Source organism: Vulpes lagopus, chromosome 12 (genome assembly GCF_018345385.1).
Source record: "Vulpes lagopus strain Blue_001 chromosome 12, ASM1834538v1, whole genome shotgun sequence".
Taxonomy (NCBI): domain Eukaryota; kingdom Metazoa; phylum Chordata; class Mammalia; order Carnivora; family Canidae; genus Vulpes; species Vulpes lagopus.
The window spans coordinates 37595466-37878008 of record NC_054835.1 but is presented as its reverse complement, the minus strand read 5'-3'; the positions used below and the strand labels follow the sequence as shown (position 1 = coordinate 37878008).

General features: G+C 51.5%; 6 protein-coding genes across 22 annotated transcripts; 2 read left to right on the top strand and 4 right to left on the bottom strand.

Moving 5' to 3' along the window:
* Window positions 1-7052: 7052 nt before the first annotated feature.
* Window positions 7053-9910, bottom strand: LOC121473986 (40S ribosomal protein S19-like). The gene is given in 4 exon segments (XM_041726817.1): window positions 7053-7286; window positions 7288-7478; window positions 8496-8524; window positions 9876-9910. Coding segments are annotated over 4 exon segments (489 nt in total).
* Window positions 9911-19762: 9852 nt separating this feature from the next.
* Window positions 19763-88166, top strand: SRCIN1 (SRC kinase signaling inhibitor 1). Of its 11 annotated transcripts, XM_041726721.1 has the most exons (23): window positions 19765-20021; window positions 30854-30916; window positions 46575-46876; window positions 49978-50076; window positions 56700-56723; window positions 60403-60598; window positions 61213-61411; window positions 61831-61924; window positions 62431-63341; window positions 64447-64539; window positions 64792-64835; window positions 65154-65338; window positions 66460-66635; window positions 72396-72526; window positions 72718-72865; window positions 73206-73452; window positions 73879-74113; window positions 75660-75814; window positions 76081-76233; window positions 76798-76920; window positions 79368-79952; window positions 80875-81021; window positions 84722-88166. In XM_041726721.1, the coding sequence occupies exons 1-23, from the start codon at window positions 19847-19849 to the stop codon at window positions 84854-84856; spliced, it is 4620 nt and encodes a 1539-aa protein (XP_041582655.1). In that variant the 5' UTR covers window positions 19765-19846; the 3' UTR covers window positions 84857-88166. The 11 variants fall into 11 exon arrangements, with proteins under 11 accessions (XP_041582652.1, XP_041582651.1, XP_041582656.1 ...); XM_041726725.1 differs by lacking the exon at window positions 79368-79952 and having other exon boundaries at window positions 19767-20021; XM_041726718.1 differs by lacking the exons at window positions 80875-81021; window positions 84722-88166 and having other exon boundaries at window positions 19763-20021; window positions 56703-56723; window positions 79368-80842.
* An 11000-nt stretch (window positions 88167-99166) lies between these two features.
* On the bottom strand, window positions 99167-178183 carry ARHGAP23 (Rho GTPase activating protein 23). Of its 6 annotated transcripts, none has more exons than XM_041725301.1 (24): window positions 178038-178183; window positions 143726-143887; window positions 141041-141086; window positions 139743-139841; window positions 139472-139550; window positions 139254-139308; window positions 134892-136056; window positions 133104-133259; window positions 132787-132898; window positions 132554-132611; window positions 130966-131109; window positions 125294-125611; window positions 123896-123957; window positions 123513-123643; window positions 122768-122889; window positions 122242-122397; window positions 118600-118678; window positions 115420-115493; window positions 115063-115152; window positions 114146-114271; window positions 107215-107256; window positions 106543-106639; window positions 104409-104440; window positions 99167-100398 (listed from the first exon to the last, which is right to left on the bottom strand). In XM_041725301.1, exons 1-24 carry the CDS (start codon window positions 178044-178046, stop codon window positions 99295-99297), a joined length of 4518 nt encoding a protein of 1505 aa, XP_041581235.1. In that variant the 5' UTR covers window positions 178047-178183; the 3' UTR covers window positions 99167-99294. The 6 variants fall into 6 exon arrangements, with proteins under 6 accessions (XP_041581235.1, XP_041581234.1, XP_041581236.1 ...); XM_041725300.1 differs by lacking the exon at window positions 178038-178183 and adding an exon at window positions 169596-169698; XM_041725302.1 differs by lacking the exon at window positions 178038-178183 and adding an exon at window positions 147526-147731.
* A 9163-nt stretch (window positions 178184-187346) lies between these two features.
* SOCS7 (suppressor of cytokine signaling 7) lies at window positions 187347-219557 on the bottom strand. Of its 2 annotated transcripts, XM_041725894.1 has the most exons (10): window positions 218342-219557; window positions 211302-211366; window positions 208931-209035; window positions 208373-208474; window positions 207375-207505; window positions 206691-206859; window positions 203845-203973; window positions 197148-197283; window positions 196549-196699; window positions 187347-193059 (listed from the first exon to the last, which is right to left on the bottom strand). In XM_041725894.1, the coding sequence occupies exons 1-9, from the start codon at window positions 219313-219315 to the stop codon at window positions 196579-196581; spliced, it is 1932 nt and encodes a 643-aa protein (XP_041581828.1). In that variant the 5' UTR covers window positions 219316-219557; the 3' UTR covers window positions 187347-193059; window positions 196549-196578. The 2 variants fall into 2 exon arrangements, with proteins under 2 accessions (XP_041581828.1, XP_041581829.1); XM_041725895.1 differs by lacking the exon at window positions 208373-208474 and having other exon boundaries at window positions 218342-219556.
* Window positions 219558-226849: 7292 nt separating this feature from the next.
* On the top strand, window positions 226850-242240 carry GPR179 (G protein-coupled receptor 179). Its single transcript, XM_041726602.1, has 11 exons — window positions 226850-227725; window positions 229010-229118; window positions 231159-231246; window positions 231637-231872; window positions 232910-232978; window positions 233359-233468; window positions 233790-234025; window positions 234217-234355; window positions 235021-235126; window positions 235701-235847; window positions 237103-242240. The coding sequence occupies exons 1-11, from the start codon at window positions 226950-226952 to the stop codon at window positions 242209-242211; spliced, it is 7125 nt and encodes a 2374-aa protein (XP_041582536.1). The 5' UTR covers window positions 226850-226949; the 3' UTR covers window positions 242212-242240.
* Window positions 242241-245681: 3441 nt separating this feature from the next.
* MRPL45 (mitochondrial ribosomal protein L45) lies at window positions 245682-255108 on the bottom strand. The gene is made up of 8 exons (XM_041726938.1): window positions 254954-255108; window positions 253863-254040; window positions 252956-253073; window positions 250547-250645; window positions 248258-248306; window positions 247103-247252; window positions 246479-246652; window positions 245682-246284 (listed from the first exon to the last, which is right to left on the bottom strand). The coding sequence occupies exons 1-8, from the start codon at window positions 255017-255019 to the stop codon at window positions 246207-246209; spliced, it is 912 nt and encodes a 303-aa protein (XP_041582872.1). The 5' UTR covers window positions 255020-255108; the 3' UTR covers window positions 245682-246206.
* Window positions 255109-282543: the final 27435 nt, after the last annotated feature.

Below are 282543 nucleotides of genomic sequence, written 5' to 3'. Positions count from 1 at the left end.
ATGACCCTAGCTGAAGGCAGGCACTTAACCAACTGAGCCACCAGGCTCCCCTAAGAAATTGTTTTAAAGAAAAAAATGATGCCTCTTCCTACCACAAAAGCAAGGGTTTTGTTTTACTCAATGCTATGCTCCCAAGCCTAGAACAGTGATTGGTCAGAATAGATGCTTAATAAATACTTGTTGTTTGAATCATTCAGTGCTCTTTAGAACAATTCAAATCATAAAGCCCATGTGTAGAGTTAAAATTGCATTCTCTTGCCCTCCATTGCCACTCCCTTAGGGATTAAGACTTTCAATAGTGTGCATGTGAGTGTGTGCGTGTGTGTGTGTCCTTCCAGGCCTTTTTATATGCATAGATATATATTTTAAAATTAAAAACAGAATATGGGCACCTGGCGGGCTCAGTCAGTACGGCATATGACTTGATTTCAGGGCCACAAGTTCAAGCCTCACTCTGGGTATGGAGCTTATGCAAAATAAAAAAAAATTAAAAACAAAATAACATTTATACATAGTTTTCTGAAAATTTTTTTCACCTCAACAACAGTTGAGTGAATATTTTTAAGGATAGATTAAATATTAGAATTGCTCTGGTTTACAAGAGGTAGAAATACAATTCAAATTGGCTTTGGTGAGAAAAGAAGGTGAGAGGGCTTTATTGGCTCACATAACTAAATTCCTAAGAGCAGCTGACTTTAGGCACAACTAGGTCTAGGTGCCCAGACTTTGTCTTCATAAATTTTTCAACAGTATGGTTTCTATTTGTTTTGGCTTTATTCTCAGATCAGCTCTTCCATATGAAGTCAAGATGGCCATAGAGAGATGCCTGGGTGGCTCAGTGGTTGAGCGTCTACTTTCGGCTCAGAGAGTGATCCCAGCGTTCTGGGATTGAGTCCTGCATGGAGTTCCTGCAGGGACCCGGCTTCTCCCTCTGCCTATGTCTCTACCTCTCTCTGTGTGTCTCTCATGAATAAATAAATAAAATCTTAAAAAGGAAAGATAGCCATAGAAATTCCAGACACACTCCACCTGCTCTTCTCTTCTGGGAGATTGGAAACATCACAGTGTGGTCTCTAATTTGGCTCTCATTTAGATCACACTTCCTGTCCTAAACCAATCAATTTGCTTGAGGGAGGATGGAATACATTTACTAGTAAAGCCTAGGTTATATGCCTCACCTTGGAACTGGGAGGTGGGGCCAGTCCCATCAAACCACATGCCAAAGAGTAGGGGAAGAGTGGTTTTCCAGAGGATATGGGTTGGGGGAGGATGGTTTGCTAGAAGAAAGGATAATGGATGCTGAGTAAGTTGAAACAACAGATTTCTGTTAAAAGTGGAGTAGCTGGGCAGCTCCGGTGGCTCAGCAATTTAGTGCCTGCTTTCGGCCCAGGGCATGGTCCTGGAGTCCCAAGATCAAGTCTTACGTCAGGCTCCCTGCATGGAGCCTGCTTCTCCCTCTGCCTGTGTCTCTGCCTCTCTCTCTCTCTGTGTCTGTCATGAATAAATAAATAAAATCTTAAAAAAAAAAAAAAAGTGGAGTAGCGTTCTCAAAGCTCATTTAGATGAGTACTGATAAATTGCCTCCAAAACTATTGTACCACTTTTGGGACACCTGGCTGGCTCAGTTGGTTAAGTGTCTGCCTTCCGCTCAGGTCATGATTCTAGGGTCCTGGGAGTAAGCCCCAAATTGGGCTCCCTGCTTAGCAGGGAGTCTGCTTCTCCCTCTCCCTCTGCCCCTCTCATTGCTCGTGCTCGCTCTCTCTCTCTCTCTCCAATACATAAAAAAATTTTTTTTAAAAATGTTTTGCCGGGATCCCTGGGTGGCTCAGTGGTTTAGCGCCTGCCTTTGGCCCAGGGTGCGATCCTGGAGTCCCGGGATCAAGTCCCACATCGGGCTCCCTGCATGGAGCCTGTTTCTCCCTCTGCCTGTGTCTCTGCCTCTTTCTCCCCCTATGTCTATAATGAATAAATAAATAAAATCTTTAAAAAAATAAAAAAAAATAAAAATGTTTTGCCATTTTTTAAAAGATTCTATTTATTTGTGAGAGGCATAGAGAGGCAGAGACATAGACAGAGGGAGAAGCAGGCTCCACGCAGGGAGCCCGACACAGGACTCGGTCCAGGGACTCCGGGATCAAGCCCTGGGACGAAGGCAGCCGTCAAACCGTTAAGCCACCCAGGCATCCCTGTTTTGCCATTTTGTATTCTCACCAACAATGTATTAGAGTTCTCTTTTATGTCCACTCATATAAACATTGAACATTATCAATTGTGTTAATCCCCTCCCCCAATTTCATGGATAAAAATGGTATCTCATCATTATTTCAATTTGCATTTGCCTGACCCTAGTGACTAAGAATAACTTCTCACATGCTTGTTAGCTTTTGAGTTAACTCCATAAATTTCCTTCACATTACTTTTGCCTTTTTTTATTTAATTTTTTATTTATTTATGATAGTCACACACACACAGAGAGAGAGAGAGGCAGAGACACAGGCAGAGGGAGAAGCAGGCTCCATGCACCGGGAGCCCGACGTGGGATTCGATCCCGGGTCTCCAGGATCGCGCCCTGGGCCAAAGGCAGGTGCCAAACCGCTATGCCACCCAGGGATCCCCACTTTTGCCTTTTTTATTGGATTTTCTACCCCTTTCTTACTGATTTGTAGAGGTTCATTATATGTTGGGGATAGTAATTAATGTCATCTATATCTTAAATGTTGCAAATATTCCCCATCTAGCATTCAGTTTTTAATTTTGTGGTGCTTTTCACTATAACCAAATCTGTTGCTGTTCTTCTTTGTAGTTTAAGACTTTTATATCTTATAAAAGTCCTTCCCCCCTCCCCAAACTATAAAGAGCATCCTTGAATATTTCTTTCAAGTGTTTTCTTTTTTTTAAAGTAAACTCTACACAGAGCATGGGGCTCTAACACACAACCCTGAGATCAAGAATCTCAGGCTCCACCAAGTAAGCCAGGCAAACACCCCTTTCTTTCATGTGTTTTATAGTTTAACTCTTTATACTTAGATATTTAATCCATCTGGAATTCACTTTTATATATGGATTTAACTTAAGTATTTCTTTTCCATAGATAGCCACTTGTTCCAGCACTGTGTCCCTTCCTTGCTGTTTTTATCATGTGCTAAATTCCTCTGTGGTGGGAGGTGGAGACCGATATCTTAGAAAGTAAAACTGAATGAGAGCATGAGGGGGAGAAGGGGATCCAGGGTGACCACTTTTCCTGTTTGAGTGATTGTGCAGAACTCTGAAATAGGAAGAGGAGCAGGAATAGGGATGGAGGGCTTGGAGAGGGAAGAAAGGTGGTTAGGTCAATCCAGGGCATGTTGATTTTCAGGTTCTCATGGACATCAGGGACATATTTAATAGAAACACATGATAAACTTTTACATTAGAACATTCACTATATGAAAGAGGCTTTTGATACTGCTTTTGGACTGTTTGTTCTATTGACCTGTTAGCTTATTGACTTACTTGATCATTTTACAAATGTTTGTGAAATACCTACTATGGGTGAATACAAACCTTATTCTTACTGTAATATCTATTATTTTATGGTACATTTGGATTAGTGGTAATGCAAGCAATTCCCACTCAGCCCATTATCCTTATTTTTTATTTTTATTTATTTTTATTTTTTTAAAATTTTTATTTATTTATGATAGTCACAGAGAGAGAGAGAGAGAGGCAGAGACACAGGCAGAGGGAGAAGCAGGCTCCATGCACCGGGAGCCCGATGTGGGATTCGATCCCGGGTCTCCAGGATCGCGCCCCGGGCCAAAGGCAAGCGCCAAACCACTGCGCCACCCAGGGATCCCTATCCTTATTTTTTAAATCATTTTTTTTTCCTCTTGGTACTCATTTACCTTTCCAGATGAATTTTAGAATTATCTTTCAAGTAGCATTGGATTTATAGAGTAATTTGGGGGAAAGTGACAGCCTTACCAAAGTATTTTTCCATTGTGAGAAAATGACATACGTCTCTCCATTTACTCGAGTGTTCTAGTATGTCCCTGGTAAAATTTATACCTACGTATTTCATAGCTGTAATTGCTATTATGAATAAAATCATTTAAAACAACATTTTAAAACTGGTTTTTCTTGATAAAAAAGAAAATTATTGATTCTCCATGCAGGGAGCCCGATGTGGGACTGCATCAGGGTCTCCAGGATCACACCCTGAGCTGAAGGTGGCGTTAAACCACCACCTGGTTGGGTTGGCAGCCACCTGGGCTGCCCAAACTACACACATATTTAAAAATGTACCGTTTGTTAAGTTTTCACATATGAGTACACCTGTCAAACCATCACTAAGTCAAGATGATGAACATATCCAATACCCCCAAAAGTTTCCTGTGTTCCTTTTTAATCTATTACTCCCACCCCTCTCCCCCTCCTCCCCTCATCTTTAGGCAAACACTGATGTGCTTACCTGTTATTAGAGATTAGTTAGTTTGCCTTTTCTAGATTTGATACCACTTTGGAATAGAACAGCATAAAAATATTCTTTTTTTGTCTGCCTCCTTTCACTTAGCATAATCATTTTGGGATTCATCTATGTTATTATGTGTATCAATTGTTCATTGCTTTTTATTGCTGGGTAGTATTCCTTTGTATGAACATGTTCTAATTCGTTTATTCATTCACTTTTTAAAAGTAAAGCTTAAGGGAGTGCCTGGGTGGCTGGTGCCGTTCCACGGCACGGTCTCTTCCCTCCACACCACAGGGAGGTGGTGTGACTTAACTGACCACCTTAAGCGTCTGCCTTTGGCTCAGGTCATGATCCCAGGGTTCTGGGATTGAGTCTGTTTCTCCCTCTCCTGCTCCCTCTGCTTGTGCTCTCTCTCTGTGTATGTCAAATAAATAAAATCTTTTTAAAAAAATAAAGCTTATTTATTTATTTGTAATCTCTACATCCAACATGGGGCTTGGACTCGTGAACCTGAAATCAAGAGTCACATGTTGTTCTGACCGAGCCAGCCTGGCACCCCTATTCATTCATTTTTTTTTAAAGCTTTTATTTTATTTTATTTTATTTTATCCATGAGAGACATACAGAGAGAGGCGGAGACATAGGCAGAGGGAAAAGGTGATGCGGGAGGGAGCCTGATGTGGGACTTGATCCCAGGACTCTAGGATCACAGCCTGAGCCAAAGATAGATGCTCAATCACTGAGCTCCAGGCATCCCCATTCATTCATTTTTTTAATTTTTTTTTATTTATGATAATTACAGAGAGAGAGAGAGAGAGAGAGAGAAGCAGAAACACAGGCAGAGGGAGAAGCAGGCTCCATGCACCGGGAGCCCGACGTGGGATTCGATCCTGGGTCTCCAGGATCGTGCCCTGGGCCAAAGACAGGCGCTAAACTGCTGTGCCACCCAGGGATCCCCATTCATTCATTTTTTGATGGACATTTGGGTTTCCAGTTCTTGGCTACTACAAATAAAGCTGCTATGGACATTTACATACAAGTCTTTGTATGATTATATGCTTTCATTTCTCTTGGGTGAATAGTCTGTGGAGTAGAATAGAATAGCTGGTCATGGGATAATGTCTGTTTAACATTTTAAGATACTGGTAAACTGATTTCCAATTGATTTATATTTCCACTGACAGTGTATGAGAGCTCCACTTGCTCTACATTCTCACTAGCACTTGGTATTGTCATTAAAGAAAAAAATTTTTAGCTCTTCTAATAGTGATATCTCATTAGAGTTTTAAGTTGTATTGCCCTAATGACTGATAATGAACATCTTCCCATACACTTATTTGCCATGTATAGATTTCCCTTGTTGAAGTGTCTATTCAAATCTTTTGCCCATTTAAAAAATTAGGTGTGGGCAGCCGGGTGGCTCAGCGGTTTAGCGCCGCCTTTGGCCCAGGGCATGATCCTGGAGACCTGGGATCGAGTCCCACGTCGGGCTCCCTGCATGGAGCCTGCTTCTCCCTCCACCTGTGTCTCTGCCTCTTCTCTCTTTCTGTCTCTCATAAATAAATAAATAAAAATTAAAAAAAATGAGGTGTTTGTTTTCTTACCGAGTTTTTTTTTTTTTAAGATTTATTTATTTATTCATGAGAGAAAGAGAGAGACAGAGACATAGGCAGGAAGAGGAGCAGGCTCTCCTCACCGGGAACCTGATGTGGGACTCAATCCCAGAGTAAAAATCACGCCCTGAGCCAAAGGCAGAGGCTCAACCGCTGAGCTACCCAGGCGTTCCTTCTTACTGAGTTTTGAGAGTTCTTTATATATTCTAGGTAAAAGTCTTTTATGATGTATATGCTTTGCAAATACTCTCTCCTTGTCTGTAGTTTGTCTTTTTGTACTTTTAACAGTATCTTTGAGATGGCATAAATCTTTAGTTCTGATGAAGTGCAATTTTTCAGTTTTTTTCTCTTATGGTGTTCTTATCTAAGAAATCTTTACCTAACCCAAGATCACAAAGATTTTCTCCTATGCTTCTTCTAGAAATTTTATACTTCAAAGCTTATGTTTAGGTCTAGGATCCACTTTGTGTTTTTTGTATACAGTGTGAATTATTTTATTTTGAACAAAGAAAGTCATTTGCTTCAGGATATTTATTGTAAAGACTATCCTTTTCCCACTAGACTGCCTTTGCATCTTTGTTGAAAGTCAATTGGCATATATGCGTGAATCTATTAGTAGACTTTCTATTCTCTTCTTTTGGTCTATTTGTCTATCTTGACGCCAACAGGATACTTACAACCTTGATTACTGTAGCTTTCTAAGAATCTTGAAATGAGGTAGTGTAAATTCTTCAACTTGTTTTTTCTTTCTTCCACAAATGAAGCAACTTATTAACCTAGCATTTATTCTAATGCTTCTTTAAAAAATTGATTTTATTTGCTTATTTGATGGAGAGAATAGGAGTGGTAGGGGAGCAACAGAGGGGAGGGAGAAGCAGATTCCTCACTGAGCAGGGAGCTGGTCACGGGGCTCAATCCCAGGACCATGAGATCACGACCTGAGCTGAAGGCAGAGGCTTAATGGACTGAGCCACCCAGGTGCCCCTGTTCTAATGCTTCTTGTTGGCAGCTGTCATCTGTCCAGATCTCTTTCCCTGAGGTGTCAGTTTGTGGCTTCCGTCTTGGTCCTTGTCTACAATTTTCAGCCCTTCCAGGGTTTGGGGGACCTTGTGGGCTACATTCTTGGAGCCGTGGCTAGACATGACTCTATTTCTCTGATGTCCACCACAGACTTTGGTCATGGGGCCAGCAGTGTGCAGCCTGAGAGATACAGGCACTGCTCTAGGAGGTGGCTCATCTGTAGAACCAGTTCTCATCATAGAGAACAAGTTCTTTTTGCTTGAGCAGCTTGACAGTGTACACCCATTTAGGAAACTTCAGCTTCCCAAACTTTTTGAGGAAGGTTGCCTGAGCTCTGATAAACTCCTGCTGGTTCACGTTTTTTGCAGTAACTCCAGCCACCTGTGGCCTTGGTGCTGCCAGCCAGGGGAGAGGGCCCTTCAACTCCTTGAACTTCTTTTTCTTTTTTAAAATTTAATTAATTAATTAATTTAAAGATTTTATTTATTCATTCATGAGAGACACAGAAAGAGAGAGGCAGAGACACAGGCAGAGGGAGAAGCAGGCTCCATGCAGGAAGCCTGATGTGGCACTCGATCCCAGGACTCCTGGATCACGCCCTGAGCCAGGGGCAGGCACTCAACCACTGAGCCACCCAGACATCCCTTCTCTGTCATTTTAAAGGGATTTTTGTGGTTGGATTGGTAAACATGTGTGCTAAGATAGCCTTCTTCTTTTATTTTTTTAAGATTTTATTTATTTATTTGAGAAAGAGCAGAGGGAGAAAAAGCATGAGTTGGGGGGAGGAGCAGAAAGAGAGGGAGTAAGTAGGCTCTCCATTGGGCAGGTGGCTCTGGTTGAGCGCTCCATGCGGAATCTCCATCCAAGGAACTTGAGATCATGACCTGAGCCAAGATTAAATAAAATAATGTCCTGGGGATCCCTGGGTGGCTCAGCGGTTTAGCACCTGCCTTTGGCCCAGAGTGCGATCCTGGAGTCCCGGGATCAAGTCCCACATCAGGCTCCCTGCATGGAGCCTGCTTCTCCCTCTGCCTATGTCTCTGCCTCTCTCTCTCTCTCTCTCTCTCTCTCTCTCTCTCTGTGTGTCTCTCTGTGTGTGTGTGTGTGTGTCTCATGAATAAATAAATAAAATCTTAAAAAAATAAAATAAAATAATGTCCTGTTTAAGAATGGCTCCAGCTGTGATTATTTTCTATTCATAGAGTTAGAACCTGGTTTTCCTTTGCCTCTGTGAGGAACTCCCTGATTGCAACCAGAATCCCACCCACCCCTTACAGGCAAATGTGTCCATCTTCTTGAAAGTGAGGAGCTGGGGCTCTACTCCTCTGGGCTGTATCAAGGCCTCCAAAGCATTCCCTGAACCTCAGGCTCTTAGGACCCCCACGATTCCTGCATCAGATTCAGGGCTGTACCGGGGACAGGAGGCTGGGCAGCATTCAGTCTGCAACAGAATAAGGAGTACAGGATGTAGGTCCTGGGAAGATGGGGATCAGGAAGCAAAGTGTGTGTGCCATAAGATTACAGCTTTAAGTAACTATAACGTCTTTGTTGAGTGCTTAGCAAATGCCGCGTATCACCCTTAGCATTTCCCACAATTGACATTTAATGCACTAATCCTATGTGGTAGATATTTTTTTCCTCCATTTTGCAGACAGAAAAATGAAGGTATTAGCCTATCACCAGCCACCAGGGGCAGGGGAGAAAGGTGCTTCATTGGTGTCATGGCAATTGGAGCAGGGCGGCTCACCTGGAAGGCTGCCAGTAACTTAACACATGATGGGCTACTCTGTGGGGAGCTCCCTTCTGTGTTCTTCCTGTTTTCTAGATCCAGAAGCAGAGAACACCAGTGACTTGCCCAACTCCTACAACCAGTAGGTAGGACTTCAGTGGGTGCAGACTATGGGGCACTTTTTCCGTGGCTATAGCACATTCTCTTCCTAACCCTCATCTAAATATCCACTTCAGGGCAGCCTGGGTGGCTCAGTGGTTTAGTGCCGTCTTCAGCCCAGGGCGTGATCCTGGAGACCCGGGATCGAGTCCTGAGTCAGGCTCCCTGCTTCTCCCTCTGCCTGTGTCTCTGCCCTCTCTCTCTCTCTCTCTGTCGCTCATGAATAAATAAATAAAATCTTAAAAAAAAAATATCCACTTCAGGAGAGCAAGTGCTGGTTTCTCTTATCTGTTGCCTCCCAGAGGCTAAAAGAGGGTCCTGTTCCTAGTAGGTGCTCGGCAAATATTTGTCGAATGTTGGATGAGTGCTGGGTCCTGTGCCAAGTGGCCTCTGTGCATTCTCTCAAGAATCCCTTTGGGGGCCCATTTTGCAGATGAGGAAACTGGAGAACAGAGAAGCTAAGTGCTCAGGGAGGAATAAGGCAGAGTGATTAGGTGGGAGAAGGTATCTGGATCCGAATCCCACCTCTGTCCCTAATTAGCTTTGTGTCCTTGGCAAGTCACTTAACTTCTCTGAGGCTCCGTTTGCTCACTGGAGCAAATGGTTCATTGGCTCTCTCACAGGGTTGCTGTGGGGCCCTGGAAGCCTGGTCCAGGGTAGAGGCTAAGAGGGAGGTCAGGGATTGAAGCCTGAGTCATTTCTTTGGTGGGGGGGATCCTTGTCTCTTATCTGGGAGGTGGTGAGAGATGAAGGGGATGGGCTTTGGGGACAAACAGATCTGATTCTCATCCCAATTATCAGCTATGGGACCTTGGGGAAGGGACTTATACGTCCCTTTGCTTCTTTACTCCCAAAACCCACACTTCAGTTTCCACACTGATAAAAAGGCACAAAGCGTACCTACCTCTTGGGCTTGTTGTAAAGGTTTAATGAGGCCATGTTGCAAAGTGACCATAGTAGGTGTTTAGTAAACCCAGTGTCCAGGTGTCTCCTCTTCCAGCCTTTCCAGGAGAATCACTTGTTATGCAATCCCCATCCCGACCCCGGCCCCTTTACACTGGCAGCTAACTTCTTCGAGGAATTTGTGTCTCATGTTGGTCTCCCTTCCCCACTAGCCGGGCCCCTGCCAGCAAATTGGAGAATGACTTGGTCAGGGTGGCTGGTGGCTCAAAGTGAACTTTCACTCATTGCCTGCACCTCTGCCTCTCCCACCGTAGCTCTTCCCTGCCCACAGTTACATGTTCTTTCTGAATCACATGACTCAAGAGCCTCCATGGGCAGGGTGCATCTGAAGCTCCTTAGCTGGGCATTCACCATGACAGCTCCTTCTCCAATGCTAGCCCACCCCCGCCTGGTCTCTCTTGCTGTGCCTTCCTGGCCAGCCCTCTACTCGCCCAGTCACAGTGGCCGCAGCACATCCCAAGCACATGCTGGGCCAGGAACACCCTCTGAATCTTCATCCAACCAAGTTTTGTTCCCCTTTCAAGGCCCAACTCCAATATCAGTCACCTCTCCCCTAAAACTTTCCCAGACCCCTTTCCCTGCAGGACTAATTGCTCCCTCCCCAGTGCTCCGCCCCCAGGCTCACCAGGCACACCTACTCAAAGGGCAGCGCCCTGCGCCCCGCGATAGTTGCCACAGATCATAGCCGTTCTGCTACTGCTCCTCTGGGCAGAGGGCAGATAGGGTCGGTCTTTTGTCCCGCCCTGTCCAGGCTGACGTCCAGGCTGACGGCTACATGCTCAGTGCCCATCAGGGTCCCCTGTGCTCGTTCACAGCCCCCATCTAGGCTCCGAGCCCCAGAGGTAGCAGGTGTACCCCTCATCCGGCACGGAGGTTCTGGCTCCACCCTACTTGGCTGTGTGGAAAGCTATAGTACAGATGGGGATGTCGAAAATATCTGTGACATATTCCAAACTGGCCTACTTTCCTATCACGAGAGAGTCTGGGACTGAGACGGGCGAGGACACGTGAGATGGGAGTTTGGGACCTGTTCCCACCTCTGTCTTCCTCTCTCCGCTTAGTTGTTAGACAGGAGAGGGATTTGCAGCCTCACCCAGCAGTCCCCACCCTGCTCTGCAGCTGCGTGGTTGGGGTGTTGGTGCGGAGGGTGGCATGGAGGAGTGGGGGTGCAAAGGGCCTGGGGAAGCTGGTGGAGGAACCAAGGCAGAGACCTGGGACCTATCCTGGGGAAGCTTATAGGCTCTGGAAGGCAGTGGAGGCCACGTCATTGGACTTGGGGGGAGGGGTTCAAGTTCTGGTTCACCTGTGAAACCTTGGGCAAGTGTCTTAACCTCTCTGGGCTTTGGTTTTCCCATCAGTGAAATGGGCTCCACATAACAGTTGCTTGCCCTCCTCGGTGGCTTGATTACAGGATTGCTGTGAAGACCATAAAAACTCTGGACCATGTTTGCTAATCCAGTTCCCGGGCTGTTCACCTTGGCGAGGCCGTGCCCTTGCTTGGCAGCTTAAGTGGTCACCTGCTCTAGCCCTCTGCCTCCCGGCGGGCCTGGCCAGGCCACCACCCTTAATCCTGGTTTAATGCTCTCTGAGTGAGGAGTCACCCACAGTCCTTGAGGCTGTCAGGCCCTCATCACCCCTCCTGTGCTTGCAGGAAGTTCACCCTGGGAGCTAATCTCGTCTCTCTTGCTGACAGGGATCCCTTCAGTGTTTTGACTTGTCTCCTCCTTCACATGAAAAGTGGTCATTATCTTAGTTTCTCCCTTTTCAGACTAATCACCTCATCCTTCCCTCTGTTTCTCAAGGTGGGCAGGATCCTTGGGATACTTCCTAACCCTGATGAAGCTGGATTTCTTTCTGCTTTCAGTTCCCTTGCCCAGTTTGGGATTCCATGGGTGTGTGTATGAGGAAGGGGAGGGAGAGAGTGTCTGCCTCAGTTTCCCTAGCTGGCACACAACTAGAGAAAGAAGTGTCCAAACTGGGAAAGATTGGTTGCTATGGATCTGTGAATCAGGGCAAGAACAGGAATAAGAGTTCATACCTAAAACACTTATTATGCACATACCCTTATCCAGTTATTCCACTTCTGGGAATTTATTCTACAGATCTGCTCGCATTGTGTGAACTAAAGTAATTACCAGGATACCTCTTGCATGGGACATGGCCTAAATATTTATCAACAGGGCATTTTTATCTATTTTATTTTATTTTATTTTATTTTATTTTATTTTAAGATTTTATTTATTTATTCATGAGAGACACAGAGAGAGAGAGAGAGAGAGAGAAAGAGAGAGACAGAGACAGAGACAGAGACAGAAGCAGGCTCCATGCAGGGAGCCCAATGTGGGACTCAATCCCAAGACTGCAGGATCACACCCGGAGCTGAAGGCAGACGCTCAATCGCTGAGCCACCCAAGCGCCCCACCTTTATTTTATCTTTTAAAATACTTTATTTTTAAATCATCTCTAAACCCAATGTGGGGCTCGCACTTACAACCCTGAGAACAAGCGTGCATGCTCCACCAATTGAGCCAGCTAGGTGCCGCCCCAACAGAGTACCTTTATATGCGCTGATGCAGAACAACGTCCAGTTTATTTTTATTTTTATTTTTTTTAATTTTATTTATTTATGATAGTCATACAGAGAGAAAGAGAGAGGCAGAGACACAGGCAGAGGGAGAAGCAGGCTCCATGCGCCGGGAGCCTGATGTGGGATTCGATCCCGGGTCTCCAGGATCGCGCCCTGGGCCAAAGGCAGGCGCCAAACCGCTGCGCCACCCAGGGATCCCCAACGTCCAGTTTATAATTGTTGAGTGTGCACCCTATGCTGCCTTTTGGGTAAAAGAACACAAAGGAAATGCTTCTGAGCACCTTGGGCGAGCCCCGAAAGGCCAGAGAAACTGGGAATGGTGTTTGCTTCTGGCGCTGGACCCTGGTGGCTGTGGTGGAGGCAGTGGTGGGGAAACTGACTTTCAACTGTACTTCCCTTTCTGCCTTTTGAATTTTACTTTTGAGTTTCGTATCACTTGCAAAAAGGATTTCCTATTCAAAAAATAAGCCAATTTAACTTTTTTCCAGTCCTAGAAATCTTGGATGTCACTGATTTTTGGCCCCCGTCATCTCCAGTGGTTATTGCTGCAGTCTGACCCCCAGAGTAGGAGGGTGAAGCCAGGGGTGGGGCAGGAAGTGGTATAGAGGCCTGGGTCCTATCCGTTTTTTTGTTTTTTTTTTTTTAAGATTATATGTATTTATTCATGAAAGACACACAGAAAGAGGCAGAGACACAGGCAGAGGGAGAAGCAAGCTGGGGAGCCTGATGCGAGACTCGATCCCGGGACCCTGGGATCAGGACCTGAGCCAAAGGCAGATGCTCAACCACTGAGCCACCCAGGTGCCCCAGCCTGGGCCCTATCTTGGGAAGGACCTTGAGGCTCTGAAGGCCCAGCAGGGAACAAGTGGCCACAGGAGAGCAGCCCCAGGAGAGACCCAAGAGAATCAGGACAGTGGAATTCCCAGAATCCACACAGTATGGATACTCTGGGAGGTGGAGGAGACAGAGGGGACCAAGAGGACCAAAGCTCTGCCCTATGACAAGGAGACAGACGGCCACAAAGAAAGCTAAGTGGGTGTCACGAAAGCCCAGGGGAGAGGGAACTGCAGGTAGAATGTGTTTGCAAGTGAGGAGAGCAGGGGTAGCGTTTGGGAAGGCTTTATATTGAGGAAATGGGAATTTGAGATGCGCCTGAAATTGGGAGTCCTGTGTCAACAGGTGCAGAATGAAAGAATGACCCTATGGTGGGGAACAGTATGAGCAAAGGCTGAAGCATGAAGGGAAGATACAGAGCACACATGCACACAAGCAAGCACATGTGCGTATGTGCATGTGTATGCTGCATAGTATAGCAGAAAGTGGCCAGAGATAACGCTGGAAAGATTTAGGGGACAGATCTTGGAGGGCCTCAAATGCCAGCCTAAGAAATTATTGACATTCTCAGGGATGAGAATGAGTGGAGGTGAACAGATCCACAGGGCAGTGCTTCTTAAACTCTCTGGGGTGAGAAACTTTTTTGTTGTTGTTGTTTTAAGATTTTATTTATTTATTTGAGAGATAGAGTGAGAAAGAGAGAGCATGAGTGGGGGGTGCAGAGGGAGAGGGAGCCCGATGCAGGGCTCAATCCCAGGACCCTGGGAATCATGACCTCAGCCCAACACAGACGCTTAACTGACTGAGCCAACCAGGCACCCCTGGGGTGAAAGACATTTTTAGTGTTGTTAAATTTCCACTTGACTATGAACCCACATTTTAAAAAATAGAGTAAAAACGATCATGTGCCTGGACGTTGTGGCAATGTCAAATCCCTGTAAAGTGGCTTAACGTTTACTCTCTATTTCTGTACTTATCTTGTGAACCAGTGGCCACACTGGTCTGTGGACCACGCTTTGAGTAGCCCTGCCCCAAGGGTCCTTGGAGGGGCTGCAGAGGTTGCAGAGGGCTGGAGATTTTTTTGTGGTGGGTGTGTATGTTCCTTTATCTAGGGAGAAGGTGCAGAACTTTTGTTAGGACCTCAAAGGATGAAGAGTCCTCAAAGGATACAATCCCTTGTGTAGGGAGTAGTCATGGAAGGTCTTTGAGTGGAAGGATCTAGTGGGGCTCTAGAGCAGTGGGAGCAGCAGATGTGCCTGATTCACTCTGGGACCCTGCCCTGCTTCACCTGCACTCAGAGCAGCCTGTCCATGGAGACAGGACTTGGGAAGAGTGAGGGGTTCTAGGGAGCAGGAGGCCCATTTAGAGGGTGATTAAAATCATCTGTGGGAAAGAAAATCAGAGGGCTTTTAAAGCTATGTTTGGAGCAAGAAGATGAGGGAGAGGTGCGTCTGCCTCTGGGGTGGATGGTGCGACGTTAGCTGAAGACAGGAAGCTAGCTCCTCGGCATCAACCGAGCGATCCTGCATCTGCTGCCTGCTGGGGAAGCAAGAATCTGAAAGGGAGCCTCTCTTGGGGTGCGAGCCAGGCAGAAGAGGAGGCTTCAGGGATGCAGCATGGGTCCAGAAGACAGCATCCTGGGGTCCCGCAAGCATCTTCTGAGTTTTTTGAGCAGATGCCCAGGGCCCCAGGGCATCAGGATAGGCCGTGACTCATGTGAGCACAAGCTCCTCTTTCCAACACCAGGTAGACCACAGATGGATCGATTTAATGAACTCCCTGGAAAACTCCTACTTTCATTACCACTTCTTTTTTTTTGAGGTGAAATGCATGTAACATAAAATTAAAGTGAACAACTCAGTAGCATTTAGTGCATTCACCATGTTGTGCAACCACCACCTCCACTGAGCTCTAAAACATTTCATCACCCCGGAAGGAAATCTCATACTCATGAAGTAGTTGCTCTCTATTTTGCCCTCCTCCTCTTCTTCCTCCTCATCCTCGGCAGATCTCTATGGATTTACCTATTCTAAACATTTCATGTACCCAGAATCATACAATACATGACCTTCTGTGTCTGGCTTCTTTCACTTAGTACATGGTCAAGGCTCATCTGTGTTGGAGCGAGTATTAGTACTTCACTCCTTCCTAGGGACAGATAATATTCCATTATATGCAGAGATCACAAATTGTTTATCCACCCATCCGCTGAAGGACATTTAGGTTGTCAGGTCATGTGGTATTTCTGTGTTTAGCTTTTTGAGGAATTGCCAAACTGTTCTCCATAGTTGCTAAAGCCATCTTTCATTGCCACCAACAAAGTGTGAGAGGGTTCCACCCACTTTCATTATTAAACAGGTGATTGCTGTCACCTGGGAAGGCCAGGCGATGGTTACCAGGTGCTAGTGTGGGTAAAATAGGTCAGGATGGTACCCGTTCCCATCCCCTACTGCCCACCATAGGCTGCTGAGGCTAGTGGGCAGGCCTGGGAGGCTGCTGGCTGGAGTGGGGGCATGGGAGAGTCGCCTTTCCCTCTTTTCACCAAGGCACGTAGTTCAGATGGTGAAAAATAAAGCCTCAAAGCCAAGCTGGGTGTGGTCCTGAAGGAGTTGGGTTTGTGGTCCACCTGGACCCTGTGGCTCGAAATACGTCCTCTAGGATAGATGGAGACTGTGTGCCTCCTCCTCCTCCCTGCTCTGGTCTCCTCGCCTCATCTTTCTTCTCTCTTCCCTTTGCCATTCCTGAGCTTCTGACCTCCCTCCCTCTCTCTATTCCACCTCCCCTCTCTGCTCACCCCCTCTTCTTTTTTATTCCTTCCTCTTTCCAGGAGACCCACTGACACCAGTGGCAGGGCACATGGTGGCATGCAGCTGGGGATCCAGAGATCCAGTTCTGGTCATCTCTGTCCCTCAGCATCAAAGGTCAAGGTCTGGGGAGAAACAAGTCTCCCGGGGTGCTTATGTGGCAGAAATTGGCCTTGGTGGTGGTCTGAGGATAGGGGGTTTGAGAGGAGAAGTGCCATCGTCCATGGCACAAAGTTCTCCTGGACACTCCCTCTGTGCCAGGCCCTGTGGTGACTTGCCAGTCAAGCTGCATCATCAGGCAAATCCCTAAGCTGAGAAAACAAGAAACCAGTCCCCTCCACCCCCCACTGGTTCTCCAAATGGGGCCCAGAGCAGCAGCAGCATCCCTTGAATACTGTTAGAAATGCAACTTCCCAGGCCCTTCTTCAAACTTACTGAATCAGAAACTTCAGGAGTGGGCCCCAGTAACCCCTGTTTTGACAGGCCCTCCAGTGATTCTGATACTCACTTTAGTTTGAGAACCACTGTGCGACCCTGAGGGGGTAGCTCTAGTTAATGAGGGAGACTCAGCGCTCCCAGTCTGATGGCAGAGTTAGGACCCTTGCCAGCCATCTGACAGGGAAGACAGAGACCTGTGCTCAGAAAACTGCCAATCAGAGGGACATCTAGGCTTTTCTCTGGAAGTCCCTCAACCCTGGGGTCTCTCTCTGCTGGAAGCACCGGGATGAATTTCTTTGGCAGGAGGTGGCTGCAGTCAGGACCCCAGAGAAACCCCCTCCCACCTCTCTCCCCATTCTTCAGAAAGTGGGTTTGATGTGCTAATGAGGGCATCAATTATGGAGCATCATTAGCATTCATTACAATAAGAAGCAGGAGAGGGGGGGGACCAGAGGGAATGAGGGACGATCTTTTGAAACTTACTGCTATTCACTGGGCTCTAAGATGGGAGGGGGATGGGAGGCCCAAAATGCAAGAGGAGAGGGTTAGGGGTGCGAGCCGGTGGTCAGAAGGGTGCAGGACTGGGGCAGAGGGGAAGAAGACCCTCCTTCTCCTACCCTCCCCCACCCATGCCAGCCTCTGCCCCAGGTGCCAGGTCACTTCCCCTGGTCACTGTCTTTCCAGAACAGGGCCATATCACAGTTCCTCTGCCGCAGGCCACCCTTGATGGCGTGTGGATGGTCCAAAGGGGATTCATGAAATGCGCTGGCTGGACAATAGCCTCACGGGCAGGGGGGGCTTTTTCTAGGATCTGGTGTGTGTGTGTGTGTGTGGGGGGGGGTGTTCCACCATGGCAGAGTGAGCAGTTCAGCATATCCTGGCCATAATTTCCATGTCATCCTTTTTCCTGTGCCTTTCCCTAGAGGTTGACATGCTTCTCTCTGCCCCCACAACCCGCCCCCCCCCCCCACGCCACATCCCACCTCTGAGGCAGAATTCTCACCTCTAGTTTGCTCCATAACCTCCCTCCTGCAGGTTCCCAGGAACAGGCAAGGGGGCAGGGAGCAGTGTGTGAGAAGCTTGGTTAAACAACTCTGCCGTTGGATCCCTCAGACATGCCAGCTGCCCCGGCCCAGACAGAGAGCAACAGCAGAGATGCAGGGGAGGAGGGCCAGAGGGAAGTGACCTGTTGAGGAATGAGAGCGGGGGTGGGGTGGCACCTGAGGCATCTCAGGTGGAGGCAGCTGGCACATTGGTTGTGCCTGGGCACTGTGCCAGCTTACAGGAGCAATTCTTGGCTCTGGGCTGGAGAAATAATCCTTGTGTTGCTCTGCCCCTGATCAGTGGCAATGGCTTCCCAGCCTTTTCCCTACCCTAGGAGACCCTGCTTTGGAGATGTGATGGGGGCCAGGAACCTATCTTCCCTGGGCAGGTGGGCCAGAGGATCTCGTGGGGTCTACACCATCTGTCCTTTGGCTCACTGTGGGTTCTTGGGGTCTTTGTTTCTGTCCAGAAGCCGTATCCCTTCTCACCCCTCTATGGGACCCAGCTGTCCTGGGTTGGGTGGGTGTGGATGAAGTAGTAGCTGAGAATAGGGGGTTAAATGAATTCATGGCTACGCAGATGATGAGAAATGTTAAGGAATCGTCTTTAAAAAGTGAGCTGCACAAATAAAAAATATTACCTGAATTTGATTTAAGCTCCTCACTATGAAGGAGCCCTCCTAATGCAAGAAGTCACCTCAGGGTGGGCAAAGATGGACGCATTGTCCTGCTGACACCTCAACTGTCCCCAATGTCTGGGGGCTGATTCACAGAGCTTCTCCCCACCCCCCAGTCTCTGAACCAGTGGCTTCTTGGCATTTATCATAAGGGCAGAAAAATCTCCATGTGACTGGGCAAGCATCTTTCCTGTCATCATCCGGGGCTAATGCCCAGTTCCTTAACCTTGACTTAACCATTATGTCTTAACCCTCAGCCACGTTCTGGAACCTAGCTCTCTTCTATCCACTGAGGCTGCTCCCCCACCCCCTGCCCTCCAGCTGCTGGCAGTGCACAGGGTTTGGAGGTGGTGCTGGTGATAGAAAAGAGGCTGGGAGCTTTGGAGTCAGGCAGATGTGGGTTTGATTTTCAGCTTTGCTACTCTTAGAGTGGACACGTGGCTATTCCTATCTGAGCCTCAAATCTTTTTTTTTTTCAAGATTTTATTTATTTATTTATGAGAGACATGGAGAGAGAGGCAGGGACATGAAAAGGGAGAAACAGGCTCCCTGCGGGGTGCCCAAGGGGGGACTTGATCTCAGGACCCTGGGATCACGCCCTGAGCTGAAGGCAGATGCTCAACCACTGAACCACCCAGGCACCCTTGAGTCTCAACTCCTTATCTCTGAAATGGGGCCGAGGATGCCCTCTTCTTCAGGTTTGTTGAGAGGGTTACGTTAGAGAATATGAGTAAAGTCCTTGCTGAATCCCCTCTCCTTAAGTGGGCACAAAGTGGGGCAGGGAAGAGACGTTGTCTTATGAGGAACCTGACAGGGAGACGAAGGGCAGAGTCTGTGTGGTTGAGTCAGACTTCTGAATGGAGGAGCAAGAAGCTTGAGTCCTCAGCCTGTAGACTCTGGAAGGCATAGGAGGTTGTTTCCCAGCAGCTGGGGGGAAGCCACCCCTCCCCACACCGCCCCCTCCTCTACACAGGGCCTGCTGCCTCCCATGCCCATCCTGGGCAGACAGCCAGTCAGGGAGCTGGATGAATGCCCACTGTGTGCTCAGAGGCCAAAAGATGGGCACCGTCCAGTTGGCAGAGAGAGAGGCAGCTGGCCCAGGACAGGAGAAGTCAGGGTGCCGACTGCTGGGGTCGTGTGCCCAGACGGTGTGTCTGAGACATGGCTCTTGGCTGCCCTCCTGATCTATCCTGCTGGAGCTGGGAAGGGGCCCTCCTCCTCCTGCCCTGGCCGGACGGCCTAAATTACTGCAACTGGAGATTAATCTCTAAGGGCATCTGGGACTTGCCCCTACCCAAGCATAAGGCTGGCTCAGGGGCAGGCCTGGGGGCGGGCAGGAAAATGGGAGAGCCTCGATTAAGGTTGCAACCTAGTAGACCAGGAAGTGGGGAAACCGGTTTGTCATTAGGGCCACTTGGGGTGGGGTCTTCTCTCCTGCCTCTCCTGTCTGCCTGCCACTCCACCTCGTGTCCTAGAGTGAAGAGATGTACTGTACCCCTTTCCTGCTCCATCTAAAGTGGCTTTAGGGAATGCCAGGAGTAAACAAAAGTGGCAGAGGACTCGGTTCCCCTTCCCCTCCCCAAGAGAAGCTCGGGAGAGGAGGGACAGGACAGAGAACCGGAGGGAGAGAGGAAGCCAGCAACTGGGACAGGAGGAGGGGTCAGGGTCAGCGCCAGTCAGAGCTGAAGTCTGTGGAGCCAACAGGTAGGCCGGTGTGGGGACGGGGTCGGGGTGGGAAAAAAGCAGGGGTGGGGCAGAGCTGGCGCCGCGCAGGCTGCCTTGGACGTGGCCGCGGCAAAGCCAAGGGAGGTGTGAGAAGGGGCTGGAGCGCGCTCCTTCGGGTCCTACTTGACAGACGAGGAGCTGCCTCCCCTCACTCCCAGCGCGGGCCTCTGCAGTTCCAGCACACGCCTGCAGGAGGGGCCGCAACCGCAGCTGGGGGCAAGGAGACCGCCCAGCAGGGGGCGCCGGGGGACCGGATCCCTGCGGCCCAGCCGAGTCTCAGCAGAGGGGGCGGGGGCGTCCCGGCAGAGGCCGAGGAGGGTCCAGATTCTCCCTGACTAGGGCGACTGTGGCTTTCAGAGGTCACCTTGGCTGAAAAGTGACCCCCCCCCCCCAGGCCCTTCTCACGGTCCGGTTTCTCCCCGAATGCTTTCCCTTCCCTTCCCCGGGCGCGCCAGGGCTTGGAGACCGAGAAGTCCTCCACCCTCGAGGTGCAACCCCCCGCTCCGAGACCGGTCCCGGGCCTTAGGTGCTTGTCTCTGTGCTGGTGGTGCGAGCATTGCTTGGGGTGGGAGAAGCAGGTGGAATGGGGAGGGGAGCGTGAGCGCGCCCCGCACCCCCAGCCCGGCCGCGCGCCGCGGGATCCCGCCGTGCAGCTGGAGAGCGCGAGGCGCAGCGCACCCCCCCTCCGCTCCCCGCCACCCCGGGCGGCCCTTTGTACGTTCCGGCCACACGCGGGTGCCCGCGCCGCGCGCGCTCCCGCCCGCAGTGACACACCCGCGCCGGCCCGCGCGCGCGCCCACACACACACACACACACACATACACACTCTCGCTCTCGCACACTCGGTGACACGCCCGCGCGCGCGCGCGCACCCACACGCCCGGCCGCCGGCGCCCTCCCAGCTGGTCCACCCCGGCGGGGCCCGCGCCCCCGGCCCGCCCGCCTGGCACCGCGCCCCGGGGCTGGGGCCGAGCGAGGAGCCCGCGAGGCGGCGAGAGGGCGAGCGCCAGGCAGGCCGGCCCGGGGCCCCCGCCCCCCGCGCCCCCGCCCGATGGGGAACGCTCCGTCCCAAGGCATGTCCCTGTCTCTCTCCTCCCTAATGTGCCTCCATGCTTAAGTGGAAGGTATTTCTGTTTTCTTTGTGTGTTTTCCCCTCGGCCGGGGGCGGGGGCGGCGGCCGGGCCGGGGAGGCGGCGGCCGGTGGGGCGAGGGATGCTCGGGGCGCAGGTGTTGGGGGGGTAGGGGACGGCGGCGTGCGGGCTTGGGAGAAGGACCCGGGCGACAGGAGTCCTGGGACCAGAGGGGGTCAGGGATTGGCAAGGCTGGCGACCTAGCGGGGAGGGCCTCGTGATGCCCGGGGGAGGGGGCCCGAAGGGTGAAAATTTAAAGGGGTACGTGTGGAGGGAGGAGGGGTGGGGAGAAGAGGAAGGGAGATGGATGGTGAGGGGAGTGGGGGAGGGGAGTGGTCCATTCGTGGTGGAGGAAGAGAAGGATGCGGGTGGGGGGACGGTGGCGGGGAGGCGAGGGGAGTGGAGAAGCAGGGGGTGGGGGCCTCAAAGGCCTCTGTTTCCCCCAGGTCCCAGAATGGGGTGAACACACTTGGACGGTGGTGGTAGGCGCTTTGCGCCAGCCCCCCAGGGAAGGAAGGGGATGAGTGCATTCTGGGGTTGGTTGTGTTGCCAGGATACGAGTCTGTATTCCCCCTCCCCGCCCCCCTCACCTCGAGGCCCTAGCCCTGGAGACCTCAGAGCCTAGGCAGCAGTTGCAGAAACTGGGGACCAGCTCCCCGCTCAGCTGGCGGGTAGGGAGGGGCCATAAGAAGGAGGGGCTGGGGGAGGGGCTATTTGATCTTAAGCCCTCCCCCTGCGGAGGCCAGAGGGCAGGGGAGGGCGCCCCCAACTGGGGAGAGCATACAGGATGAGTGAGGAGGTAGGGACCGCCCGAGGCTGAGGGGCAGAGGGCGGGGCTGGGGAGGGGACGCGCCATAGCCCCCCCTCCCCTCCCACGCACCCCCCTGCTACGTCAGAAGCTCCCGGGCCAGCTCCGAGTCCTGTCGGTGGGGGCAGCAGGATGCTGGTGGAAGCAGAGGGGGCCGGCCGGGTGCCTCCGCAGCTCGGCTGGCAGGGCCCGGCGGGGCGTGTGCGGCGACCGGTGCTAGCCCCCCCGCCCCACCCCTCCTCATGCAGCCCTGGCAGTGCCTCCGGCGCTTTGCCCTGGCCTGGTGGGAGAGGACAGCCGAGGGCAGCGCCCGATCTCCTAGGGAGGAGGCTGGACCGAGGGACCCCGGGGGCCGAGGGGAGCCAGGTGAGCAGGAACAAGAATTGTGCAAGGAGGAGATCCCGGACTGTTTTTCCCTCTCTCCAAATACTATGGAAGCAGGAGGTCCTGCAGCCCCCAACTTTAAGGGAAGTGCCCCCCCCCCTCCGCGGTGGCGGTGGTGGAGGGCTCCTGGATGAAGCCTTCTCAGAGATGTCAGAGCTACTGTTATCTGGGGGGAAGGGGTAACAGATAAGGACTGGGAGTGGGGGACAGCTGACCAGACTTGGGACTTGTAGGTCTGAATGTTTCTTGGTGTGGGGTTTGAGCACTTTGTGGGGGGAGGGGGGAGGAGGGAGGGCCGGGGTAGGATACCTTCTTCCCCGACCCTGGATATCTTTGGCTGGGTGACCTTGAGGCAACTGCTTTGCTGTCTAACTTCATGCCTCAGTTTCTCTCATTTGCTTTCCTATCCTTCTGGCTGGTTTTAAAGAATTGATGATGCATTTGATGGAGACTGTCACTATGAAAATATGAAGCTCTGTCATTATTGGTGGCAGCTGTCGTGGTGGTTTCTCTGGCATGGCTGTGTGTGTGTATGTATGTGGGGGACAGTTTTGAGTTTATGCATGAGGGCTTTTGCTGGTTCTGGTTGGTGTTGGGGCCACTGCGAGGAAGTGTCAGGGCCTGGCATCCACGTAGGAAGGAGGGCTCCAGGTGAGCTAAGAGTTGTTGGGGCAGAGACTTTTCTGGTGGCCTGGTGTAAAAGCAGGACTTGGGGGTGAGGGCTCGGGGTGTAAGGGAAGGGGGCTGCAAGAATAAGATCCCCCCCCTCCACCCAGACTGCCTGGCACCCAGGCACCATTGGCAGCGAGTGCAAAGGCTTTGCCCTGGCTTCTTGCCACCGTGCCTTGGGGACAAGAGGGTCTTTGTCCAGTGCCCCCCCCCCCACCGCCGCCCTGTCCCTTCCGCCCTTACCATGATGGCTGATTCTCTATGATGACCCTCAGGGCTGGGATGGAGATGTGGGTCTGGGGAGCTGGAAGAAGCAACTGTGGTCCTCAGGCAGTGCTGAATGGAGAAGGGGAACTCTCCTAGGGGAAGGATCCCTGGGAATAGAGCCATCAGGAGGCCTGCCCTCACCCCAGGCCTTCTACTTGCCTCCTTGTCTAATGGTGGGGGGTGGTGTCTGGGGTCTTTGTGGTCTGATTCCTGCTGAGCTCCAGGTTTCTTAAAGATGTACAGGGTACAGCTTTGGGTGCTGGGATGCAGAGCCTCAGACGCTCTCTCTTTCTCTCTCTCTCTGGCCAGGGACCCACCCTGGAAAAAAGGTTTAATTAGAACCATTGATCCCTTCTTTGGCTGCGGGCATCGATCTCAACAGTGTGGTCAGAGCTGGGGGGCAGGGGTGGCATGGCTATTGTCTGCCCAGTGCCAACCTTGGCTTTCTTTGACAAAACCCAAGCTTAGGGAGGAGGCTGGGCTCTTTGAAGTACCAGGTCTGCTTGAGCCCCACCCCCACTCCAGGTCAGGTCTTGGGGAAAGAAGAGAGCTTCTGTTGAGGATCTGGATGGAGGGAGGTCATGCTGATTGGTGGGCCTGGGGCTCTGGAATGGAGGGGCAGCTGTGGTTGGGTGGGGTCCTGTGAAGGGGAGTCCGGAGGCAGCAGAGGGGTGCCTGTGGGGCAGGCAGAGAGTTCAGGGGAAAGACCTAGGGCTTGCCATAAAAGCTTCTCTTTCGAGGAATCCCAAGCACTTATCTCCTCTAGCACTGGCAAGGAGATCCAATTTCTTCCTTTGCTTGTGTCCTCGAGGCCCAGAGAGGGACAGAGACTACCTCCGAGGCCCAGCAGGCCTGGGTGTGGCCTTGGAACCTGGCTGCCTCATGGAGGGACCCCTGCCTAGGCACAGAGGGCTGAATGAAGGTGAGGCTCCTGGCAGCCTCGATTCTGGTCTCTGGGCTTGGGAGGTGGGGGACAGCTTGTGCCCCCCATGCCCCGACTGCCTGTCGTGGGTGGGCTGGTGCAGGTGCAGGCTTCAATGAGCCACTCAGATGCTCTTTGAAGAATCCCTTGTTGGCTTCCTAGGGCCCATTCGAGCAAAGATAATAAAAATCTGGCCGTCAGCGGGTTTGAGGGCTGCACTCGCTTCCCCTTCTTTCATTCCCAGCTCTGAAAAGCAGAGATGAAGGCTTTGGATTTGGCTGCTGCCCCAAGGGAGAGAGAGAGAGGCAGGCAGGCAGAGGAGGAGGGGCTGATTTCCTGGCAGCCCCCGGAAATGCTGGGGAGGTGGGCAGAGGGCAGGGGCTTGGGCCCCAACTCCTGCCAGACAGTCTTGAGGCCTCGATGGGGCTCCTATGCCTGATACCCAGGCTCTAGCTTTGTCCTTTGGTGCCAGCGGCCGGGAACCCCCTCTCTCTCTGCTCCGCTGCTCCCACCTGCCCCCCACCCCTGCCCCTCAGCTCCCCTACTTCTTCCCCCTGGCTTACCTTCTCTCAGCCTCTCAGTTTCTGCTCTGCACTTGATTCTCTCTCTCTCCTTCTCTCTCTCTCTCCACCTTGTCTCTTCTTTTCTCACAGTCTGCCCCCCTCCCATCTGCCTGTCTTCCTCCCCCCCAGCATTAGTCCCGCTTTCTAGGACTGTCTGGAAGGTTGAGAAGCCAAGTTGGGGGGTGGAGGGCAGCTGCAGCCACAGAAGAGACAGGTCTGGGTTGACTGTTACGGTCTGTCAGGTGCCATAGTCATCAGAGTCCCAGCGGAAGGGGGCTGCTGAGCACTTGGAGATGTGTGTGTGTAGCGAGGGCGTCATCCCCCTCCCCGCACCACAGCGGGCACCTTGCCCTGACATTGGGCTTCTGACACTCCAGTTCTCCTGCCGCCTTCTGCTGCTTGGCTGCTGGAAACCAGCGCCTCTGGCCTCGGCCCCTCCACCCCTCTGACCCACAGACCCAGGCATCGCTGCCGCCTTCACATCCAGCATACTGGTTCCAGGCTCAGAGGTGGAGAGGGAGGGGTCCGAGAAGCCTTGGGCCCTCTTCCTGCCCATCTCCCCTGGTGTCTTGGTAGGCCTTCCTCGAGCCCCCATCCAGGCCCCATGCCCCCTTTGCCATCTTGTCGACCTCCCATATAAAAGACAGGACCATCATGGAAAGAGCACTAGACTCTGAGTAAAGAGACCTCTTTCCAATTCTTCCTCAGCACCCAAATGTCCGAGTGACCTTGAGCAAGTCCCTGCCTGCTGCGGGCCTCTTTCCTCACCTGTGAAATGAGGGGGCGTGGGCTGGATCATCTCCAAGGTCTCTTCTGACATTCCGTGGATGTTGTGTCTCTCTTCTGGGTGATTTGCATATGCTTTGCATATATTAATGGTGCCTGCTTGAAGGGGGAAGGTGCCACCCACAAGGACCAGAGTCCCACCCACCATTCCGACTTCCCTTGCCCATTGGCCCATGCTTTCACTGCTAGCATCTCCTAGTGGGGGTGGAAGCTGAGGCCTGAGTGTTTCCTGGGGAGATGGTCTGGCCCCTGGCTTCCAGAAACGCTTGAAGCAGGCTGGGGGGTAGCACCAATGGAGGGGATCCCTACCCTCATCACCCCTACTGCGAAAGGCCCAAACAGGGAAGCCAAGTACTGTGTGAATTTACTAAAGTTGCCTGTGGCTTCCATGGAATGTGTGAAACCCCATGGAAGCTGGTGTGGGGGTCTTCCTCCTCCATTCCCAGGGCCGGAGCACCCTCTAGAAGCCAAGGAGCTTAATTAAGTGTAAGAGTCCCTCCACTGGTGTCAGCTCCCCGCCACAGCCCAGGGCAGGTCACACTGTCTTGTAGCCCTGCCCGCTTCTGCTCAGGCCCCTGGGCTCTGGGTGTTTGTGGGTTGCAACTCGGACCTGAGAGCTGGTCACAGTGAGGACTAGCTCATTGCATCTCTGGGGCCTGTCTAGTTACCACACAGAAGGTGAAGCCCCATCGGTGCTCCCTAAGAGGGTCACAGATATCATCAGCAAGAGAGAATCTGCTGCCCCTGGTTCTGTCCTCACCCCTTATCTCCTGGGGACTACCCCCAGAGCCTCCTTGCCTGCCTCCTGGCCTGTGCTCTGTCTGGTATGGGCCAGTGTCATGGATCCCAGCCCCCAGTCCTGCCTCTGTTGCTTTCACCCCTATAATGCCCATCACCTGGGGCAAAGCTGGGGTAAAGGTTGGCAGCCTAGAGTAGATAATTTGGGGCCACTGCATAGTGGTGAGATTATCTGAAGACAGAAGCAAAGATGGCCTCCACTGCCAAGGAAGACTGGGCCGGAGGAAATGGAGCAAAGGGATCAAGGTTAGATTTAGTCTTAGAGAATCCCCAGGGGGCAGATTCATTTCTGACCATGGGATTGCCTCGAAGATTAAATGTAATCATAGATGAAAATGTCCAGCACGTCACTTGATACATATTAAACACTCAATAAATGGTGTGGCGAAGAGAACAAATGTCTCTGAAACCAGAAAAGACCCTTCCCTAACCTTGAGACTTAGGATTTTGCAGGGGATGAGGAGTTGGAGGGACAGTTCCCAGAAGAGCTGTTTCTCCCACACTCAGGCTGCTGCTCCCCCAGCGCACTCCTCATGCCTCACGCACGCACTGGGCTCAGGGCCCAGCCACCCGGGGACACCCTGCCCTCATCCGCTCTATTGCGGGCGGGCAGACAGAAGGCTTTGGGGGTGAGAAAGTATTCTTCTCCCTTTCCCCCTATCTTTGCCCAGGACAGCTTGAAAGGAAACAGGCCCACGCTGCAGTAGGAGGAATAGAGGTTAGATGGGAAAGAAAACCTCCCAGCGTGTGAAGGGAGAGGGAACACTCCAAGGTAGGGAGCTCTGGCGTTGTCTTAGACCTCGTGATAGGTGTGTGTGAGCGTGAGGAGGCTGGTGTTGTACCTAAGGGCAGGGGACTGGTTGGCATGACCTTTGAGATGACCTTTGGGCCATCCTGAGGAGCTTGATAGGTCCAGTTTAACACCTTGTGGCTGTTGTGGTTGGCAGGGTACAGGGGTCCATGATGGAGAGGGGCCCAGCCCTGCTGGGGAGAAGTGGACTGGGTAGTCACTCTTTGATCCCCCAGCACAGAGAGGTGGAGTGCAGTGGAAAGAGCAAGCATTGGACTGGGATCAGGTTGCCTGCCTTCCCTACTGCTGTGTGACCTTGGGCAAGTTAGTTGCCTGCTCTGGTCTTCATGTCCTTGATAGGAGAAGAGAGGGTGGCACTAGAGAACCTGTAAGGTCTCTTCCAGCTGTCTCAAGTTCTACCTAGTTCCCCTCCCCTGAGATAATACATGCCTCACCACAGAGAGGGTGGGAAGGATATTTCCAAGCTCCGGTTGAACCGGGGGAAAAATGGAGATTTGGCTCAAGAGAATATTGGCACATGCGTGCAAGGGCAGGCAGGCAGGCACGCACGCACACACACACACCTTACAAACAAAAACAGTCCCTTGTGCTCCAAAGGCACATTTTGCCCAAATCTACCCCCTCAGCCCAGAGGATGGATAAGCGGGTGGCTACAGGCTTCAGCTGTCTGATTCAGAGGAGACTCACTGTTCTCCCTTCCCTGCAGAACTGGCTTTGCTACGTTCCATTCCAGTCAGGGGCTAGAATCCAGTCCGCATCTTCCTCCTCGGAGGCACTGCCCGCGGGTGGCTCCTCATCCCCCACAACCTTTTTCTGGTTCCCGGTAGCCTCCACCACCTGGCCCAGTTGTCTGCATGTCCCGGCGTGGAGTCCTGTAAGACTGGGAGGGAACTGGGTTTTCACCAGCCTGCCTGCCTCACCGCCGCCAACGTCCCCATTCCCCCACACTGGCTTCTTTTCCACCCCAGCCACAGAGCCTGCTGGAGACCCCAGACCCAGGGGTCCACAGGGAGGCCTCAAGACCCAGAGACCCCACTGAGAAGCCCAAACCCAGAGACCGCTATGGAGAGGCCTAGCTAGAGATATTTGTGCAGAGCAGAGGAGGTGGTTGTGGGAGGGTACCCTGCCGGCTGCCCACATCCCCAGGGCGAGTGATAATTGCAGACACAGCGGGCATCTGTGGCCTCACTCTAGGCCCCAGCATCTGCCTCATTGGGGAAGAATTAACGATTCCATCTCCTTGGGAAGGCATTCCACGGCTCGCTGAAGCCCTTTCAGAGAAGGATTCAGTCCTTCTCCCGCCCCCCTGCCCTCTCCGCCCCCACCCGGTGGCTGGGCAGGCCTGCTGAGCCCCCTTTCTTGTCCCAACCTCTTTCCAAGTGAGAAAGTGAGGGCTGGTAGGATGACATAGATTGTCACATCGCTGGCCTTGACCTTTAAGGCTCTCCCTAGCCTGAGTGCTGGGGGATTTCTGGAAGTTAGAAGGAGAAGGGGGCTGTGAGTGGCTTCCTGATGCTCTTCCATGGAGGAGGTGAGAGAGCAGGAAAGGAGCCCCCCCCCCCCCCACCAGGGGGCAGGATGGCACTTAAAGATGAAGCTCGGGAGGTCCTAGTCCAGCTCCTCCTGCACCCCACAGCTCATCCCCTCCCCTGCTCCCTGGTCCCTCCACAGCCCAGAGTTAGAATCTTCTGCCTCCCACCCCTAGGATGAGGCAGAAGGAGACAGAAGCAAAGCCTTCTCTTCCACTTACTGTCCTTCAGAAATAACTTATCCTGGAGCTTGGGCTGGAAAGAGGGGAGACAGCCAAAGCCGGAGGAGGTGAGACGGGAGGCAGCTTGGCTCAGGAGTCAAGCGCTCGGGCTCGGGCTCTGGAGTCAGATGGATGTGTTGGTTTGGGGCAAGTCACTTCGCCTCTGAAGCTCATTTTCCTATTCTGTAAACTGGGGCCCATAGCAGCGTTTTCCTTGCGGGGTGGGTGCCGGGAGTAAATGGGGAAATTTAGGTAACTTTCCTAGCACACTAGGGACCTTCAAGAAATAGTAATTTCTTTGTCTTTGTCCTCCTCACTGTCCAAGGAATGACCGAACAGGGAACCACTCTTCCTGGAGGAAGGGCATATGTGAGAATACCCTCTTTAGCTTTTAAATTTTATTTTTTATATAGGTATTGTGTTTGTATATATTTTTTAAGACTTTATTTATTTATTTGAGAGAGAGAGAGAGAGAGAGATCGCAAGAGAGAACATGAGCAGTGGGCAGTGGGAGAGGGAGAAGCAGACTCCCCCCTGAGCAGGGAGCCGGATGGGATGGGCTGCGATGTGATGCGGGGCTCGATCCCAGGACTCTGGGATCATGACCTGAGCTGAAGGCAGATGCTTACAGGTTCCCTCTTTAGTTTTTTTTTTTTTAAACCCAGATGCTCACCTCAGTTTATCTGGGGCTGGGTCCCTGCAGCTGCCACTCAAGGCTGGTGGTGAGAAGGAAGGTAGACCTCCTGAGTCTTCACTCTCCTGGACTCTGTGCCCCTTTCCATCTGTCCCTTCCATGCCCTATCCCAAACCACACTGCCTTGTCCCGGAAGCCCTCTGGGGCTAGATTGGTTAGGGAGCATTCTTGATTTCTTCCTTCAGTCAACGTCCCCACATCTGGGTACAACAGCTGCTTCTCCCTGGGATGCCTGCGTCTTGGGTAATCGGTGGGAAAATTGGAACCATGAGATTGGCAGGGGGCTCTGAGAACTCTTGCAGCCAGACGTGATGTGGGTATGGATGGGTCTGAGCCAGCCTAGTGAAGGCTGTGCTCAATAGGGTAGAGGCCACAGTGTCTCTGGGCAGCAAGGGTGTTAATGCTGCATGCCCCAGGATGAAAGGCAATGGGTAGATACTGTAGCACGAGGGGAAAAGGGTAGAGTGAGAAGGACTTCCCTGCAGAGTGGACCAGAATGGACCACGGAGAGGGGCCCTGCCCTGGCACTGGTGGGTGAGGAGGTATAGAGCCTCAGGCAATTTGGGACAGGGGTGCCATTTTCCTACATAGCTCTTATCACAGCGAGAGTGTGTGAGTGCTTGTTGGGTGTTCCTCCGTTACAGGCAGGGGAGGTGGGGGGCTTCCTCAGGGTTAGGGGGTGAGTGGAGCAGATGGGGCTCTCACGCTGGGAGAGGGCTGTCAGGACCCTCTGACTCTGAGCCCACCAGCCTTTCAATGTTGGGCGACCTTGGTTGGGGGACACAGATGGACCCTCCAAGGTGCTATCATTTGGGATCTTATTTGGCACTCCAGTAAAAGGCCTGCCCCCATTTCTGGGAGGAGAAGCAGGCCTGCCTGCTGTCTGTCCTGGGGACCTCATTCTGGGGACTTCATGTTTTTTGTGTTGTCCTGCTGTCTGTCCTCCTGTCTGTCTCCCACCAGTGTCTCTTCCCCTTCAGCCCCTGCTCTTCCTCCAACACCCAGTCTCTATCCTACCTGCCCCCCAGCCCCCAGTATTCCCTAAAGGGATGGCTCCTAAGGCGCTGCCTTGCCCTGTCCCTAACCCTGCTCCAACCCTGTGGCCCAAGGCCCGTGCCCCAGCCCAGCCCACTCTGGGAGCCCCACCCTGGGCCCCTTGTTCTCTCCAGTTCCTCTTCTCTGACTGGGCATTCATTCACGACTTTCCTCCTTTCCTGTCCCTCACCCAGGGCTCCAGCGTGCAGCGGGAGGGAAGGCTCCAGGACTCTGTTCCCTCTGTTTAAAGTCTCCAGGTTGGTAAGCCAGGAGGGAGGCTTCCCCTCGCCATCCTGCCTCCCACTGCTTCTTAGCCAAATGCCTCTCCCCAGCCTAGAGGGCCAGAAATGGGGGAGGGGGGCTATCCCTGGTGGGCCCAGGCCTTTGCCAGGGGAGGGGACAGCAGAGACTTGACTCTGGGGAGGGCAACTTGCCTGGCGGAGAATGTGTCTATGTGTGCATGTGAGTTAGTATGTGTGTGCATGTACATATGTGTGCTGGCTGCAAAGCCTCTGTGTAGTTGGGGGTGGGAAGGGGGGGAGGAGGCAGGAGCCCTCTGCTGAGGGGACTGGTGGGGGGGAGAGGGGGAGGGGATCAGGAGCAGGGAGCCCTTCTTATGGAGGGAAGCCTGTGTTCCAGTGGAGGCCAGAGGGTGGGGGATGGGACATGGGATCATATCCCACCTCAGTACAGCTCTGTTTAGTTTATAGGCACTAGCAAACCTGTGATCTTATTTCATTTATTCAGTAATTCAATCATTCATTCGTTCATTCTTTTGTTCATATTGTTCATCAATAAAGATTTATTGAATACCTCCTCTGTGCCAGGCACTGGGCTAAGGTCTGAGTCCCAACAATGACCAAGGCAGATAAAAGTTCTTCCATTGCTGAAGTGCTGAGCAAATAGAGGGTAAGGAGTTGGTTAAGTTCACCAGCCACGGAGCCTGGGCTGTGGCCCGGCCAGCTGCTTGCAGAATACTGCTCCCACTCCAGGACTGTGACTCTGTGTCTTCCGAGGCCCCTGTCCACTCCTGCTCCTCTGCTGGCAGCTGCTCTGTACTTTAAGTCCTTGTAGAGTGTTCCTTGACCCGATGGCACCTCTTTACATCGTGTGACCCCACCAAGTAGGCAGTAATCGAGGCTCCAAGTCCTTGGTGATCTTGGGGACTGTGGGCAGCATGGTTGGACCAGTGCCAAGGCCACTTCACAGGGCCTCAGTGACCCAACCGCCTAAGTCTGTGCCCAGGACCAGCAACTTGGGGCCCTGGACCTGAGACCACCTGATTTGGGCTCAAATCCTCATTTAAGCCATTTCCTAGCTCTGTGGGCCTGGACCAGATGCTTTTCTCTGAGCCTCCGTGTTCCTGCCTGTAAAATGGCAGGGTTGTCAGGCATCTGGCTGGCTCAGTCAATAGAGCATGTGATTTTTTATCTCAGGCCCCACGTTGGGTGTGGAACTTACTTAAAAAAGGGGGGAGGAGTGTAAATTCAAAACAGAAATGGCAGGGTAATGAGAAGAGTACAAGAAAAGCAGCAGCTGGTCCAGAGCCTGGCCTACAGCAGGGACTGTGCCCCATTGCTGGTTGCCTTTCTGCTCACACCCCTCCCACCCCAGGGCAGCCTGAGCCCAGTGTTGTCTGGGTCCTTCTCTGTCCCCCCACCTGAGAAGTGGGGCTGCAGGATCCCCACCGTGGCTGTTTGAAGACTCACATCCTCCAGCCCTTTTCCATCTCTCTGAAGGATGCTTCAGCCCCAATCTGGGCAGGCAGCTGGGGGAGGCAGCCCTCCTTGCCACTGTGGCTGCTGCTGCTGCCTTGATGGCTTTTTAATAACTTTGCTCCGAGACAATCTGCAGAGCGCTCGCTCGTTTGTCTGCCTCTTAATTAAAATTACCGTTTTCCTAAAAGAGCAACGGGGCTGCTCCCCTCCCTCCCCTGCCCAGTGGCTGCTGCCAGAAGGAGGCAGGAGCACTTGAGACGGCAGCCCTTCCCCTCTGCCCACCCTCCTCCCCCCTGTCCTGGTCACTCGGGCCAACCCCCCTTCCCCGGTACCCCTAGCAGAAGGGCTGAGCCTCAGCCTCCCCGGTGGGCTTGGGGCAGGGAACCAGGAAGGGGGCCTGAATGCTCTCCTTTCTCACCCACCCTTTTCTGGAATACTCCCAGAGGCAGGGAGCTCAATATCTTCCAAGACTTCCTGTATCTGTAAAGAAGGGAAGCAACCCGGTCCTGCCTATCCACCCAGAGCAGAATAAGATAGGTTGGATGGTTTTTGGAAGAGTACAGTGAAGGATTATTAGGGGTGGGGATGGGTGGGGGGCATCCGTGGAGGTCAGTGCCTCAACATTGACTAGGGTTTCACTTACAAGAGTACTCTGAGCTCCCTTTGTGGGCTCTGAGTTGCAAGGGAGTGGGGGCCTGGCAAGGTGGGGGGCTCATTTAGTCCTTGCTGAGTTTTGGGGGAAAAATCATCCTATGTAAAAATGAAAATACTAATGACCAATATTTACTGAATGTTTACTTGATAATACAGGAGCCATAGGCTGGGTTAAGCTCTGTGCATGTGCTAGTAAAACAATGCTATTGTTTTATGGGGGAGGAGACAGACCAGAGAGGTCAAGCAACATGCCCAAGGTCACACAGATAATCCATTATGGCAGCCTCCATACTGCCCTACTCCCCCTCCACCTAAAGGACTCTAGCTTCGGTCTCTCATGCTGTAGGCAGAGAGGTACACTTTACCTCACTCTCTGAGGCCCTGCGAGTGGGGTTCCTCCAGAGTTCATGAGAATTGGCTCTGAGGTTTATCTCCACCTTCCTGCCCCAACCCCATTCTTGGTTCCGCCCCAGGGGAGCCTAGAGTGGGAGAAGGTTGGGGAGGGGTCTGGAGGTTAGCATGTTCCCATTTCCCAACCTCCTTTTGGTTCAGAGCAGAATTCCTCTCCTTGTGGGGAATGGGCCACAGGGCCAGGGAAGTGACTCAGTGACCTGGTTGTGACAGCATGTGCTGCTTGGTTGTAAGGTGGTTTCACACTGTGACTTCGTCGGTGAGGCCCACCTAGTAAACCATCCTGGAGGATGGGGCATGCCTGGGGCCTGGAGATCCAACACCAGGAAGGACCCCCCCCTTAGAAGTCTGTGTCTCCAGCAGCTCCCCCTGGGGCTGGCCTGTCTCCTCTGTGAACCTTTGTTTTTAGTGGCTCATCTTCCGGGATGTCCCCCCTTGTCACCTCCACTTCTGCGCCTCCCTGAGATGCTCCTCCAGGACCACCTCCAGGCTTGACCTTCTGAACTCTCCCACCATACTGTCATGTGTCTTCTGGCCATTGGTTCTGGACGCAGCCGAACCTGCTGGTCCACTTTTGCTCTTCAGGGGCAGGAAATGCATGAAGCCTTGAAGCTGAGGATGAGGACAATAGAATGGTGGGAACCATGGTGAGGGACAGTGCATGAGCTCCTTAAAGATATTAAAATTCAAAAAAACGAAACAGCACAGCACCAGCTGGACAAAATACCTGTGCCTAGTGTGGCCCCAGCGTGATCCTTGCCAAACTATGGTGCATTGGTGATGGCGACACAGAATAGGTGCCTCCTAATTGTTTGTTGAGTGAATACATGATTGTACACGTGCTAAGCATGGGGCTAGGTTCTTCACATGTTTAATTCTTCCCATCTTCCCAAGGGTAGGCACTGTTTCCCCCATTTTGCTTTTGGGGAATCTGACATCCAGGGAAGTAAAATGACTTATTCAAGAGCACACACATATGAGAGGGCCTAAGCAAGATTTGAACCTTGGGTTCTTGTGCTATTCCTGCTCTGTTTGGTCGTGAGCATGTGTGCGCGGGACGCATGACACACACTCTCGGTACCTGCCCTCGACGGCCAGTGGCCACCCGGTCAATATGTGCCCCATGCTTGTGGGGTGGTAGGGTTGAAGAAGTTGAGGGCTGCAGAGGCAGGGAGGGAGCGGATGCCCATCACCCCAGCACACCCCTCCTCCCTCAGCTTCCGGTCCCATCCCAGCAGCTTGGGGATGGTGGCATGGTGACAGGTGCCGAGCTGCAGAGATGACAGCACTGCTGATTCCCCCATAATTACTGTCTGATGAGATGCCAGAATTAGCCACCGCACGAGCATGGGATGCAGATATGGGGCACAGTGCAGGGAAGCAGCTGGGGGTGAGGGAGCCTCTCCTTCCAAGCCTGGGACCCCCCTGGCAGTAGGGCAGGGTCAGCAGTGGGGAGGAGGAAGCAGAATAGAAGGAAGCACTGTGTAGTTAATATGCATCAGATAGTATATTGCGGGTTGTGATTTTCCAGTCCTCAGAGTGGTTAGGCATGCTCCTGAGATGGGCTGGCTGCCGGACAGGGCATCAAGGGCCTCAGGGCACTAACCAGAGACTTATAGGCAGAGCAGGCTGCCCGGGGTAGACTCTTGAGTACACCCTTGGGTGCCTAGGTCTCGGATCTGCCTTACTGGGGCTGTAGGGGATAGAGGTGCTGGGAGGGGGCTAAGCCCCGGAGCAGAGTCCTTGAATCATATTAGCAAGGCCAGGCACCAGAAGACAGATGGAAGTGCCTGGAAGGAGCAGGCAGCTTCAGCTGACCTTGCCAGAAGAGTCATCCATCCCAGGCAAGAGGAATCAAGTTGGCCTCCAAAGTTTGAGGTCAGAGGAGGCCTGAGATTTAGCAGCAGGAGTCAAGTGTGTTCTGGTCCCAGAGCAGGGCTGGGTGTGTCCTGGGTATTTGTTACCCCGGCACACATGCTGGGAGCAGGGGGAGGGCTGCTGAGGCAGAAGCAGAGAGGGGTCATCTGGATTGCTCAGACCTCATCACACCATTGGAGCAGTTTTGAAGGCCACCAACGAGGAAGAGTGGTAACAACATGGAGGTCACCCAACAGAGGGCAGATGGCTGGGGGGCTAAAACCAGGCCATGAAGGAAGGACCTAAAGTGTTGGGTTCAGAAGAGGAGATTCAGGTTCCAAAGCCCCCATCCTGCTCTGAAGGGAGAGGTCATGACCTGCCCCAGATCCCTCTGAGGGCCATGGGCATAGATGCTGGCTCATTTTAGGGAAGGAATAACCCCACACGATGATCAGTGACTCAGATGTAATGAGTTCTCCATTCCTGGAGGTATCCAAGCCCTGGCTGGATGGCATTCCTGAGATAGGGAGAACTTCCAGTTTCTCTGTGGCAGGGGTTGGGAGGACTCTGTACCCAGCTAAAGTGTGAGAAGGTAGGGCCCCTAGAGGTTCTTTCAGAACTGTGGGACCTCTGCCCAGCCATGGGCCTCTGTGGCCCTGGAGCAGCTCAGTTCCCTGCCATCCATCCCTCCCGTTCCCTTCCCCACCCTGGGGAAGAGTCCCTTTGGATCTCCTGGTGTGGGGCCTCCCGGGGCGGGGGATGGTGCCCAGGGTCTCTGTGCTTCACCCAGGAGGAGGGCTGCTCCAGTCTTCCTCTCTCACAGACTTGAGAGGAGGACAACAGAGGCTCTGGCCCAGTGGCTGGACGACACAGGGATGCCTTAGTGGCAGAGTCAGCATTTCCTTTAGGGCAGCAGGGTGTACAGGAAAGAAGGGGGTCTGTGCTGAGAACCCCCACCCTTGAAATGAGAATCCTCCACTTGTCTGGAGGACAAGTGCTCTGATCTGGGCAAGGTACTCTTCCCGAACCTCCTCTTCCTCGTTGTGAAGTGAGAGAGAGGAACCTGACAAGGGGACCCTGAGAACTGAGTAAGCACTGGCCACCGAGCCCTCGCAGACTGTCTGAGGGTGGGGGGTGATGTGTACAGTTGTTGGGGGCAGTGGCACTCAGCCGGTTGGCGTCTCCCACAGCACCCAGTGGGCCTGGTGCCCAGCTTACCCCTCGTCACTTCAATGGACGGGTGGTTTACTTGTGAAGAGAAGGTTGGAGGCTTCCAGTCTTGCAGATGGAAGGGGAGACTTTATTGCTTGCTTTCCAGCCTGTGCTCTGACTTCCTGGATCTGCTCTAGTGGGAGGGTTCAGGTGAGACAACAGGGACAAATTCTGAAAGATGCCTGTGGTATCTGATCTGGCTTCCCAGGTCAGGCAGGAAATCTGCGGGGTCTCCTGCCTTCTCCCACCTCCGCTTGGGCCTCGACCCTCCAGAGGCTCTCTGGTCCTAACCTGGTGTCCCCAGGGAGAGGAATAATATGATGCAGATTTGTCTGTTTGTTCTCTGTCAGCTTGCTAGGCAGTAGAGTAATTAACCCATAACGTGAGGGTTGAGCCCTGGAGCCCAGTGGCCCCGGCTTCACCTTTCGCAGCAGGTGGAAGAGGGTCAAAGGCACATGGCTCCTCCCCCTGAGCACCTGTAGAGGTAGAGCAGAGGCTGAGGGTGCTCTGTCCTTGGCATCACCTTTTGATTAAACAACAGTCAGAGTGGAGGTGCCTTGAGGTTTATACCCATCCCTCTATTTCAAAAAGGAATTCGAGCACTTTAGCAAGGAAGCCCTGAACCTGGCAAAGCAGGAGAGAGGCCAAGGAAGTTGCTTCCCTGAGGTGTAGCTGGATTCAGGAAAGGCAAATGGGGTCCCCACTGTCTCACACTCTAAGCTGGAGATGGATTGACCTGGCACTTGAGGTAGCCTCTGGATGCACTGCGATCTCTTGGGGGGTGGGAGGTGTCCTTAAATGTACATGATGTGTCTACACGGCACAGTGTGCTGTCTGTCCATATGGCATCTGAGACTGCAAAATGGTGAGTCAGGGTGGCGTCTGGGTGACCTGGGTCCTGGCTGGGCCTGGGTGTGCCCATCTGCGTGTAGATGCCTGTGGTGGGTGCAGGTGGGGCAGTTTGTGGCTGGACACATGTTGGTGAGCGGGTATTGGGCAAGTGGGCGTGCACCATGGTGCACAAGTATGATGCCGATAGGGTGAGTGAGCAGGAGCGTGCCTGAGCTGCTGAGCATGCGCTTGGCATCTGGAGATACCAGGACCCTGGTGGTTCTGGTGGCTGAGGGAGCTGTCTGGGTGCTGGCAGAGAAAGTGCCTCCTAGAGAGAGTCTGACCCCAAGAAGGATGGTGTCTCTGTGGAGGATGTGGAAGGATCTAGCAAATCTGGGGCTCCTGCCCAACATCTAGGAGGCTCTCGCTGAACACTGGATATTGAAAACTTCCCCGTGGGAAGGTGGGAGTGATGGATGGGCCCCTCATTTCCAATAGATTGGGATGTCTCCCCCTGGGAACAGGAGGTCCCCTCCTCTAAGCATGCTTTTGGCCCAAGGCAACTTTAGCGGTGAGGTCCCTCTGTCCGTGCTGGCTGCCCTGGCCATAGCACCCTGAGGCTCCAGTGCCCCTTGGGAGAGCAGGAGCTCTGGCAGCCTCTTCAGAGTGGTGGCAGAGCTGGGGGACAGGTGCCCATGTCCCTCCCTTCCCACCGTCTTGTGTTTCCTTCCTCTCAGCCTGTGTTCCTCTCGGCTGCCTCTCCAAGGAGACGGAGAGCTGACAGGACACCTTCCCTGGGCGCGTGATGGTGGAGATGCCATGCAGGAGTTAGCTTGTTAACGCGGCGCCACGTGGGCCCACGCCAGGGCTGGTCCCAGCTTTTCCAGCAACAGCTTCAGACAGAGGGTGATACGCTCCCCTCTGCATCTCCGCCCCCTCCGTTCCCAGGAAAGTCAATTAGCCAGATCTTCATTAGTAGCAAAAAATCAAAACCCTTCAGTGCTGGGTCTGATAAAACTCTGACAGTGGGGTGAAAGGAAATCAGGGAATCAGGCCGATGGGGAAGGAACTGCCTCCCACTTGCCCCCTAGGCTGGTGCCTTTATTCAGTGCACAACCTGTGTGCCTGTCTACTGGGTGTTATTAGCTTTTTATTTATTTTTTAAACAAATGAGAGGACTGAGGCTCAAGGAGGCTGCTAACCTGCTCAAGGTCACACAACTAGTTAGTGGCAGAGCTAGGTTTGAACAGAGCTTTCTCACTCCCAAATTGATTTTTGGTAACGTCATAGCTTTGCCTGTTTGCGGAGTGGGATGGTGCAGGGGAAAGAGGGAAGGTTGTTTATCTGGCCTTCTTGTCAAGTGGCTGGCTTCTGGCCCTTTTGCAGCAAGGGGAAGTCTTGTTTGAGGAGTGTGGTCAGGGTGCTATGTGGGGCCCCTGATTTCTGTGTGGTGAGCTTCCCCCGGGATGGGGTGGATGCCTAGGTTTGTGGCTGGCCATGACCCACAGCTCTTCTCTCTGGAGCTCAGGATGCTCTAGCATGTTTTCTACCTTGCAGCCGCCGAGTCCTCCTAAGGAGATTGTTAGTCTATGTCCTCCTGGGGCTTGGGGCCCTGGGGGGGGGTGGCTCTCCTGGCAATTGCCTTCTGGGAAGTGGCATAGTGGAATGGAAAAAATCCTTGTCCCTGGGGTCCAGGATGCCTGGGTTCCACTTCTGGCTCTGTCTCCAGCTCCGGTATGACTGGGTCAGGTCCACTCTCTGGGCCTTTGTTTCCTTCCTGTGAAAGGCATTTGGCTGGAGGAGTCGCAGAGACTGCTTTTCAAGATACAGGCAGGGGTACACAGAACAGGCTGGAGGTGTCACTCCTGCCCACTGATGGGAGAGGGCAACAGGTAGAAGGAAGCAAGGACTCCACAGCCGTGCAGAGCCAGGGTGGCTGGTGGAGATGTCACTGACACCAAGCCTGACGTCGTTTGATGGCCCCCAGGCCCCCACCCCTCTCCTGAGGTGGCCTGATGGCCTCCTTCCCCCACCCCATTCTGTCCTGCAAGATCACCCCATCCGGATGGAGTGGTAGCTCTCCCATCAAGGAGGCCTCCAGTCTGAGGGAGGAGGCTAAGGCCTTGCCCTGAGGCAGCTTCCAACCGAATGAGGTAACCAGGGTCCTACACTAGTGTCCCTGGTAGAGGACATGCGGCCCTGCCCTGAGCTGGAGCAGGTGGAGAGAATCGGCAGGAGAGTCTGGCGAGGGAAGGATGAGACGGGAAAGCTGGCAGAGGGAGCATCTGGCTGGGGCAGTGCTTGCCCTACCTTCAGGGAGCCCAACACCCGTTCTCTCTCAAATTCCCTCCCCAGAGAGAGCCCCAGAAGCTCTGCTGGGGGCACTTGGGACCCAGACTCCCCTGCAATGGCTCCTCCTGGGCAGGTGAGGGCTCCTCCCCGCAGCTCCGAGGAGGTCCTTTAATTCGATTCCAACTCGTTTACCAACTAAGTAGCCTTCAGTGGGTTTTAAATCTACGCAAATTGGTTTGTGTTTTTCTGCCTGAGCGAAGCTGTGACTGGCAGTGCCCTGCACCCTCCCCTGCCACCTGGCTCCCTCCGGGGCTCTGTTGTTCCCTGCCCCACACCCCTCCTGAGTCTCCGCCCCAGCTTCCCTGGGGGCTGGGGTAGCAGAGCTCCCTAGGCATGGGGGTGGAAGGGCTCTGTGGGCAGGGGCAGGGGCCACAGTCCTAGTCCCCTGCTTTCCAGCGCCATCCCCCAGGCACCCCCACTCCGTCCCAGCCTGAGGGAAGAGAGTCCGTTTGGTGATTCTTCTGAAGTCACCCAACCTCCCTGATCCTCAGTTTCCCTGGTTGTACTTCAAGGAGAACTAACCTGCCCCGGGCCCTTCCCCATGTGGCTCTGTAGATCAGTGCTGGGGGTTGAGGAGGAGCATCAGCCAGGGACCACCCTGCCTCTGTTGCCTTCTTGTCCAGCCCACTTTCTCCCCACTAAGGCAGTCTCCAAGAAGTGGTCCATCTATGGGGGATGGGCTCCACCTGGCCTCCTCCTACTTCTCTGTCCACCCATCTGACACCTCAGGGGGACCCAGGGATAATAGCTTGCCTGGCCTTGCCCCTGCCTCCCTGGTGCCTCTGCTCCTAGGCACTGGGAAGTCACCTTTATTGTCTAACCATCTGCCCCATGCTTTCAAGATGGCTCCTTTCACTCCCTGGCCTCCTTCTCATGGGTTCCCCTCATCCTTCCTCTCTGTCTTGCCCCCCAGACCAGACAGGCTGTCCTGAGGTGGCCTGACACTCAGGAAGGTGCTGCTGGGTTGGTGAGGAATAGGGAACAGGGCAGGTATGGGGGCTTCCAGCCCCCACTCTGTGCCAGGAACTGGACATGAAGCCCTGTCCCTAATCCTTGGTCCAACTCCCTCTTCCCCTCCAATCGCCCTTCCTCCTATCCCCCCTCCCTCCACCCACCCCTGCCAGTCTCTGAGGCTCTGGTTGGAGTGACAGGGAGACTCAACAGGGCGCTGGGCATTAGCAATTTGGGGAGATATTACACAGGAATGTTTACAGAAAGGCAATTGCCCGGAAAATGACTTTGGTTGCTGTGGTATGGGGCGGAAAGGATGGTTTTAGAAAACAGACACAGATGGGCTTCTGCTCCAGGGACCTACAGACAGATAGCAGGGACTGAGGGGCAGGGGCATGCAAGCAGCACAGGGCCAGGGGCACCCAAAGACAGACAGGCCGGTTCCTTCAAGGGGATGGGGTGGAGTGAGGCAAGGGATGACCACCTTACCTGCTCTAGGTTCCTGGACCCTCTGCCAAGCTCGACCTTTGACCTCTGGCCTCTGACCTCCCAGCGCAGCGTGCTTCCTGATTGCAGCAGGCACCCAGTAGGATGGAGATGTCAGGCACAATTGACAGTGGCAGCCGCCTCGGGGCTCCTTCTGGGTGACTTGGGCTCCTCTTGTTTGGCTGCAGACAGTGGGAGTGGGGGAGCCTCGAGCTGCATGTGTGTGTGTATGTGTGTGCGTATGCATGTGTGTGTGTGTGTGTGTGTGTGTGTGTGTGTGTGTAAAGCACTTTATGGTCTGAGCCAGGCCCTCCACTCTTCCAGGAGTCTCCATGCACCCCTTCTCTTGCCCTGCTCAGGCCTCACTGGGATCTGGCCCCCAGGACCTGTGGGCTCCCTGAGCTGGTACCCGGCCCCCATCTCTGCCCAGGTGATGGATGGGGCATGCCTGGGAGCCCTCTCAGGTCTTCATGGGAGGGGCCTCATCCAGCTTCCTGATCTCTGGGGGAAGGGAGCCAGGGACCTAAACTCTGGGTTTTGAGCTTGGGGGTCCTCACAGCAGGGACCTCAGAGAGAGACTTCTCTTTTTGGGACCTTGTAGCTTCCTTCTTTCGTCTACTTCCTTCCCTTCCTTGCTCTTCTTCCCTCTCCCTCCCCCCTTCTCTTCTCCACATTCTCTTCCTCTGAAGATGATGTCATGTGTGAATGTTGCCCAGTGGCAGCCAGAGGACAGTAGTGACATCTGGGGTAAAGACACTAGGTGGAGATGGGCTCGATGGCTAGTGAGATGGTGTCACTAAAACTTGGGGATCTTAATTCTCATCATGAGTTACAGTGATCTCATGTAAAAGAATGCAGAGGAGGATAAAAATAAATCAGGCTCATAAATAAAGGTGGAATTTGGAACTGGCGGCAGAAAACAACAATGTGGCTGTCTTCCCAAGCGCCTGCGCCCTTATCCCCCTCTGGCCACTGGGAGGCGCCCACCACCTCCTGTCACCCCAGCCACAGGTCCGGCCCTTCCCCCAGACCCAGGCTGGGAAGGCTGAGCTGAGAGTAACAGAACCCCTCTCCCCACTTTCCCTCCCCCTCGTTCTGAACAGGATTGCACCAGTCTCAGGCATCTTCTCCAGGGCTTGGGTCTCTGACTCAAAAATTATGATTGGCTGGCAAATCCTCTGACCCCAGCTTTTTTCTCTGGCTCCCCAGCCTCCACCCTTCATGGTCCTTCAATCCCCAGCCTGCTTACCCATCAAGGCCTCTCTGTCCCATCTGTCCCCTCTGCCACCCCTGAAGACGCCTGCCCATACGGACCCCTTACTGCCCCCTGTCACTGCTGCTGGGAACGGGAAGCGTTGATCTGCTCCGACCGGGGTGCCCAGAGCCTGCTGCTTGCTAGATTGTAATCGATCTCCTGGACTTTGCACTGAGCTGCTCAGTCTGGGGAGGGTCAGGGCCACTCCGGGGACTTGGTGGTAGCTGGAGCAGGAGCAGGAGCAACGGGAAGGCTGTCCTGCTAGGGCCCAATAGCCAATGTGCCAGGAATATCTTTAATTCAAAAGAACACATTTTCTCCTCCATTGTCTTGCCAGTTTGCGGGGGGTGGTCAGCAAGACAGGGACATGGTTTAGAGGTTACTGTCCCCATTTTACAGATTAATTCCCTCAGGCTCCGAGAGGGAAGGGACCTGTTGACTGAATGAGTAAATAAATGAACAGCTAGCCCCGGGGTCCTTCAGGTAAAGGAGCTGACTTGAAACCCAGCATAGCTCAGGCTCGGGGTTCTCTTCTCCCAGTGCCCTGACCTCAGGGGTAACAGGATGGCCCCACAGTCCAGAAGCCCAGGTCAGTCCTCAGTCAGCTGGCGCCCTGCAGAAAGGAGTGAAACAAGCACAGAGCAGGAGCCTCATCTCCCCTCTCCCACTCCAGCTAGGTTCTGTCTTTCTTCTTTTAAAAAAAAGACTATTTATTTATTTATTTGACAGAGAAATGGGGAGAGAGAGAGAGAGAGAGAGAGAGAGGAACAAGGAGGGGGAGCTGCGGAGGGAGAGGGAGAAGCAGCCTTTCCGTTGAGAAGGGAGCCTGACACAAGGCTCGATCCCAGGACCCCTTAAACAAGCTCTGAGCTGAAAGCAGACCCTTAATGGACTGAGACACCCAGACACCTCCCCACCCCACCCCAGCTAGTTTCTGTCTTTGCTAAATAAAGCTGAGGCTCTCGAAGGTTCTTAAAGACATGCTACAGCTTTGCAGATCAAAGCCCCTCCTTCCCACCACCCCTCAGAGATAGCAAATTGTCTTTCCTGCCCCTGCCTTTCTCTCTGCCACCCCCTAGAATCGAGCTTCTGCCTCACCCCGGACTCCTCCCTTCACCAATGCCTGGGTACCTGCCAGCTGAGCCCTGACCTCAAGAAGGCAGGGACAGTCCTTGCTCTACTCTCCCTCTGTTCAGGCTGCTGGGCAGCCCCCTCCTTGCCACCGCCACCCACAGTGAGATATATGGGACTGCAGTCATAAATAGGGCTGCAAGCACATGTCCACTGTCCGCAGCTGCTTCCCCTCCACTGCCGGCTCTAGCAGCCCAGACCCCTCCTTGCCAGCCCAGTCTTGCCCCTTTAACCAACCTGGGAGACCCTGGGTGACCCCTGGACCTCCCATAGTCCCTGCTTGTCTCTGTCTCAGCCCAGACATATTGAGACCTCCCCCTAGGAGCCAGGGAAGCAGGTGCAGGCATGGAGGGTGGGGATGGGGCTGAGCAGCTCTTCTGGGTCCCAGAGGGCAGAAAGGCATGGGGCGGGGAATGAGAACCGGAGACCTGTCCCCTGCACCTGTGTGTCCAGAGCCCTTGGAGGGCACTGTGAGCCTGGCTGTCTGGCACAAGGAGAAAAGTCCCTCTAGCTCTGGGCAGGGCTGGGCCAAACTCTAGACCTGGGATTCCAGCAGCAAGCCCCATGGGCGGAATCCACCCTACCTGGGCAGAGAGAGGCCAATGGCCGTGGACCGTCTCCTCCTACTCAGTTGTACCCAATGCAAATCTCTGGTGCTGAGGGTAAGCGGAAGACAGAGGTTAAAGCTCATGGGAGGCAGCCCCCTGACTCTGGTTGGGGCTATTTCTCTGGTGCCTAGAGCATCCCCATCCTGTCTCTCCTTCTCCTGGATGATTATTCAGGTCACTCCTTTTCAGCCACATTCAGTGGTCCCCTAGATTGCCAGCAGTATCTTGAGGGCAGAGACTAGGCCTTCCTGAAGATGGTCCCAGGGTTCCCAGCCGCACTCAATCAGGGGCCATCTTCGGGAATTTCCTCCAGATCAGGGACTCTCTGCACCATATTAACTCATTGTTTTTCATTAACTCTCTTTGAATCTAAATAAATTTACTTAAAAGAAAGTCTTATCTCTTTACCATCCCCAGGAATAATATCCATGGCATCAGTGGTTGGACCTTCTATCTGGGGTTTCCTAATTATTATGAAAATAAAGGTATAGGTATTAGAATATGAAACTGTTCCTGCCAAAGATAGCTCTTGTGAATCTGGACCTTACTTTGGGGAGCATGCCAGAGGGTGATGACTACAGTGAAAGGGACAGATGCCTGGTATGGGGTGGTGGGGGAGGCAGGAGGGACCCCAGACTCAGTGCCAGGCTGGGGACAGGTGAGATAAACAGAGAGGAGCACCTAGTGCCATGTGGTATTGCCATTGTTCTGTCAATAGACATTTGTTGAGAAAGTGTGATGGGAGGGGATGGGGCCAACCTAATAGATATTGGGGTCAAATCTAGCCTCTACCACTCACTGTGGCTTTGGGCATGTCTTTGGACTTCTGTGACCTTGGCAGCCCCATCTCTGAAATGGGGCCACTGTGATAATCCCCCAAAAGGGGTGCTGAGAGGCTCATACATCATGATGATGCTGCCTCATCAGGCCTTTGGAAGCCATGGAATTTGTGTCTGTGGAAATCATTCTTCCTTTAGTTTTGGTGGGAGGTGCTGGGGCCTCAAAGTCTCTGTCCCCCAGATCTACATGCTTTAGCCATAAAGCCTGGGGAGGAGTGTGTGTGTGTGTGTGTGCACACGCACACGTGTGCTAGGGAAGGGGTGGCTTTTCCTGAAATGTGGCTGAATCTCTCCTTTCCTCCTGTGGAGCACAGGAGGTGAGTGAGGCCTGGCGGCAAGCCTAATGCACAATGGATGTGTGGAGGAAGGGGGCTGAGGTGGCTTGGTGCTGGACAGAATCTGGCTGGGTCCCAGGATCCCCAGCTTCCTCTTCTTTGCCCCAGGTGGCCCGGCGAGTCAGCCCTTGTGTGGAGGTGCACATGTTTGCTGCAGCGCCTGACACCCCCAGACCTAGGCTACGCTTGGGGGGTGTGGCTTTGAGACTAGTGGATTGTGGGGCTCGGGAGGTACGCAGGTGAGACTGCATTTGTCTCCTAGTGGGAAGACACCTGGCATCTGGTGAGGGTGGTGCTCTGGAATCACTGTCCCCTGCTGGGGCTCTGTAAAGTCAGCTTTGAGGCTGGAGGACAGGAGACAGCAGGGCTGGGCCTGGTGAGGCCAGCAGCTCAGGGATGGTGGGCATATGGGAAAAGGATTCAGAATTCTGCATGGGGACCTCAACCCCCGGCCTTCTCTCTTTTTTTTTTTTTCTGCTTCTGTACTGTCTTTTGTCCCCTGTGCATCCCTTAAAGGTCTTGAACTTGTGTGTGTGTGTGTGTGTGTGTGTGTGTGTGTTGGGAGGGGAGACTGAAAAAAGGGAGGGTCCCAGGGGGAGGGCTTGAGCTGTTCTGTCTGCTTTCTTTCTCCTTTGAGTTTGTCCCAAATCTGTCTCTCTCTCACTGTCCTCTCTGTACCCAGCCTCCCCTGTCTGTCTGTCTGTCTCTGGGAAGGGAGGGAAAAGTGGGGGTCCCATGCCCCAGACCCTGGGCCTCCAAATCCTTCCACCATTACTCCTGCCCCGGGCATCTTAGTCCTGGCCCCTTTCCAAGCTAATCCCCTGCATTTAGGACAAGTGTGTCCTGGACATGCTAGTCTGAGGGAAGAGGTTAGCACGTACACACACACACACACACACACACACACACCCTCCTTAGAGGATGCTCCTGAAAGGAAGACTGAACAGGCTCCTTTCCACATCTTTCAGGAACCATCTAAAGGAAACTCCCCTTCCCTCACCTGTTCACACCAGCTCTAGGAAGGAGGAAGGGGACGCATGGCCAGAGATGTTCAGGACCCCTGCGTACAACCCCTCCTTGGCCTCAAAAAACAGCACCCCCCTGCAGTCATTACCCTTCCAAAGCCGCCCGCCCGGAAAAGAGCACAAAGTCGGACCCTGCTCTTGCAGGGGGCAGTCCCTGCCTCAGTCCCGCCCCCGCAGGGACCCTGGTGAGGGCTGGGCAGCCCCACGCCGGGCGCCCGGTGACCCCGCCGTGCCCTCTCCCCTCTCGCAGATCCGGAGCGGAGCAGCCCCCCTATGCTGTCTGCGGACGATGCCGAGTACCCGCGGGAGTACCGGACCCTGGGGGGCGGGGGCGGCGCGGGCAGCGGGGGCCGGCGCTTCTCCAACGTGGGGCTAGTGCACACGTCCGAGCGGCGCCACACGGTGATCGCCGCCCAGAGCCTGGAGGCGCTCAGCGGGCTCCAGAAGGCGGACGCCGACCGCAAGCGCGATGCCTTCATGGACCACCTGAAGAACAAGTACCCCCAGCACGCCCTGGCCTTGCGGGGTCAGCAGGACAGGATGCGAGAGCAGGTGAGTGGGGGGCTGGCTGTGGGCTGGGGAGGGGTCTGAGCCCGTGCTCCCCGCTGCCCGGCCCCAGGCTCTTCCCTGTTCAGAGAGGCATCTGGGGAGGGAGCTAGAAGGAAGGAGGTGGAGGAAGGGGCGGGCCAGTCTGGGAGTTGCCCTGGTTGGCCTTTTCTGGAGCCTGGGGAGGAAAGGGATGGGGGCTCAGCCTCCAAACCTTTGCCTGCGGTCCTGGAGTGCGGAGCGCTGGCAGAGAGGCAGAGAGGCAGAGAGGCGTTTGGACTGGGCTGAAGTGGGGGAAGGTTGTCTTGGACGCCAAAGAAGTGGTGGGGAGGAAGAGGAAACAGTCTTGGGGACCAACTGTTAGGAGCCAGAAGGCCCGGCCCACCTGGAGTTGAGACTGGGGTGGCACCTCTAGATGTGGCCCCCTTGGGAGCCTCAGTAGGCTGGATCTGATGTGCCCCCAGCCCCTGCAAGAACAGAACCCACAACTCCTGGGACTTTTGACCTCCTCCTTCCCTATTCCTTCCGCCCCAAGACTCGCTGTGTGACTTTGAGCTAGAGGCTGCCTTGGTTTCTCTCCTGCCATCAATAAGCCTTACAGAGGAGTCGGGGTCCTTGCTTCTGGACCAGAGTCTGTCTCCTTCTGTGTGGGGTAGGATGCTTCACTTGTAAACCTCTCCCAGATTCTTGGTTGCCTGGATGCACCTCTCCATCCAAGTATCACCTTCTTGTCTGTGGGAAAGTTCTCTCTTGGGACTAGCCTTCTGCCTACAGTATCACATTGGCGAGATGCCTTGATGGCTGCGGAGACCTAGGCCTTGTACACTCCAGGAGAAGCAGAGGAGGGGAGGGAGGTACATCCCATCCACACTGTTTCAGTCGGGACTGGGGGTGTCAGTCTTGCTCCGTCCCCCTTCTACGTGCTGCTGGGTGTGGCTAAGAAAGGGGAAGGGTGTCCCTACTCCTATTGTCACAGAAGGGAACAATTGGCGCCCCTCAAGTCACCTCCAGTTCTGTCTTGCTTTTCCCTTTTCCAGCTTTAGGGTCCTCCTGGGAGCAGAGTTCTGGCTGGAATAAGGGAGACTTGCAGTTGGAGATACGGCCCTCACCCTCAGGGAGCCCCTCTCAGTGGGTTCCTTCTGGTGTGCTGGCTTGGGAGGAGGGGCAGGGGCATTTGTGATCTGGAGGTGGGGGAAAGGATGGTTACACTTGAGTGGGAAGGGCACAGTCAGTAGAGGGTTTAGAGAAGGGGACACTAGGCAGGCAGGCCTGGTCAGGAAAGGCTTTCTACAGGAAGAGGTATCTAAATGAGGCTTAGAAGGATGAAAAGGGTGTGAATGGGCATCGAGGAAGAGCATGCTGCTTTAGGAGCTGGGAAGATGGGAAGTGAGCATGGTTCTGAGTCGGTCTGGGGATGGGTACAGAGACCCACCTGGCTGGTGCAGAAGGCTCAGGGCGGGAGGCAGTGGGAGATGTGGGGGCAGACTGGAAAAGTGGGGCCAGATGGTGACAGCTAGGAGGGCTGTGGTTGTTTTTGGATGGTGAATAGGAGAGGACAAAAGGGGGACTGGAGGGAGGGGAAGGAGGGGGGGGGAAGAGAATGTGTTAGGGAGGACTAAGGGAAAAGATGGGGAAGTTGAGCAAAGCTTGTTTGTTGCCTGGACGGAGGAGCCAAAGACAGAAAACCTGGGTAGCAGGGAGATGTGGTGCCCTGGGAGAAATAAGAGGGTGGGAGGGACACTTTGAGAGTGGGGGTGGGAGACAGCAATATGGGAGGTGAGTTGCAGAGCAGGGATGTCCATCAGGCGTGCCATACGTACATGCCCTTCATGCTGAAGCTGTGGTCCCTTCAGAGCCTGGGACTCTGAAGGGACCACAGCTTCAGCATGATGATCAAGGCAGAATGGCAGTGGGACTTGGGGCATAAGCCTGGCCACCAAGGCAGGATGGAGTCTGAGAGGGGAGAGTTCCATGAAAGTGGGGAGGAGGAGCCAGGAACATTCTCTCCATCATGAGGAAGAAGAGAAAGGCCCAGCAGGAGGACCACTTGCACTTCAGAAGCTGTGGGGGCAGCGCTGGGGAGTGAGAAACAGCCATTAGGACTGGATGTGATCTGTGGGTCTGGAGGGTACCCCTCGTTTCTTGTGATGTGGCGAGGTCATGGCTCGTTTTAGGGGTTGAGGCGTTTGGAGGTGGTGAGAGAGCACGACCTGGGACACAGATCTGTCTGGGAGTTTTGGCCATAAAACGATGTAGAGGGGGTGATGGCCTCAAGGGGCAGCAGGCCCAAGAGGGAAGGTGGGGGTGTGTCTAAGGGCCTCAGACGTGTCTGGCAAATTCGCTGGCACAGGGAGGCAAATACTCAGCAAATACTCCTCTACTAGATGAGTCAAAGCACAGCAACTCGCTCACAAATTCATTCCTTTGTTCATTCACTCATTCATTCCCCCCGGTAGAGTGTGAGTGGGTAAGACCTACAGGCGGTTCCCTGGCCAAGGAGGGCCTGGCGCCTAAGGATAGTGCCCGCTGGGTGAATGTCAGCAGGATGAATGAAGATTAATGGATTTGGGGATGCCGAGGTGGGAGAGGGCTGTGGAGAAGAGGGAAATCAGGAGGTGATGGGTTTCAAGCCTTAGGTGTGGGGTGGCCCTGGGGTGGGAGATGGCAGGGAAGAAAGAGGTGCTGTTAGTACAGTGGCACATGGGGGTGAGGACCCCTGCGGAATGGTTCCCATCTCTGAGGTAGGAGATGACATCTTCAGTGCGGAGGGAGAGGAGCTGGAGGAGCCGACAGGTGAGGAACAGCTCCCGGGCAGAGCATCCGGGGAGGCAGTCAAGAACTGAAGAAAAGAAATTCAGGAGTATCTGATGGAGGAGGCCCTCTCCAGGGCTCAGGGATCTCCCAGTCAGGCAGAAGAGAAACAATGAGAAACAGACCAGGGGCTCTAGTTAGAGATCCACCCTCGGAAAGGGACTAGCCAGTGTTGCAGGGTCCCTCTGGGGTATGCCAAAGTTTGCCCCAGAAATGTCCCTCCCTGGCCCATCACAGTCTCCCAGCGGCTCCTGCCCGCTCCCCCTAATGGGGTGTCCCCCCCTTCGCACACACAGGTTGGCGGCTGGACCGTGGACCCCGTGTGCCTCCTCAGCTCCCTCTGCTCCCACCTCCATGGCGACTCCGCCCCCTCCGGGGCTGGCCAGCCGGCCCAGGTGAGTCATGCACAAACCCCCATGCCCCCCAAACCCTGGCAGAGTTTGGCTTGGGGGAACACTTTTTTTTGGAGGGGGGATATCTAGGATTTTAATTTTGCATTCCTTTCTCTTATGTAGGACCCCCCCCCCCCCATTTCAGAGGACTCCTAAGCCCTGTACTCCCTCCTGATTGTCTAATTCTTGCCACTACCTCCCTAAAGGTTTGTCTTTGGGGAAGGAATTTTTGAAGGGGAATACCAAGTTTTGAAAAAAAAAATTTGGATTCTTTCCTCCTTTGAACAGGAGTATCCACCCTCATCCTATTGGTTTTCAGGAGACTCTTATGCTCTGTATCCCCCTGCAGACCACCTCAGTCCCAGATCCCCCCCACCCTATCTTTCCATCTCTGAGTGGACCCAGCGTTCGTTCCCCTGAGGTCTCACCATCAGGAAGTTCTTCACAATGTTTCTCTATTACCTTTCTTGGTATGCTCAAGACTTAGTTTCCAATTTTTCAGAGGACTTTGGCATCTAGCCATTTGTTCTGAATTTGTTCCCTGATTCCTCGTCAAGCCTCAGTTTCCCTGGTGGGAAGACAGATCTCAGCTCAGACAGGGACACACTCAGGCAGGGCTTGGGCTTCCAGCTCAGGCCTGGATATTGCCATGGGGAGAAAAAGAGGCATCTGGGGCCCCAGCAGGGAGGAAGGGCCAGGGAGTCTGAGTTGCAGCCAGGGAGGGGGCAAGCCCTGAAGAGGGGGCCTTGGCTTGAGGGTGCTCAGTTGTAGGAGGCAGAGGAGACACAGAAAAGAGGAGTCCAAGGGGTAGAATGGGTACTGGCTTCATTTTCTCACATACCCTACTGCCCCTGGGGACAGGTAGCAAGGCTTGACTTTTTCAAGAAGGATCAGAAGGATAGATGTGACAGCCTAGGAAAGGATGAGGCTCCCGAGCACGGACGTTTTAGCGGAGTGTAACTCAAGTCTGGCAACAGATTGGCACACTTGGCATCACCCACAGGGCATTCCGCCCACTTCCCTTTTTGGCTTTCAGCTCCATCTTGACTGAACTTTGGGGAACCAAGGTGTGTCTGCCCCCAAGGCTGGATGGCAAGTGAGACAGACTTGTCCTAAGTGGCCAAGTGCAAGTGGAGACCAAAAAGGGGGCTGGGACAGGAATGGTGATGGGGCTGTGGACAGGTGCGATGTGCCTGGGACATACAGAGGCCCTCTCCAGATGACATGTCTTGGCACTAGATATGGTTGGGATGATGGAGAGGCGTGAGGCTGCACTTGGTGAGGTCAGTTGTCCTAGGTCATGGGGCTCTAGGCTTGTCTGCATCTGGGATTTGCTCTGATGGAGGAAATTCCATTAGAGTTTGAGGAGATCCTGACCCCAGGGCTTTGTGATTACAGAGGAAAGCGGACGTTCATAGGATCTTGTCATCACTTGCTGCTTGGTACTCATCACACCTCCATGGCGGAGTCTGAGGCTCCTTTATGTAAAGTGTAGGATCAGAGATGGTCAGCAAATGCCACAGTTGCACAGCAGAGCAGGGTCAGAGGCCATCGGGGAAGCTCAGGCGTCCTAGGCCTCCCAGACTTAGCTGGGGATTGAGTCACAGGACAGCTGAGGAGGGGAGCAGTGCACCCTGACACGCTGATGGGGAGAGGCCATGATCTCGGAGGGTGACAGGTCAGGAGGCAGGACACACTCCCCCACCCCCCACCCCTTGGCCAGACCTTTGGGAGTGGGAGGCTGAAGAGGACCCTGGGAGAGGACCAGAGCCTAGACTCCGAGCCGCAGCCCCTCCCCCGCTTCCACCAGGCTGCCTAACCTCCCTCCCTCCTTCTGCAACCCGAGTCCCGGGCGGCCGGCCGGCGTATCGGGTGACCGCGGCGACGCAGCCACCAGCCTCCGCCGATCCTCGGCGGGGCTGCGCCGGCGGGGCCGCGCCGGGGGAGGGGGCCGGAGAGAGGATGTGCTCGGCGGCGCGCCGCGCCGCGCCAGGTGGAGTCGCGGTTACCGGGGCGACCGGGGCCCGGGCCGGCTCGGCGGCGGCGGCTCTCGCATTGCAGCAAAGGGCACCGGCGGCGGCGGCGGAGGCTGCGGAGGCAGCCGGGGGCGGGGAGAGCCCGGGCGGGTGGGAGTAGGGGGCCGCCCTCCCTCCCGCGCCTGACGCGGGACCTGGGCCTGGGGGCCCCGCGCGTACACCTGTGGCCGCAGGTAAGGAGGAGCGGCTGCGGGGGCCGGGGCCGCGGCCGGGGTTCCGCGGGCGGTGGGGCACGGGGATGGGGGCCGGCCCCGCGGCTCCGAGGGGCGGTCCGGGGATGGGAGGCGGGCAGGCCGTTGCGGTTCCCAGTCCCCAGAAACGCCCCCACCCCTCCCCCACCGTGTTCGTCGCCTTCCGCGTGGGCCGGCCCCCCCACCCCAAAATGCGGCTGGCGCCCTCTCCCCCAATCTCCGAAAGTCATGACCTTCCTGGGGTGCGCCCTTGCCCCCGGCGCCGCGCAGGTCCCGCAGTGCCGCCCCCCTCCACGCGCTCTGCACCGGGGAGGGGGAGGAGACGAGGGTGCCGTGGGGGGAGGGTCGTGCATGTGCGGGGTGGTGGGAGGCTGGCCACGCGGGGGCCCGTTAGATAGCCCCAGGCTGAGGGGCGCCTGTTTACGTGGACGCGTGTTCGCAGGAGTTGAGAGGTGGGTGTGTGCGCCGGTGCACGCGGAGCCTAGGGATGAGGAGCCAGAGGTGCGACCTATTTGGTTGTCCTCCCTCCCAGGAGTGCGTCGTCGTCTGGGCTCGAGGTCAAGGAGGGGTCACGCCACTCACCTAGCCTACAGGGGGGATGCCTGCCTGAAGAGGAAGGGAGAGACCCGGGAAGCAGGACCGGGGCTGACTGGGCTTGGGGTCCCCGGGGGTGGGGGATGGGGGGCTAGGACCCGCCCCTCCCAGGGCTGGTGCCCGGAAGGGGGGTGGAAGGATCAGCTGCAGGGGGAGAGAAGAACCCCACTAAGGGCACTGAGGTGAGGAAGGGCAGGGGTTAACTCCTCAGCCCCCAGAGGGAAGAAGCTATTTCCTCTTCTCACCGAGGAGTTGGAGGACTCCCTGGCCTCGCTTTCTTGGGTCTCTGGGAAGCTCCCCCTCCCTCATTTCTGAAAGCCTTGTCCCTAGAGTGAATGGTTGGCTTCCAAGTCTAATCCTTTAGAACACCTCTCATTTTGCTCCCTGCTCCTGTAAGACTCTTTCCTACAAGTGATCGCCCTCGGCAAGGGCTCTCCCACTCAAACCTTTCTTTTTTCCACCTTCTCACTGTCCTCTGGGAAGGGGAGACCACTCCCTGAGTATGGGGGAGGGGGAGAGTTTCTGTCTGGTATGGGAGAGCTTTGCTGGGGAAGAGAGGCCAACTTGGGCTCTTCTTGTCTTTTGCCCTCCTTCCAGGGGGTTTTTGGTGCTAGGAAACTCCCAGGGAAAAGGCCTAGAAGGCTGAGCAGCGCTGGGTGCCAGGAGATGGCGGGAGTGGTGCCAGAGGAGCGTATTCAGAGACATCCCCCTCCTCCTATGGGCTGGTCCTATTTCCTTCGCCTTCATTCATGGTCAAATATTTGTTGAGGGCCTACTACATACCAGGCATTGTGTTAGGTACACAGGAGGACCAGACTACTAGGAAAAGGGTGAGGAGGTTGGATGGGGAGAACTTCACCTTAGCCAATGGGGTGCTAAGAGCTCCTCCTCTGCTCTCAGTGACCCAAGGCTGTCCCTTGGGTTTAACACCCTGGAAAGAGACAGCAACAGAGGACAGACAGCATTCCTAATGACTTCTCCCCAGTTGTCTCCCCCCATCCCCCCAAAGACACTGAGTTGCCAGGAGACCATGTGTCTTATTCCTAGTGGGGCCAACATAAAGGAGGATCTTTCCTCCCACTTTTCAGAGAGGCCAGAGGGGCTAGGACCTACTCAGTGTGCTCTATGGGCCAGGGCCTAAAGTCTCAGAAGTCTGATCTCAGCCTTACCATGAGTTTGCCTGGCCCAAGTGCAGCAACTCTTCTGTTGTTACCCTCTAGTGGGGCTTGCTGGCTTTCTTGTGGCACTGATGCTACGTGGTCCTCTCTCCTGTCCCCAGCTAGTGACCCCTCACTTCCAGGTCTAACTGCTCCATGGATGTGCCCAGTCTTGGGAGTCTGAGGCAGGCCTGTGCGGCTGTGGCCAGGCCCCAGTGGTGCAAGGTGGCTTCGACCATCTGTACATACTGAGTCTGATGTGTTGGCACTGGGGGCTGGGTCGGGGTGGGGCATCTTCTGTCTCTTGAATCAGGAGTTAACCTACCTAACCCATGATGTTTGGGGTGTCATAGGCCTGGGACGGTGGCCGAGGTGGCCAGAGGCTCTGTGACCTGGCTAGTTGTGGGAGGAGGGATTTTCTCTTTGTACGTGTATATACTGTGTGGGTACTGTTTTATGTGTTTCTGCAGCTGAGGTGTGTGCGTACATGTGTGAATGGTATCCATGTCTCTGTGTGTTTCTGTGACTCTGGGGGAGGCTAGAGCGCAGGTGAATGGTACTGGTGCCTCTGTGTTTCTGTGAGTGGAGTCGAGTGTATGTGAGCAAGTCAGGGTCTGGTGGGAGGGATGCATGTTTGTGTCTGTGTGGGGCTGGTCTCTGTATGAAAATCTTTGTCTCCAAGTTTCTGGGGTTGTTTCTGAACCATGGAGGCTTCTCTCCAAGTGCTTGTGTCCCTTTGTGAGTGTGTTTTTGTTGCTCTGGGTGTATCTCTGGCGATGTCCTTAGCTGAGGATGTCTGAGAGTCTGTGCTCAGCTCGGCGGTGTGGGGTCTGTGTGTTTTGGGCACGGTGGGTGGCCTGTGTGTACACTGCGTAATGGTGGTGGTAGATGAGGGACAGCGGCCTTCTCTGCAGAGCCGTCCATCACTGCCGGGGCTGCAGACACGACTCTTATCATAAACCTTCCCATGCCCTCTGCCTGGCTCTGTCTGCCCCCAACGTGTCCACTCCCTCTGCCACCCCTCCCTTCCCATGGCCGCAGGCAGACATTCCAGCCTCTTGCCTCTCCTCCCCTCAGCACCTGTGGGCATCCCCTGGCACCCATGGGAGTGGCATGTGTCCATAGATTGTCCTAGGCCTTGACCGGAGCACAGATTTCAGTCCCCTTCCCTTGCCTGGCACAAGTCTATCTTTTGTGTTTCTTGGAGCCAATGCTGGGGAAAGAGGTGGGAATGTAGCTCAGATGGGGATGGCCCTGGTGAGTGAACCTCTTCATCCCAGCCCAAGCCTGGCATCACCCCCACCCTAAAGCTCTAACTCAGGTAAAGCCTCCATCCCAGCTGTGCCCTTCGACTCAGCCCCTGTCCAACTGCTCTCTGACTCTGAAAGGCATTCAGGTGGCACGGGGATGCCCCTCTGTGATGTCCTTCCCCTATCAGGGACCCTCATTGTCCCTCTTCTCTGCTTGTGGCTCTGAGGCCTGGGAATTTTGTCTGCTTGTGCCAGGCACCCCAGTGCCAGGCCATCTGCTGCCTCTGTCTTCCTGCTGAGGCTGGCACCGGTCAGCAGGGTGCCTTCAGCTTTGCCAAGAACCAGTCCAGCCTCTGGGCCTCCTTCCTTGTCCTTAGCCATCTGGAAGGGCCTTCTGGTCTCTAGGGAAGACAGGGTGACCCTAGGTTATTGTGAATGAGGAGGAACCTCAGGTGCCCTACTCTAGGGGTACAAGGAGTCTTCCTCTTTCGTCTATCTGGCTATAGGACGTTGCCTACACTCCCAGTCTCTACAGCTCCCCTTGTTCCTCATGGCATCGCATTCATTGCCCAGTACTGTGAAGTGACTGGTAGCCGTCCACTTGGCTCTGTAATCCCGGCCCATCATGGTACACAGGCCTCCCTGCCCTGGCCTTGGCCCCTAGCCTCCCTCATCCACTCCCTCCCTCCCATTTTGACCCCCCTGGACTCCTGCAATGACCTCACTGGAGCTTCGCTCAGATGCTTTCTGCCTGTCCACCTTGTCAAGTCCAAATTGAAGCCCACCCAGCTGGCCCCAGTCCCTCTTCGCGGCTCAATCCGCTACTTTCCCAGAGTCTGCAGCCCAGCCAGACTGGCCTGGTGACTCTTCCCTCAACACAATCTCTGCCTGCCTGCCCCTGGGCACTTGCCGCACTGTCCCCTCTGCTCAGTGCACCTTTCCTCTCAATCTCCAGCTGCTCATTTTTCAAGACCCAGCCCAGATGTCACCTTTTCTGGGAATTTTCCCCGGGCCTGTCACAACCAGATGCCCCTTCTCTGACCCCACAGCTCCGATTCATCTCTGCCCGTGTCTCATGGGTTCCCCATATCATGGCCTTTGGCACTTTTCCTACCTGTAACTCTCTGAGTTACCATGACTAGAATGGGTGGCTTGTGAACATCTGGAATGGCTCTCCCTTGTCCCCACCAGTGAGCCTGGAGCCCACTCAGGTCTCGCCTGGGTCTCAGTAGAGGATGGGATGTACCAGATACTGCTTCCTTCCTGCTCCTGGGAGGGCGGAGGGCCCTCCTCCCAGGGCTAAGTGCTGAGCTCAGAGGGTCTCTAACCCATTTCTGCCCCTTCTCTCCCCTTGTGGCCCCCTCCCTGCATAACCATGTCTTCTCTTATTTCCATCAGCAGCCAAACTACTGGAGTTTCAAGGTCAGTGCGTGTGCTTCTGCTTCCGTGACCACTGCATGTGCCCTCCTGCCCCTGGCCTCCCTGCACATGCTTTGCACAGGGGTGTGCATCTGCACGGGACCTTCTGGTGTGGGCGGTGGGCTTTGGGGCTGCAGGCTGTGGCTGCTGCTTTCGAGAGAGTCTGGGCTTGCCTGCCAGGGGCTCGAGGATCCAGAGTGGGAGTTTGGGCCACCTCTGCTGGGGATCTGGGCTGGGAGTACTTAGGCTTTCCCAGACTGGGAGGGGCATTTTGGAATGAGAGAGGCTGCCTCACATTTACTCCCACCTGGAGACACTGCTGGCTCCAAGGTAGGGACCTGGATCCCATGATCTGGTGGAGGGCCCTCTTCTCTGAATTCAGCCTTCATCTGCCAGGGAGGTCTTGTGACTATGATGGGCCCCTCATCCCCTTCTTACTTTGGCCCTTTGGGGAGCTGGTCAGTGCCAGGCAAGAGACTCACAGCCTTGAACCCCAAACCTGTTGCCCACATGGAGGGCTGAGCTCAGGAATGAGTGCCTTCCTGCCTCCCCTGGACAGTTTGGGCTGTCCACAGCTGGAAAGCTCTCTTCTCTTCTTCGAGGGCATCCCGCTGAACCCTGGGGGAGCACCCTCAGGTGCCTTCCCTACTTTCCCTGGCACCCCGGGCTCAGAACTGAGCCAAATTAGGCTGCCACTCTGTCCCAGAGTCTCCAGCCCTCCAACTCCCAGGCATCGTGACATGGTGGAAGCCTTCTATCCCCAACACCCCAGGTACCATTCTGCACCAAGCATCTTATTTGCGAGCATGCTCGCAGAGAGAAGTCCTTGCAACAGAGAAATCACAGAATCATAGACTTATTATGTCAGGCACACAACCTTTTTGGGAGGAAGCAGTAGAATGTAATGGTTCATTGCATGGGTCCCAGAGGCTGGTGGTGAGTTCCAGTCTGCTACTAACTAGCTGGGTGACCTGGGGCAAATTTCATAATCCCCTGGGCCTCAGTTTCTCCTCTGTAAAGTGGAACAATAATATCTGCATCATGGGGTTGTTGTAAAGATAGAAGAGATACTGCACATCCTAAGCACAGTGCCTGGCTCATGGTGAGCCTGACATGGTAGCTTACTGCATGGGCTGTTAGAATCACAGACACTGACTTGATTCCCAAATCAGAATCACCTTGAGAACTTGTCAGAAATCTTGAACACCAGGCCCTACGCCCCAGAGATTTGGATTCAGTAAATGTGGGGTCCCGGAAAGAACATTTTTAAAAGTTCCCAAGGGTTTCTGTCCCCCTATGGACAGCCTTTGGGAACCTCAGATCCTAGTCTGACTGTTCCCACTCAAGGTTCCCTCGGCCTGATCTCCGGCCAGGAGTCATCGGCTCCTCACTGGAATACCTCCAGTGCCAGGCATGCACTGCTGCCCACAGCAGCCTCCTTGTGCACTGCCATGCACAGCAGCCCCCTCCTATCTTTGGAGAGCTCTGCTTGGATTACCGTTTTATTCTCTTGCCATCTCCCTCATAGACAGGAAGCCCTGGATGTCTCACTTTTTTCTGCCCTGTTGACTCAGCCCAGGACTTGGAGAGAAGTGCTAATGGGCTTTCTCTCTTCTCAAGAGGGTTTTCTACAAAGGCTGTGAGAATGGAAAGGTGCGCAGAGGGCCAGGATGGAGACCAGTACTAGCAGGGCAGAAATGTGGGCAACTCTTCTCCCTGGATTGCCTGGACAGGGTCCTGCCTCTTCTGCAGCCAGCAGCTCCGAGGATCCTTGCCCACCCCCCTTCATTCTGGCCCCTGTTCTATCTTCTTACTGGCACCTCACTTGTGTCCCCCAGCACTGTGACCACCCCCTTCATTCCCTGCTAGCTGCTTCATTCTGCCTGAATTCTGTAGCCCTTCATCCACATCAGCCTGGCAACCACTGGCCTTCCAGTTGCCTGGCAACCTCATGATCACCAGACCAGGCCTGCTTCAGGGCTGAAGGTGAGAGAAGGGGGCACCGGCTGGCACTGGTGATCAACCTAGAGCTGAGCCACAGAGTCCAGAGTCTGGGCACAGACACTCTCCACTTGGGCCTCCTTCCTACACTGCCTCCCTCCTCCCCAGACCCATACCCACTCACTGGTCAAGGCATTGTGCTTGGGACTGGCCCCTCTGAGGTCTCTAAATTTGACCTTCCGCATCTCCAATTCTTCAAGGCCACATTGGGGACGGCTGGGCACATTGCCCGTCAGAGGAAGATGCTCTCTCTTTTCTAGAGTGCTAATCCAATTGGAACATTAAATTGAGTTAATATGAAGATGGAGATTAATTAGGGGCTAATCAGGATTTGGGGAAGGAAAGAGCTGAGGAGAATAAATGATTCCTTTTTAGAGATATTTTTACTTTATTTTTATTATAAAAGTGGTATATTCTGATTGTGTGAAATTCACCCAGCAAAGAAATGTGTAAAAGAGAAAGCTCTGTCTCAACTCCGACTTCACCAATGTTAATGGAGTCAAGGGATTTGTTGTTAAAAATAGGCAACGTGTTTTATAGAAAAGTACAATTGGGCGACATGATTTTTTTCTTGATAATATATGCATATATAATCGATATATGTATATATTGCACATAACATAGAATGTACATAAAACAGATCTGACTTAGTATCTTCTCCCTGAAATGCAAGAGTATCTGAGCATCCAGGTTTAAGGGAAGGGGCTGGGGCAGAATGGCGGGAGCCATGGCCCCAGCTACGGCCAAAAGTAGAGTCTTAAAGTGTAACTGAAATGATGGTGACCCCTCTCTCAAGGAGAGAGTGATCAAGCTGTCCTCAGGGCAGGGGACTGTCCCTGAGTGACACTCCTCCCTAGCCCCAGCCAGATATCACCCTTGGCTGTAGCTTCAGGGCAAGGGGCTGCCACGCTGGGTACTGGGGTAGGCCTTTCTAGGAGGCATGCCAGGCCAGTTGGCTGTGGGCAGCATGTGCCTTGCAGAGAGGGGCTGAGGTCAGACACATATGCCGGGTGCTCACATGGATCATACCAGGCTTAGCATGCGCATTGCATGTAGTAGGTAGAGTCTGTTTGAAACCAGCTTCGGGATGGTTCTCCTAGTCACCCTAGGTCAAAGGCTTTGCACTCCTCTCTGAGGGCCCATGGCTCCCTGAGCTGGGTTAGTTCTCTTTGCTTCCACTGGGCCCTGCTTCCTGCCCCCACCCAACCCTCTGAACTCCACAAAGGATAAATTCGCCGCTCAAACCCGCCGCTTAATTAATGTCTGGAACTAATGCCCCAATTTGCGCAACGATTCTGCTGCTCACCTCAGTGACAAATTTGTGTTGTTGTTGTTCTTTGGAAGCTTAAAATAGCAGGCGTGCCCTGGCTCCTGCTCAGATGGTTTCTTGTCTGGCTTCCCAGGGTGCCTGAGGCCTTTGCCCACTCCTTACCTGCTGGGTGTCCCAGGGAGGCCAAAGCCCTAAAGGGTTGGGGAACTCTCCTGCAGCCACACAGCGAGTCTGGAATCCAGGAGACCGAGACCCGTGTGTGTGTGTGTGTGTGTGTGTGTGTGTGTGTGAGAGAGAGAGAGAGAGAGAGAGAGAGACTGGCTGGCAGGGGCTCCCTGGGCCTGGATAGAGGCAATGGGCTAAGCAGAGAGGCTCCCATTTGACTCCTCTCATCCTGCCCTGCCCCTGCAGACCCGCAGCTCACGCCACACTCAGGGAGCCCAGCCGGGGCTGGCAGACCAGGCAGCCAAGCTGTCATACGCCTCGGCTGAGTCGCTGGAGACCATGTCGGAGGCGGAGCTGCCCCTGGGCTTCAGTAGGATGAACCGCTTCCGACAGAGCCTGCCCCTCTCCCGCTCAGCCAGCCAGACCAAGCTGCGCTCACCAGGTACTGCTCGCCTGGTCCACCCTCCTCCTGGCCACGGGCCCCTCCTTCTGCTTGGCTCACTCTGGAACCCTCTTCACCACTCCAGCTCTCCTTCAACGAACCCCTGGCTCCCTTCCAGCACCTCATTCCCACCTCCCTGCCCACCCCCGCCCCCAGCAGTCTCCTCCCCTTGGGGCCTCTCCCTCCACAGCTTCTCTTCCCAGCCCTCCTCTCTCCTTCCCCTGCCCTCCCTCAGCAGCCCCTGCCCTATCCCTTTCTCTCCTGGCCTCCTCTCTCCCTCACTCCTTTCAGCAGCCTCCCCCTCTTGCTCACCTCTCTCCCCCTCGCAACGACTACCTCTGTTTCTGCCGCTCCTGCTCCTGTCCCCAGTTCCATTTCCTCGTCCAGGCTCCTACCTGCTTGGAGTTGAGGAGGTGCCTTGAGGGGACTCGGCATGAGGAGTGCCTGGGTGCACCTGCATTCCGGGGCCGCGTCGGGCCTCAGACCCTGCCTCTGCAGGACCAGCGCGGCTCCCGAAGGCCCCCCTCGCTCTCCTGGCCGGCGTGGTGCTGGCGGTAGTGGCGGTGGCGGTGGCGGCAGCGGCTCTGACAGCGAAGGTGTCATCTCCTTCGCAGGGGTGCTGTTCCTGCAGTTCGGGGAGGAGACTCGGCGCGTGCACATCACGCACGAGGTCAGCAGCCTGGACACGCTACACGCGCTCATCGCGCACATGTTCCCGCAGAAGCTCACCATGGGCATGCTGAAGTCGCCCAACACCGCCATTCTCATCAAGGACGAGGCTCGCAACGTCTTCTACGAGCTGGAAGACGTCCGGTGGGCGTGGCCCCGGGGAGGGGTGGGCTTCCCCAGGCTCCTCCTGCAAGGGGGTCTCCACTCCGCAGGCCTTTCCCTCTCCAGCCCCCTCCTGACCCAGCCTCAGCCCTTCCTCTCTCCTTCCCCGTCATTCCCTACCCCCACCCTCCTGCCCTGTCCTCTCTAAATCATCCACCCCTGTTGGCTGATTTTGGCTTGAGCTAACCTGACATTGGCTCCTGAGGCCGAGGGGGTGGGTGAGGTGGAGGCCTCTGGCTGTGTGTTGGTGGCAGGCAGTCTGAGGCACTGAGAAGAAGCTAGGAAGAGGTTGGGGCTCTTGGCCCTTCTTGCCACCCCTCTTCCCTCTTCCTGTAGTAGCTACCTCTCCTAATCGCAGGGCTGAGGGATGGTGACCCATTTCATTTTCCCCTTCCCCTCAGGGACATCCAGGACCGAAGTATTATCAAGATCTATAGGAAGGAGCCTCTTTATGCCGCTTTCCCTGGCTCACATCTTACCAACGGGGACCTCCGGGTATGGCTTGGGCTTCCCCTAGGGCATTGGGGAGGCTGTGCAGATGGGGTCCAAGAGTCTAGTTACTTGTCAACAGGGATCAGGGCCAGTTTTTGGAGCAGGGAACATAGATGCTGAAGCAGAGTATGGCTTCTACTAATTGTGCTCAAGGAGGGGTCCCTCCCCTCATCTGCCATGCTGCCCTCCTATCCATTTAGGATTCCCCCCCCCCCCAGACCATTGTAGGAGGCCTCTATCAGGAACCACTGCTTCCCTTCTTGCTTCCCCAGCCCTCACCAAAGGGTGGGCCGCCGGTTGCCCCTTTAGGGCCTCTCCATCTGCCACTTCTTCCTCCATGCTGGAGGCCCTGATTGGTAAGGGGCCTAAATGCAGCAAGAGCAAGGGAAGGCAGAGAATAGAAGGGACTTCCTAAGAGCCAGGGGGAAGATGCTGGCTCCTTAAGCAAGGTGCAGTGGATCCCCTTTGTGACCAACCCTGTGGGGTTCTGGGGGCTGTCTTCTGCACAGAGAGAGATGGTGTATGCCTCGCGGGAGTCGTCGCCCACACGGCGTCTCAACAACCTGTCGCCGGCGCCGCACCTGGCGTCCAGCTCTCCGCCCCCGGGGCTGCCATCCGGGCTGCCGTCCGGGCTGCCATCCGGGCTCCCGTCGGGGCTCCCGTCGGGGCTCCCATCCGGGCTGCAGTCGGGCTCGCCGTCGCGCTCGCGCCTGTCCTACGCCGGGGGGCGCCCGCCCTCCTACGCTGGCAGCCCGGTGCACCACGCGGCCGAACGGCTGGGGGGCGCCCCCGCCGCCCAAGGCGTCAGCCCCAGCCCCAGCGCCATCCTGGAGCGGCGCGACGTGAAGCCGGACGAGGACCTGGCAGGCAAGGCGGGCGGCATGGTGCTGGTGAAGGGCGAGGGCCTCTACGCCGACCCCTACGGGTTGCTCCACGAGGGCCGCCTGAGCCTGGCCGCGGCCGCCGGCGACCCGTTCGCCTACCCGGGCGCCAGCGGCCTCTACAAGCGCGGCTCGGTGCGCTCGCTCAGCACCTACTCGGCCGCCGCGCTGCAGTCCGACCTGGAGGACTCGCTGTACAAGGCGGCGGGCGGAGGCCCACTCTACGGCGACGGCTACGGCTTCCGCCTGCCGCCCTCGTCGCCGCAGAAGCTGGCCGACGTGGCGGCGCCCCCCGGGGGCCCCCAGCCTCCTCACAGCCCCTACTCGGGGCCGCCCAGCCGCGGCTCGCCCGTGCGCCAGTCTTTCCGCAAAGACTCGGGCTCCTCGTCGGTCTTCGCAGAGAGCCCGGGAGGCAAGACCCGCAGCACGGGGGGCTCCTCGACGGCCGGAGCTCCCCCGCCCGAGCTCTTCCCCGGGCCTGGGGAGCGCCCGCTCGTTGGGTTTGGGCCGCCAGTGCCAGCCAAGGACACGGAGACCAGGTGAGGGTCGCTCACGAGGCCTTAGGGTTGTTGGGGATGGGGTGGGGAGAGGGGACTCTGCAGAGCTGTGGCAGGATTGTGTACTGGACTGTGAGGCCCCAGAGTCCTTTGTAGGCCGGTAGCACTCTTGGGGGTTCAGGGGAGTATTTTGGATATGGCAGGGAAGGCACTGGAGAGATGGACATGCCTTTATTCTTCCTACTGCAAGACCTGGGGGTTGGATGAAAGGGCCTCAGACAAGATTTCTGGAGACCTGGGTTTGCATCTGTTCCCTGAACCTCAGTTTCCCCAACTAAAATTGAGGTTGAACCAGCATTCTAGTGCTTTTCCTGCTCAGAGTTTGCAGCCACGAGAGCTGTCCAGCACAAGGTCAGCTGAAGTCCACTGGGGAGGGGGTGCTGGTAAGAAATAGGGATGGGGAGAGAAGCACCTGCTATTAGGTAGCCTCCAAGCTGGGAACTCTTGCCCATTATTCAGCTCCGTCCTAAGGGTGCAGGGCTGGAGGAGGTAACCAGAGCATTGACCTATCCTCTTCTGTCTTCAGGCAGTGCTGCTGAGAGATGAGGAGAAGCAATTCACATTCACACAGCTCTCTTGTGGCTTGTGTGCCAGGCACTGCACTGGGCACTGTGGATGCCACGTTGGGCAAACCTGGTTCCTGCCTTGTCTAGTGGGGGTGACACATTAAGAAATACTTGCACTTCCCTTGGGAGGGTAAATAGGTGGTGTGGGAGGAGGGATTCCTTAAAGCTTTTGGGGCTCTGGGATGGCTTCAGGGAGGAGGTGGGGGGGGGGGAATGCCAGGAAGGGGGAAAACATGTGTAGAGGCACAGAGAGGCCTGGGTGGGGCCATTAGGGAGCCAGTAGTGAGAGATGGGGCTGGCAAGGGAGGGGGTGACTGTTAGATGGAAAGGAGCCTTACCAGTGTTAGAAGGGGGACCAAAGACTTGACCCTTTGGCCTTGGGGCCTTTTGCATTGTCTGTGTGCTGGTGGCTGGGGAGGGAACGGTATTTCCTCTAATTATCAATCTTCAGAATGAGGGGGCTAGGTAAGAGGGACCCCAAGCCCAGAGAAGGGGTTGCTTAAAGCCACCGTCCTCTCCAGGGAGCGCATGGAGGCCATGGAGAAGCAGATTGCCAGCCTCACGGGCCTGGTACAGAGTGCCCTACTACGAGGCTCAGAGCCTGAGACCCCCAGGTAAAATTCCTATCTCAATACTACAGTCAGGGCCTATGGTTGGGGTGAGAGGAAGGAAGAGAGGGCAGCAGGGGCACCCGGCCCAGCTCTGCCAATGTTTCAGTGTGTGACTCTGGGTGAGCCCTTTCCCTTCTCTGGGACTCCATCGTGACATCAGGGGACTGGAGGAGATTATGTTAAAAGTCTCACCCAGCTTTGATGGTCTGGGGTCAGTCTGGCCCCTCTGATGGCCATCTTTTCCCTGTGCCACAGCGAGAAGATTGAAGGTTCCAATGGAGCAGGCACCCCCTCAGCACGTGAGTGGCCCTTTGCCCCTCCCCCCCAGGTACCTGCCCTCTCTGAACCTCAGATTACTAATCTGTAAAGTGGGAATTAAACCATCAGATACATCAGTGGGCTTCAGAGGATCAATAAGCAGTTACCTTAACCCCTGGTGGCTTTGCCCTGGTGCTTTGCTCCCCACAGAAGGGCTGGCCCACTAATTGGGGCAGGGAGTCAGAGCCATGTGCTTCTACCACTACCCTGAGTATCAGGGGTGGGAGGAACCTTGTCCGGGCCCCTTGCAGGCTCAAGTTTTGTTGCCTTTCTCCCATCCTCGTGGTCCCTCTCTATAGCCTGTGGGTCAGGCAGCCGGAGCAGCGGCGCCACCCCAGTGTCCGGCCCTCCCCCGCCTTCAGCCAGCACACCTGCGGGGCAGCCCACCTCCATCAGCCGTTTGCAGATGCAGCTGCACCTGCGTGGCCTGCAGAACAGCACCAGTGACCTGCGCAGCCAGCTTCAGCAGTTGCGAAAGCTCCAGGTACTGCGCGCTCCCGGGCCTCGCCCCGTGCCTCGCCCCCTCCAGCCCCTCCGGGACGGAACCCACCCACTCCCACTCGCGCTGCGCAGATGCCCCTGGAGGTTCACTGGGCCCCCCTGCGAGCGCTTTCTCCCCCGACCCTTCCTCGAGCTCCCGCTCGCTGGCGGAATCTCTGCTCTCTCACCAAGCCCTACCGCTCGCCCTGGTTCCCCTCACTGCGCCCTCCTTCCCCTTTCCTGAATACTCACCGTTCTCCTGGAGCTCCAGTCCACCCCATTGAGCCCCTTCTCATCCCCCCCGCCCCCCAGTATCCTTCAGGGCAGTCCCGATTCCCTGTTGCCCAGCATTCTTTCTCCCCTCCCTCCCCTCCGTCGGGCGGAAGCCCTCCCCCTGCACCCCCTCCACTACCCCTTCCCGAGTCCGCAGTTTTCCCCGGCCTGCCCCGCCTGGCAGATGGTCCCACCAGTCAGGAGCCTGGCATCGCTGTGCCCGCTCCTCGAGAGGGCCCTGGGGCCCATCAGGTGAGAATAATGAGCAGAGACAAGCTGGAGAGGGGGCAGAGAGCTGCCATCTGGGCAACGGGTAGGATCTCACCCACCCGCGCGCCGTTGCCCCAACTCGGCCTTTGAACTGGGTTCGAGCGTAAAAATGTTCTTGCGCTGGCCACGGAATCTCTGTGAAACCCCAGTGCTTCGGTCTTGCCTCGAAGCCGCAGCCGCACTGTGGGCGCTGCCCTACAGAGGGCTGCCTCTTGCCTCCCCCCAAATACGCCCGTCCCGTTCTCCTGCCTGTGTATTTCCCCAGCCCGTGACCTGTCCTCCGCCCCGCACCATCACGCTGCTCACGGCCACAGCCACGGAGCCGCACGTCCCGCACGCCCCAATTTAGCCCTTTTCTCTCCACTATCCCGCCTCTCTTCCTCCCCAGAATCTAGCCCTGGACCTCTGCTCTCCCCTATACCGCCCTTTCTCTGGGGCTCACGGCCGCAGCCGAGCAGCCGCTTCTTCTGGGGAGCCCGCCCAGCATCGGGCTGTCCCCTGCCCGCCTCCTCCCGGCTCCTCGCCTGCCGAGCACCTCGGTCCCCTCCCACCCTCAGCCACCGGTCCCTTTGCGTCCCGCAGCTACAAAACCTGGAGTCGCTGCGCGCACTGCTCAAGGGCACAGAGGCGGAGCTGAGCATGCGCGTGTCGGAGGCGGCGCGGCGGCAGGAGGACCCGCTGCAGCGGCAGCGCACCCTGGTGGAGGAGGAGCGGCTGCGCTACCTCAACGACGAGGAGCTCATCACCCAGCAGCTCAAGTGAGGCTGGGCCCGGGGCGCGGAGGAGGGAGGGCTGGCGCTGCGGCCTGGGCTGCAACCTGGTTTCCCTGGGAGGTGCAGCTGCCTTCCTTCTGAATCACAGGTGACTGGTCTGGTCTGAAGCCTGATTTCCCTCTCCTCTATGGCCTGATTTCTCTGTGACCCACAAACCTTTGACCATCTGGCACCATTCCTTATTTCTTTTCTCTCTTTTTTTTCCCCCTGGCTCCATGCCCTCTTTTTGCTATCTCATGGTCCACAGTCTGGCTTCCCCCTGCCCTGTCACCTTATTTTCATGTGGCCAGGTGCAGGATTCCACTCTGTCCTCTGTCTGCTTTCACTCTGGCCTGTGACCTGTACAAAGTGACCCTTGGGTAGCCACCACTGCCGCCACTCCAATTCCCCTATCTTGGAGCCAGCCAAGGAAAACCTTCCTTCAGTCCTAGTGCTGCTGAAACAAGGCTCTAGTTTTTTCAGAAGGAGTGAGGAATAGAGAACACCCGGCTCCCAAATGCTTAGATATGGAAGGGTTAATTGGAGACAGTCTTCTGGTCCAAATTTAGCAAATGGCTGTCTGGCCAAGATTCCATTGTCTGGCACCGTTGAAGGGAGAAACTGCCTTTTGCTGTCCATCCACCCAGTGAGCACCCCCAGGCCACAGCAGCCTTCCCTTGTCAATCACTGGGATCTGAGACAGAGGCCTTGCTCCTTCCTCTGGCCTCCTTCTTGGTGGCACAGGGCACAAGCGATCTGAAGTCTGGCTCCAGCATTGAAAGACTATGTGATCAGGCCAGTTTCCGCCCTCTTCTGTGCTTCAGCTTCCTTATCTGTGCCCAGTATTAAGATTTTTGCAGTTCTTTCCAGGGGGAGCTTGGGTTCTACTGGCCAATGACTTTGGGGAGCTAGGGGAGGCTTCTCTGAGGAGCCCAGCTTGCAAAGGGCTCCTTGAGATGGGTCCCTCCTTCTCAGCCTTGGACCCACACAGCCTGTGCACTTTGGTAGGGCTCAAGGCAAAGATTCCCATGACCCCTTGAGGCTGAGATGAAAGGGCCATCTCACTTGGCAATAAGCTGGCAGCCACTACCCCATCATTTCAGGTGTGAAAACTTAGTGAGAACCTCAGATCTCCAAGCAGACCGGTAGCTGTCACCCTGCCCCCCAGAGAATTCCATTTACCCAACTTTTCTGTTCTCTCCTTGCCCCTTTTTCACTCAGCACAGAGGAGCTGGGTTGGGATTTTTAAAAGGAACTTTACTGAAACATTAAAGGAAAATAAAAGAAAATATAAAAGCACAGAGACAGAAGAGATGAAAGAACAGATTTAAGCTGCTGTCACATGAGTGTCTGGTCTTCAGCTTCCTGGGGCCCTCAGTTCTCCCGGAGCTCACAGACTCCCTATCCTCTGTCCTGTTATCAAACCCCTTGTTCAGACTGCTCACTTGAGAGAGCTTGGGGGCTGATACATTGCTTTTGGTAGGACTCTCTATCCACTTTGAAGGGGATTCCTGCCTTTTTGGGGGACAGCCTGGGCTGTCCATCAGCCCTGAGGTGGCTCTGCTTGGCTATGAGAGCCCTCCCTACCAGCTCCCATAGCCTCCCTGGGTATTAGGTGGACCAGCAGGCCCATCCTTACCCCTACTCTGGCTGTAGGCTCTGCATGCTTGCACTTGCTCTGCTTTGCTCTGTGTGGGGCACCTAACTGGTTCAGAGTGTGCCAGTTTTGGCACACTGCTGGCAAGATGCTCGCCCCAGCATCTTGCTAGCAGTTAAGACCAGTTCCATGCTTTATGCAGCTTGGCTCCCTCACCTGTTTTTCTTTTTTCTTTCTTTTTATGATTTTAAGATTTTATTTATTTATTCATGAGCCATTCTGAGCCACCCAGGCATCACTCTCATCTGTTTTTCTAGCCAAGGCCTTGAGCTCTGTCTAGACATTGCCCTGAGGGGTATCCTCTGCTGACTTGAGACCTTTTGGCTTCTGCAGCCTCACTTGAACTAAGCCAGCATGGGCTTTGTAGAAATACCACCTACACAGCCATACAGGGCCCCACACTCCAAATGGCCCTATGCTTGGCTGTTGTTATCTTGAAATTCTTAATAATTTTTTTAAAAATAATTTTTAAACTAGGATCAGCATCTTCATTTTTCACTAGGCCCCATAAATTATAGAGCTGGCTCTGTCCTAACCCTGCACCCCTCTAGGACTGAACCTGGGTCTGGAAAGCCCAACCCCTTTCTGATAATGGTGTCTAGACTTAGACCAGTCTGGAGCTCACTTGCAGAGGCTGCCCAAAACTTGTGGCAGGTTTCATGACCAGAAAATCAAGGTGCTAATTGAGGACCAAGTCCCTTCTGCCCGAGAGTCACGGTGTTGTGTCCTCCTGAAGGCTTACCTGAGTCCTCCTTTAAATGAGGGTCTCTTCCCCATCAGAGTGATGTTTGGGAGTGATTGTTTTAGAAAACTGGCACACTCTGAACCAGTTAGGTGTCCCACACAGCAGGAAAGAACAGTTTCTCTTTCCCACTTGGCAGAGCAAGGGCTGAGTGGGACAGGGATGAGTATGGGGTGATGTCGGTCCAGTGTGGAAGTGAGATGCAACAGAGTCCAATGGCTGAAGCCAGACATGAATAGATCTTGCTTTGCCACAAAATATTTGTATAACCTTAGACAAGCTACTTGAAGTCCCTCAGCCTCTCTCTTTTTTTAATGCCAAACCTTATTGTCTTAGTTAAGATAACTGCTATAACAAATTATATAATGGTTCAAAAGTAACAGACGTATCTTATTTTCTCATGAACAGTACTGGGTGGGTTAGTGGAGTGACCCTCCTCCATGCAGTCATTCAGGGGCCCAGGCTAATGGAGGCTTTTCCATCTTCAATATATGCCTTTGGAGATCATGTGCAGGGTCATTGCCTTTCAACCCAGAGGAAGGGGAAAAGAGCATGGAGGAACTTCCATGGGAGGTTTTTACAGGACAGCCTGGAGGCAGCGTGTTATCCCTTTGACTCGCATTGCATTGGCTGGACCTCAGTCATGGCCATTTCCTTTTTTTTATTTTTAATTTATTTTAGATTTTATTTATTTATTCATGAGAGACACACAGAGAGAGGCAGAGACATAGAGGGAGAAGCGGGCTCCTCGCAGAGAGCCCTATGTGGATTCAATCCCTGGATCCGGGATCGTGCCCTGAGCTGAAGGCAGACGCTCAGTCGCTGAGCCACCCAGGTGTCCCCATTTCTTTTTTTAAAAAAGATTTTATTTATTCATTCATAAGAGACATAGAGGGAGAGGCAGAGACATAGGCAGAGGGAGAAGCAGACTCCCCATGGAGAGCCTGATGCTGGACTCAATCTCAGGACCCCGGGATCACGTCCTGAGCCAAAGACAGATGCTCAACCACTGAGCCACCAAGGTGCCCCAGTCATGGCCATTTCTAACTGCAAGGGAGGCTGGGAAGCATAGTCTGATGTCTGAGCTACCTTTGTGTGTAGACTGGAGGTAATAATGGCTTCCATGCCCAGGATTTTTTATGAGGATTAAATAAGGTAATGGAAGTGGAGGGCTGCCTGTGGCACCTGGCACACAGTAAGCACTTAGTACAAGCTAGCTCTTCAGCTGGCAGTGCTGAGTCACAGGATTTCGTCCTTGCTCGAGTGTGGTCTGTCTTTTCATCCACTAGTTGGATGAAGATGTATAGGCATGCTGATAAGATTTGCTAGTGACACAGAGCTTTGAGGGGGAGCAAATCTGTTGGATGGTAGAACTGAGATTCAAACATTGTTCCTGCCTGGATTGTTGAGCTAAATTCCAGCAGATGGGATCTGACAAGAATGTATGTAAAGTCCTGCATGTGGGTCAGGGATGTTGGTGACTCAAGTCACACAATTGAGATGACCTACCTGGGCAGCAGTTCCTTCTTTCACTTACTCATTCATTCCACAATTATTTACTGGACCTCTGTTCTGCTCCAGGCACTGTGCCAGGAGCTGGCAGTTGGAGATGAATCCAGAAGACATGGTCCCTGCCTGCCAGGAGCTACCGAGCCCAGCATGCAAGAGCTCTGAAGGTTTTTGTGAGGCAGGAAGCAAGAGCCCCAACCCCAAGTGCAGGGAGTGGGGGAGCAGTTTCCATTGAAACCTGAGGGAGGAGTGGGAATTGGTTACACATGTGCATGTGTATGCACATGTGTATGTGTGTGAGTGGAGTGTGGGAGGCAAAGGAAATGACATTATAAAGGCCCAGACAGTCCTTATACAAGGTCCTTATACAAGGACCTTGGAGAAGTTGTGGACAGTTCTAAACAGAAGCAAGCCAGGTGAAGACGGGATGTGGCTGGAGGGAAATTAAGAGTAGCCCCCAGGGACTGACCCTTTACCACTCTTTTCCCATCTGCATTGGCTTTTTTTTTTTTAAAGAATTTATTCATTTATTTGAGAGAGAGAGAGAGAGAGCAAGAGAGTGAGAGAGAGCATGAGCAGGGGGAGAGGGAGAAGCAGGCTCCCTGCTCAGCAGGGCTTGATCCCAGGACCCTGGGAGCTCAGATGCTTAACCATCTGAGCCATCCTGGCGTCTCTGCATTGGCTCAGTTAATCTTCACAATGGCCCCTGGAGGGAAGAACTCTTACTACCCCCATTTTTTTTTGGTTGAGGAGGTTGCAGCCCAGAAATAGTAGGTAACTTGTCCAAGATCTCTCTGCTGGGACGGGCAGAGCTGGGATTGGAATTTGGATCTGACTATAGAGCCAACTTTTCAGCTACTACCTTCATGCCCTTCTTCTCTTGGATTTTAGCCTCAGGACAATGGGATCTATGTGTAGGGTTCAACACAGAAGGTAATGACTTGGTGTGACTTACATTTTAGAAAGATGTGGGTTTTATTTTATTTTATTTTATTTTATTTTATTTATTTATGATAGTCACACACACACACACACACACACACGGAGAGAGAGAGGCAGAGACATAGGCAGAGGGAGAAACAGGCTCCATGCACCGGGAGCCCGACGTGGGATTCAATCCCGGGTCTCCAGGATTGCGCCCTGGGCCAAAGGCAGGCGCTAAACCGCTGCACCACCCAGGGATCCCAAGATGTGGGTTTTAAAATGGCAGACGCTCAGCATAAACCGTTTAACACTTGAAAGCAGTTTTGTCTTCAAGGAAAGAGGCTGAGTGGATTATTTGAGAAAAGTGGTGCCACCCCTCAAGGGACGAGACTTTGTAGGGGCACACACAGCTGCCTGCAGTTCCCTGAAAGGCTGCTGGATTGTCTCCTGCTTCCTTGGCAGAATGAGAACCAGAGGATGCAAGTTATAGGGAGAGATATTTGGGCTGATGTTGCTAAAGACCAGAACTTTGACAGCAAGGTGGGGGAACCCAAGATACCTATTAAGGAACTCGTCTGAAGTCTTATCTCTGGGGTTTGGCATTTCTGATTTCATTTGGGCATGGAGCCTGATGGATGGCATTTATTTATTTATTTATAAATATTTTATTTATTATTGAGAGAGAGAGCATGTGCATGTGTGAAGGGGGGGAAGCAGACTCCCTGCTGGGCAGAGAGCTTAATGTGGGGCTCTATCCCAGGACCCTGGGATCATGACCTGAGCTAAAGGCAGATGCTTAACTGAGCCACCCAGGTGACCCAGTGGATGGCTTTTAATTTTGATCTGACTGATGTCCTGATTTCTTCCCATTTGCCCAATTTTAGGGGGCTGGGCTGGGGCCAGAGGGGCTGAGAGGGTCTCTCTCTGGTTGCAGTGACCTGGAGAAGTCGGTGGAGAAGATCCAGCGGGATGTGTCCCACAACCACCGGCTGGTGCCTGGGCCAGAGCTGGAAGAGAAGGCGCTGGTGCTGAAGCAGCTTGGGGAGACCCTGACTGAGCTCAAGGGTGAGGCCAGCGTCTGGGCAGGCGGGCAAGCAAGCAAGCGAGCGAGTGGCATGTGGTCCCGAGTGGCATGTGGTCCCGGGGCGGGAGTCCCTGCTGCACCCCTGCCCCCCAGACACTGCCCTCCCTGCTGCCCTTCCTCCCCATCCTTGGGAGCTGCTCCCTTCCCAGCTCACTCGTCCTGGTCCCCTCAGCTCACTTCCCAGGCCTGCAGAGCAAGATGCGGGTAGTACTGCGTGTGGAGGTGGAGGCAGTGAAGTTCCTGAAGGAGGAGCCACAGCGCCTGGACGGGCTACTCAAACGCTGCCGTGGGGTCACGGACATGCTGGCCCAGATCCGAAGGTCTTTCTCTCCCTGACCTCTTAATCTTGGACCTCCGATTTCCCATGAGGTCACACACTGGGCATAGATGGATAGATCAGCTTGACCCCTTACCCTGACTCCTCTAGAGGTCACTGATGTGCCAACTGGATCTCTACCTCCACTCTGACCTATGACCCCTGGCAGGGTACAGGCTTGGCTCTCCCTTCCGCTGGATGCAGTCACTCCTCCCAGGCCCCTCCCTCTGTCCTGCAAGATCCCAGAGCCCTCCTCACCCTCTACCTCCCCCAGGCCAGGCTTACCTTGCATGGGGCTGTCAATGCTCTGGCCTCACAGCTGCTCCTAATTCTCCCAACCCCAGGCAAGTGGATGAGGGGGTGTGGCCACCCCCCAACAACCTCCTGAATCAGTCCCCCAAGAAGGTGACGGCTGAAACAGACTTCAGCAAGAACTTGGACTTCGAAATGGCACCCGCTAGCCCTCCACTGAACCTCCATGAGCTGAGTGGGCCGGCCGAGGGAGCCCCTCCTACTCCCAAGGGGGGCAACCCTACCAAAGGCCTGGATGCTGCTGGCAAGAGAAGCGTGGACAAGGCTGTGTCTGTTGAGGTGCTGGGCCTGAGACGGTGGGGGGCATGAGCTAGGCTCACACATTCTTACCACCATCCTAGACTGGGTACTTTTTCCTGGGAGGAGGAGGATGTTGGAGGAGCACAATGATGGTGACATTAGTTCTGCCAGACAGAAAAACATTTTATACCACTATTAACAATCAAGGCAGTGTGATGTTGGCCTAAGAATAGACCGTGTGGTCAATGAAACAGAATAGAATGTCCCAAAATGGGGCTAATGAAGGTGGCATTCCGGACCTAACAGGGAGAGCATAGAATACTCAAGAAGTCTGAGGGTCTCCTGGGGGCTGGGCCAACCTTCCTTCTCCATTCCTGGCATGTGTGGCTGGGGGAAGGGGCTGCATGCCCAGAGTCCAGGAGCCGGGCCGCTGCTTCAGTGCTGACTCTTGCTCCTCCTCTCAAGGCTGCTGAACGGGACTGGGAGGAGAAGCGGGCAGCCCTGACCCAGTACAGCGCCAAGGACATCAACCGGCTGCTGGAGGAGACACAGGCAGAGCTGCTGAAGGCCATCCCTGACCTAGACTGTGCGAGCAAGGCCCACCCAGGCCTGGCCCCCACCCCTGACCACAAGCCCCCCAAGGTCCCCCATGGCCAGAAGGCAGCCCCTCGAACGGAGCCCAGTGGAAGGAGGGGCTCAGGTATGGGGAGAGGTGGGGGACTGAAGAGCCCAGAGGAGGAGAGCCCCATCTTCAGGAGCTCTCAGGTTGTTGGGGGAGGTACCTGGGTGTGAGAATCTGTGTGGTCAGACTGCCAGAGAAGGGAGATGCTAGGGCATCAGCAGCCTGACCCTCAGCTGCTGTAGGGAGGACAGGGTAGAGCTGGACTCCACATGGGGCTTTTCCCACTGCTCTAACTGCTGCTGAGAGGCCCACATGGAGGAGGAGCCAGTCTGGGACCAAGAGTCACCGCCTGTACATTGTGACCGAGTATATGCTCTGCACCAGGCTGTGGCAAGACGGGGCACGGTGCCGGTCCTCATGGATATGATTTCTGTGTCCTGCTGAGCCTGCCAGCCCACAGGGGAAGCAGAAATCCAACCAGAAATAGCAATTATCATCCTGCTATCTGTATTTGTTAAGCACCTACTGTGTGCTGATTGCCAGAGATAAGGAAACAAGACACTGCTTATTTTCAAGGAGGTTTTAGTGTAATACTAACATTTTTGTTTATCGTGTGCTTATGTGACAGGCTACTCCAGATGCATTGTATATAGAAATCCTTACGATTTTGCAGCAACCCCAGGAGGCAGATACAGTCATTATTCTCATCTTGCAGATGAGGACGCTAAGGCTCAGCGTAGCTAAGTGATCTGTCCCAGGCCCTACTCAGTGTGTAAACCAGAAAGAGGATGAAGGTGCTAACTGCGGCAGTGGCCTGCAGTCCTACAGGAGGCCCTGAGAGGGTGGGGAGCGCTGCCCACTGGGGGTCACGTTGCCTTGGAGTCTTGAAAACAAGTGGGCCTTTCCCTGGACAGTGAGGGAGAGCATTTTAGAGAGTAGCAGCACGTGCAAGTGCCTTGAGGGATGTGTTTGGTGTTGCTGAGCGAGGTTCAAGCTGGGAAGTAGCGAGCAGAGCTGAGGCTGAAAATGGGCAGTCGTGGAAGGTGCTGAGCGGAGGAGCTTACACATGGTTTGGGGTCATGGGGAGCTCAAAGGCAGAGGAGTGTCAGGTTTGAGTGACTTTTCTGTAGGTTGCCCTGGAAACCACCCCCACCCCTGGAGAAAGGAGCAGGGAGAGCCTAGGGGGTTGGGTCAGGCTCTTGCAAGATGAAGAAGAGACAGAGAAGAGTGCAGAGATGCAGCAGAGGGGCAGAGGAGAAGAGATGGATTAGGGCAGCGCTTCTGAGTGAGTGTATGCACAAGATCACTGGAAATCTGTCAAAATGTGGATTCTGATTCAGCAACCAAGGGTGAGGCCCGAGCTTCCGCATTTGTAATGAGCTGCTGGGCTGCTGGTCCTGGTTCACTGACCACACTTTGGGTCTAAGAGAAGCACTAAGAGAAGTGCTAGACATGGGTTCCAAAGGGAGATGAGAGAGGAGGAGGAGGAAGGAGGAGGGGCCATGTCGCTTCCCTGAGCTTCCCTCCCCTATCCTCCCTGGAGGAGGAAGCATATTTCATCACCTTGGTGCATGGACTGTGAGGTCAAGGACCCCCTGACCCCCAGCCCCTTGGCTGCCCACAGATGAGCTGACAGTGCCTCGGTACCGCACGGAGAAGCCCTCCAAGTCGCCCCCGCCGCCCCCTCCCCGCCGGAGCTTCCCCTCCTCCCACGGCCTCACCACCACGCGCACAGGAGAGGTCGTGGTCACCAGCAAGAAGGATTCGGCCTTCATCAAGGTACCAAGCCCACCCTAGGCCATGGGATACCCAAGGTGGCCTCTGAAGACCCCATAGGGCAGAAGAAAAGAAGGGGGCTGGCCAGTGGTACCTCTGCTTCTGGGTGGGGCTCCCACCCTGGGAAGGGGGCCAGCTGGCAGGGGACTGAGGAGCTTGCTGATGAGGAGGTCGGGCTGGAGCCAGTCTGGAACGGGTGGGGCCCAGGAGGTGAGCTGGTGCTGGAGGGGCTGCAGAGCCTGGTCTTGACCAGGGCCTGGGCCTTGCAGAAAGCCGAGTCCGAGGAGCTGGAGGTGCAGAAGCCCCAAGTGAAGCTGCGCCGAACAGTGTCTGAAGTGGCCCGCCCAGCCTCCACGCCACCCATCATGGCCTCTGCCATCAAAGATGAGGACGATGAGGACCGCATCATCGCCGAGCTAGAGGTGGGTCAGGGGCATGCCTGGCTCCCCAAGTCCTCAGCCGGGCCCCTTCTCTCTTGCCCACCAAGCTGACCCTGTGAGAGGTGACCTGGGCTCCTGCAGAAGGCTGGCCTGTGTGGGAACTGTCCTTCTTGCCTCCATTTCTCTGCCACTGTAAAGTGGGGGGACGGGGTCTGAAGTCCCTCTTTGCAGGTTTGAGTTTTCCTTATTGTAGTCTCTGGGACCCCTACAACTGCCCCGAGACCCTCTGTGCTCTCACACAGCCACCCCTGAGTGTTCTGAGAACAGAGTGCTGTAACACCCTGATACCCGAGTACCTTCAGGTGCCCTCACCCCATGCTGTAAGTCACCCATACTCAAGTGTTCTCAGCCCTGCTCCCCAAGTGGCTGGAGACCCTGACCACCTAGGCCTCTGGAGGAAGAGACAAGACGGAGGGCAGAGTGGCCAGTGAGCCTGGTGAGGGGCCAAGGAGTAAGGCTGGGGTTCCTCCCTGTGGGCCACAGGCCAGCACCCTTGTCCTCCCTGTGCCCCCTTCTCCAAACTTGCCCCCACCTTCTGCTCCCCAGGTGTTTGAGAGAAGCTCAGTGTCTTCCCTCCCCCCCACGCCCCGCCGCCAGCCGATCCCCACCTTGCTGGCACCCCAGGACCTGGGGCCCCCTGGGGGCTCAGCCCAGGGCCCCACATGGAAGGTAACGGGCTGCCCCCCACCTCTCACGGCTCTCTCTCTGCCTGTGCCTCCACACCTTCCTCTCCTCACCTCTCACGCTAACCTGCTAACACGCCGGTCACCTCCCCAAATCCCACCACTGCCACAGCCTCACCCCTCCCCAGCTCCAAGGGCAGGTGCATAACCCTTCCCTCCTGCTCCCTCTCTGAGACTCTAGCAGGCTGGTACCTGGCGGCACACCCACCCTGTCCGCGTTTTCTTTCTTTCTCTTTTTTTTTTTTTTTAAGATTTTATTTATTTATTCATGAGAGACATAGAGACATAGGCAGAGGGAGAAGCAGGCTCCCCATAGGGAGCCTGATGTGGGACTCCATCCCCAGACCCCGGGATCATGCCTTCAGCTGAAGGCAGATGCTCAACCTCTGAGCCACCCAGGTGTCCTGTGTCCGCATTTTCTTACAGGCTTAATTCTGAGTTGGGTATTTTGTTCCAATCCACAGCCAGAGTTTAGGTCTGCCCCGGAGCCTGGGTGTTGTCTTGGGCCAAGATTGGAGCTCGGGTCCAGCTCACTACATGACTTTAGGCCAACTCAAAATCTGACTTTGTCCTGAGCCCTTGCCCCCGAAACCCCTCCTCTGCCGCCAGTGCCTGGTGGGGCTCCGTTTCTCCCACTAGAATCTATGCCTTGCACTGGGGGCCGGGACACCCCAGGAGAAAGACTCATTTACAGCCTCCCTCTCTGCCATGGCCCCAGTGGTCAGGAATCCTGGAGAAGGAAGCCATGCCCTTCCTTGGCTGCTGGTTCTGTCTTTCAGCATGGGGAAGTTGTACCTTCTCTCTAACTTCAGTCCTTGCTACTGTCCTGCTGCACTTAATTTTCTCTTTATCCTTTCCTGGGAATGTTGGGGTGGACCTGCCGTCTGCACCCCCAGGGGACTGCACTCGGGGAAGGGGAACTGGGGGAGGTGGTCTGGGGATCTCTCCCTGTTCCTAGTCATGTTGGGGCAGGAGGGCCTCTACTCTGGGGAGGGCAGCCCCCCTGCCCCCCCGCCCCCCAGCATGTGCTCACCTGCCTTGTCTGGTTCTCTTTGGCTCACAGCGGGCTCCGTGCTGCCCGATACCTAATTTCTGGCCTGGCTTGAGGCTTGGTGGTGCTTTGACTCCCTGGCCAGGAGGAGCAGACAGGTGGACAAGACTGTCTGCTGGGCAAAGGATGGGCACAGGGCAGTCCAAGGAGCTGTCTGGGGATGAGCAGTGTGCAAGGGGTGCCCCCTGGGCTAGCTGTGCCCTTGGTGCCTTGGCTTACCGCACCCACCCCTGCCTCTCTCTGGCCCCTGGGAGTCAATCCTGGGGGTCCAGTGGGCAAAGCCCCTCTGCTGGCCTTTCGGGCTGGCTTACCCCCTGCGTCCGGAGGCGCCATCGGGCAGTGGAGCTGGGCAGGCATGGGTCGCCTCTCTGCTTTCCCAGTCAGCACTCTCCACCTCCATCCAGGTAAGCAGGTGGCAGGGCTGGGTGGGTGGCTTTGGGAGGGGGGCTTGAGGTCCCAGCTACCTCCCTGGAATATCCTCATGGCTCCTTTTAGTGGAAAGAACTCTGGACTTGGAGTCACACTGCCTGGGTTCAAATCCTGGCTCTGCCACTAACTGTGGATAAGTGACCTTGAGTGAATCACATGACACCCATGCTCAGTTTCCTTATCTGTAAAGTGGGAACCATAAGAGCAGTAGCCATTTCATGGGTCATAGTAAAGACTAAAGAGGAAGACATATGGTCTGAATTAGACTAGAATTCACTCAATTTGGGGGATAGTGGGTGGAGCCCCCCAAAGCCAGAGCAGGTGATGCTCCACAAGAGCAGTTGCTCTAGCTTTACCGAGCATGTGTGCGGCAGAGGGACCTCGTCCCTCCCCTTGTGGCTGTGAAGCCCTTGGAAAAGCTCCAGAAGTAGGGGATGAGGGAACCAGAAGTCTCTGGCCTAAGGTGAGGGTGACAGCCCCTACCCTCTGAGGCCAGAGGCCACTCAGGTCAGTTGGATAAAGAGCTAACTAACATTTGCCAGGTGCTTACAATATGCCAGGCACTGTTCTGAGCACACACCCATGTGAGCTCACTAAATTCTCCACCAACTCCATGCTTTTGTTACCTTGTTGCACAGATGGGCAGACTCCTGGGAGTGCCCCTGGGCTCCCAGAGTTTCACACGGGCAGTGAGAGGTAAACCTGTGTCTGTGCTACGGGGGGACCAGCGTCTCTGCCAAAAAGTGGGAGACCATAGCATGGGGTGGGAAGAGGCCTGAATTCTAGTCCTGGCTTTGCCTCTTGCTAAGGAAACTCAGTCACCACACTCACCTGCCTCAGTTTCCCCATCTATGAAAGGAATGGACTGGGCTCACCCATGTAAACCCTCATCCTAGCTCAGGGGATTCGGTTTGCAGGGATCAGACTCTCCCTCATCTCTCTTCTCCCCCCAGGCTGCCCCAAGCCCCAGGGCCTTCTGCGTCCCCCAGATCATCTTGACAGAGTGTACCCCCAACCCTCCCTCACCACCAGAGGCCAGACCCGAGGAAGCTGGTCCCAGGACAACTCCCACTCCGCGTCCCCGGACCCTGCCTGGCAATGGGAGAGGCTGTGATGGTGCCCGTGCCCTGCCAGAGGTGGTGGCCAGGGCCTCCCAGCCTAGGAGCAGCTTGGTGCCTGACACAGAAGGGACTGCTCTGAAGAGACTGGGGACAGAGAGCTGTACCCCGGAGGAGGGAGGACCCGGGGCTCAGTGTCCTTGGAGACCAGCCCCTGATGGGACTCAGGAGCCCCCCACTGCTGAGACCCACCCAGAGGAGACCCCCAAGGACAGCGGCCGGGACACCCAATCCTGCAGTGGGGAGCCCAGGGGCCAGCCCACTGGTGGCCTAGGCTGCACAGTGAGAGGGGCCACCACCCAGCGAATGGACAGCCTGGAGGAAACGCTCCGGGAGCTGGAAGCCACCCTGAGCCAGATGGGCACTGCCCTCGCCGTGGGGCTCCCTGGCAGCCCCCCACCCCTGCCACCCGGTCCCCAGGTGGCTGCCTCCTCCCCTAGCCTCTCCTCCTGCCTTCACACTCCAGTCTCAGTCCTCAGAGCTGGAGGGGGTGGGGAGCTGCAGCAGCACCATGCCAGCCCCCTCCTCCCACCAGCCTTTCCTCAGCTCCTGCCAGCCTCCTGGGAGCCTGGCACTGGGTGTGGTTTGCCGGCAGAGCCCCGGGGGGCTGGGAAGCCAGCCTCCCCAGGGATCGGCCCAATCAGCCCTGCCAGGGACCAGGTCCTCTCCCCTCTGCTCTGTATCTCTAAACCAACAAATAAAGTTCTCTCCTCCTTTTCCAGCCCCACACTCCCCCCGCCCCAATTCCTGTCTGACTTTCTGCCTCTGTTGTTTCTCTGTCTGCGCCTCTGAATCCTCAGAGTCCTTCTGGGCAGGGTGGTACCTGGGGTGCTTTGGAGGAGCCAGACTTGTCACATCTGTAGGGAGACTTTACCCCCATCCTCCCAATTAGAGGAAGATGGGGGTCCAGGGCTGCCAGTCCCACTCTGTCTGCCATTATAAAGAGCCCCTCAGGTCTCAGGCATATTCTGTGAGACCCAAGAAAGGGTACCTTGTCAGGAGTGGGGGTGATGGCAGGGACTCTCAATTTAGAAGTGGTTCCCCCAGAAGGGTACCTGCTGCTCCTGGGCTACTCAAGGAAACCACCAAAAAGCCCTCACTGGGGAGCTGCTGGGAGCCTGGCTGGGGGAACAGGGTGGCTGTCCCCTCTGAAGGGAGGCCTTAACCCTGGTCTCAGAGAATGGACCTGAGTCCTGGCCTGGGATGTGGAGCCAGGGAGGTGCAAATGTCTCCAGGTCTCAAAGGGCCCATTGAGGAGCCTCCAGCCCCAGAGACCCCACCCGACACCTAGGATTCAGGTGCCATCCCACCTCCAACCCCCACCCTGTCTCTCTTCCTGCAGAGCGGTGGTGGCAGCGTGCCACCCATGAAGGTGGTGACTCCAGGGGCCTCTCGGCTGAAGGCGGTCCAGGGCCAGGCAGGCAGCCCCGACAAAGGCAAGCATGGCAAGCAGAGGGCAGAGTACATGAGGATCCAGGCCCAGCAGCAGGTAGGCACCCACGGTGGGGTGGGCAGGGCTTGGCCCACCCAGGCGCCTCCCCTTCCCCTGCAGGGCTGTGTTCTGGGCACCTGCCAGCTGCCCAGAGACGACCTCCCTGCCAGGATGGCCCCTCTGGTCCCCTGAGCTATCTTTTCTCTCCTCCTGCCAGCCCCAGCACTCAGGATCTGGTTTAGAATATGTATTTTCAACCAGGACACTCTCCTTTCCTTACCCTCACTCGGGTCACAGAAGGCCCTCTCCCCAGCTGCTCCTGGAGGAGGGGGACCCAGAGGACTTATGTCCCCACTGGCCCGATGCCTTCCAAGGCCGGGCCTGCCCTGGGATGGGAGAGAGGGTTTCGAAGTCCCTTTGTCTTCCTGCCTCTGCTCTGCTCTGCTCTGCTCTGCTTCCTCTCCCTGCTCTCAGCCCCCTGCTCTCTGCCCCCACCCCACTCTCATTTGGCCTCCGTCTTGGCTCTCAGACCATCTCCCCGCTGAGGGAGAAACCAATTTTTGCATCTGCTTTTCATTGTTTGGGCTTTGGTGGGTTCCATTGATGTCAGTGGGGAGGGGAGAGGAAGGGGATCTCAGTGGGGTGGGAATGACAAGGGTACTATACCCTCTTTCAGATTTAGTCAGCGGGCTCGGGGCCAATGTACAGAGTTGACAGCCTCACCTGTGGGTTTTCTGTCCTGTGACCCACTGCGTGGCTGGGTCAGAAGGTGCAGGGTGGTCCCTGGGCCTAGATACTGAGAGAGACCTTTTGTGTACTCATTTGGTTCAGTAAGTATTTCTGAGCAGCTCCTGCATGCCAGGCCTGTTGTGGGTGCTGGGGTGGGAGTGGGCGCTGTGTGATCTCCAGATGCTGTGACCTGAAGAAGGTTCTAGGCTCAGAGGCAGGAGGTTAAATGCATGGCCTTCTATGGTCTCCCTGTCACTTCTATCACCTCTAACCTATTTTCCCAGACCTGCAGGCTGGGGAGGGATGTTTGTGTAGGTGCTGCCTAAGCGAGCACAGAGGGAGGGATGTTTGTAAAACGCAGATTTGATTATGTCATCCTCCCCCCACTTCAAACCCATGCCCATTGCTCCCCGCCAGGTGAGATAATCCAGTCCTTCACCTGCTGCAGGGCACTTCTGTGGGCAGCCTGGGTTCCTCCCTCAGCTCTCCTGGTGCTCTCTGCCCCACACCCTCAATTTGCTGCAGCCACCCTGGGTCACCTGGCCCTCTGTCCTCTGGGCCCGGACACCGCTCCCATCAGCTCAGGCTGTGAACTTGGTCAAAGTCCTTGCCTCCTGCTGGCTCTTCTCTCATCTGTACAGTGGAGATGAAGGCCAGCCGCAGTGTTCTGAGGTCACATAACACCAGGTGTGGAAAGACCCGGGAAAGCCCCAGAGTGCTCTGCGAGGGAGAGTCCCCATCGTCCTCTGTTGTACTCTGTCTTCATCCATTTGTACATTTGTCAGCACCAAGGGCTGGGCAGGGGCCTTCCTCTCATCACATGGTTCTAACATTTGGGGCTCAAAGCTCCCTTTGACAGTGACAAGGAGAAGGAGAACCAGAGACACCAAAACTGGGGGGAAGAAAGTTCCGAGATAGGGGATGCAACGGTGCCTTATACTACAGAGAACAGGCTCTTAGATGTCGTGCTCATGATCCAGGGCTGGGATGGTAGCAGATTCCCAGGGATGTAGGGATCTGGGGCCTGGAGCAGACGTGAAACCACGGACCCCTCCTCTCCTCCTCTTCTACCGGGGCTAAGAAATCTGTCCCAGGGCAGCCCCCGTGGCGCAGCGGTTTAGCGCCACCTGCAGCCTGAGGTGTGATCCTGGAGACCCGGGATCTAGTCCCATGTCGGGCTCCCTGCGTGGAGCCTGCTTCTCCCTCTGCCTGTGTCTCTGCCTCTCTTTCTCTCTCTCTCTCTCTGTGTGTCTCTATGAATAAATAAATAAAATATTTTTTAAAAATGTTAAAAAAAAAAAAAAGAAATCTGTCCCAGCCCTGGTACATCTTGTCAGATGGTCCTGCTGTCCAATCATCCGGCCTCCCCACCCTCTGTGTGGCTGCCCTCACTCCCAGGGGTCCCAGGTCTCTGTCCTGCCCTCGCTGACTGCTGGAGGCACCATGTGCCTTCCCCACCATCAGGCACCCAATAGAGCCCACCCAGTAATGGGTGGTAACTGGGGGCTGGGAAAGGCGGCCACACTGCCCGACCGGAGCTGCAGGAGGTACCTGGTGATGCACCCTCTTCTCCTTTTCCTTTCCTTTCCTTTCCTTTCCTTTCCTTTCCTTTCCTTTCCTTTCCTTTCCTTTCCTTTCCTTTCCTTTCCTTTCCTTTTCTTTCCTTTCCTTTCTTTCCTTTCCTTCTCTTCTCCTCTCCTTTCCTTTTTTTTTTTTCTTTTCTTCTCTTCTCTTTTTCTTTTTTTTAATCAAGACTGTTCAGTAATCCCACTTGTAGCTATGCAAGGCAAGGGAGAGGGGAGCGGGCAGTGAATACACAGAAATCTGATCTGTGCAGCCCAGTGGTTCTCAAAGTTATGTGTGCAGCAGGGTCACCTAGGGTGCCTGCCTAAAATGCAGATTTCCTGAGCCTGGGCCAGAGATGTATTCTGGGGAAAGGCCCTGAAAGCTGCATTTGTGACACATCCTCCTCTGGAACTCTGCAAACTTCCAGAACCATTATAGACACAGGGTGTATGCTAGGGGTGGAGGGAGGTGCAGCTGTCTCTAACTATCAGAATTGACCAATGAGCAGAGCACACACTGAGAGGGAGTAATCTCCCATGACCCGCAACCCCCAAGGTGCAGCTGGAACCTGGAAGAACATTTGTAGGGGATGCAGCAGGACTTCCTGCCTTGGGCCAGAGGCTGGATGCAATGAGGATGCAATGAGTGTGTTTTCCTCCAGCTTGGAGGTGGGATCTGGTTGGGGAGGGGAGGGTTCTTCAGAGAAGTGCTCTCCCAGGAGGACAAGCTTGCCCCACATTGTCCCATTGTCCCTCAAGACCTTCTGCTTAGTGTCAGGCTCCTGCAGAGGTCAGAAAGGGCCTGGTTGGGCTGCTGGCGGGTTGAGACTAAGAACCTACCTACTCCCGGGATCGCTGGGTGGCGCAGCGGTTTGGCGCCTGCCTTTGGCCCAGGGCGCAATCCTGAGACCCGGGATCGAATCCCACATCGGGCTGCCGGTGCATGGAGCCTGCTTCTCCCTCTGCCTGTGTCTCTGCCCCTCTCTCTATCTCTGTGACTATCATAAATAAAAAAAAAAAAAAAAAAAAAAAGAACCTACCTACTCCCGACTGGGGCCACTCCCCTCTCTGCCTGTGCCCCTGTGGCCTCTAGCCTGTTCCACTTCTCCTTTCCCTTCCCCATTCCATCTCCCCTGTCTACCTGCCCTGGGTGTAGCCCCCCTTGTGTTTCTCTGGTCTCTCTTCCTCCACCTGCTCTCTTTCCTGTCAATAACCCAGGTCCCCAAGCCTTTGAATCAACCGTATGCCCACACCAAACCCCCCCACCCCACTCCACACCCCCACTGTGGCCCCCTCCTCCCCATCTCAGGGGATCACTCTCTCCAGATGCTCCTTTGGCTTCTTCCTTTTGCAATCAACTTTCTCTTAGATGTGTGAAGGTTTGGGGTTTTTTAAAACCAGCTGGGGGCCAGCATGAAGGATCTCTCTTCCTGTCTGACCCATGACCTCTGTTTTTATTCCAGGCCACTAAACCATCTAAAGAGATGAGCGGGTCAAATGAGACCTCAAGCCCAGTCTCAGAAAAGCCCACGGCTTCCAGAACCTCCATCCCTGTATTGACTTCCTTTGGGGCAAGGAATTCTTCCATTTCCTTCTAGAAGCTTCCACCCACCTCCGCCTCAGCCTGTCCCCCTCCTCATCCCTGCCACTCCTCTCCCTGCTCTTCTTCCCTTCATCTCCAACGCTACCCCCACACCATGCTCTGCACCTTCGGAAGGCTTTGCCACGGGTACGGTCTTCCTCTACACCCATTATCCTCTGTTGGTGTTTTTGGTTTTTTAAATGATTCACTTTTAATTTTTTTTTTTAAGCAAAACAGTAAAACTAAAAACCAAAATGCACCACCTTCCTTTGACTTTCCTGTTCCAAATTGGCCCGCCTCCTGTCATCCTTCCTTCTCTCTTTACCTGCTTCTTCCCGAATCCATCTTAAAATTTCCTGTACCCTACACTCTCTTCTGAGAGCACTCCAAACAAACTCTGAGCCACGGAGACTTGGAGCGGCAAGACACCCCTCTCTCCTTCCTCGGAAGCCTTTCTGGAGGAGACTCTGGACGTTGGACCAAGCCCGCTCTCAGGCTGGCGGGGAGACTCGCCCTGGAAGCGCCCCGGCTGCCCAACCTCCACAGGACCAAACTCTGCTGCTCCGTTCCCTTCCTTCTGTTCCCTTCAGCTTGTGCCCCGTGTGGGCCTGGAGTCAGGACGGGTGGGCTGCGGAGGGAGGCCAGGGTTGGAGGGGCCCTGGGGTGGCTGTGAGGCCTTTGAATCTGTGTGTCCATGGAGAGGAGTTGGCTCCCTGGGACTCCCTTCTTGCGGTGAGGAGCTGCCTAGCCTGTGCCAAGCGAGGAGGAGCAGGGGGACCCTTTTGGACGGTGGGTTGTGCACGGCCAGCCTGACACTGGGGTCCCCACCCTGGAAGAGAGCAGCCCCGAGGAGGACTATTTGGTACTTTCAGTTTCCTAATTTAGCACTTTAAATGACATTAACTTATTTAATGGGGGTGGGGCGGGCGAGGATGAAGGGCCTAGAAAACTAGATTTGGGGGCCTGGGGGGGGGGAAGGGTCTGATTGTGAGGGCAGCAGGGGGAACAGAGAAGGGCTGTTGGGGGGCAGTGAGGACGGCGCTGACCCAAAGGTCAGGTGACTTGACCTTTAACCATCCTCTTTGAGATTTGAGGATTTTCAGGGAAGGGGGTGAGATGATATTTAAATGGGGAGCTGGTGACCCCTGGTGAGATCTCTGAGGGTCCTTGAGGCCTGACCAGCCAGCCAGCGCCCCTGGCCCTGACCCTGTAGATGCCTGCCTTGCAGAGGCTGTGGCAGTGAGGTTTGTGACCAGGTCCCAAGAAGGGAAGGGAAAGACCAGCTTTGGTTCTCAGCCCGGGGAGGGGGGGCCCCCAGAGGGCACAATGAGGGGCCAGCAGGGGGGTTATGTGGGTGGGGGATGAGGAGACTGATTGTGGAGGGTCCCAGCTAGCAGGATTCCTATTTGGAGCACAAAGTGAGGTAAGCACAGGGGAGGGTTTGGGAGTAGTCTCCCAGAGTAAGCACAGAAAGAAGGAGCCATTGAAAGGGCAGGACCTCCTAGTCCCTGGGGCCTGGCTGGAAGGTCAGTGTTTGGGGGGAGCCAGGGGAACTGTTGAGGGTTGGGGAGGGAGGGGAGACTGGGGTTGTGTTTCTTCATTTCCTTCCTTTTGTTTTGTTTTTTGTCGGTTCATCCTTGTTTTCTAGCTTTGGATCATTTTTGTACAAAGGCAAGCAGGCCTTTTTGAAAAATAACAAGAGGAAAAAAAAATCCCTCCTGAAAAAAAAAAAAAAACCTTGGAAAATAGGAAAAAAAAAAGGACCTCATAAATGATGCAATTACTTTTAATTGCAGACAACTCTTTACATTTAAGTGAAGTGTCTTAACATTTTATATTGTTTTAAAAATATATTTACATATTATATATATATAATATACGTAATATAAATATATATAAATATTTAAAAAAGAAAAAAAAAAAAAAGAAAACCACGGCGCTCTCTCCCTGGCCGCTGTTTTGGCGGCGGAGGGGGGCTGGAGGATGGGCACATCGGCCTGGCTTCTGTGGTCCAGTGAAATGGTTTGGTTTGATTTGGCTGTACAGAGACCCCCCCTGATTGGGAGGGGAGGGGGGAGTGGTGCCCCCTCCTCCCTCCACTCCATTACTCTTTGCTTGCTACTTTTCGCTTGCCCCCACCCTCAGCCCTGTGACCTGAATGTGTGTCCCACCGTCTTTGTCCTGAGTTGAATGTCCCTTTGTGGGGGGAGGAGGAGGTGTCCATCCACCAGGGGCAGACGGAGGGAGCCGAGGGCGCCACCCCACCCGCTAGCCTAGAGCCCAATGGGATTTGCATCTCTCTTTCCCTTTGACTCCTGCACATTTCTGGGCTGAGAGGCGTTTGTATGGAGTTGTGTGCAACCTGTGTGTGTGTGTGTGTGTATGCGCACGCGCGTTGGCCCAGGCCCGCTTGTCCGCGCGTGGAGGGAAGTGTGTGTGCGCACAGCGTGACCTTCCACACGTGTGTGCAGGGAGGCATGCACACTGGGCGCGCGTTCCCTGCAGGGGCATCGGCCCGTGCCCACCTGCGTGCTGGTACGGAGCCATTTGGCACGTGAGAAGGCGTGTGCTGTGTGTGTGCGCGCGCGTGCGCAGACGTGCGTGGCTTGAGAGATTGGGATGCGTGCGAGCCGCGTGGACAGAGGGCCGTACGCGGAGGTGCATGTGACCTGTGTGTGTGTGTGTGTGCGTGTGCACGGGCGTAGACCCAGGCGTGTGGGAGTGCCCGCGTGTGTGCCAGGTGCCTGCGGCGCTCGCTTCCCCCCCACCCCGCCGGCCCCGCCCTCTCCCAAGCCCGCAGCACGTCGCCGCCCCTCAGCTGCATGCGCCTCGCTGCTCCGTCCATCAGTGTGTTCTTGACCAAGAAAAACTAAGACGTCTGGGGGGACCCCTGTACCCGGCCCCCCACCCCCGCCCGCTGTGCTGTGTAACTCGCATGGGGGGGGTTCCTTTCCCGCCCAGTCCACGATATGCTGTTTCCCCAGGAGTCCCCGCCCCGCCCCCCCCCCCCCCCCCCTGCCGGCCCGAGGCTCTGAGCTGGGGAGCCCCAGCTGGGGTCTCCCCACCCCACGGGCTGAGCTGCGGCTCCACACCCCGCCCCGTCCACCCCGTAGGGCCCGTGTTGGTGTAGCAGTGATGGCTTCTGTGGATATTCTGTGACCTGTCAGTGTAACTTGACAATTTCTAAATGGAAAAGGGTTGCTGTGTTTTCTGTCTCTTTTTTTAATGTCCTTTTTCTTCTCACTTCCCTGCTCTCTTTCCTTTCCGGTTTTTCTAGCCGAGTGTTTGGGGCTTAAATAAAACTTGTTTCTTTTTCCTCTCCTGGATCTCCTTTCTATAGGCTGCTGTCTCATTATTTCTCCTCTTCACCCTGGCAGGGGCTGGGAGGGATGAGGCAGAGATGGGGAATCTCGGGCAGGTAAGGGCCCTGTGGCTTGGCAGGCAGAGGGGGCAAGAACAGGGGCCCTTCCGTGGCTGCTGCCCCAAGGACCCATGAGAACCCCCAACATCAGGGACACCAGAGAGGAAGATCACTAACTCTATGGGGGGCCAGCCCCCAGCTAGATGAGTCATCACCACCAGTGAGGTCACTGCCATCACCACCAGTGAGGTCGCTGCGGGCATTACTGACATTACATCTTGCCCAGAGTCACACAACTAGTAAGATGCAGAGTCAGGATTTCAATCCAACTCTGCCTGACCCCAAACCCAGTGCTTTTCCCCCCAAAATCAAAGAGGGTCTGATTACCTCCCTGAGTTGGGTCTTGACCTCCTGCCCTTTGGGTGGGATGATCCTTCATGGTGTCGCCTACCCTTTCAAGAGTGGAGGCTTTCAAACTTTTTTAAACTAACTCGCAGTAAGAAATACATTTTATGGGGCACCTGGGTGGCTCAGTGGTTGAGCGGCTGCCTCTGGCTCAGGTCGTGATCCCAGGGTCCTGGGATCGAGTCCTGCATCGGGCTCCCCACAGGGCGCCTGCTTCTCCCTCTGCCTATGTCTCTGCCTCTCTCTCTCTCTCTCTGTGTCTTTCATGAATGAATAAAATATTAAAAAAAAAGAAATACATTTTATATTTCAGTGATTTAGACATGTACACACACACATTCAGTAAAAGAGCACTTACTATATACAATGCTCTCTGCTATTTCCTGTTAAATGCTAAACATTTTAGTCACAACCCACTAAATTGACTTCATGACCCTCAAATTGATCAGAACCCACAGTTGGAAAAATACTTGTCTGAGCATCTAGTTTTAGCCCCAATCCTGCTGCATTCCTGCTTTCTCCCTCTCAAAGGCCTACCAGCCCCACTTACCCCTGGTGTCCTCTAAAATTGGAAGACCTCCAAGAGGAGATTTACCCTTGATTCTGGTTGGGTGGGGGTCCCGGCCCCCGACCCTGTAGCCAGCAAGCTGCCTGAACCCTTCCAGGTCACCGCATCAGAGTCCCATCTACCCCACCTTTGAGTAGACCAGATGTCCTGATGGAGTTTTCCAGGAATTCTGAAGATTGTGCCACTGTTCCAGCATGTTCTAAGGATCCTTGAGGCTACCCTTCCAGGCATTCTCCTGGTTGACCGAGGCCTGGGGTATTAGTGGGTGTCCTGTTCCTCCCCCAGCAAACACTGGGCCTTCTGTCCTGTGAGGTAATGACACTGTCCTAGAGCAACACTCTTCCAGAACTCATGGAAGCCCCTGTCACAGTCTTCCCCTAAAGGCCAATAGCCTTCTTGGAGACAGAGGTAGAGGAGAGCTCACTGCCTGGGAGGAATGTGCATTCCATGGGCTCCTGCCCTCTCTGCTGAGCAGCCCTCCAGACCCTCCAACAGCCAAACCTCATTCCTTATGTACTTTTTAAAATGTCAGCAGGCCTTGCCTTCTCTCTCGAATCCTATTCCAGAAAGCTGGGAAAGTGGCCAAAAGCCCCTTCATCTCCTCGAATCACCCTATTCACTGACAGTTCAAGATCAAGTGACTGATAGGAGCATCAGCTGCGTGCCAGGAATCATGCCAGGCCCTTCATTCATCCTTCAAATGCTGACCAAATGTCTGCTTGCGGGGGCATCGTGTCTACTTCCTCGCTGGGACCAGGGCTCAGCATTTAGCAGCAGAGCCAGTGGACGCTCCACCCTGAGACCCGAGCAGAATCGTGACCCATGGTGAACAGTGCCACAGGGGAGCAGGCTGTGACAGTCATGTGGACCACTCCAAGAGGGTGACCGGCCCTAAGATCACCTTCGAGTGGCACCCTTAGGTATGGTGAATGGCCACGTGGCAGCTGGTGGCTGAGTGTCACAGGCAGAAGGCCCTGAGGTGGGTCCTGGAAGGTGCACAAAACCCACGTAGAGGGGGGGTTGGGGGGCGGAGTGCAGGCCATGGGGCCAGAGCAGAGGGCAGAAGCCCCAGCCCTGGAGCCCCATCTTGCGGGATGCGGTTAGGAATGTGGATTTCTCCTCAGAGCCCTAGAAACCCATCGGAGATTTTTAAGTAAGCAGGTGATGTAACCTGACACTATTTCAGAAGTTACCTCTGGCAGTGGTGTGGAGAAAAGATGGGGAGCAAGGGGCAGGAGTGAGCGCAGAGCCATCAGATGCAAGCGACGCCTGCCTGGACTCAAGCCTGGAGGGAAGGGAGACTACGTCTCAGTTCAAACCCAAGACTTATCCCTCCCGATGGCCACGTTTGCTTGCTTTCTCTCTCTCTCTCTCTCTCTCTCTCTCTCTTTAAAAGATTTTATTTATTTATTCATGAGAGACACAGAGAGAGGCAGAGGCATAGGCAGAGGGAAAAGCAGGCGCCCTGTGGGGAGCCCGATGCAGGACTCCATCCCAGGACCCCGGGATCACGACCTGAGCCAAAGGCAGCCGCTCAACCACTGAGCCACCCAGGCGCCCCGTCCTCTGCCAGGATGGCCCCGCTTTCTTAATGCTTCATGACTCCTCACTACTATAAAGGGTCTCTTTCACCCTGACAACATGGCCTGTGGGTATCATTAGCTCCATTTTACTGATGGGGAAGGTTGACTGAGCAAAGCAGGGATGAGACGGGCTGGCCTCAGAGTCGGATCCTAATTGGTAAGAGAAAAGAGACTGTTTTATAGACAGAGACCTGGGGAAGCCTTCATCTTCTCCCTCACTGTCTGCACATCTCTGAGGCCCCAGGCATTTTCCTCCTCTTTGATCTCCGAGTGGCTTAAGTATTCCAGAGTTCACAGGGGGACTGAGCAGAGTCTGTGGTACAGGGGATGGTGGGCCTCTGCTCACAGCCACCGTGCCGTGCCCATTAGCTGACGACAGGCTCCCTTGACACTGATGCTGATTGACACTACTCATAATGACACCTGATAGGAAGCTCCGTTCCATATCCCTGGTCACTATCCTAGAAACTTAACTGAAAATCCCCAGATTCTCTCCTTTAGCTCAGGCCACGATCATGGTCCTTCTTTCTACCTGCCCATGCCAGAATGACAAGGAAAATCCCTATCCTCTTCATTCACCTCAAAGGGATTTGCAGTTTTCCCAAAGAAATGTTTCTCATGTAGGGCACCTGTCTGGCTCTGTCAGTAGAGCATGCGACTCTTGATTTCAGGGTGGTAAGTTTGAGTCCCACATTGAGTGTAGCGATTACTTAAAATCTTTTTTTTTTTAAGATTATTTATTTATTTATTTGACAGAGAGAAGGAGAGAGCACAATCAGGAGGAGTAGCAGAGGCAGAAGGAGAAGCAGACTCCTCCACTGAGCAGGGAGCCTGACGTGGGGCTTGATCTCAGAACCCTGGGATCATGACCCCAGCCAAAGGCAGACACCTAACCAACTGAGCCACCCAGGAGCCCCTAAAAATAAAATCTTTCGGGCAGCCCAGGTGGCTCAGCGGTTTAGCGCTGCCTTTTGCTTAGGGTGTGATCCTGGAGACCCAGGATCAACTCCCATGTTGAGTTCCCTGCACGGAGCCTGCTTCTCCCTCTGCCTGTGTCTCTGCCTCTCTCTGTGTGTCTTTCATGAATAAATAAATAAATAAATAAATAAATAAATAAATAAATAAATAAAATCTTTAAAAAAATAGAAAAGAAGTGTTTCTCATGAAGTAAATATCTATTATCCTTATGCCAGCAGCACTCTGTTTTGACTGGTAGTAAGTTTTGAAATTTGGAGCTTGTAATTTTGTTTTCTTCTTCAAAATTATTTGGCTGCTCTGGGTTCCTTGCATTTCTGTAAGAATTTTAGGATAAACTTGTCAATTTTTTTTAAACTTGTCAATTTTTGCCAAAAAGACAGAAAAATAGGATTTTAATAGGAATTGTGTTGAATCTGGGGCACCTGGGTGGCTCAGTTGGTTAAGCATCTGCCTTTGGCTCAGGCATGATCCCATGATCCTGGGATCCAGCCCTGCATCCCATTGCATTGGGCTTCCTGCTTATAGGGGAGTTTGCTTCTCTCCTGCTCCTGCCTTGCCCCTCGCTCCAGCTCCTGCTCTCTCTCTCAAATAAATAATATTTTTTTTTTTAAAGGAATTAGGGACACCTGGGTGGCTCAGTGGTTGGGTGTCTGCCTTTGGCCCGGGGCATGATCCTGGAGTCCCAGGATCGAGTCTCGCGTCGGGCTTCCTGCGTGGAGCCTGCTTCTCTCTCTGCTTCTCTCTCTCTCTCTCTCTCTCTCTCTCTCTCTCTCTCTGTCATAAATAAATAAATAAATAAATAAATAAATCTTAAAAAATTAAAAATAAAAAAAGGAATTAAGTTGAACCTGTAGTTCACCTTAAGGAATATTGCCATCTTAACAATGTTAAGTCCCCTGAAACATGGGTTATCTTTCTATTTATTTAGATCTTTAATTTCTTTCAGCAGTGCTTTATAGTTCTTTCTCTATAAGCCTTGTACTTCTTTTGTTAAGTTTATTCCTGTTTCACTATTTTTTTAAAGATTTACTTATTTATTCATAAGTAAATATTCATGGTTGAGCCATCCAGGCACCCCTCCATATTTGTTTGTATACTTGGTGAAATGGTTACCATAGTAGTTAACACATCTGTCACCATACATAGTTATAGAATTTTTTCATATGATGATAACTTTTTAAGATCTACTCTTAGCAACTTTCAAACACACAACACAATATTATTAGCTGTAGTCATCTTACCACACATGATCCCCATTACTTATTTATTTTATAACTGAAATTTTGTACCTTTGACCCTCTTTACCCATTTTATCCACCCCCTAGTTCCTACCCCTGGCAACCACCAATTTGTGCTCTGTATCTATGAACTTATTTTTTATTTGGGGTTTTTTGTTGTTTAGATTCCACATATAAGTGCAATCATTTGGTATTTGTCTTTCTCTAACTTATTTTCACTTAACATAACACCCTCAAGAAGCATCCATGTTGGGCAGCCCCGGTGGCCCAGCAGTTCAGCACTGCCTTTGACCCAGGGCCTGATCCTGGAGACTCAGGATCGAGTCCCACGTCAGGCTCCCTGCATGGAGCCTGCTTCTCCCTCTGCCTGTATCTCTGCCTCTCTCTCTCTCTGTGTCTCTCATGAGTAAATAAATGACATATTTTTTTAAAAAAATCCATGTTGTTGCAAAAGACAAGATTTCATTCCTTTTAATTGCTGAATAATATTCCATTGTATATATAATACCACACCTTTTTTATCCGTGCCTCCATAGACTGACACGTAAGTTGCTTCCATATGTTGGCTATTGTAACTAATGCTACAATGGACATGGAGTTGAGGGTGCATGTATCTTTCCGAGTCCCTGTTTTCATTTCCTTGGGATAAATACCCAGAGGTGGAATTATTGGGTCATATGGTACTTCTATTTAATTTTTTTTGAGAAACCTCCACACTATTTCCTATAGTGGCTGCATCAATTTACATTTCCACCAACATGTTCGCTTTTTAATCTATCTTTCTTTCTTTCTTTCTTTCTTTCTTTCTTTCTTTCTTTCTTTCTTTCTCTTTCTTCAGATTTTATTTATTTATTCATGAGAGACACACAGAGAGAGAGGCAGAGACACAGGCAGAGGAAGAAGCAGGCTCCATGCAGAGAGCCTGGTGAGGGACTCGATCCCAGGACTGCAGGATCATCCTCTGAGCTAAAGGCAGATGCCCAACTGCCGAGCCACCCAGGTGTCCCTAAAAATGATAAAATTAATAAAACTAAAAGTTGGTTCTTGGAAAAGATAAAATTGGCAGAGATTTACGCTCTTTTTTTTTTTTTTTTTGGCCAGTCTAGCTATATATTTGTCAATTTTGATGACCTTTTCCAAGAACCAACTTGTAGCTATATTGATTTTCTCTATTTTTTTCTATTTTCTATTTCACTTATTTCCATGCTTATCTTTATTATGTTCTGCCTTAGGCTTGCTTTAGGATTGGTTTGCTCTCTCTTTCTAGTTTCTTAAGGTGAAAGGTTAGGTTATTGACTGGAAATCTTTCTTTTTTTCTAATACAGACATTAACAGCTATAAATTTACCTCAAAACATGGCTTTGGCTACATCACATTCACTTACAGCTGTTGTGTTTTGCTTTCATTCATCTTAAGGTATTTCTTTTTTTCTTTTAATTTATTTATGAGAGAGAGAGAGGCAGAGACACAGGCAGAGGGAAGCAGACTCCATTCAGGGAGCCTGACATGGGACTCGATGCCGGGTCTCCAGGATTATGCCCTGGACGGAAGGCAGGCGCTAAACCGCTGAGCCACCTGGGCTGCCCGATCTTAAGGTATTTCGAATTTCCCCTATTATTTCTGCTTTGACCCACTGATTATTTAGGAGTGAACTTTTCTAGTTCTACATATCTGTGAACTTCCATTTCTTATGTTATTGTTTTTTTTTTTTAAGATTTATTTATTTATTATTTGGCAGAGAGCAGGGAGAGGGAGAGGGATAGAGAGAATCCCAAGCGGACTTCCCTGCTGAGCACAGAGCCTGATGCAGGGCTCAGTCTTACAAACTTGAGATCATGACCTGAGCTGAAATCAAGAGTCAGATGCTTAAGTGACTGAGCCAGGTGCTCCTTCTGTTATTAATTTCTAATTTAATTCCACTATGGTTGGAGAACCAACTTCATGTGATTTCAATCCTCTTAAATTTATTGAGGCTTGTTTTACGACCTAGCATATGGTTTATCCTGGAGAATGCTACATGTGCACTTGAGAAAGATGTGCATTCTGCTGTTGAGTGGGATCTTCTTTAGAATTCCATGAGGTCTAGTTGGTTTACAGCATTACTGATCTGCCTTAGTTGTTCTGTTATTGAAGGTGGGTGTCGAAGTCTCCATTATTTTGAATGGTCTACTTTCCCTTTAATTGTTAGTTTTTGCTCCAAATTTTGTTGTTAGAAGCATATATATTTACAATAATTTTATCTTCTGTTTTTAAAGATTTTATTTATTTGAGAGAGAGAGAGAGAGAGAGGCACAAGCAGGGGGAGTGGCAGGCAGAGGGAGAAGCAGACTCCCTGATGAGCAGGAAGCCTGACACGGGGCTCCATTCCAGGACCCTGAGATCACGACCTGAACTGAAGGCAGACACTTAACCGACTGAGCCGCCTAGACACCCCAATAATTTTATCTTCTTGATAGACCCTCTTATCATTATAAATGTCCTTCTTGTCTCAAGTAATAGTTTTTGTCTCAAATTTTTATAGCTACTCCAGCTCTCTGTTGGTAACTCTGTGTGGCATCTATTTCTCTCCTTTAAACTTTTTGTGTCTTTGAGTCTAAAGTAAATTTCTTATAAACAGCATGTAGTTTGATCGTGTGTTTATTTTTATTTATTTTATTTTTATTTATTTATTTTTATTTTTTTGATCGTGTGTTTAAATCTATCCTGCCACTCCCTGCCTTTGATTGGGCTGTTTGTACCATTTATCATTTATGTCCAACGTACTCACAGAGGAGATAAGGTCTGCCATTTTGCTATTTTTTAACGTCTTATGGGCTTTTTATTGTTGTTGTTTCCTATTTCTTGATTCCTGCCTTCTTTTGTTAAGATGGGATATTTCCTAGTGCATCTTTTAAATTCCTTGTTTCACTTATAGTGTTTTTTGGAATGATCTTCCTTTTTTTTTATTGTTTTTTTTTTTTTGTTAACTTTTATTTATTTATGATAGTCACAGAGAGAGAGAGAGAGGCAGAGACATAGGCAGAGGGAGAAGCAGGCTCCATGCACTGGGAGCCCGACATGGGACTCGATCCCGGGTCTCCAGGATCGCGCCCTGGGCCAAAGGCAGGCGCTAAACCGCTGCGCCACCCAGGGATCCCTGGAATGATCTTCTTAGTGGTTGCTCTGGGGATGACAATTAGCAACATCTTCACTTACAATAGTTTGGCTTTGGGGCGCCAGGCTGGCTCATTCAGAAGATGAAGAGCATGTGACTCGTTGATCTCAGGGTCATGGGTTCAAGCCCCACATTGGGTGTAGTGGTTACTAAAAAAATAAATAAACTTAAAAAGAGAAAATAAACAATATAGTTTGGGTAAATACTAAGTTAATCTTAATAGTGTATAAAAACTTTGCTTTGGTCTAGCACACTCCCTTTCCATATCTTTGCACGATTATTGTCATACAAATCTCCTCTGTACAGGTTATAAGCCTGCCAACACAGTTTTGTAATTACTGCTTTATGCAGTTGCCTTTTATTTTTAAAATAATGGGCTTGAAATTTCACTTTTTTAAAGTAGGTTCCCTGCCCAACATGAGGTTTGAACTCATCATCCCGAGATCAAGAATCAGATGTTTTACTGACTGAGCCAGCCAGGAGCCCCTATGCAGTTGCCTTTTAAAGACAAAAAATGAGTTAAAGACAAAAAATTACAAATAAATAAACCCGTTTATACTTTCATAATATCTATGTAGTTACCCTCGCTGATGCCTGTCATTTTTTTCTGTGCATTCATGTTATCATTGAGTGTACTTTCATTTCAGCTCGTAGGGCTCCCCGGAGTATTTCTCATTGGGCAAGCCTGCTAGTGACAAATTGTTTTTCCTTCCTGGACGTGTCTTCGTTTCCCTTTGTTTTTGGAGAGCACAGGGTTTTTTGATCCATTCTCATCCAAAGCCTACTACAGCCTGAAGAAGATGGTCCAAAGGGCCAATATCCTTAGCTTTAGGTCCTTTCTCTTAGATTTATCCTGGCTCCACCAACTTATTAGCTGTGTGACCTTGGACAGGTCATGTCACTTCTCTGTGCCTTAGTTTCCTCCTATATAAAATGGAAATAACAATGATGAGCTCAAAAGTGTTGCAGGACTTGAGTTAGGACTTGTAAAGCCCTTGGGGCCTGGTATGAGCCCACGACACTAGCTGTGACTTCATTTGCCAGACAAAAATAACCTGGGCAGTGGGGAAGGGTAAAGAAAGGAAGGAGGATTCAGCGAGTGAGCTCTACCCAGCTCCAGGGCTCTCCCCTAGGTTTTGATGACTGTCACCTGCTTCTCCTACAGGACACTAGGCTCATCGTCACAGGCAGTCTGGAAGCTAGCAGAGGCAACCATAGAACCATGACATTGAAGGAAGCCCATCCCATGTTGTAAACTCACACATGTGGCCTAAGATAATGGGCAAAACCCATTCTTGTTCTCTCAGGATACCGCACAGGTCTGGAGTGCCCATGATGACGCCAGCCAGGATGGGCCTATTGGTGGCCTGGGCTTTGTCCAAGCCTCCTGTCTGCTGGGCAGCACCTCTGGACCATTCTGAAGGTCCGGGCAGGCCTGAGAAGGAAGGTGCCCATGCACCTACCTGGCCTCTGGAGGAATTCAGAAAGCAGATGCACATGAAAACCTCTTGCCCCATTGAGGGTCAGGCACCCTTCCATCTTGTATTCTGCACCTATGTCACTGCTCATGCAAGTCCCCGAGAATTCCTACAGAGCTACCGGGAGGCAGAGGTTTGCCTCCACTCTGCCAGCCCCGGGCCAGCCCCTCACCCCTTCTCCATCCCAGCTCCACTTCGGCCCTTTCCTCCCTTCGAAACAAGCGACACAGCTGACTCGTGCCTCGAGGAAGGCCATTTATTTCCAAGATATAGACTATACTTTTAAGACAGGACTTTTCAGAAGCAGGAAATCTTAGTTGTTGCCTAGAGAGGTGTGTCAAGGACACAGTGAAAGGAGACATGCGCACGTGGGGCCAGAGGCTTATCCAACACTGTTACAACACTTTTTTAAAGGAGCAAAACATCTTTAAAAATCCTTATAAATTCTTTATAATATGTTACACATTTAGAGACAATATTTACAATAAAAGGAAGAGGGAGGGAGGGAGGAGAGTGAACTCTACAGCAAATCTTTGCATAAAACGAGAGGACTGATAGACATGGCAGTGGGGTTCACAACCCCACCTGGGCTTCCCTGGAATAAGTGAGGGCGTGTGTGGGGAGGCCTGGTGGTCTGAGGTCTATTTACAACATGTGGGGAGAAGGGGAGGGGGCTGGGTCCCGCCCATCCTGAAGGAACAGCCCAGCTCAGACCCCATAAATCAGTGTGTGTGTGTGTGTGTGTGTGTGTGTGTGTGTGTGTATTTGTGGTGTGTGAGGGAGAGAGGGGGGGAGGGAGGGACAGAGAACAAGAGAGAGACCGAGAGAGACACCAGGGATGTTTACTACGCCCCCTCCTACAGGGAAGGAGGTGGGGGTCTGTGTGCCTGAGTTGTGGAAGAAGCAGGCACAGCTGGAAGAATAAAAGGACGGGCAATGGAGGTCTTGGGAGGGGGGCACGCTGGACCCTCCCAAAACTCGCTGGGGAACTGGCAGCTAGCTCCTCGTGGTCACCACGCCTAGTAAGGGTGGTTTAGAGGTTGGCAGAAAGTTGGTGAGGGGAGTAACCCTGGTAAGACTCAGTCCTGCCTCTGTGGAGTGGCCCTCGCTTCCTTCTCCAGCTCTGACAAGCAGCAGGGGGGCAGGATCCCTGGATGCGCCAAAGGCAAGAAGCCCCGGGGCGGGCCTGTGGTGTGGGGCAGGCCAGGAAGCAAGGGGGCGGGAGGGGCAGAAGTTGCCACTGAAACGTCTTCTGACAGTGACTGGCACAGTGGCACACATGCCCTGCGTCCCAGGGACACGGCCCCCTCCATCTCCTGTCCCCTGACATACATACACCCCGTTCCCCTCAGCCAGGAGCTAGGAGCTAATAGGCAGGGGCAGAGGAAAGATGCCAAGAGCCAGCATCACCCTGTGTCTTTCCTTTAGTCTGAGACTTGGGGGTTCCTTAGCCACGCCCCGTGGCCAACAAGGGTCTCTAAGAGCAGCACGGAAGGGCCCACTGGGTCACAGAGCCCAGCAGCCCGTGCCTCTGGTCTCCCCGCTGCTCTGACGGCTGCGGGGGCCTCTCGCCTGCCCACGTCCTACCAGCCCCGCACACAGACTCGAGAGACGCCCGGGGGACAAGGGGAGGGGGGCCGCAGGCCACAGAGGCCTGGGGGAGGGGGACCGGCGCTACGGGGGTGCTGGTCACAGACACTGATGGAGGCGGGAGGCGGCCGAGCGGCGCGGGGGCTGGCTCTGCAGGGCCCCCGGGTCCCCGGGCAGCAGCGAGGGCGCCGCCGCCGGGGCCCGCGCCTTGGTGGACTCCAGGCTGCTGAGGCCCGAGTCTTTGTTGTCGCTGTGCGCCCGCGGGCCCGTGGGCTCCGGGGGGCCGCCGCCGCCCAGCTCCTTCCACTCGTTGAAGTTGAGGTCGGTCAGCGGGCTCTGCACCACCACCGTGTGGCGCCGCCAGCTGCTCCGGCGCCGCCGCGTCTCGGGCGACAGCGGCCGCCGCAGCCGCACGGCCAGCATGTCGTCCGCGGTGCCGCGGAGGCGCAGCCGCAGCGCCTCGATGCGCGACGGCCGCGAGCCCAGCGCCGCCGCCGCCGCCGCCGCCGCCGCCGCCGGGGGGCGCAGCGACTCCTGGCTGCTGGACGAGGCCGAGCCCGGCGGCTCCGCGGCGCGGCCCCCGCCCCCGCCCGCGCCCGCGCCCGCGCCCCCGCCCCCGCCCCCGCCCGGGCTCTCGGCGTCCGGGCGGCTGCGGGCCAGGCGGCGGCGCGCCAGCGTGTCGCAGGGCATGAGGCGGTGCGAGCTGAAGGAGGGCCGGCGCGCAGGGCGCCCCCCGGGCCCCGCGCCGGCCTCCGTGTCCGTCTCCACGTGGCTCAGCTCGCTGCGCTCGTCGTCCGCCTCGTCCCCCGCGCCCGGCCGCCGGCCGCCGGCGCCCGAGCACACGCTGCGGTCCATGGTGGACAGCGTGGAGTAGCCCGAGACGATGGAGCGCGTGTCCGCGGCCGGCCGCTCGTCCGGCGCCGCCAGGGGGCTGAGGCGGCCCGGGGCCTCCGGGGCGGCGGCGGCGGCGGCGGCGGCGGCGGCGGCGGCGGCGGCCGGCGGCGGCCCCTCCGGCTGGTCCCGCGCCCCCGGCGCCGGCGCCCCCGCCTCGGGCTTGTGCGCCTCCTGCTCCGAGTCGTCGTCGGTGCTGCTGCCCAGCCCCCGCGCCTCCCGCCGCTTCTTCCGCTTGCGGTTGACCGCCGAGATGAAGGAGATCGCCAGCATCTCCCGGGCGTACGGCTCCTTCTTGGGGGCCCACGAGCCCTGCGCGGGAGATAGGCCAGGATGCAGGAGGCAGGAGGCAGGAGGCCACCCGCACCGCGGCACCCCCCCCCCCCCCGCCGTCGGCCCACCCGGAACACGGCTGCCCCCGCGGGAGCGTCCCTCCCCAGCCGGAGACGGCACCCGCTCCCACTCCCGCTCCCGCTCCCGCTCCCGCTCCCGCTCCGGCTCCCGCTCCCGCTCCCGCTCCCGCTCCCGCTCCCGCTCCCGCTCCCGCTCCGGCTCCCGCTCCCGCTCCCGCTCCCGCTCCCGCTCCCGCTCCCGCTCCCGCTCCCGCTCCCGCTCCGGCCTCCGTCCACACTTTCGGCTCCTCCGAGTGAGCTGCGGGCCGTCCCCCACCTCCGCCCAGCTTCCACCCCATTCCCGTGCCCAGCGCTAGATAAGCCCTTTTACACACAGCTCTGGTGGTAACAGTCTCTCAACAGGGAATACACCTGGCAGTTTGAACCCGCTTCACATCTACTGTCCCGGATTATAACCACCAGAGCCTGGCGGGACCTCCCTGATCCAGGCTTCCATCCCCTCCATCTCCACTCACCCCCACCTGGGAGACCTGCCTGTCCACCTGCGCTGCATGTATGGGCCTCTCCAGGGCAACCGGCCCAAGGTCACTTCCCCTTCCCACTGCAGCCCACAGGCTGGCATTTCAGTCTTCCCACCTGCACAATCCCCAATCTCACATCAATCCAGCCCTCAGCTCTGCAGCCAGAAGTGGCCACACAATCCTGCACAATCTAATGGTTTGCATTGAAGCTGCTCCCCGAGCAGTGATTTCCCATGCTGGGCAACTTCCTGCCCTGTTCTCACTGCTAAGCCCCTGTGGGTGTTTTCTGGCCCTGGCCTTCCATGATGCTCCAGCAGAGCCCACACTGCCCATCACCGGCCAACACCAAACTATCTCTTGAACTCCAGAACTCTTCTCCAAACGGTGAATCCAACGGTGAATCCATCTCCAGCAAGGTTTCTACAAGGACCTGAAACTCACCTGTCTGTAACCACACTACACTCCCTACTCCCCAGCCCCAAACCATCCGCATTCATGTTCCCCACCTTAAAGTGATTCCTGGCCTCCTTCCTCTCCTCTGTTTCTTCTCAATTCTCCTGAAGTGACTCTCAAAGCCAGCCCATCTTCACCATCCTCTTTCCAGACCCTCACTCTGCCTTTTCTGCCTTCTCTAATAGGACTCCCTGCCTCCACCTTTGCCTTACCCCAGTCCCTCCTCCTCTAGAGCAATCAGTCCTTCTAAGACTAGGCAGGAATCCCATCACCTCCAAGACTCTGCAGGACCCCTCCACCTCCATCAGGATGAAGCCCAGACTCAGGGCCCTTCACAATCTGTTCCCAACTTTCCCAGCCTAAGGTTGTCTCTACCCCAACCCCAACACAGCCTTCACTCGAGTGATAACCACCTGCCAGACTTACTTGCACTTTAAAACTAACAGCCCACCACCCCCTGGCCCACCCTTTCTGCTTGATAAACTCTTAAGTCCTCCTACTAGGCCCAGCTCAAACATGGCATCCTCCATGTATCTACCTCTCAGCCCTCCCATAGCCCTTTGAAAATACATCTACACCTGCTCTTCTCCCATCAGGATAGGTCTGTTTCCACATGATCTGTATCAAACTCTGACTTCCTTGAGAGCAAGGTCTGTGGCTAATCTGTGTTTGCATCCATGGCTCCTAGCACAGTGCCTGGCACATAACAGGTGCTCAATAAATATTAAGTGAATGGACAAATGGGTGAATACAGTCCCCTTGACACAGGAAGCCCTGCAGAAGCAGAGGCTGAAACTGGTCCCCCTGTTGGCTGGAATGGCCTGCCCTGTGACCCCTCTTCATAGGTCACCTCCTGTTTCAGCCACAGCATAATAATGGAGACACAGAGATGTCTTATGTGGCCACCGCAACCTATGTACTGTCCCTCACATCAGCTCGTTCTGAGAAAGGTGAAGCATGTCAGGCAGTCAGGATTCAAAGAAATGTGGCTCCTGGGCCGTGGCTGTCAACACGGCATGACTCCAGAGGGCAATCCTTGGAGTTGTGAGATATGGCAGCTCTGCTGTGATCAACCCAAAGCATAGGGTGCCACTTTCTCTTCTGGCCAATGCTCTCTGAGAGACTGGAAAGGCCACTAGGACCATCTGATCAAATTATCCTCTCATCCTTGCTAGTTACAGAAGCAGTGAGGTCATAATGGTCACTTCCAGGAATGCAGAGGTCAGGAGAGGCTCTGGAAAATCAGAGGCTAGCAGGAGCAATGGGTGGAAGTTACATGCAACTAGATTCAGCTAGATTCAGGTCACTATAATGAATTTTCTCTTTGCCCTGGCAATCTTATGATGGAGGAAGCTCCCCGCTCCACAGATGTGCAGTCAGAGGTTCTATGGAGAGGTTGCAGAGGACCTCTGTACCAGACTAAAGCAGCTTGCTTGCTTGCTTTCTTTCGTCTTTTTTTTTTTTTTTTTTTTTAAGACAGACTGTGTGCAGAGAGGGGAGAGCAGAGGGAGAGGGAGAGAGAAATCTCAAGCATGAGAAGTGCAGAGCCTGACACACAGCTCTTCATGACCCTGAGATCATGACCTGAGTGGAAATCAAGAGTTGGGCGCTTAACCAATTGAGCCCCCCAGGTGCCCCCCAGATACATAATTAGCACCTGTTTGGTGTCAGGCACACTGGACTTACTGTGACCTGGCCAGTCCTTAGAGACCCAGCTAAAAATGAGTCTAGTCCAGTCAACAATGTTTAGTGATTTCATCGACTACTAGGGACAGAATTGTGTCCCCCTCCCCAAATCCATCTGCTGAAGCCCTAAATACACTGAAGCCCAGTATACACTGGGCTAAAGATGGGAGGTAATGAGGTTGTGCCCTTATGGTGGCATTAGTCCTCTTATTAAAAAAAAAAAAAAAAAAAAAGACGCCAGAGAGCTAGTTCTATTGCACACGCTCTCTCTCTCTGCTATATGAGGACACAGCAAGAAGGCGGCCATCTACAAGACAGGAAGAGAGCTCTCACCAGAAACTGACCATGCTGACACCTTGATCTTGGAATCTAGCCTCAAGAACTGTGAAAAAAAATAGATTTTTGTTGTTTAAGCCACCCAATATGTGGCATTTTGTTTTGGCAGCCTGAGCTGCCTGAGATAATGCCTTTGGCCATGAAGCTCTAATCTAAAGGCTGGGCAGTGATCCTCACCTAATGGGCTGTCTCAGAGGGCAGGCTCTGGAGCAGGCAGGAGTAACTGGCTACGAGAGCTGGTTCAAAGAGCCAGCTTTGAGGGGATCCCTGGGTGGCTCTGCGGTTTAGCACCTGCCTTCAGCCCAGAGCGGGATCCTGGGGTCGCAGGATCGAGTCCCACATCAGGCTTCCTGCATGGAGTCTGCTTCTCCTTCTGCCTGTGTCTCTGCCTCTCTCTCTGCCTCTCATGAATACATAAATAAAAAAAATATATATATACATATTAAAAAAACAAAAAACAAAGAGCCGGCTTTGGTTTCACTGATTTTCTCAATTGTTTTCAATTTCATTGATTTATGCTCTTATCTTTATTTCCTTCCTTCTGCTTGCTTTGGGCTCTCCAAAAAGTGTCATTATTAGAGCAGACATATTTGTTGGTATCCCATTTATGGAGATAAATACTAGGCCTCGTTGCAGAAACGGCAGGTCACAAAGAGGTTAAGCACCTTGCCTGACGTCCCGGAGCAACTGAGTGATGCAGCCAGGACTCAGACCCAGGACTTCTAACCACTGGCCCCCTGACCACCTAACTCCCAAGCCAGATCCTTCTCTTGCCCCGGACGCCTCACGGAGCCCTGAGAAAGGGAGCAGCTTCTCTGCTTGCCTCGCATACACGTACTCCCTACCTTCCTTCCCAGTGACCAGGAATCTTCCTCAGGGCCCAATGGCCATTCTCCCAAGTCCCCTGACCTAAAAGCAAAGAGCAGGCTATCTTGGACAGGGATGAAGCCTTCAGAATGGCTTTGGCACTCACCTTGGACTTGGCTGAACTGCAGGTGGTAGAGTCTGTTGGCAAGAGAGAGAAAAACGAAAGTTAAATTGGAGCAAGAGAAGGCTGTCCTGTGAACACAATTCCCTCTCCTCGGAGGCTTCAGAAACCAGGGAGTTCAGACACCTGATATCTCCCCAGGTCCTGGGAGTGTGATGGACTTCTGATGTCATTTCCTAAGGGACAGGGATGGAACGAACAATGATGTCAATTGCCACTTCCTTTTGAGGCAGAAGGTGACATCAGGTTGCCAGTCACTAGACCCTCGTTTGCCAGGGTCAGGGGCAAGGGCGGGCGGTGCTTTTCTTTGGGTCTAGTTCCTCCCCCCCTCCCCTTCTGTCCCTGTTACTCTGAAGCACTGGAGAGAAAATGCCAAATACGAGATGCAGTCCACGGAAACCACAATGAAACACAGCAAATCACAGATGCTCTGGAGAAATGGAGACCACACAGTGCATAGACGGGTGGGTGCCCTACATCTACCTCCACCCCACCCCAATCCCAGGACAAGAGGAAGAAGACGGACCCTGTGAAAGATGGAGTACAGGGGCAGACAGCAGGTGGGTGAGACACAGGAGGTAGAGTGGGCTGCTGATTAGGGCCTTGCCAGGCTCCATCTCCAGACTCCAGGCCAATCTGCCCTTATGGGGCAAGGCATCTGTTCATCACCAGAGTTATGAAGAAGAGTAAATCATCACATCCGTGGGACTTGGGTCCCACTCCCTTAATATCATTGGGGGTGGAGAAGGAACCAGAAACGAATCCTGGTAGGGTCTTCTCCAGGACTGGGGAGGGAGCGGGCTGCTCTAAGGATCTCCCTGGGGTCAGAAGGGGCAGTGGACAGGCACGGTTAATCCACACTCTCTGGCAAGCAAGTGAGACCTCCTCCCCAGCCCTCCCCTGCACACAGTGAGAAGAGCAGATGGCTGACCACACAGTGACACACACGGGGCAGGGGTGCGGCAGCAGGTGATTAGAAGAAATGGGGGGCTCCTCTCTGCGACCCCCACCCACCTGGTCCTCTGGCTCCCTCCCTGGCCTGCCTCTGGTAACTAGAAGGGCTGTGGTATACCTATGTCAGAGGCAGGAGCAGTCAAAATACAAAGGGGGGGTTCAGCCATGGAATGGGACAAGTTAATGCCTTGAGCCAAGAAGGACTGCTCTGGGCTACTCTGCTATGAGGGTCCATGCCCAGAAACAGGACTAAGGGGCTGAGTGATCAGAGGCTCTGGTTTCAGAAGCAGCAAGAGCCAGCCCTTGGAGGCAACTGAGGCAGGTGCCACAGCTATAGAGAGGCTTTTAGGGATGATGTCCCTCATGTCTGGACAGTCTGGGTCCCCCTCCAGCCAAGCCTCCCCCTGTCCAGATAACCAAAAGTGGCCAGGCTGGGCACAGAAAGAAAGCCAGAGTCTGGGGACTGCAGAGGGCAACCCCAGGTGCCCTGACTTCCTGGCAAGGGGATAGGACCCTCCTATCCTATTTGTTGTTCTGGCTCCAACAAATGCCTCCTTCCTCCTGAGAAGGGGCTTTCAGATGGGAGGGTCAGGGAGGTGGTGGTGGGGCGTTGCTAACAAGCATGGGTAGCTGGTGTGTCACATCGAGGTGCTTACAACCCAGGACTGCCTGCCCCTCAGGCCTGCCCAGCCTTCTTATAATCACCCGCCACTGTTAGTGACCGAGGCCGCAATGCCACACTGTACCCTTTAAATCTCCAACAGGTCCGCTGGAGGAGAGGAAGAAGAGAAGAGAGGGGCAGGGTTCAGGGGCGGGAGGAGAGCACAGGGAAAGGAGAAAGGAGGGTGGAGGGGTGCAAGGAGAAAAGGAAGAAAAATTAAAAAGAGCAACATGCCCAGAAGGACACAGCCCATAAGAAATAAAAAGCTCAGGAAGGAAACCAGTGAAGGAGGGTAAACAAAGCCCCTCCCCAGCCCAGGGGCAGCTGAGCAGATGAGGAGGCAGATGCACAGGAAAGCTGGACCTCCCCAGAGAGGAGAAGGCCCTGCCATGGCCCAGTCTCTGTGGTGGGGGCAGAGCAGGGAAGCTAGGCATCTGGCCAGGCACCCTCAGGGATGTGGATCCCACCCCACTCCCACCCCTTCCCAGGCCCCCCCACACTCACCTGAACCTGGGTCACCAGGGGGCACCGTCCTGCCAATGTTAGGCAGGAGGTACTCAATGTTGGGCACTGACTGAGGCTCCTTGTCATCCACAGGAGTCTGCAAACAGGAGGAGGGTCAGCCAGCATGCCCTCAGGTGGCTAGACCGTGGATCCCGCAAAATGGGGTAACCCGAAGGCAAAGCCCACAACTCCTCCATCAAACTGAGGCTCACTGGGGCAACTGTCTCTCTCATCAGTCAGGCACTCTGGAGGACAGGTCCTACATGTCCTCCCATTAGACTGCTTTGTGCCTTCCCCAGCACCTTGACTGAACCCCTAAAGGCTGGAGGCAGGAGCTGTGTCTCCCCCATCAGACTGGACTTTCCTAAGACCTGTACCCTCCACAGAAAACCAGATGGTGGGGTCTGCCTTTGCCATTGGATTCAGTTTTCTTAGGGTCAAGCTTATATCTCCTTCCTCACATTGGGGGCTCTCGTGAAGGCAAAGATTGTGTTTCCTATCAGATTAGAGGCTCCTGAGGAGAGGGTCTATGTTTCCTCCATCAGACTGGGAAGCCCTGAGGGAGGGACCTTCCCCGACTTGAGTCTTACTGCCTGCCCCCTCCTGGCCCCCAGCCCAGGATAAGGGCCAACCTCAGACCAGACACCCCCACCCCATCCCCGCATCACTTACTCTCTCTCCCTTGTCCTCATCATCGCTGAAGAACCAGTCTGACTGCAGAGGAGACAAAAGGAAGTGGTGAGCTCAGCATGGGAAGGCGCTGAGGGAAGATGGAGACATGGGCTCCCGATCTGCACAGTCCAGATGGTTCCACTCAGATGCCAGATGGAGTGGGGCAGGAGGGGGCACCAAGGGGTGAGGGTCCCCACCTCATGCCTGGTTACTAGAAGTCCCCAAGGGAAGTTGATGAAGCCCAGGACCCAAATCCATAGATTATGAGAAATTCTTGGGGAGAGAAAAGGTCGGACCCCAGTGTGGGAGGGAAATGCAGCCTGGTTGGGGAAGGCGCTGAGGACTGATGGAGAGCCGGCTCAGGGAGAGCTTCTGGGCCTGTGGCCTGTGTGTCACTAGACCTCGTACAGTGCACCAGTGCACACGTCTGCAGCTCCCTCCCAACAATAGGCCAGAAGTGGGGACAGCAGCACCATCTAGTGCTGGTCCAGGCCACTGCAGGGAGTGGGCCAATCACAGATGTCCCAGCTGTGTACCCCTCACCGGCACTGAGGCAGCAGCCCCTCCCCTGGCCAGAAAAGTGCCTGGAGGGAAGCATTAGGAGGTTCTCTGAGGGGCAGGCAGGCAAGGGTTTTCACATAAATGCCAAACAGGATAGAAAATAGAGTGAAAATCCCACTCTTGAATATATTTTGTGATATGTGAGAAATCTTGAAGATAAAAACCCAAAGTTTTCTGAAAGACAAAAACAGACTGCTTACACATGAGCAAGTATTAGCTGTAACTAGAACTTACAGCAGCAAGACACAAGAAGACAATATTTTCACTGTATTGCTAGACTAAAAATGCAGGAATTTCAAACCTAGAATTCTATACCCTGCTAAACTCTCAACTGGGTGTAAACTACAGCTTTTCTAAGACATCAAAAAGCTGACTGCACAAAGACTGTCTTAATTGTGTACATGAGCATATAAAGAAATGACTCCAGGGTGGAATAACAAGCTCTGAGAAGGATGGACAGTAGCATAGAAAAGTCCATTGTCGATCCAAGCAAGGATACTCACACATGTATACAAATACAATCAAAGTATATACAACACACCATGGATTTCAAATGCAGAGGGAGAAACCAGTGACAGGTGGGAATACATTAACGTACTTGGCTTTCAGATGTGGTGGAAGACAATGGATATTGATGAGCTTTAGAAATAGTCAGAGAAAATGAAACATAAGTATGGGCTGTAAAACACACAGATTTGGGGTGCCCAGCTGGCTCAGTTGGTAGAGTGTGTGACTCTTGATCTTGGAGTCATGAGTTCAAGCCCCATGTTGGGCAGAGAGATTACTTTAAAAAAATAAAAATAAAATACTGTTTGTTTAAAAATAAATAAAGTAAGCATAGAGAAGGTGGATTGGAAGGACATGTATTAACCTTTTAGAGTGAGTCATTATGGAGGGGCAGAGTGAGGGTAGGAATGAAGGTGGGCACAAGGAGACTTGCAAGTTGATGACCATGTGCCATGAACCTCAGTTATTATTTATCATAATTGGGCATATTATTAACCCAAATAAGTGGCACAGAAGAGAAATAAGAAAGAGAAGAGAGGACAAGAAATAATGCAAGATCTAGGGGTGCCTGGGTGGCTCAGTCAGTTAAGTGTCTGCCTTCAGCTAAGGTTGTGATCTCAGGGTCCTGGGACCAAGCTCCAAGTTGGGCTCCCTGCTGAGTGGGGAGTCTGCTTCTCCCTCTCCCTCTGTCCCTCCCCTCCACTCATGCTCTCTCTCTCTCAAATAAATAAATAAAATAGTTTTAAAATAATGCAAGATCTAAAGTCTGTCGTGTCAGGTTCAAGTTCACCTCAGGTAAATGACCTATTTACTTATCTGTAAAATGGGCATAATAGGAGTATCTACTTCTCGAATTGTGGTGAGAATTAAAATGAAATCCCATATAGCTATTATAAAAAAGATATTAGAATACCAAGTGTTGGCAAGGATGTAGGGAAAAGGGAATCCTCACGCCCTGTTGGTAGGAATGTGAAATGGTACAGCCACTATGGAAACCAGTATGGAGGTTCCTCAAAAAGTTAAAAATAGAACTACCTTATGATCCAGCAATTCCACTTCTAGGTATTTATCTGAAGGGGGAAAGAAAAAAAAACACCAACAAGAAAAGATATCTGCACCCTGACGTTCACTGCAGCAGTTTTTATTTACAAAAGCCAAGATACAGAAGTGACCTATGTATCCATCAATGGAGAAATGGATAAAGAAGATGTGGTATATATATATAACATGGAACATTCCTCAGCCATAAAAAGAAGGAAATCTTGCCATTTGTGACCACATGGGTGGACCTCAAAGACACTATGATAAATGAAATATTTCAGACAGAGAAAGACAAATACCGAATGATCTCACTTATGTGGAATCTAAAACAAACAAACAAATAAACAAAATCCAAGTTCATAGGTAGAGAGAACAGACTGGTTGTTGCCAGGAGTAGGGTGAGGACCAAGTAGGTGAAGAGGGTCAAAAGGTACAAACTTCTAGTTATAAATAAGTCATGGGGATGTAGCATAGAGCATGATGACTATAGTTAAAAAAACTGTATTGTATATGTGGAAGTCACTAAGAGAATGACTCTTAAAAATTCTCATCACAAAGGGCACCTGGGTGGCTCAGTCGGTTAAGTGTCTGACTCTCAGATCATAATCTCAGGGTCTTGGGATTGAGCCCTGCGTGAGGCTCTGCACTCAGTGGGGATTCTGTTGGATATTCTCTCTCCCTCTCCCTCTGTCCCTCACCCGACTCGCCCTTGCTTTCTCCCTCTAAAATAAAATCAAACTTTAAAAAAATTCTCAGGATCCCTGGGTGGCCTAGCGGTTTAGCGCCTGCCTTCAGCTCAGGGCATGATCCTGGAGTCCCAGGATCAAGTCCCACATCAGGCTCCCTGCATGGAGCCTGCTTCTCCCTCTGTCTGTGTCTCTGCTTCTCTCTCTCTCTCTCTGTGTGTCTCATGAATAAATAAATAAAATCTTTTAAAAAATAAAAATAAAAAAAATTAAAAATTAAAAAATTCTCATCAGAAGAAAAACAATTGGTGATGGGTGGTAACTAGACTTATAGTGCCGATCATTTCACAACATATACAAATATGGGATCATTATGTTGTACACCTGAAACTAATATAACGTTACATGTCAGTTATAACTCCATTAAAAAGAATTTTTTTTGAAAGAGAGAGAGAGAGCATGCCTGCAAGCAGGAGAGGGATGAGGCAGAGGTAGAGGGAGAGGATGTCAAGCAGGTGCCAGGCCCAGTGCAGAGCCCAACCCCAGGCTCTATCTCATGACCCTGAGATCATGATCTGAGCTGAAATCAAGAGTCAGACACTTAGGGGCAGCCCGGGGGGCTCAGTGGTTTAGCACCGCCTTCAGCCTGGTCCTGGAGACCCGGGATCGAGTCCCACATCGGGCTCCCTACATGGAGCCTGCTTCTCCCTCTGCCTGTCTCTCTCTCTCTCTCTCTCTCTCTCTGTCACTCATGAATAAATAAATAAAATCTTAAAAAAAAAAAGTCTGACACTTAACCAACTGAGTCACCCAGATGCCCCCCTCCATTTAAAATTTTTTAAAAAAATAAAGAGATCCTGTATGTACAACACATTGTTAGCGTATAATAAACGTTAGCTATAATCACTAAAGGGTGCAGTCCCCAGAGACAGGCTGACTACAGGGAGCCCTGAGAAGCCAGCCTTTAATTCGGTTTGAGGGTGCCCAAAAGTGCTGTGGGAACCCAGAAATCTAAAGGAAGCTTCCGGGTAGCCCAGAGGCCTCTGGAAGGATGCATGCTAGCTGGTGCCACCCTGCTTTTTGCATATAAAGTTCCCACTGCCTGGATTGCTTTCTCCTTTCTCTGCCTGGCTAAATTCCTTGGGGCCTTTTAAGATAATTCAAGTAGCCCTCCCCCCACTCTTGGTCCCTGCCCTACCCCTGGGGCAGGGGCGGGGCCTTCCACCAAGCTTCGCTAGCTGTAGCCCAGAAAATGAAGTGACATCTGTGTCTCAGCACCTGCGTTGGCCTCTGGCATGAAACGGAGATCAGAGATCGCTAATTCAGAGAACACTTCCTAGCTGCTAGGTGGCTTTTGAAGTGTTTTACAGCCATTAACTCACATAACCCTCAACAACTACTTTGTGCCATAAGCATTATTATTGTCTCTATGTTACAGATGAGAGGGTAAGTAATGTGTTTAAGGCCACACAGCATGCAAGGAGCAGAGGCAGAGGTGAACTCAGGCAGGCTGGCTCCAGAGCCAGTGCCCTTCAACAGCTGCCTCAGTGCTTCTCAGCCAGGGTAACTCCACCCCCCACTCCCCAGGGGTGATTGGCAAAGTCTGCAGACATTTTCATTTGTCACAACTGGAGGGATGTTCCTGGCATCTAGCCAGAGATGTTGCTAACCATCTTACAATACACAGGACAGCCCCCCACGAAGAATTACCTGGCCCCAAAGGTCACTAGTATTGGCACTGAAAAATCCCAGTGTACATAGAGTAGGAATCAACCACGTTTGCCAGGGGAATAAAGGAATGAATGCTCTTTGGGTTTCAGATGACTCAGTGAACACGGGTATGAGCTGGCTGGCAACTTGCCACTGGGAGGGTGAACACCTGGGTCTGCACACTTCCACCCTGCCATGATCGATCGTGTTGTGTGACCCTAGGCAAGTCACTGGCTCTCTCTACACCTGTTTCCACCTCCTGTAGGATGCGACAATGGGTCTCCATGCCTTATAGCCCCTTCTGGCTCTGCTGTCTAAGAGTTCCACAGAAGACAGGAGCCCCAGGTAGAGAGGCCAGGTAACAGCTGTGGCTAGAAGTCCATCCAGCAGGAGGTCGTGTCACCCAGACCCTCAACCATCCACTCACTGGCCACAGACTCAGCCAGAGTCAGAGCACAGTCTCTGCCAAAGTCCCATCCTGCCTGGGCTCTTGACTACACTGAGCCTTGGCTATAGGGCCTCTGGACTAGAGAAAGACCAGCAAACTTGGGTGGGTGGACTTCAGTGGGCCACAGAGGGGGTAGCGCATTCCCTAGACAACTGTCCAGGCTGATTATGTTCAAGTGCCAAGGAGGCAGAGAACAGAGAGTCACCAGCTGCACTAGTGCCCAGGAATGAATCCCTGAGTGGGAAAGCCCAGATGGGTGAAACTCAATAGCCACTCATTCATTCATTCATTCATTCATGCATTCATTCAACAAACCCTTAGTGTTCACCATGTGCCAGGCACTAGGCTGGATGCTGGGAGTAGTCCTATGAAGGAAACAGATTGTGTTCTTCCTCCCAGCACCCAGCCCAAAGGAAGGGCTGCTACTGTCTAGGGACTCCCTCTTGGGGGCCTAGGGGAGGGTAAGTGCACACACTGGGCCTCCTTTCTCCCAAAGGCTGCTATTCCTGACACCCCAGCTGACCACAGGCCTTGGGCTTCCAGGGGCTTCTCCAGGAGCCATGGGGCTAGTCTCCCTCTCTTCCGCACTGGCCCTTTCCCAAAGCACACACCCATGGGGGCTCCAGGGGCTACCTGGGTTAGGTTGGGGAGCTGAACTTTTCCAAGGGAGAGAGCTTCCCCAGACTAAGGCCTCATTCAGGATCCCTGACACTGCCCAGCAGCCCTGGTCTCCCTGGCAGTTCTGAAGTACCACCCTCCGCCCCCCCGCCCCCCCCGCAGGGCCGGTGGTCCCAAAGTTAGCAAGAAAACAGGCTCTGATGTTCCCTCCTGAGGCTCAGAGCCCTGACCACCTAGGAAAGGAAGGAAATAAGCAGGCAAGGCCAGTCAGCATGACCAAAGTCTACCCTGCTGCCTCGCTTCACTGCCCCGGGCCAGTCAGATCAGCTCTAGGAAGGACCCATGAGTCTGCCCTCCCAGTAGGGGAAGAGGAAAGCACAAACTTTGGTCAGACAAAGCTGGCTTAGAATCCTGGGGCTGTCACTTATTAGCTGTGTGACTTTGAGCAAGTCACTTTGCCTCTCTGAGCACCAGTTTCCTTATCTACAAAATGGAAGTAACATGACCTGGATTCCCTTCCCTAAAGCATCTGTGACATTGCAGAGCCTGAGGACCCCGTTCTCCTGGCCAGCTGCCAATCTTATTTCTCCTAGCAGGAGGGGGTCTATTCCCTCCACAGGCCATAGGGAGATTTGGAAATGAAAAACGTGATTTATAAAAACATCCCTGAGTGCCCCAGAAGGGGGCGGTGCTGTCCTGGGTTTGGCTCCAGAGGACCAAGGCCTCCTGCGCCCTCTGCTGGCTGCTCTAGGTTCTCATCCCATCACGGACAAAAACTAACTAGAATCCTTAGACAGTGGGGTTGTGGTGTCCCTGGGGAAGCCATGAGAAGGCAAGACAGCAGCCGAGGACATACAGAGCACAAGTGCAGGATCCCACCTCAGCCCTTGCTCTGCCCTGTCCCACCCATCACCCTCCACTGGGCATCACCACTTGCCCCCCAAAGCCTCAGTGAGGCCAGCAAGGCCAAGTTCTGCCCCCACTACTTGACCTGTCTGCTTGTTTCTGCCAGGACACTTCTCCTGGGGGCCACCTTCTGAAGATGCCCCTGCATTCACCCCTTGGCTGTCCAACTCTGTAGCACCTTCCCTGACCTTCCTTCACTTCTGACCCTCACATGCATCTTGGAAGCTCAAGGGGCTCCTGATTCTCCTGCTGGGGATGAAACATCCTAGAAAGACAAGGATTCTAGGATCCACTGCTGTTTGGTCCAGAAACACAGCCCATCCCTTCTGAAGGGCATTCACCATCCCAGGAACATTTGCTTAAACTGTCTCCCCCTTCACTGGGCTCATCCACCCAAGCATCCAGGAGCAAGCTGCCCAGGGGAACATGGCCACAGTCCAGGGTGGCTGCTTACATGCTGGATCAGCGTCTCCACAATCTTATAGCGGTCAGGCATGTGGGTCACCATGTCCGCCATGTTGTCCTCAGACGTCCTCACCAGTGTTGGCCCAAAGACCAGGGCCAGGTTCCTGGGCTCCATCTGGGTGAGGGAGGAAACCAGGTCAGTGTCAACACCCCATGAGCTCTGATCTCCAGTCCCCCATGCCTCCCTCACTGTGGGCACCTAAGGCCTGAGCCCCAACCACATCCTGAGCTATGCTTGGCTTAGGGGATGGACACCTCCTTGCTGGGCATGGAGATGCCTGGTAAGTACAGCACAAGCCAGATTTTCAGCCTTATACATCCCCAGGTCTGGCAGCCAAGGGCAGTACCCAATCTGCTCATCCATACTGCTCTAACAATGAGAGATCCCAGAATAGGGAGGGACCTTCTGGAGGTTCTAAGGGTATCTTAAAACTGGGAGAATTCCTATAGCTCCATTTATTTTCCCTGCTGCAGAACCAGAAGATGCAGAGGTTTGATTAGAAAAAAGCAATGTGGGGCACTTGGCTGGCTCAGTCTGTACAGCATGTGACTCTTGATCTTGGGGTTGTAAGTTTGAGCCCCACATGGGGCGTGGAGATTACTTAAAATAAAATCTTTTTAAAAAGAAAAGAAAAAGGCAATGCAAGAGATTCAAGCTAAATCTGAGGAGAGATTTCCATTGGACACTGTGGGATTGTGGTTCTCTGCCTCTGGGAGAACCTCAGAAACTCAGGAGATGACTCTCCGGGGGAGAAGCACAGAAAGGTGGGGTGGGGACAAAATGACCTCTAAGGAGGAAGGTGTGCCTAGAGGACCATGGGATTATCTGACCTGGAAGAGCTTAGAATATGCTGAGAGGACCTTATATGCTTCCTTGCCCCACACTCTACACCAGAGTCCCCCCACCTTGTTTTTCTCCGAGTGGTCAGCAATGGTCTTCAGATGGCCCACAAGGAATTTGAGTGTTTCATAGTAGTGTCCTGGGAGATCTCGGATCTGAGAAGGAGTGAGAAGGGACATGGGTTGTGATGGCCTCCCCACCTCCCCAACACACCCCACAGGGGCTCCCACTGTCCTATCTCGGGAGTCTGGAAACCACCCTCTAACCAGCCCTGTTGGATAGATGGAGAAACTGAGGCCCATAGTGGAGCAGGGTCTCTCCAAGGTCACAGAAGGAATAGAAGGACTCCAGGCCTCCCAAGGTGATGGTGTCCTTCCAGCCTAGTCTGCCTTTTGCCTAAGGGCGTCTCTCTACCCCCTTACCAGCTTCCGGAGCGTCTTCATCCGCTCCCTTGAGTCTTCGATGCGGTTGGCCTCGATGAAGTCGTTGTATTTGTCTAGAACACAGTGAAGACTCTTTAGAGAGGTGGAAGGCAGTCCTTTCTCTCACTCTCAGGGTGGGCTGCTCCCAAGCTGAAGAGACCCAGGTTGCTCCAGTTGGGAGAAGCTCTGTGGCCTTGTGTCCATAACATCCAATCCACTATAGCTGCACTCAGGTGTGCACCTGACCTGGGGTAGCCCAGGTGTGTTTGTTTGGTAAGAAATAAGACCTGAGCTGCAGGTTGATAATGGCAAAGGGATCCTTGCCCCAGTCTCTGGGACAAGGACACCACAAGGTTAAAAGAGGAGGTTACCTAGAAAGAGTGAAGGGCCTTTCAGCCTCCTGAGCTGGGTCAAGATGCCCCCAACTCCCTTCAGAAGAAGCCCAAGGGGAACTTTAAAAAAAAAAGGGGGGGATCCCTGGGTGGCACAGTGGTTCGGCGCCTGCCTTTGGCCCAGGGCGCGATCCTGGAGACCCAGGATCGAATCCCACATTGGGCTCCCGGTGCATGGAGCCTGCTTCTCCTTCTGCCTATGTCTCTGCCTCTCTCTCTCTCTCTCTCTCTGTGACTATCATAAATAAATAAAAAATAAAAAAATAAAAAATAAAAATAATAAAAAAATGGAACATGGGAAGTTCTAAAATTCATCTGATGAATAAATACATAAGGATTGCTGAGAATATTTTGTAAAGGAAGAATGACGAGAGAGGATGTGCCCTATCAGATACTGAAACATACTAAAAACAACACAGCCAGAGCAGTCTGGGACCCACAGGGAAAGCTTTAACCAAGGGTAAGGACACAGAAAAGAGGGGAACAGGCCACGTGGGTCTTTACTATGTGACAAAGGCAGTATTTCAAATCAGTAGGGAAGGATGGAGGTGTCAATAAATGTCCCTGAGACAATTAGCTATATTGCTGGAGAAACGAAAATCCATTTCCTGCTCACATAATACATAAACACATTTAATTGCATAACAGAGCCAAATGTAAAAATTATTTTTTTTTATAAATTTTTATTTATTTATGATAGTCACACACACACACACACACGCACGCACGCACAGAGAGAGAGGCAGAGACACAGGCAGAGGGAGAAGCAGGCTCCATGCACCGGGAGCCCGACGTGGGATTCGATCCCGGGTCTCCAAGGATCACGCCCTGGGCCAAAGGCAGGCGCCAAACCGCTGCGCCACCCAGGGATCCCTAAAAATTATTTTTTTAAAGATTTTATTTATGTACTTAGAGAGAGAGAGGTAGTGAGAGACAGCAGAGAAAGCAGAGAGAGCACGAGCAGGGGGGAGAGGGAGAAGCAGGGTCCCCGTTAAGCAGGGAGCCCGATGCAGGGCTCAATTCCAGGACCCTGAGATCATGACCTGAGCTGAAGGCAGATGCTTAACTGACTGAGTCAGCCAGGTACCCCCCAAATGTAAAAATTATTAAGATACTGGAAACACAAGAAAGTATCTTCACAATAGTAAGGCCTTCCTAAATATGAGATGCAGAATACATAACAGCTTTGATGACACTTACAATAATTGTTGACAATTCCTTACAATGCAAAGTTAATATGCAAATGGCAGAGCAGGAGCAAACATCTACAAACACCCAAAATATACACAAGCTTGTCTCCTACAAATCAATACAAAAAAAGACAACCTAACAGAAAAATGGGCACACAGTCTGAACAGGAGATGAGAGAAAACAGAAAAGGTCAATAAATGAATGAAAAGATAGTTAATTTCCTTAGTAATGAAAGAAACAAAAATGAAAACAGTAATGAGATGACATTTTCCTTCTGATTAACAAAGGTATAAAATATTGATAACATCCAAGGTTGATGCGGGAGCAAATTCTCTCCTATGCTGTTGGCAAGAGTGTGAACTAGGGCCTTCTTCTCAGGAGACTGGACATGAGCTTTCAAAAACATTGGCCAGGACCCTGACCTAGAAATTCTACATCTAGGAATCCACCTCGAGGACATTGATCCAGGTGTGCGGGGACACAGTTAAGGAAAGTTGTTGCAACCATTTTTATAAGAGCAAAAACCCGAACACGACCCAAACTCCATCCATAGGGGAGTGATTAGGCAAACTATAGCCTATTCAGACTAGGAACTACTATGTGGTTGATTTAAAAGAAGAATGAGTTAGGGTTCTATGTACAAACATGAACGAATCTCAAAATTATAAGCCTCCTTTTGTTAAGGACAACCCCACCAGTGGCGTGCTGGAGCCTGCTCACACTGGCTCCCGAGGGCTGGAGGTGTTCCGTTTGTCCCGACTCCACTTTGGTGGTAGCTTATCCATGACTTGAAATAAGCCACGATGGACAGATTTGTACATGCAGACTGGAAAAATGCTAAAAATCAAGTTTTTTTTCCCCTTGAGAGCCAGATGTTAAACATCTGCCAGCACACCTGTGAACTCACCCCACTCCAAACCCTATATCTGCATCTATATCTCTGTCATGGGTGTAAGAGGGCCTGAGTGGAAACACAACAGACCATTACTAAGCAGCTCAGCAAACATTAAGAGCTGGGCCCTGGAGCCTGATGCCTGGGCCCAATGCTGGCTCTGACACTTACAACCTGTGTGACCTTAGGCAAATGACTTCATCTTCGTTTCCTCATCTGTACAGTGGAAATAATAGTACCTACCTCTCAGAGTTGTTGAGAGGGAGCAGGGCTTGGCACATAGTCAGTGACCAGACAGGGACGAGAGGTGTGACAGGGACCTTTGTGTTCTCTTTCCTTGTATCTATACTAAGTTCGTTACAAGCACGTGTTTCCCTTGTATTAAAACAAAAGCCCCAGGAGGAAAGAACTAATAAACCCAATTTAAAAAGCAGTATCAGGGCACCTGGGTGGCTTAGTGGTGGAGCATCTGCCTTTGGCTCAGGGCATGATCCTAGGGTTCTGGAATTGAGTCCTGCATCAGGCTCTCCACAGGGAGCCTGCTTCTCCCTCTGCCTATGTCTCTGCCTCTCTCTCTCTGCATCACTCATGAATAAAATAAATAAAATCTTTAAAATTAAAAAAAAATTTTTAAATAAAAAAACAAAAAGCATTATAGACAGGTTTCTGTCCTCCTCCCATCCTCCGCTGCCACCCACTACTTACCATCAGTGAAAAGAGGCTCAGGTAGTTTTCGGAAGAAGGACTTGAGCAGACTGCTGATCACGTTGAGGTCTTGCCAGCGCTGGGGAGAGGGCAAAGACATCAGGCCCCAGGCAGGCACGGTGCGGCGCATGCCTCCATGCTTCTCCAGCCCTCAAGCCCAGTCTGCCACAGCCCAGGCCCTCCCCGGGGAACACTCACAGCTGTGCCCAGACCATGGATCTCCAGGCTAAGAAGACTCCTCAGGGTGGTGGTGGCAGAACAGTCCCCAGCTGGGTCCTGGCCCCCTGAGCAAATGGCCCCAACCCCCTCGTGCTCCAGAAAACCAAGTGGTCTCCAATCTTTGCCTACCCACAGAAAGTACCAGCTACCTACCAGCTACCTGCTTTGGTGCAAGCATTGTGGGACAGAAACAAGTGAAATCTCCTTGGTGACTGGGCCTCTTTGGGCCTCCTAGAGCCCCCTCCCTGCCTCCCAGAGCTCCCCGTTTAGCAGAGTCATCCTTGGACCCCCTCTCTTTATCCATGGCCCAGTAGTGACTTGTGCCTGGCACCTTGCTGTCTCAGGCCCTTTGCACTTGCCGATTCCCTCCCCCAGAACCTTCCTCTCCTGCCTTCACAGGCCTGGCTTCTCATCCTGCCCAAAGGTCACTTCTTCAGGGAGGCCTTCCCTGACAGTCCCAGCTAACGCAGCCCCCACTGTCATTGCCCCGTCATCTGTGCAACAGCCCTGACTTTGTTTCTTCTGTGGTGCTTGCCACACTTTGTCACTGTGGTATGCATTTGTCTCCTTGCCCCTGCCTGTCTGCCTGGCAGACTGCAGCCCCCTGAGGAGCAGGGCCCCTATCTGTCCTGTCCCCCACTGTGCTCCTACCACCTATCGAGCTCAATGAGCCTGGCACTTAAATGGTCTAAGTCGGCAATTCTCAACAGGAGTGGAATCACTCCCCCAGGGACATCTGGTTGTATCTAGAACCACTTTGGTTTCCACAACTGGGGAGTGCCACTGGCATCCAGTGGATAGAGTCTGGGGATGCTTTCAAACTTTCTGTGATGCACAGGACAACTTTCCATGACAAAGAACTATTCTGCCTAAAGAGTCAAGATTGAGAAACCCTGTTCTAAATGAACGGGTTGTTAAATGCAAGAATCACTGAAGCATGGACGGGTCATTGTCCCCTCTCACCACCAGGGGGCACCACCTTCGTGCACAAAGTCCAGGGTAAAAGACTTGAGAACCGCTTAGAATAATTCAGGCCCAGAAAACAAGGTAATGCTCTCCACAAAGACACAGAGCTCCACAATATACACACTCTGTACAGTGGGGCCCCAGCTCAATGCCACACCATCCCACAAACAATAGCTTCCCCTCAGGCTCAGCAGGAGTTACAGCCACCCTACCCGCAGCACTTAACTTCCAGCCATCCCCAGGATAAAGGACAGGACTGACGCCTGAGACAAAACCATACACCCAACACAATGGGTGTACCCACACTCTGGGCCTTGACGTGGGCCAGCTGCCTGTCCAGCTCTGGCCATGCTTCTTCCTGGCTAAGGCTCCATGAATGTGCTTTGGTGCATACCTACCCCTGCCCGGTGCAGCTCCTGCCCACCTGCCCCTTCAGCTCCTGGCCTGGGGGCATGGTCTCTTCTCATCTCCCAGCTGCCAAACCCAAGGCTTCTGGACCCCTCTTGTGTGTGCATATCAGCCCCTCAGACTCAGCCACACCTGAGCCCTCTCCTCTGTCCCATGCAGAGCCTGGCCCTTCACTCCTGATGCTCTCTGTCTGCCCACCTAGCAGTTCCCTCCATTGTCCTGCTCTGTGCCCCAATGTGACCACACCCATCCCCCCAGTCCACTCATGGGCAGTGCCTGATTGTGCCATCACCCCAAATCCAATGGGGGCCCTACCTGACACATCCTCTTCTCTGGCCCTACTCCCCCAGTATCTGCCAGAGAGATACTATCAGCCCCCAGTTCAAATGTTGGCTCTTCCCTGCCCCTCCTCATGCAGTCAACTCCTAGAGCTGCTCCCATCCTCCCTAATTCCTCTGGGACCACTGTGTCCTCCTGGCCTCTGGCACTTCCCACATATCAGCAGTTTCCCCTATACATGCCCTACTCTGGGCCTCCCTCATTCATATCCATCAGGCATAAGCTAACGCAGACCCCATGCTCATTTATACCTCCCCAGCTGAAGAACCAGTGAAGACTCCCTATTGTCCACTGGATCAAGATCAAAGGCTCCAGTGCAGCCATCAATAGCCCTCTGCCTCCTGCCCTGGGCTTCACCCTCCCCACTGCCAAGCTCAGAAAGGAGGAAGGGGGTGGGTCTGTTCTCTCTTGACACTCAGACCGTTCTTTGGGATTTTGGAAAATGCTATCATTCCCAGCCTGGACTGCCTTCTTGTCCACCTGCCCACTCCCATTCATCCTTCAAAGATTCCAACACTCAAGCTTCCCACTTGCTCCAGCCCTCAGCATCTTCTCCTTCCTCATCACAGTCTGGTCCTTGATGAGAGATCAGCCTTTTCTCATGGCTACTATCCCACATATCATGTCTCGCCACTTCCTCCCTCCCCAAGGGCAGGAAGACTGGCATGTATCACATAAGGTTTCACAATATGTGACTTGTGGGACTTCATTGCCCAGATTCATGGCCTTCCACATCTTTCTCAGCAGAGTCCCTTTTGTTGAACAGAATTATCCATGAAAACCCAATATGAAAATAATTGACATTAAAAAAAAATTAACAACGCAGAATACTCTAGTTCAAACAAGGAAGGGGAGGGGGCGGTACCCTGACCTGTTCCCGGCCTCCCATAGCTCCTCTGGGGAACACGGTTTGAGAAACACTGGCCTTGCTGCAAATACTTTTGTTATTTTTTTTTTCCACACTGAAATATGTTTTTGGCTTTTCTTCCAGCTTTACTGAGATGTAACTGACATGTAACCTGCTGCGAGTTCGTAAGTGTGGCTGTCACATTCCTTCCCGAGCTGGCTGTGTCACACCCCACCAGCCCCTCCTCTTCCCGTGTTGTAACCACTCAAAGCGCTGGGCTGCTCCAGAAAATACCACATGCTCGCCTTCTAAGCCAGGGGTCTGCAAACCATAACCTGTAGGTCAAGTCCAGCCAGCTGTCTGGTTTTGTATGACCCTTGAGCCAAGAATGGTTTTTACATGTTTAAAGGGCTGGGAAGAAGAAGAAGGAGGAGAAGGCAGAGGAGAAGGAGACCGCAGGATGGTAACCAATGCCTAAAGCATTTGCAACCTGGCCCTTTACAGAGAAGGTGGGTTGACTACTGGCCGCACCTCTGCCCTGGCCATTCCTTCCACCTGGAATGTGCCTACCTACCCAGCTTTCACTGACACTGGGGAACTCTATTCATCCTCAAGGCCTCAAAACCTATTACCTGCAAGCCTCCACCTCAGGGATCCCCAGCCATGACTGTGTCTGTCTCTCAGGCTTCAGCTGGGGTGATGCCCATCCTCGGGACTAGCCTGCCTGGGCAGGTCCTGTCTCACCCATCTGGATGTCCTGGCCCACTGCCAGGCACATCACAGGGTCTGATGAACACAACAGACACACATACCACCTTGCCCCCACCTCCACCCCTACTTTCAGACTCCCCAGCTGCACCCACCTCATCCTGTAGGTTGATGTCACCGGGCCCACGGTTGAGCTGCTCCTGCAGGCTGGACACCACCGCATTGTTGCCTGGCACTCGGTAAATGCCCGTGGACTCCAGCCCCCGTGCCTCCACAATGCGACAGCACGCAGCCACAATCAGGGGGACCCGCTGGGGACACAGGCAGGGCAGGCATGTTAGGAAGGTAAAGGGAAGACCAGAAGAGGCGGAAAGGCCAAGATGGGAGCAGCAAAAGGCCAGAGCTGCTGCCCAGAGCCCCGTGCAGGGGCATAAAAGGCCCTCACTGTCTCCAGTTCAGGGGCTGGAAGTAACACCAGAGCCTCGCCAAGGTCTGCAGAGGACCACCACCCAAGGGTCAGGAATTCTGGGTTCTGCCTCAGCTCCACAGTTCCCTCCCTGAGTGCCCTCCGACTACTGTGTCTCTAAGATGAGCTGGAGAGCTGGTTCCAAAGTCCCTCACAGCTCTGTGCCTTGGTCTCTCCCATTAACCGTTGGCTCTGGAGTGTAGCAGGGGACTCACCTGGTTCTCGATGGCTGGCTGGCACTCCTCCAGCCGGACCCCAAATGCCCGAGGAGCTGCCTTCTTGTTTTTCTTGATAATGTTGATGCCCCAGGGGGTTTTAGGAGTGGCAGCACTGTCATCTGGGTGGGGGGGGAGGCAGACAAAGCCAGGCTGAGCTGGGGGCAGGGGGAGGAGCAGCAGCCACACCAGGTCACACACACCTCATCCCATGCTTGGACGTATGGGGACTCCATCAAGAGGCAACTGAAATGATGAGGGCTGATGGGAAATTATATCCCAAGGGATAGCCAAGAGATGAGGGTGTGTATTCCTGACAAGACAGCCTCAGGGTAATGTAAAGACTTCTATATGGTCTCAAGGGCTAAAACAACAAGGTGAGAGCCAGAGATTCTGGTACAACCAAAGAAAGAACTTTCTAGTAGCCCAAAGTGTATAAAGATGGAAAAGGCTGCCTCCAGAGAGAATGAGCCTTCAGCTCCTGAAGGATGACACAAACAGAGACTTGGAGTCTACCCAGCTAGGATGTCATGGGGGGGGAAGTCAGGTTCCAGGCCTTTCCAGCCTTGAGACCGGGAGCCCGCAGACCCTCACAGGCACACATCCACAGGCGTGCACGCACACATACACACACACACACATGAGCCCTTGGCACACAGGCCAATCCACGGGGCTGACCCCCTCCCCATCTTCCCACACGCATGCACACACACACACATTATCCCCTCAGCAGCCACCTTCATACCCTTGTTTCCTGCAGGCTGGTCCTGAGTCCGGAGGCCACGTGCAGCACTCTGTTTGAGGAACTCAGACTTGAGGCCCCCCAGGCCACGAGAGATTTTTGGGGAGGAATCAGCTTTGGGCGCAGAGCTATGGCTGTGTAGGAAAAGGGGAAGAGAAGTCTTCATCTGGGGTGACCCAGTGTGCTGCCTGCCCTAGCCTCCTACCACTTTGGACCTCCCCTTCGTCCCTGAAGCAATGAGTTTGATGCCCCTGCCATCCTGCCTGCCCCCCGGCAGAGGGTGACTCAGGGGCTGCCCTCAGGCCTGGAGGTGGGCCAGGAGGATGACCTCTGTTTGGAGTGTCCCTGCCCTATGGCCAGGACCACTTAGGAGAGCCGGGCCTCACCTTACTTTGCGATAATCATTAAGCTTCTTGCTGATCAGAGCTTGGTTGGCACAGCCGGGGTCCTGGAGGAGAGGAAAGAAAAAGCAGACCCCATCAGTGCCCACAATCAGCCAACTCAGGTCTCACCCCTGGTCCCTGCCTCGGCTTTGCCTCCCCTCTCCTCCATCTGCCAGCTGGAGGGCTCACACCCTGGAGTGAGAAAGACCAGGGCTGGACTCCTGAACACCCCCTCACCAGCTGTGTGACCTAGGGTAATCCACTAGCCTCTCTGAGCCTCAGTCTCACCCACAGTAGCAAAGGAGAGAATATGGCAACCTCAGGGTTGGGGTGCATAACTATGCATCTGGCACTGATCACATTCCTGGCAAGGCACTGAGGAGGCACCCCATGACTGGCAGCTATTGCAATAACGAAGGTCACTTGAGACCCTCCCCCCGCCGACTCCTGCTGGGAACAGCTCAGCCAGGAGCCCCCAGAGCCGGAGCCACAGTTTCCAGGTACTTTCCTCCTTACAGTAAGGAGAGACAATGTCCTGAGGGAAAGCAGGACCTGGTTCAGTGAAAGCATATGCCTCCCCTCAGTGAGAGGGCCTGTGGCCCAAAGGCTATGTACTAGTGTCCCTCTCCCCGTGGCCAGAGCAGGTGCACACCTGGACCAGGGTGCAGGCCCACCATCCTCATGGTAGAGACCAGCCCCTGAGCCCAGGACCCCCACTGACTTTGTGCGGAGACAACATGGTGCAGGCACTTGGTGGGGAGGGCAAGGGGAGGCAGACAACCTCCCAGCCCAAGCTCCTGGTGTGAGGCTGCAGCTGCCCAAGAGGGGGCGCCATTTAAAAATTACGCTGAAATCCCTGCCAAAGCCTTTGGCTCAACCACTACAGCTTGCTGCCAAAGGCCAATCCTCTTGGCCTCCTCCCAAGGTCAATGTGTTCATGCCCTGCTGACAGGCCAGCCCTGTCAGAAGTGCCAGCCACAGTTCTGGCACGGGGGCACCTCATTCTGTAATACACTCCAGAAGAAACCTCTGCTTCCTGAACCCCAACTTGAGGTTGGCCTGGAGCTGACCTGTCTGTGCCAGAGCCTGCCCAAGGCAGTAATAATAATTAATAATGGTAATAATAATAATTAGTGTCATTCCTCCAGTTATTATTGTTACTGCCAGCCAGGGAACACTGAGGATGCCAGGTGCTCCGTGAGCCACTGTCTGCATTTTTCTCTTCCACCAAAGCCCAGGTGGGTACAGCTACAAGGTGTACTCCTGTTAGCCCATTTTATGGATGAGGGAACTGAGGCTCAGAGCGGCAAAGCGAGGTCCACTGGCAGGTGAGGAGCGGCCCTGGCTCCCCACCGTCCCGGCTGATCCCCGCCCCGGCCGGGTGGGCGGCCGGGCCCTCACCTCGCCCTCGGCCCTGCTGTTCTCTCGGATCGCTCTGATCCAGCCCAGCATGTCATCCCGGTCCTCAGCCTGAAAGAGATATTCACAGAAGTCAGCGGTGGTCAGCCGGAACACGTGCCTCCTCTTGGTCTCGCTGTAGGAGATGTCCACCAGGCAGGAGCCGATGCAGACGGGCGCCGCCTCGTCCTCACCTGCGACGGCCGCCGCCGCCCCCGCCGCCGCCGGCCCGGGCTCCCGCCGCTCCTTGCTCAGCGAGAGCGAGCGCGCCCGCAGCGCGGCGTACACCCGCTTCCACTGGCGCAGGCCGCCGCCCGCTTTCTGCAGGGAGACACGGGGGAGGGGGAGACACGGGAGGGGGCGGGTGTGAGAGGCCGGCCCGCCCCGCCCCCACAGCCCGAGGGGGCTCTAGGAGCTGTGGGCGGCCACAGCCGTGGGCCCCCACTCCTGCCCAGCACCCCCCTGCCCGGACACCCCTACCTATTAGGGTTCTCAGCGCCCCCTGCGCGCGTGTCCCCAGTCATCCTTGAATACCAGCGTCAGCAGCGTCTGGCAGCGGCACTGCCCAGCCTGGCCACCGGACTTAGACCCCGCACAGCCATTCCCAGGCCACACGCTGCCCCCTGCGCAGCACTAGTCCAGAGCTGTCCCCGCACCTGCTCTCCCCACTCTGGCCGCCGGCTCCAGCCTCTGCTGAGTGTCCCGGCAGAACGGGCTCACAAGGTCAGCCGGACGCCCAGGTTACCGCAGCCAGTGGCAGCTCCTCCGTCCTTCGGGCTCTTTCTTAACCCCTCTGAGGCACGTGACCCAGCCTGCCATTCCTTCCTTCTCTAAACCCTCTCTTGGCACCTGGGACCCCAGGGTCCCTGTTTTCCCTCCTAAAATCCCACTGGCTCCTTCTTGGTCTCCTCCATTGGTTCCCTTCCCCCCAACATCCTCTTGCCAGCCATTCTCGATGGAGGCGAACTGGTGCCCAGGGGACATTAGTCTGGAGACGTTTTCAGGTGTCACACCTGGGCAAGTGCTATGGCATCTAGTGGGTAGAGAGGCCAAGGATGCTGCTAAACATCCCCTGACGTCCAAGACAGCCCCCCACAACACAGAATCGTCTGGCCCCCCATGGCACTACAGCTGATGTTGAGACCCCACCCTAAAGCGAGGGCGGCGCTCCAGACCTCTATCCTGGGTTCCCCTTTCCATCCATGCCTCTACTCTGATGTCATCCACAGCTGTGGCTTTAAATCCCATCTGTCTGCTGATTTACAAATGTATCCCTGGTCTGGCACCCCCCACACCCCAGCCACAGTGCTGCACCCCCCACTGCCTGCCCAGTGTCCCCACTTGCATTCCCATAGGCACTCTGCACACTACTTGCTCACCATGGGGCACTTGGTTTGTGTCATCAAACTTGCTCTCCACAGCAGCCCCCCCCCCAACTTCTCCAGCTCAGTAAATCCACCCAGTGGTCCAGAAACCTGGGGGTTGCCCTTCACCCCTCCCTTTTCCTTACCCTTGACCCATCACAAAGTCACAGCTGCTCTGCTTCCAAAATATCACCTGTCTGCATCCTTCTTGCTATCTACCACCTTGCCCATGCCACCAACACTTCTTACCTGGGCAACTGCACAAACCTTCCCAGTCCCCACCCTTGCCTCCTGTAATCCACTCTCCACCCAGCAGCTGCGGCCACCATGTTTTTTAAGTAATCTCTGCACCCAACTTGGAGCTCAAACTCATGACCCTGAGACCAAGAGTTGCACATTCTATGGGATGAGCCAGCCAGGTGTGCCGCGGCCACCATTTTAAAATGTAAATGAGATTGTGTCTCTCCCCTGCTTAGCACCCTCTCAGTGGGTTCCTGCTGCCCCCAGAATCAAATCCAAGAATTTCTGTGTCCCTCCCCCTCCAAGCTCAACTTCTCCACCGACTTCTTCCTCACTGTGTCACGACACAGGGGCCTTCTCTGTGAACAAGCCAACCAACCCCTGCTAGGGACCTTGCTCTCTCTGTTCCTTCTGCCTAGAGCCTCTTCTCTTGCTTCTCCATGTGGCCTCCCTCTTGCCCTTTAGGTTTGCTCAAATGTCACAAACATCACCTCCTCAGCGAGGTCTTCTCTGACCATTTTTTTTTCTAACAGCAGCTTCCCCACTACCTCCAAATTTAAAGGCAATCATGTGGGCAGCCCTGGTGGCCCAGTGGTTTAACGCCGGCTTCGGCCCAGGGTGTGATTCTGGAGACCCGGGACTGAGTCCCATGTCAGGCTCCCAGCATGGAGCCTGCTTCTCCCTCTGCCTGTGTCTCTGCCTCTCTCTCTCTCTCTCTCTCTCTCTCTGTGTGTGTGTGTGTCTCTCATGAATAAATAAATAAAATCTTAAATATATATATTAAATATATATATATAAAGGCAATCATGTCACCCAGTTCATTTTCCCTGAGTGCTTACTGCAACCTCCAGTTATACTAGTTGCGGATCTCTCCAGTAAATGGAAAGCTCTTGGGAGCTTGTCTCGCCTCTCACGTCCACACCCAAAAGCTGTAGAGCAGCCACAGGCATAGGGTAAGTGGTCATCAATATTCACTGAATAAATGAATTAATCATTCCCAGAGCACACTAAGGGCAGGAGCTCCATCTCCCTCATCAGATGGAGGGCTCCCTTCCTTGGGCTGGTGGCCTACCTGCTCCTCCTCCCCCAACACGGGCCTCTGCCCTCAGAACAAACCAGGTGAGGAAACTCCATGGCTGGCAGGGAACACAGCCACATCTGGCCATGAGCCCTGCACACCACCGCAGACCTGCTGGACCCAGAGAGGATCGTCAGAGCAGGAGACGGCATGGTCCTCCAGGGGATTTTTTAATGTCAGGGTGAGGTGGTGGCAAGGTGCCCCTTTGAGACCAAGCCAGCTAGATGACCTTGGACAAGTTGGTCCCCTGGCATCAGTGTTCCCTATTGGTAAAATGAAAAGTGAACTACCTGGTCTCAAAGGTTACATCCAGTTCAAATGCTAGGTCTGTGACTGCAGGGACTTGTCTTGTCACATCCATACACACACACACACACACACCGCCCACTGCCCAATAGTGAACAGCCTCTGAAAGAGGAGGCTGGGGGCTGGGTCGGGGTTACCCAGGAGAGGCTAGATTTGCTAGAGTGGACAGCATCTGTCTGGCAATCAGTTTCCTGGACAGACTAAGGGCCTGAAGCTGACCTAAGGAACCCTCTCCTAACTCCTGGGCCACAGCATCTAGGGGATAAGTGAAATCGGGTCCTGGCCAAGCCAGGAGTGGAAGCCTCTGTCCTTTGGAACTGGTCAGTGAGCAGGAAGGGGCCAGCTCCTCTCCCTGCCTGGGAGACACTGGTGGGGCTACCAGGAGCCATCCACAGCTGGGGGACAGGATACCTGCAGGCAAGAGTCAGCAGCTCTCCCCAGGCCCTCAGAGCGGCTCAAACTTCAGGCTGGAAGGGTTTGCCCACCCCGGCTGCCCTTCCTCAGCTCCCACAGCTGGCTCCTGCTGCTCCTCCTAGGCAACCCCTCCTGCCATCTTGCTGGCTTTCCTTCTTGGTCTGCGTTCCCCACTCCCTCTCAAGGTGTAGCCGGGCTCTTGCCTTCTCCCTCAGTGCTCCCCAACCCATGGAGGCAGAGGCCCATGCACACCTGGATGGACTCCCTCCTGAGTGCCATGCCTCCAGAGCTTCTGTTTCCAGGACACCTCCACTGGGATACATCCCAGGGTCCTTGGACTCCACAAGTTGCCATATGAACCCTTGGCTTTCTCTCACCAAACCTGCCCCTCCTGTGCCATATGGCTCAGGGGAAGGCTCCATCATCCCCACAGCCATCATCTGCCTCCTCCACCCTCTCTCACCTCCTGGCCAGCAGCAAGCCCAGGGCATCCCTCCCTTAATCTCTCCAAATTGTCCCTTCCCTTCAGCCCCATGCCACAACCTTGGTCAGGGCCCCCACCCTGGCTCACCTGGACAACAGCAGTGGTGTTGTCTTCTCCTGTCACAGACATGACTCTTGCCTCCTAGGCTTACATACCTCTCACCCCCATTGAAACCCCTGCAAAGGCTTGCTGTGAGTGATGAGGTCCCACGAGGAGGCACCTGATTCCCCACCTCAGCTTCCACCTCGCAGCCTGGCTTGCAGCCACCCAGCATGCCCTCTGTTCTCCCAGACTATCCAGGAGGATATCTCTGCTGTCAGAGCACTCCTTGCCCTCCCTGCTTTGTGGATTCTCATGCACCCTTCAAGTCATAGCCTCCTGGACATCATCCTGCACCCCACCGAGGCTGGGATCACCTACTGCATGCTGCTCTGCTCTTCCACCATAACAGCCATGTACCGGCAACTATTATGCACCATGTGCTTTCTCTGCTTATCCTGAGCCCCAGCAGGGCAGGACTGGTCTGGCTCCCTCTCTACAAAATACCGAGAACCTTGACCTCAAATCGGGAACACGGCAGGCACTCAGTCATTTCACGGACTGGACGAAGGCATGGATGAATGAGGCCGCCCCGCCTGGCCTACTCAGCTCACTTCACCTCACACCAGCCCAGGGCACGGGATAACCTCGTCCCCATCTTACAGATTGGAAAAGTGAGGCACAGAGGTTAAGGGGGCTACCCAAAGCCTTATGCTGGCCAAAGTGGCTGGGCAGGAAATCCAAAATTGTCTGACTTCAAAGCTTATGTTCTTTCTCCAGGTACAAGACCCCTAGAAGGCAAGGCAGGAAATTCGAATCACAGCCAGAGCATAGCTTCCTGGGTACACTTTTTGTGGGCCTGGCTACACTTTTGCTCAGGTCAACTCGTTTGATCCTCAGCAACAGATGTATGTGCTGGGGGCTGTCATTAGCTCTATTTACAGATGAGGAAACTGAGTCATAGGCAGCTGAGTCACCCAAGCTCTTCCAGCAATGCATGATGCAGTCAAGGGCCAAGCCCAGGTTTATGCTAACCGCTCTACTCAGCCCTGCCTGGGCTGTGTCTCCTCCTTCCTCCTCAGCCACAGCATGGCCTGGAACCAGGGCTTCAGACTCAGGGGCCCCGCCCTCTCAATTTGGGATCCTGTTGGTCTCCCTCTGCCACCCTCGGGCCCAGCCATTTTCATCGCTCACCTGGATCACTGTGGTGGCTCTTAATTGGTCTTCTGGCCTCCAGTCGGGCCCTCTCTAACTCATTCCCCGGGAAGCCAAATGAAGGGAAGCCAAATGAAAGAGGCCCCGGGAGCTTTCAATTGCCTTTAGGATAAAGACTAAAAGCTCTGCTGGCCCTGCAAAACCCTGAAAAGGGGGAACCTCTGCATTCTTCTGGGGTCTCAGCTCCCCTAAGAGAATCACTCTGGCCTTGCCCCTTCATTTTCCAAGAGCCCCAGTGGCCATTCTTGGGGTGATCTGCCAACCAAAGATTACTGTGGGATGGTTCTGTCAGAATTCCAGGCACAATTTGACCGGACCCATCCCACAGCAGAGACCATCTCTCTGGTTAACCTCTGTTTCAGGAGTTCTTTAGGTCCCCCAGGAAACTCTTCCTGACATCTAGCCTCCACCCCTCGTGCTACAGGCTTAGCTGGTTCTCTCTGGCTCCAGAGGCTGTGGGGTAGGTGTAGACGCTGAAGAGTTCCGCCAGAGATGGTTTCCATCCACCTCTATCTCATTCTGGCAACTACCTTACCTTCCCCTTCTTGGTGAGGACCTGCTTATAATACAACCAGCCTTCTCTCCTGATATCACTGAAGGTTGCATCCGAGAGGTCAGAGGTGGAGTGTCGCTTAGAGGGAACATCGGCATCTTCAGAAGTGCCCCAGCTATCCAAGGACTGTGGTGAGACAACAGAGGGCAACTTAGGGTGACTCCCATAGTGCCAGCATGCCAGGAGCCCCATGGACCTCACACAGTCACACAGGCCTGGGATATGCCTGTGGTATGCTCTGCTATGCTGTGTGGCCTCACGGGCCCCACATGCCCTTTCTGAACCACCGTGCTGAGGTCACGGGACGTATGTGCCAAGGAAACCAGAAAGGAGGAAAGGCCATGCCGACCTCATGCCTCATCACGCTAGAAAAGCCAATCTGGAACCTCCTGTCATTTTACAAACTTGAAGAAACTAAGGAAACAGAGGAAGTGATTGTGTCAACATGGAGTTAAATAAACAGAGGAAGTAGAAACATCAACAGAGGCTGAGTTAGTGGAGCAGGTAGTCATGTCCACAAGGAGTTAAACAGAGGAAGTGATAGTGTCAACAAGACTCCAGCAACAGAAGTGACAGGTCAAGGGAGAGTTAAGTAAGCAGAGGAAGTGATAAGGAATAAGGCAGGTGACAATGTCCTCAAGGTGTCAAATGAACCAAAGATACTGAGGGTATGAAATCAAAATGGCTTTTCCAGTCCATCTACAATCACAGAGTGAAGGCCATTTCAGAACTGACCCTAGGGGCACCCAGGTGGCTCAGTGGTTGAGCATCTGCCTTTGGCTTGGTTCGTGATCCCAGGGTCCTGGGATGGAGTTCCACATCGGGCTCCCCGCAGGGAGCCTGCTTCTCCCTCTGCCTATGTCTCTGCCTCTCTCTATATATCTTTCATGAATAAATAAATTTAAACAACAACAACAACGAACTGACCCTGTGTGGTCCCCAGGGGTGGAGCCTGGGAACTCCAGCCCATCCATCACTCTCAATGCTGTGTCCCCCTCCTTTCCAGTGTCCCCTTGTCCCCTGAAGACACCACGCAGTTACTGCCCAATGCTGCACAGGGAAGGCAGTTTTAGCGACCCACGGGAATAAGCAAGCCAAATGAAATCCCTGTCCTCAGGGAGCTTACATTCTAGCTGGGAGACAGGCAAGCAAGGAGACAGATGTATGCATGGTATCCCATGAGGAGTGCTAAGGAAAAAAGCCTAGGTGGTGAAGAGAGGCATGAAATGTCAGGGGTGAAGACTTGAAATCTCAGAAAAAAACTGAAGAAAGTAACAAAGTGAGTCACATGGCTATGGAGGGGTGTGTGTGGAAAGGACATTCTCGATGGGAGAAAGACAAGGGCTGAGGCCTTGGGTGGGAGGGTGCAGGTGTCTTTAAGTGATGACAGAGAGCCCCCATGGCTAACGTGAGGGGGGTCGGGCACAGCAGGGGGAAGGGAGACAGGAGCCAGAGTGTACCACTTCTGGTCAGGGGTGTCACTCCAAGACTGGACTTCAGAGCTGAAGCATCGGTCACTTCCAGCGCCCCCCACCCAACATTCTTGCTCTCACACACACTCACCACTCACCCCGTCAGTGAAGAAGCTTCGCAGCATCCGTAGGCTGGGTACCCGGTTTGGCAGGCGCCTGGGAAGTGAGAACTGAGTGTGAGGGATGTAGGAAGCGCAGCTGGGACTTCCCCCCAAGTCCCAAGGCTCAGAAGCCTTCCCAGGAGGGAACTCATTGCCCTGGAGGACAGCAGAGCCAAATGTCCCATCACAGCCCAGTTGGGGTGGCTGGGATGCTCACACCCTGTCCTCACCTCAGAGCCCTGCCCTCTTCCCGGAAGGTGTTGAGCCCATCGTCACAGGACTTGGAGCGCTCGGTGGTGATGGCCAGAAGGTAGGAGGAGCGGCGGCCGGCCTTGATGCTACCTGCAAAGCCGCCCACATTGGGCCACAAGGTCAGCAGGGTGGTGGGGCAGGGACTTCCCTGGAGCCCTCCCGTCTGGCAGGGCCAGGAGGTGACTTTACCCATGGGGCCCTGGGGTAGCAGAAGCCAGCAGGCAGCAGGCCGGCAGAGACCTCTGAGGGCCAAGCAGCCAGGGACAGGATGGGCTGGGATTCAGGGAGCACTCACTGCAGTCCTGGGAGTAATGGCGGCCGAGAGCAAAGGTGAAGGTTGGGGAGGATGGGCTGGTGCCCAGGACAGGGGCTGAATTCATGGCGCTGGAGACCACAGCAGAGGCAGGGACGTGCTTGGCTTGGAGGTCAATGCTGGGGCTGGTGGGTTCATCTGCAAGCAGAGGGAGTGCTGGCAAAAGGTGGCAGAAAGCTAAGCCTGCCTGCCTCCCACCCCCAGCCTCATGTCCAGGACCAGATCACATTCCCAAGGCCCTGCTGGCAATATGCCCAGGGCCAAGGGTCCCCACCCTCCTAGACTGTGGGCATGGAGGCTCAGTCCCCCTCCCCCTTCACACCGAGATGACCCAGGCATGAGATTGACCCACCCTCCCTAGACTGGGCTTCTAGACTGAGAGTCTCTTGAGAATAAAGACCGCCTCATCCATCGGTTGGGGGTTCCTTGAGGGCAGGTGCTATGTTTCTCCCTCAGACTAGGAACAATTTGAAAATAAAGGCTTCACCTCTCGTCAGAGCGAGCTTGGTGCTCTGGTTCCTAGACCAGGAACTTACTAAAGGCTGTGTCTGCCTACTCAGACCAAAGGCTGGCCAGGGAAGGTCAGGGCTGGGTCTCCCCTCCCTGGTCTGGACTATTCTCCCTCACTCCCATGACTACACATAGGGTGAGCTCACCATGCTCAGCTGTAGGCACCATCTCTCGGCTCCTGGCTCCCAGTCTCATGATCTTGCATCTGGTCTTTCTCTAAAGCCCCTAGACCCAGCCCAGCCCATCCTGCACCCTCATGACACAGTAGCAAACCCTAAGCCTTTTCCTGCCCTATTCTCATTCCCAATATGGAGGTGAGGCACAACCTCTAGCTAGGCCAGAAACCTGGGAATCACCTGGCCTCTTCCTTACCCAACATCTGTTTCCCTGGCAGCAAACTTTCAGTGCCTCCTCTGCTCTCAGGATAAAGTCCAAACTCCCCCAGAGAATGACACGGCCCCTCTGATGACCTAGAAGGGCAGCCTGCCTCTCTCACTTCAGAGTCTTGGTATATTCTATTCTCTTCCTTGATAGTCTCCCCCCAACTAACTCCTTCTCATCCTTCAAATCTTAGCTCTAACCTCCTTTCTTCAAGATTCTCTCCTTGGCCTCAATTTGGCCATGTCACCCTTTTCTGTCTCCTAGAGTTTCCTGTACTTCCATCACACACACACCATGGGTTTGTTCTTGTCTGATCATCTGTCCCCGCTGCTGGACCACACACTCCAGGAAAGCACGGAACCTCGCACAGTGCCTAACACAAATATTTGTTGCATGAATGGATGGATGGAGGGTGGATGGAAGGAACAAGGAGTGAAAGGAACAAAGGAAGGATAGAAAAAAGAAAGAATGGAAGGAAGAAATATGAATGGACAAAGGGAGGAGGGAGAAAGAAAGGGAGGAGGAAAGAAGATAAATGATGACTAGGTGGGTGGGTGGGCAAAAGGAAGAAGGGAGGGAAAGAAGCGAGGCAAGACAGAAGGAGAAATAAAAACAGAGCTGAAGAGAAAGAGGGAGAGAGCGAGAGAAGGAAGAAGAGAAGGGAGGGAGGGAAGACGGCTGGGAGAAACAAACAGGAGAAAGGATGATAGGATACAAGACAGCACAGAAGGATGGATGGATGGACGAATGGATGGATGGACAGAGAAACAGACTGATCTTAACAGCACTCAACCCAGAGTTTCACCCGTGTGACAGGTGGGTGGGGTACAACAGGGCACAAATGACCAAATCTCCCAAGCCCCCTGTACCATCACTCACCAATGAAGGGGATGGAAGCCAGAGAATCTTCGGTAGTGGCCAAAGGGGCCATTTTCCTGCCCAAGCGTTCCACGCGCCCACTGGTCTCTGGCTCTGGGGACTCTTCACCAAACCCAAGGTTCATCTGTCTTGCAGGGGGCAGCTGGACCTTGCGGCCTGTGGGAGGCTTTTGCCTCAGGACCACTTCGTCACGGCGATCCTCAGTGGGAGGCTCCAGAGCCCGGGTGCCAGGTTCTGGGCGGACAACCCTTGGTGGTTCGGAGGCCTCCGGTGGGAATGATGCTGGGGACTGGGCCAAGTTGAAGGTGGGTAGCCCCCCAAATGGTGAGTCCCGGAAGGAGAGTGCATGCAAGAGGCCAGTCCGGCGCTGGAATGATGGACTGTAGCTCCGGTATCCAATGTACCCAATGTCGTCCAGGCCTTGCAGACCAGGTGTGGGTGGGGCCTGGGGTGCGGGAAGGTCCCTGGGTGGGCAGGCAGAGGTGCGGGCAGACGGACGCTGGGAAGCCCAGCCGCAGCGCTCAAAACGGGGTGATACCAGTGCGCCTGGCCCCAGTGCCTCAGCCGAGCGGGTGGCCCGGCTCAAGTAGTCGTCTGAGCGAGCTCGGTGCCAGCCTTCCTGGCCCAACTGGCTCAAGGCACCCTGGGAGGTGGAGCAGGGCCATGGGTGGTGGGCAGTCACTTCCTCTAACCGGTCCTGGGAGGCACTGCGGGCCCGGGGGGGCATGGCAGGGCACCGTCTCTCCCCCGCCCTGCGGGGTACCTGGTTTGACAGCCAGTGTGACAAGGCCTGCTGGCACTCCAGTCTGCTGGGGGGCACTCGGCTGCCAGGCTCAGGGAAGGCACGGGGCATCCGGGGCTCCGGGGGGAGGCGGGGGAAGGCACCAGGGCTGGGGCGGGGCTGGCTCATCCCCGAGGAAGAGGTGTCCAGATGGGAACGGGCGGTGGAAGGGACGCGGGGCCCCGGGTCGCTCCAGGCAGCAGGACTCCGGGGGTCACTGGGCAGTGCTGAGAGGGGCTCAGGCACCATAGTGGCCCAGGTGGAGACCCGGGCTGGTGGGGCATAAGTCTTGCGAGGGTAGCAGATTGGGGGTGGCTCTGGGATGCTCCGGGCCTCTCCAGAATACGGCTCGTTCCCCTTCAGGTAGGCGTCCTGGGAGTAGGCCTGACCAGGGACACAAAGGCAGGTGAGCAGGGTGAGACAAGTCCCACAAAGCAGGGCTACAGCACCCGTGGGAGATCAGGACCCTGGGGAAGGGGACTGAAGGAACAGACCAAGCAGGGGAGCCCTGAGTGGGTGGGGGAAGGAGGGCATGCTCCACAGAGAGTCAAGTGGAAGGAAGGGAGAGAACAAAGAAATTAGAGGCCTTTGGGAGTCTCTCTGTCACACACACACACACACACACACACACACACACACACACAAACACTCTCTTTCACTGGAGAAAGAGCCAGGATTTCTCTAAGACTTATGACAAGGACTGCCTTTAGCCACAAACATTCCAACATCTGTTTTCTGGGGTCCTTCCCCCACACTGGCCTCAGCTGCCTCCTTGCTTCCTGACATCCAGCAGTACCCACAGTCCCTCTGGCAGAGCTGGGAAACCCCACCAGAGACCAGTCAAGGTGGCCAGAGACAGAAAAAAGCCGACTAAGGGGTGTGTCCACAGTGGGGTGGGCTGGGAAAGCCCAGCTGTCCCTCTGTCCCTCCCCCAGGCAGGGAGCTGGGGCCTGGCTCCTGGGCCTCTGGAGTGAGGAGAAACTTGCCCATCTCTTGCTCCCTCTAGGCCAGGCTTAGGGGAGGGGCCAGACTGCCTAAGGGGCCCTGGGCCACCTCCTGCCACCCTAGGCCTGGAATCTGGCCCTGGGAGCTGAGGCTGACGCTGCATTGCTGAGGAGTGACAGGCCCAGTGCCCAGGCCCAGCCAAAAAAGGAGGCAGCCCCCAGGGACGGCGGCCTTGTGGCCCTGGCCTGGCCTGGCCCATGGGTGTGCAGGGGCCTATTGCAGGGTGAAGTATCAAAGGCTGGGAGGGTGAAACACACAGACACACTCACACATGCGCAAGCGCGTGCATGTGCCACACCACAAGGAGATACCGGAAAACACACACCCAAAGACACACACACACAACGAAACACAATGAGACACATACACACACACAAATAACTATACCTCCAGTCCCAGGCACACACATCATGTGCTGAAGACAAGTTAGACCACACCCCCCCACACACACACACACTCAGCCCCCTCCAGACCCACACACCCAGTCGGCAACACTCACATACCTCTCCCTCCTGCCATCCTGCCGGCTCCCCAGGCTCCCCAGGCTCCCCGCATCAAGGCGGTGGCGGTGGCGGCGGCAGCATCTCGGCCAGCCTCCGGCCTCCCAGGCTCCTTCGGGCTAACCCCCACTGACCACTGTGCTGGCCTAGCCTCCGTTCCCCCCCACACCCCCAGTCTGGGCTCCCAGCGCCTGCCCTCTGCCCCCACCGGCGCTCGTGCTCGTGCGCCCGCTCGCGCGCAAGCTCGCGCGCTCTCTCTCTCTCTCTCTCTCTCTCTCTCTCTCTCTCTCTGCTGGCGGGAGGAGGAGGAGGGAGGGGAAGATGGGTGTGGAGGGGCCTCGCCGCGTCGGCGGTGGCGTCAGCAGCTGCCGAGGCCCCATTGGCCCCCAGCTTTGGCTCCCAACCACAGGAATGCCTGGGCCCCACCCTCGGGCTGGCCCAGGGTGGGGGGCGGCAGCGGAGGGCCCCAGATGCTAACATCTGGAGCTGCCTTCCCACCTCAATCTCAAACCTCTCAGATCTCTAGAAAAGAGCTCAAGGCTGCTGCTCTGTCCCCACCCCTGTCCTCCTCCAGCGCTGGCTGGCGGTCACTCCCTCATTGCTTGCCTCGCCTGCGCCTGGGGGAAGCATACCCACAGGGCCTTGGAGACTTGCGGAGTTTGGGAGGTTTGCCAGTTCCTTCATCTCTCTGGGCCTCCAGCCTTACCTCCCCCTCCCCAGGAAGGACAAGGGGGACAATCCAGGTCAGAGGGCGGAGGTTCCCAGAAGGGCTCTGTGCCAGGCATGGCACTGTGATTACAGTGATTATGAGAGTGTGTTCAGGGCAGAAGCCAGCACGGCAGCTCCCAGGGCCTCCTGGGTTTGGCCCTCAGCCTCCCCCCCAGGGGGCCGTGACCTTGGGGGCAAGCAAGCTGGCATCTGGCTGAGACCCATGAGATCAGGAAACTGGACACTGGGCAGAGAGGACTGCCCTGGGCTCTGGGCCAGGACTGAGGTTGGGGTGCACAGAGACAGCATGTGTGTGTGCACATGTACGTGTGTGTCTCAGGGCACAGAGCCTGTGGGGCAGACAGATATACACGTTAGTGCTGGGTACCGCTCTGTGTGTGGTGGCCCAGGGCGAGTTCTGGGTGTGCTGATGCACCCAGGTGCGGGAAGGGGCATCTGGGGTATCACCATAGTGTAAGTTTTGGTTACTGGGCTGACATGTTGGGCCGGAGCATGCTGTGATGTCCGTGGGCATACGTGCCATGACAACAGAGAGTATCTGTAATATCAGCGAGTTTTCATATTGTGGTAAGAAGTCAGAGTCCGTGTGTTTTGACACCTCGTGGTATGTTGTGGGGAACTGAGACACTGAGGAACACGTTGTGCTATTTTGAGGTTTGTGTATGGTGATGCTTCAGTATGTGTGGGTATGTGCCCGTGCGCAGCACTGAGAGGTTGTTTGTGTCATGGCACATGACTGGTATGATATAGCTGGTTTACTGCATGTTATCACGTCCTGTAGTGTAGGGTGTGCTGGATGAAGGGTAGGTGCTGTGAGGTTATGTTGTGTGACTGTGTATCTAGCATGTTCTGCTAGCGTACCAAGTGGTTCATGGTATATTATATGAACAAGAGCACTTGAAGGTGGAGTGGGGTAGGGTGGGGTGGAATGTGCTGTGTGTGTGTATACATGTGTATGTGTGGACACATCTACAGGAGACATGCTCACTCAGGGCCAGGCAGGGAGGGGGTGTGGAGAACAGGCTCATGGGAGCCGACAAGAACATGCCAGTCTGGCAGGGCCCGCTGGGCCACCTCCTTCCAGATACCCTGGCAAGAATCCTGCCTGCCAAGGCCAGAGCCTCCCCCTCCCCCAGCATAGAGCAGCCCTGAATGAAGCAACAACCAGCCCCAGCCCAGGGATGGGCCTGGCATCCCCAGTTGGGCAATAGTGGGTTGGTGCTGCACCCCCTACACTCTTCTTTGCCTCCCAAAGTGTCCAATGTAGAAGGGAGGCCCAAGAAGAAGGGCTGTATCCTGCCCACAGGCCCCAGGGCCCTCCACCTCAGATAGCAGGGCAGGACTCACCAGCTGGAGGATATCCTCGTCCTTGGGCATGATGGAGAGCTCCAGAGTATCATCGCTACAGAGACAGGGCAGGGGGTCAGGCCAGGCTGAGGCAACAGGGTCTGGGAGAACAGGGATCCTGGTCGCCAGGGCACCCCCAGGGTCAAGGGGGTGAGGTGCAGGGACTCAGTAAGTAGGCTGGGAGCTATTACAGGAGAAGGGAGGCAGGGGGCGCTCACCTATTCTGGATCAGAGCTATGACCTGGGAGTAGGTCTTCCCAATGACGCTCTCCCCATTCACCTTCACCAGCCGGTCCCCTGGAGAAGAAGGGCAGGGTCACACGTGAGCAGGCCAAGGGGCAGCAGTAGCTTCTCCTGAGAACCCCTGTCTCAGGTATGGATGATGGTGCCAGGACAGGCGCTTCCCCAACACCCGGATCTGAGAATCCTATCCTTAACCAGAAGTACAACCAGAGAAGTACAATGAGCTGGGCCACTGGGACAGCTCACCTGTGCGAAGCCCCGCTCTATGGGCAGGGCCGTCATCCTTCACGTTCTTGACAAAGATGGTATCCATGGGCTCCAGGCGGTGGTGCCGGGGGGAGGGTCCTGGTGAGCATCAGCCAGGTTAGCTGGGGGTGGCCGCTGAAGGTCACACGCACAGCTATACACACAGGGGACACACACTCAGAGAATGATCACACTCACACAGACGCAAACATGGGTCCACACATTCACAGAGACAGGGATGCATTTGGAGGAGACAAAGGGACACAACCCTGGGAGAACAAAAACCCATGTGGACGAAAACCTCCACGGACATATCAAAGTCACTCCTCAGATGCCTCTCACGTCTTAGCACTCTGCCAGAAAGGAGACTTATAAGGAAGGACACATGTGGGCCTTGCCCTCCTGCAGCTGCCCAGCCAGTGGAGTGGACACCCACACATGCAGAACATCCATGCCCACAGACCTGGGGGAGCCGTAGAAAGGCCCTGCAGCTCCCAATCAATCCCCACACATCCCACCCTCCCCCTTGCCCAAGGTCAAGGGGGCTCTAAGCAGATGCCTAAAGATCCTGAGATGGACGCTTGCCTCCATGCGACATCACATGACACCCCAGCAATTATCCTCTGCTGCTGTCTCCATCAGAGAAATGGGCCTGTTCTAGGTCAGCTGGCTCTTGCCCTCACCCCCATGGGCCTCTGTGATGGGGACTCGGGAAGACAGTGTTGCCATGGCTTCCCAGGAGAAGCTCCAGTGGCAGAAAAAGAAGGCTGCCCGTCTTAAATACCCTGGGTGGCAGAAAGGGGCCCTCTGGCCTAGCAAGGGTGACAGCCAGGGGAGTTAGGCCCACATCTGAAAAGATAAAGACTTCAAGGCTCCCCTTATACCCAATAGAACCCCAGTGTCTCTGTCCCTGAGGACAGCCATTGGTCAGTTTCTTCCTACCACTAGCCCCCAGGCTCTGCAACCCTGTCTGTGCCTCAGTCTAGGCTGGGAGTAACTTCCAGGGGCAGGGGCCAGGTCTTAGAAAGGCCTCTGCTCTCCAGAGTGCCACCCCGAGTGTGAAATGAACAGGCCCAGAGGGAGAGAAATGTGAGAAAAGAAAAGTAGGGTCGAGAGAGAGAGAAAGAGAGAGAGCACAGATATCCAGAGTAGACACAGAAAAGAGAAAAGATGGAAAAAAAAGTCAGGGCCGAGGTTTGGGGATGAGGGACAATAAAATCCAGGCTGATTTGGGGTAGAGAGGGAGGACAGGCCCCAGCTCAGCCCCAGCCTTAGCACCCACCCTCACCACTCCTTACCTCCTCCTCCTCCTCCTCCTCCTCCTCGGCCTCCATTCTCTTCCTCCTGTGGGGGACAGAGAGGTAGGTGTGGGGCCTCTATCCAGCGATCAGCAGCAACACCCAGGCGGGCCCCTCAAGCTCCCCCACCCAGCAGCCTCCCTCTTATCTTCCTGCAACTAGCCCAGGACCCAGAAGGCGCGGGAGGGGTGTCAGCAGGGACATCAAGCCCCAAGCAATCTTCCCCAGTAACATGAACCCTCTCTCATGACTGCTGATCCCACAGCCTTGTATCTCAGCCATCTGAAAGCTCCCAATTCAATGGGGGGACTCATGACCCCTTCCCTTGGGGAGCTCAAAGCCCGATGGAGGAGGTTCCAAACATGCTAACTCACAGAGAGAATTCAGGCAGACACAGATAAGCAGGCAGGACAAGTGCAAACGGTGGCTATCAGCTCATAGAGAATGGAAGGGAAGGCCTGATTAGCACCCCTCTGGGGGAGGGGATTTTAAGGCATGTTTGGGGAGGGAGGGGGGAGGGCGTTGTGGAGGAGGGAAGGGGGTATGCAGGCACTGGGTGGGAGAAAAAAGCAAGCAATTGTGGGATTGGATCAGCTGAGCTGAAGGAGAAAGAAAGCAACACCAGCAAGTGACAGAAGCCAGACTAAAGCATCCGGGTGTGAAAGGAGAGAAAGAGGGAGCCAGTGAAGGTTCCTGGGTGGGAGAGAGCAGATGAGAAATACCAGTTAGGGAAAAGGAGTCTAGCATCTAGCAGAGCTAAGAAATGGAGTCCAGGAGCCCTACTAGGGAGGCATTAGGGATCATCCCAGTAGTTAGAGGGAGAGGACTGGATTTGGGGAGGAAACAGAAATGAGAGAAAGAGAAGAAGGTCAGAGAGACAGGACAGGGTAGCAGGATGTGGTACATTAGAGCTGGATGCGATGTTTGCTGTCATCTTATCTACTACTCTCCTGCAGACCATCCATTCTACAGCAGATGACGGGGTGTGACTTGTCCAAGGCCACTCAGGGATGGTAGCAGAACCAGGGCTGAAACCCAGGACTCTTTGGCACCCCAGCCGGGACACAAAGGCTGCTGGGCACTGCTGGAGAGCAGTCCCTTGGCCCCTGCCCTCCCCACATGGAGTGCGTGCCTGCTGATGTGAGCTGACAGCAGAGTGAGCTGGTGGCAGAGGCAGATGGATGCATTTAGATGGCTGAGCTCCCTGCGGGCTCCCAGCCCTGGGCAGTTTCTGGAAACGGGATGGAGCCTGTCCCTGCTCTGCCCTGCCCTGCCTAGGGTTTTCCAGTACCCCACAGGAGCGAGGTCTCTCTGAGACAGGTCCACCACCCAGCCTAGACCACTCGGGCTGCTTCTGCCCCATTCACCCCTCAGCAAGGTCCCCTGAGAGAAGGTAGCTGGGGCCAGGCAGAAGGGACATTCTGGAGTAAAAGAAAGGAAGGACTGGAGGTTCCAGGGCAGGGACCCAGGACGCTGGGGTCTTCGGGCTTCAAGGCTGAGGGGGTTGGGCCCCTCTCAGACACCATCACCCTCCACTTACACTCTGAAGCATGGCTGCAGCCAATGAGAAGAGTTCATGCAGGTACTCCCGGATTCAGACATGGATGAAGGTACACAGCGACATGTACACAAGATGCATTTCTACAGATACTCACATGCACATGTCCAGATAGACAAACATACATGCACATGACCAGTATACTGTGCACTCAACTGCACACAAAGAGAACCAAGCAAGTCCATAGACACAGGCCACGAAATGCAAGGCTTTGGTTCTCTGGCAGGTGGGACCAAGCTCCCCAAGGGAGAGCCCCCAACAGCTGATCCCAGCCCTGAGGGTAGGGGAGAACGGGGTTCATTGACTCCAAAATAAATCTGTCGCCTCCCCTGCTGGAAGAGAGGCAGGGGAGGTCTCAGAGCCCTCAGGGGGAGCCCTGGTTCCTGCCTAGAGCCCCCCACATCTTCCTGCATGCCTGCTTCACCTCCTTCATGGTCAGGGAGCCCCCCCCTGCCCCGGCCACATTGTCAGTTGGGCATAGCAGCCCTGGTTCCTGGTCTTGGAGAACCTGATATTTATATTAGGGCCAGAAGGGCTCTTAGGGGTCAAGGAGATAAATGCCCTCATGTTACAACAGGAGAAATGGAGCCCAGAGAGGCCTGAGAGGCCCTCAAGATCCACAGGGAATTAGGAGCTGCACCAGGATTGGAACCCAGGGCCCCCTTCTCCCAGCCTGGTACGGGCTGGGCCACTCCAGGAGAGTCCCAGAGGTGTGTTAGGACAGATTCTCCAGGAGTTCAGGCTAGGGAGGGGGCAACAAACCCAGCTCAGAAGCGGCCAAAGAAGACCAAGAGTCCTGGGAACTCCATTTCTCCGAGAAGGTTATTCACTTTCCAGAAGCCAAGAGTCTAGGGGTGGGCATGAGCATCCCGGCTCCCTCCAAAAGTTCCTTGCCCAGAACCATCCACTCTGCCCCTTCTCCTGGGAAGACCAAACCCAGGGTAGTTAGGGATCTTGTCCACAAGCATACAATGCATATGACCCAGCCAGGGCCATCTCTACCTCTCAGTGACCCTCCTCCCAGGCCACAGAAGAAAGGCTATGGAGGGGTCGGTGTGAAGGAATTCCCCCTCGCCCCATTAAAGCTTCCTTAGGACAGGGCAGGGCAGTGGGCAGGTCGGGTGTACCTTCAGGCTACAGTGCACGGCTGACTCTGGCGGGTACACGATGAAGTGGCGCAAGGTGAAGCCAAAGCCATCCTGGAGACTTTTGTGCAGCAGCAGTGTCCGCGGCCCTTGCCAGGGGAGGGGGCGCCCAAGGGAGCACCCATCTCTTGGGCCCAGTGGCAGCTGTGGGAGCACAGGGAGACAGGGCTGAGTGGCCGTGTGGCCCACACTTCCAAATCTGCACATTGCCTCCTACAGCCAGGAGGGACAGGGGCACGGGGTGAGGTGCATGGGCCCTGAGGTTCCAGGCCCTCTCCTGTGCTCCTGACCTCCTTCTTGCCCCCTTCCTTCCTCTCCCACCTTCATTAGCCCAAAGCTGCTTCTTTCTTTCCCCTCCCTCCCCTCATGACACCTTTGCCTCCAGGGAAACAATTCCCTGCAGCCAGCCAAGTATTTTCATTCAGATCAGTTTGGCAAATGTTTGCTCAGCACCTACTGTGCTCCGGAAGCTGGACACACAGCCTTCTTGCCTGGGAAGTGTCTGCTGCCATCTGAGCTCATCCCTGCCTGCCGCACAATCTCACACACCGACACAGACACACTTCTGCGGACACGGACACATCCACACACACTCCTGCAGACAGAACACACCATACACCCAGACAAGCACACTCTGGTGCAAAGGTGCACCCAGACGGACACGCCAATGATTATACACATGCACACTTATGTAGACAAACATGCGTATGTCACACAATCACACCTAATCAGTCACACACAGACACATGCACACAGCACATGCAGCAGACATACAGACACACATGCACAGACAGACTGGCACACACGCATCCTGCAGGAGCAGCAGCAGCAACAGGTAAGGGCCTAGAGCCATGAGGGAGCGGACTGGACATCAGACAACTGAAGGCTGTTCAAACTGACTTCCAGAGGCTCCGGAGCACAGCCAGAGGCATGGCTGTTCGCTGGATCTGAGAGGGGAACAGGGGCGGGGGGTGGAGGGAGAGACACTGCTGCGCTCTGGCCCTACCAGATGGAATGCCTAGGATTCCCCAAGATGATATGGCAGAAGATGTCTGAAGACTAGGGTCTGGGGGCACACAGGTCTGCTTCTGGGGCAAGAGGGGGAGAGACGCCTCACTTCAGGTCCCCTGCTCAGATGCAGAGAGGGAAAGCGGGTGATAGAAGGGTGACGAAGAGCTGCATGCCCAGGGAGGCGAATAGCAGATTGGCAGAGCAGGAAGACAGGGTAGGCTGCCTGGTGAAAAGCCAGGATGCCTCCCTAGGGGCTCTTTAACCCACAACCTCAGGCATCCACACCTGAGGACTCTAAAATCTGAACCTCAGAGGGCAAAAAGGTCCTACCACCCCACCCTCAACAGTCCTCAACCTCTTCACTCCTCCTTGGCACCAGGCGGGAGTCCTCAGGGGTGGGGAGTGGGGGGAGAAAGGCAGGCTGGGTGTAGAGGGAAGAAGCCCACCAGCTCTGGGGTGAGGACTCCCCCCAACCTTTGCCACTCAGATGACTTGATCCTAAGACGTTCCTTCGTGTATCCATTCCCCAGCCTGTTCACATTTCTGGTGGAAGGCAGCCTTGGGCCCAGCCCTTTGCTAGGGATTTCTGTGTGGGGTAGAGATTTCTAGGTGGCACAGTGGTCAGAAAGGCTTGGGAGAGGGGGTGTATCCTCACATCTTCTGTATCCAAAAGATGAAATAAAAACATGACAGAGGCAGTAGGTTTGCTTCATGTAATCCCAGCAAACATAGCTAGGTGGAAGGTACAGGAGGCCAAGCGAGGCCCCGGCCAGGGAGACCAACCTAATCATATCTGTCTGGAAAGCTACCAGATGTGGTTGTGAATGCACAGTCTCCTGAAGGGTCTGAGCAAAAACTGGGTGCTCCCTAGTCCGGGAGGCCTTGGCTGAGATTCCAGCCTGGGGCAGGAGGTCCAGTGATAGCCCTTCGGCTCCTTCCACTTGTGGCTATAGTACAGCCAGTTCCACTGAGCCCCACACCACCCCCCAACCCCAGGGGTCTGAAGAGTCCAGAGGAGAAACTTCTCTGGGAATTCTGCTGAGGTCTGAAATCCCCTGGATTTCCTATCTCTGCTGACCTGGCAAGGAACTGATCAGGGAGGGGAGAGGGCCTGGGGGAAGCCCCCTGACTGCTGCTACCAGAAGCCCCTGCTCCTCCCCAGTGTGGGCTGCCTCCCCTGAACGCCCTCTGCCCCGGCTCAGAGCTGAGAGGCTGTTTGCAGGGCCCATTGTTTTGCTGGTGTCCTGGATTAAGGTTTAAGCCACCAGCTGCCCCAGTGATGAGAAGTGGCTGGGACAGGTCCCCGCACGCCCCCCACCCCTCCTCCAGCACACATCCTGCCTGGAGCTGCCAGCTGCCTTGCCTTGGGGGTGCCACTCTCCCAGGGCCTGGCTGTAACCCAGGGCAGGCCTTCTTCTCTCAGGTCCCCCCTTGGCCCAAGCAGCACCCCCACCCTTATCTCTGCCTCTCCCTTTCCTCCTTTCCTTCCTCCCAGTCTCCCTTCCCCCATCCCTTCCAACCAGCTCCTGAGAATGTCAGGGTGGTAATCCCCCTGCCACAGCTACTATACCCCTGCCTGAAGAGGAGACACCACAGTCCCCATCAACTGCTAGATTTGGCAGCTCGGCTCCCCTGTGGGAAGTTCTTCTTTGATTTTAACCTCAATCCTTCATGTTACTATGCTCAAATTTCCTCTCCTCCCCTCTGTCCTGGGACAACACTGGGTCTGGCTCTCATCTTGACAGGGAGGGAGGTGATAGACACAGAAACAGAGAAGGAGCCAACAATGGGAACAGAAAGGTGACTAGACTGGGAAGGGGTTTAGCTCACACACCTCCCTAAATCTGCTTCTCTGGGGTAGGCACAGAGACAAGGGGATGGAGATGGAGAGGCTCAGGGGACATGGGGACATCACTGATTACCATCCTCCTAGCCCAGATCTATCTCCAAATGTTCTCAGCCTCATGTCAGGAAAGAAAGAGACATCCAGAAATGCCAGCTGACGGTGGGAAGAGGGCAGATGGCCCCAGGGCCACAAATTAGAACTAGACACGTGGTGGGTTAGCAACACCAGGAACCAGAACCCAGGAGTCCTGCTCCTCCCCCCTAGGAGCATAAAGAGGTCATTGCAGGGAGCACAGCGTTCATGCTGGGCATGGTTCCCACTGTGACTCACGCCCTACCAGCCCGGTCGATCCCGGACATCAGACACACTGTCCCCACCCCCTATCTCCAGCCCTGTCAGTCCTCACCCCAAGATCACCCATTACCTGCCACCTCAGCCTCCTTTGCCCACTAGGAAACCCTTGTGTGCCCCTGTGCCCACGGCCCCTACCGGGAGAGGGTAGCGTGGTACCCTCCACTCCACTTACTAAGACCCTTGCCTGCCTCTGACTCGGGCTCCCTGCCCAGCAAAGTCCTCAGGATTCCAGGCCCCAGCATCTATTCAAACAACCCTGGTCCCTTCTATCCTTCCACTGCGTATAAACCAAGAAGTCTGAGGCCCTAGAGGCCGTCACTCAGACTGGGGAGCCTCTTCCAGCCCCGGGAAAAGCTCCCGGCCACAACCTGCCACCCTCGCCCGCATCTCTCCAGCTCCTCACTCACTCCGCGCTTGGGGGCATGGGTCCCTTGGGGGCATGGGTCCCGGGACACAGGGCGCACTCAACTCCAAGACCCCAGGGAGCCGGCGGCCTGACGCCACCCGCCTCGAGGAGGCCCCCCCCTGCCCTGCACCTCCACCCCGCCGGCCCGCAGCCCGCGGCTCTCACCCTGGCGAGGCGCGGCCCGGGCGCGCGGCGGTCGCTGTGGGCGAGGCAGGGCAGCCAGAGGCAGCGCGGCTCCGGGGCGCTGCAGTCCACGCCGACGGCGCGTTCCCAGCGCCAGCCCCAGGCCCCCGCGCGCTCCACGCGCCACACCGCGCTGCCCACGAGCGCCGCGGCCGGAGGGGGCCCCCGGGCCCGGCCGCCGCCCCGGCCCCAGTGCGCCGCGGGCCGGGCTTCCGGAGCGGGGCGCGCCGCGCGGGGGCCCCCGGCTGTTCCTCGGCGCCCCGCCGGCGGCGTCCTCGGCCCCCCGGGTGGCGGCCGGGCCCCGGGGGCCCCCGCCCGCCCCCCGGAGCCGCGGGCACGGGGCCCAGGGGCCCCGAGGGGACGGCCGGCCCGCGCGGACGGCGGCAGGACGGCTGCAGCAGCTCCGCGCCTCCCGCGCCTCCCGAGCCTCCCGGCTGAAGGCGCCTGAGCCCGGACACGCCGGCGAGTCGCGCAGGGCAGACGCCTCCCCCTCCGGGGCGGCCCCTGTGCGCGGCCGCCCCCATCCCACACACACACCCACATGCACGCGGGAGGCCCGATACAGCGCCCCCGCACAGCCACACGCGGCACACTCTGCACACGGGCGCGCGCACACTTTCACCCTCCCACTCGCGACGAAAACTCACGATGCACCGGCCCTTGTACTCGACGGCACACACGCACATCCAGCCTCACGTGCCTGCGAAACACACATTCACTCCAGCACATATGTTCCTCGCATGGATGCACACATGTAAACACACACCGTCTCCACCCTATGCAGACCCACACCACACCCACACACATCTATACACCTGATATTCTCACATCCACACACACACACTCACTCTCCCTCTATCCACAGACACTACATAAACACACTATTCCCCTCACATATACATTGTGTGTGGACATCTTTCCATATGCATACACACTTTGGACACCCTCCCATGCATATATGGTCCACACACCCCAAAGAGACACATTTGTGAGCATACCCACTGTGTCCCTAAAAGCACACCAAATCCCCTGGTACCCACCCATACACTCCCCACATACCCACAGAGATACCCATGAAGCCAGCTAGATGACATGCACACATTGCCCAGGACATGTACACATTGCCCGGAACACACACTCCATACATTGATGGTGTACCTCCTTGGTTCACACACACACATAACACCCCACACCAGAGTTATGATATACCCTAACATTGCAGGTGGAATCCCCACCACCACTTGTAGGGAATTGTGACTAACCCTCTTCCCCAGGACCCCCCTGCCCATTAGTTCCACCCAGAGGGGCAACGACCAAGCTGACAATGGGCTCCAACCTGGCCACCCCCCTCCCGCAGCATGTGAGTCAGACAGGAAGCTCATGTTGATGGCAGACCCTGCCTGCCTCCCTTCCTGGCGGTCTCTTCCCAGGCCCCTTCCCGGGTGGGGCCTTGGCTAGTAGGTGTGTATTTGCCACCACCATTTCTATCTCGTCTGACTGTTCACAGTGTGCTTCTCCCCACAGCCACTCACTGTGGCCCAGGGCCCCTGCTATGACCCAATATTCAGGGAAGGCAATGGAGGCCAAGAACACTCAGCTTGTTTTGGCAGCATGGAACTCCAAGCCCAGATCCCCTCATTCCAACTTTGTATCTTATATCCAAATTCTAGCCAGAAGCCAGAGAAGGGAGGGGGAGCAACTGTAGCCCACCCCTGCTCCCAAATTTAGGAGTTCAGGGAGGAAGAGCCATAGGGCTGGGCCCTTGAGGGGCAGCCACCAGAAGGGAGAATCCTGCAGAAGGGGTACCTCCCTCTGCCCGCCCCCATCCCATCACCTGTGTCCTCTACAAGGACAGCCACAGGGATGGATTGTGGTGGACTGAGTCGGAGGCAGAGGTAGGGGCACTAGTGGACTACAGGGCTGGGTAGGAGCAAGGGAGGGAGAAGGAAGGGAGGAGGAAGGGTGAGGGTGAGGCAGGCGAGTGGGGGCCAGGGAGCCAGGGAGCGGTTTTGTTCTCCTGCTTCCTGTTTGCCGCTTGCTGGGCCCCCTGTACAAGAGCTGGACCCCCACCCCCACCCGGGCGGAAGCCAGACGGGAAGAGCAAGGCTGCCACCAGCGCTGAGTCAGGAGGGCTTAGGGGCAGAGTAGGAAAGAACTGCAGTCAGGAGGAGCAGAGACCAGGCATCTCCATTAGCACTCTGACTCCTGCCCCTCCATCACTAGAAAACCAAGGATTCTGGGTCAGGCCCACTCCTGCCCTTGCCTGCCCTGTGCCTCCCTATCAAGCCCCCGCCAAGATCAGGCCTTCAGAGACCAGCTGGGAGCTCCACCAAGCTGTTCTCAGCTATGTCAGACTCCAGACTCTGTGGCCCCAAGCAGAGGGCAACGTCCATAGGGATGTCCTTGTTCAGAGTCTGGCCTGCTCTCCCAGTAAGCAGCCAGTAAAGTCCTTCCAGCTGCCTGACTTCCTTTCCTCTTGCTGCCAATGCAGCCCCCTGCTTCTGAGGAAGTGGAGTGACTCTCCCCTCTCGTGCCCCACGGAGCCTCTCAGGGCCAACAGGTGCTGCTGTGGGTCTGGATCAAGAATCCACTTCCCTCGAAACTGCTGAGGTTTCTGAGAGCTACAGGGAGGGGCGAGGCCGAGAAGCAGCACAGGGTTTCTGTGTTCAGAGACCTAGGAAATGATAAACCCTGTATGATGTCCACTTCCTGCCCTCTAACCTGGCTGGGCAGCAAGGGGGGACCAGGCTCTTCCAACCCAAATGTGCACTTTCTCCACGCCACCTCTTTTGCCCAGCCACCTCTATAGGGATATCAGGAGAGGGGTGCACACAGTAGGGCCTTGAAGGTTGTACAGAGTTTGAATAGATGATTCTACAGGCCTGGGGAGCCTCTCAACCCCCTCCCCCATTTCCTCTGGGAAAGGAATGTGGGGTGGGTCCTAGAGGGTGGGGGGGATGGGGCCCAGGGCTGGGAAATACCAGGCGTTGCTGAGATTCTATTCCAAGCCTTCCTGCCTCGTGTGAGTCCTCCTCCCCTACACCCTCCCCAGCTTCCTCCCCCCAAATCAGGAATTACCCCGCTGAGCAGTCCCTCCCATCATCCTCTAGTTTGACCAGCTTGCAAAATCCATTCAACTTTATCTTGCTAAGGGTCCCTGGGGCAGGGCTTGGGGGCTGTACTTCCAAGGGGAGGGCATCTAGTCTTCCTCTTTCCAAATGAGATAATCATTCTTTACTGTTAGAAAGCACTTTCACTGGATTTCATGTGGCCCTTACCCTACCCAGTGCTATCCAGGGATTGTTTTATACCCATTTTTCAGATGTAGAAACTGAGACCCAAGAGGGCAAGTGCCTAGCTCAAGATGTCACTTTTACTAAGCTGACACTCTATCTCAGACTAACTCAGATCTCTTTCTGTTACCCTCTTGTTTATCCATTCAACAACTGTGACTGGAGTGCCTGCTATGAGCCAGGAGCCAGGCCAGGGGCTAGGACACACGTGGGAGAATAAGACAAGTACACACCTTGCCCTCGGGGGCACTTAAATTTCTACTAGCATCCCAGCTCCTGAAACCTTCAGGGCTCCCCAAATTCCAGATTCAGGTCTGAGCCAGCTGCCTCCACTCCCACCAACAGATAGCCCCACAAACCAAGGGAGTTCCTGTGCTAGGGGCTCGGGCCTCTTCTATGAGGAGACAGTTTGTTTGACGGTGGGGTCAGAGGCCTTCCAGGTTAGACCTCCAACAAGAGGGTGACCTGGGCTGTAGAAGCGGAAGACTGCAGGGCCAGCCTGACAACCAGGGACTGGGAAAGAGGAGGAGAGCATCCTGGGGCCCAAGGGTCAAGGCATATAAAAAGAAAAGCAGGGGCGCCTGGGCTGCTCTGTTGGTTAGGCGTCTGACTCTTGATCTCTGCTCAGTTCTTGATCTCAGGGTCATGGGGTTGGGCCCTGCATCAGGCCCCGCACTGGGCCCCACATGGGCTCCATTTCTCTGGCTTTATTGGTAAGCTTCCTCCCAGAATGTAGACCCCCAAACCACATGACAAACAATGCCTCTACTCCAAAAGAATCATCCCACATTTATGACTCTCTGACAGGTCCCATATATTCATCACGTACTACCAAACATGTACCCATAACCACCCCACAACCTCACATACAGACAGTAAATCTACCGCCAGTCCCCATCCATCCCAGGCATGCGGGCAATGTGATACCCAAGGCATGCCCTTCCAGCCCACGCCTGGGCCTCTGACCCCTGCCCCAGTCTCTCAGCTCAAGGGCTGCCTCCCCCAGGCCTCCTCCACCCCTTTGCCCCATTCAGATGCCTGGTTCCCAGCACCACTTGTGTGCAGTCCTGGCATGCCCTAACAGGCCAAGCTGATGAGCCGGCCAAGCAAGCCTGCGTCTCTTCAACTAACTCAATGTGCCATAACCCTGCGTCACTGGGAGCCCGGGTAGCCCACTCAGACTGGCCTATGGGGCAGAGGGTGGTCCAAAGGGTCTTTCCAGACTCCATGCTCTTCCCATCCAGAGCCAATCTTGCCCTGAGTTGGGGTGTTTGTGAAACCCTCCTCTCTCACTCTCAAACTGGACCAGAGCCAAGGAAGGCTGGAGGAGGAAAGGGAGGAGGAAGCACTTGCCCTGCCAGGAGTCCTACTGCCGTCTCAAGGAGGGATCGTCTCAAGGATCGACACAATCTCAGCAGTCAGAATCCCTTGGTTATTCCAAAGAGAGCATGGCTCAGGGGGTTGCATATGGGCTCTGGAGTCCTCTGGAGTCCTCAACTTCAGAATCTGAGCCCAACCTCTACCACTTCCTGGCTGTGAGACCTTGGGCAATTTACTTAACTTCTTGGAGCTTCTGTTCCTCACTAATAAAATGTGTATGACACTCATTTCCACCTCATAGGTTGTTGGGAGAATGAAGTAATTTAAAGGAAGTCTTTAGCACAGGTCCTGAGCACATAGTAAGGGTTCAAGAAATGCAAGCTGGGTTCAGGGTGATTTTTTTTTCTTTACAAATTTTTTTATTGAGGTATAATTGACACACATATTAGTTTCAGGTGTGCAACCTAATGATTCACTATTTGTATATATTGCAAAATGATCACTACAATAAGTCTACTTAACATCTATCACCACACATAGTTACAGAAGTTTCTTGTGATAAGAACTTTTAAGATCGGGTCCTTGGGTGGCTCAGTCGATTAAGCATCTGCCTTCGGCTCAGGTCATGATCTCAGAGTCCTGGGATGGAGCCCTGCATCTAGCTCCTCTGCTGAGCTAGGAGTCTGCTTCTTCCTCTCCCTCTACCCTGCCCCTTGCTCATTCCTTCTCTTTCTCTCAAACAAATAAGTAAAATCTAAAATAAAAAGAACTTTTAAGATCTTTCGCAACTTTCAAATGTGCAATTCTGTATTATTAACTATAGTCATCATGTCCTACATTACATCCCTGTGACTTCTTTATTTTTTTTTCTTTATTTTTTTTTCTTTATTTTTTTAATTACTTTTTTAAAGATTTTATTTATTTATTCATGAGAGACACAGAGAGAGAGAGTCAGAGACACAGGCAGAGGAAGAAGCAGGCTCCATGCAGGGAGCCCAACATGGGACTCAATCCCGGGACTCCAGGATCATGCCCTGGGCCAAAGGCAGGCGCCAAACCATTGAGCCACCCAGGGATCCCTCTTGTGATTTCTTTATTTTATAACTGAAAGTTTGTACCTTTTGACTTCCTTCACCCATTTTGCCAGCCCCAAGCCCCTGCCTCTGATCACCAAATTTGTTCTGTGTGTCTTTGCTGTTGTCCTTGTTTTTAGATTCCATATATAAGTGAGACTATAAAGTACTTGTCTTCCTCTGTTTGACTGATTTCACTTAGCATAATGCCCTCGAGGGCAATGCAAGCTGTTCTGATTGTTTCTGGATCTTCACATTCTCTCACACCCAGCCACACTCACAATCAGACTTGCATGTGTACACACAATCACAACTCAGCCATGTGTACACAAGGACACCTTAACACAGGCAGACACTCACGGAGGTCTGCGCAGACCCAGCTGAACCCATTCACATGGGCATCACCACCACCTCCCACTGCCAGCCCCCTACAGGCTCCCACATGCCCCAATCTCCCCAAGCAGTCAGGCAGGGAGGCATCATCAGAAGGCCCCATTTCCATAGCAGAACTTTGACCCTTTGGGAGTGGGGAAGTCGGCAATATGAGACCTGGTAAGCAAGGAACATGGAGAAGGTGCCAGGCTGGCAGGGCCTCCACCCTGCTGGAGAGCCAGGCCCCTCCTCAGGGACACCAGAGAGAGGGGAGACTAAAGAGCGTCTTTTCTTATGGTGGGAAATGAACACTTTCAGAAAAGGGTGAGTCTGGAGCCAGCCACAAAGTAAACAGCAGGGCCATTGCCCGGGCAACCACAGGCTGGTGTGGGACAGAGCCCACCACAAGTCCTCTCCACCCCCTGATTTACTCCACTCAGCAGGCCTGGCTGTCTCAGTGCATGCCCTCCATGTATCCATTCAGGTGTCTGGGCCCATCTGGGACTCCTCAGAGGAAGAGGCTAAGACTCCTCCATCAGACTAAGGGGCTCCCTGAGAGCAGACAGGGGTTTTGTTCTTGTGTTTTATGTTTTCATCCCGTATCAGTCCAGGGTCTCCAAGAGGTCATGGCCCGTGTCTTTCCCCTCAGATTGGAGACTGCTCAAGGGCATGGCCTGAGTCTCCCAATTAGCCTGAGAGCTTCCTAAGGACAACTTTTCAGAAATGGATTTGTACAACTAGAATGCCTTGTGCTCTGTAGGCTCTTAAAAATTATTTGTTAATGTTAAAGATGTGGAGAAATGGGAACCTGCATGCTTTGCTGTTGGAATGCAAAATAGTGTCATTGCTGTGGAAAACAGTATGGCAGGTCTTCCTAATTTTTAAAAATATTTTATTTATTTATTTGAGAGAGAGTGTGTATGCAGAGTGAGAGAGAGAGAGAGAGAGAGAGCACAAGCAGAGGAAGGGGCAGAGAGAGAAGCAGATAGACTCCCCGCTGAGCAGGGAGCCTGATGTGGAACTCCATCCTAGGACCGTGGGACCATGACCTGAGCCAAGGGCAGATGCTTAACCAACTGAGCTACCCAACGCACCCCAGGTCTTCCTAAAATTAAACAGAATTACTGTACTGGAGAGAGCAATTCTGCTTGTCTCCAAAAGAAGTGAAAACAGGGACTCAAAGCAGTATGTGCAGGCAGCCCCAGTGGCTCAACTGTTTGGTGCCACCTTCGGTCCAGGGTGTGATCCTAGAGACCCAGGATCGAGTCCCGCGTCGGGCTCCCTGCATGGAATCTGCTCCTCCCTGTGTCTGTGTCTCTGCCTCTCTCTCTCTCTCTCTCTGTGTGTCTTTCATGAATAAATAAATAAAATCTTTAAGGAAAAAAACAGTATGTGCACACCCACATTCATGACAGCATTATTTGCAATAGCCAAAAGGTGGAAACAACCTGAATGTCCCCTGATGCACAAATGGATAAACATAATGTGGTATATCCATACAATATAATTTATCTGGTCTTAAAAAGAAAGGAAATTACAACACGATGAACCTTGAAGACGTTATGCTTAGTGAAATAAGGTGGGAACAAAAGGAGAAATGTTACATGATACTGCTTATACGAGCTATCTAGATTCACAGAGACAGAATAGAATGGTGGTTGCCACTGGGAAAGGGGGAAGTGAGTGGTTGTTTAATGGGCAGAGAGTAGAAAAAGTTCTAGAGATGGATGGTGGTGATGGTTGCATACAATGAGAACATACTTAATGCCACTGGACTTTCCACTTAAAATGGTAAATTTTACAGTATGTGTGTTTTACCACAATTTTAAAAAATGGCAAAGTCCTATTCAAATTCAGATTTAAAGAACATTGTTGCCAGAAGATGAGACAAATGAACAGGTCTTCCAGTGGGGCCTGGAGCAGACCTTCTTCACAGAGGTTGCCCAGAGTAGCTGGGTGCCTCCTGTCTGGAGGGCCTTTCCCTCCCACCCCTCTCCATTATGCTTTCTCAGAGTCCCTTTTGTCATCTTTGGGGTCCTATGAGTTCCTGAATAGGAGGAGCTCTCAGGCTTCCAGGGGAGTCTGAACCTTGTCATTGATGAGGACCTACCTTCTGGACCCATGGAGGCCCAAACTCTTGGCATGTCACACCCAATGCATCAGGACCTTGGAAGAATTTCCCTAGCAAAAGTCGTGCTAACTGTGGGGTTGCCACCCCCTGAGGCCTCACCCCCTCAGCACACACGTCTGTTCCAAGCCTACACACCACCTGTAACACATACACGCACGAGGGTGTGCACGCAGAGGCAAGTCCCTGTTCTCAAATGCTTTCTCATACACACACTCCAAGAAAAACATGCCTACACACCGAAGAGTGTACATTTTTGTCAGAGATGCAAGGCAGGTCCCGTGTGCAGCAGAGCCCCCTGCTGGCCCAGGTCAGGCACACTTATCTTTCTCACAGCCCAGAGTGGGCAGGGTGCCCTCATTCCCTCCACTCCACCTCTCCCCACTGCATTCCTAAGTCCCTCAGCCCAAAAACAGGTCCCAGGACCACCACTCCCCATCTCCTACAGAGGAGCAGATTCTCTGCAGGAGGACAGGGTGACTTGAGACCTTAGGAAGGGTCTCCTACTGGAAAGAGGCCAGGGCCCTTTTTCAGACTAGATCATATTCAGGGTAGTTATTTCTGGAGGCAGGAGAATATTTGCAAGGACTCTGCTCCAAAGTTACATCCATTCTCCTACTCCACACTGGACAGTTCATTTCAGAAGAGACTGAAAGAGAACTCTGGGAGTGGCTCTTCCTATGGCCCCACACAACACTCTTCAGAAGTTCTTCCTGTGGTCCGACCACCTGAGCGGAGACAACAGGTGTACCCACTGGGTTTCTCTCAGGGGAGAGCTCAGTCCTAGTCAAGCTGAGACCACATCCCCTCCCAGGGCAGGTCTCAGCAGATTCCGAAAGTCTCCCCCAGGGTACATGGGGCTCCCAGCAGGGAGAGGCTCTCAGCCCCACCCCTGAAACCACCCACCCCCTCACCCCAGGCCCTGCCCAACCTGCACAGGTCATCCCTTCACCCAGCCTGTGAGCTGAACCTCTCCCTAATCCAGTCCATGATGCCCCAGAAGCAGCTGGAAGGGTGGAGGGGATGGTGGCTCTGTAGGGACAAACAACCTCCCTTGGCTCTTGCCCATGGGGGAGCTGGGATGCTTTCTGGGCTGGGCTCTGTGGTCAGAAGACACATGGCATCGCCTTTGGCCTCAGATCATATTCTCACCAGCCTGCCTGGCCCCAAATTTGAGACATGGTAACTATCACAGCAGTAATTAAGATCAAACCCTTACTATATGCCAGGCATTCTGCACATGTATTCTCTCATTTAACAGCAGAGCAGCCTCTTGGGACAAATGTGACACATACCCACTCACTACTCTGGCCCTTTGGACCCCCCACCCTGTCTGGTACAAGGTAGGGAATACTTAGTACAGAGGCATTGAAGGGTGGGAGACAGGAGGCAGTGAGAGATTGCTGTCCTAGCATGAAGGTTAATTGGGAGAGAGCATCACACTTGCCATCGATACTGGCCCTTCCCCTTTCCTGGGCTATGTGACCTCCAGGTCAGTCAGGTTTTCTTACTTCTTCAGCTACAAAATGAAGGTAGGGATAGGAGCCTGACAAAGTTGCTGGGAAAGCACTCTGGGAACCAAGAAATGGGAAGTTTTATGGCTTACAACCCTATATTTCACTCATCAGAGTGTGCCCTGCTTCCCAAATGTCTCCTGAGTCTACCCACTTCACCACTTTACCATGTCCATCACTCTGTTCCAAGCTGCCATCACTCCTCTGGTCCCTGACAGTCCAGCCTCATTGTTTTAGTTATGACCACCAGGCCCTGTGGGATGCTTCCAGGCTTCATACCCACTACACCCCCCTCCTCTGTGTTCTGCTACCCTGGTCTACTTCCAGTTCCTTTAGGGTCTAGGAACCTTTCCAGCCGCAGGCCCTTTGCACATGCTGTTTCTGGAATGCTGTTCTCTCTTCCTCAGCTCTCTCCCTGCCTAAGCAAACCACACCCTAATTAATTCCTTTCCACCCTGTAGTTCTAGCAAAAAAGCCACTTCCCCAGAAACACCTCCTCTGGGTCCCAGATTGGGTCAGGTCCCCATGTACCAACTCACATCACTCTTGAATTAGTGTCTATGTATTTATGAGTGTGCTGGGCACACTGTTTCTGAAAGGGAAGGAATAAATGAAACTCTCTTTAGAGGGAGACCCCATTGGCCAGAACCCTGTCTCCAGGAGGAGTCTATCTGGGGCAGGGGCTGCTTCAGACCTTTGGTCATCTTTTTGTACCCTTTTCCTCAGTGGGAACTGGGTCCAGAAAGTGGGGGTGCTGCAATAAGGGAGTAAGGGGTGGGGAGAAAAGGGAAGCTGCTCCAATCCCCTTTTCAGGGCCCTCTGTCCATCCTCACCCCCAGCCCACCTGGCCAGACCCTTGTCCACCCAGGCAAGGCTGGCCCCCTACATCCACAGATCTCTCTCCCTCTCCCCCATCTTCCTCCAGGTCTCAGCTTGACTGTTAAGGGAAAACTTCCTGATCCAAGCTAAGGAACTTGCCAGGGTCCTGCAGCTAGTGGCTGCTCTGACTCAAGCCCAGGTCTGTTTGCGGGCAGAGCCCAGGCTCTTAGCCACCTCATTACATGCCTCATTACTACCAGTTTCTCCCTCGAGGCCAAGCCAAAAGACACGCCCCCTCTCCCGGCCTCAGTTTCCTCTTGGGGATTGGACCACCTCTAGATTTCTGGAAGGCTGACGCAGAAGTCGAAGGTGGGGGAGGGAAGAGGCAGGGACAGGAGCGGGTGAGCTATAGGAGGGAGGAGCGCGGAGGGGCGGCAGCCTCCGGCCAGCCAGACGTGAGAAACGCCAAGTATGCGAACTACGCCAGCCCGAGCTATGAATAGTGCGGCCAGGCTGGCAGCCCAGGTCTGCCCAGCCCGCCCGGCAGCCCCCAGCCCCAGCCCGCCCACGCCAGCCCTGCACCCGGGGCCAGACGTTCGGCGGGGGCAGGGGAGGCGCGCTGGGGAGCGGGGGTGGAGCCACGGGAGCGAAGGGGCGTGGTCATGCAAATAGAAGGCAAATAGAGAGCAGTGCGCCCATCTGATTGGCTGGTCTTGGCAGGTCTGGGAACCGGAGCCGAAGGGGCAGTCCACGGGAGGCGGTGGCCACGCCCAGCGCCGAGCCCGGCCCCTGCTCACACCCGCTTCCACCCTGGCGCCTGGAGGTCCTTCAGGTCACCCCGTGGCTGGTATCCCACTGATGCAGTGCCTCCAGAGGAGGCCTCTCACCCTGTTCATAGGCCCTATGAGGCTCTGCCGCCTTAAGACACCGACCCTCCCACCCTAGAGCCAGGTCAGCCCCGCTCTCTTGGAGCTCACCTGTCTGACAGATGGCTGGCACTTGGAAAATTTACAGTGGCTCCCTGGCCTGCCTCTGGACACCCTTTGCTCATCAGTGAGAGAGCACACTGGCCTAGGGGCAGAAGACTCAGCCCCTGGCCTAGTCCTGCCCTTGTGTGTCCCTAAACACGTCAGTCAACCTCAGAGCCCAGCCCCTAGTCTCATTCTGAGACTATTGACTGTCACTGAGGATGAGGGAGTCAAAGAGATCTAAGATTGGGTCCCAGCTGTGCGACCCAAGTCAAGTCTCTTCCCTCTCTAAGCTTTTGTCTTCTCAGTTGTAAATGGGGCCCTTTAGAGGACTCAGTGTTGAGTGCTTGACACATAAGAGTTGCTGAACAAATCTGAGCTCAGTACTCCACAGAGGCCTTTTTTTTTTTTTTTTAAATGAAACCATCCCTGATTTTATGAAGAGACAGGCATGCAGCAAATAAAGAGGCTATAAAGCATAGTGTTCAAACATTCCTAAAGAGAATTCAGAGGAATCTGAGTTTGAACCCCAACCTGCCCACTTCTTAGCTCTGTGTCCTTGGACTAGTAACTAACCTCTCTGAGTTTTTTATAATTAAAAAACAGAAATAATCTATTCCTCATGGAGTTGTGCAGATTAAAGAGATAGTGTATGTAAAGTGCTTGGCACAGCAGTGTCCAGCACAGGAATGGTCAATATTAGTTGTGAGGTGCCTGGGTGACTTAGTCAGTCAAGCATCTGCCTTCAGCTGAAGTCATGATCCTGGTATCCTGGGATCGAGTCCAGAGTCGGGCTCCCTGCTTAGTGGGGTATCTCCTTCTCCTTCCTCACCCCTGGTGCTCTCTCTCTCTAATAAAGAAATAAAATCTTCTACAAAATTAAATGTTAGGTGTCATCAATATTCCTGTTATTAACACGTGATTCTCATAATGCATGCCAAATGCTATGGGAATGTTCATTCATCAACCAACAATATTTAGTCAACAGGTCCTGGTCTAGAAGCTGGTGATAAAGCAGTGAACAAGATTAAGTCCCTACCCTTGTGGGGCTTAAGAACTACTGCCCAAAGGGGAAGTCCCAATATATTTGAGGAAATGGGGTAGAGTTGGGAGCTTACAGAGAAGGGTATTTGAACTGGGCACTGAAGGATGAATAGGAGTTTAAAAAAACAAAGAAGGCAGGGAAGGCTTTATCAGACAAGGGGAAGAGATGGTATGACAAGTTTCTGGAAAAGGGAAAAGGATGATACATTCCACCTCTACCCTGTCCTCTCCATCCTTACCTCCAGTTTCAACCCTCATCATCTCTCATGTGATCTGCTGCCTCCAGTCTTAGACCCTTCCACGGCTCCAAAGTGTCTATGGATGCAAGTCAAGTTCCTTAGTATGGCCTGAGGGCTCTGCCATGATGGTGGAGGGGAGGGGTAGGATCTGGCTTTCACCTGCCTTGACAATCTCATCTCTACTCTTGGTCTTGCACTCATTGATGCCTTAAGAGGCCAGGCTATTTCACATCTCTTTGCCTTTGCTCATGCCGGATCCTTCTGTCTGGAATGCTACTCTCTTTCTCCTCCATGAGCCCCTCTGTCCCAGCAGGCATCTTTCAAACCCTGGCAAGCCTTGCCCCCTCAGTGAAGCCTTCTTCCACTCAGAGCTGGAATACCTTTAGAGGAGGCAGGGGCTTTGCCCAAATATACTGATGGAACCCAGGGCCCCCCTATACCACTCAAGAGCAAACCCAAGGAGACACGGGGAGAACGCTTGTGCCCAGCATGGTCATGGAGAAGCAGAACATAATTGTGCTGCCTGCATCCACCACCAGATTATGTCTGCCCTCCCCTCTCCTTCACTATATCAACCCCTACTTGGATTTCAAGGCTCAGCTGGGGGCAAGAGGAAGGGTCCACCTTCCCAGAGTGGTGTGGGTGTCCTCCAGGCTTTTCCTTGTCAAGGAATGTAGCAGTGACCACAGGGACAGGCTTAGGATTCAGAAAGTCACAGTTCAATGCAAATGCTAGCTGACCTTCAGTGAAATCATCTACCTTCTCCAGGTCTCAGTTCTAGTACCAGTAAATATGCAACCACTGTCTGACAGCCCTTGAAAATGATCAAAAGGAGTTTCACACAAGAATCCTCAACTTAGGGGATCCCTGGGTGGCTCAGTGGTTTAGCGCCTGCCTTTAGCCCAGGGCGTGATCCTGGAGTCTCGGGATCGAGTCCTGCGTCGGGTTCCCGGCGTGGAGCCTGCTTCTCCCTCCTCCTGTGTCTCTGCCTCTCTCTCTATGTGTATCATAAATTAAAAAAAAAATAAATAAATAAATAAATAAATAAATAAATAAATAAATAATAAATCTTAAAAAAAAAAAGAATCCTCAACTTAACAATAGGTTTAGAAACAGGAGATGAGAGAAAGGAGATTAATTTTATCACCAACTGTTTTTTTGTTTGTTTGTTTGTTTGTTTGTTTTTTACTAACACCTACAGCAATTCTATCCACCAACTCTCTTTCCATCGTGAAACCCTTCTTCCCATCTTTGGGACCACAGTCACACTCAGATGATATCACAGTGAAGACACTCCCTTGTGCCTGCTTCTGTCTGGCTCCTCAGTTAAGCCAGGTCATTTTTATGTCAAGAATTTTGGTAAAGGGCAGCAAAAAATGTTCTGGAATGGCAGGCAGTATAGAGATAAATCTCAGAACCTGTGGTTATGAAATCTTAGTGAAACTTTTGGGTGGTAGGAAAGGCAGACAATGAACCCCTTGAGGGCAGAGCTATGTCTTACTCATCCAGATCCCAAGACCATAGAGGGAGCTGGGAACACAGGAACTCTACATAGGAAATGGTCACCAGATGGACAAAAGTCTGTGTGCATTAAGACCTGGTTTGCATTAAGATCTGGCCCTGGTCTGATTTCTCCAATTCCCGGAGTCAGGTCCTCCTGCTGCCCCCAGTGAAGTTAGGGAGAAGAGGAACACTCTATGTATATGCCAGGCCTGGGAATGTCCTCACTGTCCCAGGCCACACCCAGTCTCTCAGATAACACTTTAGCTAGCAAGGTGGGGACCTAAGAGTCTGGGAGCCACTGGAAGAGGAACAGGTCCCAGGAGTGAAGGAAGGGGGCCTGTTTCTCTGTCCCAATAGCAGTCTCAGCCTTGTTGCTTGGACCGCTGTTCCTGCCTCCCACTCCCCTCTTGCAGACATCCCACCACCTGCTGGGCTTTAGGTTCAATCTCAGCTGTCCCCTCACCCCCATCAGAAACTTCAGGGCAAAAGGAGGGCACAGTGCCAAGGATTCATTAGAGTTAATGAAGGCTCAGCTCTGCAGATGCCAGTGCAAGATACAGGAGAGGACCAGAACCGCCCACAGCCCCCCATCAGGGCCTGGGGTTCTCAGCTCCTCCTCCCCCTCTCTTGGGGAAGAACCAGGGGCCACACCCTCAAAAGAGGACAGGAAGATTCTGAAGAATCTTCTCAAGTTTAGAGAGTGCCATGATGCAGAGAGATCAGGGTGTGGGGAGGTGAACTACAAAAGAGCCCCAGGGGGATCCCTGGGTGGCTCAGCGGTTTAGCGCCTGCCTTCAGCCCAGTGGTCCTAGAGTCCTTGGGTGAGTCCCACATCGGGCTCCCTGCATGGAGCCTGCTTCTCCCTCTGCCTGTGTCTCTGCCTCTCTCTCTCTCTCTCATAAATAAATAAAATCCTTAAAAAATTTTTTTTTAAATCAAAAACAACAACAACAACAACAACAACAAAAAGCCCCAGGGTAGGGTAGGTTCTCACCTGGACTGTCCACTGTTTAGTAAAAAAAAAAAAAATCCCACCAACAGCAACCCACTCCTTCCTCTCCTTCCTTTCATGGAATCCCAGCAGAGCAAAGCTAAAGAGACTCTGGGAACTTTTCAGCCGCCTGAACCCCTTTCTCACCTGGCCTGCATCCTCCATCTTCCTCTTACTTCTGCCTGTCCCTTCCCCTCTGCCTCGGCACGTTGGCCTTGGCCTGTCTCTAGGCTTCCAGCTCCCTAGTGAATCAAATGTGTGTGTGTGTGTGTGTGTGGGGGGGTGCCTCCAATATCCCAACAGTTAAAATGTTCAGAGATGTCCCCTCTCTACTTGGCTCCTCTCTCCCTCCCTCCCTTTCTCTTGGAGAACAATACAGTTTCCTCCACATTGAGAATGAAGGAAACTGTGGTGGAAGGTGGGGGTCTCCACTCCAGCCTTTTGGGGGGTGCTCAGGAGCAGGAAAAGCTCCAATAGGCCAGACTGCCACTGTCCCTCCTACCAGGGACTCTAAGTCCTGCGCCAGCACCAGATCCTCTCCAAGGAGTGTTCTCATGCTCTTTGAGGAAATTAAAAAGGAAGACACAGCTGTGGATTTAGGAGTCCAAGAATTAGACAGAAATCAATCTGGGGACTGATAGAAACCAGGCACATGGCCAAAGTGAACTCTCCCCTTCCCTATATTAACCTACACTTGGGGGCCAGGCCTCCTGGAGTGGTTGTCCTCCTAAATGGCTCCCACATGTCGTTGTCCCCACCCCCCCCACCCCCCACCCCCCACCCCAGCCTGGCCACATTCCTCCAGCCCACACCCCTCCTGCCAGCCTGCCTTTGCAAAGAGGCTGGCAGTGGGTCTGTTTCAACATCTTCAACTTGCTTGTGGGTCTCAGACATCCCTAAGCCCCGCCCTGGGCTGTCTCTCCTCCCAGGGATTCAGGCTGAACTTTGAAAGGGTCACTTCAAAGAGGACCTGCCTGTGGAGGGCTCAGCCAGACCCAGGGACAGCTCCTCCTCGGCCAGATTCCCGGAGGCCGGAGACAAAGGCCCCACTGTTCCCCCGACCCCCAGACGCCCCCAAATGCACTGGGCATAAGAAGTCTTTCTTTCTGAGTTCCGCTCTCTACAGGCCACAGCTCTTTGCCACTGGGAGTAGCCCTTGCCCCTCCTTCAGGAGAGGCTGGGGTGTGGGGCACAGGGAGCCAGCAGTTCCCCCTCCACCACCACCATACCCGCTTGGGCAGCCAGGAGCTTCAGAGCTGACTTCAGGACTAGTGGCCTGGATGCCTCACTGCCCCTCAACCAGCACACTCTGCCCAGGCCTGCAATGGCCTCCCTGTTCTCCCATCCTTCAGAACCACAGCCACCCTTCCAGGGTTCCTCCAGGCAGCCTCGTAGGCTCTTCAGAGGAGCCTCACAGCCCCCAAACCAGAGCAGCCAACCTCTCATGTTCTCAGGAAGCTGGGGCTCTTCCCCCTTTTCCTGGTGCCCTGCAACAGGAACCAGGTCTCACCTGCTCCCCTAACTTCCTCCCACACGGTGCTGATCCCAAAGCAGTGCCCTTAAAGCTTCTGTTTCAACTCTTCACTCAATGCCTGGATAGGAATCCAGTCCAACTTGTGGGTCCTCACCTCCACTGAGGGGAGTCGCATTACCTCCAGGGGTAGTTCATTTGCTCTGACCTTTCCTCATTGCACCAAAGGTATGTCATTCTCATTTCCATCCAACTATTGTCATCTGTTTAAAACAGTTGCTACTAATAGTTGAGACTACCAAGTGTCAGCCGCTTTACCTATATCATCTCATTTAATCCTCTCAATGATTTTGAGGGATTATTTCAGGGGTAAGAAAATTGAGGCTAAAAACAACCTGGTCAGAAGGTCCAGATCATACAGCGAGTAAAAGGGGTAGAGCTGAAATTGGAATCCCAGCAGGCTGAAGGCAAGGCCCAACCAACCTGCCTCTAACGTGCCAAGGGGCCAGGCCCGGCCCAGGCCTCCCTCTTGTCTGCCATGGTTGCCCGTATATTAGAAAGACATGTCCACACTAAGTCTCTTTTTTCTTAGCCAGCTCCCCCCACCCCCGGTCTTTGTTAACAGATGAAGTGTGGCCTGGCCACACCAATGACTGATGTAATTTCACACTAGCAAATGGGGAGCAGAGGGGTAGTCAGAGGGAAAGAGGTCACCTGCCTGGGGGCATATGGGTTTGAGGAGGTTGGAGGAGATGACTGGGCCTAAGGTTTAAGACTGGAGATAGCTGGAAATTCAACCACTTCCCATGGAGGAAAGGTGCATGGGTGGCTATGGCAAGCCCTGCCTCAAAAGAGACACTCTGTCTACCCTCCAACTTGAAAGGGGTAGAATCTTCCACCAAGGTGATGCATTGGGCTAAAGATCTCAGGGCCAGAAAGATGAAAAAGGAACAAGACTTTTTAATCCTGCCTGTAGTCTTTTCCCATGTGCCCATCGTTCAGCACCATCCCCTTAGAATTCTGGGGAAGAAGGAGGGAGTGAGAGTAAGAGAGAAGCGAGAAGACTAGGGCCCCCAGCGGCCCCTGTTAAGCCTTAGAAGGCAGTCATGGCAGGGTGTGAGCTTTCCTTTCCTCCCTAGGTTTAGATCAGGCACTCCTGGCACAGATGACAGGTGATGTACCACTAGGCTGCCTTCCCAAGATTCCAATTCCAGAGACTTCCAAAGGGTTAGATTACAGGATTCTGTGGTTTTTTCATGTTCTGTCCATCAGTCAGTCAATAAACATTCTCTGAGTATTGTCTGTGTGCCTGGCCCTTGAGACATCAAGACAAACACCACACCTTTGGGGCTGCTTGGAATGAGGTTGAGAGCACAGTCAACTCCTCAGCTCTGCCACTTACCACTAGCTGTGTGACCTTAGGAAGTCACAGAATCTCTTTGTATCAGTTTCTCCATCTGCTAAACAGGATAATGAGAAGGTACCTTCCTAGTGGTAAGCACTATGGAAGTAGTTTCTAATTAGTTTTCTTGCCCTTCAATAACTCCAGGATGATGGGGGAGCCTGATGCGTAGTGTAGACCAGCTGTCAGGATGCCAGGGGTAGAGCTGGGCATGGGAGGCCAGGGGGAAGGGCTGAGAGGCCAGGGGAAGGGCTGCTCCCTGGCCTGTACTTCACAAACATTTATAGAGAGCCGCTCTGTGCCAGGCACTGTGCTGGTCACTGGGGACACGGAGATGAACGGGACACATTGTCCACTCATCCTTGCTCCTCCCCTCTCTCCCAAGGCCCAGTCCCAGAACCCTGCACTGAGGGGGGGGGGAGGAGGCGGGTGGGGGGGGGCATCATGGACAGAACCGAGTGGAGAAAAGCAAGACCTGGGAGCCTGGAAATCAAGACACCTGGGTTCATGTCCACCAATCACAGGCTACCCGACCTTGGGCACTCTCTGGCCTCAGTTTCCCCACTTTAGCATGAAGGAGTTGGACAAGATGACCCCTCTGGTCCTGATCCACTCTGACAGGTAACAACTCCACTCCCATAGAGCTTTAAACTCACCCCAAGTGCAGTCCCTAGGCCATCCCAGCCTGCTGTCCCACTGAGGCAGAGGGAAAGAGATGCCTGCCTGGTACTGACTGGCACTGCCCTACTAAAGAGTTGGCACAATTTCACATGAAATAGGGGGGCGTGGATCTAAAGGCGGGTTGTTTGAAGGGGGTGGGGGTGCTGGGGAAAGGCAGAGCCAGCTCCCACAGGCCCTATTCATGGCTGTCTCTGGGGAGGGAGAGAGAGCAGGATCATTAAAACCGGGCTTTGTCCAAATCCCTGACCAAGCCAATATCTCACCTTTGAACCCCTGCAGCCAACAGAGCAGGGCTGATGTCCCTTTGGAAGGAAAACACCATGAACTGAGCCACAGTCCAAGGGCTGTGGGCTCGCCTGGGGTGGGGTGGGGGGGTTGCAGGAGTAAATGAGCTGATTTCACACCCACCAACATGGGTGGACACCTGAGGCTTCACCACCCTGAGGCCTCCAGTCCTCTGCTCTGTCCCAGCCTGACAAGCATCCAAGCTCCAATCCAGCAGGAGGTGAACCTTGTTCTTGAGCCGTGGCCAAGATGGACCCAGATTCAGGGTGGGAGTGACAGTGGGATAAGGGAGGGTTCAAGAAACAGGATGGCAGGGTAGAGAGCATGGGGTCTGCAGCCAGATTGCCAGGTCCCTTCCCTAGCTCTGCCACTTGTTAGTGATGTGACTCTGGCCAAGTGATTAGCTCTTTATGCCTCAGTGTCCTCAACTGTAAAATGGGAATAGTAACTATACCCCCATCACAGTGGTATTGTGAGGATTAAATGAAGTAGTTTTTATAAATCTTGGCCCAGAGTAATTGCTTAGCTACATCTTAACTGTACTTACATTAAGTAAGTTACTTACTTAACTTAACTTACATCAGCTAGTATTATTAAAGCAATTCCCCCCTCCTTAAAAACACTCCCCCCCCCCCCGCACTAATGTATACACTTATTTGAATATATTTGCATCCCCTATGAATCTCTCCAGATTCCTACACTTGGAATCTAACATCACAGGGATCTACCTAACCCACTATACTAGAGGAAACTTCCTTGTAGGATGTTCTAGGCCAGACTGGGATACTGCAGTTAGCAAACCTCTCCCTACAAGTTCTCCTGAAGAGCTAACTGCAGCCCCTCATACTGTAACTTAGTCCATTCTACTTCTTTGTAGTATCTTTTACCCATATATACCAGGTAGTCCTTCTAAGTATCCCTGCAATGAAGGATGAAGTGACACATCCCCCTGCCCACCCCTGCCCTGCTCTATTCTGCAACCAACACCATCCCTCATGCCCATTCCCATCTCTGGCAAAACTGCTGCACCCCTAGAAGACCAGATGGGCTTCATGCAGCCCTTCCCCATGGGTTCAAGGCAAGCCTGGTGAGGGCACAGAGAGGTCCCCATCGAGCAGCCCAGCATGAGGCCTACTCCCTGGGTCCAGTCCTTCTCCTCTTGGGCTGGGATCCTCGAAATCCTGCCCCATGCCCCATGGCACCCCAAAGCCACCTTCCTAACAGCAGCCCCCTCCCCAAAACTTCACCTTATGCCAGGATCTCATCAGAGTACCCAGGTTCTAGCTCTAGCACTATCACTGTGTAGTGTCATAAGGTTTTGAGGTCCTGGAATCCAGCATTGAAGGTAAAAGGGATTTACTGCTCTCATTATTCCCAAGGGGAAGGCAAGGCCTCAGATGCTGGAACAGGAGTTCCCAGCCTCCTAGGGGTGAACTCAACCACCTTGTGAGCAAATGGAAGAGGCTGGGGCTGGGGGCCTTTGGGTTGTGTTTGGAGGCGAAATGACTGGTTATGTAATGGAGATTCAAATCGCATGCCAATGAGCACATCTCAGTGAGAGCAGCCACTTTTGGGAATAAGGCTGTTGCCCTGGCAGAGGGGGAAAACCACATGGAATCAAACCCCATCCACCCCCAGCTGGGCCTGGGGTGGGGGTGGACATAGTAGGGGGGTTGGAGATGAAGTATGTGTTGGTGTGTGGAGGGGGGTGAATCCGAGGGACTCAGGCTTAATGACCTCCACCCCCACCCCCTGTCCATCCTGAATTTCAAGTTTGTAATTAGGAAACAAACACTTTGGCTGAAAGGTGCAGGGAGAGTCTGTAAAGAGAGATACAGATTGATGGAGAACTGAGTATACATCCAGCTCCTGAGACACATACCAGTCTCAGAAAGAGTTTGCAGAGCACCAGACCCCAGCTCCAGAATGGGATGGGGGCGTGGGGGGTGGCAGGCAGGGAGAAGGGAGGTGGCTGAGGAAGAGCATCACTAAGTCCTCCAGCCTTGTCAGAAGAGGAAGAGGCCTCAGCCTAGACCTTGACCCCAACCTGGACCCAGAGGGAACTTCTTTTCCAACCTGGGAAATGACTGGCCTGACGGTGTCCAATCCTTCAACTTGGGAAGGAGGGTGGTGTAGTGTTGGGGTACTCCAGCACCAGGCAACCAGGCTCTGAGGTAGGGGCTGGCTCCAAAGGGCCCCAGAGGCCCTTAACGGCCCCTCCCCAGCTTCAGCAGCTGGCAGATGAAAGAACCCAAGCAAAGCAGCCTAGCGCTGAGTAATGCCCCTGGCACCCCGTGCCCAGACCCACCCACAGCCAGCCCGAGGGGGCGGAGGGGAGCACAGCGGAGCCTTCGGGACCCAGGGTCCCCAGGGCCCGTTTCTCTTCCTCCAGGAGCCAGTGGGGCGGCAGACCGGCTCCCTGAAGCTCGGCCTGCGGTCCGGCCCGGCAGGGGGCGAGTGTGGCGCGGGGAGGGGGGTGTCCGGCCGCAGTGGCCAAGGACATCCCGCTCCGGGAACCCCCTCCCCCACTCCCTCTCCCTCCAGCTGTGTCGGGGCCTCGCCAACGGAAAACGAAAACTCGGGCAGAGGAAACGGCGGCAGATGCCCCGCCTGAAAAACCCGGACAAAAGGCGCGGGCCTCTCGCCCCCGCTGCCCGGCCACGGGGGGCCTGGCACCGCCGCCCTGGTGCGTGCCCTCTGCCCTGGCAGCGCCGTGCGCGTCCCGGGCCCCTGCCTGCCTTCCTCCTTCCCGCCGCCCTGCCCAGGGCACCTCGCCGCGGCCCCCTCCCCGGCCCGCCACCAGCCCAAGTTCCCTGCAGCCGTGCCCGCGGTGCCCGCTCCGTGCGCCCCAGGCTGTGCCCGCCGAGCGGGGGCGCCGCGACCCCGGCCCTGCCGCCAGCTCCCCGGCAGCTCCTGGATCCGCCCCCTCCCCTGGCCCAGCGCCCTCACCTGAGGGGGCCGGGGCTCCGGGCGGGGCGGGATCCCGACCAGGCAGAAGGCGACTCCATTCATCGGGCGGCAGCGGCGGCTCTGCGGCCAGGGCACTGCTGGGGGCGCGGGCAGGGACCCGGGAGGGGCGGGGCCGGAGGGGGCGGGGCCGGGCGCCGAGTGCCCCCCCAACCGGGCCAGCCCCTTCGCTCCTCCCCGTGCGCTCCCGATGGGGCGCACCCGCCGCCTCTCCCCAGGGCAGCTGACTGGTAACGGGGGCTCAGGCAGGGGTTTGCGCTGGCAGCGGAGCTAGAGGGCAGTTCAGCCTGGGGAACAGAGGTGGTCTCAGGGAGACAACTTGGGCTGGCCTCCCGGGACCCGGCCCAGATAGATGGTGATCCTGGCCCGCCGAGGAAAGAGGCCAAGGGCACCGAACCCAGAACTAGCACAGGGAGAGAGAGGGTAAGAGGGAGGAAGGGGGAGGGAAGCGGAGAGAAACATAGCCAGGAACAAAGACTGAGACACGGAAAGCATGAAAGAGGCAGAGACAAGATCCAGACAGGGTAGAGAGCAGCAGAGAAAGTCAGAGACAAAGAGACCCAGGACCGAAGAGAGGGAAAGGCAGCAAGAGGCTTAGGGAGCCTTCCATCCAGACACTCATGGAGACAAGGACAGAGATAGGGATGCCCATGGGGGTGGGGGTGGGAGGGAGCTTTCAGGAGCTCCAGGCGCCTCTATCTAGGGCCTCCCTGCCAGGCAAAGTCTCAGCCCAGGACCTCAAGGAGGCAGAGGCAGAGAGGCTGGAAGAAAGAGGCTGGCAGGTGCCAAAGCCCTTCAAACCCCCAGCCAGCAGCCTGGGGCTCAGGCCTCTGGACCAGCCCAAAGATCTGCTCGGTGCTGGACAGCAGTGAGAACAGAGATGGCCCCAGGCCTCCCAGTCACAAGCTCCCCACAGCCTTCCTTTAGGGGTTCATTTCAAGCTGGGACCAAAGAGTCACTGGAGTCCTGAGCCAGTTCCTCATTCCCTTCCCCCCAAGCAGGACCCTTCCAGGACATCTCCTGAGGATCCAGGAAGAGATAGTCCCTCCGTTCTTTATTTCTGCTGAGAAAGTTCTTTCTGCCATCTAACTGACATCCCTCTCACTCTCTACAGCCTATGCTTACCTCTTTCCCATGCCTTCTTGCAGTTTTTTTTTTAAAGATTTTATTTTATTCATGAGACACACACAGAGAGAGGCAGAGACACAGGCAGAGGGAGAAGCAGGCCCCATGCAAGGAAGCCCAATGTGGGACTCCATCCCGGAATCTGGGATTATGCCCTGAGCCAAAGGCAGGTGCTCAATCATTGAGCCACTTAGGTGTCCCCCACTGAGCCACCTAGGTGTCCCGCCTTCTTGAAGTTTTAAAGGGCTCCTGTATTCCTTCACCCAGATTATGAAGAGAAGGCAGAGGCGACAGATAAATAGGAATAGGATTTGGATAAGGCAGGCAATGAAAGTGGAAGGCAGACTCTACCAGTTGGAATCACTCACCCCCTCTGGGGCAAGAAGACCTCATAAAACCTGCTTACTGCACCACCATCACCAGTCCCAAGTTCCCCCAGGACAAGAGACTTGGGTCCTGGAGCAGAGAGAGAGGCCCAGACACCAACTATGCTATTCCTAACTCCTCTGAACCTGAGGAAGGACATAGTGACTTGTTTTTAAATCTTATGTTTTATTTGATTTCTTTTAAGTGCCCCAGAAGTCCATGGAAAGGGATGCTTTTAGAATGATGGAAGGGCACTCCTTGATTCCTCTTCCTTCTCCACCTCTCTTCATCAAGGTCGCATGTCCACTTCTGAGAAGTCCTTCCTGCTATCTAACTGTAACCAATCATCCTGCCTATATTGTCTCACTGGGTTCTCAACAAGGTTCCTGTTTCTACCTCCCTCTGCCCTGTAGCTCCAGTGGTCCAAGGCTTGCTGCCACCCTGGTGCGGGGGTCCTCTCCTTGCAGAACAAATGGGCTGTCTATGTAAGGGGGAAGCAGTGGCACCTGGGATCCAGACTGAATGTGGCTGTCGGGGAGGGGGAGAGGGTGGTGGCCGCTGGGGTGCCCCTGGCTCACTTTTTCCAGAGCCTGATGCCCTCAGACACTGCGGGAGGCAGTGAGAGGAAATGAGCTCACACCGGCCAGCAGATGAATTCCTCCCTCCACAATGCACTGCGCTAACCTCCCCCACCCTCTCCCACTTCCCAGAAAGTGCGCTCTTCCCCCACCCTGCTGCCCTTCCCACCTCTTCCTGCACCTTGACCTGCACCCCATCCTGTCCTGGCCCTCCCCCATCCATCTTCTCCAGCCCCTCTTCCTCCCATCGTTTTCCTCAGGCTCCTTGGGTCTCACTCCCTGGTCCCACCACCCACCCTGAAATCCACTATATTCCTGGCACACTCTTTCCCTGGGGGTTCTGGAAGTAGACCCCAACATGGATGGAGGGGGTCCCTCACTGAGAAACCTCCTTATACTGCCCCTCTTTCTAAGCTTCTCCCCCAGCCCAGTACCTTCCTCTGTTCACAAATGCTTATTGAGAATCCTAATATAGGGCAGCCCGGGTGGCTCAGTGGTTTAGCACCCCCTTCAGCCCAGGGCCTGATCCTGGAGACCTGGGATTGTGTCCCATGCATGGAGTCCCCAGGCTCCTGCATGGAGTCTGCTTCTCCCTCTGCCTATGTCTCTGCCTCTCTCCCTGTGTCTCTCATGAATAAATAAATAAAACCTTAAAAAAAAAAAAAAAGGGGAGAGAATCCTAATATATAAAAGGGATGAGGGAGTGGAGGTTGCCCCTGGGGATATGGAGATAAGACCTAGCTAGCTCTTTCCCTTGAGGGGTCCTAATCTTACCCGTCCTGACCCTAGAGTGAGATCTCTGAAAGGGAGCAATGGAAGTCCAGAGAAGCAGAGGAAGGCTTCCAGAATGAGGTGGCCTTGAGCTTTTTGAGCTTTTTAGGGCTTCGTGGGTGAGGTGGGGGTGGGATGGGGGGGGAAGCACTCTAGTAAAAAGGACTATCATAGGGAGGCAGGAGAAAGCAGACTCTAGTGGTGTGGCTGGAGCCAAGCAGAGGGTAAGGAGGGTACATACGTGGGCAGGAAGCATGGAGAGATGAGGAAGGAAATGTGGGCGGGGATATGCCGATGGAGTGACTGGGCCCGAGGAACTTAGATTCTAGCCTGGTGGGGGGTGGGGGGTGGAGGGGTGGAGAGGGAGGGATTTAAGTGGAGACGTGGCACAGTAAGGGAGGAGATGAGGACTGTGGGGCAGGAGTGGGGGAAGACACTGCACATGGGCAGAACCAAGAAACATCAGAGGCCCCCCAGACTTGGTGACCAACTGGTGTTGCAGGAAGGAGATGGAAAAATCTGGAGTGTTTTCAGGGAGAAGGGCATGCCAGACCCTGTAAATCCTTTGTATGTATATATGTATTCTCCCAATTCAGCCTTACAAAGGAGCTTCAAAATAGATATAATCCTTATTTTATAGATAAGGAAACTGAGGCCCAGAGAGCTTTGAGTATCTTACCCAAGTCCACCCGGGATTTGAATCCAGGCATTTGGGCTCCAGAGTCCACACACGTAACCCATAGGCTGTATTGCCAGTTGGGAGTAGCAATTAACAGCTTAAACTGTGGGTCTGTCTCTCGGAAGAGAGGCCTGAACTGGAGACATGGCTTTGGAAGTCATCAGTAGAACCAGGAGTGTGGTTCAGACTCTCCAAGGGCAATACAGACAGGGGACTGAATATGAGACAGGAGCTGAGGAGCACCCATCTTTGAGGGCAGGTGGGAAAGGAAGAGGCCAGGAGGAGGACAGAGAGGACTGTGAGAAAGCAGGTGGCCAGAGGAAGTGGTGCTCTATTGGGCAGAGAGGATACTTTCAGGGAATTGGTGGAGGCAGAGGCCAGATTATACAGTGAGGAAGAGCAAGGGGGTGAAGAAGGGGAAAGGGGCCTGTTAAAAAAGTTAGCAGCACAGGTGAGTTATGGGCGAGACATGGGCAGGAGAACCACGGGAAGGATGAGTGGAGCTAAGGAAGAAGCAGCAGAATCTAGGGCTCCAGAGGAAGAACCTGTGTTCCCCAACTCCAGGTAGGGTAAGGAAAGGAGTGTGAGGGAGGTCAGGGAAAAGTCCTCAGATCAGAGCCATCTAAGGCCAGGATCGGGCCTGGCCCAAGAGCCAGCTAGTTTTATGGTGTCATCAAGGAGCACTGAACCCAAGAATCCAAAGGCCTGGGTTCAGGTTCCCATCCTGCTCACCTGGTCACTGGATGTCTTTGAGGAAAAAGACATTCTCTGAACCTGTTTCACCCTCTGCAAGATGAGAACAATAAGGCCTTCTCTGCCTGCCTTCCACTGGGGGCTCACACTTGATAATGGATTCAAAGCACCCAGGGAGCTGAAAGGGAGAAACAGTAGGTGGAAGGTGGGTTATAGGACCGGTGGCCATGACCCTGGACAACAGCTTGGGCTCTTCCACCAGAGGGAAAAGAGCACCCCCTGGTGGAGAACAGTGGAAGGGCAGGACTAGAGGGGATCGCTAAGAGGCCTGTTCCTGTTCCTCTGGCTTTTAGACCCCAGCTTGTCCTCTGCTTGTCCCCTGAAAGCAACCCATCCTTATGTAAATTTTCATCTCTAAACCAAGTGTGGGCCTGGTTTATTCAAATCAAAAGAGATTTATTAAGTGTTGATTACATGCAAACTGGCAGGTGCTGTGATGGGGGCTGTTGATATGCCTGCCCTCTTGGGGTTCAGATTCCAGGGAAAGCAACAAACAGCAAAGGATGGCCTGGATGGTGCTGTCATGTGGTGCAAGCAGAGTACCAAGGAACACAGGAAGGGTCTCCCATAATGAGGGCAGAAGGTAGGGGCCCTGGGAAGCAGTGCATGGCCTAGACCTTGATGGCTCTCAAGTGGCAGAGGAGGGAGGTCTGAAATGGAGAGCTGGGGAGGGCATGGGGCCCAAGTTCTGGCAGAAACCCCAGGCATCCCACAAAGTGGACCTTGTTGGGCGTCTTTGATGTTGTGTGGGGGGGGGCAAGGGTCCACTCAAGAAGATACCAGTCCCTACCCTCCTCCCTGCTACCAGGTCCCTCAGGAATCTTACAGGAGAGGAATCCCATCTGAACTCCCCTCCGGGAGGGAGGCTACAGACCCCTAGCCTGCCTGGAGCCACAGGGCATTGGTAACCTGCCAGACAGCTGGGAACCCAGCCCAGCAACCTCTGGACAGCTGGCCTGGGGGTGGGAGCAAGAGGCTGCAGCTTCTCCAGGCTGGCAGCCGGGCAAACAAACCACGCCCAGTAAAACCCTGGTGTCAGGGTAGGGGATGAGTGAAAGATATCCAGTCCTACCATCCTCCACTGGTAGCCCCTCAGGGGAACCATGTCTGTTATGACTCGGAAAGAGGAAGGGGCCTGGAGCTGGGGTCTCACCCTGCGGGCTCCCAACTGTGGGACACTGGGTGATTAAGGACCTGGTGGCCTGGACTGTGTGTATAAGGCTAGCAGATGACTTCTGAGGACCATGACATCACCTAACACATCACAAAGATGTGTTAATGTGTTGAGTACCTACTGTGTGCCAAGCTCTTTACAAACATTGTTTCATTTGTTCCCCATGACAACACTATACGGTCAGTATTATTGGCCCCACTGTATAAACGAGGAAACAAGCTCAGAAAGGTTAAGTAACTTGGTGAAGTCTGATGCCTAACTGTTGCCCCACGAAGCAGGATCCCTCTGGGAGGAGCTAGGCCAGGTAGTCTCCTCCCAGTTCCAGGATGCTAAATTCTGAGATTCTATGTGAGGGCTTTTAAATTCTTCCAGAAACTGGCCTGGAGTCTTGCTTTTGCCACAGGCCCGCAGAGTGTGCCTAGCTGTACCGAACCCCTGTGCATTCTGCACACAGGAGCTCCCTTGCCCCCTCTCCTCCCTGTCTGCATTTTGCCCTTCTGGGGGGAGGTGGGCAAGGGGACAGGAAGAAAAGAGAGAGGAGGGGAGAGGAGGGAAACATGGAGGGAAGGAAGAGAAAGAGAGAGGGGCAGGGTAAAGGAGGAGGGGAAGGGGAGCTCCCACCTCCCCCTGGAAGCTCTGGAAATCCCCAGCAGCTGCTCCCTCTCCTCTGTCTGGCTCTGAGCCAGCCCTGGGAGGGAGAGGAGAGTTAGATGGGGAGAAACGAGGGGCAGGGCACCGACCTCAGGGGGCAAGCCCCTCTGTCCTGGCACCCACCCCACCTGGCAATTCCAGCCCCTGTGAGAGATTCCAGGCATGCTCCCCTTTAAGAAACCCTACATGCCAAAATCCACACATACCACACAGACACATTGGGGCTGTTCTTGCACTATAAAAGGATTCTTTGCTTTACAAGAGGGCTCAGCACATGGGAAACTTAAAATAGGAGCTTCCCCTGGTGTGGTGAAAGAAGCTCTGATTTCAGAAGCACCCCATATACACCATGCTTCTGGCACATCCAGAAAGTCAGTGACACCCACAGGGCCAGCAGGACTGAGGCTGCCTTAAGACATTAACATCCTCCTGGGCACCTCCCTGGTTGTGCTGAACATCAGTTTCCCATCTGGGGGGTGCGGGGGGGCATGTCTCTCAGTCCAGCAGACAGGCTGACTGCTGCTTGGCAGAGGTGTCCTAGGACACCTAGAAAAGACCTGGAAAGCCACTACACAGCACAGCTGTCAGGGCTCTCACAGCAGCCCAGAGAAAGGACAGATATCCAAGACGTCCCTATGTCCCTTTGATGGGGGCAGCCAGGAGCCCAATGCCCTACTCTCTTCCAACTCTCTCCTCCCCTCCACAAAGCCAGGGCACAAGGGAGCCAGGCTCTCTCTTCTGGGAAAGAGAACACAGCTGACCCCTAGAAGAGGTCCAGAAGGCTGATGGGGGTGGGGGGGGGGTAGCTTTTAGGAGCAATTCAGTCCTAGCTGCACTCTCAATGAGATGCCTTTACGATCCTGTAGGCAGAAAATAGTGTTGGTCCCTAGCCCTCCTCCTACTTTTTTAAAAAAATTGAGGTGAAATTCATACAGCATAAAATTAACTATCTTAACGTAAACAATTCAGTGGCATTTAGTACTGACCCCCAATCCCCACTTGTTTGCACTCAGAGTGGAGCTAAGGGTAGAGTCAGTAATGACAGCAACAGCAGATAATGACGAATGAAGTCCCCTTCCCCCTGCCAGGCCTGGTGCTGCCACTGGCCATTTAAATTAACAACCAAGATGCCAAACAGGCCTGGAGACTAGACCACAGCTCTGCTCCAAACATCACACCCAGGCCAGGGAAGATGCCCAGAGCACTTCATGCCTCCCCAGAACTTAGGATCTCCACCCCCCACCCCCAACTCCCAACTCCTCAACCCTCCACCCCTCCTCTCCACCCTCCTCATCACAATCTGAGACAAACTAAGAACCCCTCTGCCAGAGGTAGGGGGGCCTGCCTCAGTCTGGACCGGAGGGGTCTCACAGCCCAGGGCTCCAGGCCACTGCTTTAGGCAGAGCAGCCCCAAAGAGCCCTGGAGTGTGGATAAGCCCAGCGCTTTAAAGGCACGCCCAGGAACAGAAAATCCCACCACTCCAGACCCCACCCCAAGACCTCCCACCAAGTCAGGATGGTGAAGGGAGTAAGACAATCTCTAGAGAAGCCCCCAGACTCCTGCCCAGGCTGCTGCTCCTCTTAGAGCAGGATAGGGGCCCCCCTCACTCACCTAAGGGGACCAGCCCCCTTGTCTATCTGCTGAGCTCCCTGGAGGGAGTGAGGAGCTCCAACCTGAGGGGGCCTTTCCCCCTGCCCCCTTCTGATGGAGCCTATGTAAAGGAAAGACAGCCCCCAGGGCCCAGCTGGGGCCGCAGGTCTGCATTTGGGGGGCATAAGGAGAAGCTGCCCAGCCCACCCCATCTTTTCACTGCCATGAAATGGTGGCAGCAGCTGCTACAGCTGCTATAACTGGGGGAGGAGGGGAGCCTGGCGGGGAGAAGCCCCTCCAAGTGTAGGTGGGGGAGGGAGACGGTTGTGTCGTGAGGTCTCACCAGGGGATCGGCGGTAGTTGGCACGGGAGAGCTACCCGCCTCCTGCCGCTCCCTCATTCCGCAGGGCCGGGAGCCCCCTCAGGCCTAGGGTCCCCGCGGGGCCGAGACCTTACCGAGTGGGGAGGGGGCTTCTCCGCGCGGGCGCTCTCCCGGGCGGGGAGGGCGGCAGCTGCGCGCCCTGTGTGCGCGCCTCCCCGTGTCAGCGTGTGTGCGCGCGTGTGCGTGTGTGCAGCCCTCAGCTCCGTGGCACACCGGCCCATCCCGCCCCAGAGCTCCCGCGGGGCTCGGCGCCCCGGCCCCGGCGCCCCCCCACCCGCGGCGCGCCCACCCGGTCCGCCGCGGCCGCCCCGCCCTGCGCTCCCGGGCCCGCACCCGCGCCCCGCGCCCGCCGACCTGCTCCATGCTACTGCCGGCTACGCAGTCCTCGCCGCGCCCGCCCCGGGGGGCGCCGGGGGCGGCGGCCCCTCCATGCGCCCTGTCGGTGCGGCGACCCGGCGGCGACCGCCCAGCGCGAGGAGCGCCGGTTGTCAGCCGCCTGGCCCCCCGCCCCGCCCGCCGCGCAGGCCCCGCCCCTCCCCTGCCCTCCCACCCGCGGGTGGAGGCGCCGCGCTCACACACGCGCGCGCACACCGGGCACACTCGCACGTAATGCACACCCGCTGCCACCCAGGGGCTCATCCCTGCCAGCACTCCTTGGACACCCTCCGAGGGGAGACAGGAGTTAGAAGGGCCCCGCCCCCTCATTTCACGGGGGCGGGGGCGGGGGCACAGAAAGGTTTGCCCCAGGTCACGCAGCAGCTTGGTGACAGAGATGCCCCCCCGCCACGCCCAGACCACTGTCTCCCAGGCCGATGCCCCTCCTCAGGGGTGACCTGAGAGCAGGTCAGAGACACCCACTGAGGCTGGGACACAGGGAGACACAGCACTGGCCCCCACCCTGTGAGCAGGGGTCTGGATCCTGTGACCTTGTGAGGACAGGGGATGGTGGGGTGCCACTCCCTGTTGCCAGGATCCAGCCTCTATTCAAATGTGTTCTGAGGTCCTTGGCCACGTGTGGGGAGCAGAGATGGATTCCTGTCGCCTACCGTTTGCTTATGCCCTAGGCATATGCCAAGCAGGGGGAGGGGCCCAACTGTTTGCCCACTGCGGGAGAAGGGTCACCTGATGCCCCAGATGCCAGCCAGGTAGCTGACTTGTGGCAGTGGGACCACCTACTCCGGTAAAGACCAAAGAGGTGGCAAAGAGACTGCCTCCCCCATCGGAGGTGGCTCCTGATGGTCCCCTGCCCCTCTGTCCTGCCCCTCACAGGGCAGCGCCAAACTGAGGGCGATATCACATGAGTAGGCATGTGAGAGGCAGGCATGCTGCCCAGGAGTGTGGAGTCCAGAGTGGACAGGGGTGGGAACCAACCTGCCCTGAGGCGGGCAGCAGGGTGGGAGTGTTGGTGTGCCGGGGCTGGCTGTCCAAACCCCCTGGGCCAGTGCCCAGGCTGGTATGAAGAAGGTTCAGGGTTTCAGCACTTCTCACTGCATCCTGGCCTCTTTGTTGGGCGCCAGAGGGTGAGGGGGCAGAGGGCGGGAAGCTGAGATGGGGCGAGTTAAGATCCTCAGTTGGCCCAGACAAAGGGGGCTTTATAGGCTGGGTGTGGGGGACATGCTGGGAGGAGGGAGGCAGGAATGCAGGCCGGGGAGGCCCTGAGCTCATGGGCAGCCGGGCTTGGGGCCGAGGTTGGACTCCCCCAGTCCTCACACCCTGTGGCCCTATGGAGCATTTGCTGCTTGGCTCCTGGGACTGCAGCCAGGAGTCCTGGCAGCCCCTCTTCCTGGGCCACCCATCCTCTCAGGGGGTCTGGTGGCCACTCCCCACGCACTCCCGGTCTTCCCCGCCCAGCTGGCTGCAGCCTCTCTTGGCTTCCCTGCCATCCCCTCCCAGTGGCTCCGTGGCCCCTGTCTGCTACCCAAGTTGAGTGAGTGCCCTGCTGGCTGCCTGGGGAGGGGAGGGACAGATTTGGGTGGGGTCACAGGGCAGGGCTATGGGGTCAAAGGAACTCTTTGTCTCTTCAGAGTCTGTCGGGGTCTGAAGAGAAAGAGACCCGAGACTGAGAGGAGTGCTAGCCAGCAAGCATGTCCCCCAGACCCTGACCCAGCCTCTCCCAGGCCGTGGTGGAGCTGGCCCTGGGCTGTGAAGGCAGGCTCCATTCTTCGCATTTGTTTCCCTCTGATTTTCCTTCAGGGATGAAGCAGCCACTGGGAAGTGACAACAAGAAGGAGGAGGTGGCTGTAGTGGCAGCAGCCACCCACGATGAGCTTCTGGAACAGCTGCTGCTTGGCTAGACCTAAAGTCTGGGGTTGGGCTTTGCAAGGTTGAGAACTGTCTGTCCCCAAAGATGCTGATCTGGCTCTAACAAATAGACTCCTACTAGCCAAAGTCACAATGGCTAGATTGATAAACCCTGAAGCTATTTTATCAACACACCCCTGAGAGTCCCTGTGAAGGACTGCAAGATCCATGTGTGCAGCCCCGCAGTCCTCTTCCCTGGCAGCCTGGATCCTCTACAAGCTCCAGCTCTTTATTTCCTATTGCTCCACTCGACATAGGCCAGAATCTTGAGCCACAGCATTACCTCAGAGGGGCAGTGGTAGGGGGGGTGGAGACAGAGCCCAGTCCAGGTCATTTGACATATACCTTATTGACTCTCCTTCATACGAGGACAGTAGTCTTGTCTCTTAATTATCTTGGGCAAAAACCTCCCTTCAGGGAGGAAAAGAAGTCCCAGTCTGGCCAGCACCGAAATTTCCAGCCATCTTTGAGAAGCTTCCTAGCTTCCTCATCCATAAGCCAGGAGTGATACTACTACCCCTTGGCGGGTTGATGAAAGATTGGGATGTGAGTATAACATTCTTGGTGCACTGACAGACACATAAACCATCAATAAAAGTTAAGTACTTTCTACAAAGAGCTGAGTTAATTCATTTTATGTTGATTATTTATTAGGTTTAGTTTATCAGGTGACAGTTTCTAACCCTGGTCCCAAATTCTGGGAGACCATACCCTGGCTACAACCAGGTGTTTCTTTTGAGGGTGGCATCTGCCTCCCACTGGATGGGGAGCAGAAATAATGAGGGCAGTTTCCAGCCTGGTGCTTATTTCTGCATCCCCCCCTACACCCCCCACCAGCTTCCTTCAATTCACCTCAGAGCCTCAGGGGCTCCCCAGGGAGCAGGGAGAGGGTGGGAAAGGATCTGAGAGCCGGGTAGGGCAGAGAACTCCCGACTGACTCCCGGGGTGGGGGTGCCATGAGCCTGGGAAAGGAGGAAGGAGGACGGTTACCCAGGAGGGAGTGGAAGATGAGCGGGAAGGGGGGGCATGGACCGCGTCGGGGGGAGCCCACTCCTCCACCTGCTGCTCTGTGAACAAAGCCAAGAATGATGCAATTCTGGCCTGGTTGCAGCTGAGGCTCTCAGCAGGCCCTGAGAGGGAAAAGTGGGCGTCAAGGGTGGGGAGGACAGATGCAGGGAGCCTGTGAAAGCCTGGCCCTGGAGCCCCAGCCTCCTCCTGGAGCCCCTCACCCAAGGGGCTCAGGCCCCTCACCACACAGGCACAGCTGCCTTTGAAGCAGGAGCCAGACATGATGCAAGTAGGACATCATTCCAGGCAGCCTCCTCCGAGGGGCTGGCACCTCCCACAGGGGAGGGAGATGACGAGCCCCAGAGGCGGAGCTGGCTCCCAGGGCCCCCAGCGGGCCCTTCACGTGAGGGCTGGGGTGTGCTCGGCCGCAGCTCTCTGTCCCCTTCCTCTCATCTGGGAGACAAAGGCGAAATTCTCCGGAGAAGGTGGGATGGGAAAGCTCGGGAGAACCCTGACCCAGGCTCTGCACACATATTTATAGAATTCAACAAAACCCAAGGCAGATACAGAGATGGGTCCAGGAGGCCCGGCGTTCCCCTGGGGCAGTCATCCAGCCAGGGGGGCAGCGTGGGGCCGGGGGGTGGTCTCTGCCAGCTCCAGGGCTCCCTGCCCCCTGCTCCCCCTTCTGCCTGGGAGTCAAGAGAACAAAGCCTTCGCCCTCTCCTTCCACTTGGAGGGAGTCTGGTTCCACTCGCCAGCACGGTGTGGAGGATGTGTCTCTGGGCAGAGTGTCGTGGGGCTGGGCATCGAGTGGGGACAGCAGAAGAGGACTGGAGACGCTGCAGAATTTTAAACCCAGCCTCGCCCACTTCTGCCCAGCCAGACCGGAGGGGACAGCTGGGTGGCATAGCCCGAAGGAGCCGCTAGGTGGCAGGAAAAGCTCACCAACTCTCCCGGTTCCACCTGTTCCCACCACCGGCTGCCCCTGCCTCCCCCCTCCCAGTCCGATCCTCCCGCAACCTCCCCCACCGCCCCCTCCAGCCCACCCCTCACTGCAGCCATTGGTGACAGCCCTGAAGTCTTCATTTTTCTTTCTGCTTTAGAGAAGGCAAAAAGCTCCCAGTTCTTCTCTTTGAAATGCCACTAATAATGATAATAATTAGTGCCTGTGGCTATTGACTGAGTGCTGAAGAAGTACCAAGCGTTTTACATGCATTATGTCATTTACTCACTCAGGAGGTAAGTAAAAATACTCTCTTTCTTTTCAAGGGGAGACAGACCAAGAGAGCATAAGTAGACTGTCCAAGATCACATGACTAGCTAGTCATGGACCCTACGTTCAGACCAGGTCTACAAATACTGGGCAGGGCCCCTCGGAGAGTGGCAACGAGTGGGTGTAGGTGTGCTGAGGAGACAAAGGAGCCTCAAGATGCCCTTGAGACCTTTCATCCACCATTCTTACCAAGCCCTGCCCCCCATACTTGACCCCTCGAGATTCTAGGAGGGTGTCTTAGTCTCAGGGTGAATGTGAACTGTAAAGGTTTGCCTGGGGCGCCTGGGTGGCTCAGTCCCTTAAGCAACCTACTCTTGGTTTTATTTTTTTTATTTTTTTTCAATTTTTTATTTATTTATGATAGTCATACAGAGAGAAAGAGAGAGAGGCAGAGACACAGGCAGAGGGAGAAGCAGGCTCCATGCACCGGGAGCCCGACGTGGGACTCGATCCCGGGTCTCCAGGATCGCGCCCTGGGCCAAAGGCAGGCGCCAAACCGCTGCGCCATCCAGGGATCCCTACTCTTGGTTTTAGTTCAGGGTCATGAAACTGAGCCCCACACTGGGCTCCGTGCTTAGCTTGGAGTCAGCTTGGGACTCTCTCGCTCTCTCTCCCCTTCAGCCCCTCCTTTCTGCTTGCTCACTCTCTCTCCCCCTCTAAAATAAATAAATATATCTTTTTATTTTTAAAGGTTGCCTGAGTGATTTAGGCTCACAAACCCTTGCTCTGGCTGAGAACCACTGCACGCTACCCTGATGCCTCTTCTATAGACTCCACAAGACATCCTGGCTTCTCCCCTTGCCCATGTTCCCCAATTCAGGACCAAAGGTGATTCTAGCCCAGGGGATCTTCCCCTGCTACCACCTCTACTCCTCCTCCTCCTCCTCCTTTTTTAAAGAAGGTTTTATTTATTTATTCATGAGAGACACACACAGAGAGAGGCAGAAACATAGGCAGAGGGAGAAGCAGGCTCCTTGCCAGGAGTCTGATGTGGAACTCCATCCCAAGATCCCAGGATCACAACCTGAGAGGAAGGCAGATGCTCACCCACTGAGCCCCCCAGGCGCCCTCCACCTCCACTTCCAGCCTGGCTCTTTGACCCATCCCTTGTTTTCAGCAAACATGCAGGGTACGTCTGTTGGTGTGCTGGCACAGCCCTAGGTTGTGGAGGTGGAGGACAGAGCAGAAGATGAACAAGACACAGAACCCACTGTCCACAAGCCATGAGTTCATATCTAAAGCTGGGCCTATACTTATTTCTTCGTATGGTGTCCATTCAGAGAAACAGCCCCAAACAAGGATATGTTTGCCTATTGCCCTTTTCTTCGCTGGCACCAGGGCATGCGGAAGGATGGCAGCTGCAGGGAAGGGGCTCCAGGAGATGACACCCAACATCCAGAGAAACTTCTTGAAGTTTTTTTTTATAAAAAAAAATATTTTATTGGGCAGCCAGGGTGGCTCAGCGGTTTAGTGCCGCCTTCGGCCCAGGTCGTGGTCCTGGAGACCTTGGGCTCAAGTCCCACATCAGGCTCCCTCCATGGAGCCTGCTTCTCCCTCTGCCTCTCTCTCTCTCTCTCTCTCTCTCTCTCTGTATCTCTCATGAATAAATAAATGAAATTTAAAAAATATTTTATTTATTTGACACAGAGTGAGCGAGTTCGAGTGACAGGGGGTGGTAGGGGCTGAGGGAGGAGAAGCAGACTCCCTGCTGAGCAGGGAGCCAGATGTGGGGCTCAATCCCAGGACCCTGGTATCACAACTGGAGCCAAAGACCAGACACTTACTCTACTGAACCACCCAGGTGCCCCTCTTGAGGTTTTCTTTAACTCTACCTATCTTCCACACCAGCTGACTGCTGCCAGACTGTCCAGTCCCATTTCAAACCTTCCAAACTTCTCCCAAGCTCAGCTGTGACCTGCCCACACATACATTTACCTCCCAGTATAAAGCTAGCTAGCCTCTCCTATTCTCCACCTATCTCATCACCCCCTGGATTTACAGAATAAAGGCCCAGAAATAAAACCAACTTTTCAGAAGTGAGCAGGGAAAGCCAGGCCATGATACTACATGGGATAAGACCAGAGGCCCAGGATGTGAAGAAGGGCACCTGAGCTGAGCTCTTTAAATGTAAACTTTCAGGGCACCTGGGGACTCTGCCTTAGGCTCAGGTCATGATCTCAGGGTCCAGGGATCAAGTCCCACATTCAGTTCCCTGCTCAGCCTCTCCTTCTCCCTCTGCTGCTCCCCTTGCTTTTGCTCTCTTGCTCTGTCAGATAAATAAAATCTTCTTTAAAAAAATAAATGCAGGGGTAGCCCCAGTGGCTCAGTGGTTTAGTGCTGCCTTCAGCCCAAGGTGTGATTCTGGAGACCCGGGATCGAGTCCCACGTCAGGCTCCCTGCATGGGGCCTGCTTCTTCCTCTGCCTGTGTCTCTGCCTCTATCTCTCTGTGTCTCTCGTGAATAAATAAATAAAAAATCTTTTAAAAAAATAAAATAAAAAAAAAAAATAAATGCAGACTTTCTTTTGGGGGAGAATTCAGCAGGGGGCAGTGGGTGGTTCAGTACAACCTCTGGCCCCTGAACAAAGCCTGCTGACCCTATGTGGGGAGCATCTTCCACCAAAGGGCAGCTCTGGGGCTCTGACACCAGGAGGAAGCGGTCCACACCCCACCTTTGGGAGATCTGGGAGTTACAGTCATGTCACATAGTTCACACTCTTACTTCAACCACCAAAAAAACTCCCATCCCTTGAGAAAATTCTGAAGACGACTGACATTTAGTAGTTAAGAGCTCCTACCACCATACAATCAAGTCGTTGTGTGTGTAAAAGGGGAACTCCAGGTTCAAGGCTAGCTGACTGGGAAAGGGGCTGATGTCACCTTTCCTCAACCACCACCTTGGCACAGGTACTGACCGTGCCAGCCCTGGGGGCAGGGAGAGCACTGAGCGGGACACAGGCTCCGTCCCTCCCAGACCAGAGGTCATAATGGGCATGACAGGCAAGCAGGCAGACGTGTGGACAAGTAACAGAAGGAGCATTTGTTTGGCCACAAGCAGCTGGTGGAAATTCCAGTGCTGACCCCAGAGTGAACCCTTGAGGGACAAGTTTCCAGATGAAAAGAGTGACAGGTAAGGGTCCTCCAGCGTGAGGGAGGCAAGAGAAGGGATGCCATCCTCTGGGGACACAGCATGTATCATGACCGGAGTGCAGCCTATGTGGCAAGGGAAGGAGAAACAGCCTTGAATGGCAAGTGGAGGAGTTAAAATTTTCTTCTCCAGGATGAGTCATCCATGATTTTTGACTAGGGCAGTGACCAGAGCGTGTTTTTTCTTCTGAAGAACTTTTTAGAAGGACTGGAGAGGGGATCCAGAAAGCAGAAAGAGTAGCTGGGAAGTTGCTGGAATTGTCCAGGTGAGGAGAGGAATGTCTAAATTAGGACATGGCAACAGAGGCCAGAGGCACGATGAAGTCGCATCTTAAATCAGCGCATCGTTGGAAATCTTGGAAGGGACTCCGCTGAGAGGTCAGCCTAACTCCACTAATGCCTCTTCAGAGCTGGAGTCAATGCCTGTGCCTTTGGCTGAGCGCCAGAGGAATCAGAGGATTCTGATTCTCCAGAATCCACACCACACAAGCAGGCACTTGAGTCCTTATATACAAGATGCTCACACTACGAGAGGCTGGAGGGAACCAAGACAGACGGAAAAATCCGTTTTCTCAGCTCGCCCTCATCCTCATCCTTGGGGACACACATGCTAGAAGGATGGGAAGGGTGGGGGGGCCGCTCTCTTGCACCAGCACCACCTGCTGCAAGCTTGCAATGAAATTCTGGTCAGGCAGGTGCACAGCCAGGCACAATTAAATGGCCAAGGAACACAGGGGGTGACAGCTGTGGTGTCAGGTGTAGGGGGTGAAGATGATGGCAGGTGCCCGTTTTATTTATTTGGGGCTGTTACCAAAAGATTGCCTCTCCTTCTATGGGCTTTATCACTCAAGTCAGAGGCTCCAGCACCTACCTTTCCTAACAAACCTGACAAGTCATCACGACTATGAAGTCATCACGAACAACAATGCTGGTCTGAAATGGCGAAAACCTGCACCTCTACTTCGAAGAAATGCACACCAACGCTCTTGCCTGCTGGTGTGAGCAGAGTCCTTTCCAATGACAACTGCGTGCAAATGGTGGCCATTAGGGCATCTGAATTGCTCGCTCTGAGTTAAGCATCTTCCCTTGTAGTGTTGTTTGCCCTTCATTGCTTGGCACACCTTTCCTTATCAAAACGGAGAAAACTTCAGTTAGGAGTTCTCGCTGTCATAGAAGGGCTATCAGAATTGATACACCATCTCATCCTCACTCAGACCAGTGGCTGGAGGATGAGCTGACTGGGGCAGGTGGGGATTCTCAGACTCCTCGGCCCCGGGAGGCACTTCTTACCAGTCCTGTCCTGTGAAAACGCAACTGCCCCCAACTGGGTTTTAGCTCATGCAGTATGCTTCCTGCTCTGAGGATGCAGGGGATTTGTAGGAAATTCCCCCCAATGTGCCAACGTGGTACCATGGCCCCTGAAGTGGGGGACTTGGAGAGGGATTAGGTGGCAAAGTGAAGAGGGGAGGTTCCAGTGGCTCGGAGTACACACGGTTGCCAATTGGAGAACTATTCTGTTCCCTTTCTCTCCAGAGGCACTGGGCTGGCAAGGCAGGAGGGGATGCAGGTTAAACTTACAGAAACCTCATCTGCCATCCTAGGGAAACACGGGGACTGACCGCTGGCTGGGGTGACATGTATACTCTCCCTAGCCACAGTCCCACACCACTGCTCACCAACCAAAAGGTCACACACTGGAATTCTCCTGAACCTGCTGGGGAAGGAGAAAGCAGCTTCGAGCAATGGCCTTGGCCTGGGGAACTTCCAACATCTCTAATTCTGACAAGACCAGTTCTGGATGTGTCCAGCTCGGTGGACAGCATGGAGATGGCCCAGTCACCAGGGGTGGGTCATGTGACTTTATAGGGCTGGTGGTGGTGCGAGGAGTCACAGGAGATGGAAGGATTGACAAACACGAACCCAAATCACATGAAGTAATTTCTAAACATTTTTATTTCAAATCTCTTTTCACCCTTCCCCAAAAAGACATGGGTCAGTACAGCAATCATAAAAAGGAGATACAAACACAAGAGTCAAATGTCTCCCGCACTGACACTTACAAAAAACTGGGAGTTGTACATGGGGTTTCCAAACAGGACCTGCAGCAGCTACTAACGTCCCTTTATAAGAGTCGAACATGCCTATTAATACAGTATATACAAACACCCCGTTCTGGAACTAATCTACAGGGACATCCCAACACCCACCCGTCTATCCCCAGAAAAATACCAAAACACACCCAAAGTGCATTTGTTTTGTTTATATCAAAACATCTTTTCCTTTCCCCACCCACCCACAGACCCTCCCACCCCATTTAACATTGGCCTGCAAGTCTATTTTAACCATTTAGTAATTTTTTATAGTTTATGAAAATAAATTATACAGCAACTATTTTAATAAATTAAGCACAAAAAGGGGAAGGTGAGGAGGAAAACTAAACAGGAAGACAAAAGCCAGGCCACGCTTTGGCTTGGAGGAGGGCAGGGTGGCAAACAAGGACAGAGGTGGTTGCAGGGGGTGTGGCTCCCCTTCTGGTGAAGAAATGGCAACCACTCTGAGCCCAGAATGACACCCCTCTTCATTGAGTTTCTTAAAAACAACCAAAAAATGTACAGCAGTGGCTGTGCCACAGGCAGCACCAGTTTGGGCATTCCAATGGCCGGCCTGCCCACAGAGCGGTGCCTGGATAATGCTTGTCCCTTGGGAAAGGTTCTGGGCCTAACAGTGGGAGGCAGGTCCCTGTTCAAGGGAGCACCAGGGATGGAGCAGCCAGCCTGCCCGCCCCATCTGAGCTGGGCGGAGCAGTGTGTGATTTCCTGGGTTCTGATCAAGAGTGTCCTAAGTTTTCTTCACACTCTCTCTCCAGGAGCAAAGATTGCAGTCCAGCTGCAACCAGACACTCATGCCTTCCCCCCTGGGCTGGCTGCTTTTGACCTGCCCAGTCATGCCTCTGGGCACTTCGGAAGGAGGGAAGGAGGGAGTAGTCCCAGGTACCCTCTAACGGAGATGAGATGAGCACGAAGGCAAGTCACAGACTCCACATGCAGGACCCGCTTCCCAGAGGTAGATGGGAGTGGGAGGGGACGGGGAAGGGGTGCAGAGGACAGGATGGGAAACAGGAGGACAGTGGGCCGGCACCTACCAGGAAGGTCGAGAAGCGATGAAAAGGACAAAGACAGTATGGAATCTGGATGTAGAGAAAGGTCTTTCCCTGGCAGATTAGAGAATCAATATTTTAAATACAATTCTTTACTGTTTTTCTACCTGTAGCACCTGAGTCCCCAGTGCTTTCATCGCTATGGTCCACACCCCACCTCACTCCTCCCAAGGCTTTGCTCTCCCATCTTCTCAAGGCCTCCTGTCCTTTTGTGCTGAGCATGAAGGCTCCAAGGTCAAAACAGGATAAGTCACGGGGACTGGCAGACTCGACTTTGCCTTCTTGAGCTTTGAAGCCCACTAACCCTATAGCTATCATGGGTGGAGGGAGCCACGCTTCGCTTTTTTTTTTTTTTTTTTTTTAATAAAAAAGATTTTACTCCCCAGGAGCAAATAAATCATTTTGAACTACTGATAAACACTGCTGCAGTGAAAAGAAAGATGGCTACATGTATGCAATAGCACAAATTCAGTGTAAGAACAGCTGTGTTGACAATTAGAGATAAAAATCACTTAGCCACCCCCCACCCCCCCACAAACCAAACCAAGAGGATTCCCATAGGGAAAATGTCTAACTCAAAAGCTCCTCCCTTAGGGACAGGGGGCATGTCATTCTCTTAAAAGGGGAAAACAAATGGCAGGTCTCCCCACAGTGGAGATGCTTTCAACACTCCAACTGGTGGCAAGACTTCTGCAAATGTAGACATGCATGGACACCCAGACACACCCAGGCACGCGCGCACGCACACACACACACACATAAACACACTTTCAGACTTCCCACTATATCCCAGTGCCTAGTCCTCCATTTTCAGGGCTCAAAGCCAAGGGCGAGGCAGCAGGGCGGGGAACTGTCTAACCCAAGGGAAAAGTCTCTACTATCTCCATTTCCTGCTGGGACCCAAGGGCTTTAAGCAGCCTTGCTCTTCTGGGGGCCTAGGGTGAGGGCTGAAAAGATAGGTACCCCAGGGCACCCAGCTCTATTTCTAGGCTCTCACGCCTGGATGTGCAAGCACTCAGCACATTTCTTGCTCCCCAGTTCTTCCTGGATGTACCCTGTAGGGGTGCTTGCAGCCTCCTCTGCATCATTCCCAGCCTCAGTGAGGGCCAACACCATCACCAGGTGAAAGGAAGGAAAGGAGGAGTAGAAACCATGATGATGAGCTCCCCTCTCAGAAGCCTTCATGCTACGGGGGGCAGCTCCCCTTCACTAGATCTAGGCACAGGCTAGCCACCTGGCCCAGGCCATCACTAATGGTCCTGAACTCCCAGTTACTGCCCACTTACCTAGTCCTCCTAGCAAAGCCCCACCCTCCTTACTCTGTGCTCCTGCCACAGCACCCGAATTTCAAGTAACAGCAGATTGTAGCAGTAGTTGTCACTTGGCTCACAGCGGCTCACACTTGTCCTGAGGAAGGTTACAGTAGATAAATCACTAACAAGTAAGGGTCACACAGATAAGGACCCATTAACAACTTTGAAATCAGTGATGGGTCCCTGGAGGTGAGAACCTTTTCTAGTTTGTGACTTTAAAATACAACAACCAAAAAAGGAATAATGAGTTCCCTCTGTGGACTGCATTTCAATTAGCCCAACACAGAACTGGCAAAGGAGGACTGGGCCCAGCCTGGAGAGATGAAGGGGATGTGCTGTTCTCTCTGCTCTCTGCCCCACTCCCGCCTCTTCCTCCCCCTCATCTCCCGATGGAGCCTGTCATCTTGTGAAACTCTGTCCTGCATCCCACTCTACTGAGGAAGAACTAGGCTATAGCCTGGGCCATGACTAGCATACAGACGAATCATGGACATGGGGACACATTACCCTTTCCCAGGAGGAGAAAGAAGGATGCTGGTGAGGTTGGGGCATGCCTCCTCAGCTGGTTTGGTTCTGGATCTGACTGTAGAATTCCCCAGTGGAAAGCCTTGGTACCACTAGGGGTACAATGGCTCTGCCTCCCTCCCCAGACTGTGCTGAGGGCAGTGAGGTCCCTGCCCATGGGCGGGAACCAGCTGACTTCTGGCTTTGGGTTCCACTTCACCATCACAAGCCCTCAGCACTCACACTTGCTTGATGACTAGAAAGTTTCCGTCTAAACCACGGCACTGAAGAGTAACTGACACTGCTGCTCTAACCTGGTGCTGTGTCCTGTTCAACACATTCCTCAGATTTCTGCTTCCATGATTTTGTTCATGTGTTTCTCATCTCACTGTCCTACCTTTGCCTAGGACCCAAAGCCTCACAGCCACAGAGCTCTCCCAGACTATCTGATCTACTCTGATCTTACCCATCTCAATTTCTTTAAAGAGAGCCCTTGATTTTTTGTACTGCACAGAGTCATTCTCCCATTGCTTCATGTGTAGCAGTCACCTAAAAGCTCCCTTAAGCCAGACATCATGTCTTTCCCCTCTTGTGTTTTCCATAGTATCTAGCCCAGAATCAGGCAAACACATTAAAACACAGTTGAAAAGAATTTCAAAATTATGGGTGGAAAAAAAAAAAGCCCCCAAACCCAAATAGCTGCACATGAGCCACTCAAGGATCCCTATGGATTGCAGACTATAGGCTCTAGAGCTGGGTGGCACTTTCTGCATGATGGCAAGTTAATCTGCACTCTCAAGAGGCAAGACTCACGGGGTAAGCCAATTTCTGGGATCACTATTTTCACTGGTTGGTAATACTACCATGGAATCCAAGGAAAGAAGAGGTACTTCATGACAAATCAGAGGTGGGCTGTGTTTATGCTACAAAGCTCATTTTGTGGGCCACATCTTTACAGGCAGCTAATAATGCAAGTTTCTTTCCTGCTCTGCTACAAGCAGGAGGACTGGTCATTCCATGCAAGACATAAGGCAGAAGGCCAATGCTTCCAGATGAGGCAGTCTTTTAAATTACCAAGACACTGGGACCTCATCCCAAACCATCAGGAAACCACAAACCTGAAGATATTATTTATCTCATGAGAAGAGGCAGATATAAGCACAGGGGAACCAAGAGAGGCAGTCTAATGGAACATTTACTACAAAAGAGCAATAAAGACCCAAACAGCTCAATTTTCACATCTTAACAGCAAACCTCTCCCAAGAGTAACTCTGCAGAAAAGCAAACTCATAATATTACATGACTTGACAATGGCTCACTTCAGAAAAACTCAAAGAGCACTGGAAAGCACCTCCCTCCTCCTCCACTTCCACCTGGAAGGTGGGCAACTCCCACATCAGCATTTGACAGACTTTCCAACAAACAGGGGGCAAATGGAATCTGACTCAGGAAAATGCATGAGTTGCTAGAGAAAAAACATAGGAAAATAAAAAAGCCCTTGCTACCTCCTGTCCCAGAAGTGGGACAACAGTGATAAACCTAAACACATGAGATGCAGTACTCTCCTCCTCACTGATCCAAAGACATTCCATTAAGGCTGAGACACAGGAGAGCTTCTCCTCAGAAGAGCACTATCACAATAGCTTCGTTTCTCACCATCCTCCATATTCCCTCTCACTAGCTGACAGACATATGGAGGTAAGTAACACTGACTCCTAAGTCATGGGTACAGTCTGCCATTAAGAATCTGGAAGCATGCTCCATTAACTTTAGCAGCTCATGATTAGGGCTCTCAAGTGCTCAGGTGATGAAAAAATCGATTGCCTTGACAGCTGGCAGAAGCAATAGGAATGATGTTACCATGATCAGAGTGAAATGTACAGTTATCTAAGGGGGCAGGGTGGAGGGTGGAAGAAGAATGGGACTGACTTGAGGTCACAGAATTCAGGAATTCAGGAAGACAAAACGAACACGGCTTCTATGAGAGGCGATTCTGAAATCAGGTTCCTAAACCTTAAAAGGAAAGGATGTGAGGAGTCACTACTTTCCCCAGCAGAGGCCCTTTGCCAGTCTTTGTCCAGCAATCTTCTTGTCCAGACTACTCACCCTCTCTTCTTTCCTGCTCCTACTGAAGCAACTCATGCTTAAAGAGAAGCAGATCCTCATCCCTTAGAAACTCCCAACTTGATATGTGCTTCTGACTCTTTCTCTTCCCTTCTTCAAGGTCAATGGTGAACACTTGCACTCTGCCTTTGGCACCAGCTGAATGACCGTCACTGGCAATCCCTCCCCTTCCCTCCCTCAGACCTGGCTCACCCTTGGCACCACTTCCAGTCCAATGGGCACAAACCCCAGCTGCCTTTAAAGGAAGTTTTCCATACTGAGAAATGCAAATATCCAAAACAAAACTTCTAAAAAAGGAACAGTGTTGAGACTTCTTCCAGTGTTTCAAGGAGCTTGTCCAGTTCCAGGATACCACAGGGGCTGGAGGTGAAGAGGTGAAGCCCCCGCTCAGAGAGTGTGGTTGTGTGCTTCTCCCAAGCCCCAGGGCTGCAGGGGAACCAAAGTCTTTGCACGGAGGATCTCAGCCCTTCCAACTCCCTCCTTTCTCCTTGCTCCCTCTTCCACAGTAGCTTCATTTGGTTCTTCAAAACTGGAGCTTGGCAACAAATGCCTAGGTGCAAGAGGGAAAAATTAGAGCAGCTCAATGGAGCGGAACCAAATGGAGAACAGCCCAGCCTCTGGAGGTGGAAAAGTACAGCTCAAAGGGAGAACTGGAATCTGGATAGCCAAGGCTCCCACAAATGCTGGTGCTGGCTCAGGATAAGGAATGGCATTTGCTGGGGACATGAGCAGCCCATGATGTGGACACCAAACAAAGGTCCTAAAATTACCAATATATTCTAGCATATTTCCTAACTTCTCTTTCCTTTTCCTTTGCCCGTTAATTTTCCACTCTTCCCCACTTCTTTCCTGAGGCTCATCTGCTCCAGGCACTTAAAAAAAAAAAAAAAAGAAGAAGGGCACCTGGGTGGCTCAGTCAGCTGAGTGACCGACTCTTGATTTTGGCTTGGGTCGTGGTCTGAGGCTCGTAAGACTGACCTCAGCGTGGAGTCGGCTTGATGTCCCTCCCCCCACCACCAACACACACACACTCCTGGTTCGTCTCTCCCCGACACACCCCACTCTCATTCTCTCTCTAAATAAATAAAATCTTAAAACAAAATTGGAGTAATCCCTGGTGAGCCCAGCTAGAAATAGCCGTAAGTCTCTGCAGCTTCTGGCTATTGAAGAAGACTGACATATAATCACAAAGACCATATCAGTGGCTTCTACTCCCTGATTTAAGGGCATCGTTCCACATGTTACTTGTATACTGACTCCAAGCACCCTGACATGAAACTCCCCAGGTAAAAAAATAAAATAAAATAAAATAAAATAAATAAAATAAAATAAAATAAAATATAAAATAAATAAATAAAATAAAATAAAATAAAATAAAATAAAATAAAATAAAATAAAATAAAATAAAATAAAATAAAATAAAATAAAATAAAATAAAAAAAGAAACTCCCCAGGTAACAGCACACAAAGACCAAGTGGACCATTCAGAACTCCCAAATTAAAATCAGCCCGACCAACATGAAGTCATAAGGGCCAAATTTCACAACATAAAGACGTCTCCCTTCAGGAGTGTTACTTCCCATTTTTCTTTCTTTTTTTTTTTTTTACTTCCCATTTTTCTAGGAGCCCTAAAGTTTCAATCAGGAGTGAGGACAGCATAATGCTTATTCTTTGCCACAGGCAACAATCCTGGTGTCACACACAGCAAAGAGACCCCAAGAGTCCAGTTTAATCCTTTGCCAGTACATGACCACCCCCCATACTCACAGCCTGTATGCTTACTGGACCCCTTACCCAAATGCTCTACTCCCAGATCCTCTCCTGGCTGACTCCTTGATACTCAGATCTCAGCTGAAATGACACTTCTTCACAAGGGCCTTCCCTGATCATCCAAACTTGAGTACCTCTATCCCACCACTGATCACTAAACTTCATCAGGTTTTAGTCCTCATTAACACGTACAGTCAACTGAAATTAGCCTATTCACTTCTTTACATGTTTTCAGTCTGTCTTTCCTCATGAGAACTGCAGGTGAGTGAGCTCAGGACTACAGACTACCTGGCTCAGCATGCTCTTCCCAATCCACATGGATACTTAACAAGGGGGCAGTGCTGCTGAATGCACAAACAAGTGGGGAGCTCACTAGGGCCTGTGAAAGACAATTCTGCCTTTGGACCTGTGAAAGCAGTTCTTCTATAGTGGGACTAAAGTCAAACTCCTTCTACCTTAAATCCATTGTGATTCTTGTCCTGCCCCTGCACACATGGAGTAAGTGTAACTACTCCTCCTCTGTCCTGCTTTCAGCCAGCAAGCCCTGCTTTTTTTTTTTTTTTTTTTAATTCATAGAGACAGAGAGAGGCAGAGACACAGGCAGAGGGAGAAGCAAGCATCATACAGAGAGCCTGACATGGGACTCGATCCAGGGTCTCCAGGATCATGCCCTGGGCTGCAGGCGGTGCTAAACCGCTGTGTCACGGGGGCTGCCCAAGCCCTGCTTACCCCAAAACTTCTCTGCTCCATGTTAGTTACTTATTCCCCAGACACTGAAGCTGGGAGCCACCCCCACCATGCTGAGCCCACCTCTGAATGTGCTGTTTGGGAGGGTTCCTCCTGAGGCACAGCACCCGCAGAGGTGGTGCTCTAGCTAACAAGTCCTAAGTACTCCACAAGGATGCGTCTGTGTAGGCGTGCCTCCCTGGTTCTCTCCTATCTTCCCATCCTAATTTCAACTGCAAAGCCACCAAGCAGAGACATCCTCCTAGATATCAGAACATTTTGATGTTTTAGCAGTTGTTTCCAAGGGCACACAATTTGCATGTAATTGAAGATATGACAAGAGATTGTACACCCAGTCTGGGATGCATTAAATTAAAGCTCTGTAGCCTCCCAGAGTTACGATTTCTTAATTTCTCTTCTTTCATTCCATCTCCCCTTCTTCATCCTTTTAGCCCAGTTCACATGCTTTCCCCCAATAGGATCAGGGACTTCCAGAGCTAAGAGGGGAGGCCACGGCCCATGAAAACCCGAGGGGCGTAACACCAGTCATCATGCTCTCCAGTTACAAAGAAAGCAGAGAGCACAGAGAGATGAAGACTCTCTTCATCCGTAAGAAAACTCTATGGGTTTTCCCCTTAGTTTGTATCATGTGGGAAATGGCACTGAGGAACAGAGAAGGCTAGAGGAGCAGCAGACATATTCAGTGCTTCAAGAGGACAGTCTACATGAACAGGAGAGACAAGGGGTCATCACAGCTGGCAGATCGCGAGAATGTCAGGTCTTGCATGTAACCCACACTACCAGAATCACAGCTCTCTGGCAATTTTGTTCTCTACTCACTTCACCTCTATCTTTAAATGCTCCCATGAAGGCAGCTTAAAAGACTAATTAGAAGCAATCTGCACAAACCAGTATTCCAAGATATTTAATGGGGAAAATACACGAGGAGAATTCAGTTAATGTAGCAACGTAATGTAGCAATGTAAAGGGCCTCTTAGATAAATGAATTCCTTAGCTGATGCACTTATTCTTTTCAATAATTTACTCTTCAGTGGTCCAGATGGAACTCTAACTAGAAGAGTGAGCTTGTTTTCCTCACCCACATTCCAAGCCATGGGACATGGGAGTTCTCACTGAAGTGCATGCCTGTTGCAATTAAAGACATGTTTGCGTTCTCTTTCATGACATTTCCCTCCCTTTTGGTTTCCTGTTTTAATGTCATTTGTGCAACAGCAGGGAGATTGGCCAAAGTATGAGAGAAGGCTGCACATTTAGCTACGTTTATGTGTCCTCCCTTCTTGTTTATATTCAATAATTAGCTTGCACATCGATTGGCAAATACTTTTTAAGCCCCTCATGTCTATCTGCTTTTCTCCCATGATATACCCCGATGGGGACCCCATTAACAGATCCGGTGACTCTCTGGGCAGATGCCTGGATTGGAAATATACATATAGGGTGTGGGAAGGGGGGCAAGGCCCACCACATGACAGGAACTGTCCCAGGAAAGACCTGGCTGGACAGTGAGGCAGAGAGCTCATACCCTTGGCGGCGATCAGCAGGGGGCCCCTCGCTACGTGGAGGGTTCAACCTCTTGCTTCTGTTTGGAAATGAGCTGCGCTTCCTTTAGAGACAGGTATACCTCTTCCTGAGGATCATAGTAGTAGAACTTTCGGATATAAGAGATCAGAGGTCTGTGAAAAATACAAGAAGGATTAAGTGTTATTTACAAAGACCATAAACAAAAGACCACCTTTGTTCAACCCTTCCTTCTTCCCCAACCCCTATATGGCTGTGACTACACAAAAAAACTCTGCCCACCTAAGAAACTTCCCACATTCTTACTTGCTATAGTTCCGTTTCCCTCCCTCTTACCACCTCCATTCCAGTCTTTGTAAAGACTGCAGAAGGGAGGCTCACGCTCACACACACACACACACACACACACACACACACACACACACCTTCCTCCCTTCTAGCTGCCATGTGATACTTCTAGAGTTAGGTGCTAAGACACATGAGAAAAGAAAGGAGGGTGTCGTGAATAGCGCCAGGCTCTGCCTGTGCAATCAGCTGGCAGGTCTCACTCACATTTCTAACTAAGCCTCCATTCCTGCCCCAACCCGAAAGACCCCATTGTACTTAGGCAGTGGGAGATCCGGGATGTGATCTATCCGGACGAGCTGTCGGATTCGGAATCTGCAAAGGTGCTGGAGGGATTTGACATTGCTGAATCTAGACACTGGATAGAGCAGCTGGACTGGAGTTGGTGGTAGTCCTTCAAGAATGAAAACCAAGGACATATTCAGAAGGAATAATGCAGCTAACTACAACTTATGAAATAAATCCAGGGAAGGGAAATAGGGTTTCTTTATAGTTCGCATGTTCGTTCTGTGCAAAAGCTCCCTTCCACAAAGAACTGGTGATTTCCATTTGCAGAAGCATTACCACTAATATTTCACTCAAGAGACTCCATTCTCCTCTGCCAAGGGCCTCCCTAGCATGACTCTTAACAGCTGAGAATCTAGCTCTTTAGAATAGCCCATGCTAGAGAGCATTAGGCTCTCCATGAAAAGTGAGAATCAAAGCATCCCTGCTAGGAATGGGAGATACTTATAGGGCACATCTAGCAGCATCCTGAAGGAGAGAACTCAGGAAGGCTGCTCAGAGGGGTCCCCGGCCAATTCCAACTAAGAAGCTGTTAAGTAGAAAGCAATGGCTAGGATCAAGTCTACAATCCTGCACTCCTGCCATTTACTTCAAGCCAGGACAAGTGGGTTTAACCACCTCTTATTTCCCACACTGTGCCCCCACCCCCCACCTCCTCCCATCCTTCTTGCTCCTGAAATTCTAGGCTGGGTCCAGGAACAGAAAAAAAAAAAAAAAAAAGAAAGATGATGCTTTTAATAGGAAAGCGACTATAGTAGCTTGGGCAAGCTGGAAGAGTAGCACTCAGTGCCAAAGTGCCTGCTGCCTAATGCCAACCAGGCCCAATGGGACACACCCTGGTTTCATCAGTATCAGAAGGTTTGGTGCTGGGAAATTCCAAGCCCCAAGGGTCAATGCCACAGAACAGAGACATCCACAATGGCAGGAACACTTAAACCAATTCAAGGGAACAAAGAATATCCTGGTTTCAAGAAACAAAGAGCCTGCAGAAGGTAAATAAGCAAACTGCTCTCAGAAAGAATGAGTTGCAAAATCTTTGAAAGAATTCTTTTCTCAGTCACTGTCCTCTCAAAATTCTGCAGACACATCTCGTTGGAAAATAACATATATATGTTTTTACAGTTTAATTTCCAGTGTTTTTAAAATTTGGTTTGAAGGTGTGAGAAGAAAAACTTAAAGCTTGCAGATCGTCTCCCAAAGCCTTTGCATGGTAATTGGTAGTGGACTTTCTAAAAAAGAAAAAAGTTAAAATACTATGATACTGTTACTAAGCAAGCAAGCATGACTTAAAAACATTTAACTCACTTAGTCTTCAAACTATACTTTGAGACAGGTATCTCTATTATCCCCATTTCACATATGGAAGAAGCTGAGGCTTACTGGGCTCAGAGAACTTGCTCGCCACACAGAACCAACAAAATTGACCTGCCATGAGCACCTCCTTTGTCTCATGAAGAGCTGGGTCCACAGAACCTCAGAGGGTTTTTCTAGGTGTCTCCCCAGAGCACTTGCCCTTCTGCTGTCCACGACAGTCCCAGCACTTTGATGCATGACTGGTCTCAGTCCACTCCTCACTCCTATTCCTTCAGTCCTTGGCCTTACACCTTGAAGCACTTAGCCCTCCTCCACCTGTATGGTTGGTCCTTTCCTCTCACATACAGTTTAAAAAAAAAAAAATCACACTTTCTCCCTTGAATATATTTAAACTCAAGTGGTTTTAAAATGGTATTGGGTTCAAAGGCCTCTTTGAATTTATACCCTCTCTTATATGTTTACAAAATATTCTTTAGTAAATTAAACTATGGCAAACAGAAAGCTTTTGGGGGTGGGTTGTAATAATGCTAAATTCAAAATGATGTTTCAGAGATAAAATTTATGAATCTATTTATTCCCAAAGACACAGTACTATCGGACTTGTGCTTAAAGATATCAGGATAATAAGCAGCATAAAATTATCCGATTGTCTGCCTACTTGAATTTTAATAACCATATATGCTTGCCTATTTAATTGTGTTACTTTTAGCCTTAGGTTGACAAATAGCAATTTGAAACCTGTTAATTCTCTGATATTCCCTCGTGTCAACCTGACCATTTACTGTTTGCCCCCTTACACAGCAAACAATTGGAGCTCACACAACCAGAACATGTTAATGGAAGAGGTTAGAAATGGAAATAAATCTGAGATAACACTCCAGGACAGCAGAAAGAGAGAGGGTGAGGTGAAATAGTGACCATCAGAAACCTTCCTTTGGTCCTTTATATCAAGGGTTTTGGGCACCAATCTAGCTTCTGGCCACTTCACTGTTTGTCCCCCCCAAAAGGACCAGATTAGGGGTGACAAATTTCTTCCAAGTTTGAACACCCCCTACACACAAGTCTTTCTGCCAAACCAAACTTCCCTGAAGACCAGAGTTATCCAGCCCAAAATGTCAATAGTGCTGAATTAAGAAACCCTGGGAAACAGTGAAGACCTGTCACTGAACAAATAATTATAAGATTAATGATGGTTACAAAAGAGAGATAAATTTCCTTAAGAGTTGTGCAATTCAAAGTGTGATTAAAAAATAAAAGGTATTGGGATTGCTGGCTGGCACAATTGGTAGAGCACACAACCCTTGATCTCAAGGCTGTGAGTTCAAGGCCCATGTTGGGTATAGAGATTACTTAAAAATAAAATCTTGAAAAAAAATTGTTTTTTTCTCTTCATGCACTTCACAGATGATGAAGATCCTCTCAACAAAGAAGGATATGCTCCTTTTGAGTTTTGGTTCTAACAGCATCAGGGGTTCCATACTAATCCAATCATACTCTCTTTTTGAGACTGCTGCATGGTGGTGTTAGGCATTTGGTTTGTAACTGTGGAATGCACCAGACTAAGATGCAAACAGTGATTTCAGTGACCATGCTCCACTACTAGGGAGAGAGAAGGGGGAAACCAAGATCAGGCGCCATCACTTTTATTTTCACTAAGGGTACCTCCCCTGATGCCAATTATTCCATTTATTCTAATTAATTTCCTTCCTTCTGTTCCTTACTTGCCACCATTCAGAACTTTCCATTAGTCCTAGCTTTATGATGCCTATGATCCCTGGCGTCCCTTTAACACCAGTCTGCATGGCCTGTTAGTGCAGCCAGCTCTAGTATTGAGCCAGAAAAAAAACCTGACTTTGAATCCTGGCTCTGTAACTCACTGTACCTCTGTGGTGTGTGTGTGTGTTTAGATAGGCTCCACACTAAGCCCAATGTGGGGCTTGAACTCATAACTCTGAGATCAAGACCTGAGTTGAGATCAAAAGTAGGACATTTAACCGATTAAGCCACCCCAGCTCCTCATTGTACCTCAGTTTCTTAATCCGAATGAATGAATGAATGAAAGAAAGAAAGAAAGAGAGAGAGAGAGAGAGAAAGGAGGGAGAGAGGGAGACTATGTGTCTCTTTAAAGGATTTTGTAAGGGAAATGAAATAATACCTGGCTCCTTGCAGGCATTCAGTTATCATCATCCCAAAGTCTCAATAAACAGGCTCCTTTCAGATTCTGAGTTAAAAATCCCTGGTGCAGGTTAAGAAAGTTTGACCTAGGGCAGCCCGGATGGTTTAGCAGTTTAGCACCGCCTTCAGCCCAGGGTGTAATCCTGGAGACCTGGGATCGAGTCCCACATCAGGCTCCCTGAATGGAGTGTGCTTCTTCCTCTGCCCCCACTCCCTTCTCTCTCTGTCTCTGATAAGTAAATTAAAAAAAAAAAAAATCTTAAAAAAAAAAAAAGAAAAAGAAAATTCGACCCAAATGCTAATGACTACCTCTTCTTCACACCAAGTCCCTGATAGAATCAACCTCACAGAAATACCTAGACTTTTATGACAAGCAAAGGACAACAAACAATGGTAAAGGAGAATATTGGCTTTGTCTTTTGTCCCAATCCTTCAAAGAGAAGTCACTTATGGTCTAGGAGTAAATATTAACTCTGCTTTGCCTTCTCTGTTTGATTATAATTTTAAGTATAAATAGATATCCTTTTTTTTTTTAATTTTTTTATTTATTTATGATAGTCACAGATTGATAGAGAGAGGCAGAGACACAGGTAGAGGGAGAAGCAGGCTCCATGCACCGGGAGCCCGATGTGGGATTCGATCCCGGGTCTCCAGGATCGCGCCCTGGGCCAAAGGCAGGCGCCAAACCGCTGCGCCACCCAGGGATCCCTAGATATCCTTTTTTTAAAGATTTTATTTATTTATTCATGAGAGACACAGAGAGAGAGTCAGAGACACAGGTAGAGGGAGAAGCAGGCTCCATGCAGGGAGCCCAATGTGAGACTTGATCCCGGGTCTCCAGGATCACACCCTGGGCTGAAGGCGGCGCCAAACCGCTGAGCCACCAGGGCTGCCCATAAATAGATATCCTATCTGTAGCATTCCTCACAGGTCCTAGAAAGACATCCTCCACTAATAAACACATTTCTGACTTCCTTATGTAGTCTCTACAAATCACAGCAAACTCAGATTTCAATCTGCTTGCTGTTACTTTTCCCCATTAATGGAGTGGTTAGTAAATAAAGCAGAGGATTTGGAGACTATTGAGCCTGGGTTTGAACTTTGACTTGAGCACTGATCAGCTAAGTGACTTTTTTTTTTTTTTTTTTTTAGATTTTATTTATGAGAGAGAGAGAGAGTACATGCAAGAGAGGGAGAGAGAGCAAGGGCGAAGGGAGAGGGAGTGGGAGAAGCAGACTACCTACTGTGGGGGCTCCATCCCAGGACCCTGGGATCATGACCAGAGCCCAAGACAGACAGTGAATGACGGAGTCACCAGGCGCCTCTGCAAAGTGACTTTTAGAGTAAGTAACTTCACATTTGAGCCTCAGCCTCACTTTCTTCACTGGCAAATGAAAATGGTCTTATCTATAACTAGACCAATCTATTAGCTAACTTTGGGTTGTTATAAAAATTATATTTATTCCTTTATTTTTAAAGATTTTATTTATTTATTTGACATAAAGAGAAAAAGCCAGAGAGCACAAGCAGGGGGGAACAGCAGAAGTGAGGGAGAAACAGGCTCGGAGGCAGGGCTAGATCCCAGAACCCTGGTATCATGACCCTAACCAAAGGCAGATGCTTAACCGACTGAGCCACCCAGGTGCCTCAGAGATGAGAGATGTTTAAATAAAGAATCTGACAAAGTAACTGGCACAGGATACAACACAGTTAATAAATAGTAGTAACTGTTACAAGTTCTAGCCCTTACCAAAGTTAAGAATCTTAGTTAAAATTTCTGCAGACACGGCACATTTGTACAAGGAAATGAGCTATACCAGAGGAGTCCAAGACTCCTCAAAGTCTCTCAAATACCCTACAAATAGATATATGCTGAGACTCCTCTGAGAAGATTTCCCTGGTTCACCCATAAACAGAGCTGCTTCCTTTGCCCTTGTCAATCACTGACCACCATGCCTTGTATTGAGTTCTACATGTGCCCTTGCCTTTATCTTCCTACCTATTCTCTCTCTGAGGCTATGAGATCTCTGAGGGTAGAGGTGTGGCTTATTTTTGATACTGAGTTACAGAATTAATGTTTGTCAAATAAATAATCTCTCAAAGTCACAAGCTTTAAAAATTACTAGAGTGTCAATTCCTGTAAGAAAGGATTCTAACTTTTCCCTTTAACCAAGTCAACTGCACGAGACCTAACTGTGTTGACAGCACTGAGGCAAATACGAAATGAAGTGAGAATTAATACAGTTCACACCCTGTCATGCCTTATTTAAATCATCAAGATTATAAAACACATTCCTGTAACCTGGCTCAATCCTGTTACTGATGTTCTGCCTGGGGCTCCCCTGGAACTTCTTTTTAGAGCAATTTCTTGGCACACAGTTTACTTAAGAATCTTAATTTGATTCACTGGGAATGCATGAAGTTCTCATTTTAAGTTATGTTTGAATCTTACAAATTCCTCAATTAATATGCTTGCCATTTTGCCTTTCCCCAACCCTATAAAATAAGGAGACAGACTCTTCCAAACCATCCCTTTTCTCCTTTCGGTAGAGATTATATAGATACCTCTCTACTTAGTGGGCAGAAAGACTATATAACCATACCAGCAAAGATGGGAACTTCCCAATCCTCCCAAATGGAGAAATGCCTTTATACTTAACACTGGTAGAGATATGAGATACAACAAGATCTATCTACATCTACTCTTTAATAGCAAGTTTAGTACAAATGGACAAAATCCACAGCTGACTGCCATTGAATTCAGTCTCCTTGACTCTCATCATGGCCTTTCTAGTGAATACTCTTTTACCTTCCCCATTCTCATAGAAACGGCCTATGCAAGTTGTCCCCTCTCTGCTTCACATGGAATTGTGAGATGGTTGGATTAGGGATAGGGACACACCTCTGAATGTTAAATATTCACATAGTGGCTGGACATCAGAGGTAGCATTTGTTTTCTCATTTGTGTGTTCAGAAAAGCAAAGATTCCTTCTCGGTATGTTGAAGGATTAATGTTTTAAGAGCAGGGGACTAACCACTGGACTCTAGGAAGAGTGGTTGCAATGGGAGCCAGGAAAAAAACTTCAAGTAAATGTGGCTTTTTCTAGGGGGCAGGGGGACATATTTTGATACTAGACTGCATCATACCCAAGTAAGTTAATTAATGTAACCATAGCCTTACCTGGAACCCTGGATCTCAAGAAATAGAGAAACTTCCCATTCTTGGAGTGCATGATGGCTCTCTTAATGAACTCCACCACTGATTGACAGCGGTCCTCAAACTTGGGATGACACCACAGGCTGAAAGTTCCTGCCATGGAAAATTAAAGAGAAGTAAAGATGTAAAAACTTACTTTTAAGGTATCTGGGAAGCTAACCTGAACATCTTAATGATTCTCAAGTCTGCGACGATAGTTTATAGGCAAGTTGTCAGACAAAGGTCCCTGAAGCCACCTGTTCCTGTTTGTTCCACAATTAATGGAAAGAAAGACATTGTGTTTAGTAAGACATTAGTGTGAACACTGATCTTTAAATCATATGTCATAAGAAAAGACTGCCATAGGAAAACCAAGTTTAAATGATGCCCTCTTCAGAAGATACTGTGTTCAAGCATTTACAGAATAGTCGAGACAAGAAAGGAAGATCAATTTTGCAAATCTCATTCATTCATGTGTTAGGCACAAAACATTAAATTCTAAGTCTTTTCTCCTTTAACTTTTATTTTTATTTTTTAAAGATTTATTTATTTATTCATTCATGAAATACACACACAGAGTGAGAAAGAGAGAGAAAGAAAGAGAAAGAGAGAGAGAGAGAGAGAGAGAGAGAGGCAGAGACAACAGGCAGAGGGAGAAGCAGGCTCCAAACAGGGAGCCCAATGCGGGACTCAGTCCTGGGTCCCCAGGATCACACCCTGGGCCAAAGGTGGCGATAAACCGCTGATCCACCTGGGCTGCCCCATTCTGTAACTTTTAAAATCAACTCTCCCCACCATGGTATGTTGCAAAGATCCCACCCCAAGTTTTAGAGTCCTAAAAGCAAAAGGGAATCTGAACTCCCATGACTAAAACCAAACCAAAACCTCCAAAAACTCAAGCATTAAATGCAAAGAAATTGCCTACAAAAGGGACAGAATCCAAGAGAACTACAGACTTGAGTCTCTCTAGTTACTCTCACAGTATCACTTAAAAAGATGAAGACAAATGCTCCATTGCAAACTGGCAACTGGGAGACCCACAAAGCTTCTATTAAAAATCCCATTTATTCAAGGAAGAAAGCCCCTTTGAACAATAAGTAACGAGAGCACCATTTGAAGGTTCTCTCGTTACCGGCCTCTCACCTATCAGGGACCTAGAGGTCAGGCATTCATTCCTCATTCTCATGGCCTAGTCAGTCGTCATTTTCATAGCCTTAAGAAATACTGCATTCTGGGATCCCTGGGTGGCGCAGCGGTTTGGCGCCTGCCTTTGGCCCAGGGCACGATCCTGGAGACCCAGGATCGAATTCCACATCGGGCTCCCGGTGCATGGAGCCTGCTTCTTCCTCCGCCTGTGTCTCTGCCTCTCTCTCTCTCTCTGTGACTATCATAAAAAAAAAAAAAAAAAAAAAAGAAATACTGCATTCTGAAATGCTTTAATTTGCATGGTGTTTTTCTGCTGGCTTGATTTTGGTCTTTGGGAATAGGAGGAAAGCAGGCAGCAGGCTACACCACAGCAAGCTAATTCTCAGGCCAGTGGACTGAAGGGCCTTTCTCTTCATGTACCTTTAAGGCAGGGGTGGGGACAGAGGAAACCATTGACAAAGCTGCACTGGCCTAATGCACTACTTCCTGCCTCACAGGAGAAGTGAACCAAGTAAATACCGCATGACATAGCTAAGAGCAGAAAAGGCCTGGTGGTGGCTGAAGAGACCATGCAGGAGGTCCTCACTTGTGATGCCATGTCTAACACAGCTTGTGTAAGACTGATCACATGTGGGTTGAGTCCCTGAAACTCCCCAAAGTTCTCCTCACTTTTTTTTTCTTTTAAAGATTTTATTTATTTATTCATGAGAGACCAGAGAGAGAAAGGCAGACACAGGCAGAGGGAGAAGCAGGCTCCATGCGAGGAGCCCGATGTGGGGCTCGATCCCGGGTCTCTAGTTGATTTTAAAAGTTAAAGAATGGGGCAGCCCACGCCCTGGGCCAAAGGCAGACGCCCAACAGCTGAGCCACCAGGTATCCCAAGTTCTCTCCACTTTAAAAATTTTTAACACAGGCAAATTTGACAAAGGATGGATTACCCAGCCCTGCCACCAATGATCATCATGATTTTCTGTCCCAGGTCAGAGACAGAATGCCACAATGCAAAGTCAGTCCAGACAGCAGGGTTGAAAGAATCAGCCTCTAGACGTGACCACAGCACTCAGCACCTGCTGACCACAAAGGAGGAGGTACCCCCAGGGAGGAAGACAGGTAGTCTAGAGCATGATGATCCCAAAGAGTCTCTGAGTTCTGCTCACTATTTTCTAAGAGACCACACAGGTGACCTAAAGAAATGATCACCGTGCTGCCTGGCAAGAAAACCTGATGTGATGGACTCTCAGACAAAGAAATTCAGCACAGGACAGTCCAAGGATCAACACTAAATTCTCTTCTTTGTGTATAGGATTTAATAGAAAGTCTCTCTAGATGTTGAGCCTAATTACGAACAGAGCTTGGGAGAGTTTGTGGAATGGTCCTAGCTTATTTTTTCCTTCTATTAGGAGAGTTCTACCAACTTTGTTCTGTTCATTTTGTTCAGGCTCTCCTCTTTCCAAGACAAAATGCTGAGAATACTTTTCCATAGAACCCTCACCTTCCTCCCTATCCCAGCCAACATCCCTTCTAGTGACTGAAACTAGTACCCATAACAACATTCAATGGAGTATGAGATTTCCTCCCTCTCTGTAGTCCACCTCTCTAAAATCTTCCCATGAGAAGGCCAGCTAGCAAGAATAGAGATTAGCACAGGGGAAAGAAAGCGTTCCTCAAACGGCAGCCTGTCTTACCTCTGTAGTGCTCCATTCTCGTGTGGTGGGTGATACCCTGTGACCGGAAACTGAGGCTCAGGATGTAACGAGGATCAGAGCTATCTCGTACCAGGAAAGAGCCATCTGGCTTCCCTTTCAGCTTCATCTCTGCATCTTCCCAGTTCATTGGTCCCCAGTACCAACCACACTATCAAAAATAAGAAGTGGTCAGGTACTTCACAGCACTGGGGAAACATGCACGTTTTCAGCACAATCTATTTTACCACAGAAGAACCACTCCCTTCCCACCACTTTCAAAATATTTTACTAAGTAAGAGTTGCTAAGGGCATCTTAACCATTAGCAATGAATAGCCGGCTCATTCTTTTAGCCCTCTAAAGTAACAATATAATAAGCCTACAATCCCATTAAGAAGGCCTAACCAAAAAAAGAAGAGGGAACTGGGTCAGTTAATCTGTCAAAGTCAGCCTCAACTAGGTGAACAGCTCTCCACAACTGTTCTTCACCACTTTCAAACGTTTTTCCCCAAGATTCAATTTTACAATGTCCCTTATGGAATTGATCATAGCAGCATATTGCTTTGGCACTGTAAATACAGAGGCAAGATAACTATTCTTCCTCTAAAAATAAGAAAAGGAGAGCCCAGGACAGAAGAAGGAGAGTGGGAGAGGAGACCAGCCGCCAGTCTCTGGGCACCGCCTACCTTCTCCAACTCTCGAAGGCTGGCTGCAAAGCTGCTTGAGTCGGGCCGGTAGAGCGGACACTGGAGATGCTGGGGGGGCTGGCTGTGCAGGGATTCAGCTGCTCGGATGGGAGCAATCCGGGGAAACGCATCTGCGGGGCAAGACAGTGGCGGTCACTTGTTCACCCTCCTGGCTCCCAACCATATAAGCAGACCCTCCTCCCAAAACAGAGATGCTAACTGAAGAGGGGCAAGGCATTAGAAGCTAAGCTGGAAAGGGTGGAAGCCAAAGCAGTGGGAAAGAGCTGGATGGGCTGGAACAAAAAGCTGTGTGGGCTCGTGTAAGCTGTGAAGGATGGGTGGGGGCATTCGACCCCAAGAGAGGGGTAGGGGAGCTGCTCACTAACCTGACTAAGGTGACTACTTCAGGGGCTTCACCAGCCTAGAGCGATTCCAGCTTCTCCCACCTCGAGGTGAAGCGCCGGTAAAGCAGCCTTGGAAATAGTGACTCGTTTACTTGCCCAGGGAGAGGAACGATTTTGCCAGGCAAGTAGAAAAGAATGCCGATTTCATTCATTTTACTCCTTGGGTACTGGAGGCTGGCAAAGCAGGTGTGGGCTACTAAATGCTTGGTACTTATTTACAAGGCTGCAGTAAATACTAAAAACTTAGAAACACCAGAGAATTTTGAGAACTTTAAACCTTGCCAACCTGAAATTAAAGAGGTCTCCTAAGTGGTATCTACTCAGAGATTGCAAAGCAGTATCAGCAGCAAAGAGGTGAAAAATTCAATAGTCTTTTATCCCTACCAAAAATCAGATTCACCTCCACAGGGAACAATGGGTTAGAAAAAACAGTTCTTGGCCTCAATTCCAAGGAGTTCTGGCCCAGCCAAGGGGATAAGATTTAAGCTTTCTCATAAGTCCTATGATTTCCATAAATAGACTTCTCCCATCCTTCAAGAGTATATCACTTTGTACTCCCAACTTTTACAAGGCTTGCCTCTAAACTAAGCTAACCTGGGGCATGGGGTGGAGGAGGCGGAGGTAGGGGAAAAGACTGCAGGGAAGACCCCATCGGAGCCACAAGGACAGATGTAGGCAGCGTCCCACTGATATCATCTAGAAGAGAGAACAGAAGCAAGAGGTTCAGAAATACGAGCACAGATGAATGAGGTGAAGCAGAGGAGGGAGAAGGATCATCAGGCTGCCCTCTGGAGCAAGATGGCCTGACCTTCACCCTGTCTTTTTGCACAAAGGGCAACAATCATCTTAACCTGGTTTCCTTTGTTGAAAGCAGAAAAATAAGGATATTCCTAAAGCAGTCTACTAGCAGTAGATTCAGGGCAAGGTAAGTACAGATCTAATCAACATATGGACAGTAAATGTTACAGCATGCAGGTAAGAGACCCATTTAACTGCTTAAGGAGATGACAAGGGTGCTGAGAAATGGACAGGAGATAATTGGGTCATTATTAGAAACCCAAGAGCTTGTTGGCTCCTGGAAAAGAACAAGAGGTCCCTACAGCTCACCCCCTCCCACTAGGGCAAGAAGGCATACAGCAATGGAGACTATACCTAGGAGGCTGAGGCTTCTTCTTGGAGGAGGAGGGGGAGTTGGAGGGTGTGGAGAGGTCAGGCCCCGCTGAGAGATGTCCACATCCACAAGCGACACAGTTTCACCTGAGGGATTCATGGAGCAAGCACGTTATGGAAGCACCTTGTCCAAAGCTGAGGCCAAAAGCAAAGGAAAGCAAAGAGCAAGCAAGCAAGGCTAGGGGCCCCAGCTCTCAAAAATCTCAAAATCTAATGCTTCCCAGAGCCAGAATCACCCCAAACACCTGTTTACAGATGTGTGTACAAATTTCTGCCTTAGGGAACAAGGCAAGTCACTTGTTACAAGTCCAAATGGACATGGAAACCAGGTGCCAGAAGAATCTAAGAACTGTACCTAAGTTGAATGCAGATAAAGGTCCCAAGGTGAGCCCCAATTTCTTCCTAAATGGCTTTCTACATCTAGATTTTCCAGAATATTCACTCATAAGAGAACCAACCATTTTGGGTATCAACTAGTTCCTAATGGCTGAGGCTACAAAGGCCAAAAAGTATATTTACACTTCTAATAAGGAACCTCTTTTAGTCAGCCAAATCAGGTAAGCTCCATGGGAGTTTCTCCTACTTCCTGCATATCATACAGTTCTGTTATCTGCTATATACCCTCCTTCTTGCCACGCAAGCCCACCTACCCTCTTTCTACTTCAGTCACCAGAGGATAAAGGGTATTTTATTAACAAAGACTGACAGACAAGTTTTGGTAGGTCTGATACTCTGAGGAGAACTCAAGATTTCTCTAATTTGGTCCCTGGGGTGTTATTTCCAACAATTTTTTCTCATTTGGGAGGCTGAATTAGCCCCTCAGCTAGAATTTTATTATTTCCCAGTTAAGAAAATGAGGTAACCAATATCTCTTAAAAGGCCAAGAGCTGAGCTTTCAGAATCTAAAACACAGTTGTTACTGTTATTGTTTACAAAGGTCTTGGCACTAATTAAGATAAGCAGAAAGCTCTGCCGGGGTGCCTGGTTGGTCTGGTCAGTAGAGCATGTGACTCTTGATCTCAGGATCATGAATTCGAGCCCCACTTAGGGTGTAGAGCTTACTGGGCAAGGGGAAGAGGGGTGGTGCAGAGAAAGAAAAGAAAGCTCTGGGAAGCCGGACTCAGACTTATCATACAGCTTAGTGGCTGAAAACCCAGCAGCCCAGAATAATGCAGTGAGTCCACAAGAGTATGTTTCCTGAAGGGTCAGAGGTCTAGATAACAGGTATAGCATGTAAATTTTAAAAAAGGGGGAGGGGGGATGTAATTCAAGAGAGCTAAGTTTGTCTGAAACAGGAACACCAAACCTGAAAGTACAAATGTGGGTGAGTATACCTTACTTTAAAGAGGAAACAATTATGAATGAGAAAAACATGCTGCTACAGGACAGGATTCTTTAATTCTGGGCTTTGGGTAAGAAGAGAGGCCTCCTTCTCCATCTGTGCCTACTACAGACACCAACTCACTTGTTCTGACAACTCACAGCAGTCCATGTAGTAATAGGGGTCTCACTAGCCTGAACATCTTCTGGAAATGTCCATTCCTAAGTCATAATTCTTCCAGTCATCTTTTTGAGGGATACAAGCTCCAAAAGAGTTTGAAGTTAGGATTTTGGGGTTGGGCCACAAACAAGGAGGAGTCCTCAGTTCCTGACACTGGAGGCAGTGGGCTAAAGATCCTCCACCACCTACCCAAGCAGAAGCTTCATATACAACTGACATAACAAAAAGGCTCCTTATCTGAGCAAGTTCCCTATTAAAGGGAAGGCAATTGTTCAAAGGATAGTCAAACACTTTCCTACTTAAGCAACTGTGTTCTCTGCTGCAGGAGGAAAGATTTAAATTAGACACAATGAATAACTTTAACAGCTGCAAGAGCTCCTGGCTCCTAAAATGGGTAAGACAAGAGTTCATGTAATCCCCTTTGCCCAAAGTCTTTAAAAATAGACCAGATAATTGTGGATCATGTTTATTAGATAATCTATGAACTCCCCTGGAAGCAGGGACAGGAATTGTAGGACTTCTAGAGTGGTTTATGTACTGTGAGCCTATAAGTTTGTAATTCCTACTTTTAATTTATATGTGATGACCTTGAACTAAGCACTGCATAACTGCCAGGGCCACCTAATTACCAGCAAGCAGTCTCTATCTCAAACTATAAAGCATCCAAAGTCAAGAACACATTCCACATCATAAAAATAGCCTCAGCCCAAACCCAGCGGGCATGGAATGAAGGCAGTAACTGTAGGCCCGCCTGCAGCTCCCCCTGCAGTGCCCCTGCAAGTGTCTCCTGACAGATCTCAGAACACGCCTGCTCTCGGATGTCAGAAGAAAAAAGAGAGCGATCACCCTTACCTGTGAACAGGGGGCTGAAGGAGACCGGAGAAAAGGCACTTTGAGTTCTTGTCAACCTGGGTTTCCTGGGAGGATGAGAAAGCACACAGAGAATATAATGAAGGGTGGGGGAATGAACACATACACATTTAAATCACCATGACACTCAATTCCAGATGCCCTGAGAAACCTAGTAAACCCTAGTCACTATCAGCAACACCTTTGTAATAAAGCCTAAAATTAAAGGAGGAGAATGAAATAATTCAGGCAATTTTTTAAAAAAAATTTTAAGATACTTATTAATTCACGAGAGACACAGAAAGAGAGAGAGGCAGAGACACAGGCAGAGGGAGAAGCAGGCTCCACGCAGGAAGCCCGATGCAGGACTCGATCCCAGGACTCCAGGAGCCAAAGGCAGACACTCAACCGCTGAGCCACCCAGGGGTCCCAATTCAGGCAATTTCTTAAATGGATTTGGCTACAAAGTTCAGCCTACAAAGCAATGAGAAATCCCTTTGGATCTCTCCACACCCAGCAATATTAGAAGAGCAAAACACCTTGAGTAGTAATTAGCAAGTCCATTTCTAGAGTAAAAAAGTCAGATGCAAGGTTGATTTTCATGAGAGCCAAGAAAATGGCTCTTGACCTAACAGATGCCATCTCACAGCAAAGGCTTTCCCTGTGGCCCTGCCCCAAGGTGCAGAAGGTCCCAAAGTGAACCAGGGAATAGATTTGGACTTGAGAATGGCTCTATAAGAAGCACAGGCAATGTTCAACCACTAAGATCCCTGATTTCTACACAAATACCCCCAAGTCATGGGGCAAAGCCATCAGCTAACAAGGGGACCCCCTCAGGTTAGGGGCTCTGCCTGGTACCCAAAGAAAATGGCCTCTTCCCCCTCTCTGAGCTGCCAGTCATATAGCTCTCCCCATGACTTCTTGATGTGGCTCCAGGCAGCCAGCTGGAAAACCCAGATCTCCTGTGAAAAGATATACGAAAGGTAACTTCACTTTGTACCGATTTCAACCAGCTTTTCAGTGAGAAATGAAAGAAATCCAAAAGACTCCAACGAAGACTTTCTGGCCAGAAATGTGCTAAGCTCAAAAACCTCACCTCAGGATGATTGAATTGACTACAAGGGAAAGAACTCACAGAAGTGATAAAAATACGCTCTATCTGGACTGTGTGGCAGAGCTTCTGTGACTGTATATACTTGCCAAAATTAATAGAACTGGACACCAAAAGAAAGGTGACTTTTAGGTGGTCATAAATTATACCTCAACAAACCAGACTTGAAACAAAAAACAAAAACCCACAACTTGAACGCCTGACTCTTGGCCTTAAACCTGGCTCACCTTCCACAATTACTCTCACCCAAAGGACTAAATAAAACTTCAAATGCACCAACAAAGAAGCAGCATAGAAAATCCAAGATGAAACCCTATTTGAATTATTTGACTTTGGAAAATCTTTACGCATTTGTTTTAACACAGATGCCTAAGCTTTTCAAAACCATCTTGTGAAGACCTTACTCAGAAAAAGCCAAGACGGTGGATTCCAATCTCACACTCCCTCTGCAACTTCTGCGCTGAGACTTCTCATCTAATGATGGTGCCTACTGTGCCTGCCCCACCCAAGGCATACATAGGAGACACGGCTGCATCAAAATAAGACACAACCACACACAGGCCTCTGTTTATAAAAGTTGCCCGTGACAGTCTGCAGCTCCGTTCCAAAACTCCAGAGAGCTGGAATGGAAAGTTAATTCCACTGGACATGAGCTTTAAGACTGAAGAGCTTCCAAATTGATTTTTATTTGATAACTTGTGGGTACCACATGAAGCCCAGCAAGTAGAAACCTAAAGCACTGGCCTCTCAAAGGGTTCACACCTCAGCCATTTGGCCGTTTGCCTCTTTTCAAAGGAAGCTGCATTACTCTGCCATCTGCCCATGCTGGGGACGAGCCTCTTCAGTGCCAAGCACTGAAGAACGGCAGTACCCAAATGCACACATCTTGCGGGGGCCTTCTCACTGCGGCTCATCTTCTCCCCCACCCCCGGCATTCTGCAGAAGAAGATCAGTTTCTAGGATCTAGAAAAAGAAATACATCAGACTCTGAACACAGGCAGAGCCATTTGCGAGCTCTGGGATGGCAAGTAAGGGGGCCTCAGGGCTGGAGGCTTGAAGAGGTAGAAGGTCTAGGAGACGGATAGGCTAATAACAATAATAAGTGCTTCCTTCTCTCTTCAGGTAGACGCTAACTAAAAATCCAAAGCAGTTTCTGTCTCAAGGATCCTGAGAGCATTCTAATGGCAGTCATTCATAAAAAGACCAATCTAGACAACTATAAAAAACAAAGCAAAGGAACAATTAACATAAAATTGAGGATGGTGGTTATATGGGGGGAGGGAAGAGATGTAATCAGGAAGCAACACACAGGGGTCTTCAAAGCCACTGATAACATTCTATTTGCTAAGCTTAGTGGTGGGTACCCAAGTATGCAATTCATTATTATTATTGCACATACACTTTATGTATCTCCTTTTGTATACATGAAGAATTTAATACGATAAAAGCCCACCTAAGCTGGATGTGCCATTTTGGGAAAGTAACATGAATGATTCAGCTCCAGTAACATTTTAAACTAACCCTTCTATACTACATTCCCATGTTGTTTTATTCCTACCCAGATGACCCGGACAAGCATTAGGGTGCAAAGGTAAGTCATTTTTACTTTGCCAGTGAGCCACTTGCATCTTACCAGCAGAAAGACTTGAGAGGTTGGGTGGGGTAAGATCAGGTGGGCTATATCTCAGGTGGCAGAGAAGGACACAGGCAGCAGAATACCTGAGGTAAAGGTCTTCTTTGGGGCTAGCAGTCCTTTGTGTCAGCTATGCATCACTTGTGCTACAGATAACAAAGAGAATGCCTCTGTCCACTTCCAGTCTGCAAATTGAGGATTGTACAGCAACAGATCCATGGGATAAAATGAGTTAAAAGCATTACACTAGACGGGCCAACAACACATTGATAAAACCACTGGCCACTTTTCAAATTTTTTGAAATCTAAAATATAAACCATAATATAATATTGTCCTCCCTCTCTTGTTCATAAACCCCCTCTACTGATGTCCTAAAACTTAAACCCGTCCTTTTCTACAGTAAATCTAAAATTCGGATGTCCAAATGTCAAGTTTGATGGCCACAATTTACCTCTGTGCCTGCTAGAGCATGCAGTGCCAAGTCAGCCAGCCCGTGCCATTTCCAACACGTCATAAGCCAGTGTCTGTTCATGTGCTACAGGCACAAAAACCATGTGTTCATTTGTAGTTCCAATACACAGACATCTGTGCAGCAAGGTCAGATCCAAAACTTCATCATAAACCAACTTAAAGAACCTATGGAGGGAACTTCCGGGGAAGAGCCAAGAGCCACAACCCAATGTCTAAAGCGCTGGAATGATTTTAGCAGGGAAAATGTTAAGGAGAGAAAGACACAGGCTCAAATGGACAGAGATTTCTGAAGTTAGGTTGCTCATTCCAAATGATAGATGCCAACCAGAACCATTTTGTGGGGCAAGAGTTGAAAAGATCAATGGAGAATGGACCCAAAACCCAAACACAAAGTCAGAACTTCCTCATCACACACCGTAAAATCATCCTGCTCTCAGCATGTCATGCTATTCCTCAAAAAGACCCCCTCAGACCTGGAGACCCAAGGAAACAGAAAAGGCTTTCTCATGTCTGCCAGGTCTGTCCATGACAGAAGGGCCCCAAACTAATGCCAAGACAGCCTGCCTCTCTTTCCAGAATTATATATCTTTTTTCCAAACAAATAGATAGGAAACCACTACAGAACTGTTCTCCATTTCCCCACCTCTCAATTAGAAGACTGCCAATAATAATCTCAACTGTTAACTCGGAAAAAACAAACTTTGAAAAATGAACAAGGTACCCGTTTCCAACCATGTGTGTATTATGTGATGATTTTAAAAGGTTAGATCAAATGCTATTTCTCACTAAATACAAAGGAAGACAATCAGCTCAACATATGTGAAACAGACAAGGGAACTTCACTGGTTTTCCTGAAATAGCAATTCTATATCACACCGAGGCCCACAGGCATCAAGCCCAGCTCTTTGAATTCTAACATATGTGTGCTACAAGGCCTAGCCCAGTTCTCCAGAACAGAAACCTGATTAGCTGGTGGGCCCACTTCCTCCTTCACTTGAAAAGGGTTCTCTAAGCTAATTCACACAAGGCTTAAGACTCAGTATATCCAGGCAGGTCCACTTAGCAGACTCTAAAGCATTTGAAAGGAATTAAAGGTTTGCTTAACGTTAAAATATGGAAACTATTAAGCCTCATAAAATGACCAGAGGAAGTACTTTCTACTGATAGCTGTGGGAAAGGTAGATGTGGAGAAGGGCAAAGAGAACCATACCCAGAGGTTACTTATTGAAAAGCCCCAAATTATACAGCAAAGACTGCAGAGACTTGTAATTAACCCCAACCAACAATAAGGAGGGAGGTCATATACCTTCTGGCAAAAGACTGACATTTCTCACAGCCTCTAGGTCCCCACCAATCAAAACAAGAGAACAAGCTAAAATTCCAAACTCATCCTTCCTCCCGACAGGGCGGACTTAGGTGCAGATCATAGAAATCACAACTACCCTGGCCAGACTTACCGAGTTTCTCACAGCTGCGAGGCTGCCAACAAGACTGGCACATAGTAAGCTGTGGAAAAGCTAACAAGCAAATCTAGCAGCACCAAATCCTAAGCATTTAAAAAAAAATTACCAGTTCAATCTTATTACTTCTCCTCCAAAAGCACAATATATTCCATCTCAATTTCTCTCAACTTCACTCTATTCCTAAAAGGACAGGAACAAGACAAGAATCGCTCCCATTTTACAGATGAAAAAAAAAAAAGAGGAAGAATGAAGACAAAATTGGCCTACATTCCACAGCTGATGTTGGAGTTGTTAGCGGAATCTAGATGTTCACGTTCTCTGTGCAACACGCTGCCTCCTAATAGCAGTCAACCAAACGTTCATACACAAATACCTAGCTCTTCTCCAATTCATCAGAAAAAGCCCTTGGACCAAAAAATGTAATTCTCCAGTGCCCTGAACTAAGCTTCTTTGCAGAGCTACAGCCCAATTTGCTCTGCAGCAGAAATCTGTATTGTGCTTAGTGTGAGGGTTGGTAACAGAGCAGCCAATGACCATTAAATTCTGCTTCCAAAGGCAAAAAACCGTATAATGTTATATGCCTTTTCCTCTTCCTAATCTATTAGACGTAGCAGCTAATTTCACGCCACACCTCATATTTGGCGTCTCTGGAATCTTAGACCAAGTCCTGGTCAATATGGAACAAAGGCAAGACAAACCACAAGAAAATTAGCAGTCTATCCTATGTCATTACCCACAGCTTCAATCCTGCCCTCCCCCCATCTGATGAAAATTCCATCTATATTGGTAAGTGGAACATCGAATGCAGAGCCTACTACAAAAAAGCTGTTTCGGCGGCCACACATTTTTTTTAAGACCTGAGCTCCCAGCAAAAGTTCACTGGGAAGCAAAGACAGAAACAAACATCTGGGATCCCTGGGTGGCGCAGTGGTTTGGCCGTCTGCCTTTGGCCCAGGGCGCGATCCTGGAGACCCGGGATCGAATCCCACATCAGGCTCCCGGTGCATGGAGCCTGCTTCTCCCTCCGCCTGTGTCTCTGCCTCTCTCTCTCTCTGACTATCATAAACAAATAAAAATTAAAAAAAAAAAAAAAAAAGAAACAAACATCTGCCTGGGGGGGGCACGCAACACATATCAACCTACCAATCTCTTTAGGGAATTTGATTTAGGTCTGATCCCCAAGATGATCCTCTGGCACAACTATTCAGAAAGGGCAGCAAAGTCAAAACTGACCCCACTCTTCTTGGGAGTATGCAAACTCCACTGACAGGAGAAGTCCATGGGTGAGAGGTTCCCAGTCCAGGTCACACTTCAGGGTCATGGGGGAAGCTTTGTAGAAATTCAAACTCTTGGGCCCTCAGGCATACTGATCTTTTCCCAAAGCTCCCCATGTGATTCTGGTAAACAGTAAAGTTCTCAAATGTATTGGTCTACCCCATTCTTCAGCCTTAGGTTGTGGCTGCCAGTGTGTCTCAAGAATCTATCATATGAGCTGCACTGAAACCAATTCCAATCTTTGTTCAGAACCCACTCAGCAGTGCAAACCACAATGGCAGGTACCACAAAGGAAGTCTCACTCCTTGACACAAAAGTTGACAGCTCTCTAAACTAATATCCAGACCTAACATGGGATGCCAGAGTGCTGTCCACCCTTGAAAAATGCAGAGGAAAAAAAAAAATCAATGTCTAAGTTTGGAATTTCCATCAATAGGCCTAGAACTCACACACCCATGCCTATATCTCACACTTAGAATACTCACATGAGTTTGAAAGCAAACTGTTTTGTATTCTCACAGGCCACAGGCTTGAGATACCAAGTCTATCTAAGAAACCAACCAGGAAAACATTAAAATGTTGAACCAAGATACCCAAACCATTGCTGGCCTACAGCTGCACCAGTGTGTCACATTATTTGTCTGCATGAGTGTGGAAGGGGTGGGGTGCTGGTACACAGAAAGAATAACAAGCAAAATGGTTACGACACCAACTTTTTACCCCCAAAGACCAAACGTTTTCAGCAGTCTCCCTACCAGGTGTAATGGCAGACATATATCTCGGAAAACTTTAAAAGCCAGGCCGGGGTGGGGGTGGGAGGATGGTTTCAAATCATCTCCCAATTGGAGAGATGCTAACCAGCTGAGAAATGTCACCATAGTGAACTCTGAAGAGTGGGAGCTGTTCCCACCATCAGCTCTGACCTAATGGGCGATGTCACCACCTTTAGCCCTAAGTCTCTATGCCTCCTTTTGAAAAGCGCGTATCCTAAGAATTATCAGGACCGTGTCCGCAGCAGGAGAAAAGGGAAATGAAACAAGAAGAGGAAGTTTTGTCACTCAGCCCCTGCCAGCCGGTCTCAGGTCTCACCTGCCCGCGTCCAGCTCCCGGCCCGCAGAGCCTCCCATGTCCGTCAGGCTCGCAGCTGAAGCAGCCAGCTCTCCAGAAGGCCTCTTGCCGGCCCCATCCCCACTGCTGGAGCCGCCGTTGCAGCTCTTAGTGCGAAAGAGGCGACTGAGGCGGATTTTGAGGGAGCCCTTCCGAGAAGGGCCCGCCAGTGGCCGGAGGGGCCCGGGAGGAGGCGGGGGCGGGGGCGGTTGCTGCTGCTCCCCTCTACCCAAGCGCCCTGGAACCAAGTCCTGCATCGGGAAGGGCACCGGGGGTAATTCCGGACCCGGGGGCTGCAGCAGAAGCCGGCCGCCCCCTCCTCCTCCGCGGCCCGGGCTGCTGAGCTCCTCTTCGGAGCAGCTGTTAGTCTCCAGGCTTTCGGCCTCCGACTCCAAGCCCTCCAGGACCAGCAGCGCGTCGCTCGTTTCCGTGGGGTCCTCCCCGGCCTGCGGGGCGGCAGCAGGCGGCTGGGGCTGCGGAGGGGGCGGCTGCGGGGGGCACGGGCACGGGCACGGGCACGGGCAGCAACCCGCGCCGACCGTCTTGACCCCCGGCCCCGCCGGCTGCCCGAGCCCCAGCGCCGCCAACTGCGCCTCCAGTCCAGCCGCCGGGCCCCAGGTCCGCTCGAGCGCCAAGCCCGGCGGCAGGGCCTTGGGGTCCAGGGCACAGCGGTGCCGGGGACACAGCAGTTCCGAGGGTCCCGGCTCCGGGGCCGCCTCCGCGTCCTCCTCCTCCGGCGGCCGACCCACGTTGCGGAACACCATCAGCTGCGGCGGCCGGGAGCCCCGCGGGCCCGGCCGCGCGAGGAAGGGGGGCGGAGCGGGGCCATGGCCCGGGGGCGGCGGCGGCGGGCCTGGCTCGGGGGCCGCCTCTCCATAGCCGAGCAGGCGGCTCAGGACGCGGTACGAAGCGGCCGCCGCCGCCGCCTCGCCATCCCGGAGCTCGGCCCCCTGCATCGGGGAGAGGAAGGGAGGGCGGGCGGCTGGGAGCCGGGCTGGGGTGGGGACTAGGCCGGGCCCCGCCGGAGCCCCGCCCGCCGCGGCCCCCGGAGCGACAGCGCTAACGGCCGCCGCGGCCTCTGCCTCATAGAGGGGGGCGGGGGGCGCGCGGAGCCCAGCGCTAGCCCAGGCCGCGCGCGCCGCCACCGCCGCCACCGCCGCCGCCGCCGCCGCCGAGGACCGCCCCCGGATGGCGTCACTTCCGGGAGGCTGTGACCACGCCCCCTCCCCCAGGGTGTGCTCGGGCCGGCCTCCGCGAAGCGTGACGCTGAGTGCAGCCTGGGCCGCTATTGGCCGTGGGCTGCTTCTCGCCTGGCCGTTGGTCCCCTGCCCCGACCCTTGCTTTTCACTTCCCGGGCGCTGAGGCCGAAGCCACCCTGCCCGGTGAGGGGGAGCGGCCCTGGAAAGCCTGGCTTGGTCCTGGCCGAGAGCCGCTGGCCCCGGGAGCACCTGTGTATGTGGTCCCGCCCTGTGCCCCTTGCGATGTGTGACCGTGGCCGAGTCATTTCTTCATTGACTAGCTGTATCCCCGCTGGCATCCAGGGAATATTTGCGGAATGACACATGAATAACACTGGCGTTTTCTAGAGCCAGTGGTGTGCTGATAAATGTTGAACAGACGGCTCCCTGGGGGAGAAGAGGGCAGTGTGTGTGTGTGTGTGTGTGTGTGTATGATAAAAATTTATCATAAAAATTTATCAGGTAAAGGATGTATGGCACACAATTTACAAATGCTAATAATAGTATACAGTTGCAAATCCCATATAACCAATTGGTTCTCAAGAATCCTTTCACTGGTTTTGGCTGAACTCTTGTATGGGTAGCCAACCTATGGTTTCAATTGACCAAGGAACTTCAGCATGAATGTTGGTTGATATTTTCCACAATGCCAGTGTTAAGAGGAAAGTGAAAAAAAAAATAAAGATGGTCTTAACTGTCAATTATGGAAGTGACTTGCTTGCTGAATCAGAAAATGGCTTTCAAATACTGAAAGAATATTTTCTTAATTTTGGGGGGGCGCCTCGTGGCTTAGTCGGTTAAGCGTCTGCCTTCAAGTTGTGATGCCAGGGTCCTGGGAGTCTGCTTCTCCCTCTCCCTCTGCACTTCCCCTCCCCTCCCGCCATGTGCTTTCTCTCTCAAATAAATGAATAAAATCTTTAAAAAATATATTTCCGGGATCCCTGGGTGGCACAGCGGTTTGGTGCCTGCCTTTGGCCCAGGGCCTGATCCTGGAGACCTGGGATCGAATCCCACATCAGGCTCCCGGTGCATGGAGCCTGCTTCTCCCTCTGCCTATGTCTCTGCCTCTCTCTCTCTGTGTGTGACTATCATAAATAAATAAAATTTAAAAATATATATATATTTCCTTATTTTATGCTATTCACCCTGTAATGGCTACAGGCATAACACATTAAATTTAAATCTGAATTACTAACTTTCCTCCATCACTTTCTTAAATCTAGATAATTGACAAAACAATAAATCAAGGCCCTGATTTGGAGCATTTGCTGATATCCATGGTTTAAATACTCCAACCATGGCTTCAGAACACAGAGTTACTGAACACAGAGATGAACAGTAGCATAGTAGCCTATCCTTATGTAATAGTTTCATCGTGCAGATAAAATAACAATCCCAGGAGCATGGGTCAATAGTAATAGTAAACTTAGTAGAAAGTGATGAGTTTTTGCGCAGCCCGGGAGGCTCGGCGGTTTAGCCTGGAGACCTGGGATTGAGTCCCATGTGGGGCTCCCTGCATGGAGCCTGCTTCTCCCTCTGCCTGTGTCGCTGCCTCTTGCGTGCTCTCTCTCTGTCTCTCATGAATGAATAAAATCTTTCCAAAAAAATTGATGAGTTTTTGAAAAACTTACTACCTTGGGCAGCCTGGGTGGCTCAGCGGTTTAGCGCCGCCTTTGGCCAAGGGCCTGATCCTGGAGACCTGGGATTGGGGCAGGGTCCCACAACCGGCTCCCTGCATAGAGTCCGCCTCTGTGTGTGTGTCTCTCATGAATAAATAAATAAAATCTTTTTTTTTTTTTAAAGAAAATTTACTACCTTTGTTTTAAACATCGTCTAATTATAAGTGTGCATAATTTGATTTTTAATAATGGCTGTGTTTCACAACTGGCTTGCAAAACCCCTGAAGTTTTAACAGTTGGCTTTCACAGTCCTATATGAGCCAGCTCCACAGCACCTTCATATCTCAGTTTTCTGATCTACAAAATAGGAATAAGTGTGGATGCCTCACTGAACTTCACTGATATGCAGCTTCATGCTTCACTGATATGCAGACATGCAATATCAAGTAAGATAAAGCTTGCTGTGTAGAGGATACTGGACTGGAAGAGAGAGGACTGGGCTGAAGACAGCAAGGAGGGAGGTCAATTAGAAAACTATTGCAGTTGTCCCCTGGGAGATGTTGAGGGATGCGAGACATAAGGGGGAACGATCAGCCAGCAGAATTTGGTAACTTTGTACCTGAGGGTGCATTGGAGCTAAGAGAATATAAGTCCTGGAGTCAGAGAGGAAATGGAGATTTGTTAGGGTGCCTGGCTGGTTCAGTGGGAAGAGCATGTGACTCTTGATCCCAGGGCCCCACGTTGAGTGTACAGATTACTTAAAAATAAAATTAAAAATAAAAATAAAATGGAAATTTGTCTGTAACCTGTGATTATAACTCTTCATGGTTTCCCATTTGCCTTAGGCTGAAGATAAAACTCCTAAAGGAGGCCTTGGAGTCCTGTGTGATCTAACTCTTGCTTCTGTCCAGCCTCTTCTCCCACCAACCTTCACTTTGTTCTCTCTCTCTCCGGCAGGTCTGCTAGCCCTGTGTGAAGGTCACACACATATGGCCATTACATAACCTATTCCCTTTTCTTGAAAGGTTTTTTTCCTTCTCTTTTTGCTTAGTAAACTCCTACTTATCCTGAGGTTGAACTCATTCCTCACTCCCTCAGGGAAACCTCTCTACCTGGATACTTACTGATATGGGAAAAGACATTAGAGTTCGAAGCTAATGGCCAAGAAAGAATTCTTGAGACGTCTTTGGTGCAGAAAGGTGACTTTATGAAAGTACAGGGGCAGGACCTGTGGACAGAAAGAGATGCACTGGGGTCATGAGGAGTGGCCCATCATATACTTTCAAGTTGGGAGGGGGTTAGGTATAGTGTGAGTCTCTAAGGAATTTGGAAGCAAGGTTTCCAGGACCTTGAGGGGGCTGGCTACTGTTGGGAAAGGGTCACTTATTACCATTTAATAAAACCTTAGTCATGAGACCCTTCAGGTGTATATGACCCTTCAGATGGGTCATATGCTTGGGGGATGATTGCCAACACATATCTTGGGGGGGTTTAGAGATAAAGAAAGTTTCTAAAGGAATTTTTATATGTTAAAAAAGACTTACAGGATCCTGGGCTTTGGGCTAAGATTGCCTTTTGCCCTTAGCAAAGTATTAATAATGAGGCAGCTGAGTTCCTAGAAGAATTTCAATCTGCCTCTTTCAAGGACTTGTCAATGGGCTGTGAGTAGTAAGAAAATTTAATGATTTCTCTTCTGTCTTTGTTTCCCACATCATTTATTTCCTGCCCTTCCAGCTCCAAGACCACTCCTTTGTTGCACTTATTACACAGGTGTATTTTTCCATCTATCCATGGAATTATTGGAGTAAAATCAGTCTTCCCTACTAAGCTGTAAACTCCATAAGGTCAAGGAACAAGTTCCAACAACCGGATGGTTGTTCTACTTCATGCTTTGCAAGGGGTGCCTGATACAAATTCATCTCTAATTTTGCACAACACGATATCTTTCCTTGCCCATGAAGAAACCGAAGCCCAGAGTTATTTACCTAAGGTCACACAGTTTGAAAAAGTATGGTAGAACTCAAAACCACTCACCTTCCCTCAGCTACCTTGCAGGTGTCACTCAGATTTCTGGAGAAAAGAACAGAAATTGCTATAGGATCACAGAACTCCTGAGACTTAAGACCACCCTGAGATTTCTGGTTGTCTCTGCAAAACCCCAGAAAGGGGGATCCCTGGGTGGCGCAGTGGTTTGGCGCCTGCCTTTGGCCCACGGCGTGATCCTGGAGACCCAGGATCGAATCCCACATCAGGCTCCCGGTGCATGGAGCCTGCTTCTCCCTCCGCCTGTGTCTCTGCCTCTCTCTCTCTGTGTGTGACTATCATAAATAAATAAAAAATTTAAAAAAAAATTAAAAAAAAAAAAAACAACCCAGAAAGGATTAGCCCATGAATGCAAGATCTGTGGCTCTGCAGTGCCCTCTGCTGCCCAACTACTTACTAGGCCGGGGAGGGAAACTATGTTCCCACCTGGTGTATCCCCATTTGTGGTATCTCCACTCCACCAGAGCACACAGAGGCACAGGGGAACACACACGAGCTCTTTCTAAGGGAGGGCAAGGAATACTACCTTATTCCATTTCCTTAAATGTCCAGGCCTATAACCTAGGTCCTAGGTAAAAGTATTGAAAATTAAGCTTCAAGCAAAGGAAGTATTATTTTTGTATGTGTTGAGTTTGTGTGTATTTGTTGAACAGGTTTTGTGTCTACACATATCTCTTTCACTGAGGCCTATCTGGGTAGTCACTGAAGCATCAGGACCCTAGGTTCAAAGGTTTGGGAAGAAAAACTCAAGAGAGGGATCCCTGGGTGGCGCAACGGTTTGGCGCCTGCCTTTGGCCCAGGGCGCGATCCTGATGACCCGGGATCGAATCCCACATCAGGCTCCCGGTGCATGGAGCCTGCTTCTTCCTCAGCCTGTGTCTCTGCCTCTCTCTCTCTCTCTGTGACTATCATAAATAAATTTAAAAAAAAATAAAAATAAATAAATTGTTCAGCTTTAAAAAAAAAAAAAAAGGGATCCCTGGGTGGCGCAGCGGTTTGGCGCCTGCCTTTGACCCAGGGCGCGATCCTGGAGACCCGGGATCGAATCCCACATCAGGCTCCCGGTGCATGGAGCCTGCTTCTCCCTCTGCCTGTGTCTCTGCCTCTCTCTCTCTCTCTGTGACTATCATAAAAAAAAAAAAAAAAAAAAAAAAAAAAAAAAAAAAACTCAAGAGAACTGAAACCAGTCCTGAGGTTCACTTAGTCATTCAGCAATGGGCTAGACCTTGGGAGTGCAGCGATGGGGGAGACAGCCACTGTCCCTGCTCCTCTGGAGCTTGCCAGTAACTCTGAGTTCAAGCACACCATTTCCTGGATGTATGACCAAGAGCAAACAATCTAGTATCTTTGAACCTGTGTTTCACTGATAAAAACAGTTCAGTAATAATCCTCCCTGAGGGGGTTTTGTGAGGCGTTAAATGAAAACTTACACAGAAATGCTAAAACACTGGGTGCCTGTGTGGCTCAGCGGTTGAGTGGCTGCCTTCAGCTCAGGTTGTGATCCCAGGGTCCTGGGATCAAGTCCCACATCAGGTTCCCTATGGGGAGCCTGCTTATTCCTCTGCCTATGTCTCAGCCTCTCTCTGTGTGTCTCTCATGAATAAATAAATAAATCTTAAAAATAAAAAAAAGAAATGCTAAAACGCGACACAAACGTTAGTAGTTATTATGAAAAGCTTCTTGGAGGACCAAAACAATTATTATTACGTCTTCATGCAGTGTGTTTGGGGCCCTCCACGAACAATAACCAATAAGGCCAAGAACTTGGAATGGCGCCCTCACCCCTCTCTTAGCACTCAGAATCACAGAGGCCACAGAGAGGACTATGCATGTGTAATACAGGTCTGACTCCACTCATGGACATTGTGGCTTTGAGGTCAACTCCACTGGCCTCCTGTTTTAGTTTTAGTTTTAGTTTCCTTCTCTATTGGAGAAAGGTCCAGGCCAGAGAGGCACTTTCAGTTCTGACATCACAGGGGTTCTCCTGGGGGGTTGCCCTCATGCCCCCCACCCGCCTCTTACATTCCCACTTAGGTTCCAAAGCAGAATTGTTTGCAGAGCCTACCTGTAAAGCAAGAGGAGTTTTTGGCAACCATCATTCATCCTTTCCTGCATACACTCAGTGCTCTGGGTCATCAAAGATTTAAGGAAGTGGGCAGACCAAGAGGGGACTAGGAAGCCAAGAGACAACCTGTGTAGGTGGGGCCAGATCTGGGGCTGAACAGATTGCCCATCAATGACAGAAGAGAGAGGGAGAGGAAGGCAGGAGCTTTGTTTTATGGCTACCTGCAAGATTCCACACCCTTCTGGAGCCAAGGAGTGTTAACTCTACCTCCCCCCAACACACACACCAGTTATTGTGCCCAATGAAAGGAAGGATGTGGAAGGTGGGGGGGAAAGCCGGAAAGAATACAGAAGTTAGACACAGTTTTCATGAATGAAGGAAGATAGGACTTAGGATGACAAAATGAAGGTGGAAGTAGCAGAAACAAAACTTTGTTCACTCTCTTCTCCCTGTCCCCATCACACACACACACACACACACAGAGAGAGAGAGAGAGAGAGAGAGAGAGAGAGAGAGAGCGCATTGGCTGTAGTTGTTACCTCTGTGGCGCTGGAGAAGAGAGGCTCCCCATCCGGGGGAGCCTCCTCGTGGAGGCTCCCACTCTGTCAGGAAGGCCAGTGTGATCCTAGGGGAAGTCCTTTTACCTCTCTGGGTCTTGGATTCCACCTCTCTAATGAGGCTTTATTAATGTCTCTGAGGTTGAGTAACAGGGTCATAGGAGTTTGACCGGGGCCAGTGTGGAGAGTCAGAGCTCCAGATTTGAGTCTCAACGTGAGCAACTATGTGATCTCAGGTGAGTCTCTGAGCTCAATGTCTGCATCTGTGAAATGGGGATAAGAATATTGACCTTACATATGTGCATCTGTGAAATGGGGATAAGAATATTGACCTTACATATGTGCTCGTGGGGAAGATTCCTTGAGATAACACACAGGAAAAACACTTTATAAACTGCCACAGTTTGTCCAAGATCAACTGTGGTTATATCAGGCTCTCTTCTCCACCCTTGCCACCCCAATCTCAAATTCCAGTTCAGCAGCACTGTGTCAGGGGGGTACAGGCAGTCAGAGCAGATTGCCAGGAGCTGAAGCTTGGCCCTAGATCATGCCCGTCGCAATTGCTGCCAGGAGGCTGAGTGGAGCAGAGGGGTGGAGAGAGGGGCACAGCTCATCTGCGGTTGCTATGGTGCCCCATCCTGGATTTGCCCATCTCTCCTAATGGAGCAAAGGGCAGAGGGAGGGAGAGAACGACTGGTCTCTTTCTCTGCCCTCCCATTTCTCTCTCCGTGGAGCCCGATGTGTGATGGGGAGTGGGGGGAGGGAGCCTCGATGCTGGATGAGAGGAGGAGGGAAGAGGGGTGGTGCCAGGATTAAGAGGGTTTGCAATGGGGGGTCACACTGACAGAGGAGGGGCAAAGCCCTCATGCCTACATCTAGAAGCCAGCTGATGACGTTAGAGAGCAGGAAAAACAGGCAAGACAGCGCAGTGTGAGAGAGAGGGGGAGAGAGGAAGAGAGAAAGCCAGGATAGGAGGCGTGGAGCCAGCCAGCCTCTGCCTGGGCTCTCCTGAGCCACCAGATTCCCCAGGCAGCCTGGACCACAAGGTACCGGAGAACTGCCCTGAGGATGGGCACCAGGGTAGTGGTCTCGCCCCACCCTGTGTGGGGGCTGCTGGGCTGCTGTTTCCTCTGCAGCTGGGCTCTGGGGGGTCCGCGGCCCTCCCGCTCTCTGCCACCTCTGTCCTCCCAAGTCATGTGGGTGCCCCCAGAGGGGGCTGAGGCAGCCCTGGCTTTTCTCTACTCTGGTGATGCCCAACAGCTGTTGGGGGCTAATTGCAGTGAGCGCTATGAAGCCCATGGCGCAGGAGCCAGACCAGGGCTCCCCCCACTCCTATGGAGGGCAGCAGGCACCCTCGCCCAGGCTGCTAATTTCCTCAACATGCTGCTACAAGCCAACGACATCCGTGAGTCCAGTGTGGAGGAGGATGTGGAGTGGTACCAGGCACTGGTCCGCAGTGTGGCCGAGGGGGACCCAAGGGCATACCGGGCTTTTCTGACCTTTGACCCTCCACCAGGGGCCAGCCACCTGCAGCTGGCCCTGCAGGCCACCCGGATGGGGGAGGAGACCATCCTTCAAGACTTGTCTGGGAGCAGAGTACAGAAGGAGAGCCCAACCTGGGCCCCGGACACCTCTGCCCTACAGAAGCGAGTGCTGACCAATGACCTAGGGAGCCTCGGCAGTCCCAAGTGGCCACAGGGGGATGGCTATGTGGGGGACATGCAGCATGTGAAGCTATCTCCTCCCTTTCTGGAATGCCAGGAGGGTCGGCTCCGTCCTGGCTGGCTTATCACACTTTCTGCCACCTTCTATGGACTCAAGCCAGACCTCAGCCCAGAGGTCAGGTAAGTAGGTTTGTGCAGTATTTGACGCATTTGTGGGTATGTGGGGGTGGGGGCCTCAAGTCCAGCCAGCTGTGAGTGGGCTATTTGGCACACGCATATGTATCTGGGGGGCACAGATGTGTCTATTTGCATTCAGCTGTGTATATTTGCAGTTGACTCTGGGAATCCGTAACTGTCTGTTAACACATACAGGTGTGAGTGTACATAGTGTTATGAATCAATCCACTTATCCATAGGTATACACATAGGCGTGTGTACAGCTGGGCATAGGTCTTGGCCCCCAGATTATAGAAGGCAGGAGAGGGTATGGTGTGGATGACAGTGATAGGCCATGTGTGAGCTGTCTTGGGGGAGTCAGGTGGGCACTCCAGGAATCAAACCTGCTGCTCTCTAGCAATCTAGAGCTACAAAAGGAGGTTTCTCCAAGGGAAGAAAAGTTCTTCAGGAGGAAGCTTGGAACCATTGCCCTTTCTGTTTAGGAGTTGGCCAGTTCCCCAGGGTCACTCCCAATGGCTATATTCTTACATGAAGTAGGTTCCAGTCTTGCCTGTCCTGACTGGTACCCTTCAAATAACTGAGTTCCTCCTGCAACCTGAATAAAGAGGTGATTGGGAGCCCTGGTGGGAAAGAGGAAGCAAATGGGCACAGAATTGCAAGGCGTGCAACAATCGACATTGTTTTTCCAGCTATGTGTCCCTATTCATTGCTCTCAGCAGGCTCTTCCTCCTGCCAGCCAGCAGCCTGGCTCCTAGCCAGCTCTACCCACTCAGCCCAGAGCAGGGGTTGGGAGCACTTAGGCCAGGCAGATCCATTCCATAGTTCCTTTGCTATGATCAATTCTGATCTGGTTTGGCCAGAGTGAGGGGGTGGTTAATAGCTGAGCTCTGTATGTGTGTGTGTGTGTGTGTGTGTGTGTGTGTGTGTGTGTGTATACATGCAGTGGAGAAGTGTGGAAATCTCCTTTGGACAGATCATCAGAGCCCCAGCTCCCCACATGTCTTGACGTGCTCCCTCCCTTTACCCATTGATAGAAACCAGGAAATGCTAGGATGTTGAAAAGCTGAGGGATTTGGGGGAACAACCTCCAGGGAAGAAGACTTGCCCACAGAAACAGGATGAAAAGCACTGGAGAAATGAAAAGCAGGTGTGCCCTCTGTCCTGACACACTGTAATCACTAGGTTAAAGCTTGTGAGGCTTGCATTGCTCCCTAGTCTGGGGCCCAGGGACACATGTCCACCTTGGCATCCTTCACTGTACCCCTAACTGCCAATTCACTGCCCTAGGGGGCAGGTGCAGATGGACGTGGATCTTCAGAGTGTGGACATCAATCAGTGTGCCAGCGGGCCAGGCTGGTACTCTAACACACACATGTGTGATCTCAACAGCACCCAGGTGAGGATAAGGAGGATGGTGGGGTGGGGCTCTGGGGTCCTGCCTCCCTTTCTCTCTCCCATCACTGCTACCACCCAGCTCCCAGGAGCAACTAACAAAAGCCTTAGGGCTTCAGGGGCATCCCTAGTGATGAGAGAGCAGAAATGAGATACCAGGCATTTTATTTTTTTATTTTTTTATTTTTTAAAGATTTATTTATTTATTTATTTATTTATTTATTTATTTATTTATTTAAATTAGCGAGCATGGGGTGAGGGGCATGGGCAGAGGGACAGACTCCCCACTTATCAGGGAGCCCATCCCAGGACCCTGAGATCATGACCTGAGCTGAAGTCAGATGCTTAACCCATTGAGCCTCCCAGGTGCCCTGAGAAACCAGGCTTTCTAAAAATGAGGACACTTACTGTCAAAAAATACTTCAATAAAAAATAAAAACTAGGGACACCTGGGTGGCTCAGTGGTTGAGTGTCTGCCTTCATCTGCCTTTGGCTTAGGTCGTGATCCTGGGGTCCTGGGATCAAGTGCCGCATCAGGCTCCTTGTGGGGAGCCTGCTTCTCCCTCTGCCTATGTCTCTGCCTTTCTCTCTGTGTTTCTCATGAATAAATGAAATCTTTAAAAGAATAAATAAAAACTAAAAATACAAAAAAGTAAATTCAGAAATGATATGTTGACGGTCATTTCTGAGAAATTCCCAAATCCTCCTGCTTGAGACATAATAGGCACTAAAGTTGAACGAATAATTAAAAATATGAGCATCGAAAAGGAAAAATAAGGGGGCACCTGGCTAGCTCAGCCCGTAGAGCATGTGACTCTTGATCTTTGGGGGCTGGAGTTCAAGCCCCATGTTGGGTGTAGAGCCTACATACAAAAAAAAAGAAAAAGTGAGGACACTTACAGCCTACCCCCATCTGCTCCTGATGACAGCCACCCTCATTCCTTGAAATCTCAGTATGCCTCCCTGCCTGCTCTCCCTTTTGGTACTGGGTGCTCTAGGATCCATTCCCAGGACTGCTTCCTGAGCCCCTATTAATCATCCCTTTCCCTTCTCCTGGACCACATTGTCCATGTTGACCGAGCTCTGGGTTCCTAAGTGTAATTGTTGGTTGAGTTGTGGGAGGAATCTAACCAAAGAAGGAACTTGAAGAGCTCTGGGACTGGTAAAGGTGATGGAACCCAAGCCAGATGCCAACAGAATCAAAGCCATGGATGTAGGAGAATCTGGATGATGGGAGGCAATGGCTGGTAATCCTGCAAGTCCAGGACTGAGAAACCGGGAGGCCAGTGAACTAATCCTCTCCACAGTTGCACTTGACTGTGTGTTGTTCCTGAGCTGAACTGAAGCCAAAGCAAACCCTGCAGCCTACTAGGAGGTGGGGCAGGTTCGGGCATCTGTCGCTCTTTGGGACACATGTCTTCAGAACTATAAGTCCAGGGATGGAGAAGGGCTCCCATCATGCAGTGCATTATTAAACCCAGCCACATTTTGTCTCAGTATGCATTGGTCTGATTGTGCAGACTGTGGCAGGAACATAGCACATTCTAGTGCTCCAGGCAAGAAGGGAAGCTGAGCCACAGTTTCAGAAGTACCCACCCTATAACTTTTCTAGGTGAAGTCAGGTGCTGGATATGGAATCTCGCAAGGCAGACCCCTTCCTCTGCCCCACTGCTCTGTCTCAAGCCACTGCCTACAGCAGATCTGACCTCATCCATGTGCTCATTTTCCCTGCCTGGCTCAGAGGTCTGCTCCATCCCCTGCTGGGCAAACATCAATGGATGGAGGTGGAATAAAGAGCTGGCCTTGGCATCCCACCAGCCTGGCATTAGCATGGCATTAGGGCTGAGGAAAGCAGTCCTGTGCGAAAGCCAGATGGCCCCTGGTAGGGGAAGCTGCTCCTCCATGGGGGCCTTTTAAACCCACCTGTGAGCCAAAGAGGGAGGCTGATGGGAACCCTTTGAAGCATGATGTAGGCGTATAGGTGTGATTGGACTATATATGGAAAGTCCCATATAAATACCTATCATGTTTGTCATCCCCACAGTGTGTCCCCTTGGAGAGTCGGGGCTTTGTCCTTGGCCACTACCTTTGCCGCTGCCGACCCGGCTTCTATGGGGCAAGCCACTCTGGGGGTATGTTAACTGTGGTGAGGGCCAGACTGGGCTGGGTGAAGGGGGCATCTGGGGAAAAAAGACTGAGAGTCTTGTGGGGCAAGGGCAGAAGGTTGGGAGAAGCAGGAGACACAGGTAGGATCCAGTCCAGGGTGCCTTCTAAAGATGAGCCCACAACATGCCAATCTGATCCAAGTTGAACTTACAATGAGCTCTAGCCTGGCATCACCACTTCCTGTTACCAGGTCGTCCCCTGGGAACATCCACTTCCTCATTCTTCCCCTGTGCCAGCCCTACCACAGAGGTGACAGACCACAGCAGGGCAGGGAGAGGGCTCTGGTGACCAGGGGGAGAGAAGGTTGGGGTGCCCCGGCCATGCCCCTCTCCTTGCACCCATCTTGTTCTTTATAGGGTTAGAAGAGAGTGCTGCCCAGCCGACTGGACAATTCGCGTCCTCTCAAGGCAGCTCTGGGAGGCTGCTGCGGTGCCAGCGATGTGCCAAGGGCTGCACCAGCTGCATAGATGCCACGCCGTGCCTGGTGGAGGAAGCCCTGGTGCTGCGGGCAGCACTGCTAGCCTGCCAGGCCTGCTGTATGCTGGCCGTCTTCCTGAGCATGCTGGTCTCCTACCGTTGCCGCCGGAGCAAGGCAAGGAAGGCCCCACATCTCTCTCCAGCACGTCCTCCCTATCTTGGGTCCTTAGCATCAACTCGAGACCAGAGACTCCCTAAGACTAGAACTCAGAAGAAATGGGTTCTGGTCTTCATTCTTAATCTAACCCACCATGTGACATTGGGCAAGTGACCCCACTGCCTTTCATTTGTTTCTTCACCTGCAAAATGTAGGTATTGGACATGATTCACAACACTGTGTAGGCACTGGAGAGAGGTGATCCAGACCCACATGGAGCTTCCAGTTGAACAGAGGAAGCAGGCATATAGAGAATGACAACACAGCAAAACAGAGGCGAGGATAGAAGTGTGTGCTTGTTGTTGTGGCAGCTCAGAGAGAGGACCCCATTAGTTGTCCTGCCTGGGATGGCCTGGGAAAGCCTTTCTGGAAAGCATGACATTTGAGCCAGAATTGAAGGTCAACTGAACGGTTACCAGGCAGAGAAGGGGTTACCTAGACAAATAAGCAGTCTGACCCAAAGTTTGGAGGAATGCATGAGATTCCCTCTAGCTCCAGCAACTTGTGATTGGAGCCCAGGTCTGCAGCAAGGCCCAGGCTGGGACTGGGAGAGGCATGGGCTGGGGGAAGGAGCTATGTGCAACCTAGGTCTTGGCCAGACTTAGTGCCAGTGGAGCCAAGGGCCTGGGGTGGGAGTGGGGGGCATGGCTGATATTACAGGGTGAGGCCTTAGCCCAGGGCTACTGAGTGACCTTTAAAAGAGGCTGAGGGCAGCCCCGGTGGCGCAGCGGTTTAGCACCACCTGCAGCCCAAGGTGTGATCCTGGATACCTGGGATCGAGTCCCATGTCGGGCTCCCTGCATGGAGCCTGCTTTTCCCTCTGCCTGTGTCTCTGCATCTCTCTCTCTCTCTCTCTCTCTCTCTCTCTCTCTCTGTCTCTCATGAATAAATAAATAAAATCTTTAAAAAAAAAAAAAGGCCGAGATTCTCCCCCATCGTCCAGGCTCTGTCCTCTGGCTGCCCTGCTCACATGCCTCTCTTTCCTGGGTTCACAGAGGATCCGAGCCTCTGGAGTTGTTCTGCTGGAAGCCATCCTTTTTGGATCCCTGCTGCTCTACTTCCCTGTGAGTTTATGGCCAGAATCTGAACCTACCTGATCCCCACCTGGTACCCTCCAAACCCCAGAATCCTTCCTCTTTTCTGCTTTCTTGGGAGATTTGGAGACCTCAAAATCCCTGTGCTCATATCTACAAATGGCAGGCTAGCCTAGTGAGCTCCGGAGCCAAAGAGTCCAGGCTACAAAGAGCTCTACGGCCTACTGTATGACTTAGAGGACAAATTACCCAACCTCTCTGATACTTCAGCTGCTCTTCTACAGAATGGAGGTGATAGTGCCACAATGGCAAGGCTATTAGGAAGATCAGTGGTGCTCTTAGCTTAGGCCTAGTGCATAGAGGAAGTACATAGGAGAGCAGTGACTTTTGTCCTCATCCCCCCCAACCAGGTCTTCATCCTGTACTTCAAGCCCAGTGTATTTCGCTGCATCGCCCTCCGCTGGGTCCGGTTGCTGGGTTTTGCCACTGTCTACGGCACCATTATACTCAAGCTTTATAGGTAGGGTCTGAGGCGGAACTTGCTCTCATGCTGCTCACTCCAGGCAGCCCCAGCTCATTTGGGATGCAGTGTTCTTCACAGCCAGACCCTTACCAGCTCCACTCCCCTGTGCACCACCACCACCTGCCCCAGGCCTGTCCCTATCACTATAGCCCTCCCCAGCATGTAACATTTTGGGGGGCAGGGAGGCAGCAAACCATGGGAAGGACAAGAGAACAGGCGTGTGTGGAGGGGAAGGAAGCCACGGGCAGAGGCCAGAGACCTGGCCCCCTCTCCTTGGTCCTCCCCCTATGCCTCTATCCACCATCCACACCCTTGTAGAGTGCTCCAGCTGTTCCTGTCTCGATCGGCCCAGCGGGGCCCCCACCTGAGTGATGGGCGGCTGCTGCGGCGGCTGGGGCTGCTCCTGATGCTAGTGCTGGGCTTCCTGGTGGTGTGGACGGTGGGGGCCCTGGAACGAGGCATCTACACGCCCCTGGTGGCCCGAGGCCACACTCCCACGGGCCGCCACTTCTACCTCTGCCATCACGACCGCTGGGACTACATCATGGTTGTGGGTGAGCTGCTTCTGCTGAGTCCCCCTCACTCTGGCCCTCTCTGCTCTGCACCTCCAGGGGTCCTCCTGACCTGGTCCTCCTGCCTTGTCCCTGGATCCCTGGCCCAGGCTCTCCCCAGCACACCCAACACAGAAAGGGGCCCCATGGCTGCTGGGGTGGTGCCTGACTCTCTGCCCCCTACCTTCCTGCAGCCGAGATGCTGCTCCTGTGCTGGGGCAGCTTTCTCTGCTATGCCACCCGAGCTGTACCCTCAGCCTTCCACGAGCCGCGCTATATGGGCATCGCCCTGCACAATGAGCTGCTGCTCTCTGCTGCCTTCCACACAGCCAGGTGAGGACAGGCCCTCCTGCCCGCGACACCTACCCACCTCACATCACCCTTGTCTCTCCCAGGCCCGGGAACCCCATCTCACAGCCATCCTTGCAGCACAGCTATGCCTCAGCAAGGCAAGGAAAGCCCCCCACTAGTAGCTCTTTCCTCTCACAGATACCCTTCCTGTACCCCACATTTCACCCAACACCCCAAAAGAGGAAACCCACTCCCAATTCTCCTATTCTTAAGCCACATCTCCCGCATTTCCACCATGCTTCTTCCCACACGTGCTCCATCCTCCCTGCCTTTTCCCTCCCCTTACACATCAGCTGATCCAGCAGTAGCCCTGCTATGAATGTTCACAAGGACTTGGTCTTGTGGTGGAGGCAGAAGCAACTCACAGGGCAGTCCATAAGAGAGTTGGGGAGCATGAGTCTGTGCTCTAGGTAACCAGAGAAGAGTAGTCTGGGAGGGCTTCTTGGAGGTGGGTGTTAACATGAACCTTGAGGTAGGATCTACATCCTAGAAAGGGCCTGAAGAAGGAAAAGTGCCCTTTACAACCCACCCAGAACCTCTATGGAGATCAGGGCTGGGGTTGGGCGATGAGCGAGTAAGACAGGTGGGGGTGGGGTGGGGAAGAGGTCACTCCCCCCACAGCTAACATTCCCCTCCCTCACCCTCAGGTTTGTGCTGGTTCCTTCCCTGCACCCAGACTGGACCCTGCTCCTCTTCTTCTTCCACACCCACAGCACGGTCACCACCACACTGGCTCTGATCTTCATTCCTAAGGTGAGGTCTTTCCCATCCTGGTTGTGAGCCAAACCCCAGCCTCTTTGTAAGGGGCACCGTGGAGCTGCTGCAACTGCAGCGCCCTCTCCAGGTCAGAGTGAGGATGTCACCCTGGGGTGAGTGAGCTGAGCCACGTGGGGCTGGAGGAGGAGCCCGATTGGGGTGGGGGTTGGGAGGAAGCTACTGTATCTCTGCCTCCCATCTCAGGGCAAAGGAAGTCAGAGCTAGGGCTGGAGGGGTCCTTGTTACCCAACCAACGGTTTAGTTTGATGGACTCTGAAAAACCAATTTGGAAGCAGTTACAGAGAGAGAGGTCCAGGAGCTGAAGGACACAGCTAGGAATTGTGCGGGCAGCTAGGTAGGACACCCCCCCCCCCCCCCAGTCTCTGAGCTAAAGAAAACCAGGGAGAATAACAGGGAGCAAAACTCTTCATGCCATCGGGATTACAAATTAGAGAGGGGGGTGAAGATGCACAAAGTTGGATTCCATGGGGTAGGTGGGAAGCGGAGTAAAGAGGGAGCCAAGTTGACTCTTACCCCCGCCCCTGCCCGCTGTCACACCCACCTTGGTCAGTTCCAGAGGCCGGGGGCTCCTCCCCGAGAGGAGATGGTGGATGAGGTGTATGAGGACGAGCTGGACCTGCAGCGCTCAGGCTCCTACCTGGACAGCAGCATTGCCTCAGCCTGGAGTGAGCGCAGCCTGGACCCTGGAGACATTCGGGTATGTGCTGTCCTCTGTGCCTCCTTCGGATGCAAAATCACTCCTGCCCTGCCACCTGGGCTGTGTACCACTGCAGGTCCCCTCTCTGGCCCCTAGCTTTCCCTCTAAGACCTGCCCTCCCTCCATTCTCCATTATTGGCTTAGGCTGCTTCCCCTGACCCTGTTCAGAGGAGGTCATACACCACCCAGAGGCCTAGAACCAAATCCCTGAGGTCCAGGCCACTTGACAAGTAAGAGCTCACTCCCACTCAGCAGGGGCATTGTGAGGGGCAGACTAAGAAGCCCTACAGTGCCAGCACACTTGGGCCAGCTATGGGACTACCAGAGATTTCCACAGCGGGATACCCATTCCCTGGACCTGGCAGTCTTAGAGTCTTACATCAGGAGAACATCTTTGCTCTTCTTTTTCTGCTTAGGGTGTCACATCACCCAAATGACAGGCTCAGTGGGTAGAAAATAAGGAAACCTGGTGGTCTAAGCCTGTTGTTTCATAAGACCTAAGGTGTGGGAAAAACCTTGGGAAGCCACTTTGTCCGTTCCCTTCATCTCCACGGGGGCCACCTGTATACCTGACTTGTTTTCCTCTCCTAATTCCCCTCCTTGTCCCGACCGCCTCTGCCTGTCCTTCCCTGCCCCAACCCTGTGTCCTCCTCACTGTCTGGACTCTGCCCCTCTGGGAACAGGCTTACACTGAGGCCCCAGCCGAACAGGGCAGAGCCATGGCAATGCCACCCTGGAACCTCCACTTTGTGGAGCAGCACCCAGGCTCTCTCCCGATGCTGGCTCTGGGGAGAGATCCAAAGTATGAGACTCTCAATGTCCCATTCCCTCACTTGCACCTGAATATGGCACTTTTCACACCATCAATCTCACGGGATCCTCCTAAGGAAGCCAACAGCAGGCAGCGGGCTCTTGTTACTTCATAGAAGCAGAGGCTCCCAGCGCTCTAGAAAATAGCCTTCAGGCACAGGCTGGGCCAGCAGCCTCGAACCCAGGCTTCCTGGCCCCTCACCAGACCACAGCGCCCCAGGGGAAAGAGTGCACCTGCACCCAGAGCTGAGTGGACGTGACTCAGGGTGGACGGGGTGGGTTCTGAGAATTTTCAAAGCAGGGAAGGGAATCAACTTGGTGAGAAAGAGATGCTCCAGAGAAAATGGTGCAAATAATGGCTGGGGGCAGAGGCAGGGCAGCCAGAAGCCGGAGAGGTTCGCTGTCCATGACAGTGGGATCTGCTCTCCTCACGCCGCCCCCACAGGACGAGCTAAAGAAGCTCTACGCCCAGCTGGAAGTCCACAAGACCAAGGAAATGGCCGCGAACAACCCGCACCTGCCTAAAAAGCGGGGCAGCTCGCGCCAGGGCCTGGGCCGCTCCTTCATGAGGTACCTGGCCGAGTTCCCAGAGGCCCTGGCCCGCCAGCACTCCCGGGATGCGGGCTCCCCCAGCCGCAGCAGCCTGCCCGGCTCCTCGCGCCGCCGGCTCCTCAGCTCCAGCCTCCAGGAGTCCGAAGGGCCCCCGACGCTGCGCAAGTCCCGCAGCACCTACGACCACGACCGCCACGGCCACCCCCGGGATCAGGACCCGCCGCTCCTCGACTCGCTGCTGCGGAGGAAGCTGGCCAAGAAGGCCTCAAGGGAAAGCAGGGAGAGTCGGGAGTCAGTGGAGGGGCCCCCTGCCCTGGGCTTCAGGTCAGCCAGTGCCCACAACCTGACGGTGGGCGAGAGGCTCCCCAGGGCCCGGCCCGCGTCGCTGCAGAAGTCGCTGAGCGTGGTGGCAGGCTCCCGGGAAAAGGCCCTGCTCGTGGCCAGCCAGGCCTACCTGGAGGAGACCTATCGGCAGGCCAAGGAGCGAGAGGAGAGAAGGAAGGCCGAGGCAGCCTTGGCGAGCCCCGGGAGGAGGCCGTCGGCCAGGAGGCTGGAGCGAGCTCAAAGGGCCCCCCTGTCAGCCCCACCCTCCCCAGCCAAGAGCCGCAGTGTGGACAGCTCCCACACCACCGGGAGGCTTCAGGAGGCTGCCAGAAGGCTGCCTCACCCACCTGTCCGGCACCAGGTCTCCACACCCATCATGGCCCTGTCTGGAACCTGCCCGGGAGAGCCAAGGATGCTATCTCCCACCTCCACCTTGGCTCCAACTCTGATACCAGCTCCAGCCCCAGCCACGACCCCGGTCCCGGTCCCGGTCCCAGTCCTGACCTCGGTCCCCGTCCCTGCCCTGGCACCAGTCCCGGTACCCCCCCAAAGCCCCAGCTTACTCACCTTCATCTGCCCCTGGGAGAATGCAGAACTGCCAGTCAAGAAAGGAAATGTGGCTCAGGAAGTTCCCTCAGGCCCAGAGCGAAGCAGCCTGTCCCCTGCCCCAGCTCGGGCCAAGCTCTGGAGAGCCCTCTCTGTTGCAGTCGAGAGAAGGGGCACTGGAGAGAATAGGGTGGACACAGAGGATGGACGCGTCCAAGGGGGAGTTGATGAGGGGGACGAGGACAAGCCCAAGGTCTTCTCTAAATCCCACAGCCTCAAGACCCCTGTTCAGCAGGGCTCCATGCACAGCCTAGGCTTGGCTATCAAAGCGCTGACCCGTTCTCGGAGCACTCACAAAGAGAAGGAGAGCGGGGAAGAGAGTCCCGAGACCGAGAAGGGAAGAGCTTCAGGAGAGGGTGTGGGGGCGTGCCCCAGGTCTCCCAGGCTAGGCCGGCCCAAGGCAGTGAGTAAGCAGGCTGCCCTTGCACCCTGCGAGGATGAGGAGTCCCTCCAGAACCAACAGAACGCTCACACCAGCAGAATGCTTCAAGTCTGTCACCAGGAGGGCAGCAGGGAACAAGCTGACAGAGGTAGGAGGCCATCCCAGGGTCCAGGGGAGGGGAAAGTAGAGAGAGTGGGTAAAGCCAGGTCTGCTACACTGACACAAGCCAGGCAGGGCACGGTTGGGGACAAAAGCACTGAGCGAGCAAAAGAAGCCCCTGTGGGGGGGCGGGAACTGCCCAGAGCTGGCTTTCAGTCCCTAGGCAATGCTGACCGCAGGGTGACAGAGGTACGCCCCTGGGAAGTCACAGAGTCAGAAGTGTGGCAGCCTGACAGTAGCAACAAGGCCCAGATCTGCCCCTGGGAGGTGAGCGAGGGAGCCCCTGAGAAGGGGGCATTACGACAATATCTAGATGACACTCAAGAGAGAGGGAAAGCCTCAGGAAAGCCAGAGCCCCAAAATGTGGTTGTTGCTCGGAAAAAGCCAGAGAGGCTGGTCAGAGGGCAGGAGGCCATATGTCCCTGGGAGGGTACCGATCCTGGGAGTCAGTCCCCTCGGTCAGCCTCTCAGGACTCTGATAGAGCCAAGGGCAAGTCTGAGGCAGTGGGCAGAACAGAAGCTAGAGGGATGGAGAAGCATCAGCAGGAAGCCATTGGCCCTGAAGTTCGTCCACCTGACATTGCAGAGCTCTGCCCCTGGGAAGCATGTGAAGGAAAGAATGGGAAACCATTCCAGGAGGGAGTGAAGAAGCTTCCCCAGGAAAAGCAGGAAACCTCCAAGAAAGCTATTTTCTGGAAAGAACAGAAACTGAGTGGAGACTTGGAGTCTTTTTGTCCATGCGAGAGGACAGATTTCCGGGGTCCCTCAGCAGTCTCTACCCCAGTCCTGGGAACCGCAGGGTGCTCCGGGAGCTTGGGCAGTAGCATCTCAGAGGTGTGTCCATGGGAGTCAGGAGATGCTCCTATCAGGAAAGCAGAGATCTGTCCCTGGGAGCTGGGTGATGAGGTAGCAGGAAAGGAAATGCTAAGTCAGGAAACAAGTGGAGAATTTCTCCAGGAAAAGGGGAAGGCCTCCAGAAAAGGGCTCTTTGGAGAGATGGAAGAACAAACTGGGAAGGCAGTGGAGAAAAGTCATCAACAGCAGGAGTCAGTGTGTCCCCCAGAGAGTAGAGCCCTTGGGCCCTCCAGCCCACATCTAGATAATTCCTCAGCCAAAGTTGGTGGCCAACTCCTTAGCAATGGAGGAAGAGCAACGCAGGTAGGTCCCCAGGGAGATTCCAGGCCAGAGCTAAAGGAATTAACACCTGCCAGGGCAGAACTCTGTCCCTGGGAGGTAAATGAAAGAATAAGAGAAGACTGGACAACGGGCCAGACAACCAAAGCAGGAGAATCTCAAAAGGATGTGGAGAAAGCACCTGGAACATCAGGGATGAGAGATGGCACACCTTGGGAAAAGCCCAAGGAACAGATCCCAAAGCAGGAAGCAGTCTGTCCTTGGGAGAACGTGGACCCTGGCAGCTTCTCCCCACAGCCGGGCCCTCAAGACACAGATGGACCCAAAGCCAGTTTTCACACATCAGGCAAGGTGGGAAGCAAAACTGCTGAGGTCTGTCCATGGGATACAGAGGACACTGTGCCTGCCGAGAAGGCTGAGGTCTGTCCCTGGGAGGTGAGTGCTGGAGCAAGGCAGGGAAGGGCTTTGGGAGTTGAGGCCACTAGGAAATTTCCAAATGACACAGGAAAGGCTTCTGTGGGTCCCGGACCCAGTGAGACAGCTGTTACTGCTTTGAAGATGCCAGAGAGGCCAGCCTGGGAGCGAGAGGTGGCCTGTCCCTGGGAAAGCTTGGATCCAGGCAGCTCCTCTTGGCATTCTGACACTCTGGGCACTGACAGACCAAAAGCTGGATTCCAGGAGCTGGACCGGGTGGGCTGCAGGGCAGCTGAGGTGTGTCCCTGGGAAGTGGAGGAAGCACCTACCAGTGAGAAAGCCAAGATCTGTCCCTGGGAGGTGAATGAAGGAGCTCCTGGGATGGGATTGGAACAAGAGAGCGGGGGTGACTCAGCAAGGCAGGGGGAGAAAACTCTAGAAAAGGAGAGACTCACCTCCTCCGGAGAAGACATATCAAATCAGGAGACAAAACAGAGTCAAGAGCAGGAAGCTATTTGTCCTTGGGAGGACTTGAGGGAACCCCCTGCTCAGGGTGCTGAGGTCTCAGACTCGTCCCTCAGCATGAGTAGCAAGGTGGCAGAGGGATGTTCCTTGGAGGTAAGGAATAAGGCAGCAGAGAAAGGGGACCTAACACAAGACCCAAAGATGGGCTCCCTCCCACAACACAAAACCCCAGACAATGCCTCATCTTCAACAGCAGGAGAATTCACTACTGAAAATGAGAGGGAAGCAAGCCACGAGCTACAATCGATCTGTCCATGGGAAAGTGGGGCCCCAGCCAGTGCTTTCTCCCCCCCAGACAGTCAGTGCCATAACCTACCTAAAGCTGGCTCTCAGGGACTGGCTGAGGTGTGCCCGTGGGATGCTCCCACACCTGACAGCAGCGCCAAAGCGGAGATCTGCCCCTGGGAGGTAACTGAAGGAGTCCCTGACGAAGTAATGGCAAGCCAAGACAGAAAAGGAAAACCTCCAGAGGAGAAAGAGAAAGCCCCAGGAAGACCAGAGCCCAAAGCTGTGGCAGCTCAAGAAAAGCCAGAGAGGGCTGATGGGAGAAAGGAGGCAGTGTGTCCCTGGGAGAGGCAAGATTGTGGGGCTCCATCTCCACAGCCAGTCCCACGAGCTGCTGACAGAAGCAAAGGCAGTTCTGAGGTGGCAGGCAATGTGGGGGCCAAGGTGGCAGAAGTGTGTCCGTGGGAAGCAGAAGAGGCTCCGGCTAAAGCAGTGGAAATCTGCCCTTGGGAAGTGAATGAAGAAGCCACAGAGAAAGGGAGACTTGAGCAAGAGGTGGACAGTAAATCCCCAGGACAGGGAGAAATCCTTCAAAAGATGGCACCTGAAGGGACTGAAGAACACTTCCTCAAAGCAGCAGAAGTCAGCAGAGAGCAGGAGACAGTCTGCCCCTGGGAAGATGCAAGTTCAGGGGCACCTGTCCCCCAGCCAGATGCTCCAAATGCTTGCCCACCCAAAGGCAGTCCCCATGGAGCAAGCGGTATGGTGAGCAGGATGGCAGAGCTGTGTCAATGGGAAGTCACAGATCCAGAAGGAAATAAGATAAGGGGCACGATGGCAGACTTTTGTGATTGGGAGGGACCTGGAGCCCCCTCTGAGGAATTTGGCCTTTTGGCTTTACCAGCAACTGGGACAGAAATATTTTTCCCTACGGCCCCTGAGAACCCACCATGCCTTTTAGTCCACAGACCTGCAGGCGGCTTACTTCCAGAAAGCAAAAGCCCCCGCCCTGAGGTGAGCAAGGTACCCACCACTTTTACTCCGGAAGGTGCCAGAGAGCTCCAAGGAACTTCAGGACATGGGCCGAGGACTGGCTCAGCCCCAGAACTGAGTCTCCAAGAAGCTGAAGCTCAGGAACCCTCCCTCTTAACTGAAGACCAAGGACAAGTGGCTTCTACAGCTCTACATGAGCAACTCTCCCCTCCAACTGTCTATCCTTGGGACTGCGAGTAACAAATCCCTCAGGTGAGGTCAAATGTCAAGTGGCTGGTTTTCAGGAGCCAAGGTCTCTTCCGAGTCCTACACGTTCCCAAAGAGCTCAGGCGGAGACACGTGGCCACTTCCCCTTTCCAACAAGGCCAGAAGTCGACTCATTCCGAAAACAGACTGTACAAGACAGGAGTGGCTTGGACCCCCACACAAAGTCTCACCCTCTCTTTACTTCCCACTCTGGTTCCTGCTCCAGCGAGCAAAGGCCAGACCCTCTGCTTCTAACTAATCCTCCCATCCAGTTAGAGGACTCGACACAAGCTGTGTCTGGATACCCACTTGTAAAGCAAATGTTAAGGATGAAAGAAGTCAGCAGGCCCAGCCCACGTTTTCTCATAAGGAGACCCCCTTTTCTGACCACTTCTTGAGAAGAAATGAACCCATTGAGGTACTGGCAACATTAGAGACTGAAGAGGGCCATCAAAGTCACCATGGGCAGCTTGAGAAGCTGCTTAATTCAAGTTCAAAGATAAGTCAGGGGAAAACTTAAATGGCTCAGGAGGGGCCTGAAATGCCTTAATGACCTTGCTGTTTGGACTCTGGATCCTGCCTGGACTCCGGATTCCTGCCGTATTGATCCACATACCTGCCCTGCTTGGCTGCTGATGGAGAGCCGATCAAGCACCCTAACTTCCTAATCAATGTCCGGCCCAAAGCAACACCAGAGACAGAGAGCACAAGGAAGAGAGGCAGCGGCTCCTAGTCCCCCTCACACTGGCCAAGCGGAAGCCCTCCCTTCTAGACACCCTCTCCAGTCTAAGGAGTGTGCCCCTTGCTAGCTTTTTCAGATGGCTGGCTCCTCCCTACTTCTGCCCCATCTTTTCCATCTGGAGTTCACCTCACTGGCTCATTCTCCTGCCAAGGTCTGAGGGCAGAGGGATGGGCATCACGGAAACGCAGAGCCTTCTTAGTGGGCTAGGTTCTATCCTCTCCAGTCAGTTTAGGCTACCTTGCTTAAGTGGTCCTAAGGAACAGTGCTGGAATGAAGATGCTATCAGAGGGAGCTGAGGAAGGCGAAAAGCACTGGTCAATGAAGTCCTGGCATTGGCAGACGTGAGGTGGGAGGGGGAAACAGGCAGACTAAACATGGCAGAGCTTGGCAGGGGCCCTGAGGATGGCAGTCAGCCCACCCTCTAACTGCCCAGATCCTGATGCCATTCACATGGAAGAAAAAGACAAAACAAGGAGACCAAATACCCAATGGGAAAAAAATGAGTCTGCACATAAATACTCTGGGCAGCTTCAGGACTGCCAGAAAAGTAGCAAAATGCTCCATTTCCAAAAAACAAGGAATGGAAAAACCCCAGCCGTTCTGGAACCAGATGCCCTTGTTCTCATATCTAGCCCCTCCCACCTACCTGGTCCCTTGCCCCGGGATTTCAGAGCAGTAATTAAAGTGTACTGTTGCTCTGGGCTCTGGCTAGTTAACCTCACCGCTGAGAATTTTGCTAAGCACACATCAGAACAATTCCATTGGGTTGAGTCTAGCTCGGAACAGAAAAGTTGTTCCTATAACCCCTGTTGTGAAATAAACCATGGGGGAAAAAAATAAAGAGTGCTTTTCCTTGACCACTGCAGTTAGTTCTAGCTTATTCATTATAATGATCTTCTTTTTCCAATGTTTTTATTTATTTATGTGTTTATTTATATTTATTTATTCATTCATAAGAGACAGAGGCAGAGACACAGGCAGAGGGAGAAGCAGGCACCATGCAGGGAGGCTGACGTGGGACTCGATTTGGGGTCTCCAGGATCATACCCTGGGCCAAAGGCAAGCGCTAAACCGCTGAGCCACCCAGGCTGCCCTTTTTCCAATGTTTTTAAATGGGAACAGTAGATGGGTAAGGAAACAAGCACAAGCCTGAGGTAACTACAGTATGGCCTTCAGGACTTTGGGGTGTTCTAATTCTCACCCAGTCCCCAGCTCCGTGGCTGGCACTGCAGATGGTCTCTGCCTGGCCCTTCAAGCCAATCCTTTATATCTGGGCCATTTGCTCAGCTGGATTTGATCCCAAGGGGAAATGAAAATTGCATTTATCCTCTGGCTCCCCAGTGGCAGCTACTGCTTAGCAGCTATTCAGGATTATCTGGAGACAGATCTAGGGGAGTGTGATGAAACAGCTTATTTGAAGTACTGTTTTTACATATTCAGGGAAATCAATCGGTCATGTGCCCAGTGAGGGTGCTCTTTTCATTCTCTGCTTCCCTCCCCTCCCTGGATTACTTCCCCTTACTCCATACTCCCCAGCTGTGGATCCTGCTGAAAGCACTTGCCTTCTCATTTTGCCTTAATCCAGGGCTCAGGCAAATAGGATGTGGCCGAACCTCACTTCGGCAGAAATGCTGCAAACTGATGTACATTTTAAGCCAAAAGGGTTGAGATGTAAGTAGTATGATAAAGAGTGGCTGCTCTGGATTAACCCACCAGTGCTCCATCTTCCCTAGGAAGACATATCTTGTTCCCATAGTCTGCATTTAGCAGCTGTTGTAAAAACATTCGTTTTCCCCAGTGAGGACTGATTTGTTGGATGTTTTGCTGAGATGGTAGTTTTAGAGAGACTGAGGAGTTAGGTGGTTCTTCTTTTCTTTTTTTTAATTAACTTATCTGAGAGAAAGCAAGTGAGCGAGAGTGTGTGTATAGGGCGAGGGACAGAGAGAATCCCAAGAAGACTCCCCACTGAGTATGGAACCCAACTTGGGGCTTGATTCCAGGACCCCAAGAATGACCTAAGCCGAAATCAAGAGTTGGATGCACAACTGACAGAGCCACTCAGGCTCCCCAAGAACTTAGGTTATTCTTGACCTGATTCTAGTTTCTTTGGATTCTGCTCTCAGGAAAAGGTCAGAACAGATTAATCCTGATCCTAAGAGACAGACTCATTAAATGAAAATTCGGGGCTGGAAAAACAACACATGAGAATTAAGGTCATGTTTTTTCAGGGCAGCCCACATTGGGTTGATGAAAGTAATAGTACAAGCCACGCTTGCTGCTGGTACAGAGTGATTTCTCTTGTCATACCTCAGATCACCCTGGACAGTCAAGCAGGTAAAGTCCCACAGCCTCCTCCTGACAACCCAGTGAGAGCTCAGGAACAAGGAGGGGCGAGGTTGCTTCGCTCTAAACAGGTTCATATTCTAGTGTGTTTGCCCTACTACCAATGGGGGGCTGGAAAGAAGAGTCCTCATCTCCAAGAGGTGCTAGAAATCAGGGAACAAAGTCTTACAGATGGATTTCCCAAATGCATGACCTCCTCTGTTGGCCTCTGCCTCCTCCGCTTCCTGAGACCACACCAGGATGCAATTGATAATTAAGAACACAATCCAAAGGCTGAAGGATGATTTCTTTGGACTTACATTCTTCTATGAAATACAAATGCTGATTAGGTGAGTCAGTATGTGAGAAAAGACCTTGAATCTTCAATGAACATGCATTATTTTTCCCAAGTCTGGATTTATTGGAAGCCACATAATTCACAGTTCAGCCCATCTTCCAATTCTGCTCTCTGAAGGCTGGTCTACTTCTAGCCTAAGCTGGGGAGAAGTACATAACCCACCACAGTGTGTCCAATACCCTGATAGTGTTTTATTTCAAACTCTGATCCCTGCCTATAATTAAAAAGAAAATTCTGCCAGTTTGCTCCTGACGGTCTCTGCTACAGGAAAAATAGGTATCTAAAACATACTTTTGTTGAGACTCAAAAGCTAGATATACAATTTAAATAGGAAGAAGTGGGCTTATGGCTGTATGTATTAGCCAGCCACCCACCTGGACCCAGCCATCAGCCGTGGTTGCGGAGGAGACAGCTGGAAACACCCAAGCAGGAGAGGAAAGGTCAAACATAGATGCTTCTACAGCATGATGGAGAGATGACTGACTTCACAGCTTCCAGACTCCAGAGCATCCAGCCACCTCATCACCATGCTTCACATCCGAGGAGTCATTTATGCCACCAGGATAGCTAAAGTTTATGGGCCTCTCCTTGTGGCTCTTCATAGTCTTCCCAGGGTTTCAGCTGGGGCCCAGGGATCATCACCGTCTGAAAGAGCAGGAAGCTGAGTTAGCTACCATCCAAGCCTATGACTTACCCAGAAGATTCACCCTCACCTCTCCTCCATGGATGATGCCCCTTCCCTGCTGCTGCATCACCCCCTCTCTCCACAAGGTGGAGCACAACAGGAGTGGCTTAAGATTGCACAAGCACTCCCCTAGCTGTCTTGAATCTAGTCTTACCTTAAGGATGGGCTGCTTATGGGGTGCCCATGGAGGGGTGATCTTGCCATGCATTCTCCAGCTCCCATAGGGATTTACCAGGTGCTTTTCAAACACAACATACTCCAGGACATCCCTGGGCACATCTTCCTGTCCATACATTAGCCGGCCAAACCGGTCATAGATGGCCAGAGTCTGCCAGGATGAAAGCAAATCTGGCCTGTTAGTACTCAGAGTTGGTTTTCTTGTTTTGCTTTTATTTTTATTATTTTTTAATGCCATACAACCATTTTAAAACAACATACTAAGAATTTCTAGTGGTTAGAAAAAAAAATCAATTCAGAATTCTGAATCTAGACTAATTAAATGATCGACTACTGACACTTTACTCTTGGAGGGTTTTTGACTCAGGATGAGGAGGTGGGGGAGGGAGGATCAGGAAGGGTGGAAGAGAGTATCCTCACATCGGTCTCAGGAGAGTTAACATCTAGCAGTGAGAAGGGCATGCTAACCAAGCAAGGAAGACCATGGTGAACCTTTCCTTAAGAGCCCACAGTCTTGGGAAGCTGTACCCATGACTCCAGAGATAGACACCCAACCTGAGAGTGAAGAAAAGCTAGGAGGAAAACAGAATGGGTCGTCTACCTGTCGGGTGTGCATGCGGACAGTGACCTGGCCGTATATGTTGCCCTGGTTCAGCAGATTCGAACAGCGAACCTGAACCACCTGGGGTGGCTCTAAAGATTCTACGAAGCTCCAGCGGACCGTCTTATACTTGATGTCCCAGACCATGTCCTGAGGGTAGAGGAGAACAAAGTCAGTTGGAGTTTTCCTTTCCTTTAGGAAAGCTGTGCTTCCTTCCACACCTGTTCTCACTTCCAGCGCTACTACAACTGTCATGCAACATTTCCCACCAAACACTTTCTTGTGCCTGTTTCTTCTCTCCTCCCCAAGTTTTGACCAAGCTATTGCTTAAGCCCACTTTGAAATGACCCTTTTCATCCAAATCAACAACTCAAGACCTACCTTCTTGAGGAACCTTCTCCAAATCAGTGAAAGCCACACTCCAAACTGCCAGTTTATCTAATATGCCATTACTCCCCTTACACTTAAAAAAATTTTTTTTTCTTTTACAGATTTGATTTTTAAGTACCCTCTACACCCAACATGGAGCTCGAACTTACAACCCCGAGATCAAGAGTTGCATGCTCTACTGAGCCGGCTGGGCACCCCTCCCTTACATTTTTATAACCTGCTAGTCGTTTATAACCTGCATTTTTATAACCTGCGTTTCTGTTGATGGATATACGTTTGTTTTATCCTCCCTATGGCTGCTAGTACTGAAGAATGGGATTTTACAGGGATCTAACGGCTAACCTGCAAGGACCAGATGAGTTACATATGATTCTAGGGAGATGAGCTGAACTGACAGAAATTTATTCTTGAACCATAAGTCCCAATATCAGGAAGTCTCCCCAAGTACCCAGCACCCTGGTTAACACACGTGAACACCTGCTAAGTCCTTTCTTACACTGGAGGTGCACACAGGGCACCCTGACTTCAGCCTCCATACCCCAAGGACTCAGTACGGCTTGCTGTGGAACTTCCTCCTTCCTCGGCTGCATGGCCCTTACCAAAGCCCAAGTCAAGTCAGTATCATTTAGCCAAAACCAATGGAACCACAGCTTTTGCCTTGAACTTCCTGCATTTGCGAAACTGATCCTTCTTAGGAAACCAGAGGTGATGTCTACAATCGGCCCCATTCAGGCCTCCAACAGTCCTAAGGAGGTTAGGACCTACCGGAAAACAGTTTTCAGTTACCAAGGTATGAAGCCGGTCATGGTCTGAGCTAAAAAAGAAAAAGATATACATCACTGGCTCTTGCTTTAGGGTTTCCCTGATGGAAGATGAAAATGGCCCTCAGAATGAACAACAATTCCTTTTTACAAACATTTTCTACATGCCTACAATAAGCCAGGTAATATGCTAAGTCCTGAGTACACAAAGATAAACATGATAAAAGACCCTGAGATCTAATTCCAGAGTAAAGTTATGGTCGCTTGTCAGGAGCAGAAATAAATTTCTCAGAAATTACCATACATCCTTAAGAAGGGCAAGAGACCTTCACAAATCCATCACAAAAGATCAAAAGCTCATCTTATCTCCTCTTACCTCAGACATATCATCATTAGCAACTGGATTGTGGATTGGCCTTGCACTTAACACTTTTTTTTTTTTTAAATAATCTCAACCTCAATGTGGGGCTCAAACTCACAACCCTGAATATCAAGAGTCACATGCTCCACTGACTGAGCCAGCCAGGCACCTCACATCTTACACTCCTATCTGTGAACCTAGCTAAAAGATAAGCAGCCATCTTTTCTGGTTCTTTCCTTCCACTTCCTACCACCCCTATTGCCCCCTCAATCTTTGCTGCTATCAGAGTGACCTGGTCATGCTGATTCTATGCAGTAACAGTAAGAAAACAGACAGCAAACCCCAGCTCTTGGACATACAGGATTTTAGAAGGTTCCTGAGGGGCTTCAAATAAACCTAAGATCATGCATGAATTAGTGTCTTTCAGATACACATTCATGACTCTTCCCTACAGTTTATTTATTTTTTTTTTCCCTACAGTTTATTTATTTTTTTTTTCCCTACAGTTTAATACCTCCTGACAAGTCTTTTGTTTGTTTGTTTTGCTTTTTTAAAAAGATTCTATTTATTCATGAGAGTCACACAGCGAGAGAGAGAGAGAGAGAGAGAGAGAGGCAGAGACACAGGCAGAGGGAGAAGCAGGCTCCATGCAGAAAGCCCAACGTGGTACTCGATCCTGGGACTCTGGGATCATGCTCTGAGCCAAAGGCAGACCTCAACCGCTGTGCCACCCAGGTGTCCCAAGTTTAAATCTTTGTTCCTTCAAACAATCTTGTCTCTAATCCCAGAGTAGGTAGGAATTAGTTCTGTCCATGTGCTTCCCTTGCACCTCTGCTCCTAACAGAAGAGATTCCAAGTCATTTCCCCCACTGTAGCTCTAGACTAGACTAACCTGAGTGGTGGTGACAGCTACCACAACCACCTGGCCTGGCACCTCTCAATGAACACTTCCTCTTCACTATCCTGGCCTAGAGATCTTCAATAGCAATAAATTTCCTTGTCTAGGAGTTCACTTACAATTTACAATAAAAATTACACTTAAAAATAAAAGGAAGACATCCATTTCTGGCAACACAATGGACTGAGCTCATGTGAAACTACTCCTGATATAAACATTTAGAAATGTTGGACAGAATATACACGGACACACATACATTTTTAAAGGCTCTAGCCTAGCCCACAAGAAAGGTAAATTTCCTAGATGCCAAAAGGAAAGAGAACTAAAGCCAGAATGGAAAGAATAAAACCTGACATCAAGACAACATATGGGATGACTAAAGGGATCTAGAAATAGGATCTGATGGCTAGGAACAGATTCTTCCTAAATTCTTGAACCCTCAAAGAACAGGGAGTTGGCACTGAGATCCTTCCACAAAGCTCTGACCCTCAAGAATCCTGCACTTGCAGCAAACGGAGACTACAAAAATAGCTGAGAGATAAAGTTTCTCTGTATCTAAGGGGAGACTAAAAAAATTAAAGTCCTAAACCAACATCATACTCAGATGTGGACATAGAATTTATGATACCTGTATGATTTAAGAATTCCTAAGATACAAAATTAACTTTAAAAACTGAACCTGGGGCAGCCCGGGTGGCTCAGCAGTTTAGCACTGCCTTCAGTCCAGGGTGTGATCCTGGAGATCCAGGATTGAGTCCCATGTCCGGCTCTCTGCGTGAAGCCTACTTCTCCCTCTGCCTGTGTCTCTGCCCACCCCACCCCCCGCCCCCCGTGTCTCTCATGAATAAATAAAATCTCTAAACAAAAAAAATAATAATAATAAAAATAAAAACTGAACCTGGGGTGCCTGACTGACTCACACACACACCTAGACCTATTTAGGTCACTCTAAAACTCTTAACCAAAGAGGGGAAAAGTCTGTGCCTAGAGTAACAGCTACTGAAAACAATGGGTTTAAGATAAAATTCACTTACTTGTTTAGACAAAGGTGAGCTTCAATAAAAATATCCTTAGCTTTTTCGGGGAAGTCCTTTATTTTAAAATTAGGATCATGTTCTCTTATCTTCCGGATTCTGTAAAATTAAGTATGAGAATCTTCTTTTTTTTCATTTTTTAAAGTAATCTTTATGCCCAACACAGGGCTTGAACTCACGACCCCAAGATCAAAAGTCATATGCTCTACTAACTAAGCCAACCAGGTGCCCCAAGAATCATTTCTAAACACTTTACACAATATCTTTAACTTGAAGCTTGCATTAACTGTCCTTCAAGTCTGTCCTTGTATTCAATAATTATTTTCTGAATGTGCCAAGTCCTGTAAATTCAACCTTCTAACTCACATTTAATCATTCTAAAAAAAAGACAAAAGCTTCTCATTCTGCCAATTTCAGAATTTTAGCATTGAAGAAAACATCCTTTCAGCACTAAGAAAGAAAATACAGGTTTTACACAAAAGCTCAAAACTCAGAATGATATCAGGCTTCTAACTAGAAACACTAAAAGTTAGTTGCTATTAATTGAGGAAATTATTTTTAGCTCAGAATTCTACACCTGGGCAAATTATAAATGAAGTAGGAGAGTGAAAGAGTTTTTCTTAGACTCAACTGCTGAGCCACCCAGGCGTCCCAATCTGACACCTTCTTTACATTCTTTCCACTCAGAGTCTTGCTTGTGCTGTTTTGTCTCCCTAGAATGCTATTCCTCACCCCTCTACTTAGCTAACTGCAAGCAATCCTTTAGGTCCTAGCTTTAAATGTCATTTCCTCAGGGAAGCTTTCCCTGAACTCCCAGACCAAGTTATCTTTCCCTATCATGTGATCCCATAACACTCATACTTCACCACACCTGTAATTATGTAATTGTGTGCAATCGGTATTTAATGGCTGTTTTCCTCTCCTAAATGATAACTCCATGATAAAACCACATGTGTTTTATTCATCATCATCATGGACCCTACCACCAAAGAGCTCACAGTCCCAGAGAGAAATATATGAGAGGTAATCATCGCAGTACATTACCAGAAATAGTTAAGTGTACAGTTACAATTACAGTAAAGGCAGCTCCAAAAAGAGTCAGGGAAGGCTTAAAAGCAGACATGATGCCCAACTGGTTCTTGAGAAATGAGGTGGAGTTATCAAGAAGGAGGAAAAAGACATTTTCAGGCAAAGGAAAGAATGTACAAAGACACAGAGTCATAGCACAATACTGTCAAGGAACTGGCAATTACTTTGGAAATATTGAAGTTTAGGATGAGAAAAAATGGAATAAGATGACAACAGTGGAAGGAAGAACCAGGTTTACAAAAAGCTGTGAATACTAAAGTTTGGATTTTATTCTTTAGGTAATAACTTATTTTTTTAAAGAATTCATTCATTCATTTATTTATTGGAGATCCCTGGGTGGCTCAGCGGTTTCTTTGGCCCAGGGTGCAATCCTGGAGTCCCGGGATCGAGTCCCACATCAGGCTCCCGGCATGGAGCCTGCTTCTCTCTCCTCCTGTGTCTCTGCCTCTCTCTCTCTCTCTCTCTCTCTCTCTCTCTCTCTCTCTGTCTATCATGAATAAATAAATAAAGCTTAAAAAAATAAAGATTTTATTTATCTATTTGACAGAGAGAGAGGGAGAGAGGGATCACAAGCAGGGGGAGCAGCAGGCAGAGGGAGAGGGAGAAGCAGGCTCCCCGCTAAGCTGGGGGCCCGATGTAGAGCTCTATCCCAGGACCTCAGGATCATGACCCCAGCCAAAGGCAGACACTTAAGTGACTGAGCCACTCAGGTGCCCCATATTCTTCAGGTTATAGGGAGTCACAAAAGAGGTTTAACGGAAAGGTAATATGTTAAAATCTGTAATTAGAGAAATGAGTTATGGCTACATGAATAATTAATATGCAGAAACATATTGAGTCATTATAAACAACTCGAAGAACCTTTGAGTGATAAATACTAAATGTTTCCATCCTTTCAACTAAAAGAGAGACGAGGAAGGTTTTGGTTTTTGCTCCTTAGTTATGACCTAATTAGCTCCATAGAACAGGTCTTTTTTACTCTTCTTGGCTTTTTATTCTCTGTAGTTCAAACTCTAAGGTTCTTCCTATATAAATATGCTTATTATTTTAAATTTTAAAATATGTGATCAAAAAATGTTCTACAAACTTCTAAGTCGCCTCCCTGATATGACAAAAAATACCAATGAAGGCTGATATGCTGAAAATCAAAATGCCCATATTCTTCTACACTGACTAATCTCAATTATAGAGACAAATATACTGTCAAGTTATCAAGGGACTTATGTCCAACCCAATTCACCTAAGATGGCCTCTTTGGAATAAAATAGCAACAAGAAATTTTTATTTTAATATCAATTCCCAGTTGTCTCAGACACCTACGACAATTGTGATGCCACCTTCTTCTTCAGTTGTTCACTTCTCTGTGCCAGTCCTTCCTTTGCAAGAGATGACAAGCGAGCATCACCCTCTGGAGGAACATAGGCATCAAAGATACCAGCTGTAATGAAAGAAGAAAACAAGAAAGCATTGAACGACTGAGAAAAAGTCATCTTGAGGTCGTATGAAATTGAGATGTATCCTGGATATAAAGTAGACTTCCACATAGAGGGAACTGTTTTACATTAGAAAAAACAGAATAAGGTAATTTAAGTCTTCTCTCAGAGCCTTAATTTCTTGTACAAAATGCAGAAATTTCACCCTTGCCTTCTAGGAACAGGTGTGAACACAAAATCAAAGATGAGGGATCCCTGGGTGGCGCAGCGGTTTGGCGCCTGCCTTTGGCCCAGGGCGCGATCCTGGAGATCCGGGATCGAATCCCACATCGGGCTCCCGGTGCATGGAGCCTGCTTCTCCCTCTGCCTGTGTCTCTGCCTCTCTCTCTCTCTCTCTCTCTGTGACTATCATAAATAAATAAAAATTAAAAAAAAAAACAAAAAAAAAAAAACACCAAAATCAAAGATGACCTCATGGGGCATCTGGGTGGCTCTGGTCTCAGGGTCCTGGGATCTAGCACCAGTTGGGCTCCTTGCTCAGTGGGGAGTCTGCTTCTCTGTCTCCCCCCTGTCCCTCCCCCACCTGTCCCTCCCCCACCACCTGTGCTAGTGCCTTCGCATGCTCCTTGTCTCTCAAATAAATAAATCTTTAAAAAAATACGATGTACATAAAGTAAATCATCATTGGGGCTGAGTTAGTTAAATACAGTCAATCACAGCCCAAATCACTCCATTTCCAGAATATCTGTGACAGAAGGAGATTTGGTCAGGGTCTCAGAAATACCATGCCTCACCTGTACAGGCCAGATGTAGTGGACGCTCCAAACGTTCTGGAGGAATGACCAGTCCTGCTTTCCGGGCATATTCCTTAAACTCCTTTTCTGATTTGTATTTGGGTTTATAAGTAGGAGGTGTGAAACGTTTTTTAGTTCTCACTGGAACTACAACTGTGGACTGAGTCACCAGGACAGGCTGTAAGACAGGAAAAGGTTAGGATAAAGGTAATCTGGAAAGAAATCTATCCTGAACAAACTCTAAGCAAAGATAGAAAGGGCACATCCAAAGAACGGCTTAGGAACAATTATAAAGCCACATATCAGGAGGGAAATACTCACAGGTGTCTTAACTAGAAGCCCCTAAGCAGCCTTCACTAACACCACTCAACATTTACTAAAGGCTTTCCTTTGGTACGTTCCATAGTACACGGCTATGCCAAGTCCCAAGAATGCAGAGCTGATTAAAGAAAGGCTTCTGCTTTCACAGAACCTTCAGTCCCATGGGGAACTTAAACATCAACCTGACCCTGAAAAGAGCGATATGCTATTATTAAAGCATAAGAAAGGTCCTCTTCTGGTATCTCCCTTATATTTACTCGGATTACATCCTGCTCATTCTTTTGGGAATCTAACTGTAAACTTTGTCATTCTGGCTCCCAAATGATCAATAACGTCTTTAAAGGCCAGTTCTCTTTTCTCTCCGACCGTGAGTTTTGCTCGGCCAGGTACAGTGACAATATGAGACTCCCTCTTGTCCAGCTACTGCTCAATGTAGACCTTGTTTAAGAACCAAGGGGAAAAAAAAAAAAAAAAAAGAACCAAGGGGAAGCGAGCCCAGACTCCAAACCATGACTCCCCGCCAGACAGATCCAGAGCAAACTGGAGAGACTTCATCCTCGAGAACTTGCTCGTCCTCGTGGCCTTTACGGGGCTCTCCACACGCCACCCCTTAGCTTAGTAGCTGGGTCCCGTCAACCTCAAACTCTTCCGTAACTGGTGATGATTTGTACCGTCCAAGCCCACCAAAGACAATTGCAAAGCAGGTATTCCCCTCCGCTCTGTGGTCCTCCTCCAGCGCCTAGAGTCCTACCCACGCGGTCCCTACCCACCTGCCGAGACCACCATCCTAAGGCTTTGGATAAACAATACAAACCCCGCGGTGTGGGGGCTGCCATTTTGTTCCCGCAAAGGCCGCTGGGATGGGGACTAGGAGTTAAGAACCAGGGGCAAGGAGAGAGGGCGCATAGGGTGGAGCTAACTCGGGTGTGGAATTTTCCAGGGCGCGCGCCCTCCGCCGAAGTGTGAGCGACGCGAACGCGCACGTGCGCGCTGTGGTGGTGGGAGAGGGGGAGTAGAGAACGGGTTGCGCGCGTGCGCACTAAGAGGCGTTGGGGGTGGGGTGGGGCGCACGGCGGTCACGAGCCGGAGAGCTTAGGAGCCCGAGCTGCGCCTGCGCCTGCGCTCGAGGCCTTCTGGCCGCAAGGAGTTGCTGCATTCCTTTAAGATTGGGATGTTGCTGCACCTTGCTTGCACTCCCTAAAGAATGAAAAGGTATTGCCCTTCGGAGACAAGTGTTTTTCCCCAGTGCCTACTTTAATCACAGAAAGAACGAAAATGACTAGTTTCTGAGTCTGTATCTGACCTCAGTATGCTGTGTAACATTAAACAGCGGTACTTTTCGCAATCTGAACCCTGTGAAGAAAATTCTTACTGTCGAAGAGATTAATGCCTACTATGTTCATTGAACAAACATAATGACCACTGTGTTTTTGAAGCAAAAGACACATGGACTGTGGAAAACACTTCTTGTTTGTCCTTTTGGGAAAGAGGCACAGGTTTAATTATAACAAGTAATAGTTTATTTTAAAATGTTTACCAGGGGCCCCCTAGGTGGCTCAGTGGGTTTAAAGGTCTGCCTTTGTCTCAGGTCATGATGTTTAGGGTCCTGGGGCTCAGCCCCACTCCAGGCTCCCTGCTGGGTGAGGAGTCTGCTCCCTCTCTCTCTGCTGTTTCTCCCACTTGTGCTCTCTCATTCTCTCTCTCAGATAAATAAAATCTTTAAAAAAAAAATATTTTCCAGGGATCCCTGGGTGGCTCAGCAGGTTTAGCACCTGCCTTTGACCCAGGGCGTGATCCTAGAGTCCTGGGATCAAGTCCCACATCAGGCTCCCTGCATGGAGCCTGCTTCTCCCTCTGCCTATGTCTCTGCCTCTCTCTGTGTGTGTCTCTAATGAATAAATAAATAAAATCTTTAAAAAAAAATGTTTTCCAGGTGCCGGGCATCTTCTAAGCATTTGCCGTGTATTAATTCAATCACTCTTCACCACAAACAAGAGTAATACTCTCCTTTTATGTGTGAAGTTGGATCACAGAGAAATTAAGCGTGTAATTCATTTAAGGTCACAGGGCTATTAACTGCCAGAACTGGGATTCAAATCCAAGCAGAGTGAATCCAGAAACCATGCTCTAATTACAATGCCCTACTGCTTCACATTCAGTTGTTAAAGGATTTATGATGTTGGGATCATCCTGGAAAATCCAATGCTGTAATCGATGCTGAACGGCAAAAACCTTCCACACTTACCTGTAGGTTCTTATCTTATTTTGCCAATTAGTGTTTATTGAGCACTTACCTATGGTATTTTGCAATGAGTTAAGAGCTCATGGTACGCACATACAAGAGCTTACAGGCTGAAATAGGACTGTCACAAAAGTCCAGATAAAATGCTACGGATTATCAAAGGAGAGAAATTACTTTTGGGTTTCCGGATCACCTGTATTGCCTTAAATCTTAGCTCCTTGATTATACTGTAAATTATTCAAGGGTAAGATTGTCTCCACAATTCTAGTCACAGCATTGAACCTGTAGCATGACACATTAATAATGACATGAAATTAGGTGCTATATGGGGGCGCCTGGGTGACTAAGGTCATGATCTCAGCATCCTGGGAGGGAGCCCTGTGTGGGGCTCCCTGCTCAGTGGAGAGTCTTTCTCCCCTCTGCCTCTCCCCCTGCTCATGCTCTTTTTTTTTTCTCTCTCTCTCTCAAATAATACTTAAAAAAAGAAACTAGGTGCTATATGTATGTGTTATTTATTTTTATTTTTTTATTTTTTAAAGAATTTATTTATTAATGAGAGACACAGAGACAGAGACATAGACACAGGCAGAGGGAGAAGCAGGCTCTATGCAGGGAGCCTGATATGGAACCCGATCCCAGGCCCCCAGGATCATGCCCTGGGCTAAAGGCAGGTGCTTAACCGCTGAGCCACCCAGGCAGCCCTGTATGTGTTATTTAAAGAATGTATATTATTGAGCATTTAGATGAAAGATAGCTCATTATTTCTTAACAGATTCTTTTCTATCTAGTCTATGCACTGGAAAATAAAATGTGATTTTTTTTTTTTTTACTAGTCTCCCCACTGAAGTGAGGAAACTCCATTTCCATAATGAGTGGCTATTAATACAGAATACTGAGATAGTCTATCCGAGACTATCTCCACCATTGAGGAGGAGATAATCTTTACATGGTAGCCAATACATCCCAGATCATCTCTGTCTGCCCTCTGATCAATTTCTTTCTTTATTTTTTTTAATATTCTACTTTTCTCTCTGTTTTTTCTTTTTCTTTTAAGATTTTATTTTTAAGTAATATCTACACCCAACGTGGGGCTTGAACTTACAACCCCAAGATCAAGAGAGTCATGTGCTCTACCAACTGAGCCAGCCAGGGGCCCTTCTGAACAGTTTCTCAAGGAATGCAAACTTGTTCTATATAAGTCTGGTTGAAATAATAAGGGAAGTTGAGGTCAATTAATTCATTCTGAGATAAATCATAAGTGGGTTTTTTAAAATAGCAGCTCTTTTGGAAATTTCATATTATCGTCCTACTTCATTAATTCCCAGGAAAATTGGAAGCTGTCTGTTGGGGAAGTAACACCAAACACTGAAAAGATACTTCTGAATCCTACAACCCTAGTAATTCACATTTCTGAAAAGGCAAAAGAGGAAGGAGTAAGGTGGACAGGAGCTCAGCCTTGCAAAAAACAGTCTTGCACCTAGCATAGTCTTGCACTCAAATATTTATTTATTCAATAAATGGATGAGTAGAATTCCAGAAGGAATATGATAAGGCAGAGAGCAAAGTTGATTTCCTGTTTCTCCAAATACAGAGAGTTCCTGGAATCCCTTGTTTTCCTATTGAAATTTCTAAATGGAGCCGAAGAGAATGGGATACCCCTTGCGCAGTAGGACGGGTACTTGCATTTTTTTTCTCTTCCCAGTGACAGATGACTTCAGAGATTGGAACTTCTGAAATTGTGCCTGGTGACCTACATTCTAGGAGAAACACAGTTGATTTGAACGAAGAAAATCCTTCTGGAGAACTGGAAGATTCTGATTATAATATTTATTGATTATAGTAAACAATGTGATACTTGGATTGAAGCAAGTAATAGGCTTGCCATGTGTTTATATTGTATTTCCCTCTCTTGAATGAAAGCACGAAAAGCAAAATAAGTGAGTGGTTCAAGATAAAGTGACAGAGGAAACCAAGAATTCTGACTTAGTAAGAAATGTTCCCATCTGATCTTTGGCTAACAATGTTGGCAAAGCTTTTCTGTCACTCCAAGAGTTAACTGTCTATAACTTTCACATAGTGTTTAAGAACACTATTGTGCCTGAATTTACCTCTTAGCTCCACCTTTTTTCCTTACCTATAGAAAGGGGATATTTGGGCAGCCCTGGTGGCGCAGCGGTATAGCGCTGCCTGCAACCCAGGGTGTGATCCTGGAGACCCGGGACCAGTCAGAGTCCCGCATCGGGCTCCCTGCGTGGAGCCTGCTTCTCCCTCTGCCTGTGTTTCTGCCTTCTCTCATGAATAAATAAATAAAATTTAAAAAAAAAGAAAGGGGATAGTTAAATACCTAAATCACAGAATTGTTGATAACTCATTAAATGAATTAATGTATTTACCCACTCTGGTTAGTTATGGCCGCTGCTTCCAAGCCTCATAATAGTCCTGGAAGGTGTACACAGAGTGTAGCAGAGTCCTGGTAAGTGTAACCACTCTTTGTTCTGGACACAGGTAATATCTCTGCCCCCAGAGTCCACCCCAGTGCAGTGTCCTTAAAGCAAGGATATGAAACAATATGTCCCTAACTTGGATATGAACTGGAAATCCTCAGGAGGCCCTGTGTGTCAGCTCTCTTCCCCTCCGGAGCAGTTTTCACCTCCTTTGAAGCTAAGACCACCCAAATGCAGGTAATTTCCAAGCTCACAAGTGATCCTTTATTTCTGTGCTGCCCAACTTTCTTCTGCTAGCTGTTCTTTCTCACCCATCCTTCCATTCATCCCTGCTGCTGAGGACAAAGGCCTTTTCCTTTACCTTTATTCTGCCTGCCTCAGACTCCTTATTTCTAAAGGTGTGTTTAGGAAGAGCTATCGGCTCATCTGGCTCAGCCAGAAAAGAAGCCCATGTATCCTGCTGTTCAAGCTCAGTCTAGAATTAATCTCTTGCCTCTTCTTGCTTCCCTTTCACCCCAGCTGGCTCAATCATGCAATAATCCTAAAAGGGAATTTCAGGCTATTTGTGACATGCCCCTTTTCCCACTGCCCTCCCCCTGCCCTGGCCCCATGCCACATTCGAGGAGGAGAGGGCAAAGCCCCTGGATAAGAGTAATCTGTTTCTAACCCACTTCCATTCTCAGGGATTACCTCCACAGGAGGAGGGAGACAGAAATAACTCAAACACCTTAGCATCGGACACCTGGGGAAGACACTCCAGGAGGGCTGCCCTAAGAGAGCTGCAAGCATGGGGTTCTGGAGCTTGGGAGCCTATTCTAGGCTGGGGCACCCTAGAAAAGGTCCATGAACTTGAAAAACAGTGCCTAAAGTAGTGCTTGGCAATAACAGGCACTCTGAATGTGTTGGACAAAAGAATGCAAAGTGTACAGATTGTGGGCTAGAAATAAATTGTGGGCAAAAACAATTCCCTGATGATATGTGCAACCTCATATTCTTACATGCACACAAACTTATAGCAAAAATCAATCAACCCACAAAGAGGGGATGTAGTAGAAAGAGCTCTGGGTTGGGGAGGCAGGAGACAAGGATGTAGTCCCATCACTGCTGACCTTGATTTCCCTCGTGACCTCAGGCAAGTCACTTTGTGTCTTTGATCACGAATTTTCCCTGTAAAAAAGAGTCACTCTCCAGAGCCCTAAAAGACAAAGTCCCATGTGATGTGCCCTGAGCTCTTATTAATAATAAAAAGGCCCAAGTTTATCTACATACCAGCAAGGATTCCCTTTTAGAGCCCCCTGTGAACCGAGTGCTCTGGACGCCTCCCCTCCAGCCTATATTCTTTCCTCTGCCCCCCATGGACTCTGCCATAGAAATGTATATCTTCCAGCTGACCATTCTGGGACGCTCTCCAGTGACTGAATGAGGGCTTCCCTGCCAGCAGTTCAGAGTTGAAGCCAGGGAAGCCATGCGAATGCAGGAAACTTCCACTAGAGGGTACCAAGGCTGCGTTGGGATCTCAGGCTGCAGGGAGGCCTAGCAATCCTAATAATTCCAGGATTTTAAAATACCTACGTCCAGATTGTTAGAGATCTCTGTTCATTGTTCCTTACCTGGTCTGCTCCTGACTGCTTCTTCGAAGGCTTAAGAAGCCTTTGATATGTTACTACTTTGATATCATTTTGATTTGATTTACCTTCAAATTAAAGGCAGCTTGGAATCACAGAATCCATGAGGGCTCTGGCAATCGACATAGACTGGACCCACTACTTCTAAACTTAATGTACCCATTTGTGAAATGGGGATCATAAAAACTGAGCTCGTCGGGCTGCTGTGAGTACTGAGTGACCTCATATAGGGAAACATGTGGCTGGTAGACAGTAGGTGACTAAAACTGTTCTTGCGCCAGAGGAGAGTTCTAAGAATTGCCACAAACTGGAAATGGCTCTGAGGAAAGAGAGATGGATTTGTAAGCGCTGGGTATCTCCAAACAAGAAATGTCACCATTTGCCATTTTGCTCTGACACCTCTGCAGTTCTCCAGGCAGGTGCTGCTGGGTACTGCTCAGGCTTAACCCTCAGTCCTATTCTACCTATCCCCTCCCACCCTGTGTCCACCCTGTCCACCCAGCCACAGGTACTCTTCTGCCCTTGCCTTATCCTGCTTTCCCTGGGAAGTGAGTTTAGTTTCTATTTCCTATTCACCTCCCAGACAAAAGTCTCTTGTATTTTGCCCTGTGTTTTCTGAAGCATCATGTCTCCACCTGGTTCTGCTCTTCCCTTTCCCTCTCTTCTCTCCCATAGTCACTTCTAGTAGGGTGGAACGTGCCATTTGTTTCTGGGACAGAGCAGAAGTCTGGGAAAGGGGGGAGGGAAGTCCTGTCAGGGCTTGCGTGTCAGCAGACACGTTACAGCTGCAGGGCAAACCAGGGTGAAACCGCAAGCCAGAGGCCTCAGGGCAGGCAGCCGTGTGAGGCCCGCCCCTCAGCGACTCTCTCATCTCTGTCTCACCCCAGAGCTTTCCTGGCAGGAGTGGGAGAGGTTGGTATTGAGTCCTTGAGCCCTGACTCATTCCCTGACCTAGTTGGGTGTTACCCAGTCATCTCCCAAATCTCTCTCCAGAAGCCTTCCTTAGCAACAGGATCATGTCATCCCAGAAGACAGAAGAGACTGAAGAGGAGAGCAGACCACCGACTTATTTCATCCCCATCTGAGGATCCTAAGTTTAGGATCTTCATGGCTTTCTGTACCACCCAGGAGGGTGGTTATAAAATGAACAAAATCATCTTACACTGCTACACTAAGGGGTTGGTTATTTTCCAGATTGCTTTTATAGAAACAATCATGCTTCACTTTCCCAAGAAAGAAGAAAATAATTCTTTTATTTTATTTGGACAACGACAGGGGCTGGGGAGAAGGGAGAAGGGAGACTGGAATGCTAAGCCAGGAAGTGACTGGTCATTATCACATAGTGAGTCAGGGACCTATCTAGGGGCTGAAGTCAGGTTTCCTAACCCCACCCCAAATTCTGTTCTCTTTCTCTCATCCTAGTTACTGATGGGCTATAGCACTGGTCTGGGCTTTCTGGATTTTACGAAAGTTCTTATAACCCCCAAATTCCTGAGGGTCCAATAGGAAATCGATTGTAATGTGCTTCTGGGCTTCATATCTGTCCCTTCCAATATCTGTCTTGTGGAAATGTGAGATAGATGTTTGTTGCCTCCTCCACAGATTGTTGAAAACACTTTCAGAGTTATCTAAGATTCAGAGAAGACCAATGTAGTTGTCTGTGTGAGGTTAGATCTCAAGAACGAAGATTCCATTTTTAAATCATTTTTTGGCATTCAAGATCCTAATATCCTTGTGAATCACTGTGCCAGTGGACGCTGAAAATGGTTTTCTTACCCTCCCCTTTATTCAAAGATCCCAATCTCTCCCTAACTAGGGTCATGCTTCCTAAAGACATTAACTGGTTTCCAAGAAAGCAGATTTTAGCTTTATCCCTTGGCAGAGAGAACGGAGTCATTGCACACAGGCCAGAACATTCTGCCAGAGTCCCCCATCTGGAAGAAAAGAGAAAAAGAGTTTCAGAGTTTCCATAAGGGCTGTCTACAGGGGAGGAAAGGAGAGTGAGCCATAGGGAAGCAAGAAGAAAGCTACAGGGCTATAACCCCAACCTCCACAGTTTGAAAAGATTATCAGATCTGCAAACCTAAAATCCTGGCCCAGCAGCACCACACCTTCCCCTTCCTCCCACCCCTCGCCGGGATTTATTTTTCTCCCCATTCCTGTAGCTTTCACGTGTATCTATTTGTCCTGGCTGTCTCAACTCAGAATTTTCCTTGTATTCTTTGTTTTTTTAAGATTTTATTTATTTATTCATGAGAGACACAGGGCAGGCAGAGACCCAGGCAGAGGGAGAAGCAGGTTCCATGCAGGGAGCCCGATGTGGGACTCAATCCAGACTCCAGGATCACGCCCTGGGCTGAATGCAGGCGCTAAACCACTGAGCCACCCAGGGATTCCCTATTCTTTGTTCTTAATGTACCTCCTTTTCCAACTTTGTGCTCTCCCTATGGATAACTCAGATTGCAGGATGGCCAAGGCGCTCAGGAATCTGGTGCATTGTCCGTGTACTGTGGTGTCTAGCTGGGGAAGTTAGAGACTCAGGTTGGATCATGGAGAGTCTCCCACTAAATACAGAAAATTATAAATATCCCCAATTGACTGACACCTGGCTCTACTTGGGCTCTCTCAGCGAAAGGGAACCTAGAACTGGGTAAGGCAGCTCATTCTGCTCTTGAGGATCTGATTGTGACAAATTCCTTCCCATATTGATGTACTATTTGCTTCCCCCTTTTCACTCAATGATTCTCATTTGCCCTCTGCTGCATTACAAAATGAGGCTGCATCCTCTTCTAGTTAGGTTGAGCCACATGAAATTGCCATTTTTATAGATTAAAGTGGTTGAACATTGTCAATTTAATGTTGTTAGTCTTATACTTGACAATGTAAGCTATCTGAGGACAGCTATTATTTATCTACATATCTAATATCTCTTAAACTTCACCAATTCTTCCTCACCTGGTAAAGTTACTGGATCCTTTTTCAATATGGGGCACTCAGTACTAGCCAGTTCAAAATGCAACGAGGCTGTTACCTCTCTTGATTTGACATTATGTTTTTTCATGAGACTGTGACCATATTGGGTTTGGTGAATCTTAAACTTTTTTCACATAAAATGTTGCCAAGCCAGTACCACTACTTCCTATACAATTGATTTTTTTTTTTTTAAACCTAAATGTAGGTCCTCACTTGATCGCTGTCAAATTTCATCCTGTTGATTTTGGCTCCTCACTCCAATCTGTCAAGATGATTTTAAATCTTGCTGCTATCATCCATTCTATTAATTGTCTTTCCCAGCTAGATCATCATGCAAGTTATTGATTTTTAAAAATGTTTAATAGGACAGTGAGGACTCTCTTTGTTGATATCAATCTTAATCAATATCCTTTGAGTTCAGTTGAAAAGCTAGTTAAAATTTTACATAATTTATTATCTACCCACAACTCCCTTGCCTCATTTTCTTAACCCCATCTTGCTGCTCCTTTACTATCTTTCTCTGATCTGCACCTGGCCCATTAAGCAAACCAAACCTACCCAGGCATCACATAACTACAGATTTTTATACAGAAGCCACAAGCACCAGCTGTTTTTTAAAGGAATCATCAGGGGCGCCTGGGTGGCTCAGCTGGTTAAGCATCTGCCTTTGGCTTCAGGCCCCAGGTCCAGCTCTCTGCTCAGTGGGGAGTCTGCTTCTCCTTCTCCCTCTGCCCCTCCTGCTGCTTGTGCCCTCTCTTGAGTGCTCACTCTCTGTGTCTCAAGTAAATAAATACAATCTAAAAAAATAAAAATAAAAATAAAGGAATCACTCTCCCTCTCGTTAATTCCCCAACTGCTGTCACAACGATCTTTCCTCCACACAGCTTTTGTGGGAGGCTTTGTGATTCCCAACCCTCATTACCCCACCAGCCATTCCAGACATGATACCTCTATATTCCTCTAGAATATAGATTCTAGCTTGGACTTTGGCATGGCTCCTCCCACTGGCTCTTGGTGCTCCCCGTCAGCCTACAATAGAACTGCCTTTTTTAGCTTGGATATTATTCCATGAATAGTATTATAAATTTGCCTCAATCTTTGTGGTGGTTACATAGTGTTCCATTGTGTAGATATACTATGTTGACGGGCACTTAGGTGGTTCTCAAGCTTTTGGTATTACAAATAAAGAGGCCATGAATCTGTTTATGAGAACTAAGGTAGGATAAATTCCTGGAAGTAGAACTGAAGGATCAAAAGATGTGTAAATTTTTTTTAAAGATTTTATTTATTTGAAAGAGCACAAGCAGGGGAGAAGGAGGAGCAGGCTCCCTGCTGAGCAGGGAGTCTGACTCTGGGCTCAATCCCAGGACCCTGGGATCATGACCTGAGCCAAGGCAGAGGCTTAACCGACTGAGTCACCAAGGTACCCCAAGATACATACATTTTAATTTTGATAGCACCAATTTGCTCTCTGAGGAGTTGTACCATTTTACTTTAGTGGTAGTTTAGATCTCAGCAACATCAGGAGTTTCAAATTAAATATGTCCATCCTTTTTTTTTCTAAAGATTTTATTTATTAATTCATGAGAGACACAGAGAGAAAGAGAGAGGCAGAGACACAGGCAGAGGGAGAAGCAGGCTCCATGCAGGGAACTTGATGTGGGACTTGATCCTGGGACTCCAGGATCATGCCCTGGGCCGAAGGCAGGCACTAAGCCACCCAGGCAGGCATCCCTATGAAAATTTGTACTAGTGAAAATTTGTAAATGCTTTTAATTTTTCCTGTCTCCCTCATTTCTCCTCCTTATCCTTCTCTTCTGATTGCTGCTCTACCCCGAATTCCAGATTCTTCTCATCCGTTTATGCAAAGTAATTCTGCTATCTCTAGACTCCATTACTTAGCTCTGCCCCAGCCCTGCATGTATACACACAAACCTGAACAGGGTAAACTTGTTACTATTCAAAGCCATCCTCCTTAGTCATAATAATATTGAGCACTAACATGTAGTAACTTATTTAATCCTTTCAACAACCTTATGATGCAGGTACCATTCTGATCCCTACTTCATGGGTGAGAAAATTGAGGATTAGAGAAGTTAAGTAGCTTTTCCCAGGTCACACAGTTTAAAAAGTGCAAAAACTGTTTGAACCTCGACAGTAGGTCTCTAGAGATCATGCTCTTAACCCCTACAGGCAGATACCTCTCTTGGGAGATTAGTTCTATATAGGTCCTCATCAAATTCTAACCTTTCTTAGCAATGCCTGTGATACAATTCAGGCTCCGGTATTTACCCTGATCCCTATCTAGCCCATAGCCTGTTCTATTAGCAGCTCTGCCTGACAGGAGTGCCTGGAAAAAACAAGTTTCAGGACTGCTTTACTTTGCCTGCAGCAAAAGAAAAAAGTATGGAGTGGGATCACAGGCAGAAGGAGACATCAGACAGGCCCTTTCCCTTTGCAGAGGTGTGGCTGCCCCTGTTCTGGTCTCTGGGTGGGTCTCCCCAGACAGGAAGGGAGCAGTTGGCTGAGTGAGTCTCATTTTGAGTGAGTCTCATTTTCCCTGGAATTCAGCACACTGAGAAATTCAGGAGATGCCTACGTCCAATTTAGGCAAGTTCCATTCAACAAACATTCACTGAGTCCCAACAATGGGCCAGGCACTGTGCTGTGTTTGGGTACAACAGAAATGAGTCACCTGCTTTAGAGGTGAAGATAAGCACTTCCATTGTCAGTTACTACAGTGTGATAAGTGCCCCAATGCTGGAGACCTGAGTGTATTGTCTGGAGTGAAAGAGGACAAGAAAAGACAGGGAAAGTATGAACAAGGAGCTTATCCTTGGGAGTTTTGATTTTAAGAAAACAATCCTAGATTAGGGAAAGAAATAATAACTCCATTTCGGTAAGGATTTCTGGCAGGAGGGAGGCACGTGAGTACTGAGTTCTTCAAACGCAAGTGAGGTCAAATACCTTGCCTGTTTATCTGGAATGGTGGGTGGGTGGGGGGATGAAGGCAAGAGGCCAAAGGGCAGTCAGGAAAAGTTCCAAGGTCCATAATAGCGAGGGGGGGAGGGGGGGCCCCATGAAATGTGAATTCCTGTTTTTTGTTGGCAGTTTTTCTGGAAATTGTGATGACAGCTGGTGGTGGGAAGAATCACTGAAATCACTAGTGACTGCAGCCATTTCCCTGCCTCTAGGTGGCTGGCTATCACCTCAGCCATTCCGGATGGCAGGCCGCTATAGATTCTTTATTTTTTTTCTTTTGCTTATTTAATAAAGTGAGGGCATAATTAGCTGCTTCTTCTTCTTCTTCTTCTTCTTCTTCTTCTTCTTCTTCTTCTTTTTCTTCTTCTTCTTCTTTGGTAAGAGGCAAAAGATTCATTTTCCAAGATCAATGAATAAGCAAGCCACATCTTCTACATCAACCAGACAGCTTCTTGTAGGAGGATAAAAAGCCCTGGACAAGAAACTCTGGCCAGAAGAGAGACCCAGTTTCTGGTTTCAGATCTGGCCCAACTTAATGAAAGCTTTGGAAATTCAAAACCTATCTGTACATACAGCTTCTCTTTTGTGCTGTGGGAATAATAAATTCTTGTCTCTCAGTGATATTGAGGAAAAGGAAAGAAAGGAATACCAGATAAACATGTGAAGGCCTCAGGAAATAGTACTCTGTAGAGATGTATTTTATTGTTTTTAATAAATTCTCAGGCTGTTTCAGAAAAGTAAAAAGGCCATGGCTGATATTATATTTTTTAAATGGATATTGAGTGTTGCTAAGGGGCCTCTCTTGAGTAACTTCCTCCTCTTAATTGGGACAGAAATTCTGGCCGTTGAGAGACACGTAGAAGGGCCAAAACAGACCCGAACTGTTCTACAACTTCTGGTTCTCAATAGATTCCACTTAAGCATTTGGTTCTGTCTTCAAAGTTAAATCATTAAAACAAGGTCTAGTTTTAATGAGGAACAAATATGGATAACTCAGAGAGAAAAGACAAGGCAAAAAAAATACATTGATGAACTACAAGTGGCCATAAAATCTAGAAACATAAGCGAGTATACATAATAAAAGGCTTATGGATATCACAATACATGATATGTTCAATAACATTGCATCATATGGTCAATAGAATGCCCCTCATTAGGAATGCTTAGTTCAATATGACATGCCAGTCCACAGTGCACACAAAGCTAATGGAGCTTCTATCAGTGAGTCTGTGATGCCTTGTCTCATGTAATTTAACTTTGATTTTCATTTTCACTGAATAAATCTATGCCCCAAAAGAAGTAACCGAAGGGGTTCAATCTGTTAAAAAAATAAGCTTTGGCTATATTTCCGGGCTTTATGGCTATCTTGTAGCTTGCACAGAGAGGAACATAGAGAATAGTGAAGAAGAGTAAAGCAAAGAGAACGAACGAAAAAAAAAGAACGTTTAAAAAAAAAGGCAAAGAGAACGGTAAAGAGTCCAGAGAATGATAGAGGGTAAAAGTAGAAACACAGAATGTGTCTATGGAAACAAAAACTGGGATGGAGAAGAGCGGATATCCAAATCCAGGGAACAGAGGAACAAAGGGAGAGAGAAACATCCTCTGAAAAATAAAGCAACGTATCAAGAGGAAAAGACAGTGAGACAGTGAGAAGGACAGAAAGGCAGGTCAGAAAGGAAAAAAATTCATTTTTCTTTAGTAACTTAGGGTTTACTTTTATAAAAGCAAGCTGACAAATATTAAAATGTTATACTTGCATTTTGAACATTATAATAAAAATATAAAACACAAAGCATCCAATATTAAATACTGATCTCCCATATCTGACTTGGCTTTAGATACTGAGTATATCATATTTCACAGAAAGAAACTTCCAAAGTTTTTGTCAATGCTTATAGTATATACTATTGTTAAGGGGAATTTCCTAGACTTCACAAACTGTTAGATGCAGCCCTCATTAGCCAAAGCTGATACATTGAAGCATACTAACTTTTTTCTATGGAAAATTAATAGAAAAATATAATTTAAGAACTAGAAAGAACATGGGGCACCTGCCTGGCTCAGTCAATGGAGCAGGTGACTCTTGATCTCAGGGTTTTGAGTTCGAGCCCCATGTTGGAAATAGAGATGACTTAAAAATAAAATCTTGGAAACAAAGAGAACTAGAGAGAACTTTATTTTTAAAGATTTTATTTATTTATTCATGAGAGACACACAGAGAGAGGCAGAGACACAGGCAGAGGAAGAAGCAGGCTCCCAATGGGGATCCCGATGCAGGACTTGATCCCAGGACCCCGGGATCATGACCAGAGCCGAAGGCAGACGCTGAACCACTGAGCCAGCCAGGCACCCTGAGAACTAGAAAGAACTTTAAAGATGATCTAGTCCAACACCTAATTTTACTGATGAAGAAACTAAGGCATTGAGAGACCCTAGAGACAGATAAAGGATTTGGGTGGCAGTGCTGGAAATCCAGAAAATTCTGATGACCATCAGGAGAAAATAATGTCTATTAATAAGTTTTCAATATTTAAATGAGATAGGTGATGACAACTCATCTGCTCTTCAGTGGGCCAAGTTATGCAGCATGTGTTAGGGAAAAGTGAAATGGAAACTTGAGCTCTCGTCTTATGTTATGCCAGCCATTCTTTGGATTGAATTCTATCAGTCTTGGAGTTTACAGAAAAAGATCATGAGAAGATGAAGAGAAAAGAGTGCTGGGTCAAAGTCAAGCCGACTTCGGTTCTTGCCCTGGTACTGCCAGTTACCAGCCCCTGAGATCCCAGGCAAGCCAGTTAATCCACATATTTCTCAGTTTTCCAGAATGAGAATTATAACATCTGCTTCGTGGGACACTTGGGGGTGTAAGTGAAAGAATACAGAGCATAAAGTGCACAGCAATTTACCAAAGCAATAAAAATGGCCAACAGGAAAAAAAAATTCTTCCTGGATTGCATTTCAAAGAAATGCAAAATAAAGAGTGATGAGGTATTGCTTTCACCTACCAAACTGGCACAGATGAAAAGAAAACAGAGCTAATAACACTGGAGAGTGTGGAAGTAGATATTCTCATATATTGCTGTAAAGAGTATAAATTGGTACATTTCTGGATGTCAGGTGGGCAAATGTGTATTAAGAACCTTAAAAATGGGTGCCTGGGGTGGCTTAGTAGGTTAAGTGTCTGCCTTCAGCTCCAGTCATGATCGCAGGGTCCTGGGATGGGGCCCACATTGGGCTCCCTGCTTCTCTTCTTCTGCCTCTCCCCCTCTGCTCACGCTCTGTCTCTCGGCTTCTCTCTTTCTCTCTCTCTCATGAATAAATAAATAAATAAAATCTTAAGAAAAAGAGCCTTAAAAATGTTCATGCTCTGGGGGCGCTGGGCTGGCTCAGGTGAAGAGCATGTGACTCTTGATTTCTGGGTCATGAATCAAGTCCCACCTTGGGTGTAGAGATTACTACAAAAAATAAACTTAAAATAAAATAAAACCAAATAAAATATATATTTTTTAAGATTTTATTTATTTTTTCATGAGAGAGAGGGAGAGAGAGAGAGAAGCAGAGACACAGGCAGAGGGAGAAGCAGGCTCCATGCAGGGAGCCTGACGTGGCACTCAATCCCGGGTCTCTAGGATCAGGCCCTGGGCTGAAGGCAGCGCTAAACTGCTGAGCCACCCAGGCTGCCCCAAATAAAACATTTTAAAGGAATGTTCACTCTCTTTGATTCAGGACTTGACTCTAGATATTTAGCTTAAGGAAACAATCACATATAGGGGGGAAGATACATCTATCTATAAGTTTGCTCATATGGATGCTTTATATGCAAGGAAAAAATACAATAAGGATGAATTTTCACAACTTTTCTCTCTCCCACATGGCAAGAAGAATGTTTTGCTGCTAGATGAGTAAAATGAGGGTCCTGGATAAAATTAGATACAGCTTTAATTTAATTGACATTGAAAAAGGTAGATATTTACAGAAATGTGACAGGAATCATAGTAGAACATTTTGGGAGGGAGGGAGAGATGATGGGAGAAGGAAAGAGGGCAAAGTGGGAAAAAAGAGGGTGATTGAGAAAAGCTTCATCCTCTGCATGAAGTATTAAGAGAAAGGAAAGAGAAGAGAGGATTTTGAGAAGTGCTCTTATTATTGCAATCTGGTTTGGTTTTGTCTTTTTTTTTTTTTTTTTTTAATTTATTTATGATAGTCACAGAGAGAGAGAGGCAGAGACACAGGCAGAGGGAGAAGCAGGCTCCATGCACCGGGAGCCTGACGTGGGATTCGATCCCGGGTCTCTAGGATCGCGCCCTGGGCCAAAGGCAGGCGCTAAACCGCTGCGCCACCCAGGGATCCCTCTTTTTTTTTTTTTTTTTAAGATTTATTTATTTTCAGGGTGCCTGGGTGGCTCAGTTGGTTAAGTGTCCGACTCTTGGTTTCAGTTCAAGTTGTGATCTCCGTGTCCAGCTTTGTGCTCAGCGCTGGGTCGGCTTGGGATTCTCTCTAGCCCTCTCTGTGTCTTCCCCCTGCTCGCATACTCTCTCTCTCAAATAAAGTAAATAAAATATTTTGAAAAGATTTACTTATTTTTTTAAGATTTTATTTATTTATGCATGAGAGACAGAGAGAGAGGCAGAGACACAGGTAGAGGGAAAAGCAGGCTCCCTGTGGGGAGCCTGATGCAGGACTCGATCCTAGGACCCCAGGATCATGACCTGAGCCAAAGGCAGATGCTCAATCACTGAGCCACCCAGGTGTCCAGATTTACTTATTTTAGAAAGAGAACACACATAAGTGGGGGATAGGAAGGGGCAGAGAGAGAATCTCAAGCAGACCCTGCACTGAGCACGGGGCCCCACGTAGGGTTCAGTCTCATAACTCTGAGATCATGACCTGAGCCAAAATCAAGACTCAGATGCTTAACTATCTGAGTCAGTGAGGTGCCCCTGCCTTTGGTTTTGTCTTGAGAGACTGCAGATTTATTTTTCCTTTTTCTTTATTATTGTTCTCTCTCTCCCTCTTCTCTTTCTCTCTTTTTAAAGATTTTATTAATTTATTCATGAGAGACACAGAGAGAGGCAGAGACATAGGCAAAGGGAGAAGCAAGCTTCCCACAGGGATCCTGATGCCGGGCTAGATCACAGGACTCCAGGATCATGACCTGAGCCAAAGGCAGATGCTCAACTACTGAGCCACCCAGGTACTCCCCTCTCTCTTCTCTTCTTCCTTTTCATCCTCTTCCTCTTTCTCTTTGATTATTCTTTTTCTTTTTAAATGCTGTAATGAGGGGATCCCTGAGTGGCTCAGCGGTTTAGTGCCTGCCTTCTGCCCAGGGTGTGATGCTGGAGTCCCGGGATCGAGTCCCACGTCGGGCTCCCTGCATGGAGCCTGCTTCTCCCTCTGCCTGTGTCTCTACCTCTGTGTGTGTGTGTGTGTGTGTGTGTGTGTGTGTGTGTGTATCATGAATAAATAAATAAAATCTTTAAAAAATAAATAAATACTGTAATGAGGGGCACCTGGGTGGCTCAGTCCGTTAAGCATCTGCCTTTGGCTCAGGTCATGATCTTGGGGTCCTGGGCTCAAACTCCACATTAGGCTCCCTGCTTGGTGTGGAGCCTGCTTCTCCCTCTTCCTCTGCCTGCTGCTCCCCACTGCTTTTGCACTTGCTCTCACTCTCTCACTCTGTCAAATAAATAAATAAAATGTTTTTTTTTAATGCTAGAATTGGGGTGCCTGGGTGGTTGAGTTGGTTAAGGGTCTGCCTTTGGTCATGACCTCAGGGTCCTGGGATGGAACCTTGCATTGGGCTCCCTGCTCAGTAGGGGGTCTGCTTCTCCCTCTGCCTCTCCCCCTGCTCATGCTCTCTTTCTCTCCCACTCTTTCAAATACACAAATAAGGACCCCTGGGTGCCTCAGTGGTTGAACATCTGCCTTTGGCTCAGGGCGTGATCCTGGTTCAGGGATCAAGTCCCACATCAGGCTTCCTGTGAGGAGTCTGCTTCTCCCTCTGTCTATGTCTCTGCCACTTTCTCTGTCTTTCATGAATAAATAAATAAAGTCTTAAAAAAAACCTTTCTTAAAAAAACCCAAATACATAAATAAATTTTTTAAATGCTAGAATGATGTTTCTATGAAGTCTTAGCTCGAGGGATGTCCACTATAACCACTGTTGTTCAACATAGTACTAGAAGTCCTAGCCTCAGTGATCAGACAACAAAAAGAAATAAAAGGCATCTGAATTGGCAAAGAAGTCAAACACTCATTCTTCATAAATGACATGATACTCTACATGGAAAACCCAAAAGACTCCACCCTAAAATTGCTAGAACTCATATAGGAATTCAGCAAAGTGGCAGGATATAAAATCAATGCACAGGAATCAGCTGCATTTTTATATACTAACAATGAGACAGAAGAAAGAGAAATTAAGGAGTTGATCCCATTTACAATTGCACTAAAAACCTAGGAATAAACCCAACCAAAGAGGCAAAGGATCTGTACTCAGAAAACTATAGAACAGTCATGAAAGAAATTGAGGGAGACACAAGGAAATGGAAAAATGTTCCATGCTCATGGATTAGAAGAATATTGTTAAAATGCCTGTGTCATCTAGAGCAATCTATACATTCAATGCAATATCTGTCAAAATACCATCAACTTTTTTTCACTGAGCTGGAACAAATAATCCTAAATTTGTATGGAACCATAAAAGACTCCAAAAAGCCAAAGTAATGTTGAAAAAGAAAACCAAAACTGGTGGTATCACAATCCTGGACTTTAAGCTCTATTACAAAGCTGTAATCATCAAGGAAGTAGTATTCACACAAAAACAGACACATAGATCAATGGAACTGAATACAGAACCCAGAAATGGACCCTTCACTCTATGGTCAACTAATCTTCGACAAAGCAGGAAAGAATATCCAATGGAAAAAAAGATGGTCTCTTCAACAAATGGTGTTGGACAGCCAGGACAGCCACATGCAGAAGACTGAAACTGGACCATTTCCTTACACTATACATAAAAATAGACTGAAAATGGATGAAATACCTAAATGTGAGACAGGAATCCATCAAAATCCTAGAGAAGAACACATTATGACCTTGGCTGCAGCAAATTCTTTCTAGACATGTCTCTAATGGCAAGGGAAACAAAGGCAAAAATGAACTATTGGAACTTCATCAAGAAAAAAAGCTTTTGCACAGCAAACAGTTGATGAAAACAAAAGACAACTGACAGAATGGGAGAAAATATTTGCACATGTCTTATCAGATTAAGTGCCAGTATCTGAAATCTATAAAGAACTTATGTTGAACTTGTTCAACGCCCAAAGAACAAATAATCCAATCAAAAAAATGGGCAGAACACATGAATGGACATTTCTTCAAAGAAGACATACACATGGCTAATAGACACATGAAAAAATGTTCAACATCACTCTGCATCAGGGAAATACAAATCAAAACCGCAATGAGATAGCATCTCACACCACTAGAATGGCTAAAATTAACAAATCAGGAAAAAACAGATGCTGGTAAGGATGTAGAGAAAGGGGAATCCTCTTATACTGTTGGTGGGAATGCAAGCTGGTGCAGCCACCCTGGAAAATAGTATGGAAGTACCTGAAAAAGTTGAAAATAGAGCTACCCTATGACACAGTAATTGCACTACTAGGTATTACCTTGAAGATACAAATGTGGTGATCTGAAAGGGCACCTGCACCCCAATGTTTATAGCAGCAATAGCCAAATTATGGCAAGAGCCCAAATGTCCACTGATAGATAAATGGATAAAGAAGATGTGGTATATACAAACACACACACACACACACACACACACACACACACACATGCTGGAGTACTATTCAGCCATCAAAAATGAAATTTTGCTATTTGCAATGATGCAGATGGAACTAGAGGGCATTATGCTAAGCAAAGTAAGTCAATCAGAGAAAGACAATTATTGTATCATCTCACTCATATGTGAAATTTAAGAAACAAAACAGAGGATCATAGAGAGGAAAAAAATAAAACAAGGTGAAATCAGAGAGGGAGACAAACCATAAAAGACTCTTAATCATAGGAAACAAACTGAGGGTTGCTGGAAGGGAGGGGTTGAGGGGATGGGGTAACTGGGTGATGGGCATTAAGGAGGGCATGTGATGTAAGGAGCATTGGATATTATATAAGACATGAATCACTGACCTCTACCTCTGAAACTAATAATATAGTAGATGTTGTTAATTAATTGAATTAAAACAATTAAAAATAATTTAAAGATAATTTAAAATTTAAAAACTCAGGTTGGTTTTATATGGATTTTTTTAAATTTAAAATTAAAAAACTCAGCTTGATTTTATATGGATTTTATATGGATTTTTTGTTGTTGTTTATTTACCTTTATTTCAATCACACAGAGTCTAGGACCCTTTATCATTCCCCCCTCCTCATTCTCCGTCCCCAGGGGTTAAATAATTTTATTTTATTTTATTTTTTAAATTTTTATTTGTTTATTATAGTCACACACACACACACACACACACAGAGAGAGAGAGAGAGAGAGAGAGAGAGAGAGAGAGACAGGCAGAGACATAGGCAGAGGGAGAAGCAGGCTCCATGCACCGGGAGCCCGACGTGGGATTCGATCCCGGGTCTCCAGGATCGCGCCCTGGGCCAAAGGCAGGCGCCAAACCACTGTGCCACCCAGGGATCCCCCCAGGGGTTAAATAATTTTAGAGAATATTTTAAAAGCTGTAACAAAATAACATCAAAGGAAATAGGAAGAGGGATTGAGGAAGGGTCAGGATTTGGGAAGGGAGTAGAGAAGAGAGAGCCTCTTCCCCAGACCCCTCACCTGGATTCCAGCCTGGGCAGTAGGGAGAACTATCCCTCCTACCTCGCCAGGTACATCCCAGTTATAGGTGAGGTCAGTAAAAACAGTAAAAATAGTTAGAAAAATTATAAATATCCAGGAATAGGAAATTCATTAAATAAGTTAACAAATCCATAAATTAATCCATAAATAAGTACATCTATAGTCAAGTCATACTGAAGAATATTTAATAGCATGAGTACTTGAATGATATATTAATATAGTATGGTCCCAATAAAAAAATGTAAAAAAAATATAGTATGATCCCAATGTGACATGTAGTGTATAATGTATGTGTAATGTATATGTGCAAAGAAAAAAGACAAGACAGTATACCAAATGTTAACATATTTATGGAATTACTGATTATTTTTGTTTTGGGTTTTTTTCCCCAAGATTTTATTTATTTGAGAGGGAGAGAGAGACCATGCATGAGTGGGGAGAAGGGGAGAGGGGGAGGGCAAGAAACAGGCTCACTGCTCAGCAGGGAGCCATACGTGAGGCTGGATCCCAGGACTCTGGGACCCTGACCTGAGGCAAAGGTAGATGCCCAACTGACAGAGCCACCTAGGCATCCCTATTTCTCTTTCTTCTTTCTTCCCTCCCTCCCTTCCTTCCTTCCTTCCTTCCTAAGATTTTATTTGAGAGAGAGACAAAGATAGCCAGAGAGAGCAGGAGCAGGGAGGAGAGGGAGAAGCAGGCTCCTTACTGAGCAGAGAGCCTGATGCAGGGCTTGATCCCAAGACCTCGGGATCACGACCTGAGCCAAAAGTAGACACTTAAATGACTGAGCCACCAGGTGCCCTATCTCTCTCTCTCTTTTTTAAGATTATTTTTTTGAGGGACACCTGGGTGACTCAGTTGATTAGGCATCTGACTCTTGGTTTTGGCTCAGGTGATGGTCTCAGGGTTGAGATCGAGCCCTGCATCAGACTCCACATTCTGTTTGGAGTCTGCTTGGGATTCTTTCCCTCTTCCTTTCCCTCTTCCTTTCCCTGTCCCCCTTGTGCTCTCTCTCATAAATATATATATATTATACATATATATAAAAATAAAATCTTTAAGAAAAAAGATTTATTTTTAAGTAATCTCTACTTAACTTGAAGCTCAAACTTAAGAACTTGAGATCAAGAGTCATGTGCTCAACCAACTGAGCCAGCCAGGTACCCCATTTTAGTTTTGTTAATGCTCATCTAAGTTTTCTAAATTCACTATGTTGATCAAGTAATACTTTTATAAGCAGAAAATCCCTGACAATAAACTTTGTTTTTGAAAATGAGTAGCACAAAAACACACAGTTTCTAGAAAAAAATACAGAAAAATATCTTTGCAACCTTGAGAGAGGCAAAGATTTCTTGGCAGAACACTGAAAGCACTAACCATAAAAGAAAAATTGGAAAAATTAGACTTCATCAAAATTAAAAATGTCTTCTCATCAAAAGACACCATTAAGAAAATGAATAGATAAATGAGAGACTGAGAAAAAAACATTCGTAGTTTATATACTTGACCAAGGATTCATATCCAGATAATATAAGGAATGCCTATAAATCAACAACAAAAAGATAAACTACCCAATTTAAAAAATGGGCAAAAGACTTAAGCAGACACCTCGCAAAAAAAACAAATAAGCCATGAAAGGGTGCTTGTGGTAAATGTTATATCACACTGATTTTCCTTTTGGAATGAAGGACTTATTCCTTTGCTGTTGAAAAGGCTGCCAATAGACAGCCCTCAACTCTCAGTCCACCTCAGAGATGGATTTGTCTCAGTTGAAGAGCCCTGATTTGCCTAAGGTCACTCCTTTGTTACACAGTGGCATGCATCCAGTGACTAATCATCCTGGCCACTTGCGCAAACTCAAAACATCTTTGAAGGGTCATCCCAGTTTCAGTGCTCTCTGTAGGGTTAGCTGAAGCTTCTGAGACTATATCACAGCTCAGCTCTTCCTCTGCCCAATCATGCTTCTGTCTTCTATGCCACAGGTGTTGAGCGCAAGTGCACTCCTGAAAAAAATCTACTGCCGAAGCTCCCTCTCAGAGTCTACTTCCAAGGGAACCCAAAGTGTGACAACACTCACCATCAGTAATCATGGGAAAAATGCAAATGAAAACCTTAAGGAGATGCCATTTCACCTCACCTAGAAGAGCTTTGAAGAAAAACTGATGACACCAAATGTTGGTGAAGATGTAGGAAAACTGGAGCTCTTGTCCATTAATGGTGGGAATGTAAAATGCTACAGTCATGTCGGAGAGTTGTTTGGTAGCTTCTTAGAATGTCAAATACAGGGACACCTGGGTAACTCAGTGGTTGAGTGTCTGTCTTTGGTTCATGTGATCCCAGGGTCCTGGATCAAGTCCCACATAAGGATTCCTGCAGTGAGCCAACTTCTCCCTTTGCCTATGTCTCTGCCTCTGTCTCTGTGTCTCTCCTTAATAAATAAATAAAATCTTAAAAAAAACGAAGCTCAAATATACATTTAACTTATGACCCAGTAATTACATTCTTAAGTGTATACCCAAGAGAAATGAAGATATCTAGCCAAAAAATTATACAAGAATGCTCAAAGTAGCCATAGTTCTAATAGCCCCAAATTGGAAATAACCCAAATATCTATCAATAAGAGAATGAATAAAAAAATTATATTTCTATTATACTCCTCAGAAACATAAAGGAATGAACCATTGATCCATGTACCACGTGTTGATCAAAAACATGATGTACAAAAGAAACCATAAGCACGTATCCCCCCAAAAAACATACTGACTAGTTGCATTGATATAAAGTATAATAATAGGCAAAACAAAACTATGGTGATAGAAAATAGAAAGTAGTTGCCTGGGTAAGGTGGGGGTGGGGTGGCGTTTGACTGGAAAAGGTCATGAGGAAACTTTCTGGGGTGATGAAAAGATTCTGTATCTTATCTTACATATTGGTTACAATTGTCAACAGGCACAGACCTGCAGGTGTAAGACTTGCCTATTTTATTGTACGTCAATTATACTTCAACCAAAGCTTCTATACACCAAGAGTAGCACAGACACTCAATAAAAAAAATTTTTTTTTTAAGATTTTATTTACTTATTCATGAGAGACACAGAAAGAGAGGCAGAGACACAGGCAGAGGGAGAAGCAGGCTCCCTGCAAGGACCCGGATGCGGGACTCATCCCTGGAATCCGGGATCACGCCCTGAGCCAAAGGCAGATACTCAACCGCTGAGCCACCCAAGGCGTCCCTCAGTAAATGTTTAATAAGCAAGTGGAGATGATTTTTCTAAGAAACCAAATTATTAATAATTATAGAAAAGATTTCCTTTTCCTCAGTTACGGCAAAATGTGAGTGTCTCTTGGGATACTCCTTGATTAAAATCTTGTGAATATTTATTCTTCACAGCAGGTTTTTTCCCCTCCCCCATTAAAATGGTTCAGCTTTGATAGCTGCAGGAGTGGCAGAATCAGGTCTATAACGTCTGCCTGCATCATTTGCAGGTGAGTGGAAGCACTAAAAATATGTCAGGATAGTAACAGCGGTGAAGGAAAGAAGTAAAAAACCATCACCCGATTCCCAGTGCGGTAGATCAGCATTTGGCTGCTATTCCACACAATCCTGCCAACATCAGTCTCAAAGCAATTTCCCTTATAAAATATGGCACAATCACCACCCTATTTTGAACATGGGTATTTAATCTCAGAAAAAGTATTTAAAGTATTTGAAATGTTTGAAGAGACAAATTGATTTTTATGGAGCCAGCTGGTATTAACCTATGCTGTTTTCCACAAAGGTTAATACCCTAGGGTACAGGAAAATTAGAAGGGAGACAGAGAATCCTTTTGGGGGTTTCATAGCCTAAGAAACAAAACATGACGGAATGCCAGTCGACTCTCAAGAAAAAGATTTTTTGCAAACACACAAAGCTATTTTAAAATTCCCTTTTATAAAACCAAACAGTTCAAAAGCCATTGGCTGCCATCTTCAAAATCTGAAAGTAGACTACTTGGTCGGGTTGCCAGATTTAGCAAAGAAAAATACAGGATGTTCAATTAAATTTGACTTTCAGATGAAACAATGAATAGTTTTTAGTATAAGCATTCCCTCCAAATATTGCATATTTTTAGTATGAGCATGTCTCATGAAATATTTGAGACATGTTTATACTAAAAAACTATTATCTGAATATCAAATTTAAAAAAAAGATTTTATTTATTTGACAGAGAGAGAGCACAAGCAAGGGAGCAGCAGGCAGAGGGAGAGGGAGAGGGAGAAGAAGACTCCTCACTGAGCAGGGAGCCTGATGCAGGGCTCCATCCCAGAACCCTGGGATCATGATCTGAGCTGAAGGCAGCTGCTTAACTGACTGAGCCACCCAGGTGCCCCTGAAAATCAAGTTTAACTAGGAATCCTACACTTTATCTGGCACCCCTAGTCCTGGAAAGCATTACTACTCTGCAGAACAAGAGGCTCAACCGGGCTGAGGCAAATGTGCCTTTCATGTTACCACATGGAATTACAAGGTCCACAATAGTTATGGTAAAAGGAGAAGAACTGAACCTCTCCTATGCTCCTGGATTTCTACTCTCTCTGTCACGCTGAAAAATATTATGAAAAGTGTTTAAATGTATTTCTTTTTTAAAAAGATTTTTAAATTTATTTGTTAATGAGAGACACAAGAGAGGCAGAGACACAGGCAGAGGGAGAAGCAGGCTCCATGCAGGGAGCCTGATGTGGGACTCTATCCCGGGACTCCAGGATCACGACCCGAGCCAAAGGCAGACACTCAACCACTGAACCACCCAGGCGTCCCTTAAATGTATTTCTAATTGTTTAAAGTGGTAATGAATTAGTTGAACTAAATAAAGTGTATACTTGATATTGGGACTCTACAGTTTGTTTGTGTAGGGGCCTAGGATTAACCATATGGATTTATTTTATTTTATTTTATTTTATTTTTTTAACCATATGGATTTATAAACCCAGAGAACTCATTTCCCTTGTTAGGTTTGCTTTGCCTAGTGAGGAATGAATAGGCCTGGCTTTGCAAAGCAATTTGAAGACTTCAAAACTGCTCCATGGAAATATATATATGTTTTTAAGATTTTATTTATTTATTTATTTAAGAGAGAGAGAGCACGAGTGGGGAGGAGGGGTAGAGGGAGAAGTAGACTCCCCACTGAGCAGGGAGCCCAAAACAGGGCTTGATCTCAGGACCCTGGGATTATAACCTGAGCCAAAGTCAGACGCTTGAGCGACTAAGCCACCCAGGCACCCCGCAAATATTTTTATTTCTAATGAAGTTATTCCTCCACCCCTTCTGCTAAAGAGTGTCCCACACTGTTTTACTTTATAAGACTTATGTCAGAAATGTCTCACATATTATGTTTCCAAGGTGGAAGCCTGCTTCTAATGGAGGCTGGAATACTAGTACTCCAGAGGTAGGTTGAAAACAGCAACATGGCTGAGTCCATGGAGAGAGCATTCTTTTCAGCATCAGCTGATGCTCTGCCACACAGGATTCTGTTACCCTCATCTGAGCTGCCTGGTTATTCTAGCAATCAGATCCTTCTGTCTCCTTTCTGTTAGCTGGCCTTGACACCCACTATCATGTGCCCTCTTCGCCTTGACTCCCAGACACACAATTCTTTCATTTTCTTTAAACTCAAATGCCAGAATATTGGAATTTCTAGGACAGTTACATGGCTATAACAACAGCAGAGAATATATGAAATCAGGACTGTCCCATAAAATCTAGGACATGTGATCTCCCTGATATGTCAACACTTGTGCTCTGACCATTACCCATAATGGTGAGGATATTTGGAAAGGAGACAGGGCTGACAGTCAGGATTTCTTCTCATCTTGGTTTTAATCACTGCTTTGCAGTTAACCTTGGGCATATACTTCTGCACCTGTCTCTGTCCCATGCCAGTTTCGGATCCCCTTTTATTTGAAGCCCCCTATGCCAAAAAAAAAAAAAAAAAAATAGAATGGAACAAAAGGAACTCATCTCCAGCTATTTTGCATATCCTTGAAATTTAAGTTTGAATCCTAGCGTTTGTAACCTGGTTCACTGGGTTTCTCTGTCCCTTTACTGTAGAGGGGGAGAAGTTATGGAAAATAAACGTCTTAAAGATTTTACCATTTTATTTCCTTGTTTAGGAGAATGAAACTTATGCCTGCTTTTAGGACTGCAATTTGTAAACTTCAAGTCTGGATCTAACTTAGATAGAACCATAGTATTCTAATTCCTGGAAAAAATTAAAAGAAGCTTATAAATTAGAGAAAGTGATTTACCCTCTCAGTAAGAATAGTACTTTCTGTGAGACAGTGACTTGTTTCTCTCCCTTGCACCTCATTTCCTTTGATCCTGTTCCCACCCCTTCATATATCGATGTCCTCTTCAATTGACATAAGACAGTTATGAGTCACATTAGCAAAAGTACATAGAGCTAAACAAATATGTCATATTTTAGCATCTCTTGTCACTGAGACACATCAGAAGAGGGCACAGCAGGAGTTCAGCGTTTCCTAATGCAGAGTTCCTAAAATTGTGGTCTCGACTTCAAAGTTAATGTATGTTTGGGGCAGGAAAAATATAAATCTCTGTTGAATGTTTGAATTGTGCCTTGTTGCCTAAAGAGTTTTGTCTTTTTTTTTTTTTTTTTTTTTTGGCCTGTCCTAATTCCTGATGTCAGGTCCCTAGGGTATCTGTGCTACGTTTCGTTCTCAGTGAATGTATATTTTATACAGTGTGATCGCACTTTGAGCTAAAATAGATCATATCTAGAAATCTGCTGGTATGGCTTCCCAGGATGAAAGAATATGAGCAGTTTGAATTGCTTTTTGTCTCTTTGGCTTCTTCCTGAGTCAATTCACAATATAGAGATGTTACCATATAGATTTTATTTGGAAAGAAAAAGGCACCATATCCCAAAGTCTGGTCTCCATACTGAGATTGTTTTCTCAGAAAATACAGAATATCTAAAAATGAAAGGGGCTTAGATGCATACCTTACATTCTCTCTCCAGCTCTGGCATTACTTATTTATTGGGGACAAGAGGACTTTCGGTTCAGTCCTGTGCATAAGCAGGACACAAGCCAATTTCTAGCTCTCCCTACACTTTTTAAGTGTTTATTAATCTTGGTTCCTTTGCAAGTTCTGTAGGGAGGCTGGCAGCAGAAGATTTTTTTCATCCTCACTTATTTAAGATACATGGCTAAAACCCCAAGGCA

Excerpts from the sequence above, each read along its gene's own strand:
- SRCIN1 (XM_041726717.1), top strand. The coding sequence starts at position 19,847 with ATGCCAGGAGTAAACAAAAGTGGCAGAGGACTCGGTTCCCCTTCCCCT. Across the intron at positions 64,540-64,791 it reads TCAGAGCCTGAGACCCCCAG|CGAGAAGATTGAAGGTTCCA; the intron begins GTAAAATTCCTA and ends CCTGTGCCACAG. Across the intron at positions 72,866-73,205 it reads ATGCTGGCCCAGATCCGAAG|GCAAGTGGATGAGGGGGTGT; the intron begins GTCTTTCTCTCC and ends TCCCAACCCCAG.
- ARHGAP23 (XM_041725300.1), bottom strand. The coding sequence starts at position 169,658 with ATGAATGGAGTCGCCTTCTGCCTGGTCGGGATCCCGCCCCGCCCGGAG. Across the intron at positions 139,551-139,742 it reads TAGAGCGGGGCTTCGCACAG|GGGACCGGCTGGTGAAGGTG; the intron begins GTGAGCTGTCCC and ends CTTCTTCTCCAG. Across the intron at positions 136,057-139,253 it reads ACGAGGATATCCTCCAGCTG|GCCTACTCCCAGGACGCCTA; the intron begins GTGAGTCCTGCC and ends GTCCCTGGTCAG.
- SOCS7 (XM_041725894.1), bottom strand. The coding sequence starts at position 219,315 with ATGCAGGGGGCCGAGCTCCGGGATGGCGAGGCGGCGGCGGCGGCCGCT. Across the intron at positions 209,036-211,301 it reads CTTCAGCCCCCTGTTCACAG|GTGAAACTGTGTCGCTTGTG; the intron begins GTAAGGGTGATC and ends TGAATCCCTCAG. Across the intron at positions 207,506-208,372 it reads TCCTCCACCCCATGCCCCAG|ATGCGTTTCCCCGGATTGCT; the intron begins GTTAGCTTAGTT and ends CTTGCCCCGCAG.
- GPR179 (XM_041726602.1), top strand. The coding sequence starts at position 226,950 with ATGGGCACCAGGGTAGTGGTCTCGCCCCACCCTGTGTGGGGGCTGCTG. Across the intron at positions 227,726-229,009 it reads GACCTCAGCCCAGAGGTCAG|GGGGCAGGTGCAGATGGACG; the intron begins GTAAGTAGGTTT and ends TCACTGCCCTAG. Across the intron at positions 235,127-235,700 it reads CTCTGATCTTCATTCCTAAG|TTCCAGAGGCCGGGGGCTCC; the intron begins GTGAGGTCTTTC and ends CACCTTGGTCAG.
- MRPL45 (XM_041726938.1), bottom strand. The coding sequence starts at position 255,019 with ATGGCAGCCCCCACACCGCGGGGTTTGTATTGTTTATCCAAAGCCTTA. Across the intron at positions 254,041-254,953 it reads TAGGATGGTGGTCTCGGCAG|CCTGTCCTGGTGACTCAGTC; the intron begins GTGGGTAGGGAC and ends CCTGTCTTACAG. Across the intron at positions 247,253-248,257 it reads TAACTGAAAACTGTTTTCCG|GACATGGTCTGGGACATCAA; the intron begins GTAGGTCCTAAC and ends CTCTACCCTCAG.